The sequence below is a fragment of the Schistocerca serialis genome, chromosome 1 (assembly GCF_023864345.2).
Source record: "Schistocerca serialis cubense isolate TAMUIC-IGC-003099 chromosome 1, iqSchSeri2.2, whole genome shotgun sequence".
Taxonomy (NCBI): Eukaryota; Metazoa; Arthropoda; class Insecta; order Orthoptera; family Acrididae; genus Schistocerca; species Schistocerca serialis.
The window spans coordinates 1,168,425,991-1,168,714,348 of record NC_064638.1 but is presented as its reverse complement, the minus strand read 5'-3'; the positions used below and the strand labels follow the sequence as shown (position 1 = coordinate 1,168,714,348).

At 43.3% G+C, this 288,358-nt stretch overlaps 1 protein-coding gene across 1 annotated transcript; it reads right to left on the bottom strand.

Annotated features, from left to right (window-relative positions):
- Positions 1 to 87,458: 87,458 nt before the first annotated feature.
- Positions 87,459 to 256,149, bottom strand: LOC126456256 (nephrin-like). The gene is made up of 12 exons (XM_050092011.1): positions 255,996 to 256,149; positions 246,036 to 246,165; positions 224,319 to 224,527; positions 210,584 to 210,694; positions 196,746 to 196,949; positions 187,731 to 187,876; positions 167,113 to 167,257; positions 141,779 to 141,909; positions 134,035 to 134,194; positions 122,421 to 122,714; positions 87,603 to 87,896; positions 87,459 to 87,499 (listed from the first exon to the last, which is right to left on the bottom strand). The coding sequence occupies exons 1-12, from the start codon at positions 256,147 to 256,149 to the stop codon at positions 87,459 to 87,461; spliced, it is 2,019 nt and encodes a 672-aa protein (XP_049947968.1).
- Between the last annotated feature and the right edge of the window lie 32,209 nt (positions 256,150 to 288,358).

The window sequence follows — 288,358 nt, the reverse complement described above, 5'->3', positions numbered from 1 at the left end:
GAAAATTTGTGAATGCCTAAAAAAACTTTTTGAGTTTTTGTATGTGTGTGCAAAGCATTTTGAAAATATCTCAAATAATAAAGTTATTGTAGAGCTATGAAATCGCTTCAAACATTTGTAAAAACCATATATATATATATATATATATATATATATATATATATATATATATAGCTTAGTGATGTAAAGAGAGAACTGTCTGACTACGTTCAGTTTTATTCCACTGACTTTGTATCAAATAACGTAGAAGTTTACCACAACAGTAATTCATAATTTTTCTAAGGCGACTTTTCAAAAGGTAGTAAACAGGTAGAATACGGCGCTGCGGCCGTCAACGCCTATATAAGACAACAAGTGTCCGGCGTAGTTGATAGATCAGTTACTGCTGCTGTGATGGTAGGTCATCAAGATTTACGTGAGTTTAACGTGGAGTTATTAGTCGGCGCAGGAGCGATAGGATACAGCATCTCCGAGGTAGCGATGAACGTGATTTTCCAGTACGACCATTTCACAAGTGTACCGTAAATGTCAGGAATCCGGTAAAACATCAAATCTGCGATATCGTTGCGGCCAGAAAAGGATCCTGAAAGAATGGGACCAACGACGACTGAAGAGAATCGTTCAACGTGACAGAAGTGCAACCCTTGAGCAAATTGCTGCAGATTTCAATGCTGGGCCATCAACACGTGTCAGCGTGAGAACCGTTCATCGGAACATCATCGATATGAGCTTTCGGAGCCGAAGGCACACTCGTGTACCCTTGATGACAGAACGACACAAGTCTTTACGCCTCGCCTAAGCCCGTCGACACCTACATTGGACTGTTGATGACTGGAGAAATGTTGCCTGGTTGGACGAGTCTCGTTTCAAATTCTATCGATCGGATGGACGTATACGGGTATGGAGACAACCTCATAAATCTATGGAACCTGCAGGTAAGCAGGGGACGTTTCAAGTTGGTGGAGGGTCTGCAATGTTGTGGGGCGTCTGCAGTTGGGGTGATATGGGACCCCTGATACGTCTAGATACGACTCTGACAGGTGAAAACGTACGTAAGTATCCTATCTGATCACCTGCATCCATTTGTGTCCGTTGTGCATTTCGACGGATTTGGGCAATTCCTGCAGGACAATGCAACACCCCACACATCAAGAATTGCTCCAGAGTGTCTCCAGGAACACTCTTCCGAGTTTAAACTCCTCCGCTGGCTACCAAACTCCACAGACATGAACATTATTGAGTATTTCTGGGGTATCTTGCAACGTGCTGTTCAGAAGAGATCTCCGCCGCCTCCTCGTACTCTTACGCATTTATGGACAGCCCTGCAGGATTCATCGTGTCAGTTCACTCCAGGACTACTTCAGTCATCAGTCGAGTCCATGCTACGTCGTGCTGCGGCACTCCTGAATACTCGCGGGGGCCCTAATTGATATTACGCAGGTGTACCAATTTCTTTGGCCCTTCAGTGTAATTCAGCGTCATCCCTTGCGTGTATTTCATGTGCACCCTCATCAGAATGATTCCTGTCAGAGCTCCACTCTGGTCTTAATTTGCTTGACAGTTAGGGACATCTACATGCAACCACAGCTTAACGTCGATTGCTTATATATTTTTAATTGTTTGACGTTTTCGCTTGATGCGTGTTTTGATCAAGCAGTGGCTGTAGTTTTCGACAGCCATTAGATACATAGCCAAATCAAACTTCTGTTTGTATGCTACCGGCTTAAGCACCCATATTGTTATTTTTAGAAAGACCGCACACCAAAGACGACAGGATAAACAAATTATCGTAGCTGCCCGACATTTCAGTTACACTGGCGGCACCGTGATGTGTCCAGTTGTCCGAAACGTGCCTGCTGCTCATTCCACGACCCACTGCGCCGAAGCTAGCGTAATGGCGCAATTATCCAGAGTAGCGACCACACGCTGCTTACCTCTGCTCGCAGCGCAACTGAGGTTTCTGCGAGCAGGGCGGAGGTGTTATTTCTGCGTTAATTCCGCTAGGTCAGTCTCGAAATTATAGGGCCGTAGAGTGAGAGGCGCCGAACAACGTCACGCGACTCGAACGTTCTCAGTTTACCGTGACTGAAGTATTCAACCAGTCCTGAAATGTGTGGCGTAGATAACAGGTAATTACTCTAGACTGAAGCTGGTTCCCTGATCATCATTTGTGCCGAACCGAAAGAGTACCTAGATGTGGTCTCAGCACGCCACATTTTAGTGAATTTGTCTTCGAACTACGGTATTTTTCAGCTACAAAATTGAAACAGACACTGTAACCACTGCTCTCTCTCTCTCTCTCTCTCTCTCTCTCTCTCTCTCTCCCTCTCTCCCTCTCTCCCTTCCTCCCTCTCTCGCTCTATGTGTGTGTGTGTGTGTGTTCTTTAAGGAAGGTTGTTGAAATTCTAACGTGAGAATCAAAATTTGATTTGGTTATATTTCTGAACTATGATACATGGTATATCTGTTCCGTTTCTGTACAACTTGGATAGAAACCAATCTGCTGATATGAGAATCGAAGAACATGATATTGAGGCATTAGTAATAGTTGTTCAAGGTGTACGTCCAACAAGCAGCCAATAAAACCACGGAGAGATGTGGAAATGAAGTTAACAAAAAAATGGCTGTAAGCACTATGGGACTTAACATCTGACGTCATCAGTCCCCTAAACTTAGAACTACTTAAACCTATCCAACCTAAGGACATCCCACACATCCATGCCTGAGGCAGGATTTGAACCTGCGACCGTAGCAGCAGCGCGGTGCCGGACTGAAGCGCCTAGAACAGCTCGGCCACAGAGGCCGGCCTGAAGTTAACATTCTGGGTGGTGAAATAAACAATTGTCCTTTGACTATGTAACTGTCATTATACCTTACTTTGTTTCTTCCTTACAATCTTTAGTATTACAGTCATAGAATTCGCGTATTTTAAGTATTATATGTTTCGTTATGTCCTGTGTTTGATACTATCAGTCTCGTAAATTATAATTTAAAACTGTAATTTAACGTGTTTGGGGATACTGCAGTCCACCAGGACCTTACCACCACAGACAGCCTACTGTTATTTCGTTCTACATTTACTACAGTGTCAAATCTTCTGACCTCCCTAACAAAAAATGTGTCTCTCACATGTAAATACCGAAAACAATATTATAAATGTGCTCATCACGAAGTAACATTTTCAAAAAATGAAGTCCTTGAGTAACCGCTCACTGAACAAAAATGCAAGAAGAATTTCAATAATAATATTATCAATGACAAAGTTTTGCATTTTACAAGAAAAATAAATCATAATAGTAATAGAATCATCAGAAGTTTCCAGGTTCGAATCCTGACAGGGTTACCAACTGGAAGTTTCGTATCTTACAGTTACAGTGAGTGAAAGACTACAATTGGTTTACTACACTGGTGTCCAAAATTAAAGCAACAAACGAATATTTTGCAAGGTTGCGTTTATTTTGCCACAAAACAGTGTAAGCAGGTGATAGTAAAACTGAGACAATGTAAAGAATACAGAACGTAAACAATTGGTACGTGCATAACTGTAGACAAAAACTTACGGATTAGTACAGACATTGCGACAACTGGTTAATGTGCTCAGTATGGGGTGTGATCACCTCTGGCAGCAGCACAGGCCTCACAAAGACGGGGCATGCTGTGAATGGTGCCATCAATCTCATGTTGAGGCAATAGTGCCCATTCTTTCTGCAGATCTGCTCGCAACTCTTCGAGAGTGGTTGGTGGATGCTGACGTGATGTAGCCCTAGTGCATCCCAGACATGCTCTATGAGATTCAAATCGGGAGAGCGAGCAAGCCACACCGTACGCGCAGTTTTCCAAGTAAACATCAACCACTCGTCGTCTATAAGGTCGAGTATTAACGTCCTTCAGTACAAAGTCTGGGCCCACAGCACCTCGCAACAACTGCACTTGAGGTCCTTGGATGCTACCACAATACCTGACAGCAGTTAAAACTTGCCGATTCACTCGTGCAATTTCACGAAAAGGTGTTCAAGTGGTCCTCGTCGATATCTCTCTTTCCACAATGTTTGGGCCCCGAAATCGTGTTCCACATTCCCTCCAGAGAGGAGGCCGTCAAAAATCACTCTCCATGCCAATCGGGGTTGATTTGTGAAAAGAGCATCGGTCCTCTGTTCAACCGTCCAGGTGGCTTGTCGATTACTCCACTTTAGACGCCCCCTTCTTGAACATGCATCAGAGGTTCACACACAGCAAGTCTCCAACAACAAAGGTCACTCTGCTGAAGCCTTCTGCACATCTTCTGCCTCGATACCACACGTCCAGCGGATGCTGCGTGTGAGATGCCAGTTGCCCTGCAGCACTATCGCGGTACAGTTTTGCCCTTACAGCCAAAGAGCAGTCCTTTCTTTGTGACCCAACACGTGGTCGTCCCTGCCCTGGTCTTCGGGATACAGTTTCAGTCTCTATAAACTGTCACCACATCCGAGAAACAACACAGCGAATTCTTTTGTTGTTTAAACAGTATAAATCCTAAAATCCAGTTAACCATGGGAATGGAGAAAGACAATGCAATATCCTTCTTGGATGTCTTCGTAATGAGACAGACTGATGGCAGCTTGAAACATAAAGCCTTTCGGAAGGTTACACATACTGACGGATACTTGCATAAGGATTCCAGTCATCAACCTCAACAGAAAATAGGTGTAATTAAAAGACTAGTGGACAGAGATAAAACGATTTGTGCGCCAGAATACCTGTACGCCGACTTAAAACATCTAAAGCAGGCTTTTGAGAAGAATGGGTACTCCAGTAAGGAAACAGAGTTTTGCCCCCGAACAACAGGAGGCCTAAGGACAACGATAGGACACAGCGATGGAAGAACACGGTTTCTCCACCCTTCATCAAAAAAGTAACGGATCAAATCGGCAAGATTTTAAGAAAACATAACGTTCGACCGATTTTCAGGCCAACTAAGAAAATAGGCCAAACACTTTGTTCCGTTAAGGATAAACGTCCCCCACTGTCTGCAAGTGGTGTATACAAAACTCCGTGTACATGTGGTAGGGTCTACATTGGAAGTACAGAGAGAAATGTGAAAACACGGTCGAAGGAACATAAAAGTCTTTGCTGACTGGGGAAAACAGACAAGTCAGCCGTGGCAGAACATGCTTTTCAGTCGGGTGATCACGTAGTGAAATTTTCGGAAACTGAAGTTTTATGTACTATGACGAACTATTATTATCTACGGCTATATAGAGAAGCCATCGAAATATATAAACATGGGGATAATTTTAACAGAAAAGAAGAAAACTCAGCGATATATGGGCAGTGACGCTACAGATTCGATGAGAAGTTTTTATCTTGGACGTACTATGATCGATAGTTATATTTTATCCTTGACAAGGTTTATCTCTGCTATCACGTGAAATCCAGACCACGCCCACTTTCCACGGTATTTAGGCCGTACTTCGACGTCTGACTCGTCAGTTGGCAAGACTCAGCACAACCAGGAGCACCTCCGAAGATGTACAACGTAGCTTTGGACGACACGTCAGGGGCAGAAGAGTTCCATGGACCACGGCCATAGAACCCGGAAGAATTCTCGGCACTTGAAACATCCGGTCGTGAAAGCCTCCATTGTATGATTCACATTAAGCCATAGGGCCACATCAGTTTCTGACCGTCCTTGCTTCCATTTTTCCTGTGGCCCTCTACCGCAGAGAGTATGGATGGCATCTTCTCTGTGCCATACTGCACCGTCTGTGACTGTGTACACAGCGATTGTGAATGTGGGAGTATCGGGAAAACACTACCCAGTTTGATAGATGCCCTGAGTCCACCGTTGGTGTGGTTGTTCCGTTGACCGGAATGCCATCTTCCGTGCAGAACACGGTCGTACAGACATCTGTTGACATTTGGTATGATTATGTCCTGAATTAGAGACAGGATTGGGAAATAGTTGTTTGTTGCTTTAATTTTAGACACCAGTGTTGTAACCTCCCCACAGGAAAATTATTTAAATGATAATTGAAAATGGAGCCAGGCGTAACCTCCCAACAGAATAATGTTTAATAAAAAATGTGAAATGGTGCCAAATGTAACCTCCCAAAAGAAATAATAATATCTGGTAAATTTTATAAGGGCAGCAGCGCTGACCTTCGGCCCTGTGAAATAATTAAACCTGATAAATTTTATAAGGACAGCAGCGCTGACCTTCGGCCCTGTATTCTGAATAAAAAAGCAAAAATTCTTACCTCAATAAAAACTGCATCTATATCTGCTCTTATCTATCGGCACAGCTTCGTGCAATGCTTGCGTATATTTAATTTTGATTCTTGGAAGGAATGCATAGGAAATATTCTTTAAATTGAAATAAATGCTTTTTCTTCAAAAGAGTGGCAAAATTCTTTAAATTGAAATGAATACTTTTCTTAAAAAGAGTTACTTTATAAAAAATTATTATTGGGGCATCTTTTCTGAACAAATTAAATTATAATTGACATACATTATAGATATGCGCAATGCTGCTTCATTACCTTCTACAACAATACTTATGGTCCACCACAATCCTGACCAGAGTCGCCAGAAAAACACGCTGTCGACGCATGCCGACGCCTGCTCAGTACAACCGTCCACTCGCTACTACTGTCGACTGACTACTACTGTTCCTGCCGACTCGCTACACGCAACTGTATCCGACTTCTACTACACACAGAGTACAACTGAACACTCGCGCGGTCGAGCGCAGACTAGCAACGATAAATAACTCTCTGGTCAGAGATTCTGTCATGCCTCGCCATCGCTGGTAATGAATACATACGTGTTTCAGTGTATTATTTAAACAGAGTGAATATTTAAGTGCATTTTTTAAAGATTTTTGACTAAGATTGATTGTTTAATGTGAATAATGTCACTCAAAATTAATGTACAAGCGAAACGGACTGTTAAAGAATATGCAGTGGTGGACAAATATATGTAAACACCACAAACACGAGATATTACACTGTTGGCATTCAAAACAGCTCCCAGGCATCTCGGAATGACTAAATACAGGTCCTATACGGTTTTTAAGGCAATCTGATGCAATTCTTCCTGCAAACTAGTTCACGTAACGATGATGAAGATGGATAGCGATTACGTACCCTTCTCCCCAAAGTAGACCACAAAGGCTCAGTAGTAGTGAGATGTGGTGGCCTGGAGGGATGCAACAATTCATCCTCGTTCTAAAAAAAAACAGTCCTGGACGATGGGACCTGTGTGAGAAGAGGCCCTGTGTTCTCGGAACACAGCATCACCGTTGGGGAACAAACATGGTAGTGTAAGATGGACCTGACGAGCCAAAATGGTCACATTGGCATTAATTCGACCTTTCAGGGTGACCTCGGGTCCATGAAACACAAAGATAGGGAGGTCCGAATCATCCCTGAACCCCCGCCATAGATCACTGTTGGGACATAAACTCGCCAAAAAGTTTGAAACAGTGTAAAACAGGACTCATTCGACCAAATGACATTCCTCCATTGCTCCATAGCCCGGTTTTATAGCTTCGGTACCACGTTTTCCTATTACAGGCATTTGGATCACTAATGAGTGGCTTTGGAATCCCATCTCGCTGTGCAGTTCCCTGAACATCGTACTCCCTGCGCTTTGTTTTGATGCTGACAGGGCTCTGGAGTGCGACATTCAGTTCTGCAGTGACTTCTGAAGTTGTCGATTTAGTTTTCGTCACAGCGCTCTTCAATGATATTCAGTCGCGATCACTCAATACGCATTTTCTTCCACGTTGTGACTTATCGGATGGTGTCTATCCGCTTTCAATTTACGCGGTATAAATTTTCGATACGATGCCTCTTGGAACACTAAACACTTCAGCAACTTTGGTTGCGGAAACACCCACTATACGACTAGCAAAAATTTGCCCCAGTTAAAATTCACTTAACTCCGACATAACGCTCTCATAACTACACAGAACACTGTTCTCACCACAAATGACACAACGTATTGAGGACACTGTGCAGATGCTCTTAGTGGTCAAATACAACAGCGCAACCTGCAGGATTGGCTAGTATTTGCATTTATGTTCAGATACGTAAGTTGGAACTTAAATAGTGGCAACGATTTATTCACAACCGATACAAAAGAGTTACATGTTAGCACCTGTTACTGTCCTTCAAAGTAGTCACCAGCGTTGTGTAGAACCCGTTGCCAGCGATGTGGAAGGCGTAGTATACCGTTAGCAGAGACTGTTCTGTTGATGGTGCCAATGGAGCGGTCTACTGCCTGTCGAATCTCTGGAACAGTTCTGAAGCGAATGCCACGAAGTGGTTCCTTCATCTTCGGAATCAAATTAAAGTCACAAGGACTTACGTCCGGGGAGTATGGTGGATGGTACAGTACTTCCCAGTCCCATAGACCGAACAAAGTAGCCATAGCTTGTTATCCTAACGCATTATGTTCCTCCACGGCAGACCGTCAATGCACAGTATTACTGTTCGTTTTTGGAGCATCACCTGCGACCAGCTTTGCGAAAGAAGAGGCGACACCTTCTGAGCAACTCACCCATCATTTTGCACGACAATGCGTGGGCGTATACAGCGCCAGCTCTGGCTGATCTGTTCGGTCGATGGGACTGGGAAGTACTGCACCATCCACCATACTCCCCGGACTTAAGTCCTTGTGACTTTTATTTGATTCCGACGACGAAGAAACTACTTCGTGGCATTCGCTTCAGAACTGTTCCAGAGATTCGACAGGCAGTAGACCGCTCCATTCGCATCATCAACAAAACAGGCTCTGCCAACAGTATACTACGCCTTCCACATCGCTGGCAACGGGTTCTACACAACGCTGGTAACTACTTTGAAGAACAGTAACAGGTGCAAACATGTATCTCTTTTGTACCGGTTGTGAATAAATAATTGCCACAATTTAAGTTCCAACCCTCGTATTCTAGGACATAAAACTGAAAGAAAGTAATGCTGTACTATGCCTGGTAGGCAGTAATCGGCCAATGGACTATCTTGGTTCTGACCATGTGGCTACCAAAACCTTCGCATATTTAATCTGTATCTCTTGCTAATTCTGTTACTAAAATAGGTAGAAAATCCGTTTCAACAAAAAAAGAGTAGAATCTGTGGACGCAGACGGCATGTAATGAACAAGCGTGAGACAAATGTACAAAATCGATTAAACAGACATAAGAAGAGGAAGATGCGACTGCGTTATTGACACCCAACAAACTCATACACGACCTACTTTGAGGCAAACACACATATGTTCATCATGTCTTTCGTGTAGTTCACTCCCGGACAACGTATTCGAAAAAAAAGACACATTTTGGTCAAGAAAGAAAGTCGGGAAGTCTACTACTACACAGGGTGATTCAAAAAGAATACCACAACTTTAAAAATGTGTATTTAATGAAAGAAACATAATATAACCTTCTGTTATACATCATTACAAAGAGTATTTAAAAAGGTTTTTTTTCACTCAAAAACAAGTTCAGAGATGTTCAATATGGCCCCTCCAGACACTCGAGCAATATCAACCCGATACTCCAACTCGTTCCACACTCTCTGTAGCATATCAGGCGTAACAGTTTGGATAGCTGCTGTTATTTCTCGTTTCAAATCATCAATGGTGGCTGGGAGAGGCGGCCGAAACACCATATCCTTAACATATCCCCATAAGAAAAAATCGCAGGGGGTAAGATCAGGGCTTCTTGGAGGCCAGTTCAAAAATGGTTCAAATGGCTCTGAGCACTATGGGACTCAACTGCTGAGGTCATTAGTCCCCTAGAACTTAGAACTAGTTAAACCTAACTAACCTAAGGACATCACAAACATCCATGCCCGAGGCAGGATTCGAACCTGCGACCGTAGCGGTCTTGCGGTTCCAGACTGCAGCGCCTTTAACCGCACGGCCACTTCGGCCGGCATTGGAGGCCAGTGATGAAGTGCTCTGTCACGGGCTGCCTCCCTTGAACCAATTTCAGACGATAAGGTTTCATAACTAACCTTTTTCGTAGGACTCTCCATACAGTTGACTGTGGAATTTGCAGCTCTCTGCTAGCTCTGCGAGTCGATTTTCCTGGGCTGCGAACAAATGCTTGCTGGATGCGTGCTACATTTTCATCACTCGTTCTCGGCCGTCCAGAACTTTTCCCTTTGCACAAACACCCATTCTCTGTAAACTGTTTATACCAACGTTTAATACACCACCTATCAGGAGGTTTAACACCATACTTCGTTCGAAATGCACGCTGAACAACTGTCGTCGATTCACGTCTGCCGTACTCAATAACACAAAAAGCTTTCTGTTGAGCGGTCGCCATCTTAGCATCAACTGACGCTGACGCCTAGTCAACAGCGCCTCAAGCGAACAAATGTACAACTAAATGAAACTTTATAGCTCCCTTAATTCGCCGACAGATAGTGCTTAGCTCTGCCTTTTGTCGTTGCAGAGTTTTAAATTCCTAAAGTTGTGGTATTCTTTTTGAATCACCCTGTATATTCGTATGTGGTCGAAATACCATGAATGAAAATTTTCACGAAATGTAATGCACATATTATCATATAAATCGCACTTCGAAATGCTCTGTGTTATCATATGTACATACTCGTAGCGAAGCCTATGATTTCTCCTCACTCAACTAAGTAACAACTCCTCAAAGTTGGTGCGAAAAGTGGCAACTGACCATGAATAAAGAAAAAGTGTGAAGTTACTCACATGTGTACTAAAAGTAACCCCCTAAATTTCGATTACGCCATAAGTCACACAAATCATAAGGCTGAAATTCAACTAAAGGGATTAGGGAATACAACTACAAATAACCTAAATTGGAACGACCACATAGATAATGTTGTGGGTAGAGCAAATCAAAGACTACGATTCATTGGCAGAACACTTAGAAGGTGCAACAGATCAACTAAAGAGGCTGCTTACACTAGACTTGTCCCTACTAAGGATGGGGCCCCTCCACGCCCGCACCAACGTGGTGACCAACACAAAAGTTCTACTGTCACCTCCGTATGCATGTTAGTTTTGAATCAAGGCGTCACAGGATGCAGGCTGTGATGTTATCCATGCGTCTGGGTAAGACTACTCATTAACATGGTCCATCAGGAGATAGAAGTGGTCGAAAGCGATCGAAGGGTAGCGGTTTTAAGAGCAGAGGAAAAAAAGTGCCAAGGCCAGCGCCAAGGGAAAAAAACCTCTGCGACAGTAGGACGGGTAGTAAGAGCAGTAGCGGTTTGCTAGCTGCGACAGAGCATGCAAGGTGAGGGGGGTTAGCGTGAGGTATCGTGCAACGTTACCTATGTACTGCGTGGTCGTTCGCTGGGTCAGTCCGGTGCCGCGGCTGGGCTCCCTCGTTGTCTCCTGGGCCGGCCGCAGTGGCTTACTCCCTGTAACATAAAAGTTCGGCGCGGCAGCGCGGCGACGCTTGCGCGATGAAGACTGCCCTGGCGGTTTTCTTCTTTGCACCTTTCACCTGCGGTGCTGCTGGGGCAACCGCTGGGACAGGCGCGCGAACGTCCTTCTGCGAGGTCGCAGGAGTGTTCGCAGGTACGACTGCACTGAGGCCTTGGGCGAAGACTGCTCGCAGTTGCCTCAAGGCCTCTTCCTTCTCTGCAGCCACGGCGGCTGCGAAGGCAGCCCTCTCCGCCGCCATGACGGCTTTGAGGGCCGCTGTGGCCTCCTTCACGGCGATGCCGTGCTCGAGGTCACATCTCTTCGCGGGAGGGCGAGCTGCGTCCTGGCTGCCCGTTTCCGAGCGGCCGTCCCCGCCCCTGGCAGGTGGATCTGCTGCTGCGCCGTCCCTCAGCTGCACCGGGCTGTTCTCCGCCTTACGCCGTTTCCGACGTCGTCTTCTCTTCTGCTGCTGCGTCGGTGCGGCCGCGGCCGCTTCGCCGCCCCCGGCACGGTTGCGGCTAGAGAAAGCCGCGCAACCGCGCCAACTGGCGACGTGCGGGCCGCCACACCGGACACAAGTCGGCAGAGCGTTGCTGCCGCGGTCGCAGGCGCGGCTGTCGTGCTCACCTGAGCACTTGACGCACCGCGCCGCGTTGCGGCAGTACTTCGCAACATGGCCCTCGCCCTGGCACCTGAAGCACTGGGGCTGAGGATCCATGGCGGTCGGGAGAGCTTCCGTCGTAACCGGGAAGCCCAGCAACTTCCGCAAGTCGAAGATGTCGCTCCCGCCGTCGACCGTTTGCACGGTCACGGCATAGAGCGGCGCCCTCTTCCTGTTGGTCCGGTTGTGCAACCTTGCGGCTGCATTACCAAACCCGGCTCGCAGCAGCCCTTCCCGGACCGCTGCCTCGTCACAGCACCAAGGCAACCCCCTGAGGAGTGCCTTAGTCGTCTTCATCCTTCCTACGGAAGGTGCCTTCTCACGCGCCGGCGGCGCGTCGACGATGTGGTCGGCCACTGCGACCTTGATCGCCCTGTGGTCGGCCACGTTTGCGGCTCGAACGCAGATCAGCGAGTCTGTGTCGACAGACTCGTAGACCACCTCGTTCCGAGCGCAGTTCGTCATGGTGTCGAACAGCGCTGTCCACCCGCCTTTGCACCTGACGTACAGAGGGGGCGACAGGCCGCGACTCGTCTTCTCGGGAGTTCCTTGCACGGTCGGCAGACTCAGAGAGTCGCACAACCGAAGGACCCTTCGTAGCGGCAGGTTTCCTCTGCGCACCCTTCTTTCCCATGCTGCGAGGCGCGGAACACGACAATCTGCACGCGTTGTGAGAGCAACGCACGACAATTTGCTCTCCGCGGCGCCCACGGCACAGAAACCTCTTCACGAGCTCTCAACGGCCGAGTAAGCGAAGCGCGCAACAGCAGCGATGCGCTCGCCTCGCTAGCTCAGGCCGCTCTCCACTAGACTTGTCCGCCGTATTCTGGAGTATTGCTGTGCGCTGTGGGATCCGCATCAGGTGGGACTGACGGATGACATCGAAAAACTTCAAAGAAGGTCGGTTCGTTTTGTATTATCGCGAAATAGGGGAGGTAGTGCCACAGTAATGATACGTGAATTGGAGTGGCAATCATTAAAAGAAAGGCGATTTTCTTTGCAACGGGATCTTCTCATGAAATTTCAATCACAGTTTTCTCCTCCGATTGTGAAAACTTTCTTTTGGCACCCACATACATAGGGAGAAATGTCCATCACGATAAAATAAGAGAAATCAGGGTTCGCACAGAAAAATTTAAGTGCTCGTTTTTCCCGTGCGCCGTTCGAGAGTGGAACGGTAGTGAGACAGCTTGAAAGTGGTTCATTGAACCCTCTGCCCTGCACTTAGTTGTGAATAGCAGAGTAATCACGTAGTTGTAGATGAGAAAACTGACTCAGGCAGTATCAGAGAGCATCCTCATTTCGCAAAAGTCGCACAGATTCTGGCCTCGTTAGTGACTTTCTGGTAAGTCAAAGGGCTTGGTGCTCAATAGCCACAATGTGGTACGTAAAATACCGAATTTACAGGAATATCCTCTACAGGAATTTATGACTGGACTACACATTTCAGCGTAACACATTCCTAAACAATTACGAAATACGCGGCCGAGAAGCGACTACAACACCAGCATATGCATTCACGCAAAGGAACAATGCATGAAACTCCAAAAGTTTGGAACGCTGATTTACAAAACATGATACGTACGGAACACATTATAATAAAACAGCGCAAGACAAAGGTTTTATGCAATGAATGAACAGGGCAATATTAAAGCTGGCTAGTTGTCTGAGGGCCCCGTGAGCGTTGAAGAAGACCCACACAAGGAAATATTTTAAATAGCAGTTTCATGAATCTTTCTTTGGAATATAGCTGAAATAACCAAACTGAGTGGAGATCCGTAACGACAAAGTTAATCCTAATTCTTGCTTTCTTGCTCAAGCTCAGCACGGCAAAAGCGCGCATCACTCAAGTACCGCTCCCCTCCCCACTCCTCTCCCCCCCTCCTCCCCTCAAGAGACGGAAGCTCTATCGCATGCAGCATCTGTGAGCCAAAGGTCCAGCCGCAGAATAGACAGTATACAGAAAGGGAAGCAGAGAGCGGTCCTTTGATGTATATGAAGTCAAGCTTTGCGCTCGACGCCATATTGAAACAAAGTAAACGCGAAACGATAGCTGCTTACTACTACGGCTTGGAATGGACGTTCTTACGAAATGAAGATGTAGCTGTGAAGTAACCTAACCGACTAAATGAAAACTTTTACGGAAGGAAACGCCAATGAAACAAATAGCGCTAAATCTTCATTCTAAAACTTCTCGCATAAGCTTTTAAATTCAATACTGTTCACATGTGCAAACTGTGAACTACCCTTGCTCCCTCCCTACCCGGCCCCCTTCGGCGCGCCTCCCACCCATCTCCCCCCTCTCTTCCCCTCCCTCCCTTCATCACTTCACCCTCATCACCTTGAGCCTGGCAGATCGTCCGTTTTGATCATCGTCAGTGTGCCTTGTCAGTGCTGTGTTTAGTGCTGTTTCTCCTGTACGTCGAGAGGTGTGATTTTAATTGTGTGCTGGCCTTGTACTTAGTGTTACTGTCAGTGTTTGTTATGTGCTACCCCATCCGTCGATACTTTTATGATCCGGTCATATTGTGCCTTGTGTTCTTTTAATTGTCCCAGTGTGTGGTTTTTATTTGTGTGCGCTACTTTTTTACGGTTTTTATCTCCATTTTACAGTCGCCCCTTTTTTGTCTATTATCTTCCATGATCTTCCCCCTTTTTTATATCTTTGTTCACCATGTTTTCTCCTTGGTTATTTTTAAATGTCTTCTATTGTTTGTTCTACGTCTTTCGGCTGAAGAGCAGCGCATATCCTACTGCCAACCCGCCCCGATGGAGAATTGAAATACAATAAAGGAAAAAAAAAAAAAAGAAACTGCCCCTGCTGTTAGCTTCAGATGACAATGAAGCTGACTTTTTTTGTAAATATTATTTTTTTCCCCTGCAGTTATTTCGTTTTACTTCTTAAGTTTTGTTTTCTGGGACACTGAGTTGATAAATCAACTTCAATTATAACAGAAACAGCTGTTATGGGGCACTATGTAGGAGTTTTGCTGTTTTTAGCAGCACTGTAATTTTCATTTACGTGCTCAACTTAAAAGTAACACATAGGTATTACTTTAAATGAAGTAGGCTGCATGAAAATTTAATATGTGCAAATGTTTTGAATTAGACACAGGTCTAAATGTTCACTCTAATGTGGTGTGCAATATGCATCACATTCGAGAACGAAGTCTTTCGCGACGACACTGGTGTATAAAACATTCTCGGAGTTCTTGTCGCGTCAATTCAGGGTGAAACCTCCACCATTGTCCACTGATTGTCAATTGCTCCTGACGAAGACGATAGTGGGAATCGTCGAAAGCTCGAGGTTTTACTCTGAACTGACGCGGCTAGAGCTCCGAGAATGTTTTACAAATCATATTGTTTTAACAAATTACGACGTGTAAGTGTCTCAAAGAAACTGTTGTCAAGCTTCGTCCAAAATACGAGATTTTTTAAAGTCTTTCCGTTATGTAACTGTTGGAGTGGAATGCCTTCTTCATCTTTCTCTTCTTCATTTTCTTCCACCAATAAGTACAACAATAAATCGCGATCACTAATTTGAGAAACGTGCGGCTACTTCAATGCAATGTTCACGACTATTAGCACTTGGTGCCACCAGCGCTCGAATAAAATATTTTAACTTCCATTTTCTCTATTCCGTAGAGAGATACGGCTTTCATACCAACTTTAAAATTAATTTTGATATCTTAACTAAATTTATTACACAGCAATGTATCACCAAAAATTTTATGCTGCAGCGTATTTGCAAATTAAGTACCACAGTAACTATGACCAATCGAAAAAACAGGCACTCCACCATAGAGCTGTGATAAGAAACTGCAAGATGCGAAAGAAATCACTTTCATACGCCTTTTAGTTTCCTCAGAATCGAATGAGAGATATTATACAGAGTATTAAAGAACACTACCAAAAATGAAACAAGTCGGTTTTAATTTTTTAAAGGAAAAGGAGATGCTCAGTGGAAAACTAACTTCGGGAGTTGATGTTGGTTTGCTTCATTTCAGCACGGTATTCGCTACAATTTAGTGAGCTTTTATTGTTTACAGCAAGAAAATCGGCAAACTTATTTTTCTCATGCACTTCTTTGTGGAAACCATTCGATACTTCCACGTGTGGTCTTTTCTCTTACTAGCGCTTATCATATTTCTAACTTCAACAGTACGTCAAACAACCGTTTACTTATAGGTAAGCCCAACAGCTAAAATGCACAGCTAATACATCAAAGATCCATTCGCCTTTGACTTGAGACACAGCTGTTTACTAGGTTTCAATATGACGGACTTCGCTCATCCATTCACACTAAATTTTGGTTCATGGATTGCAGCCGAGTTTCAACCCTGTATGATTTCTGTGACCTGGCTCTTTGTTCATATGTTTCCACTGAGTCACTAATCTTAAAGCCTAAGATAAACCACTTGGCCAATTGACACAGACTGCGCTTGGTTCGACTGTCATTTGTCTCATTGGACTGCAGCTAACGTGCCATCTGTAAGCAGCGTGAAACCCAGAGTGTACGTGAGAAACACGGAGTTAAACGAAGAAGGGTAGTGGCACTGCAGACTTACGCTGCACGTTGTTTTGAAGCCAGAGTGGACGAGGCCTGCCGCCATTTTCAATGGCCCAAAACATTAGCAGACTGCTGTTTACGAGTGCTTCTTGTTCATTATTTCTGTCATGTGCGCGCAACAACTGCTTTAAACACTAAAAATTGTAGAGCTTACTTGAATAACATAGTGTCAGGAAGGCAATTTCGAACGTTTTTCTGTTCTTGAACGCGTAGTTCCTCTAGTAATATGACTCAGAGCGGCGTCGCAGGGAAATATGGCCGTGTGAATGCGGTGAGGCTAATGTTCTGGGCTAGTTAAGGTGTCGGACATTGGCTCAAGTTTTTGGCGCAATGCCATATCCCTTTCTTCTTTTACCTCCCTAGTGAGAAACGCAAAACTCTTTATGATTCATGGAAAGCTCCACCTCTGCTCACGCATGCCGAATATATGCGCACCTCTAGATATGAATAATGAAATATCACACAAAAATCTAATTGTACCTTGTTACTGAATCGGCTTCACGTGGCAAGAAATAGCTAGTGGAAATTGAGTTTTACGTCTACAATCTTAACCAACGACATTATTTAATGACCATACCCTTAGCTTGTGCTGTGCGCAGTCTGTGGCTGTTTGGCATTGTTGTAATATTCGCTATTGTAGTGTTGGGCAGTTGGATGTGAACAACGCGTAGCGTTGGGCAGTTGGAGGTGAGCCGCCAGCAGTGGTGGATGTGGGGAGAGAGATGGCAGAATTTTGAGAGCGGACGATCTGGACTTGTGTCCATCAGAAAGAGCAAATTTGTAATACTGGATATCATGAAATGATATATTAATATGGTGACTTTTGAACATTATTAAGGTAAATACATTGTTTGTTCTCTATCAAAATCTTTCATTTGCTAATTATGCCTATCAGTAGTTAGTGCCTTCAGTAGTTAGAATCTTTTATTTAGCTGGCAGTACTGGCGCTCGCTGTATTGCAGTAGTTCGAGTAACGCAGATTTTTGTGAGGTAAGTGGTTCATGATAGGTATAGGCTATTGTTAGTCAGGGCCATTCTTATGTAGGGATTATTGAAAGTCAGATTGCGTTGCACTAAAAATATTGTGTCAGTTTAGTGTTGATCAGAATAAGTAAAGAGCGAAATGTCTGAGTACGTTCAAGTCTGCTCAGCTGTTTGAAAACCAAATAACGTAAGAGTTTTATAATCATCACAGTAATTCATAAATTTTTCTAAGGGGACGTTTCAAGCTGACCATCAACTCATTATTGATAATGGTGAGAATACCTTCCAAAAAGCCATTTATAGTAAAACTACTAAGGCCTATAACTTAACTACTTCAAATAAAAAAAATAAAGTTATGGCTTTTAAGTTTCATGACCCAAAGATAAGAAAAACTGCGATAAAAATTCTGTAAATAGATACTAACTTCCAAATTTTGAATGATCTGGTGATGAGACGACTCACATTAACGGAAATCGATGTATTCCCTGATGATGGAAATTGTGATATGAAATAAAATGCATTGTATTCAGTAAGAGGATGGTAATGACTGCCAAAGGTGTAACAGACGTTTAATTTATATGCATAATCTGTAGCTGCGGACTTTTGAGTGTAAAATATGCAAGGAGTTGTAAGATGGAAAGATTTTGCCACAATACAATTAACATTCTTGAAGATTTATTTTACATTAGACCGGATTAATCATTTCGTTGGCTGTTAATGGCTAGCATGACATACTAACAGTTTCTCTGATACTGTATATCGGAGTTAATTATGGCTGAGCACTGAAAGAAAGGGCCAAGTGATCTGCCGTTGCTCAGAAGCCACTCTCGGCTAAGGGGGGCATCTTGTAGTGTTCTGCAGGGGCGGACATTCATAGCCATGAAAGAGAGCAGCGTGTGCTGCCAGTGGTTTATATGGTGGCAGAGTCTGCAGATCCCCCATAGCGTAGACAGAGCAGGTAGGAGGTGCTCTCAGGCCAGACGAGAAGGTTTCACAATAGCAGACCTGGAGAAAGAGCATCGAGGCGTAAGAGTGTGAACAGGACATCCTCTTAGCGTGAAGTGATGCTCAGTGTCACAAACGATGATCGCAAGCTGACCTCTGAGGAATCTTCTCAAGGGCAGCATGGGAGCACACCCCCAATAAAATAAAATATAGGGTGGTCCATTGATCGTGACCAGGCCAAATATCTCACGAAATAAGCGTCAAACGAAAAAACTACAAAGTACGAAACTTGCATAGCTTGAAGGGGGAAACCAGATGGCGCTATGGCTGACCCACTAGATGGCGCTACCATAGGTCAAACGGATATCAACTGCGTTTTTTTTTTTTTTTTTTTTTTTATAGGAACACCCATTTTTATTGCATGTTCGTGTAGTACGTAAATAAATATGACTGTTTTAGTTTGACCACTTTTTTCGCTTTGTGATAGATGGTGGGCCGGCCGTTGTGACCGAGCGGTTCTAGGCGCTACAGTCTGGAACCGCGCTACCGCTATGGTCGCGGGTTCGAATCCTGCCTCGGGCATGGATGTGTGTGATGTCCTTAGGTTAGTTAGAGTTAAGTAGTTCTAAGTTCTAGGGGACTGATGACCTCAGAAGTTAAGTCCCATTACGCTCAGAGCCATTTGAACCATTTGATAGATGGCGCTGTAATAGTCACAAACGTAAAAGTACGTGGTATCACGTAACATTCCGCCAGTGCGGACGGTATTTGCTTCGTGATACATTACCCGTGTTAAAATGGACCGTTTACAAATTGCGGAAAAGGTCGATATTGTGTTGATGTATGGCTATTGTGATCAAAATGCCCAACGGGCGTCTGCTGTGTATACTGTTCAGTATCCTGGACGACATCATCCAAGTGTCCGGATCGTTCGCCGGATAGTTACGTTATTTAAGGAAACAGGAAGTGTTAGCCACATGTGAAACGTCAACCACGATCTGCAACAAATGATGATGCCCAAGTAGGTGTTTTAGCTGCTGTCGCGGCTAATCCGCACATCAGTAGCAGACAAATTGCGCGAGAATCGGGAATCTCAAAAACGTCGGTGTTGAGAATGCTCCATCAACATCGATTACACCCGTACCATATTTCTATGCACTAGATATTGCATGACGACGACTTTGTACATCGTGTACAGTTCTGCCACTGGGCACAAGAGAAATTACGGGACGATGACAGATTTTTTGCACGCGTTCTATTTAGCGACGAAGCGTCATTCACCAACAGCGATAATACGCATTATTGGGCAACGGAAAATCCACGATGGCTGCGAGAAGTGGAACATCAGCGACCTTGGCGAGTTAATGTATGGTGCGGCATTATGGGAGGAAGGATAATTGGCCTCCATTTTGTCGATGGCAATCTAAATGGTGCAATGCATGCTGATTTCCTACGTAATGTTCTACCGATGTCACTACAAGATGTTTCACTGCATGACAGAATGGCGATGTACGTCCAACATCTTGGATATCCGACACATAGCTCGCTTGCGATTGAAGCCCTATTGAATAGTATATAACATGACATGTGGATTGGTCGTCGAAGCACCATACCATGGCCCACACGTTCACCGGATCGGACGTCCCCGGATTTCTTTCTGTGGGGAAAGTTGAAGGATATTTGCTATCGTGATCCACCGACAACGCCTGACAACGTGCGTCAGCGCATTGTCAATGCGTGTGCGAACATTACGGAAGGCGAACTACTCGCTGTTGAGAGGAATGTCGTTACACGTATTGCCAAATGCATTGAGGTTGACGGACATAATTTTGAGCATTTATTGCATTAATGTGGTATTTACAGGTAATCACGCTGTAACAGCATGCGTTCTCGAAATGATAAGTTCACAAAGGTACATGTATCACATTGTAACAAGCGAAATAAAATGTTCAAACGTACCTACGTTCTGTATTTTAATTTAAAAAACCTACCTGTTACCAACTGTTCGTCTAAAATTGTGAGCCGTGTGATTGTGACTATTACAGCGCCATCTATCACAAAGCGAAAAAAGTGGTCCAACTAAAACATTCACATTTCTTCACGTACTACACGAATATGTAATAAAAAATGGGGGTTCCTATTTAAGAAAACGCAGGTGATATCTGTTGGCCTATGGCAGCACCACCTAGCGGGCCAACCATAGCGCCATCTGGTTTCCCCCTTCAAGCTAGACAAGTTTCGTTCTTTGTAGTTTTTTCGTTTGACGCTTATTTCGTGAGATATTTGGCCCGGTCACGATCAATGGACCACCCTGTATAATAAAATAAAATAAACACGTTAAGGAGGGGAAGTGAAGAAGCCTTCCAGTAATTCTGCTGAAAGCAGTACGTGCTTCAGGTGACTGACTGACTGGCAGATTCGTGAGCCATGCAGGGGAGGTAATGTTTTGTAATGGCGACTGGGATTCGTCACTTGGAGCCCAAAGGTGCACGCCGCATGACCAGCTGGAAGCGGCGTAGGTCGGGAGATAAGGACACTTCCCTGCATGGCATTTGCCTCTGAAGATCGCTAGAAGGGAATTCACTGGAGATAACCCCATCGGAGGAGCTGGTGGCCAAATTTTAAGAAGTGTTGCTTTCGACACGGGAATGTGTGAGTCGTTTCTGCGTGTAAGGAGTTGTTATTATGTTTACTCACGTAACGACTCTCTTAGCTATCTGTGGAGTCCGACACACATTTAAATGCTTCTTTACAGGGAAAGACGAGAGTCAAATTACTGTTCGACTGGATTTTCTCATGTCGAGAACTCGGAAGGAGAGATCCGTTTTACTTGGTAAAAACTTCCTAAGGGCACGATCGCACGAATATTTCTTTATTTGCAACAATCGCTGATTTAGACAGACTCTGCTCACCTGAAGATGACAGTAAAGTCTGCCAAAATTGGTTGTTATAAGCAAAGTAATATCTATACGATCGTGGCTTTAGAAAGTTTTAACAAATTTCTGTTCCTGGCTAGTGAGCAAACAGAAATCTTGACTGGTGTTCTGCCTTGTACTGAAGTAACTTCAGCGCCAGGCGTTTGGGGACTGCATATTGCGTCCACTGAATTGCAGAGAATTACAGGTACGCCACATACCTTGTCTGCATAGTGGCCAAAGCCCCAACTGCTGTCCACACTTTAATCGATATGTGCATTCCAGTTCGGTGGATAGGGAGACCTTCACAGTAAATGGATAGAGGTCCATTTACTTGCCCACTGAATTTTATTCTGAAAGAGCCATTCGGTGTGAAACACTTCTGTTCCTCACCACTAATCAGTATTATCAAAATTTTTGTCCATATAGTAATGGGGGGACATTGTCTAATATCAAACATATGTTCTAATAATGTAGAAATTGCGTTGAATCCTATATTGTGTATTTCATACTTGTACAGTTTTCGCATTTTAATTTTTTTTCAGGATGTACAAGCTACAGTACCCCGTTGTAATTCATTGTAGTAACATCCCGAAAAGAATGATTGGTGTGATGTATTAAAATGAAGTGAAATAAAATCACAACCTGATTCTTCGTTTTATGGAAATTGATAGGTGTTGGTTGTCAATGGCAGGGACAGTTTAATCATTTATGGGTGAGAGAATTCCATTACAGAGACATAATTAGGCAGCCACACACATGTTACACCCTGGGAGTTTATAGAGAAATGTGTCTCTTCTTCTTCTTCTTCTTCCGCTTTGCCTTTTTTCCCCTTGCCTCTACTGGGTCGGCATTACTGTGTTGGTTTTGGGAATGTTAGTGACAGTTGTTGGGCGGATGTTCATCCACGTGTCCTAATGCCTTTTTGGGTATAACGAGGATCCAGTGCTCGTTTGCTGAAGTATTTAAATTTGGACAAAGTGAAGAAGGCGTAAATGAATTAATTTGCACTTAGCTTTTAGGTTTTGCTGAAGTTTTGGGCAATGTCTCCATGGCTGCTGCTGTTGCTGCTGCTGCTTCTTGTCCAATTTTGTAAAAATAGATTGTTGTAAGAGGTTTGACGTTTGTCTTTAAATTAAAAATTTTGGCCGTGATGTCATTTTCCATGGCTTACTTCCAGATTCCGATCACACTTTCACTACTGGTTGCAATATTCACATGTGTTAGTGATGAAAACAGTTTTTAGAGCAACCCTCAAAACGCGTCCACTTCTTGTCATATCTGATAACGAAATGCGTCATCTGCCTCGAGACGTCAGAGACCTTGTAGAACCTCCAGGCTCAGGCTGGAGTTGTTATTCTGGATGTTGCTTGTAAGCTACTGACGCAGGTTAATATTACTACAAAAACTAGAAAAATGTGGAACTTACAAGTTGATAATAATGCGTGCAGTAACTATTGGTAATTATTTACGAGAATATGATGTTTGTATTGTTTTGACAATGGTATACTTAATTTGACTTCGACGTGTTTTCCACTCTGATCGTCAAACAGGTGTTTTGCAGTTTTATGTTCTTCTTCTATATTATGTTCCATATCAAGATTTACAAATAATAAAAGTATTTTTGCTGTGAACAATTCTGTGAATAAGTGATGCTTTTTAATTCAAAATTACGACGTAATTCTCATATTTCAAAGTAAGGTATTTTCTAGTTGGGATAGAACTGACACAGACTAGGAAGCGTTTCAGTGTTTCTGTCTCCCAAGTTTTCGGATGAGACACAAAATTCCAAAAGATGATTTAGATAATAATTTAACAACATTGCACAATTTGTAATTTTCGTATTTTGGTTCGTTATTGAAATTAACGTGGCTAATTCTATGTTGTCAGTGCTCGGAAGTTCGTTTGCGTGTAACATGCGTTTTGTCTGTTCCTAAAATTTATGTTTTCGTGATAAATGTATGGTTGCAGATTTGGTTTTAAGTCTACATTAAAGATAATTTTCGATAAGCTGTAGAATCCATCCAATATTTCTTGTCTGTAGAACTTATAGGGTGTTTACAAATGTTGTCTGTCGAAATTATAAAACTAGAAAGTTTTATTAAATCTACCAATATCATCTACAAAATGTTGCACTGTCTTTCTTCACGCTACCACTCCCCTCCCTCCTTCGGGGCGAAACATGCGTACCTCCTTCTGTCTGTGTCTAGAGTAAATGTCATGATCAAGTGTGAGAACGTCTTTAGTTTGGGCAATATGTTTTTGAGGCGGGGCACGGATGCAAGCACGCTGTTTACCTAGCTGGATGTGGAAAACCGCGTAAAAACCATATCCAGGCTGACTAGGTCACCTGCCCTCCTCGTTGATTCGCGTGGCGCACGCGATCTGGGACAGGCACGCCTTCCCGAATTCCTGAAGCGGCAGCGTAACGAGCTCAGCTTGCCGGGCTGGTGAAGTTGTAATTTGTTGCTGGTTCTATATTCGCACCTCCATTATTGATAGGGTCTGCATCTTCGGAAAGGGACTCTGCTAGGGGAGGTTGCTATTAATGGACTTTCTAAAGAAAGTGTGTAATAAAATCCAAGGATATTGTAATTAATATTTTATTTTCAGTGTGACTAGAACGTTATGTTTTGTATTTCACTATAGTAGACGCAGAAGTCACAACATTCAGTGTTCATGAAATATTTCAAAAATAAAAGCATGTGTCATTGGCCCAACCAAGCAGTGGGCCACGAAGTTTCTGTGAATGGGCTCAAGTGTAATAACTGTTAAATATTACACATCTACATCTACATAAATACTCCCAAGCCACCGTACGTGCGTTGTATCACTATCTGTCATTTCCGTTCATGTTCCACTCGCAAACAGCGCAAGTGAAAAACGACTGTCTGTATTCCTCCGTATGAGTCCTAATTTCTCGTATCTTATCTTCGTGGCCCTTAAACGCAATGTAAGTTGGCGGCAGTAGAATCGTTCGGCGGTCAGCTTTAAATGCTGGTTTTCTAAATTTTCTAAATAGTGTTTCTCGAAAAGTTCCGGAAGCATCTCCATAACACTTACGTATTCTTCGAGCCAGTTGTTGTTGTGGTCTTCAGTCCAGAGACTGGTTTGATGCAGCTCTCCATGGTACTCTATCCTGTGCAAGCTTATTCATCTCCCAGTACCTACTGCAACCTACATCCTTCTGAATCTGCTTAGTGTATTCATCTCTTGGTCTCCCTCTACGATTTTTACCCTCCACGCTGCCCTCCAATACTAAATTGGTGATCCCTTGATGCCTCAGAACATGTCCTACCGACCGATCCCTTCTTCTAGTCAAGTTGTGTCACAAACTTGTCTTCTCCCCAATCCTATTCAATACCTCCTCATTAGTTATGTGATCTACCCATCTAATCTTCAGCATTCTTCTGTAGCACCTCATTTCGAAAGCTTCTATTCTCTTCTTGTCCAAACTTGTTATCGTCCATGTTTCACTTCCATACATGGCTACGCTCCATACAAATACTTTCAGAAACGACTTCCTGACACTTAAATCTATACTCGATGTTAACAAATTTCTCTTCTTCAGAAACGCTTTCCTTGCCATTGCCAGTCTACATTTTATATCCTCTCTACTTCGACCATCATCAGTTATTTTGCTCCCCAAATAGCTAAACTCATTTACTACTTTAAGCGTTTCATCTCCTAATCTAATTCCCTCAGCATCACCCGACTTAATTCGACTACATTCCATTATCCTCGTTTTGATTTTGTTGATGCTCATCTTATATCCTCCTTTCAAGACACTATCCATTCTGTTCAACTGCTCTTCTAAGTCCACTGCTGTCTCTGACAGAATTACAATGTCATCGGCGAACCTCAAAGTTTTTATTTCTTCTCCATGGATTTTAATACCTACTCCGAATTTTTCTTTTGTTTTCTTCACTGCTTGCTCAATATACAGATTGAATAACATCGGGGAGAAGCTACAACCCAGTCTCACTCCCTTCCCAACAACTGCTTCCCTTTCATAACTGCCATCTGGTTTCTGTACAAATTGTAAATAGCCTTTCGCTCCCTGTATTTTACCCCTGCCCCCTTCAGAATTTCAAAGAGAGTATTCCAGTCAACATTTTAAAAAGCTTTCTCTAAGTCTACAAATGCTAGAAACGTAGGTTTGCCTTTCCTTAATCTAGCTTCTAAGATAAGTCGTGGGGTCTGTCGCCCTTATATAGACCCTCTATATACTCCTTCCAACTTTCTGCTTTCCCTTCTTTGCTTAGAACTGGGTTTCCATCTGAGCTCTTGATATTCATAAAAGTGGTTCTCTTTTCTCCAACGGTCTCTTTAATTTTCCTGTAGGCAGTATCTATCTTACCCCTAGTGAGATAAGCCTCTACATCCTTACATTTGTCCTCTAGATATCCCTGTTTATCCATTTTGCACTTCCTGTCGATCTCAGTTTTGAGACGTTGGTATTCCTTTTTGCCTACCTCATTTACTGCATTTTTATATTTACTCCTTTCATCAATTAAATTCAATATTTCTTCTGTTACCCAAGGATTTCTACTAGCCCTCGTCTTTTTACCTACTTGATCCTCTGCTGCCTTCACTACTTCATCTCTCAAAGCTGCCGATTTTTCTTGTACTGTATTTCTTTCCCCCATTCCTGTCAATTGTTCCCTTATGCTCTCTCTGAAACTCTTTACAACTTTTGGTTTAGTCAGTTTATCCAGGTCCCATCTCCTTAAATTCCCACCTTTTTGCAGGTTCTTCAGTTTTCATCTACAGTTCATAACCAATAGATTGTGGTCAGAGTCCACATCTGCCCCTGGAAATGTCTTACAATTTAAAACCTGGTTCCTAAATCTCTGTCTTACCTTTATATAATCTATCTGAAACCTGTCAGTATTTCCAGGCTTCTCCCATGTATACAATCTTCTCTCATGATTCTTGAACCAAGTGATAGCTATGATTAAGTTGTGCTCTGTGCAAAATTCTACCAGGCGGCATTCTCTTTCATTTCTTAGCCCCAATCCATATTCACCTACTACGTTTCCTTCTCTCCCTTTTCCTACTACCGAATTCCAGTCACCCATGACTATTAAATTTTCCTCTCCCTTCACTACCTGAATAATTTCCTTTATTTCATCATATATTTCTTCAATTTCTTCGTCATCTGCAGAGCTAGCTGGCAAATAGACTTGTACTACTGTAGTAGGCGTGGGCTTCGTGTCTATTGTGACCACAATAATGCGTTCACTATGCTGTTTGTAGTAGCTTAACCGCACTCCTATTTTGTTTAATCATTATTAAACCGACTCCTGCATTACCCCTATTTGATTTTGTATTTATAACCCTGTATTCACCTGACCAAAAGTCTTGTTCCTCCTGCCACCGAACTTTACTGATTCCCACTATATCTAACTTTAACCTATCCATTTCCGTTTTGAAATTTTCTAACCTACCTGCTCGATTAAGGGATCGGACATTCCACGCTCCGATCCGTAGACCGCCAGTTTTCTTTCTCCTGATAACGACGTCCACCTGAGTAGTCCCCGCCCGGAGATCCGAATGGGGGACTATTTTATCTCCGGAATATTTTACCCAAGAGGACGCCATCATCATTTAACCATACAGTAAAGGTGCATGCCCTCGGGAAAAATTACGGCTGTAGTTTCCCCTTACTTTCAGCCGTTCACAGTACCTGCACAGCAAGGCCGTTTTGGTTAGTGTTACAAGGCCAGATCAGTCAATCATCCAGACTGTTGCCCGAGCAGCTACTGAAAAGGCTGCTGCCCCTCTTCAGGAACCACACGTTTGTCTGGCCTCTCAACAGATACCCCTCCGATGTGGTTGCACCTTCGGTACGGCTATCTGTATAGCTGAGGCACGCAAGCCTCCCCAGCAACGGCGAGGTCCATGATTCTTCGAACCTACCGGTAACAAATACAGCAGCCAGCCTCTGAATTGCTTGGATATCTTCCTTCACCTCCTTTACAAGTCAACTAGTCTTTCCAAAAATTCTCCGAATAAACCGAAGTCGACCATTCGCCTTCCCTACAACAGTTCTCACATGCTCTTTCCATTTCAAGTCGGTTTGTAACTTTACGCCCGAATATTTAAATGACTTGACTATGCCAAGTAGGACACCAGTAATACTGTATCCGAACATCACAGTTTGATCTTGATATTCATCGGCATTTACTTATATTTTTCCATATTTAGGGCTAGCTGCCATTCATCACACCAACAGGAAATTAACACGTAAACAAGTGCCAATTAATTTTTATTTTTTATTTTAGGAGATTTTCTTGGTATCTGAAACCGAATAACGTGCATTTGAGACCACGGTGGCCAAAAATGGAAATGTCGTCTTCGAAGGTAAAAAAGACATACTTGACTGATTTTCAAAACACATAACACAATTTGAAAACCTATAATGAAAACCGTTTCTTGAATTTTGTTCACAGTGGCGTACTGAGGCCTAAGATTAGACAACATTCATGGCGGCTCACTCAAGGCAACTCGCAGAGTATCACTGAACAACACCTAGTCTCCATTCACAGCACGTAAGTTTATATTCTGAATACAACAAAGTGGCATTATTTGCCCCTACTTTCCCGTGAGGGCTGCAGAAATTTAATCACTATTATCATATCCATATGATGCATCACTAATCAGTATTAGTCAGTTACAAGAACATAGTGTAAAACCTACCATTTTTAACTGTCGCTTTGTGTTTTCGTGGAACAGTTCACGACTAAGATGGCGAATCCCTGGCAACACGGCATACCCTTAATGACCAGTAGTATCCGCCCATTGTCTATATCCACAGAGAAATCGAGCCATCGATAGCAACCTTATCCTATAAGTGTTGAAAATTTAAGCTGTGTTGTGTGGGATCAGAAAGGACCAAGAAGTTCTGTTCTCGTCTGCGTAAGCTCTTCTCAGCAAATATTCACTATTCAATATTGACAGTTTCCCATTTCTGGAGCCATGTGCACAGTAACAAAAACCAGTGTAGAGGACATTCTAAGCAACTTCGTTGTGGTCGTTCTGTCACCATTACGAACTGTCATAGTCGATGGAACAACTTGGTATACTTTATTTACAACAAATTATGTAGAGGGCAATGGTAATTGCCATTTTTCTTAGAATAAATAAGAAGGCACTTAGGCACGTTTAATGCAGAATTACGTTACGTAGCCTTACAGCATCATCCTTCGGTATTGTAGATAATCACAGATGGCTTAAAGAGAGCACTGTTCTTCGCAGTAAGTTGGTAGTAATGGGAGAGTTCTTCAGTAAGCGTGAGGCGCTAGTTCTTGAACGCAGTAGTTAGGCACCATGCTTTTTGTTTGTTGCGTGGAGACAGTGGCTTCATCGTAGTATTCCTTGTCGCGGCAAGCACTGTCTGGTAGAAATCCATCTTCTTCTTCTTCAAAATGTGTGAAGCCTGTAGTTGTAAAGTACAATTAGTTTAAGCTTATTAGAAATACGTATTTTCCTGTGTACACACTGCGCGTAGTACTCGCCTTCAGACAGGTCCGGTTCGCTAATGGATGTGAATCGAGGAAGCGATCAGCAGGCCGTTGCGAAACCGCCGTCACCAGACAGCGCCCCTCCTGAAACAAAAGAAACGTCCCACTCACTACAGCCTCCAGCGAGACCTGTTCCTTGCTATCAAATTATCTCATTTCGTCAACATGTCGCCTGTCGCCAAAATCGGGTACAAGCCCCGTTCTGCCTCATTCCACCTTGGTGATAATTATTGAGTAGTTACAGAACTCACAAGGAGAGGACCTCAACAGTGCGATCGACTTTTTGAAACCATTTATATGGTGATGTAGGTTAAGACCCCAGGTATCACACAGTGCAGACATTCACCCTTGTAGCCCCTCGTTTGCGAGTAATTGACGAAAAAATTTCGGAATTTTGTGTAACACTGAACAGCCTTACATAAATTGGATTAGATATACTGGTTGTGTGGTATAATTGATAGGATAACAGTTCCACAATCAGGAAGTTGTGGGTTCTAAACCAATCAGGTACAGTGACTTTTTTTAATTTTTAAATCTTTATTGAAATGACTTTGATTATCATTAATTGATTTAAATGTAATTTTTTGATTCCATTCATTTCTCACATAATTTTAATCACTGTATAAATATTTTCATTTCTTTCATTTTTTGCTTTACATCGTTCTTTTTTGCAATCGGAATTATTGTGAATATGAAATTAATTATATTTACCTATTGTAGTATTCAATTATCTGAAAATTCCGATCTATCAGTTAAAAAAAGAAATACGAAATAATCTATTGATATTTGTGCAATGGTGTGGAAAATGTATTTTTGTAACCAAATGTGGAACTTTTTTGCGCAGTAATCGTCATACAAACATTTAAAACATAATCTAAATACCTACAGCATTATAGACAAAATACTTCTCAGAGGGACACCACCTTGACAAAGCACTGACCGTGCGAGTGGAGAGGCTTGCATATCCATGGAAAGCTGGGGCTGTGCCGAAGGTAGAGGATCTACTGCTCGAAAGGCCTTAGTCGATGGATCAGACTAAGATTGTCCCACAACGTCCCATCTTCCCTATCCACTCCTAGTCGTACCCTATTCCCTGACCGAACCCAAGGTGTGATGCGATCCGTGTCGAGGGGTGCGTGGCACATGGGGAGATGTGTCGCAAATTAAGCCTCAGGGATACTGGGCAACCTCCCTAAGTAATTAGCCTTACACCGCGCGGGGTATTCGTGGTGTGGACCTTCTAGATCCCCAAATCTCGTGGGACCAATATGGACACGATTATAGAAACTAAAGAAAAACAAACTGAGGGTCAAATTGAGACCTCAGATACCCAAACATCGGGGACAGAACCGATGGAAGGCATTCCCACCATTGAATCAGGGTCTAGACCTGAGCCAGAAGTGGGAACTGTAACCAAGAAGCTAGACCAGATTAAGATCAAAGGCTTGTCTGGGGCCCAGAGGAGAAAGCTACTCAAGGAACAGACGACAAAGGAAGGGAAAGAATGGCTTCCTAAAGACAAGTGGAGGGAATTAAAGGGACTAGAACCTAAGACCCCCAGGAAGAAACTGTCTCAGCTTGATGGGGACACGCAGATACCCACAACGTCAAAGACATGTAGTAAGTGGACAAGGGAGGAATCAAAGACTCCCTCCTCCATAAATGAGCGAGTCCAGAAAAAACCGAGGCAAGAAATAGGGAAACAGACCTATAGTACTGCAGTCTCGGTTTTTAGGATGGCAGTTATCCAGGAAGGTTATCCACTGGTGGGCATCACCTTGCAGCATGAGGAACTGGTACAGATAGCCCTCTTTGAAAAGACTGGGGGGGGAGGGGGGGGGGACCTGGCCCAGGACCCAACATCAGGAAGGTCTATCTAGATCGTGATGCATTCATTTTTGTCTGTAAGGGGGTGCACACAGTGGAATGGCTCAAGGACAAGGTGCCCATGATATCCCCGTGGGAAGATGCGAAGCTGCTGGTTAAGACGGCTGTGGAGCTTCTTAAGACCGCTAAGATATCATTATGGGTACCTAAGATCCTTAAGGAAGTCTCTCTCAAGATTCTGTTCGGGAAAATAGGGGCCCAGAACCCAAAAGTCTCGACAGAAGACTGGAGAGTGATTAACCAGAAGGTTGCTCCAGAAGGATGAACCCTGGTGGTGGAGGTCAGTGAGAGGTCTCTGAAGGCAATGCGGGAACTGGACCTGAAACTGTTTTTAGGGTTCTTGCAGGTGACCGTCAGGGTTCTCAAAGACCTCAAAGATGGCAGCAATGCGGAGCCTGCAGGTGCTTAATCTGCAGCACAGTGAAGGGGCCTCTGCTGCCCTGAGTCGCTGCCTGGGGAGACAGGAAGTGGACGTGGCCCTCATACAAAAACCCTATTTATACAAAGGGGGTGTATGAAGCCTCGGTGGCACTGGAGGTAAGCTGATCTATGCTAGGAATCTAAGAAACTCCAGAACATGCATCCATGTAAGAAATGGCATTTCTTTCATGCCAATGATGGATTTCTACTCTAGGGACTTAATGACCATTAAAATGCAGAAATGTGAGGAAGGTATCACGAGGGAAACTATTTTGGCTTCAGCATACCTTCCTTATGAAGACAGCTTTCCTCCACCTTTGGAGGTGAGAAGACTGGTAGAGACTTGCCAGTGGCAAGGTGATCAACTGCTGGTGGGATGCAACGGTAATGCTCGCAACCTATTGTGGGATAGCAAGGACACCAACAGTAGAGGTGAGTAAGTTCTTGAATTCCTTTTATCTATCAACTTAGAGGTCATGAATAGGGGAAATGAACCTACATTCAGGAATAGCAGAAGGGAAGAAGTAATTGACATAACCTTTGGTTCCATGATGATGAGTAGCTATGTCAAACAATGGCATGTGGTGTTGGAGCCATCCTCATCGGACCACATATACATCAAATTCAAGGTTTTAATGGGAATCAGACAGACCATGATCCATAGGAATCCCAGGAAAACCGACTGGAAGCCATATAGGAGGGACCTTGACTTAGCTGTATCCGAAATTAAAACCTCGATAAGGAATCCAGTAGAATTTGAGGAAGTAGCAGAGGATGTTACCTCTGCCATAGAGTCCTCATATCAGGACAATTGCACAGTCACCAGGAAGTGCACAAATAGGAGTCTTCCTTGGTGGAATAATAAACTGGAAATGCAAAGAAAACGGGTATGGAGACTGTTTAATATTGCGAGACGTAAAGGACAATGGGCTAAATATCGTGAGGCCAAGGTCCATAAAAACATGGTAAGGTAATGATGCCCAAGCCATGTTTTAGAAGAAACTCTGTAATCCTGGGATTGAACAGGAAAGAGATCAGACTCATGACTGGCCTGATGACCGGCCATGGGAATTTCAAAAAAACACCTACACGCAATGGGTATAACGGAAGAGGACCCTAAATGTAGGATCTGTGATGAGGATGAAGAAACTGAATCACACCTAATCTTGGAATGCATGGAACTGGAGAGTAAAAGACACAGAATCTTCGGGACAACTAGACCTGAAGAAATTGTGTCTAACAAAAAACTTGTAGAGGGACTCTTTGCACTATTTAAGCCCACTGCTTGGCTTTACTGGATATACAGGGTGCGATACCGCACAATAAACCTCGTTTCGGAGCGGGCAGTGTCGGGTCAGACCTAAGCTGTTTTAGCTTCCCTGTTAAAACCAATCAATCAATCAATGGACAAGATAACGCAGATGAAAACTTAAATGGAAGATGCGTTTATAAGTAAAACGAAATGCAGGCAAAATGAGATCTAGATATAAAGAACGCAATAATGTTGACGTAAAAACAGGGTGATAAAACAAAAGAAATTAAATCGAAATTAATACATAAAATTAATTAAAAGCACTTGAACAAAGATTTCAGATGGATAAAGATTGATAGGGAGAACAATGTGAGCAAATGAAGAAGTTGATATTATGATTAAAATTATACGACGAAGGAATGGAATCAAAAAATTACATTTAAATCAATTAATTGAGTAAAAATGACGATCAAAGTAGTTTCGATAAAAATTTTAAAATAACAAAAATCTTACTGCACCTAATGAGATTCAGTACCCGCAACTTCCTGAAATTTGAGCTGTTATCCTATCCATTATACCACGCGACGAGACTATCGATTAGCACTTTGTTAACGCTATTGAGTGTCACAAAAAATTCCGACTATTTTTTCGTCAATCACTCGCAAACAAGCGCCCACCAGGGTGAATGGCTGCATGTGTGGTACCTGGTATCTAAACCTGCATCATCGTACAGATAGTTTCAAAAAATTGTTCGCGCTGCTGGGGCATCTCGTTGTCAGTTGAAAACAATGGTGAGACACACTGGATGAGAAATAGAGTTATTTCATGTAAAGTTTGGTACGTGATGTGCTTTATTCATATTTCTTAATAGATCCACGATAAACCGAGAAATGGCAGACCAATCCTAATTTTAGATTCGGAATAACGCCAACTTTATCGTGATGCGTGCATATGAAGAGCTTATTTCAATAGTGATTCAAATGGTTCAAATGGCTTTGAGCACTATGGGACTCAACATCTATGGTCATCAGTCACCTAGAACTTAGAACTACTTAAACCTAACTAACCTAAGGACAGCACACAACACCCAGTCATCACGTCAATAGTGGTCCAAGTCCATTTTTGTTCATTCTGAGATACAGAGTCCTAAAGTTAAATAAGCGCTGAAAAATCTGCTGTTGAGATACCAGAAATATTCAAATATGTGTGCTTGAATATTTCTGGTATCTCAATTGCAGATACCAGTAACTATATATACTTGAATATTTCTGGTATCTCAACTAGAGATTTTTCAGCGCTCATTTAACTTTAGGACTCTGTACCTCAGAATGAACAAAAATGGACTTGTGCCACTATTGAAATAAGTCCTTCATATAAACATGGCTGCCTGTTATGCCCTCTGTTCTTGGCAAGAAAATGTTTTTCTGGGCCGATCTACACAAATACGAGGGTGATCACATAACTACGACTCAGGGAGGATCCTGAATATGTTATTAAATGCAGACACGTTCCAAAAGTTGTTGCTGGCCAGGTAAACGTGAATAATTATTTAAACTAGTAAACAATGTTCTGTCCCTTATCATGGTTTATTTAAATTTTAGTGGCAGTGTGATGGCAGAAAAGATAAGGGCCAACCATCACATTGTTTACGTACCGTAGTAAGGTGACAGTGGAATTAATTTTATATTGAGCTGAATCACAGATTAAGTTTTCAGGTTGTTATTCATTATTGTTGCAAAAATAGGTAATGCAAATCTTAATATCAAAACGTGAAACAATTCGGAACATTTAAATGTGTATCTTTCAGAGTTTTGACAATAATGTTTCGTTAACTCGTCCAGCAAGCAAAGAGTGCTAAGTCAATAGTAAATGGTTTTAAGTGCACTCAGTTTGTAAGTCAACAATGTTCAGTACACACTGACACATTTTAAGAACAAAATTTTGGACAGAATTAACGATTTTAAAAACATGTCGTACTGAAGAAATATTTGGAAACACTGACATATCTGAATAAAGAAATCACAGTGAATGTCTTTGAAATATCTTATTTCAAGAGATTTTACACGCTTTGTAGAAGTACCGTTTATTTAATCGTGTTCATTAGTTTTGATAATTCTGTGCTATCACAATCACGTTTTCTCTTATGCTCTGTATAATTATTTCATAACCGCTTTATGTAATCAATCTCTTACTGTTTATCTAATGACAATATGAGATGGTGTAAGTTCTGGCGAATGTTCCTCTTTAATGTTCATAACTGTAGCGACTTTAATTGAGCACTATTTTAGTATTGTTAATATCATACGACTGAAACCAGCCAGTTTAACTATTTTAAGTTTTACATGATCAGTAATAATACGAATTTTGTAATCACTTTTATTCATTAGTTACGGTAGTTGTCTGTGATGACGGTTACCGTTTCTCGTATGTTGTATACAATTGCTTAATCGTTTTGTATACTCAGTCATTTATTGTTTTGTCTTCGTAATGAAAATACAATTTCGTGTAAGCATTGACATTTGTTCCTTTTCATTGTGCATAACTGTTTCGTTCTGATTTTGTATATATGCATTTTTGCAAATGGTTTGATCAACTGTGTTGTATATTTTACATTTGAATGACATTTCTGTGATAAGATTATTGTCATTACTTGCAATGATTGTGATACCGCACAGTGGATAAAGCATGCTAGGTAGATACCAACCTGTATTTTTGTGTGTTACAGCTCTCGTTAAGTGGCACTATATAAACAGCATGCCAATTCGCTTGCATTCTCGCGGTTGATAGACTGTGTAGCTACGTGACTGTCATGTTGCACAATTTGTCTTTAACGTTACGAAAGATAAGCGGACGTTCAAACATGGGAAACCTATAGCTAATCAGTTGCAAATAACTGTTTGGTACACTGACCTGCGTTTCGACGTCTCTAAGGAGATCTTCATCACAATGTAATTTTGAGGAACCGTAAAATTACATTGTCAGAAGGCAATTTTCAGAGTTTGGAGCAGATATCCACAAGTTAGAGTCTGATGATGTTCCTTGCTAGGCACACATGCCGACCGCTGAACATGTTTTATTTTATTTTTGACTTGAGCATATCTGCTCCAGACTTTGACCATTGCATAAACTTGTTGTAGCTGGGGTTCACAGTCATAAAATTTTTTTAGAAGGACATCATCTTTACGCCAGTGGCTGTTATTAGTTTTTATTACACTATTGAAATTACAGCCTTCGGCCATTGTTGTTGCTGTTGTGGTCTTCAGTCCTGAGACTGGTTTGATGCAGCTCTCGATGCTACTCCATCCTATGCAAGCTTCTTCATCTCCCAGTACTTACTGCAACCTACATCCTTCTGAATCTGCTTAGTGTATTCATCTCTTCGTCTCCCTCTACGATTTTTACCCTTCACGCTGCCCTCCAATGCTAAATTTGTGATCCCTTGATGCCTCAGAACATGTCCTACCAACCGATCCCTTCTTCTAGTCAGTTGTGCCACAAACTTCTCTTTTGCCCAATCCTATTCAATACTTCCTCATTAGTTATGTGATCTACCCATCTAATCTTCAGCATTCTTCTATAGCACCACATTTCGAAAGCTTTTATTCTCTTCGTGTCCAAACTAGTTATCGTCCACGTTTCACTTCCATACATGGCTACACTCCATACAAATACTTTCAGAAACGACTTCCTGACACTTAAATCTGTACTCTATGTTAACAAATTTCCCTTCTTCAGAAACGCTTTCCTTGCCATTGCCAGTCTACATTTTGTAGCCTCTCTACTTCGACCATCATCAGTTATTTTCCTCCCACAATAGCAAAGTAGACTTCCATTTATGTGTGTAAATTATTATTATCTTTTATTCTAATTGTTGTTTTGTTCAACTGCAGATAAACTGATGTTGTTCTGGACAAATTGGTCGTGACACAAATATTTCCCTCAATGCAGCTCTGGTGGTTTCTTATTAACGTTAACGAGAATCAGCTGTGTAGCTACAGATGATCCGAGTTAATTCTGGGGAAGATGTGAGATGAAACATCGTGTCCTCCATGACAGTGAAGGTAGTGAGCCGAGCCCACTGTCAGAGCTGTCTGCGGGACGATCCCACCGGCCAGCAGGACTCACCAGCTGCGACGCTGACACCCGGCGCCTTGGCGACGCTGCCGGGTATGAGGTCTGGGTTGGGGTCGGCCTCCCCCGCGGGCGGCGCCTTCGCGGCTGACAGGAGGGGCGGGGGCCCGCGCCGCACCCACAGCAGCAGCAGCGCCACCAGCAGCAGGGCTGCCAACACTGCCAGGGCTGCCACCACTGGCGCCAGGTCCACCGCCAGCGGCAGGGGCACCGGCGATGGCGCTCCTGTCACAGCACAACACCACCTAGTCATTACTCTATCTGAAAACACCCAATACCCCCTAGGCATTGTCTAAAATACAGAAAAATAAATACAGTAAACAGAATTTAAAAAAAACTGTAAAAAAAATGAAACACTTACAGCGGTCCTTAAGATGCCATTTACTGTCCAACTACCAGTTTTGGCGCTTCAGTACTCCATCTTCAGGCATTAGTTGATGCTGAATGGGTTATCACGATCCATATACAGGGTGTTACAAAAAGGTACGGCCAAACTTTCAGGAAACATTCCTCACACACAAATAAAGAAAAGATCTTATGTGGACATGTGTCCAGAAGCGCTTAATTTCCATGTTAGAGCTCATTTTAGTTTCGTCAGTATGTAGTGTACTTCCTCGAATCACCGCCCAATTGAAGGAAGGTAATGTTGACTTCGGTGCTTGTGTTGACATGCGAATCATTGCTCTACAGTGCTAGCATCGAGCACATCAATACGTAGCATCAACAGGTTAGTGTTCATCACGAACGTGGTTTTGCAGTCAGTGCAATGTTTACAAATGCGGAGTTGGCAGATATCCATTTGATCTATGGATTAGCACGGGGCAATAACCGTGGTGCGGTACGTTTGTATCGAGACTGATTTCCAGAACGAAGGTGTCCTGACAGGAAGACGTTCGAAGCAATTGATCGGCGTCTTAGGGAGCACGGAACATTCCAGCCTATGACTCGCGACTGGGGAAGACCTAGAACGACGAGGACACCTGCGATGGACGAGGCAATTCTTCGTGCAGTTGACGATAACCCTAATGTCAGCGTCAGAGAAGTTGCTGCTGTACAAGGTAACGATGACCACGTCACTGTATGGAGAGTGCTACGGGAGAACCAGTTGTTTCCGTACTGTGTACAGCGTGTGCAGGCACTATCAGCAGCTGATTGGCCTCCACGGGTACACTTCTGCGAATGGTTCATCCAACAATGTGTCAATCCTCATTTCAGTGCAAATGTTCTCTTTACGGATGAGGCTTCATTCCAACGTGATCAAATTGTAAATTTTCACAATCAGCATGTGTGGGCTGAAGAGAATCCGCACGCAATTGTGCAATCACGTCATCAACACGGATTTTCTGTGAACGTTTGGGCAGGCATTGTTGGTGATGTCTTGATTGGGCCCCATGTTCTTCCACCTACGCTCAATGGAGCACGTTATCGTGATTTCATACGGGATATTCTACCTGTGCTGCTAGAACATGTGCCTTTACAAGTACGACACAACATGTGGTTCATGCACGATGGAGCTCCTGCACATTTCAGTCGAAGTGTTCGTACGCTTCTCAACAACAGATTCGGTGACCGATGGATTGGTAGAGATGGACCAACTCCATGGCCTCCACGCTCTCCTGACCTCAACCCTCTTGACTTTCATTTATGGGGGCATTAGAAAGCTCTTGTCTATGCAACCCCGGTACCAAATGTAGAGACTATTCGTGCTCGTATTGTGGACGGCTGTGATACAATACGCCATTATCCAGGGCTGCATCAGCGCATCAGGGATTCCATGCGACGGAGGGTGGACGCATGTATCCTCGCTAACGGAGGACATTTTGAACATTTCCTGTAACAAAGTGTTTGAAGTCACGCTGGTACGTTCTGTTGCTGTGTGTTTCCATTCCATGATTAATGTGATTTGAAGAGAAGTAACAAAATGAGCTCTAACATGGAAAGTAAGCGTTTCGGGACACATGTCCACATAACATATTTTATTTCTTTGTGTGTGAGGAATGTTTCCTGAAAGTTTGGCCGTACCTTTTTGGAACACCCTGAATAGGGGATAAACAAAATAATGAGAACGCTTCTACTTACTTGGAAAGGGTATGTTAATAAGAGGTTGAACCCCCATTTGGCAGTAATACAGCAGCATTTCTTCTTGGTATACTGGCGTATAATGATTGTATAGTCTGCAGTGGAACGTGTAACGCCGGAAATGCATATCCTCCTATTTCCATCTATTGTACTATAATTTGTTTTCCTTATTTTTGCTACCTGAATATATGATATTTCTGTGTCTTTACATATTGTAATTGTTTTACTATTTGTATATATGTATTTATGTCGATGTATAATTGGTTTGTTGTGTAAAGATTATTTGTATTTTTACGCTGGGTCTTGCCTAGGGAAAACTGCTATCGAACGATTACATCGATGGGTCGTGTGAAGAATCAAAGTGTTTAGGATCTTTGGTAGTGTTAACTCTGCCGCATGGAGCGCGGGCAGAGGGGGAGTCTGGCTGGAGTTGGGCGGTGGAGCAGGTGTGTTGTGTGACGCTCCCGCGAGTTGCCGCGCTTTCGGGGTTTGGCAGCATGTAATTGCGCTCGACGTGCGATGATAGTTTCTGACATGGTGTCGCGGACGGGAAGCATTAGCTGGCGCACATCAAGAGCCCGTTTCGTCTGGTGACCGTGTCGAGAAGAAGGCGCGCCAACATCCAGCTTATGCAACAACGACGGCCGAGAATGAGTGACTGTCGCCACATCCTCGATCGACGGCGTCAAACCTTCAATCAACCAACAAGGAAGACTGGAAGCACGTAAAGTTTTAGAACTGTATGGCAGACCTCAGCTTTTCAAACTTTTAAAATTGTTGCATCACAAAATTAGAGCTACTTAGCATGAACCTTTGTTGCTCATTGTCCCAATTGCATTACCAAGCAGGGTCCCTTCCTTTTCCGAAATGAACCCGTGTCGTTGAAATTCAAACGCCAGCATAATTCCATTTCACTGCTTTAATTTCAAAGTTCAGTTAAAGTATTCATAGCTGGCTACAATACTTAGATTACACAAGCACAAATTAAGAGTGCTAGTTTTGTTACCATATTTTAGCTTACCTGTGACTGCAGCTCAGCTTGGTACGTACTAAATTTTACTATTGTTAATTGTTCAGAATCATTTAATTCAAGTTCAAAGTTAAATCTCTTATTTCTAAATTGCGTAGATTCAAGTAGCTTTTGAAATGATTGTTGAGGTAGCCCAAGACTAACTGTATTTTACTGGATTTCGATGTGCTTCAGAAAGAAAGCTCACTATTAATTTCAGTCACTAAATTAACTTCCGATTTTCCGGTTTTATTAATTCTATTGCTAAATGATGTCAGAGTGTAGCGAAATTTATTACTTCTGACAGACTTTCAGTTTTCACACTATACGTGTCAACCTTCAGTTGCCACGCTTCTAGTGCTAATTATATGTGTAATAACCTTTCTTTTTCAGTTACTATAGTAATTGTCCTTAGGACTGGCGACCGTAATTTCCCTCAAATCTCAAATATCTAATTACCACTAGTTAATTGTTAACGTAACGGCCGCACATTTACTTTCTTTATTAACTTTACCCCTTTTCAAAATTAATTTCCACCAGTTTCATGTGCATTTTTCCTTTCATTTAGATGTAACCCTTTCCTCCCTCTTTACCGACAGATTAACTTCGGTGACGATTGCTTTCCCAAATTTCCATTAGGTACACGCGGTTCAATTTTTCACTGTCATTAAGGTCGATAAGTGAGGGGGAGGTTACAAACGTTATGCCACTCTTCGATCAGAGCCTCTTCTAACTCCTGTAGTGACAAGGGAGGCGGAAATCTGCTCCAGAGTCTGCGCTTCAATACCGCCCACAAGCGTTCGATAATGTTAAAAGTCAGTGGACTGTGCTGGAAAGAGATGACGCTGTAATTAAGTTGCATGCTCCTCATACCACGACTGTACTGTCCTGGCTACGTGAATGGATGCATTATCATCCTGAAACACAGCTTCATTGTTAGGGGAAAACATTTGAATCATGCGGTGCACCTGATCATGTAAAATTTTCACATGATCGTTGGTTGTAACATGGCCTTTGAGAGTAGTGATGGGACCTGCAGAGTACCATGGTATGGCTGCCCGCGCCATCACACTTCCACCTACATGCTTAACCGTTTGAATCAAGTAATCAAGACTTAGGCTTCTTTTGGCGTTCTCCAGACGTAAACTGAGCCCGATGTTGGAAATAACGAAAACGTTGGCTCGTCGGACCATATGACTGACGTGTTTCCTCCAGCCATCCAGGATTTATGCTCCTGGCACGACGTTTTACACTTCTTTGCGTTGGTTGTCGTCACTAATGGTATCGGTACAGCAACTCGTCCATGAATATTCGCTGTATGGAGTGCTCGGTGGACAGTGTCGATCTCGGTGGACAATGTCGATAGATACGGGGTCTCGAAGATGGCTATTGAGCTCTGCAGTCACTTTAGCTGCCATAGTTTTGTGCTAGCGTACGACGATCTCTGTAATAGTTTTGATTTGCGGCCATTACTACGTTTACACGATGATGTCTTTCCAAGTTTTGTGTAGGCTGTCATGACTGTTTAAACAGTTGCTCTTGAAACGTTCAATAAGTTGGCTGTCTTGGTTACTGATGCTGCGGCTAATATGGCCCCCACAATCTGCTCTCTTGGGAACTCTGTTAGGTCCTTTCTTTCAGGAGTGCTAGTTCTGCAAGGTTCGCAGGAGAGGTTCTGTAAAGTTTGAAAGGTAGGAGATGAGGTAATGGCAGAAGTAAAGCTGTGAGGACGGGGTGTGAGTCGTGCCTGGGTAAAATGGTTCAAATGGCTCTGAGTACTATGGGACTTAACATCTGTGGTCATCAGTCCCCTAGAACTTAGAACTATTTAAACCTAACTAACCTAAGGACATCACACACATCCATGCCCGAGGCAGGATTCGAACCTGCGACCGTAGCAGTCGCGCGGTTCCGGACTGAGCGCCTAGAACCGCTAGACCACCGCGTGCCTGGGTAGCTCAGATGGTAGAGCACTTGCCCGCGAAAGGCAAAGCTCTCGAATTCGAGTCTCGGTCCGGCGCACAGTTTTAATCTGCCAGGAAGTTTCTGTTAGGCCTTCATTGCACGTCGACCTCGGCCTCTGAATGCAAATACGAAGTGTGCCCTACTCGTAAACAACCTGCACTGATGCCTAGTCCGTACTGAACACGCACAGTCCAGCACAACACGTGCCTTACCTGCGTTGTTGACCACCGGACACAACCATCCCATTCCTACCACTGTTTACAGTATTTTGCCTATCCCCTGTATATGATGCATTAGCGACCAACATAACCGGTTTACGCAAACTACCTGAAATTGTGATGTCCTCTCTCGAACCATCAACTGTCATCGTATATATGGATCATGATAACTTGTTCATCGTCATCGTTCATCGCCTAAAGATGGTGCACTGAAGCGTCGAAACTGGTAGCTACACAATAAATGTCAATATAAGAATGGCTGTACGTGTTTCATTTTCTTACAATAGTGAACGGCCGTAGTCCCCTGTGCTCCAGCCACAAGGATAGACATTCAAAAACTTGACTAAAAAGAAATAGGTTTTTTTCTCTGCATTTACAAGTACACCAAAAAACAGTTTATTCTCCACGAGGGGGACATCACGCATTTACTGTCTAACACCGCTTCCAGCCTTGACGATGGCGTCTGTGGTTTGGAGAAGAAGAGAGTCCAAAAGTTGCTTCAGCTATGCTATAGGCAACTGAGGTTAGTCCATTAACAATTAGATCTCACATAAGCACAGATGTTACGAAAGTGCTTGACAATGCAACATACTCGAAATTAACTAATCGCACGAGTAAATAAAAATCATATTACTGTCTACTTTGGATCATGTTTAGGTATATTAAGCATATGGAGATTGTGGATCCCTACCAATACAAAATTTTAGGATTTCACAGTGCTGACAAACTACTGGGTGCAGGTTTCTCTGTTTCACCTGTAGTTACAAGCAGTACCAGATTTGGTATGCGATTAACCTCGAACAATTTAGTGGACCATTCAAAGTGTGATAGCATGTCGGAATCTTCGTCAAGTCAGGCATGGATGCATGCAGACCTGTGAATATTGCTCGTCTCAGTTTGGAATTCGGGAGTATTCTCAGCAGACTCAACACGATCATGTAGAAGAAACGGTAACTCTTGGTCATCAAGTATGTTGAAATAAATGTCCTGATTCACGTTCATGGTATCCTGAAAGCTTGGGCCCAAACCAGCACATGAAAAAAATGCCCGAAACGGTGCAGAACCGCTTGTGGCATGAACGGCACCCTCCACACACTGTATGTTAAACGCCTCATTGGTCCATCAATGCACTCAACACCTCACATATTATTGTAACTTGAATCAAGTCTGAATGTATTAGATTTTTATTTGCTCTTGTTATTCGACACAATTCACAAATAGTTGACAGAGGACCAAGTTTTAGAAACATCTGGGCTTAATTCATACAAAACCTACGCTAACACTTTGTGGAGGTACCAAATCATACAGAAGACAGCCTTCAGACAACGTAGAAAGCTTTCCTGATCTGGGCAGCTCGCAGATTCAAAGTTAATGATACAAAATCACAACTTATAATCAAATGAGCAATTCAAGTTGCACGCCAGAAGTAGCGAGCTGGTAAGAGTATGGATCGTAAGAATGCTGATTGTAAGACTTAACATTTCCCCAAAGTCATCAAAGCGTGGACTCATTAACATCAGACGACCGCCAGGTGAGCTGTTGCATGGTGAATGACCCCAGAATTCAGTTCTCCATCCTCAACTCTCCACTTCTAAAAAAATTCTACATGGAGCGGACGACAATGTGATGGACGAGAATATTGCTTACTTCGTGAAGAAAAGGTCAACACAGTAGAATCTCTCGACTCTCTGCACACAAAATGCACAGTAGGAAACACAAGGTTCGTACTGGCTTAGAGCAGTGTATCCTAAATTGGTCGGCTTCTTTGCGCCAAATACAGTGGCGCGGCGACTCAGCTGAATTGGATGATCAAAACTTTGGTGTAAAAGCAACAATCTTTCTCATGCGTGACCTGGTGGCACTGTGTCATCTCAGCTTTTGATGTTTGTGCATGCTCAGTCGTTCTCTGGGGACAGCAGTGACAGCACGGCTTCGCCAACCCCAGCGAGGCCAACTGAGGTGCCGGCTCTGACAACAAAAGTGCGAAGCAGGTCACAGCCTCACTTGCAAATGGCTACTCATCTCCCTGGGGAGGCTCGCCACTATTAACGAGGTTCACCGACTGCCTTTTACCAACAACAGGACTCTGAGACAGCACTAGTAGGGCACCTTGCCAGTGCAAATAAATAAATAAATAAGTAAAGAAATAAAGGTTTGCTGTCAAGCCTATATGTCCAGTATACTGAACAAAATAACCCCAGATAACTTCAGAAAATGAAACAATATCGCTTAGTGATGTTTGACAGCAATGCCACAACTTCTATTTCAATAATTTGCAGTTCATCAACTCTCTGAAAATCATCTACACTCGTGCTCATAAATTAAGGATAACTGCAGAATGTGGTGCAAACAACGTGGCACTACAGAAAACTGGCGCTAATAGCATAGCCACATAGGGAATACACACGACATAGATCTGTAAGTCCACGGTATAGCTGATAAGTTGAGATAACCGTCCCGAAACACATGTGCTACAAAACGCCACTGTTTCCTGTGCATGTACCCCGTCATCAATATAGGATATGATCACCATGCACACGTACACAGGCCGCACAACGGGTTGGCATACTCTGGATCAGGTGGTCGAGCAGCTGCTGGGGTATAGCCTCCCATTCTTGCACCAGTGCCTGTCGGAGCTCCTGAAGTGTGCTAGAGGTTTGAAGACGTGCAGTGATACGTCGACCGAGAGCATCCCAGACGTGCTCGATTAGGTTTAGGTCTGGAGAACAGGCAGGCCACTCATTCGTCTGATATCTTCTGCTTCAAGGTACTCCTCCACGATGGCAGCTCGATGGGGCCGTGCGTTATCATCCATCAGGAGGAAGGTGGGACCCACTGCACACTTGAAAAGCTGTACATGCTGGTGCAAAATGACGTCCCGATACACCTGACCTGCTACAGTTCCACTGTCAAAGACATGCAAGGGTGTACGTGCACCAATCATAATCCCACCCCACACCATCGAACCACGACCTCCATACAGGTTCCTTTCAAGGATAGTAAGGGGTTGGTATCTGCTTACTGGTTCACACCAGATGAAAACCTGGCGAGAATCATTGTTCAGACTATACCTGGACCCGTCGTGAACATAACGTAGGACCACTGTTCCAATGACCATGTACTGTGGCTGAAAATGGTTCAAATGGCTCTGAGCACTATGGGACTCAACATCTTAGGTCATAAGTCCCTCCATGTACTGTGTTCTTGACACCAGGCTTTACGGGCTTTCCTGTGACCAGGGGTCACTGCAATGCACCTTGCAGGTCCGGGCGAATAAACCATGTCTGTTCAGTCGTCTGTGTGTGTGGAGACAACTGCTCCAGTGGCTTTGGTAAGGTCCCGAGCAAGGCTACCTGCAGTACTCTGTCGCCGTCTGCGGGCACTGATGGTGAGATATCGGTCTTATTGTGGTGTTATACACTGTGAACGTCCCGTACTGTAGCTCCTGGACACGTTTCCTGTGTGCTGGAATCGTTGCCATAAACTTGAGATCGCGCTTTGTGGCAAACGGCCCATGCTACGACCTGCTGTGTTTGAGCAAACTCCAGTCGCCCTAGTTTTCTACCCCTCATAGCGTCGTCAATATGTGTTCTTTGAGCCATTTTCAACACACAGTCACCATTAGCACGTCTGAGAACGTATGCACACTTACTCGCTGCACCGTACTCTGACATGCACCAACACATCTCTGCGTATGTGGACTGCTGCCAGCACCACAGAGCGACGACCACAGGTCAGATGCACCGCATGGTCATACAGCGAGGTGATTTAAACCCGCAAACCGCCCACCAGAGCATTGTTTCACCATTATCAGCATTATCCTTAATTTATGAGCATGAGTGTACAAAGTTTTCATTCAAGACAAAAATGAAATACCCAAAATACAGATTCGTAATCAAATGCACCATGCGCCAAACAACTCACACATCGTAACTCCGATAATCATCTTTAATGTCGCAATTTACTGAACAGGTAAAATCCCGCTTTTTGCCCTTTCTTTTATCACGTACATATGTTTCGCATCCAACTTTATTCACATAACATTGAAAACTGAACTGATTTTCTTCAGCTCCTTTCCACTTACCTTCTATTGTTTTGAACTTAAATTTGCCACCATTTAAATTGTAAGTTAAAGGTGGTGCTCTGTTTTCAGTTTCTAGCAGGTGTTTTCTTAAATGCAGTCCACTTTCTTTTTTGATCTGTGGATCTACTTTCTGCAAAGATTAACGTCAAGCATTTCAGTTGATAATACGAGGGTTGGAACTTAAATAGTGGCAACTATTTATTCACAACCGATAAAAAAGAATTACATGTTTGCACCTGTTACTGTCCTTCAAAGTAGTCACCACCGTTGTGTAGAACCCGTTGCCAGCGATGTGGAAGGCGTTGTATAACGTTAGCAGAACTTGTTCTGTTGATCGTGTGAATGGAGCGGTCTACTGCCTGTTGAATCTCTGGAACAGTTCTGGAGCAAATGCCACGAAGTCGTTCCTTCATCTTTGGAATCAAATCAAAGTCACAAGGACTTAAGTGCGGGCAATATGGTGGATGGTACAGTACTTTCCAGTCCCATCGACCGAACGGGGCAGCCACAGCTTGCGCTGTATGCGCCCGCGCATTGTCGTGCAAAATGATGGGTGGGTTGCGCAGAAAGTGTCACCGCTTCTTTCGCAAAGCTGGTCGCAGGTGATGCTCCAAAAACGAACAGTAATACTGTGCATTGAAGGTCTGCCGTGGAGGAACGTAATGCGTTAGGATAGCATCATCACAGTCGTACACGAGAATCAACATAACTTTCACCATACTGGGGCTCTGATGCACTTTCGACTTTCAAGGAGACATAAATGACGCCCTTTGGTGGACTGGCGTTTTAGTTTTGGCTCGTACGATGTGGCCCATGTCTCATCCAGTGTTACGATACGGCGTAAGAAAGTCACTCCTTCGCGCTCATTGCGCTCCAAGTGCGTCTGAGCACCGTCGTAACACATCCATTTCTGCATTTCCGTCAAGTCATGCGGAACCCATCGTGATGCAGATTTTGGCGTGCCCAGGCGTTCCTTCAGGATGCGAAGCATAGTCGTATGCGCTAATCCGGTTTCGTGGGCGAGCTCACGAATCGTATGGCGTCGATCACTGTCCACTAACGCGACAACAGCATGCACTTCATCTTCAGAGACGCTAGGACAACCTGCCCGATGCATGTCTATCACAGTTTGCCGACCTTCGTTGAAGGCTTTCACCCAACGTGCCACTGTTCTGTACGCAATGCCGATATTCCGCACGCCAATTGAAGACCTTGATGACACGGTCGTGCTACGACTTCTGGCACATTCAGTCTTGATCCACTTCCGTTGTTCCTGTTTCGAAAACTTAGTGACAGCGTTACGTTAGACCGCTCGCTCACAAGTGACTGTTTTTCCTTCGATTGTGCGCACGCCGGTGACGTGGGAGGAGCGAGTCCATTTATTCGGAGGTTCAAAAATGGCTCTGAGCACTATGAGACTTAACATCTGAGGTCATCAGTCTCCTAGAACTTAGAACTACTTAAACCTAACTAACCTAAGGACATCACACACATCCATGCCCGAGGTAGGATTCGAAACTGCGACCGTAGCAGCAGCGCGGTTCCGAACTGATCCGCCTAGAACCGCTCGGCCACCGCGGCCGGCTTTTATTGGGAGGTAAGGTAGGTGTGTCAACAACGTGTGCTATCAGCGGCAATAGTAGATTCCATTGCTTAGTGTCTCCACAGCAGTGTTGCCACTATTTAAGTTCCAAACTACGTATTTTGGTCGCTGTTACAATGTTATTGTATTTCCGAGGCATTATTAGCAACAGTCGACACAGAACATTTGTTTGTTGAACCGCCGCATATATTAACAGAGGCTCATGTATTTGCTTGGCGATCTAAGAACTTGTCACTAAATATAAACTTTGTTGGGTTAAATAAAACTTGCAGTAACTGCTACCGAAAAGTAACTAACATTGATGGCTTTCCCCGTTAATCCCTATTGTACAAACGTGTCCAGATGTGAGGCAAACTGTTGCATTATTGCGGGTCTGAAGATACTGGCTCCCAGGTCTGTCAAATTGTTAAACAATAATTTCTCATCATAATTTAAGTTCTTTTCTTTTTCAATCCATACTTCTCTTTGACAATTTTCAAAATTTGCTTGGGAGTGATGTTCAACAAATCCAGTACGTTCAGTAAGCCCTGAATTCCAAATTCTCCAATATCTGAATTTCCTTCCACCATAAACCAGAGGTTGATATTTTGTTTGGCTTCGTTCTGATGTGTTGCTTTTCCAGGCCCATGAACTGCGAAATTGACACGTGCGAGGTCGATTCGCTGGAACAACAGACGTGTTTGAAACACACACGCATACTCACACTCACTCACTCTCACACACACACACATACACACACACACAAACACGCAAGTACCTGTACATACACAAACTCAAAAAGAATGACTGTAAGTAGCCTTGGCATATGACACTATTTTCAGAGGCACGTAAAAGAGAATTGCCATTTCCAACCATTTGCTGCACTGTTCGTCTATAATCGAGCTTTTTAACATGTTCGTACGTCCCCACAAATGTTTCATTTGAAAGAGACACAGCGTCAATTTTTTTTTTAATTTAACCTACACGTGGCATGATGATGCGATTTGTCTTGCCAACAGAAGCGACAGATACTTGCAGAGTAAATGTCACGATATTTTACGCTCTACCTACTATTAACAACTTTCATAAAAGCGGAAAAAATAATTTACTTGGTAAAATATAAAACTAAGTATGCGCTGACATTTGTGTTCAGCCAGCTGTTCCATCACTGACATTTGTGAGTAGAAAAAGGTCGCGGAAGGCAAAATAATGTGCTATTGTTTAATCACGATACCTATTCACTGCTAACGAACTAGATTATTGATGAGTGGGAACATCGTTCAAAATGTCAGTTGTAAATGAAATGTTATTGCCTAGAGAAATAATCTAACTTTTCAACTGGGACGGAAGGTCAAATTCCAGTCCAAAGCAAAGTCGTAATTAACGATACGAAAACAAAGTAAATGATTTCAACTACTTGGGAAATTTCATCTCCTACACACACAAGAAAGAAACATATCGAAGAAAATAGAAAGTTTCAACTATACCAGCAGGATGATATGTAGAACACTAAACAAAAAGTGTTGGAAAAAACTCTATTTTTTGCAAATTAATAGTAGTGAGACATGGATAATAAAGGCTGGAAACGACAGCAGCATACAAGTTGCGGAGGTGACTCAGTATGTTGTTTACGAAAATAATGGTGCGGCATTATTGACCGGGAGATGCCATGTGGGTTCGTTCGGCTGCGTGGTGTATATGACGCCCTGCTGCGCCTCGCGTGTCTGTGAAGAGGAGGCGACGTGATGCGAACAACAGAAACTCCCAGCCTCCGCGTGATGAAAATCTCCGATCCAGCAGAGAATCCATCCCGGGACCTCACGATGTACAGGCAGCGATGTTAACCTTTTTTCTGTGATACACAAAATGCTTAACCCTTTAACTGCTCTGCAACGGCCTTGCCGCAGTGGATACACCGATCCCGTCAGAACACCGAAGTTAAGCGCTGTCGGGCGTGGCCGGCACTTGGATGGGTGACCATCCGGGCCGCCATGCGCTGTTGCCATTTTTTGGGGTGCACTCAGCCTTGTGATGTCAATTGAGGAGCTACTCGACAGAATAGTAGCGGCTCCGGTCAAAGAAAACCGTCGTAACGACCGTGAGAGCGGTGTGCTGACCACACATGTTCAGCTGAGGATGACACGGAGGTTGGATGGTCTCGATGGGCCACTTGTGGCCTGAAGACGGAGTGCTTTTTGTAACTGCTCTGGACGTATTAACGCTCGCACCTTTGTACCTGTTCCTGTTACGCATAGACACGTTGAGAGTACCACGTACAAGGACTAGTGGCGCGCGTAAACGTTCAGAGCACACAGGGACAGGTACTAAGGCGCGCGCGTTAGCACGTCCAGAGCAGATAAAGGGTTAAAGAACGGACACAGTCAACTTCATGCTGGGTGGATGCGAGGTGGGCAGTGGTAGAATCATGAGACCTGTCCATGCACGATGCCTCCACCCCTCCCCTTCTACCCTTCTACCTCCCCCACCCCCCTGCCGCCTGTCACTGTGCTGTCCCCTCACATGATACTGGCCTATTTATTACTTTATTTTCATATTTTATTTATTTGTTACTTTTTTAACCCTTGCAGCTTGCTACACACAAAAAGATAATGGAACAAAATCGTAGTTAATCCTAAATAGTGTAAACTCTCAACAGAAAAGTTCCGAAACCTCCCAACAGTAAAAATGTAATTATAATTCACGTTCAGCCTAACCTCCCAACAAATGAATTCCGTAACCTACCAATAATACAATGTGACTATTTCCTCAATAAAATTGTGGCTCACTTATATAACCTTTCAGTAATTAACTGACTGTGAATCTAAACTGGTAAATTTTGGACGTCAGCAGCGTTGCGTCATAGCCCTGAAATATCATTCTGAATAAAACATGAAAATTCTTACCTCAATAAGGTCGCCGGATAACGCCTATATATCTGCTCCTGTAAGAAATTTTTCTGGCACAGTCCAGTAAAATGCTGGCCGATAGATTTGTCATGTATAAAAGGAAACAACTGATTTTTCTTTACAATAATCGGGATGACGATGGATTGGAGAAATTATTAAATTCTTTAAATTGAGATGAATGATTATCAAAAGTTAATTTTTTATAAGAAAGATTATTATTAAGAGATTTTTAAAAACATTTACATGGGGCTTGACATAACAATAGTACATATGAGCGAGGCTGCTTTTACCTTATACTACATCGCTCAGGCAGCGCCATCGCTCCCCACGACCAGCCCAGCCAACTCGATACACACGACTGCTAGCAACAACTTACTGGTACTGCTACAGACACTGCTCTTACTGCATACAACACTGCTCGCTGGTCTGAGATTCTCTTAAAGCTTACATATCGCAGGCAGCGCGTGAGCAATCCATCGAAATTACATCTGCTCGAGTGCGTTAGCAACAAATTCTTTAATCATGGACCTCTTACAATGGCTTTCACCACTTACAATAGAAAAAAACATGTTTTCCGGTCGTTGCCGGCGACACTTCTTTATTTTCTTTTTGTTAATTAAAAAAGAAAAACAAGACAAACAGGGCCTCAAAAATGAAATAAACTGCGTAAGAATGCTCCTGAATAGAGGCCATGACATGAATACCAGAAAGACCAGTCAACTCAATCATACCTCGACGCCGCTCTGAGTGGCCGCGTGGTTTGAGGTGCCATGTCACGGATTGCGCGGCCCCTCCCGCCGAGGGTTCGAGTCCTCCCTCGGGCGTGTGTGTGTGTGTTGTTGTTAGCGTAAGTTAGTTTAAGTCAGTTTAAGTAGTGTGTAAGCCTAGGACAGATGACCTCAGCAGTTTGGTCCCTTAGGAATTCACACAGATTTGATTCGATACCTTGACAACGAAATCCATGGGTCAACATATTGGTGAGTGAGTCGCGATACCGTGCCAGGTACAAACACTTCCAATATGCAGTGGCGATATATTGGTGGAAGGCGCGTGGGTCCCGACTGCCCCCTCTATCTACAGTGTAGTGAATGTAGTGACCTAACAAACATGCACTGGTATCTGACTATGCTCTCAGAAAGTAGGAGACTGGTCTTAACAGGATACCAGCCGAAAAGGCAGTCTCAACAGATCGAGTTAGAAAAGGTAAGTGATTTTTAAACCAGTGCCAGGTGACCACGACAGGTAGAGTGTCTGTAGCGGGACAACGACTACACTGATCTGTGACACTTAAGTCCAATACGAAACAGGAGCTTATTTGTGGATAACCGATGGTTTACCACGTGATACCACGAGGTCGCCACCGCCACTGGTAGAACAGGAAGGCTAAGATGAAACCACACCGTCTTACAGCGTGTGTGCGATGATGCCCTTCCAACCGGACCGGTACAGTCAACCCCTCTTCCGCGAAATAACAAAAATATGGTAGTGTGGGGCTGCCTCTGTAGAATGCTAGTCCCCAAATAACTGACAGCAGTATAAAATTCACTAATATATTTTAACTGATCAAGACTTCCCGGCCGCAGACAGTAGAGTAACCGAGGTGTGAATTTGTGGATTGCGTGAGAGGATAGTCAGCACGGTGCGCCGAACAAATAACAAAGACACTTTCCTTTGAATAACAAAAAATCCCAAACAACAGAGAGAGCACCATAATTACTCTACCACTCAGACATTTGGGGTACCTCGTCTGGTATGAGACGTTCCCGCAGGGTGGTGGTGATGGTGTGGGGTCCACTGGGGCTGAACCGCACAATATCCCTGGTTTCAGTGTGGGGCGTCGGTGGGGTGGGTAGACTGCTGTGGCTTGTTGTGGGGTTGTGGGCCACTGTGGGCTACAGAGGGACACAGCCTCTTCGTCGTTTCTAGGTCCTTGGTTCCATACATACATGCATACATACAAGACTTAATCCATCACAAATACCAAGACAGGTCCCAGATGGATGACATCAGCTGGAGGGAAAGTTCAGAAAGCAGAGGGTTTTAATTGCATAGGGGAACTGATAGAACCTGGTCTTGAAACACACCTGTGACACTTAACATTTTTTCCAATATTCTGCTCAAATATTTTATCTTGTACGAGTAGGGATGTTGATCTGTAATTGAAACCAAATTGTGTATTCTTAATTGAAATATATTGAGCAAAACGAATTGTAACTCTTGTAATTTTATATAAATGGTTATTACACTGAGTCACCGTCTTTGTGGAAAAAATAGGGGATCGCAGAGAAAGCTATATATTTTGTGTATTTCGCAAAGTGTAAACTGTAGTGGTAGCAACGGAAGGCCTCTAGGTGACGCCAATATTATGACAGAGGGTGCGCACACTGTGGACTCCAGTACTAGCCACGAAACAGTTTGCGAATGTGTAACTCGTACAAGACGACAAGTTGGTTCTTGTGAGACTAAAATGCAAATTACGAGCACAGAGTTAGCGACGTATGCTGTCAGATGAACTGAGGTCCATATAACATCAAGATCCTGTCCCACAATCGTTCGCGATAAACCAGAGTGTTATCGTAACAACTGGAGTAATGGAACATTGTCGCCAGCGCTAACAGCATCGTCTCAACAGCAGCTACAATAAGACTCTTCATGTTCAGACTGGTTTAGAAGATCTGTAAGGAAAGTCCCTCAACATTACAGTCCTTTTGTTTTTGTATGTATACAATAATACTGTGACGTTGTTGTTGTTGTGCACTTCCATCCAAAGACTGGTATGGTGTAGCTCTCCATGTTACTCTATCCTGTGCAAGCCTCTCCATTTGCAAATAACTGCTGCAAATTACATCATTCTGAATCTGCTTACTGTATTCATCTCTTGGTCGCGCTCTACTATTTTTATTCCCCTTTCCACCCCTACCCCGCACACACTTCCCTCCAATACTAAGTCGGTGATCCTTTAGTATCTCAGAATGTGTCCTACCAACCACTCTAATCTTCCAGTCAGGTTGTCTCACAAATTTCTTTTCTCCCCAGTTCTATTCAGTACCTCCTTACTAGTTAAGTGATCTACCAGTTTAACCCTCAGCATTCCTCTGTAGCACCACATTTCAACTGCTTCTATTCTCTTCTAGTCCAAGCTGTTTATCATCCATGCTACACTTCCATACGTGGTTTAACTCCATACAATTACTTTCAGAAAAGGCTTCCTAACAGTTAAATCTATATTCGATGTTAACAAATTTCTTTTCTTCGGTAACAGTTTCCTTGCCATTTGCAGTCTACATTTTATATACTCTCTACCTCGGTCATCATCAGTTATTGTCCGCAGCTCGTGGTCTTGCGGTAGCGTTCTCGCTTCCCGCGCCCGGGTTCCCGGGTTCGATTCCCGGCGGGGTTAGGGATTTTCTCTGCCTCGTGATGACTGGGTGTTGTGTGCTGTCCTTAGGTTGGTTAGATTTAAGTAGTTCTAGGGGACTGATGACCATAGATGTTAAGTCCCATAGTGCTCAGAGCCATTTTTTTTTCATCAGTTATTTTGCTGCCCAAATAACAAAACTCATCTACTACTATAAGTGTCTTGTTTCAGTAACTTAGTCCCTTACCATCATTCTTCGGACAAGCATGCACGTCCGAACGAACATTGCGTAGTATTTCTGATCAACACAGGATCTGCAATACCATGTTTATCTGTCGACACCAGGCAAACGACTTTCAATTAAAATGTCTCCCCTGCACGGGAATGAACATAATGCATGTATGAGTGCAGGTCTCAGACACATGATTGAGGACATACGGAAGTTTGGAAGTCTGGCGGCGAAGCATGCTCGGATAGCCTAAAGTCAACGGCACAGTATCGCATTGCTTTAGTTCAGAGGGCTGGGTGCCAACAGTAATTAAAAAGAGTGACTGAAATATTCAACGATGAACTTGAAAGGGTGTCATGTGATGTCCGTCGAGACCAAATGCCGTGAACAATAACGATAAAACGACAGAAAGAAAGGTAAGGCGACGGTACACGATAAACGGGAAATCCGGGTTCGTGTCCCAATCCAACACAAATTTTCAGTGTCTTCATTCCATTAAGTACCTGAGAGTTGTCCATTTTCGCAAGTGCGAATACATTTCAGGTATCGCTTATTTTCATCCGACTACATTCCGTAGCCTTGTTTTGCTATTGTTGGTGTACATCTTACGTCATACTTCAGGACACTGTCCATTCCTTCAGCTGCTCTTCCAAGTCCTTTGCAGTCTCTGACAGAATTATAATGTCATCGACAAGCCTCAAAGTTTTTGTTTCTTCTCCCTGAAGTTGAATTCCTACTCCAAATGTTTCTTTGCTTTCCTTTACTGCTTGCTCAGTGTACAGATTAAGTAACATCGACGATAGGCTATAACCCTGTCTCTTCCCTTTTCAACCACTGTTCCCTTTCACACAGCTAGGCTCTCATTACTGCTGTCTGGTTTCTGTACAGCTTGTAAATAGCGTTTCGATCGCTGTACTTCACCCCTGACATCTTCAGAATTTGCAAAGAGAGTAGTGCAGTCAGCATTGTAAAAAGCTTCCTCCAAGTCTGCAAATGCTATAAGCATAGGTTTTCCTTTCCTTAACCTTTCTTCTAAATGAAGTTGTAGAATCAGTGTTCCTTGTATGTTCCTAAATTTTCCCAGAATCGAAACTGATCTTCCCCGAGGTCGGCTTCTACCAGTTTTATTATTCTTCTGTAGAGAGTTCGTCTTAGTATTTTGCAGCCACGACTTATCAAATTGATAGTTCGGTAATATTCACACTTGTCAGCACCCGCTTTCGTTGGAATTGGGATTATTATATTATTCATGGTGTCTGAGGGTATTTCTCCCGTCTCATACACCTTGCTCTCCAGATGGAAGAGATTTTTCATGGCTATCTCTCTGAAGTCTATCAGTAGGTCTGATGAAATGTCGTCTACCACAGGGGCCTAGTTTCCTCTTAGGTGTTTCCGTGATCTATCAAATTCTTCTGGCAGTATCATGTCTCCCAACTCATCTTGATCACATCCTCTTCCATTTCCATAACATTGCCTTCAAGTTCGTCTTCCTTGTATAGACCCTCTGTATACTGCTTTCACATTTCAGGTTTCTTTTCTTTGCTTCGGACTGGTTTTCAATTTGAACTCTTGATATTCATACATGTGCTTCTCTTTTCTTCAAAGGCCTCATTAATTTTCCTGCAGGTAGCATATATTCTTCCCGTAATGGTGTATGCTTCTACAGCCCTAAACTGGTCCTCTAGCCATTCCTGCTTAGCCATTTTGTCAGTCTCATTTTACAGACGTTTGTATTCCTCTTTACCTGCTTTATTTGCTGCACTTTTATATTTTCTGCTTTCATCACTTAAATTAAATATCTCCTGTGTTGTCCAAGGATTTCTACTAGCCTTTGTCTTTTTACCTGTCTGATTCTCTACTGTCTTCACTACGTCGTCTTTTAAAACGTCTTCTGCTGTATTCCTTTCCCCTGTTCTAGTCAATTGTTGCCTAATGCTCCCTGTTAAATTCTCAGCAAACCCCGGTTCTCTCAACTTATCGAGGTCCTATCTTAATTTCCTTTCTTTAATTTTAATCAACAGTTTAATGAACAAATTGTGATCAGAGTCTAGATCTGCACCTGTAAATGTCTTACAGTTTAAAAACTCGTTCCAAAATCTCTGTTTTACCATTAAATAATTAGTCTGAAACCTACCGGCGTCTCCAGGTCTCTCACACGTATATAACCTTCTTTTATGATTCTTAAACCATGTGTTAGAGATGATTAAATTATGTTCTGTGCAAAATTCAACCAGGTGGCTTCCTCTTTCCTTCCTTACCCCTAATGCCTATTCACCTACAATTTTTCCTTGTCTTCCTTTTCCTGTTATAGAATTCCAGCCCCCCATCACAATTAAATTTCCGTGTACCTTAACTATCTGAATAATTTCTTTAATCTCATCATACATTTCTCCGATGTCTTCATCATCCTCGGAGCTAGTCGGCATATAAACTTGTACTTCTGTGGTTGGTGTGGGCTTCGTATCTTTCTTGTCTACTATAATGTGTTCACTACGCTCTTTGTAGCAGCTTATCCACGTTCCTATTTTCTTATTCATAATTAAACCCACTCTTGCATTATCCTATCCGAGTCTATATTTATATCATTACCTTTACCTGGCCAGAAGTTCTGTTGCTACTGCCACCGAACTTCACTAATTCCCACTGCATCTAACTTCAGCCTATCCATTTCGCTACCTGCGAACTTAAATAACCTGAAATTCCACGCTCCCATCCGTAGTAAGCAAGTACTGTTTCTCCTGATGACGAGATTCTCCTGGCTGGCCCAGCCTGAGGATTCGAATGGGGGATTATTTTACCTCCGGAATACTTTGCTCAAAAGGATGCCATCATCATTTAACAATACAGTAGAGCTACATGCCCGCGGGGAAAAATTACGGCGGTAGTTCAAATGGCTCTCAGCACTATGGCACTTAACTGCTGAGGTCATCAGTCCCCTAGAACTTATAACTACCTAAACCTAACTAACATAAGGACATCACACACATCCATGCCCGAGGCAGGACTCGAGCCTGCGACCGTAGCGGCCGCGCGGTTCCAGACTGTAGCCCCTAGAACCGCTCTGGCCGGCACGGCGGTGGTTTCGCCTTGCTTTCAGCCGTTCGCAGTATCAGCACAGCAAGGTGTTTTTAGACGCTGTTACAAGGCCTTATTAGTCAATCATCCAGACTCTTACCCCTGCAACTACTGAAAAGTCTTCAGGAATCACACGTCTGTCTGGCCTCTCAACAATTACCACTCTAATGCGGTTACACCTGCAGGACGGCTATCTGTATCGATCTCCACCAACGGCATGGTCCTTGTTCATGTGGGGAGGAGGGATTATCTGCGTAAAATCGTATCTTCCTGATCTTATAATTAATGTGAGTCCTGTTACCTGGACTAGAACTGATGTGTCGCTCACACCGACATAAGGAAAACTGATCAAAATTTACAAAAGTTTTCGACCATGATGACAAAATCTCAGAGGAATGAAGATTGACAGTGTCCAGAGTCTGAGAACGTAACACAATTAGGACCCTGGAAATTTTCTAAGTCCAATGAATCTGTCCTGAAGTTTTTAGCGTAGGAGCTGCAAAGTCTATCCTGGATACAGTCTGACTGCACCAAGGGAAACAACGATGAATGCTGAATAGAGTGGCGTCGGTGCCTACGATGGACTTCGAGAGCGTTCGAAGACGATGGGGCGAATAGCACCCACCCGGAGGTTAGAACAAGCTCTCGCAACGGGAAACTCTGGCGCCGACTTTTATAGCGGCCAGCAGCGGAATACCCGCAGCACTGTTTTCGGGTTACGTGAGTGGCGGACGCGAATAGGTCCCTTGGAAATGGCGGCCTCTGGAAGTGCTGTTACCGTCGGCTGGCGTCCGTCCTTTACTGCGACGGGGCGAGTTCGTGACGCTGAGGCGTGCAGGGGCCGCGTAGGCTGCACGCGTGTCGGAGGTGCCCGAAAGGTTGCCGATTGCTTTTGTGAAGATCTCCGGCATACCAATGACCGCTTATCTTTCCTATTCTAATACACTGAAGCGTCAAAGAAACTGGCATAGGCGGGCGTTTTCAAATACAGAGATATTTAAGCAGGTGGAATTGGACGCTGCGCTCGACAACGCCTATATAAGACAAGTGTCTGGCGCAATTGTTAGATTGGTTACTGCTGCTACAATGGCAGGTTATCGATATTTAAGCGAGTTTGAACGTGGTGCTATAGTCGCCGCACGAGCCATTGGACGCAGCATCTCCGAGGCAGCAATGAAGTGGGGATTTTCCAGTACGACCACTTCACGAGTGTAGCTTGAATATCAGGACCTCTGACATTGCTGCGGCCGGAAAAAGATCGTGCAAGAACAGGACCAACGACGACTGAAGAGAATCCTTCAACGTGATACAAGTGCAATCTGTTGTGGACTGGCAAGACAGCCAATCCACAATGACGGGTAGCCGAAAGGCACGCGTTTAAGATCACGCAGGCTGGCGTGAGGGCTGGAACAGTTAAAGGATTTGAGTCTAGCAAATAAAGTACGTAGCTGTTGGAATACTTAACTTTAATCCATAATTGGTGAGCATCGGTCTGACGGTACATGCATCACAAGATAAATAGCAATTGATAATGGCGCTTTGCTAGGTCGCAGCAAATGACGTAGCTGAAGGCTATGCCAACTATCGTCTCGGCAAATGAGAGCGTAATTTGTCAGTGAACCATCGCTAGCAAAGTCGGCTGTACAACTGGGGCGAGCGCTAGGTCGTCTCTCTAGACCTGCCGTGTGGCGGCGCTCGGTCTGCAATCACTGACAGTGGCGACACGCGGGTCCGACGTATACTAACGGACCGCGGCCGATTTAAAGGCTACCACCTAGCAAGTGTGGTGTCTGGCGGTGACACCACACAATCCTTCCGCAAATTGCTGCAGATTTCAATGGTGGGCCATCGACAAGTGTCAGGGAGCAAACCATTCAACAAAACGTTAGCGATACGCGCTTTCGGAGCCGAATGCCCACTCGTGTACCCTTGATGACTGCACGACAAAAAGCCTTACCCCTCGCCCCGGCCCGTCAACAACGACATTCGACTGTTGATGATTGGAAACATTTTGCTTGGTCCAACGAGTCGTTTTGAATTGTATCGAGCGTATGGACGCATACGGATACGGGGGCAAACTGATGAATCCATGGACCTGGGCATATCAGCAGGGGACTGTTCAAACTGGTGGAGGCTCTGTAATGGTGTGAGGCGTGTACAGTTCGAGTGATTTGGGATCCCTGATACGCCTAGATACGACTCTGACAGGTGACAATTACTTAAGCATCCTGTCTGATCACCTGCATCCATTCACGTCCATTGTGCACTCCAACGGACTTGAGCAATTCCAGCGGGACAACGCGCCACCCTACACGTTCAGAATTGCTGCAGAGTGGCCCCAGGAACACTCTTCCGCCTTTTAACACTTCCACTGGCCATCAGACTCCCCAGGCATGTCTCGGATGCCTTGCGACGTGCTGTTCAGAAGAGACCTCCACCCCTTCGTACTCTTACGGATTTATAGACAGTCCTGCTGGACTCATGGTGTCAATTCGCTTCAACACTACTTCGGGCACTAGTCGAGTCCACGTCACGTCGTGTTGCGGCACTTCTGCATGCTCGCGGGGGCCCTACACGATATTAATCCGGTGTACCAGTTTCTTTTCCTCCTCAGTGTATATCCTAGTGTCCTTGACCTATCAAATGAAAATTATAAAAATTTAAACACGTTTTGTCTTTGTTAAAAATGAAGACACATCATTGAGTTAGTTAGTTTTCTCTGGTTAACTATCAGAAGCCATTCATGTAACTATATTTCTGAATTAAAGTGAATAGTAAAGTAATTTTAATTAAAATTACAGTGGCAATACTGACATTAAAACTAAATCTATAATCATACAAAATTATCATTACAGAATTATTTTGCGAAAGTGACTTCTGTTTGAGTTGATGGTTCGTATTATGACGTGGAGACTGTATTGAATCTGTAGTAGTTCATTTAGCGCAAATACTTTCAAATTACGTTAGCAGTGATATTATATCAGTTTTATTTAGGAAGTTATTACAGTCAACGTGTGTAAGTAAAGTTTAGTATGAGGTAACGCAGTTTTGACTATACTAGAGATTTCGCTTCTTTATGACTTCAGCAACGATTATTTTCACAATTATTATATTAATTTTCTTTAATAAGTTCAAACAATGGCCAATATTTCTTTTTGTATATCGAAAATTTTTCTGTCGGTAAAATGTAAATGTCGTGTGACTAGGATCTCCCGTCGTGTAAACCGTTCGCCGGGTGCAAGTCTTTCGATTTGACGCCACTTCGGCGACTTGCGTGTCGATGGGGACGAAATTATGATGATTAGGACAACACAACACCCAGTCCCTGAGCGGAGTCGAACCCGGGCCCTTAGGATTGACATTCTGTAGCGCTGACCACTCAGCTACCGGGGGCCGACTTCCCGGTAGGTAGTGTATACCTTTATCTGTCGGAAGGAATTGTGGCATTCTTTAACTTTCTTTTATTTTGGGAAGTAATTGGTAAGTTCTCTTCCCTGTTTCTGCCATGTCCCTGATTTGTTGCCATTTGCTATTAATGCATGCCTCTATTTTCTTATTTTATGTAAATTAAAGGTGGAAGAGGGAGAAAGGAAAAGAAAGGGAAGGGACTACGTCATCTGCATAAGGATTTTATGCGGAATGAGCGGTGACGAGTGATAATGTGCGCCAACCAGGATTCGGAGCCAGGATTTCCTGATTACTAGGCAGGTCCGGTAACCAATGCCCGTTCGGACATAGTTTTTATCGTACTTTCGCGGACTATCTCGCCACGCTCCGCAACCGACTAGATAAACACTGGGTGTGGGTGACTCAGTGGTTAATGCAATTGCCTACTGAGCATATAACCCTACCACTAACATTGTAATTTAGTATGCTTTTATCTCACTAACAGAAAAACCTGTCTCTATGTTATCACGTATATTATACCCGAACGGAACAAATAGTCCTGTTAAGAGAAAAGCGACGTATAACCTTCTTACTAAAATTTACTTTAGTTTTCAACTGAAGTACACTATGGGAGGATAGTCCTGTTAATAGGAAAAGCTAATCAATAGAGTTACGCTTTTTACAGGATTTGACCGTGTGTTGTGTCTAATGGATAAGTGAAATGGAAATGAGCGTTTGGCGTCATTGGCCGGGAGGCCCCTTGCGGGGCAGGTCCGGCCGCCTTGGTGCAGGTCTTATTACATTCGACGTCACATTGGGCGACCTGCGCGCCGGATGTGGATAAAATGATGATAAAGACAGCACAACATCCAGTCCCTGAGCGGAGAAAATCCCCGACCCAGCCGGGAATCGAACCCGGGCCCGTAGGATGGCAATCCGTCGCGCTGACTACTCAGGTATCTGGGCAGACAATAGATAAGTAAATCCGACTGTTCAATTTTTTCCTAAGATTTTACCCAGCGGTTAAATAGAAGCGCAGTATGAATAATATTATACTGAGGATGGACAACTCGGTTCCAAGTTCACTTAGTGGTTCAAAACCTGTAATTATGGTCGCCTCCTATCCAGGCAATGAAACAGTTAAGTATTTTGAAAAGCAGAAGTATTAATTTTGCCTACTTTTCTTCTACTGTTTAAGTTGCTTCTTCAAATAAATATTACTCCACAATATTGGTGCAGACACTGGAATTTCTTTTGACCATTACACCCTTATACATTACGTTTTAAGAAGAGAAGAAGCTCAGTAGATAAGGAAGCTAAAAAAAAATTTGGCCAGGTGAGGATCTATAAAAAAGCATTTTCTATAATAAACAACTTAAATACTAAAATACTTAGATACGAAAACACACACTTTTTATTCTGATCATTTCAATTCAAGAAAACCTCTTTCTTACTGGAATTTACTTTCAAAAACTATTATCCTTTGAACTAACTGTGTATAGTCATTTACCAGATTCTAGTAACTTAGCTATACTCCGATTGAATTTTACGTAAGCAGACTTTTACTATAACACTTTGCAGTAGTTCAGAAAACACAAAAACAATTTAAATGGCGCCACTTCATAAATCTGTAAAATAGGATACTTGGATTCATCAAACACCAGAAGGGTACCCTATATAGGTGTATGATTAGGATGAAATAACAGGGTGAACCACTTTCTTTGAAGTTCAAGAATGGTTATTAAAACACAGTTTAAATTAATGGTTCATCCTGTAAAAAAGTAAATTTACTATAAAAGTCTTATCAGGTAGCTGTAGGCTTGGGTGTCGTGAACAATCACGGCGGCTACACTATCCACAGTATGGCCTGCAAGTCTCTTACGCTATGGGCTCAGTTTCAGTCCTTACCGTTGGTAAAATCTACATACAGTAGTCCAACTACTCGCAGGTACGCCGTAAGCCGTTTGCAGTCTACTTCCGAGGCATTTTGTGCGAATTTGTAGACAAAGCTTCTCCTGATCCACAAAGGTGTTGCTTCAATCACTGCTGCCTACTTCCCACGATTGCTCTAGGTAGCGTGCCAATTCGGCCTTGCCACCTTTTCCACTCCGCAGAGCCACTTTCGTTTTAAACAAATGCACACTGGCTTTTACATACCACTTGTTTCTTAAGAGTATATTGTTACTAAGCGTGACCATTTCTTAAATTGTCAAATTTACATCAACATGAACAATTTATACACACAAAATTTTTAAATACGAAAGGTCATCAGAAAATTATTTTACGTAATAAACAATTTAGATAGTATTTTACATCCATTACTCACATAAAATGCAAACAACTTCAGTCTCCAATATAACACACTTCACTTTACATATATAGAAAATATAGTACCAATGTGCAAAAATTTTAAAGCAAAAAAAATATAAAAAATTTAAATGAACCATAAACAAATATTCTTATAAGCATTAGATCCCGGGTTCGAATACCACTGCCGCACACATTTTCACTCGTCCCCGCTGATTCCACATAACAGGATATTGCAGTACCACTGTTATTCCGAATTACGATGCAAAATTCCTTCCGACATTTATTTAATAACGGCTGCAGTCGCCGCAGTGCGTGTTCCTTCACACATGCATGCGCGTCGGAAGGAACTTTGAATCGTAATTCGGAATGACACAGGCAGTGCAATATCGTATTTATCCGCCGACACCGGCCAAGCGACTTTCAAATAAAACGCCTTCCCTGAACGCGAATATTCGTATTGGATGTACGAGTACAGATGGTAGACGTATGGTTGAAACCAAATGGAAGTTTAGGTGTGGCCGTGAGTCATGGACGGGTAGTCAAATGGTAAGGCGATCGCTCGCAATAAGCGAGAAATCCCGTTTCGAGTCATCGTCCGACACAAATATTCATTGTCGTCATTCCATTATACGGCTCATGGTAGTCAATATTCTACGCCCCTTGCCTTCCCTTTCCATTCCCCACCACCTTCAGTTTACAGCGTGACAATTATTGAACTATATGAAATAAAATCGTCATAACTTCTGAACGGTTTGCGTTAGGACGTTCAACCTACACGATTGGCGGCGGGGATGACAGGAATTAGTATGCGCATGCTCGTTTGGTTTAGCGAGGAAGCCCACTTTCGTTTGGATGGATTCGTCAATAAGCAAAATGGGAGCGCCTGGGGGACTGAAAATTCGCATTTCGCGATCGAAAAATCTTTACCCCCTCAACGGGTCACTGTTCGATGTGCAATAAGCAGACGCGGAATAATCGGTGCAATATTCCTTGATGGCACGGTGACTACCGAACGGTACGTGAAGGTTTTGATTTCATCCTCATTATTCAAAGTGACAAGATGTGGTCCGTGCTCGGCAGAGCTCGACCACATCGAAGCAGGAGGGTGTTTGATGTCCTGGAGGAGAACTTAGGGAACAGCACCCTGGCTCTGGGCTACTCAGAGGGCACTGGCATTGGCCTCGAATAGGCGCCATATTCTCAGGATCTGAACACATGCGAGTCCTATTTGTGGGGCTATATTAAAAAAAATGGTTCTGAGCACTATGGGACTTAACTACTGCGGTCATCAGTCCTCTAGAACTTAGAACTACTTAAACCTAACTAACCTAAGGATATCACACACATCCATGCCCGAGGCAGGATTCGCACCCGCGACCGTAGCAGTCGCGCGGTTCCGGACTGCGCGCCTAGAACCGCTAGACCACCGCGGCCGGCGGCTATATTAAAGACAAGGTGTGCAGCAATAACCCAAAATCATTGTTGAGCTGAAAACAGCCATTCAGGAGGTCATCGACAGCATTAATATTCCGACACTTCAGCGGGTCACGAAGAATTTCGGTGTACGTACGCGCCACATCATCGCCAATGATGGCGGGCATATCGAACGTGTCATAACCCAAATGCCAATATTTGTACTGACGTTTACATGTTGAATAAAGTGTGTGCACGCCGTAGTTTGTAACTAATTTAAGTTTTTTTTTCATACAGTTCAATGAAAGTCACCCTGTAATACAAATCACAGCTGCGGATTCCTTGTGGCGTCTGTTCTTTCGGACTTGTCGGAAAGAACAGACATTACGCAATCACGTAGTTTCCTTATTTGATAAGGCTCTTGTGCCCAGTGAAACACATCATTTCACAGTGACGACGTAGTCAGCAACGACGGGCTTTCTACAGCGCTCAAAGAGCGCCTTTACGTTCTTTTAAGACTGTATCCAGATATTGACGGTTGGTTGGTTGGTTGGGACTAAACAGCGAGGTTATCACTCCCATCGGATTAGGGAAGGAAGGAGAAGGAAATCTACCGCGGCCTTTCAAAGGAACCATCACGGTATTTACCCGAACTCATTTACGGAGCCCGCCCCCGGTAGCTGAGTGGTCAGTCCGGCTTTCGCCGCCGTGCAGTGCGGACGTGTTGTTGTTTCCGCCTGCGGAGCGCGCGCGCTCGCTGTTGTTTACATTTCAGCGGCCGCTACTTACGTGTCGCTTACGTGCACTATAACCATGGCCAACCGTTTTCGAAAATCAACATTACGATTCAACTTTTGCAACGAATACGCACGACCAAAGGCCTTGGAAGTGGAACGCTTCCTACGTGACGATGCTAAGATCCCTGCTTCCGACATCTTGGGCATCCATTTGTCCATATTAAGCAGTACTGTGTACGTCAAAGTCGGCAATGACGCGGTATGTGAAAGAATACTTCGTGACACCAATCATGGATTACGCTTTTGCCACGCCGACGGCAATGTCGGAGCGGTCACTGTCGACCATGCCGGTTTAGGAATGCGCACCGTTCGAGCTTCCGGCGGAAGACGTTATCGCTGTTTTCCGCCCCTATGGCACTGTACATGGCCACACTGCCGAACGCTGGGCGCAATTCCAAACGTACCCCGTTCTTAACGGTGTACGGCAGATCACCACGGACCTCCGTCGCCACGTACCATCTTACCTGCAAATTAGCGGGTGCCGCGCGGTTGTCATATACGACGGCCAACCCAAGACCTGTTCCGGGTGCGGCAAAGAAGGCCACCTCAGATCTGAGTGTCTTCAGCGACGAATCACCCAATTGCTAGCTGCTACCGTGGCACCTCCAGCTCCGACGACGGTTTTACCGATCACCTACGCATCGGCGCTCTCTTCACCTCCCACCGGCCGACGCTCATGGGACCACGTACCGGCGACTCTCCCAGCTGCTGCGGATACCGCCGGGGGCGACACGTCGCGCTCAAAGCCTGACGCTACTCCGGCGCCACTGCCAACAGCGACGACTTCCGACACCCACACGCCTGAACATATGGACGCCCCTTCATTTGACGTTCCCGCGACGGCCTTCCTCTCAGAGCGACGCGACTCCCTTCCGTATTCCGACACGGAGGGACGAACCCGCAAACAACGTTCACCTAAGAGGCGCAAGAGGAGGCGCAGTACGGTCTCGGAACGAGACGGATCACCTCCCCCTGATGCTGCAGAGGCTGTCCGACCAGACGAGGCCTCGGAGAACGTGCACGACGATACGAATGACAACAACATGACGCCGACTGTGGCTGTGTCGATGCCTACTCTACTGGCTCGCTCAGGTGCTCCTGAACCAATGGACTCCACCGTTGCGACTGCCGCCGAGACGTCCTCCACCCCTACGAGCGACGTGGAACATACGACCATTGCAGCGACAGCGCCTTCAATGGTGTGGAGTGAGGACGTCGATGAGGACCCGGACCACACGCTGGGAACAGAGTTACCCCAGACGGAAGCATCGGTCCGCCGCTGACAACGCAGTCAGGTGGCGTACGGCACGACTCGCCGTTGCCTCGCCACTCTTCATCCTCCGCCGGTGGAGTTCCCCTCCACGGCGGGAAACGGCTCCAAACCTACCGAATAGCAACGATCAACACTAACACCATTAGCTCACCAGTGATACTTCACCTGATGCGAGAGATGATATGGGCGTCGGACGTCGATATCGCACTACTACAGGAAGTACACTTGGACACACTTCCAGACATCGCGGGGTATAACATTTATCCTTCTCCTGGTGACCACCTGGGACGCGGCGTAGCCATCTACGCCAGAGGAGGCATTCCAGTGGCCGATATCACATACCTTCCATCTGCCAGAGGCATGGCCGTCACCGTCATGGGGACGCGTATCGTCAACATTTACGCTCCGTCAGGCTCCACCCGCAGACGCGACAGCGCACTCTTCTATTCAGAAGAAATCGCTCCATTGTTTCTTGGACGCTGCGACCATTATTTGCTTGGGGGCGATTTTCATTGTGTCTTGCACCCTAAAGATCAAGTGCCCCACTACAACACCTGTCAAGAACTGCGTCTTGTCGTCCGAGATCTGTTGCTCCGCGACACTTGGGAAGTTCGGCACGGCGACGCGCCTGGACATACTTACCAGACGAGTCACTCCGCGAGCCGCCTTGATAGAATTTACGTCTCTCGGGAACTCACACCTGTAGTCCAAGGTGCGGAACTTTGGCCCCTGGCCTTTTCGGACCACTGTGCCTACATCTGCAACATTCTCTTCCCCAAGCAAGTGGTCTGGCGTAGTCGTGCACCGTGGAAGCTAAACACCTCCCATCTTCATGATCCCGAATGTCTTCAACGTATTACCGAGACATGGGCCACCTGTGAACGTCGCTTACCTAAATACTGCACGACCTTGACTTGGTGGCTGGAATGTGCCACACCTGCCATTCGACGTACTTTGATTCAGTATGGAAAGGAAGTTGCTATGTGGCGCCGGCACACTACCGACTATTTCTACGCCGTTCTCCGCGATCTGGACGACCAACCGCCCACCCCCGACACCCAGAGGGAACGCAGCAGGATTAAGGCGCAAATTGTAACTTTGACACGCCGTAGACTGCAGGGGGCTATGGTGCGAACCCGATGTCAAGATTCGGCGGAACAAGAACATCCGACCATGCATCATATCGCCTCCGATAGGAAACATCGACGACAATAACTCATCACCGAGATCACCACCTGTCGCGGCCAGCACGTCACTTGCCAGGCCGAAATAGTCAGTGCCTTTGTCGACCACTACCGCACAATGTACAAGGAGGAGACTACCAACAACCACACTGAGGAGTCTGTGTTACCACACGTAACTCGCACCCTCACCAGCGACGAAGCGGACGAGCTGATGGAGCCCATTACGCGTGACGAAATCCACGATGCAATCAAAAAAGGTGCTCTGAATAAGTCACCTGGTGTCGACGGATTGCCGATAGAATTTTATCGCCATTTCTTCACACTAATGGCGTCACGGTGGTCAACGATGTTTCATGAACTGCTGACGATGGGGAACGCCGTACCGCCGTCCTTTGTCACGGGAATTATTATACCCATCCACAAACCGACACCACGTGTGACGACAGCACATTACCGTCCCCTGACTCTACTTAACGCAGATTAAAAGTTTTACACGCCTACTGGCAACGCGATGCCGCAAGGTCCTGCCCAGCATTCTATCCCCGGAACAGACAACTCCGGGCGACTCAGTTAATATACAAACGGCCACAGGAGAATGTCGCGATTTAATTGCACTGGCAGCGGCGTGCAGACTCCGCGCCGCAGTGGTTGCCATTGATTTTGACAGCGCATTCGACAAAGTGCGGCATCTTTTTCTGTTCTCAGTGATGAACCGTATGGGTTTTCCACCAGCCTTTATCGACGTTATCCGGCGCCTGTACGGCACCGCCGAATCGCTGATTCAGGTTAATGGCCGTGTGGCGGGACCAGTGGCGATCCGGCGTTCCGTACGGCAAGGCTGCCCACTTTCGACCCCACTCTATGCCATAAGCCTGGAGCCACTCATCGGGAGTCTGACGAGCCACCTTTCTGGTCTCACTCTGCGACAGCACAGTTTTCGATGTCGTGCGTATGCGGACGACCTCCTCCTCTTGATCCGCTCACGGAGTGAAACACACACGGTACTTGATTTGATATCAAAGTACGGCACTGCAGCGGGCAGTAACATGAATGTGGCTAAATCCGCGGCGAAGCCCATTGGACGCGGCCTCTCACACGACGACTTAGCACCTCTCCCGTGTGTACAAAAACTACGATACCGTACCTTGGTATTATTTTCACCTCCACCGCGCGCCGCTCCGCTGCCATCAATTTTCGGCGTGCACTCCAAACTATCCGCACGACGGTGCGACAAAATCTTCTCCGACGACTCGATTCTTTACAACGTGTCCAATACCTGAATCAACATGTGGCGTCCAGAATGGTCCACATTGCACAGGTCCTCCCGCTGCCATCAACTATTGGACGCAGCCTCCAGGCTGCCTTTGGATACTTCCTTACGGCCGGTACGCTCTTTAAGGTCCGCTACGTCACGCTCACCCTTCCCGCGCGAGCGGGGGGCCTCGGCCTTGTCAATGGGCGACTCCGCGCGGCGTCCTTGTACATGTCCACCATGCACAAGCAGTGGCACGGGGGCACCTCCCCTACGCGCAGCTTGCTGGAAATTCTTGTTCCCGCGACCATAACACCACCAGTACCAGTCGGACACATCAAGCACCATCTGACGCACATTTCTGATTTCATCGTCGACTTCAGTTATACTCACACACACTTACCGACCACGCGTTCTCCTCGACCTAAGGATTTTTACACCCCACTCCTTCGTTCCATATCCAGCAACAATATCGAACTGAGACATCCGTCCACGCGGTGGCCCACGGTTTGGCGTCACATCCAACGTCCGGGCAACATGGCACCAAGTCGCAAATGAAAAATTCGCCACAAATCATCGTCTTCACGCCATCGGACTAAAGGACTCTCCACTTTGTTCCATTTGCCACCTCGTGGATGACGATGTCCATCAGCTGACTTGTGCTGCCACCAGTGACGTCTGGAAACTGGCCCGACAGTTCGTTGCCTGTTACCTCCGCGTTCCGCCGGACTTGATTGACCCATGCACTTTTATCCATCCTGAGAATACTTATTCCCCCGCCACCAAAAATCATGCGATTGTATGGATCAAGGGATGGACGATCACCTACATGTATTATGAGGGCGACAAATCACGCCTTGATTTCTGGCAGTACTTACAAACCGCCCACAGTGAAGTCCAACATCGACCGCGCTACCGCGCCTTCTTCGCCAATTACCTACATGCGATCTTTACGTCACTCCCGCTCAGTTGGATGGTGCCACACGTCGACAGCACTCCCGCCCCCCCTGCTGACATCTGAGATCACCGCGCTACTTTCTACATTCTAACCCACAGTGGAGTAGGCGCATGGACACGCGCCTCCTTTCTTTTATGCACTATACCAGAAAACGCTGGTTTTTCCCTCACTCCACTGTATTTTGCTTCACACCTCTTAGCTGACATCAGTATTATTATTCTTTTTTTCCCACACCTTGTTCATAAAAAAAATTGCTCGCCTTGTACGAGTATAATGTCTTGTGTTATTTTCGCTGGAAGGATGGCATTTCTGTTGTATTTAATTTTGTACCAATAAAGATCTTTTGTTCATTTACCCTGTTCCTGGTAAAAAAAAACATAATAAAAATAATAAAAAAAATAAAAAAAATAAAAAGTGGTCAGCGTGACAGACTGTCAATCCTAAGGGCCCGGGTTCGATTCCGGGCTGGGTCGGAGATTTTCTCCGCTCAGGGACTGGGTGTTGTGTTGTCCTAATCATCATCATTTCATCCCCATCGACGCGCTGGTCGCCGAAAGGCGTCAATTCGAAAGACCTGCACCAGGCGAACGGTCTACCCGACGGGAGGTCCTAGCCACACGACATTTCATTTTTCATTTACGGAAATCACGGAAACCTAAGTCAGGATAGCCGGACGCGGGTTTGAACCGTCGTTCTCCAGAGTCCGCGTCCAGTTTGCTAAGTACTGCGCCACCTCGCTCGGTAGATATTGATGTTTCCAGCTAAGCACGTATCGATATCGTCTATGCATGGAGTCCATTGTACCCTGATGATGGCATTTACACTACTGGCCATTAAAATTGCTACACCACGAATGTGACGTGCTACAGACGCGAAATTTAACCGACAGGAAGAAGATGCTGTGATATGCAAATGATTAGCTTTTCAGAGCATTCACACAATGTTGGCGCTGGTGGCGGCACCTACAACGAGCAGACATGAGGAAAGTCTCCAACCGATTACTCATACACAAACAGCAGTTGACCGGCGTTGCCTGGTATAACGTTGTTGTGATGCCTCCTGTAAGGAGGAGAATGCGTAACATCACATTTCAGACTTTGATAAAGGTCGGATTGCAGCCTATCGCTATTGCGGTTTATCGTATCGCGACATTCCAGGTCGCGTTGGTCGAGATCAAAAATGGTTCAAATGGCTCTGAGCACTGTGGGACTTAACCGCTGAGGTCTTCAGTCCCCTAGAACTTAGAACTACTTAAACCTAACTAACCTAAGGACATCACACACATCCAAGCCCGAGGCAGGATTCGAACCTGTGACCGTAGCGGTCGCGCGGTTCCAGACTGTAGCGCCTAGAACCGGTCGGCCACTACGGCTGGCTGGTCGAGATCCAATGACTGTTAGCAGAATATGGTATCGGTGGGTTCAGGAGGGTAATACGGAACGCCGTGATGGATCCCAACGGCCTCGTATCACTAGCAGTCGGGATGACAGGCATCTTATCTGCATGGCTGTAACGGATCGTGCAGCCACGTCTCGATCCCTGAGTCACAGATGGGGACGTTTGCAAGACAACAACTATCTGCACGAATAGTTCGACGACGTTTGCAGCGGCATGGACTATCAGCTCGGAGACCGAGGCTGCGGTTACTCTTGACGCTGCATCACAGACAGGAGCGCCTGCGACGGTGTACTCAACGACGAACCTGGGTGCACGAATGGCAAAACGTCATTTTTTCGGATGAATCCAGGTTCTCTCTACAGCATCGTGATGGTCGCACCTGTGTTTGGTGACATCACGGTGAACGCACATTGGAAGCGTGTATTCGTCTTCGCCATACTGGTGTGTAACCCGGGGTGATGGTGTGGGGTCCCACTGGATACACGTCTCGGTCACCTCTTGTTCGCATTGACGGCACTTTGAACAGTGGACGTTACATTTCAGATGTGTTACGACCCGTGGCTCTACCCTTCATTCGACCCCTGCGAAACCCTACATTTCAGCAGGATAATGCACAACCGCATGTTGCAGGTCCTGAACGGGCCTTTCTGGATACAGAAAATGTTGGACTGCTGCCCTGGCCAGCACATTCTCCAGATCTCTCACCAACTGAAAACGTCTGGTCAATGGTGGCCGAGCAACCGGCTCGTCACAATACGCCAGTCACTACTCTTGATGACCTGTGGTATCGTGTTGAAGCTGCATGGACAGTTGTACCTGTACACGCCATCCAAGCTCTGTTTGACTCAATGCCCAGGCGTATCAAAGCCGCTATTACGGCTAGAGGTGGTTGTTCTGGGTACTGATTTCTCAGGATCTATGCACTCAAATTGCGCGAAAATGTAATCACATGTCAGTTCTAGTATAATATATTTGTCCAATGAATACCAGTTTATCATCTGCATTTCTTCTTGATGTAGCAATTTTAATGGACAGGTGAATGTGATGCCGAAACTGTCGTCTAAATAAAATAACTTGTGGAAACGTAAGGCTGTTTGGCATTCTTCTTTTGATAAATATTATCTTTGGACGAGCTTTATAATACCGTTTATTTAGAAAAAAGAAAGAGCTCTTTAGTTTTATACCTGTCAGGCTACTCGCCCATAAACAAGTACGACGTAGAAATGTTGAGCCGAAACGGGTGCTTTGTTAGAGTAGGCATTCGCGGTGACCAGTGCACACGGTCATTTTCGGTCTTGTTTAGTAATCGTATTGCTGCAGTCGAGCGTACGCGCGGGCGTGCGCCCGAGCGCAGGCTCAGACACACACACACACACACACACACACACACACAATACGTACAACAGAATGACGACTAGACAGCGAAAACCGTGGCACAGAGAGAGAGAGAGAGAGAGAGAGAGAGAGAGAGAGAGAGCTGCTCGCTGTGGACGCATTGCAGCCCACCCCCCCCCCCCCCCCCCCCCCCCCCTCCCCACGGCCCGACAGCAAACAGCCGAAACAAACAAGTGCTGCGCCACGCTTGCACACAGTGTGTGTCACGTGGCAGCGAATCCACGCGGACGCGAACGTCAGTCATTGAGGCAGTTGCAGTCGGGCGCTCAACGCGATAACGTTTACACCGGAGGCCGCTTTGTCGCGCCGTTGCATTCACACCGCAGCGACCGCCGGCCGAACGCAGCGTGTCCGAACTTGCCATTAAAGGTTCGCGTGTGTCGCTGCACTGCAAACACTAGTAGCTCATTTTAATAATTGTACACATAGTTTTTTTAATAGCATGGCATCGAGTGTTGCGCGATAGATTACAAATTTCCATTAGCGGTTTTTCAGCTCATTCTGGACGCAGGTCACAACTGCTCGCTGCGAAGAGAACGAGTACATCCAGTGTGGCACTACCTGGCGCTGACCCGAGCCAGACAGTTTTAGAAAAGTAAAACTGTGGTGTGCGTACTGTAAGACCTTCAGTACACACACCATCAGATTATTTGACTTGTCGCTCTAACGAAGTAGGCGAGTGTCAGCAATATGTCGCGTGGTTTTATCGTGGCGTTTTTATCTTCTGACGTTAGGTCAGACGATAGAAATGCCACTTGCACGCTTAGAGTAGCAGATTGATGGTGACCAACTTTAAAGAGAACTTGATTAATTTTCACACACATTTATTAAAATAGTAACAAGCATAAAAATTACTTAACTTGCTTCTGGATGCTATTTACAATTGACAATCTGAAGTTCCTCTGGTATTGGTATGTTTATCTTATTCTCACATGTATCTCTGATACTGGACAAAAGTGTCTACACATTTATTTTCATGGCTATGTATAGGAATATGGTAATCTTATTAGGCGCAGACTGAAACTTGACTATAGACTGGTACAGACAAATGTAGAACTCGTACAGACTGGTACAGACAAATACAGACTGGTACAGACTGGTGCAGACAAATGCAGACTGACTAATCGGAGGTCTGTACACTCGTTATAATACCTCGCGTGTTCATGTATCACTGCGCGAGTGTGATCTGCAAGGAGAAAAGGTTCTACATTAGTAGCAATCTCATTGGTTGTGTTACATATTAATACGCGGATCGGCGGAAGCAGAATTTGGTCCGTCTCTATGGCAGCGCCATCTCGTAGTGCGGAGATGGACGACCGCTGCGCCTGCGCTGTTGTGCTTAGCGGGGCGCGCTCTAGTGGGAAAATTGTGTACGTGCTGACTACACAGAACTATGTACACAACAAAAACACTACGTGAAATTTACACTTAAGCTCTGAACTTGCCTGATTTAGAAGGTCTGTGTCAAAGATCTTCTCTAGCACAGATTCCCTTAGATCTACAAGATAGGAAAAAAAACAAACAATTTTTAACTTATTCTCTAAATTCATCTATCCATAACGAAATTTTCACTCTACAGCGCAGTGTGCGCTGATATGAAACTTCCTGGCAGATTAAAACTGTGTGCTGGACCGAAACTCGAACTCGAACTCGAAGGTAGGAAACGAGGTACTGGAAGAAGTAAAGCAGTGAGGACGGGGCGTGAGTCGTGCTTGGGTAGCTCAGTCAGTGGGCGCGGCCTCCCGGCTATGGTGCCGACCCCACTCCCAGCCAGCACCACCCTTCGTTACTTGGGTATCGAATTTACGAGCTCCACACACCGCACAGTGGCCCTGGCTTACCGGCGGCTTTTGCAGTCGATTCGGCACTGTGTCCGCGGTCAAGTGCACTGTAACTTAAACCAACTCCAACGTGTGTCCTATGTCAACATGTATGTCGCTCCTAAACTGGTACACGTCGCCCAGATCCTCCCAGTGCCGTTACTCCTTGGCCGCCGCGTCCAATCAGCCTTTGGATATTTCGTGTCAGAAGTCCGCTACAACACTCTAACACTGCCTCCTGCAAAATGTGGCCTGGGACTCGTCAACGTGCGTGCTTAGATATCCTCCGACCAGCTTCTCTCGATCCACCGATCAATGTGGCACCTATTTCTCCATTATTGTACCACGTCGTCAATTGTTTCATAGAACTCTGCTACGTTCGGGCCGATCTTCCAGTCACCCGTCCTCCTCGCTCTAAAGATTATTATCGTTTGTTTATGCTGTCCAACCCTTGCGACCCCATGGTGCTACAGCATCCTGACATTAACTGGCAGCCGGCCGCGGTGGTCATGCGGTTCTAGGCGCTGCAGTCCGGAACCACGGGACTGCTACGGTCGCAGGTTCGAATCCTGCCTCGGGCATGGATGTGTGAGATGTCCTAAGGTTAGTTAAGTTTAAGTAGTTCTGAGTTCTAGGGGACTGATGACCTAAGATGTTAAGTCCCATAGTGCTCAGAGCCATTTGAACCATTTGAGCCATTAACTGGCGAACGGTTTGGGGGTGTGTGCATGCACCCTTTTTATCATCGTCTGTGTCTGCACTCTGGTACGTTTTAGTCTATGGAAAATTCCCGACTAATAGTCGAATTTATCGCATAGGACTGGCCACCTCCCCACTCTGCCCTGACTGTCAGCTCGAAGACACCGACGAGCACCGTCTTACGTGCCCCCTGAAACAAAACGTATGGCTCCTCATCCAACGAATCGTGGGCTTTTACCTCCGTGCCCCGCCAACGACGGTAACCCCGGATTTCCTGTTGTTGCCCCAGACATTTCCCTACCCTGTTGCTAAGCACCATACCCAAATCTGGTTTCGAGGACAGGCTTTAAAATACCTCTTCCAGAGTGGTCCGCATACAGTCCTTGACTTCTAGTACAAAGATGTGACCGCGCATAGCATCCTCACCCGAAAACCATCTTACCGACACAATTTTGCCGGTTATCTCCGCAGCGTCTTCCTTGACCCCCCTCAAAGTTGGGGTGTGCCATGCCTACCTGTCACATGAGGCAACATCCTTATCTACGTTCTCATGCATCGACCAAAAAACAAATAAAAAAAGGAAGAAGAAGACAGAATATGTTCTATTTTGTTGTATTTAATGTTTTTTTTTAATTTAACTAAGTCATTTGTATACGTTTAAATGGTACCTTGAAGAACTCTTGCGTGGTGAATATATAAGGACTTTTAGTTTGTTCAATAAAGATTATTAAAAAAATAAAAAAGGGAAGAAAACAGGATTTAAAAAAAAAGAAAGTCGGTAGAGCACTTGCCCGCGAAAGGCAAAGGTTCCGAGTTCGAGTCTCGGTCCGGCACACAGTTTTAATATGCCAGGAAGTTTCTCATCTATCCATGTTTCACAAGAACACCGTCATCTTGTGAACTGACCTTTGCTGCATTTCGATCGATACGAGAACAAGTACGTCTTCCGTGAGGTGCGACAAGGCATGGTTGAAAATCTCTGGGCTCAGAAATGAGTTCTGCAGTTGCTTGTTTCCGAAAACACTTGTGAATACTCGGTCGAAGGAAGTATTCGAACGACAGTAAAGTAGTGTAATCAGTTTTACGGTGTCGTGACGAAAGAATGACATAGCACTTACCCCGTGGGTGGGAAACTATCCCGAAAGGCACAACAATCAGCTACGATCAGCGGCATGGGGATTCAGAAGGCAGTAGAAAACACTGCATTAACAACAAATAGTGTGTATCCACAAGACATTTGGCCTGTAATTGAAGGAGTGTCATTAAAATCTCTCCATTGGCCAAATATTCCTGACTATTCCCCATTCGGATCTCCAGGAGGGGACTGATAATGGGGAGGTGACCATGAGGGAAAGACTCAATAACCAATGAAAGGGTAACGTTCTACGAGTCGGGGCGTGGTGGAATGTCTGAAGTTTGATTGTGGTAGGGAAGCTAGAAAATCTGAAAATGGAAAGGCTAAGGCTCAATCTAGATATAATGGGGGTGAGTGAAGGGAAATGGTAAGAAGACAAGGATTCCTGGTCAGATGAGTGTAGGATAATATCAGCAGCACAGGGAAATGGTATAACGAAGTTGGATTCGTTATGAATAGGAAGGCATCAGGGAGTGAGTTACTGTGAACAGTTTAGCGACAGTGTTGTTCTTATTAGAATCGACAGCAAAGCAAGACCGCGAACAGTAGTTTAAGTATACATGTCACCGCCGCACACAAAAGATGAGGAGACAGAGAAAGGAGAATTCACTACGGAAACGGAGATGAAAACCTAACAGTCATGGGGATCTGGAACGCGGTTGTAGGGGGAGTAGTAGAAGAAAGAGGTACACGAGAATACTGGCTTAGCCGTAGGAATGAGAGAGAAGAAAGAATAATTGGGTTCTGCAATAAAATTCAGCTAGTAATAGGGAATATTCTGCTCAAGAATCACAAGAGGAGGAGGTATACTTGGAAAAGGCCGGGAAATACAGAAAGATATCAGATTACGTCATGGTCAGCCAGGGATTCCGAAACCAAATATTGGATTGTAAGGTGTACCCAGGAACAAATACATATTCAGATCGCAATTCAGTAATGATGAACAGTAGACTGAAGTTAAAGGGACTAGTAAGAAAGAATCAATACACAATGAAGTGGGATACGGAAATACCAAGAAATGAAGAGATACGCTTGAAGTTCTCCGAGGCTATGGATACTGTGATAATGAATAGCTCAGAAGGCAGTTCAGTTGAGGAGAAAAGGGCATCTGCAAAAAGGGTAAACGTAGATGTTGGAAAGAAAATAGCCAAGAAACCGTGGATAACAGAAGAAATACACAGTTGATCAACGAAACAAGGAAGTACAAAAATGTTCGGGGAAATTCAGGAATACAGAAATAAAAGTCATTTAGGAATGGAATAAATAGGAAGTGTTGGGAACCTGAGACGAAATGGCTGCATGAAAAACGTGAAGAAATCGGAAAAGAAATGATTGTCAGAAGGACATTAAAAGTACAACGAGAAGTCCTCTGTTAAATGCAGAGGAGAGAGCGGACAGGTGGAAACAGTACAGTGAAGGTCTCTATGAGCGGGAAGACCTGTCTGATGACGTGATAAAAGAAGAAACAGGAGTCGATTTAGAAGAGAAAGAGGATCCAGTATTAGAATCAGAATTTAAAAGAGATTTGGACGACCTTATTTCACATAAGACAGAAGGGGATGCATTACTGTTTCTAAAATCATTGGGGGAACTGGTAATAAAACGACTGTTCGCTTTGGTGCGCAGAATGTACGAGACTGGCAATATACTATCAGACGTTCGGTAAAACTTGATCCACACAGTTCCGAAGATTGCAAGAGCCGACAAGTGCGATAATTATCTCACAATCAGCTTAACAGCTCATGCGTCAAAGTGGTTGAAGAGAATGATATACAGAAGAATGTATAAGAGAATAGAGGATTTGTTACATGACGATCAGTTTGGCCCTAGGAAAGGTAAAGGCACCAGAGAAGCACTTACGATGTTCTCACTGATAATGGAACCAACACTGAAGAAAAATAGGGCCACGTTCATAGGCTTTGTAGACCCAGAAAAAGCATTCGACAGTGACGCAAGATGTTCGAAATTTTGCGAAAAGTAGCGGTAATTATTGGTAAAGAAGAGTGATATACTATACATACAAGAACCAAGAGAGAACAGTAAGATAGGAAGACCAAGAACGAAGTACTCGGATTAAAAAGGATGTAAAACAAAGATGTGTCTTTTCGCCTCCATTATTCAACCTATACATTGATGAAGCAATGACGGAAATAAAATTTCAAGAGCGGAGTTAAAATTCAGGTTGAAGGATATCAGTGACAAGATTCGCTAATTACATTCCTATCCTGAGTGAAAGTGAAGAAAAATTACAGGCTGTCCTGAATGAAATGAACAGACTAATGAGTACAGAATATGGATTGAGAGTAAATATTAGACGAAAGTAACGAGAAGTAGCAGAGACGAGATTAACGAGAAAATTAATATCAGAATTGGTGATTACGAAATAGATGACGTCAGGGAATTGTACTGCCTAGGCAGACTGAGCGGGAAGGACATAAAAAGCAGACTAGCACTGGCGAAAAGGGCATTCCTGGCCAAGAGAAGTCTACTAGCATCAAACGTAGATCTTAATTTGAGGAAGAAATTTCTGAGAATGTACGTTTGTAGCACAGCGGTAGTGAAAAACTCTGTCGGAAAACAGAAAGGGAAGAAAATCGAGGCATTTGAGATGTATTGCTACAGAAGAGTGTTGAAAATTAGGTGGACTGATAAGGTAAGGAAGGAGGAGGTTGTCTGGAGAATTGGCGAGGAGTGGAGTATGGGTAAGACAGTGAGAAGAGGAAGGCACACGATGGTAGAACACATGTTGAGATGGGGGATAACTTGCAGGATATTAGAGGGAGCTGCAGAAGATAAAAAGTGTAGAGGAAGACAGAGGTTCGAATACATCCAGGAAATAATTGAGGACGTAGATTGCATTTGCTCCTACGTAGTGCCGAGAGGGGACACCTCTGCATGAAGTCAGGATAGCTGTCGGCAATCTGTGAAGTGTCTTCACCGCTATTAAAACATTATTAGAGTTGAGTGCTTTATTCACAATGTATACAAGTCGTCATTCTCGTTCACCCACGTGTCGGATTGTAGCTCACGCCCGTCCAGTCACCTCAGCAGCTGCACACCCAGGGGAAGATGTTAAGGACCCTGGCGCCATTGCAGGTTGCCGGCTGCCAGGAATGGCCATTACTCAGCATGAAGCGATTCTTACACTGGCTGCTGGAGTGTCCTCAGTCCAAAATCAAATTCTGTGATGACCCTTGATAATCCATTAGCAGTATGCCTGGTGTAAGAAATTGTGAGGACGGTTGATCTCCTCCCTGCACCTGGTAGTTTTCAGCATCCAGAGGTAACTGAGTGTTGAGCGATCGTATTATTGGTTTCCTTGTTGGAATTCAGTGCTGACGATGTGGTGTTGTCAGAAGACAGTCAGTTCCTCCATAAGTTGATTGTAGATGGCGAGCAGCATAACATCGTCAGGTGAAGGCAATCATCTCGAATATATCTTTGGATTATTCACAGAGTGTGCTGGACCACATAGGACATACGAGGCTCACTCCAAAAGAAATGCACTCTATTTTTGTAAAAATACAGTTTTCATTCTGCATGTGCGAAAGATTTACAGTGTGTAGATACATCCTTCCCGCTTGTTTTCAAACTTAGTACAACCTGTACCCGTGAGTGGCGCCGTCACAGCATGTCTTCAAGGTGGCTGCTTCACTTGAGCCGTGCGACCGCTACGGTCGCAGGTTCGAACCCTGCCTCGGGCATGGATGTGTGTGTTGTCCTTAGGTTAGTTAGGTTTAAGTAGTTCTAAGTTCTAGGGGACTGATGATCTCAGAAGTTGAGTCCCATAGTGCTCAGAGCCATTTTGCTACACCTGACGTTCGTCAGAAGCAACGTGCTGTCACAGAATTCCTGTGCTGTGAAAACGAGACAGTGGGAAACATCCACAAGAGGTTGAAAAAGATGTATGGAGATGCTGCTGTCGATCGGAGTACAGTTAGTCGATGGGCAAGCAGGTTACGTGATGAAAGCGGGCACGGCAATATTGTCCTCGCAGCGGCAGGCCTCGTACTGCACACACTCCAGACAATGTGCAGAGAGTTAACGAATTGGTGACTGTTGACAGACGCATCACAGTGAACGAATTGTCACTCTACGTTGGGATATGGGAAGAAAGTGTTTGCAGAATACTGAAAGTGTTGGCGTTAAAAAAAGGTTTGTGGCAGGTGGGTTCCCAGGATGTTGACAGTGGCTCACAAAGAAACAAGAAAAACGGTATGCAGCGAACTTTTGGAACAGCACGAGAATGGTGGAGATGAATTTCTTGGAAGAATTGTGACAGGCGATGAAGCATGGCTCCATCATTTTTCACCAGAAACGAAGAGGCAATCAATGGAGTGGCATCATACAAATTCACCCAAGAAAAAAAAAATTCGAAACCACCCCTTCTGCTGGAAAAGTTATGGCTACGGTGTTTTTCAATTCCGTAGGACTCTTGCTTGTGGACATCATGTCAAGTGGAACCACCATAAATTCTGATGCGTATGTGACGACACTGCAGAAACTTCAAGCTCGACTGAGTCGTGTTCGATGACATCGGCAAAATCAGGAAGTTTTGCTGTTGCACGACAGTGCACGGCCATATGTCAGTCAAAAAACCATGGAAGCGATCACAAAACTCGGATAGACAACACTGAAACATCCGCCTTAGTCCTGATCTGGCTCCATGTGACTATCATCTCTTTGGAAAACTGAAAGACTCTCTTCGTGGAACAAGGTTTGAAGATGATGACTCCCTTGTGCACACTGCCAAATAGTGGCTCCAAAAGGTTGGTCCAGAATTTTACCGTGCGGGTATACAGGCGCTGGTTCCAAGATGGGGTCAGGCAGTTGAGAGGAATGTAAATTATGTGGAGAAATGAAAATATTGTTCCTAAAGGATGTATCTAAACACTGTAAAACTTTTAAACATGTTGAATAAAAGATGGATTTAAGAAAAATAGTGTGCATTTCTTCTGGAGTGACCCTCGTAGATTCACTACATATCGTAATCATGTAATTGAGTGGTATTATTGTGACTACCATTAATCCGAATTATCAACTCTTCATGACAGCTGGAGATCTGGGCTATTTAAAGGGAGCTGGCATGGGGCTATAATGAATATCTTCAGTTCATGATGACCACATTTGTCCTCCTTTCTACTATATTCACTTAACAGGCTGTTAACTGCTGTGTCAGTTGCTTGCTATGTGCTCTTGTGAAAGAGAGTGAGTTTCTTGCAGCATGTATTACGAACTAACAATTATGCTTGTCTTGCTTCTTTTAGTTTGTGTCGTAGTCTCTTTGCTGATAAATGTATATGCTTACCGAACAGACAGCGTAGTAATGTGTCGACGACCTGATCCACTTGTGGCATACTGCCTCCCTTCTTGCTTCTGCCTCTGTCTCTCTCCTGACTTGAGTTTGCCTGGGCGAAGTTAATGAGTTTTAATACATTTTTCTAATTGCTATCCGTGACTATTCTGTGACATAACACAGCTCTGAAATGAAAAGGCTGGCACATTAGAGGAATTTGTGGCAGGCCACATCAAACTAGTCAGAAGCCCAAAGGCTTAAAAAAAGTCGTGTGTATGTGCTGCCACTACTAGCTGATCCACCCACCTTAAGAAGCAGGACTGAGGCAGTTGTTGTAACAATTACTCCAGACACAGTGATCAAGGTTTGAGAAGAACTCGCCAATCGACTCGATGTGTGCTGTGGGACAAACGGCGCTCACATTGAACGCTTGTGAGAAAAACTGTTGGAGTTGCTTTTTCATTTTTTTGTAATTGAGATGGAATGTAACAAATACAACAAATTAAAGAACATAGTTCTTGTATAGGAAAACAGCGATCCGTAATTATTATAAATAAACTGGAAACAGTCTGTTTTCAGGCAACACATTAACCAAGATAAGCATTCTGAAGGGACTATAACAATATGAGTATTTTGCATACTGTCCCTAAAGGGCTTTTACTTGATACCCTTGAAGAACTGGAAATCTAGATACATCGGAAAAAAGATCCAGAAACTCTACTTAACGAACAACTGCATTTCAGAGAAAAATATTTTTTGATTTGTTTGAGGAACTACTCTAAAATACTTCAACCTTCACGATGTTCCATTAGTCTGAATGAGTAGAGATGTCATGATAACCATATCTTCGCTGAAACGATTCCCTTTAATTAGATTTTTACTACACAATTATTGTCGATTGTGTTTGTACGGTACTGCTTACCACATTTGTTTATATCTTGTATTTTATTATATCATATGGACAGACATTAAGTAGACGAATGTTCCTATGTTCTTCAACAGTTTGGTAACACATTATCACGCTTTATATTTTTTGTACTATATTTACATGTGATCGTTGTTATACAACATATTACGCTGGTTTACGTGCGTGTGTGCACCAATCCATTTTCTTGCCTTATGTCACTTATCTGTGTTTTAGTGTTTGACAAGGGATGATATTCACCCTACTCTGCTATGCCGGCGGTTATTGGTATATTTATTAACACTATATTTCAATGTAACATTTTGGTTATCGTGGACATTATTTCGTCCGCCCATCACGTGACCGTCCAGACATTGGTTTTATCTGTTCTACATTGGTACAATGTCATTAATTTTACGCTCATGATAGCCATCACGTTGCATCCTATGCAGATCAACGACCGTAATGGTAGTATAGCTCCTACTTTATAAAGTTTCTGTAACATTCCACTAGTGATATCGCATATCAGACGTAACATTTCTGAAGTTATTTTGACGAGACGTCTTTTAATTAAAATTTTAATGGTAACAGGAACTCATGTGCATATCACTTACTCGTATCATATATTGATCGACCTTCGTTGGGTCTCCCTCCCAACCTAAGAGCGACCAGGACGCTTTCTCCACAGGTAGCTTCTCTGGCCCTAGTAAGACGAGTAGGTAGCTTTATATTTTTTGTACTATATTTACATGTGATCGTTGTTATACAACATATTACGCTGGTTTACGTGCGTGTGTGCACCAATCCATTTTCTTGCCTTATGTCACTTATCTGTGTTTTAGTGTTTGACAAGGGATGATATTCACCCTACTCTGCTATGCCGGCGGTTATTGGTATATTTATTAACACTATATTTCAATATAACATTTTGGTTATCGTGGACTACAGTGGCGTCCTTGCCATCATCTTTGCTTTGGACGATAACAGTACATGATAGAGGGCCACACTGTTCAGGTCGCAGTAATTACCTTTTTACACTATATTTTATACGCTATAACATTTTAACGTGTTTTATAAGTCCTATAGATGGTAATAATGACTTACAGTAACTTCCACGTTACTTTCTTAAGCGGCACAAATGCAACTTACATGTTTGGCTATTGTAAAGACATTGCGATCCCCGAAAGTCGATAATGTTTTTTTTTCTTTTGTGCATTGCCTTGTCATAGTACGTATGTGTCATTTATTTCAACTATTCTTTATTTGTTAATACGTCACATTGTTTCTTCATTCATTTTGCTACTGTTTTATATTTTATATCTTACGAATATGAATGCTCTGGTTTTATATGCTTTGTAAATCTTTGGTTACGCTAGGACAAGTACTGTGTCAGAGAGAGAGCGAACGACTATCGATAGAGAGCGTGCGAATTTGTGTGGTATCGTTGCCGGTTCGCGGGTGAAAAACGTTGAAAAGTTCGGCGTGAAAGACGGCGATACGCGGAGGAACAGTTAATTACAGTACGTCCACTTTGTTAATAGGAGATCGTGCATTATAAAGTGAACAGTAAAACCTGAAAAGTGTATCGAGTGTTTGCGGTGACGATTTTACATACTGTGTGAACCTGTGACTATTAGCCGTGAACCAGACACCATTGTCGTGTGGAGACGCTAACTGTTAGAATTGCGTGAAAGTGGAATAAACCAAAATGTTAAGTAAAAGTACAGTGCTGTGATTTGATCAAGAAACATTTATTATATCATCCAAACTGGCTTAAAGACGACGACGTAAATTGAACTGATGTTTAACGGACTGTTACAGTGATAAACACATGTGACTGTTTTCCTGTGGCAACACGGTGAAAGAACTGTGCGACGTATTGGCATTAACTGGCTAGATATCGTAAATACTAAAGACATTGCGTAATTCCGACCTACCCGCACCGCGTGATTAATAAACTTTGAATAATAAAACGTCGCGCGCGTAACGACAACGCACACATTGGAACTATTATTATCGCGCCAGTGCTGCCAGCTGATTCGACTAAAACGGAGACGTGGACCACCGCCGTCACTGGAATATTAATGAAACAGAAGGATCCATCATTATCTTCACGCCACGAACCGAGATTAACTTCACACATCGTCCGCGCGGACCACCGCTGACGTCATCGCACTGCCTGCAGCAACAGTTAAGGCATTAAAAGAAAATTATTACGCTCTCTCTCATTTCAAAATGAAAGACAATTGCAGTTAAATGATCTATTTTAGAAATACTGTCATTTTGTTTGGTTCCAATAAATATTCTTTCCATTATTTCGTCTTCTTGACAGTGTTAAAAACCCGCCAAATTAAAGTTCAATTAATAATTTTATTTCAAAATTCTTCTCAGAGATTTTGCTGCTCATCATAATTTTATTTTAATGTTTGTGTGTAACTTCTTTTGGAGGGAGTACATATTTTATTTTTTTGTGCAGTGAAATTAGCTACCATAAAATTACGTATATTACTAGCTGATGCTGTCCGCCATTACTGATTGAAAACTGACCAATAGTATTTTTGCACCTTTTTTTCCCCATTGGCTGTCAGCTTCAACACAAAATTACGTATTTCGTGGGCATCTAGCAGATGCGCGATGTCTATATAGGCCCCTACAATAATTTTTTTTAGTTTTGCAGGTTTACTAGAATTGTACTGACTTTAATTGTTCATTTGGCCCCCGTTAAAGTGATTTATCGCATCTATATAATAATTGTACTGAATTACCTAATTTATTTTTTTTTATTACGCAAACATTGGCATACCACATTTAGATTAAAATTGACGTCTTATTGGCCCCACATAAGATTCTGCTCGTTCTGACAAAGACTATGCCAAATGTTTTTTCGTCCATGTCTAACAGGGGTAGTCAGATTCCTTGTATAGGTCATGTTTTATTATTTAAAAGGTTTTTTTCAGAAGTAGAGAACCAGTTCTTTGCACTATCCATGACGTTATGCCACAGACGGTGGGCGGGGCTTCATGAATTTAATTAGCGGCTGGTGTTCTTCACGTTGCAGTACACCACCAGCCACAAGAAAGAGGATTGCCATGCGCCACCGCCTCCGGCAGACATTCATGGTGTATCAGCGTTATTTATTGTTTTATGAATATTTGATTTCGTCCTTTATATGTTTATATAAATTTCTGTTCATTTTAGGTTTGAAGATGATCTTATAAAAACATCGAAACCGGTCACTACATTTAAAAAGTTACGTGTTCAAGACTGCTTCCAGTTTATTTAAAATACCAGCTGATCAAAAAGTCAGTATAAATTTGAAAAGTTAATAAACCACGGAATAAAGTAGATAGAGAGGTAAAAATTGACATGCATGCTTGGAATGACATGGGGTTTTATTAGAACAAAAAAAACCAACAAAGTTCACAAAATGTTTGACAGATGGCGCACGACAATCGTGTATAAAAGGGGCTGTAATGAGAGAGACGTGACGGGTGAGAGGTACGCCGATATGTTACAGAATCACATCATGGCTGATAAACACCTGCTGGAACATACAATGTTTATGCAGGATGGCTCTCCACCCCTTACTGCTAGACGCGTGAAAGATCTCTTGCGCGCGTCGTTTGGTGATGATCGTGTGCTCAGCCGCCACTTTCGCCATGCTTGGCCTCCCAGGTCGCCAGACCTCAGTCTCTGCGATTAGGGTTACCTGAAGTCGCAAGTGTATCGTGATCGACCGACATCTCTAGTGATGCTGAAAGACAACATCCGACGCCAATGCTTCACCATAACTCCGGACATGCTTTACAGTGCTGTTCACAACATTATTCCTAGACCACAGCTATTGTTGAGGAATGATGGCGGGCATACTGAGCATTTCCTGTAAAGAACATCATCTTTGCTTTGTCTTACTTTGTTACGCTAATTATTGCTATTCTGATCAGATGAAGCGCCATCTGTTGAACATTTATTGAACCTTTGTATTTTTTTGGTTCTAATAAAACCCCATGTCATTGCAAGCATGTGTGTCAATTTGTACCTGTCTACCTACATTATTCCGTGATTTATTCAGTTTTCAAATTTACGAGATGTGGCTAGAAAAAAACCGGACTAGTACTGGTGAAACAATAAAACGAATGCAATAAAGCTGAAAGTCGCGTGGCCTGTCACGTGACTCTCGCTCCGCCTACTGCTCAAGTTTCATCTGCATCCTGCACTCAGTCTGCCCGTGGCGTCTGTTTTAAGTAGTTGACGTTTTGTCTGTGCGTCGGAAAATGTTGAGTGTACAGAAAGAACAGCGTGTTAACATCAAATTTTGTTTCAAACTAGGAAAATCTGCAAGTGAAACGTTTGTAATGTTACAACAAGTGTACGGCGATGATTGTTTATCGCGAACACAAGTGTTTGAGTGGATTAAACGATTTAAAGATGGCCGCGAAGACACCAGTGATGACACTCGCACTGGCAGACCATTGTGAGCAAAAACTGATGCAAACATTGATTGGGTACCAGAGGGACAAACAGTGAATCAGCATTACTACATTAGCGTCCTGGCTACCCTACGTGAGCGAGTACGGAGAAAACGGAACGATTTGTGGAGAAAAAAGTCACGGATCCTTCACCAAGACAATGCCCCAGCTCACAGTTGGTTGTCAGTGAAGACGTTTTTGGCAAAACACAACATTCCCATCTTAGATCATCCACCCTACTCACCTGATTTGGCCCCCTGTGACTTTTTTCTTTTTCCTAAAGTCAAGTCAGCTTTGAAAGGAACTAGATTTGAGACTGTTGAAGCAGTAAAAGAAAAAGCGACGGAAGTAATGTATGGACTTACCGAAAATGATATGCAGCATTGCTATGAACAGTGGAAAATTCGTATGGAGCGGTGTAGAGACCGAGGAGGAGAGTACATTGTAGGAGATAACATGAAATTGTAAATAATTGTAAATAAATGTTTTTTCCAGCATCAGTCCGGTTTTTTTCTAGCCACACCTCGTATACTGACTTTTTGATCTCCCGGTACAACAAAACCTTAAAAATCCAATATTCATTCTGGAGCACCCAGTATAGTAGACGCGGACCTGTTGCCTGTGGAGAGTATGTGGAATGCTGTGTAATTGTTGGCAACAGTGCCTGTCGCCACTGCTGCCTGTGGGTCACTTAGCTGTTCTGTTGGAAGACGAAGACTCACCAGTGCGCCTCTCGGGGTCCCTGAGCGTGATCTCCTCTATGAGGACGGGCGGACTGCGGCCCTTCGCGTTGACGGCGAAGACGGTCAGCCAGAATGGCTGGTCGGGCTGCAGCCCCGCCAGGGCGAATCGCGGCGCCGTGGCGGCCGTCAGGTTGAGGCGGGCGCCCCGCGCTGAGTGCAGCACCAGCACGAAGTGCTGCGCCAGTCCGCCGTCGAAGCCCGCCTGGCACACCACGTCCACCGACGACGACGTCTGGTTCCACAGCGAGCAGTTGCGCACCGGGAACGGCCGTCCTGCAGGTGGCACGGGGCGCGAGACACGTTCAGACATTCTCCTCACTGTTATTATGAACTTTGATCATAGCTGCTAAGGTTCAGTGACCGTGTCAGAATTATATTAGAACAAATAAGCCCTCCGTCACCAGGTTTCGACGCTACTATAGTTCAATCTTGGCGGCTCGCGCATGCCCGTCCAGACGCGGGAGATTGCGGCGTTGCCAGTTGCACGCGCCAAGAGAAGCAGCGCCATAGTATACACTCCTGGAAATTGAAATAAGAACACCGTGAATTCATTGTCCCAGGAAGGGGAAACTTTATTGACACATTCCTGGGGTCAGATGCATCACATGATCACACTGACAGAACCACAGGCACATAGGCACAGGCAACAGAGCATGCACAATGTCGGCACTAGTACAGTGTATATCCACCTTTCGCAGCAATGCAGGCTGCTATTCTCCCATGGAGACGATCTTAGAGATGCTGGATATAGGCCTGTGGAACGGCTTGCCATGCCATTTCCACCTGGCGCCACAGTTGGACCAGCGTTCGTGCTGGACGTGCAGACCGCGTGAGACGACGCTTCATCCAGTCCCAAACATGCTCAATGGGGGACAGATCCGGAGATCTTGCTGGCCAGGGTAGTTGACTTACACCTTCTAGAGCACGTTGGGTGGCACGGGATACATGCGGACGTGCATTGTCCTGTTGGAACAGCAAGTTCCCTTGCCGGTCTAGGAATGGTAGAACGATGGGTTCGATGACGGTTTGGATGTACCGTGCACTATTCAGTGTCCCCTCGACGATCACCAGTGGTGTACGGCCAGTGTAGGAGATCGCTCCCCACACCATGATGCCGGGTGTTGGCCCTGTGTGCCTCGGTCGTATGCAGTCCTGATTGTGGCGCTCACCTGCACGGCGCCAAACACGCATACGACCATCATTGGCACCAAGGCAGAAGCGACTCTCATCGCTGAAGACGACACGTCTCCATTCGTCCATCCATTCACGCCTGTCGCGACACCACTGGAGGCGGGCTGCACGATGTTGGGGCGTGAGCGGAAGACGGCCTAACGGTGTGCGGGACCGTAGCCCAGCTTCATGGAGACGGTTGCGAATGGTCCTCGCCGATACCCCAGGAGCAACAGTGTCCCTAATTTGCTGGGAAGTGGCGGTGCGGTCCCCTACGGCACTGCGTAGGATCCTACGGTCTTGGCGTGCATCCGTGCGTCGCTGCGGTCCGGTCCCAGGTCGACGGGCACGTGCACCTTCCGCCGACCACTGGCGACAACATCGATGTACTGTGGAGACCTCACGCCCCACGTGTTGAGCAATTCGGCGGTACGTCCACCCGGCCTCCCGCATGCCCACTATACGCCCTCGCTCAAAGTCCGTCAACTGCACATACGGTTCACGTCCACGCTGTCGCGGCATGCTACCAGTGTTAAAGACTGCGATGGAGCTCCGTATGCCACGGCAAACTGGCTGACACTGACGGCGGCGGTGCACAAATGCTGCGCAGCTAGCGCCATTCGACGGCCAACACCGCGGTTCCTGGTGTGTCCGCTGTGCCGTGCGTGTGATCATTGCTTGTACAGCCCTCTCGCAGTGTCCGGAGCAAGTATGGTGGGTCTGACACACCGGTGTCAATGTGTTCTTTTTTCCATTTCCAGGAGTGTAGTATAGTATAGTTCGCGAACTTACGTTTAGAGGGGAGCGCGCAGTTTATGAAGTAAAGCCGCCATGGCCGCGATAACCCTTTCGCTGCTCCCCGCATTCCGCGCTCTGCGTGATTTTGTCATCACTGCACTGCTCGCCTGTGCAGACCCATGGTGTTCCGACTGCTTTGACACACTTATCATTCGATTTCACAAAAACTATTTGGCCCAAAAATTTGATTTTTACGCATCTTCTTGACTGATACCTTCCCCCCCCCATAAATGACTTAATTTTGTTTCGATGTTCAACGAAGTTACTGTGCAGCATTAAATGTAGTAAACCATTGCACGAAAAGTGCGCAGCGTATACTTTCCGTATGGTCGATTTTAGTTGCCACTACATATTTCAAAAAATTACATTCAAACGAACAAAATTCATGAAATAAGACACTTCGAAATTGTTTTTAAATAAAGAAAATATTAAGCATCAAATAAGGTTTGAACCAGAGCCTTTAGATTTGAAGTCAAACACCTTAATCATTACGCTACCGCAGCTTGTCATTCAATTGATTTCCTGGAGGACTTTAAAGAGTCACGCAAAATACTGACAAACACTGTTGGTATGACTAAGAATTACTCACGTTTCGTCGAAGTACAATAGGAAATAAACAGTTACCGCTATTCTTTATTGCGAGAAAGCGGTTAGTGAGAATGAATTTCTTTGCTATCGCCTGAATTAGGAGACTTATTGCTTGTTTGGTTTAATTAATTAATAGAATATGAAGCAATTGGTATAAAGAATGCTGTTTCCAAACGTTCTTTTATAGAAAGTCTGCTATCAAGACATTGCTTTTCTTCAATTACTTTATTTATGACTGAACGTTTCTAAAACTGAAGGCACTCGTCCATTCTCTGCACTGCAGTCGAGCTCTGGCAACGTCGTTCTCTGTTCATTGGTTGACTGTGTTTTGTGATGTCAGATGCGCAGAACGAACCTAAACTCGGCCGCCGTCGTAAATGACGCGCACTTTAGGAGTGTCGTCTTCAGAATTAAACTAACTGTTCTAAAACATAATAGGTGTATAAAGACATTAATAAACGAAAGTGTGTACTGACTGGAAAGAGATGCAGTGCTTACAAGTCACATTCTAAAAAAATCTAAGTTGGAAAATCGACGTCATGAAAAGTTGTAAATAAGATAAGATGGCGAGCCGCTAAGGGCTGCTCGTACCTGAGTGAACACGGGTTGCAACAAAACTGAGGTGCCCTCGTTAGAAAGTGTGGGCAAGTAAACATGGTGTTGCTACGAGCGCCATCTAGTAGCCCAGAAACAACTAGGCTACTGTACATTCAAAATTAGACACATGAAATTGTAATGAACCTGATTCAGGCATAACGTAAGCACTAAGATGACGTTTCATATTTATCTGCTTTAAACATAGACACATTTTGTAACGTAAAAGAAACGACAGTTATGACATACAAGAAAACAGCAAAGATGTAACAGGAAAATAACATTTCGGCAAACTGCATGAGGAAATCTGAATCAAAGATCAAGCAACGGCTTTATACAGTCGAAAATGTTTTTATTTCGCAGCTGCAGCTGTTCGCTGTGACTGAAGCCATCATGACGAGATAGATGTTTGAAAATCTCCAATTCCTCTAAAACATCTAACCTACGCCCCTTCTTTTCGGTATGCAGAATATTGCTATCACCAATGGCTTTAGGCACATGTCCAGTAATTAAGAGATGATCGGCAAAGGGTGAATTTAGGCGACTGGTGCCGTTTTTTCTCAAAAGATGTTCTTTATCTGGTAACAGGTTTTTTCTTACCTAGCCAACAGGAACCAGAGGTATGCATCAAGAAACTCAGACATTGCCTGCAACAGATAGGCTTACGGATTTCGTGGAGACATTGATATTGGCATGCCACAGGCATCAATTTCAGGACCATTTTTGTGCTTGTTATGTGGGTACCTGAGAGCATTTGCACACCTATTAATGGACATTAGTATGGACTGTGTATTCCCCTACACCTTGGGAGAGCCAGCCATGACAAAACTACTCCATCTGGTGTGTAAAATGTTTGAGGCAGGGAAATACCCCAAGACTTCATGAGGAATATGTTGCTGTTGTTGTTGTTGTGGTCTTCAGTCCTGAGACTGGTTTGATGCAACTCTGCATGCTACTCTATCCTGTGCAAGCTGCTTCATCTCCCAGTACCTACTGCAAGCTATATCCTTCTGAATCTGCTTAGTGTATTCATCTCTTGGTCTCCCTATACGATTTTCACCCTCCACGCTGCTCTCCAATACTAAATTGGAGGAATATAATAATTCCAATTACAAGGGAAGCATGTGCTGACAGGTGTGAATATTACCCAACTATCAGTTTAATAAGTCATGTTTGCAAAATGCTAACACGAATTCTTTACAGAAGACTGGAAAAACTGACAGAAGCCGCCATTGGGGAAAATCAGTTTCGATTCTGGAGAAATGTAGGAACACACGAATCAGTATTGCCCCTACAACCTATCTTAGAACATAGGTTAAGGAAAGGTAAACCTACGTTTGAAGCATTTGTAGACTTAGAGAAAGCCTTTGTCAATGTTGACTGGAATACTTTCTTTGAAATTTTGAAGGGAGAAAAGGCTATTTAATACTTGTATAGAAACCAGAAAGCAGTTATAAGAATCCAGCGGCAAGAAAAGGAAGCAGTAGTTGAGAAGGGAGTGAAATAGTGTTGTAGCGTCCGACGTTATTCAGTCTCTGCGTTGAGCAAACAGCAAGGGAAACGAAAGAGAAATTTAGACAAGGACTTCAAGTTCAGGAAAAAGAAATAAAACCTTTGAGGTTTGCCGATGACAATGTAATTCTGTGTGCCACAGCAAAGGACTCGGAAGAGCAGTTGAACAGAATGGACAGTGTCTTGAAAGGAGGATATAAGACGAACGTCAACAAAAGCAAAACAAGGATAATGGAATCTATACTTATATGGATATATTCCATTATCTTTGTTTTGCTTTTCTTGAAAGAATAGACACCATTGATGACCTGCAGCAGACTAGAACTAAATTAGAATTACATTACTACCTTCAGCTGGGCGTTGATATATATCTACGGGGACAGGTGAAAATGTGTGCCCCGACCGGGGCTCGAACGCTGGATCTCCTGCTTACAGGGCAGACGCTCTATCCATCTGAGCCACCGATGGCACATAATACAGCGCTACTGCAGGGACTATCTCGCGCACGCCTCCCGCGAGACCCACATTCTCACCTCGTATGTCCACACACTACATTCGTAGTGTCCCATCCCTACACACTCATTACCCGTGGAAGACATTCTTACCAAGTCCCGTAAGAGTTCGGGTAATATGTGTGCATCCGCACAGAAGACGAATGTCACGGCCGGTGTTGTCCGAAAGAACAGACACCATATACGTAGAAGTACATAGCCCTCGATGGCTCAGATGGGTGCCGGCATGGTAGCTCAGCGTGTTCGGCCAGAGGGTTAGCTGCCCTCTGTAATAAAAAAAACTGAGTTAATCGATCAACAACGAACTTAAACGGATGGCTTAGGACGTCCGCCCCGGGCAGATGCAACGAACAAAAGCGAACAAAATGAGATTAAAAAAAATGGATAGAGCGTCTGCTAGTAAGCAAGATACCACGGGTTCGAGTCGCGGTCGGAGCACACATTTCCTCCTGTCCCCGTTGACATATATCGACGCCCGTTAGCAGCTGAAGGTATTGATATCATTCTAATTTCGTAATGGAATATAGTCGAATTAAATCAGGTAATGCTGAGGGAATAACATTAGGAAACTAGACACTTAAAGAAAGCAGTAGATGAGTTCTGCTATTTGAGCAGCAAAATAACCGATGATGACCAAAGTAGAGGGTGTATAAAATGCAGACTGTCAGTGGCAAGAAAGGCGTTCCTGAATAAGAGAAATTTTTTTGACATCCAATATAGTTTTAAGTGTCAGGAAGACTTTTCTGAAAGTATTTATAGGGGGTGTAGCCATGAATGGAAGTGAAATTTGGACGATAAATTATTTAGGTAAGAAGAGAATAGAGACTTTGGAAATGTGATGCTACAGAAGAATGCGGAAGGTTAGGTTGGTAGATAACGTACCTAATCGTTAGGTATTGAACAGAATTGGGGAGAAAAGAAATTTGTGGCGCAACCTGACTAGAAGAAGGGATTAGTTGACAGGATACATTCTGAGACATCAAGGGATAATCAATTTAGTTCTGGAAGAAAATATGGAGGGTACAAAAATCATAGACGGACACCAAGAGACGAATACAGTAATCAGATTTGGGATTGCAATATTTATGTAGAGATGAATAGGTTTACCCAGGATTGAGTAACTTGGAGAGCTGCATCAAACCAGTCTTTGCACTGAAAACCACAACACCAACAATAACAACAACACTTTTTCTCTTTCTATCAAACAGCAACGAAAGGTACATTACGAAACTTAGATATTGCCTGCAACGGATCAGCTTATTTATTTTGTGGAGAAATCGATATTGGTATACCACAGGGCTCAATTTCAAGACCCTGTTTATGCTTGAAGAGTGGGTACCCAAGGCACACTTTTTTAAAGTATTCAGACGTGTATTAGTGATCATTAATGTGGGTTGTGTATACCTTTTGCCTTTATGCAGACTTGAACTCTGCTAGAGGATAGTTTCAATGAAGTATCTGAATGTCTGTGGCGGAGTGTCAGCTCATTCATCCTCAAGAGATGAAGCCAGAGAAGGTACCGATGTAGGATACTCGGGTGTGGAGAGAGGTCGACGTTCTAACGCATCCCTAAAGTGCTTGTACATAATTGACGTTCTCCTGTCACTCACGATTTTCTTTTATTTATGTTTTACACGACGTGTTTCGGAAAGTGATTCCCATTTTTGAGTGTGTATTTATGTACTATGCCTTTTTTATGTTTTCAAAGTGTGACATTCTGCTTCATTTTTTTAACTTTGCTGCAATGCATAAAAACGCGCAATTTTTAGTTAGTTATCGATTTTACATGTAGTTAGTGGCAAAATTTGGAAGAACTTGTGCCTACAGTTTTCTTATGGTTCATTTCTGCAAAGTCTCACATGTTAAACATCATTCACAACTTCGATGCACAGTGCACATCGAGAGTTACTAACATAAACTGTTATAAAGATGTTTTTAGATGTAGTTGACAGAGAAAATGTTACAAGTCCTCTACTGATATGGTTCTGTACAGAAGCTATGTATCTTAACAATATCGATTTCAATTTGCTTATATCTATTTTACAGTGGTGTTTATTTTTATATGTTATTACTTTTATTGAAGTATATTGTCGAATCATCCGAAGAAATTCACCGATTCACTTTCAAGTTATTCGTTTAGCACTTTGCCTTCGTATTTCCTGTATTGTGTATACATCTCCAGTTCTTGTAATACCGAGCGAGGTGGCGCAGTGGTTAGCACACTGGACTCGCATTCGGAAGGACGAATCCCGCGTCCGGCCATCCTAATTTAGGTTTTCCGTGATTTCCCTAAATCACTCCAGGCAAATGCCGGGATGGTTCCTTTGAAAGGGCACGGCCGACTTCCTTCCCCATCATTCCCTAATCCTATGAGACCGATAACCTCGCTGTTTGGTCTGTTCCCCCATACAACCAACCAACCATCTTGTAATAAATCCATTTCATGCTCTGTATTTAGTAGGTGGAGTGCTCTGACATTTTGCTCTACTTTTCCAAATGGCTGTCCTGTATTGTGTATGTGTGGTAGCTATTGCTGCTATTACGCATCTGTTGTTCAACACCAGCTACAAAGAGGACATTAAAGCCCACACACACAACATCAGCAATGGCTGCTACATTTCTGAGAGATCACAACTGCGTAATTTGTGTTCAGTTTTTCTTGTTTTAAAATGAAATATACTTACCATGTGGTACTATGTAACATGAAGGATCAGTTTCATGTTTTATTCAAAAGCAAAATGTTCGTAAGTCTTGGTCAGACTAGATGTTTTGCAAAACAGAGAAGAAAATCTGAATTTGTGTGCATGTGCACTTGTGTGTGTGTGTGTATGTGTGTGTGTGTGAGAGAGAGAGAGAGACAGACAGACAGAAGAGCACCAGCTTTTTATAAGTTCATGCACCATCCGGCGTAACGTCTCTTACATATTTTTGAGATGTGGGATACACCTGGCATTGAAGTGGCATTTAACCAGCGATCGCATTTTTAATTCACGCGAATACTTAGTCGTTCATGAAGTGGGAGCAAATGGGCTAAATATATATGTGAAAGTATTACCATTAAGACCGTGAGAGGTGGCGCAGTATTTAGCACACTGGATTGGCGATCGAGAGGACTGTGGTTCAAACGTGGGTCCGGCGTGGTTTCCCTAAATCGCTTCAGGCAAATGCCGCGATGATTACTTTGAAAGTGCACTGCCGACTTCGTTCCCCAACCCGCTGGCACCGATGGTTTCGCGTTTTGGCCACCTCCCCCAAATCAATCAACCAAGCAAGCAGTAAGTAAAACTGCGCACTAGGCAACAAGAAAGAGGGAAATAAATCAACAGAAACTGGAAGAAAATCGATGAAGCAATTGGTATAATCACTAATATTCGGCAAATTTGGAGTTTTTTCGGACACTTCCAAAGGCACTATAACAGCAACATTTACTCCTTCAGATTCCGTAATATGATTGAGTGCCGTATAATACCGAAAGATAGCCGTGGCTGACCCAGATACCAAAAAATGGATTTCCCTTCATTTCTCTTAAAACCGGTTTATTCCAGGTAACAAATAAAACCAACGAAGAGAATGTGTCTGTAGTAGTGATGTGATGACGTTCTAAATGTACAGGACGCCTTACGGACAAACTTACGGCATCCCGAGATCACGTGATCAGGCCGGCAATGTATGTTGACAACTCGAAATCTGTTCTGCGCGCCCGAATGCTCGCTCCAGAGATATTTCTGTTCTATGGTCAGAGTGTTTATCTCGCAGGTATACTTCTGGTAGCGGCCTCTTTGGTTTGGCCAGGTCTTAGGTGGGGGCTATGGGATAGTTGGAAAGGGAGTCTGCGGAGGGGACTGGAGTACAGTCGGTGTTCGCGAGCGACACAGAGAGCAGCGCAGGCTGCCAGTGGAACGGTCGCGTGTGTGAAGGAGCAGAGGGCGCTGACTTGGAGCGCCTAGCGGCTGTTGCAACGCTTCAGAGGAGCTGCGCGCGTCGTATGGCGGAACTGGGTTTAGATGGGGCAATATGTGTCGACTCACGGAACTGTTTGCTGCCACTCTGCTGGACACCATCCTGCTTGGTGAGCCACTTTATTTGACCGTCACTGTTTGGATCTTGTTCTTTGGTTTTGGCCGATAATGGTTACTGTTGAGTCTCCCATACCGCCTACCCGCAGTGTACTGTGTTCCTACCCCAAGTCGGCGTAGTTGGTATTTGATTTGACTTGATCCTGCCTACCTTCTTAGCCCCTAGAGCATCCCACGTTCTACAGAACTTTCAGCTTGCTAATCGGTAGTCGGTATTGTAATTTCTGTATCCAGAAAGGCCCGTACAGGACCTGCAACATGCGATCGTGCATTATCCTACTGAAATGTATTCTGTCCCAGACCTGAGAGGGTCATTTAGAAGATAAAGTGGTCGCCGTTTCAGAGAGGGGTAGTGCAATCTTAATCTTTAAGTTCTGAAAAACTATATCTCCCTTTTTAAGACTGCTCCGTGGTATATCCACAAAGTAAGTTCCATTTGGCTATATAAAACAAGCGTGTACATATACAGAAAAAAATATTTATTGTAAGAAAATGTACAACTGTTAAACTACTTTTCTACATACACTACTGGCCATTAGAATTACTACACCAAGAAGAAATGCAGATGATAAACTGGTATTCATTGGACAAATATATTATACTAGAACTGACATGTGATTACATTTTCACGCAGTTTGGGTGCATAGATCCTGAGAAATCAGTACCCAGAACAAAACCACCTTTGGCCGTATTAACGGCCTTGATACGCCTGGCCATTGAGTCAAACAGAGCTTGGATGGCGTGTACAGGTACAGCTGCCCATGCAGCTTCAACACGATACCACAGTTCATCAAGAGTAGTGACTGGCGTATTGTGACGAGAGAGATCAATTGGTGACAGATCTGGAGAATGTGCTGGCCAGGGCAGCAGTCGAACATTTTATGTATCCACAAAGGCCCGTACAGGACCTGCATCATGCGGTCGTGCATTATGCTGCTGAAATGTAGGGTTTCGCAGGGATCGAATGAAGGGTAGAGCCACGGGTAACACATCTGAAATGTAACGTCCACTGTTCAAAGTGCGGTCAATGCGAACAAGAGGTAACCGAGACGTGTAACCAATGGCACCGCATACCATCACGCCGGTTGATACGCCAGTATGGCGATGACGACTACACGTTTCCAAAGTGCATTCACCGCGATGTCGCCAAACTCGGATGCGACCATCATGATGCTTTAAACAGAACCTGGATTCATCCCAAAAAATGAAGTTTTGCCATTCGTGCACCCAAGTTCGTTGTTGAGTACACTATCGCAGGCGCTCCTGTCTGTGATGCAGCGTCACGGGTAACCGCAGCCATGGTCTCCGAGCTGATAGTCCATGCTGCTGCAAACATCGTCGAACTGTTCGTGCAGATGGTTGTTGTCTTGCAAACCTCCCCATCTGTTGACTCAGGGATCGAGACGTGGCTGCACGATCCATTCCAGCCATGCAGATAAGATGCCTTTCATCTCGACTGCTCGTGATACCAGGGCGTTGGGATCCAGCACGGCGTTCCGTATTACCCTCCTGAACTCACCGATTCCATATTCTGCTAACAGTCATTGGATCTTGACCAACGCGATCAGCAATGTCGCGATACGATAAACCGCAATCGCGATAGGCTACAATCCGACCTTTATCAAAGTTGGAAACGTGACGGTACGCATTTCTCCTCCTTACACGAGGTATCGCAACAACGTTTCACCAGGCAACACCGGTCAACTGCTGTTTGTGTATGAGAAATCGGTTGGAAACTTTCCTCGTGTCAGCACGTTGTAGGTGTCGCCACCGGCGCCAACCCTGTGGGAATGCTTTGAAAAGCTAATCATTTGCATATCACAGCATCTTATTCCTGTAGGTTAAATGTCGCGTCTGTAGCACGTCATCTTCGTGGTGTAGCAACTTCAATGGCCAGTAGTGTAACTTCCGAAATTTTGTAGGCACTTGTCATATCGTGGCACATGTTTTTGTCTGCCTTCTTCACAGAAGGTTGCCGCCTGTGTATTCAACCATGTGGTAACGTGTTCTTTCACCTCGTCATCATCGTTGAAGTGTTGACCACCAAGGACAGATTTTAGGTGTAAGAAGAGATGAATGTCGCTAGGAACGATGTCCGGTTGTGCTTAATCTTCTCTTCAATTGTGTGAACCAGTTCATCAGTAACCACAGACGAGCGTCCACTTTGTTCTTAATCGTGCACTTGATCACGTCCTTTATTGAACAGCCTGACCCATCTTCTAACCATTGAATCACTCGTAGCATTTTGTCTGAAATCCTCACAGATTTCCGGATGAATTTTCTTTGATTTAACTTTCTCTGCAATTAAAAAACGGATCACAGATCTGATTTCTCACCCGGAGGCATTTTCAATTGCGGCTGACATTATAAAGAAGCACTACAAAGCACACGTCGGCAACAGCGATCTGAAAATGGCGTACATGTCTTCTCCTCGAGTCAGAGTAACTGCCGCGCATGCTCGGAACTGCGATCGTAGCACTGCCGCGGATGGAAACAGAAACGGAACTTACATTGTGGACGACCCTCGTACATTTATTTAATGGTGTAAGTCTTTATTAAAAATTACTTAAGCTTGAAAAGTTGTTTTTAAATTCGCCTTTAGAGGCGCCTCAACATAATTCTTTTTCTGTTTTAATCCACCCTTTAAAAGCGGTTGAGAGTAATTTTTACAATGATTTTGGGAAGGATTCTTATACACCTTTTAAAATGCGTTTGTTATGAATTGTGCACTTTGTAATCATCAGTTTAAATCAAACCTTAATGTTCATCTTGTGCTCTTGTTATGGTTAAGTGTAAGTCCCGATCAATTGCTACCAACTATCTTGTTGATTAGTAGAGTAGATGTAGAGGTAATTTCGGGAGTACCGCAGGGAAGCGTGATAGGACCTTTATTGTTTACAATATACATAAATGACTTAGTTGAGAACATCGGTAGCTCCGTGAGGCTATTTGCAGATGACACGGTTGTCTACAAGAAAGTAGCAACATCAGAAGACTCGTACGTACTCCAGGAGGACCTGCAGAGGATTAATGCATGGTGCGACAGCTGGCAGCTTTCCCTAAACGTAGATAAATGTAATATAATGCGCATACATAGGGGCAGAAATCCATTCCAGTACGATTATGCCATAGGTGGTAAATCATTGGAAGCGGTAACGACCGTAAAATACTTAGGAGTTACTATCCGGAGCGATCTGAAGTGGAATGATCACATAAAACAAATAGTGGGAAAAGCAGGCGCCAGGTTGAGATTCATAGGAAGAATTCTAAGAAAATGTGACTCATCGACGAAAGAAGTAGCTTACAAAACGCTTGTTCGTCCGATTCTTGAGTATTGCTCATCAGTATGGGACCCTTACCAGGTTGGATTAATAGAAGAGATAGACATGATCCAGCGAAAAGCAGCGCGATTCGTCATGGGGACATTTAGTCAGCGCGAGAGCGTTACGGAGATGCTGAACAAGCTCCAGTGGCGGACACTTCAAGAAAGGCGTTACGCAATACGGAGAGGTTTATTATCGAAATTACGAGAGAGCACATTCCGGGAAGAGATGGGCAACATATTACTACCGCCCACATATATCTCGCGTAATGATCACAACGAAAAGATCCGAGAAATTAGAGCAAATACGGAGACTTACAAGCAGTCGTTCTTCCCACGCACAATTCGTGAATGGAACAGGGAAGGGGGGATCAGATAGTGGTACAATAAGTACCCTCCGCCACACACCGTAAGGTGGCTCGCGGAGTATAGATGTAGATGTAGTAGCCTGTATGAATTCGTTGTTAGTCTGTTTAGATTGACTCAACCTCTTTGAGTACCCCAGTTGAAGTTACTCCATGCGTAGTCTGGCGTCTAGGTCAATAACGGAACCGGCACATTATCAGCATGCCACACATTGTTCTTAATATGGTGAAGAAGTTGCCTTCCATTTAAACTTTGTGTAAAGTATCAGAGTTTTTTGTATTGGAAGTTTTTCGTTAATTTCTGTTTCAACATTGGATTGGACTCAGTTTTGCAGTTCGGATCACTGAGCCTGCCTGTAAGATAATGTTTACCTAATTGTTTCTGTGGTGTCAACGTTAGGGGGTGCAGATATCGGCCGCGGTCCGTAATACATATTGCTGGACACGCGAGTCTTGATTAGCGGCACTACCGCCGCTCCGCGGCTTGTGACAAGTATCTAGCGAGCTCTCGTCCACTCTTGTTCGGGACGTCAACCAGGAATGTAGCATAGCCTTCAGCTGATAGGAAGCAACCTCTAACAAGGCGCTTTGTCAAGTATGGCATAAGTAATGTCTCTCTAGATATCTTTGTAATTATATGTATGCAGGTTATGAAGAAGCCTGTAACACAAGTTAAGTACAATATTTATTATTTTTTACCAACGACTACTAATTATTTCAGTCGTTGCAGATACAGACTATGCAGCCAGCTCCTTACCGACTTCACAGCCAAACTTGCAATATATGTTTCTATTGAGCATTGGCCACCTATCATTAGAACAACTGACGACGAGAGTAATAACAGTTTCAAGTAGCTTTGGCTTTAATCAATGCCTGTCACCGTGCCGGGGTGGCCGAGCGGTTCTAGGCGCTACAGTCTGGAATCGCGCGACCGCTACGCTCGCAGGGTCGAATCCTGCCTCGGGCATGGATGTGTGTGATGTCCTTAGGTTATTTAGGTTTAAGTAGATCTGAGTTCAAGGGGACTGATGACCTTAGAAGTTAAGTCCCATAGCGCTCAGAGCCATTTGAACCATTTAATGTCTATCTAAATATTGGTTGTGGTTGTTCAGATTGTTGACCTTGTCTATAAAACCGCAATAGCTTAATGTTTGTATGTATGGCGCCAGTGTAAACTCTCCCAAGTGTCTCAGTCAATAAAGAAAAATTATATAGTTTTGGTGCGGCCTCGACTTGGGTTTAGACCTTCTATTCTAGCAGTCCATGTCCTATATCAGAGTTCCCACAATCACTGCCAGCCATGACCCTAAACCAAAGGTGATGGTTTCTCACACCATGACACCAGGGTAGCACCGTCGTGCCTCTCCACAGCATTAGAAGAATGGGACCCCTTCTCAGATCCTGGGTGGAAACGTGAGGACAGGCATACTAGTCGTCAGTGCTCTGATCGACCACGTCTGGTCAACAGCTGGTAGGATCGTCGCCATGTTGTGCTCTGAGCACACTATAACCCAATCACATCTACACCTGCCATCCAGTAACTGTGCAACATTCTGTGACATACAGCACCATTGGTCAGAGTCTAGGAGCAGCTAGACTGCCGATGAATGAGGAGGTCCCACTGTATTCAGCGATGAGTCGTGGTTCTGCTCTAAACCAAGAGGACTGTCGTTTGCCAGTATGGCGGCGACCTACGTTCCCATCCACTCCATCACAGGACCACTGACACATATGACAATTCCCCAAATCTGGGTACTGCATGATTCGACCAGACAGTCAAATGGACATCCACAATGCGGCACCTCTCAGACACAGTCAGATGCTGATAACGGTCCATCACTGGGCCACTGACGCATCCGACAGTTCCCCAAATCTGGGTTTTGCATGATTCGGCCAGACAGTCAAATGGAGATCCACAACGCAACTCCTCTCAGACTGTGTCAGACGCTGATAATGATGTCTTACACTCAATATCTCTGTGTCCTTCACATTGATCGCTCACCTGACTTCTCATGCCCCTTGTCTGCCCTCCAAGCTTGGTGACAACACTAAACACGAACAATCTCTCTGGTGGCCGTTCCACCTGCCACAGAAAACTGCTACTCTAATTTTGGAAATTTTTGGTAAGTGTCTGTGGGACCAAACTGCTGAGGTCATCGTTCCTTATGCTTACACACTAATTGATGTAACTTAAACTAACTTAGACTAAGGACAACACACACACACCCATGCCCGAGGGAGGACTAGAACCTCCGACGGAGGGAGCGGCGTCAACCATGACTAGACGCCTCAGCTGCTCACTATACCCGCCTATAGTGAGTACATTTAGAAAGATATATTAACATCAAACCATGTCTTCTGGATGCTTCACTTTTTTTATCAGGCTGTGTATACCCTTCTGCTGTGCCTTTTTCTTTTATGTTGTGTATTTCTCAACTTTTTTTAAAATCTTGGACCCAGTCTGTTGTTAATTTCTCAGCCCAGAGCGACTTGAGGATCCATTTTGTCAGCCTATTGTCATTCATCCTGTGTAACAGTCCGAAAAATATGTTTCTAATCGTGTCTGTTTTTCTTGTACTTCCTCATTCCTTATTAATTTCCAGTCTACATTGTTCATCGCTTGAGCTACAATTGTTTCTCACAGTGATTCTTATATTTCTGATTTGTCTAATTTACAATTCAGTGCTAGTTAAGCATTAATTTGTGTAGAGCCATTGTGTTTTCAATACCGTGTTGCAATGCGTTGTTCATGGATTTATTGATGCTAGTATCGCCTGCTGTCGAAATTCGATCCGTTGAGTCAGTGGACCCAAACTGTGATCAATGTCATTTATCTTAAAATGATACACTCCACGTAAAGCTGTGAAGTTTTAGACTCAAAAGTGACCCATAGCAAATGCTACGAGAATTCTTGAAATAATTCTTTGACTTCTCTTTAATTGTTCAATCACTTTGAGTCCTTGGTACAGAGGGTTGAAAAATAAATTTTGTGCTAACAGCGGCAAACTAAATTTTCCTTTATGACAACACAATTTGAATGCCGTTCTATCGCGTAAAGTAACCTCAGATGCGAAATGATTTGGATTACAAAATCTGTATTGTAAATTCATCAAACCGTAATTATATCTCTCAAAATTATTTAGAATTAAGTTCAATGCATATTTAAATTTATCTTTCAAAAAACAATACAATTATCATTATCAACGTCTGCATTATTCCTATTGCTTTGTCTACACAAAAACTGTGTCTCTCTAGCTATTCGTCTTTCAGTCCAATAACAATAGGTTAGTTTTCGTCATCAGGCAATACCCTCAGTCAAATGCAATAACCGGGGGGAGGGGGGGGGGGGGGGAGAGGAGGAGTCGTAGAGTCGTAGCTACTCAAAACGAAGAAACTGAAAATTAAGAACAATTCAGATTTTGTGGTTATAGCGGCAAACAAAAGCAAAGTTAGCTCCGTTCCCTCTTAGACGAAAGTAAATGAAAAAACAACACTAACGTTTTTTGCCTTCACGGCCTCGTTAGTACGTTTTGTTTTCCACTGTTGGCAATATCAACGATGTAGCAGTTGTGGCATTTTAGCTGCCTAGTATGCGTATCTTACTGCAAATGAACTATATGCAACGTATAAACATGAATGTCCCTAGAGTGCGATTTCACGAAACGTTATTACATTCGCATACAATTTGTACCAGAACACCTGATCGGCACACGGGCAGAGATTGGCAGTATCTCAATTTTGGATGTTCACGTATTGGATATTTTAATGGAGGATAGAGAAGGTATCAACAGAGTTAAAAATGTGAAAGCATCTACTTCCTCTTACCACTTTTAATGGCTACTTACACACATGACATTTTCTTTGTGTTCGTCTCTGGCAAAGTAGCATTCGAAATACAGAAGTTTCATTGGTCTCCTTGTATAACTGATGTTAAAAATTGGTACTGCAATTTTCATGTTCACATATTAATATTATGATGATCTTTTTATTGCAAAAAATTTTTGGCATCGGTACGCTTCTTCCATTTTGTCTATCCTATCCGTTACGACAAATTTTTTCAAGCTATTTTCTTTAATTTTCTCTCCTAGATATCTGAACTTTATTTTAATCACAGAATCAGGCTATTTCCGTGAAAATAACACTTTTAAAGTGCACTACAACGTCATTACATTGAGAACGTTTCATTTTACAATAAAAGTTTCAGTATTTAAATAGATAAAAGAATTTAGTGTTGTAATCAAGCAGAGAAATGTCCCTTTGTTTCGATATCTTGGATCGCTGATAAAATTTACAGATATTTACGTTTAGTGGGACACCCGATGTGCAAATGATCGATCGTAACAGATTCAGGAAGCTAGAAAGTCCTTTTTCTTTTGATGTATTATTGTACTCGCTGGTAGTGGTCATATTTCAGTGCACGGAGACCACATGAAATTTTCAATATACAATATATGAAGCACACAGTGTATGAAATTTTATTGGTAAATATTAACTGGATCTCTGCGAATGGCCACAGGTAAACTTAGATAAAAGTCTACATGAAACTACTAAATGTGTCAAACTTAAGCACATGAATTTCTCTTGGTAAAATAATATTAACTGCGTCTATTCAAACGGCTATAACTACACTGAGGTACAACAGTACATTTAATTTACCACTGCATCAGACTTGAGCTCAGATATAACAACCGTTGCAGATAAGTGATATCTACAAATGTTTTAGACGTGCACATTGATAAGTCTTTGAACTTTATGTCTCATGCTATAACGTCCTTAAACGTCGATATTCTGGGAAATTGAAGACAGCCGAATTGGGTATTTTTTGCTGGTGATTGCTTTAGGCATAGTGTTCTGGATATAGCTCTCGCATAACTGTTTGTTGACGGAGGCTCACAATGTATTAACGGAGTTCGTTATCAATATAAAGCTATTGAACAGGCCATCCATTCACGCAGAACAAGGAGTAACGAAGTATGCAGCCGTATAATTCTTAAATTTTTATCAGCACTGAAGGATCACATCAACAGCTAAAACAATTTTGACACAAATAAAAGCATATTTTCTCGACAGATCATGACAAGCATTTCTCAATATGTAATACAATGGAGATGGTTTTTCTAAAATACGAAATCTACAATTAAGATGAACATAATATAGCCACAGAAGTGCTTGAAAGATGTGTCACTCATATAGACTATAAAATACAGACATTTCTACATCATACAGAATTCTTTACATGTTATTCATGAACAGCTGACAAACCTAACTGAGCATCCTTGAACCAATTATCAGTAAACTGCCCTACTACAACTTGGATATGAAAATAAATTCATCGCAGAAAACTCATGGGCCCCTAAATTACCTGCGAAGTTTTGGATGAGCTTTCCTTTCGATACACGACATCTAATCAGTGACATCAACTTAAGGCTGTTTTCTTCAATTAGGTAACTTACTGACGAAGTGAATCAAAGTGTTTAGGTCCTAAACCTTCAAAACAAATGAATTGTTAGAGATCTTTGAAGACAGGAAGTATGTAGAGATTTCTAAGAACGCATCTAACTTGAACAGGAATGGTGGATTTATTTGTTTATAAACATAAAACCTACTCTCCTACGAACCTAAAGCAGGTGTTGCAATACATCAGTACATTCACAATTTTCTACATATTAGTACGCAATTTTTTCTTAAACTTTAATGATGCTAAATACTAAATTATATCACACAAACATGCACACACACACACGCACACACACACACACACACACACACACACACACACACACACACACAACTCTCTCTGGAATAACAGTAGATATTCAAAAACGGTTTACACCAGCATGAACGTACTGCACGGGCTTAGGAAACTAAATACTATGTGAAATTTTAAAACGTAAGCAAGTACTATTTTCAACACAAACTTGTGTATTTTTGAATGGACACCCCTATTATTTCGTGTGCAATCAATAGCATGAAAAATCACAAAAATAATGGCATTGGTTGCATCGCAATACATCAATTACATCCCGAGAAACTGCGAAGCGAAGTTGACACTTGAAATAAATGAAAGGTTTCGCATCCAGGTGGGTGAACTAGAACCTTGAAGAATCCGCACAGGGAAATGTCCGGCGGTGTGAGGTCTGGTGATCGCGGGAGCCATGTCCTTCGAGCACCTCTGCCAATTACCTGGCCCTCTAAGAGTTCATTTAAATAACTGCTCACAGCACGACTGTTGTGTTCGGGCGCCCCAACATGCCGCAACCATATGTGCAGTCGTATGTACAAAGGAACGTGCCCAGAAGAACATCTTCCAGCAGGCTGGGTAGAGTTTCTTGCAAAAACGTGAAGGTAATTTGCCAGTAAGTTGAGGAGGTAGACGGACCGACCCAATTAGATGGTCACTCACAATGGCTGCTCAAATCTTGAGCGGAAATCGTTTCCGGTGTCCGTGGACGTACGTGACGTGAGAATTTCCCCTTGCCCAGTAATGAACGTTTCGAGTGTAGTGAAGGCCATCCCGATGGAAGGTACACTCTTCGGTAAACAACAAAGTGGTGGGGAAGTCTGGAACTCGTGCAACACGCCACAGAAACCACCGGCAAAACCCTAGCCTTTGTTCATAGTCCGCCACAGAATTTAGGTCTTGGACAGGGTGGAAACTAAATGGATGCTTTCCGTCATACCTCAATACCCCGCAGACTAACCAATGAGTGACCCCCATGTCGTCTCAAACCACTCGAGTACTTGTCGTAGGTGCTTCCTCGAAGCGCTAGAGAACAGTCTCTTCAAATGCAGCATCCCGTCGTGTTCGAGGTCTTCCAGCATCACCATGATATATCGCTAACGAGCCTGTTTCGCCAAATCGCCAGTGAATTGCTGTAAACGTTTGCGGGTGTGGGTGGCGTCTTGCTGAGTACCGTTCCTTATACAATCGTAGAGCTTCATGCGCCTCACCGTCGGCTAGTACATAAGCAAAAACCATACTTCATTGTTCTTCAAATGAATACTGTGCCGCCATGCTTACTGTATGACTAAATCTCAGGTGACGTGTGTGTGCTCCGAAGCGAAGCTTACATGTGAATTTCTCAGACGTGAGGTGGAGACAAACAGCAGGACCTACTTGACACGTGTGCCTATCAAACTGGGGCAGTGACGGGTAGACGGATATTTGTATGTGTGAACCAGCAACCATGGTGCTGCCCGTTACCCGAGGAACGGTAACAGGACGATCCCATGGCCAATCGAAGCGCTTAGCGCCAAGTTTCCGTAGTTTAAAAATGGTGCATTGTCGACCTACACACCATTAGTAATTTTGGTTGTTACTGGCATCAGCTATCCAGGGTTAAAATTTCGTGACACTATTTTTCTCCGCCCTTTATATATATATATATATACAGTGGTCCATTGATAGTGACCGGGCCAAATATCTCACGAAATAAGCGTCAAACGAAAAAACTACAAAGATCGAAACTCGTCTAGCTTGAAGGAGGAAACCAGATGGCGTTATAGTTGCCCCGCCAGATGGCGCTGCCATAGGTCAAACGGATATCAACTGTTTTTTTTTTTATTAGGAGCCCCCATTTTTATTACATATTCGTGTAGTACGTAAAGAAATATAAATGTTTTAGTTGGACCACTTTTTTCGCTTTGTAATAGATGACGCTGTAATAGTCACAAACGTATAAGTACGTGGTATCACGTAACATTCCGCCAGTGCGGACGGTATTTGCTTCGTGATACATTACCAGTGTTAAAATGGACCGTTTACCAATTGCGGAAAAGGTCGATATCGTGTTGATGTATGGCTGTTGTGATCAAAATGCCCAACGGGGGTGTGCTATGTGTGCTGCTCGGTATCCTGGACGACATCATCCAAGTGTCCGGACAGTTCGCCGGATAGTTACGTTATTTAAGGAAACAGGTAGTGTTCAGCCAGATGTAAATGTCAACCACGACCTGCAACAAATGATGATGCCCAAGTACGTGTTTTAGCTGCTGTCGCGGCTAACCCGCACATCGGCAGCAGACAAATTGCTCGAGAATCGGGAGTCTCAAAAACGTCGGTGTTGAGAATGCTACATCAACATCGATTGCAACCGTACCATATTTCTACGCACCAGGAATTGCATGGCGACGACTTTGAACGTCGTGTACAGTTCTGCCATGGGCACAAGAGAAATTACGGGACGATGACAGGTTTTTTCAAGCGTTCTATTTAGCGACGAAGCGTCATTCACCAACAGCGATAACGTAAACCGGCATAGTATGCACTATTGGGCAACGGAAAATCCACGATGGCTACGACAAGTAGAACATCAGCGACCTTGGCGGGTTAATGTATGGTGCGGCATTATATGCTGATTTCCTACGTTATGTTCTAACGATGACACTACAAGATGTTTCACTGCATGACAGAATGGCGATGTATTTCCAATATGATGAATGTCCGGTACATAACTCGCGTGCGGTTGAAGCGGTATTGAATAGCATATTTCATGTGTGTGTGTTGGGGTTTATGGGCGCTCAACATCGAGGTCATCAGCGCCCGCATATTTCATGACAGGTGGATTGGTCGTCGAAGCACCATACCATGGCCTGCACGTTCACCGAATCTGACGTCCCCGGATTTCTTTCTGTGGGGAAAGTTGAAGGATATTTGCTATCGTGATCCACCATCAACACCTGACAACAAGCGTCAGCACATTGTCAATGCATGTGCGATCGTTACAGCAGGCGAACTACTCGCTGTTAAGAGGAATGTCGTTACACTTATTGCCAAATGCATTGAGGTTGACGGACATAATTTTGGGCATTTATTGCATTAATGTGCTATTTACAGGTAATCGCGCTGTAACAGCATGCGTTCTCAGAAATGATAGTTCCCAAAGGTACATGTATCACATTGGAACAAGCGAAATAAAATGTTCAAACGTACCTGCGTTCTGTATTTTAATTTAAAAAAACCTACCTGTTACCAACTATTCGTCTAAAATTGTGAGTCATGTGTTTGTGACTATTACAGCGCCATCTATCACAAAGCGAAAAAAGTGGTCCAAGTAAAACATTCATATTTCTTTACGTACTACACGAATACGTAATAAAAAGTGGGGGTTACTATTAAAAAAACGCAGTTGATATCCGTTTGACCTACGGCAGCGCCATCTAGCGGGCCAACCACAGCGCCATCTGGTTTTCCCCTTCAAGCTAGACAAGTTTCGTTCTTTGTAGTTTTTTCATTTGACGTTTATTTCGCGAGATATTTGGCCCAGTAACGATCAATGGACCACCCTGTATATAAAACCAAAAGGCAAGTAACTAGGAATAAAATAAGACGAAAGGAAGTAATGAAACAAAACCAAAACAGATAAATGTATTATGTTACTTCTTATGTACGAGGGGCGTTCAATAGGTAATGCAGCACGTTTCTTCTTCTCGGCCAATTTCGGAAGAAAAAAAATGCGAACATACCCGCATCAGCCCCTATAGTTTCATAAAGCTCCAGTTCATGGTGGCGCTATATGTAGCCTCCAAAATGGCGTCTGTAACGAAGGTGCGTTCCAGGCAGAGACCTGTCATTGAGTTTCTTTTGGCGGAAAACCAGATCATCGCAGATATTCGTGGGTGCTTACGAAATGTCTACTGACACCTGGCAGTGAACAGAAGCACGGTGAGTCGTAGGACGAGGTGTCCATCATCATCCCAACGAGTTGGCGCAAACCTGTCCCATCTCCCGTGTGCCGGCAGGCTGGACACAGCTGTGGCTCCTGTAGTGGTGGAAAGTGTGGACATTCTCATTCGATGTGATGGACGGATTACAAACACCTCGCTGCACAACTGGACATCTCTTCTTGTAGTGTTGATACACTCGTCCACCAGTTGGTGCAATCTAAGGTGTGCGCCCACTGGGTTCAGTGTGTTCAACACCACTAAAATGTAAACAAACTTCTCCTTCTTCATGACAACGCAAGGCCTCATAAGTCTGCGCACCTGAGAGGAGCTCATAAAATTTCATTGGATTGTTCTTCCTCAACCACCCTATAGCTTGGATCTCGCACCTTTCGACTTTCATCTGGTTAGCCCAACCAAGGATGGGTCTGCGGGAAGGAGTATGTGCATGATGGGGAGGTTATTGATATAGCAAGACACTGGCTCCGATGTCAGCCAGTAGAGTGATACCATGCGGGCATAAAGGCCCCTCCAGTAAGGTAACGTAAGCCGTCGCATCATTGGACGGATATGTTGAAAAACAGGGTTTTTTAGCCGGATGTTTCGGGACTAATATGTATTGGAATCCTGAATAAAACCAACCTGCTTTCAGAAAAAAAAATGTGTAGCACTACTTGTTGAACGCAACTCGTAAGGAATGAAACAAAAACAAAAGAGATAAACGTATCATGTTACTTCATAAGTAAATTTAGCTATCTAACTGCGGTTTGTGGATACCTTAGTATATCTTCGAGTTTTGCCTGCGCTGAGTGGAAAAGCCCTACACTTCGAATGTATGTGGTAAACCGTCCAGTTGTTTAGCGACTGGGCAGAAGCAGGGAGACGTCACTGCTGTTATTTCTATAGTACTAGAAAAAAATGTAACATCCTGAAGGGCAAGGCCATTTTATTAGCTGGTGATGTGACATGTAGTTCATCACTGTAGAAGCATGTGTTAAGTTCAGACCAAATGAAACACACAAGTCACAGTAAAATGCCGAAGCAGTCAGTTCCATACAAAGTGTGCCTCCTATCCCTTTCACACCCAAGGTTACATTTTACGTGTCATTTTTGAGAACATGCACTTTTATTAAGTAAAAACCAGTCATTAAATTATTAGAAAAACGAAAATAAATTTATTTTCATAAATTTGTAGATTTGGCAACTGCACTGTTGTGTGTGTTGGACCTTTATCACAACTTTTTCATAATATACACAGTCTAACTACGTCATGTTTACTTTCTCACTTCCGTGTGTGATACAAGCTAAAACAGCTGGCGCCTCTAGGTAAACACCTACGCACCACATCTGTCACATATGCTATTTTCAGCGTGATTTGCAGGAATTTCTTACAGATGTTAAATCATCAACACTAGCTCATTCATCAAATTTGTCCAACCTCTTATGTCTGCTCTGTGGACATGTTCGAATATATATATCTTTTGGTTTCAACCATAATTAAACGTTCTTCTTCTACTGTTTCATCATGATCATCAATATGTGTAATGATTTGCTTCGGGCTGTGACGAGCTACCCACTTATGAGCCTCTGGAATGCAAGCAGACAATGTATGTCTTTTGTTAGAATTTTATTTGCTTCAATTCACACAAGCTATGTCCATCAGATGTTAATTTATCTTAGGATCAACTTCTTAGTTTTTATTTGTGTATGACAAACCACCATCTGCTGATCACACACATCAGTTCCTTCCATTGATTGATTGCGCTTGCTTACAGTTGACGTACGCAGCAAATACTTTCTTGATGTACTGTCAACGTCCGAGTTGTTTTCCTGTTTTAGTCATGTAGTAAATGCCTATATAGGCTGCAGGTTCTTGGAACAATTGAAACTCCCTGGCAGATTAAAACTGTGTGCCAGACCGAGACTCGAACTCGGTCCAGCACAAAGTTTTAATCTACCAGCAAGTTTCATATCAGCGCACAATCCGCTGCAGAGTGAAAATCTCATTCTTGGAACAATTGTTGACTGAAATAATTTAGGAAGTAAGATGATGGATTTGTATCTTTCATAATATCCTGAAACAAATTAAATGAAACTTTTCTAGAAAGATATTGTACAGATATAAAATCTCAGCTTAGATCTAAGTAAGTTGTAAGCTTTTCTGCTCTGTGTGATCTTGAGAAGGTTGTATTACCTGAGACAACGCTTCTTTCCCCAAATGTACAGTTGATTCGATTTTTCACCATCTGCTGGTGCAGCTGTAGCTGAAATATGTGGTTTTGTTCCTTATGCTGTCGGTTATGTTGTTGTTAATGATTTATGTTCTCTAAGTTTTCGTTTTAGGCGGCATGTCATCTTCATTGTACTGTGAAGTGGATGCCTCTTCAAAATTTTCTCCTGAGGATGATAGTCCAGGCTAACTTTTCCGGTAGTTTCTAGCATTTCTCCTGGGAGCCAAGTAGAGTCTAGGATATCATCATCATTGCCTAAATCGTCTATGTCTGACAATTGTAGCAAATCAGCGATTACAGACTTTTTCAGATATGGTTAAATTACACCAGTAATTTAATTTTCTTTTTCGATTAATAATAAATATTAGATATTATCAGTCCAATGACAAGACAACATCACAGGTTCGCATAAAATCAACTGGCTATCAGACACAATAAGCACAGACCTTAAAAGAAACGTGGATATCAGCACTTTGTCAACTGTCAACTGTCTTAAAAATCTGGCAGTAGGCCAAACACGCACAACTCTGCGTATGCTATTGTGTCAGTTTACAACTATGTTACTTTTCAAATAAATTATCAATTTTATCAGATATTTACGTAAGACAATATATTTAAAGTAGATTTATGCCATGAAAATGATTTTAATCGAATTTGTATTATGATAACAGAGACAAACAGTCGAACATGCTCTTCCTGGCCACCATCTTGACCAACTACAAATTTGCCGACTATTAGCGCCATTCAGAGACCGAACAGGGAATTAAAAGGCGTCGCATACGTCAGAAACCTCGTACCATTATTTGCAGTGCTCGCCTGAACTATCCAGCGTTACTCACAAGGAAAGAGAACAAGCAACACCACAAATGCACAATTGTGCGTGCAGGGCCTGAGAAGTCTATGGGAGCAACAAGGGCGTGTATTCTCACACGCAGACGATTGTAGAGGTGTCGAAAGGCCATCCTGTGATAGACTGTCCCAAGCATCTTGCACCGCTTGTTGCAGTTGGGCAATGGTTCATGCAGGGTTTGGAGAATGCGTAAGTTCCCGCTTCACCGTCTTCCATATGTGCTCAATTGGATTGAGATCTGGTGATTAGCTGGATAGGGCAGTTGTTGGAAACCATGAAGAGTATTCAGAATGAGATTTTCACTCTGCAGTGGAGTGTGCGCTGATATGAAACTTCCTGGCAAATTAAAATTGTGTGCCGGACTGAGACTCGAACTCGGGACCTTTGCCTGGTTCGGAGAAGAGCTTCTGTGAAGTTTGGAAGGTAGGAGACGAGGTAGTGGCAGAATTGAAGCTGTGAGGACAGGTCGTGAGTCGTGCTTGGGTAGCTCAGATGGTAGAGTACTTGCTCGCGAAAGGCAAAGGTCCCGAGTTCGAGTCTCGGTCCGGCACACAGTCTTAATCCGCCAGGAAGTTTCATATCAGCGCACACTCCACTGCAGAGCGAAAATCTTATTCTGGAAACATCCCCCAGGCTGTGGCTAAGCCATGTCTCCGCAATATCCTTTCTTTCAGGAGTGCTAGTTCTGCTAGGTTTGCAGGAGAGCTTCTGTAAAGTTTGGAAGATAGCAGACGAGGTAGTGGCAGAAGTGAAGATGTGAGGACGGGGCGTGAGTCGTGCTTGGGTAGCTCAGATGGTAGAGCACTTGCCAGCGAAAGGCAAAGGTCCCGAGTTCAAGTCTCGGTCCGGCACGCAGTTTTAATCTGCCAGGATGTTTATATCAGCGCACACTCCGCTGCAGAGTGAAAATCTCATTCTGGAAACATCCCCCAGGCTGTGGCTAGGCCATGTTTCAGCAATGTCCTTTCTTCCAGCAGTGTTAGTTCTGCTAGGTTCGCAGAAGAGCTTCTGTGAAGTTTGGAAGGTAGGAGACGAGGTACTGGCAGAATTGAAGCTGTGAGGTCATGAGTCGTGCTTGGGTAGCTCAGATGGCAGAGCACCTGCACGCGAAAGGCAAATGTCCAGAGTTCGAGTCTCGGTCCGGCACACAGTTTTAATCTACCAGGAAGTTTCATGAAGAGTATGTTGCTTCTCAGCAGCCGTATGCGGACGTGCATTGTCTCGCTTAAAAAGCTGTCGAAGAAATGACAGTAGCACGGGGTTAACAATCACTACAATATAGGGGCCATGACAGGTGTCAGTAGTAGTACTCCTTTACAAGCTTGCATTCCAAGATGAGTCAGGCAGAATACTACAGCACTTTCTGGTACACACGTTTTGGGAAATGTTGACTAGGAAATTAGAGGAATTAAAGCTGCCATAGTCTGCATAACGTCCTTGGAATGGATCAGCAAAGGGAGCTGATTGTTACACCACAAGAACTCTCCATTAGATATTTTCGGTTGCGGAGTATAGATGCAGATGAAGGTGCACATGTTAGGTAAGCTCTTACCGAGCCGTACCAGACCGAGTCGAATGTTTGGCTCGTTTCTTTTTCTGATGTACTGACATCTCGATAGGAGGTGTGATTGTAGTGTAGTGTCTCTGGTCTTATAGTTGCCGTGGCGAACTGAGAAACAAGCCTGCGCGCCCGCCGGGGATTTAGTAAGAGCCGAGTATTGGAGTACATGGCTGCCTGGCGGCAGACAGCTCTCTGAGAGACAAACCCTGCCCGCCGGAGAGCCAGTTTTCGATGTTGAGAGTCGTCTCCGATTGTAGTGGACTGCCGGAATTACGGATTTGGCGGTCCATTCGTTGAGTGAAATTTTAAGTGTTTGGACTTGACAGCACTTCTTGTGCAACGGTCGGTATTATTTACCTGTCTGCTCGCGTGGTTCCTTCCTCGCATGGCTCTCTGACATTTGTTGCAGTCTAATTTGATGGAACAGTTAACATACTGTTTGAGAGTGCAGTGGTGTATGTTTCGCTTACCTTATGTGATTTTGGGAATTATGAAGTTTTATGGGCTAAGCTGTGGCGTAAAATTGGAAGATTAGCTACACTACCGGCCATTAAAATTGCTACACCACGAAGATGACGTGCTACAGACGCAAAATTTAACCGACAGGAAGAAGATGCTGTGATATGCAAATGATTAGCATTTCAGAGCATTCACACAAGGTTGGCACCGGTGGCGACACCTACAACATGAGGAAAGTTTCCAACCGATTTCTCATACACAAACAGTAGTTGACCGGCGCTGCCTGGTGAAACGTTGTTGTGATGCCTCGTGTAAGGAGGAGAAATGCGTACCATCACGTTTCCGAATTTGATAAAGGTAGGATTGTAGCCTATCGCGATTGCGGTTTATCGTATCGCGACATTGCTGATCGCGTTGGTCAAGGTCCAATGGCTGTTAGCAGAATATGGAATCGGTGGGTTCAGGAGGGTAATACGGAACGCCGTGCTGGATCCCAACGGCCTCGTGTCACTAGCAGTCTAGATGACAGGCATCTTATCCGCATGGCTGTAACGGATCGTGCAGCCACGTCTCAATCCCTGAGTCAACAGATGGGGACGTTTGCAAGACAACAACCATGTGCACGAACAGCTCGACGACGTTTGCAGCAGCATGTACCATCAGCTCGGAGACCATGGCTGCGGTTACCTTTGACGCTACATCACAGACAGGAGCGCCTGCAATGGTATATTCAACGACGAACCTGGGTGCACGAATGGCAAAACTTCATTTTTTCGGATGAATACAGATTGCCTTTACAGCATCATGATAGTCGCATCCGTGTTTGGCGACATCGCGGTGAACGCACATTGGAAGCGTGATCACCCGGCGTGATGGTACGGGGTGCCATTGGTTACACTTCTCGGTCACCTCTTGTTCGCATTGACGACACTTTGAACAGTGGACGTTACATTTCAGATGTGTGACGACCCGTGGCTCTACCCTCCATTTGGTCCCTGCGAAACCCTACATTTCAGCAGGATAATGCACGACCGCATGTTGCAGGTCCTGTACGGGCCTTTCTGGATACAGAAATTGTTCGACTGCTGCCCTGGCCAGCACATTCTCCAGATCTATCTCCAACTGAAAACGTCTGGTCAATGGTGACCGAGCATCAGGCTCGTCACAATACGCCAGTCACTGCTCTTGATGAACTGTGGTATCGTGTTGAAGCTGCATAGGCAGCTGTACCTGTACACGCCATCCAAGCTGTGTTTGACTCAATGCCCAGGCGTATCAAGGCCGTTATAACGGCCAGAGGTGGTTGTTCTGGGTACTGATTTCTCAGGATCTATGCACCTAAATTGCGTGAAAATGTAATCACATGTCATTTCTAGTATAATATATTTGTCTAGTGAATACCCGTTTATCATCTGCATTTCTTCTTGGTGTAGCAATTTTAATGGCCAGTCGTGTAGTATTTCGGAGTAGTTTTAAAATTTGTTGCATCCCATTTACTATTTAATAGAGATGTGTTTCTGTTAAAATGATTTTTTTGATTTTAGAGGGGAGTGTTAATATGTGAATTGTTTTAGAGCCTATTGTGCAAGCTTAATACTTTGAGCCATTTGTTGGTGGCTGAAATTTTATGCTAAATAACATCAATTATAGAAGTAAGGATGAAGCACCCCTCAAGACACTGATTAAATTAACGACCCTTTGCCGGATCTGTACCGTAAGGCCCTGTATTTGAAGTATGTTTTCTGGATTTTAATTTGTGCACTTCGTTTTGTAGGGTTCGAGTAAGCTTTGGTCTCTGAGGTATATCGGCGAGTGGCGTTGCAAATTTTTCTCCTTTTAAACTCCTTGTTATGTTAAAACGAGTGAAGACATTACTAGAAGCGTAGCCGCCTGAATAATTTTCTGGCTTCTTGATATTAGCTTCTAAAGGCGCCTTTTGGCGAGTAACGTTAGAAGAGGCTTGAATTCTCTTGACTTAATTTATTCGTGCTTATTCCATAGTATTCTTGTCGACAGCTTTTGCTAGTTGTGTTCCTGAAGTTCGGGCCCTCGCGTGATTGTAGCGTGCTTGCCGCGACCTGGAGGCCTGTTGGTGTGACACCACGGTGTTTGTGGTATCGGACGGTATCTGGGGGCGGCACAAGTTTGTTCATTTCGGTTGTCTACGGATTAAACTGGGTTTTATCAGCCTTTCTCTTTCCCGCACAAAGCTTATCGTTTTATCGGCTGCCTGTTTATGTAGACGTCATGTCTTGAGGCTGTTGTGAGCTTTAAATTCAGTCAGTTACACGTATTTCACTCTGACTGCTAGTGAGGCTCATTGTATGACTCGCCTACGACAGCGTCTTGCATATAAAAGTGTCCCTTATCCTCAAGGTTATTTTTGAAGTCCTGATTTTTTTTAGAAATTAATGTGATAACATAACGTCACCTTGCGCCATGCAAATATTCTTTCATTTTTGAGGAAAATTTGTCTATTGATCCAACTGACCACATTTAGATCGTTTGTTTAGGGGATAGGACATCAAAAGGCCGACTTGTAGCAGGAGAGGCACCACAGGACATTTTAATTTCACTGTCTATACTTTTACGAATAAATTCATAAAACTTTGTCATAACGACCAGGAAGGATTCAGTATTTACACTCACATCAATTTTTTTTACATGTGAAATTTCATCATTTTTTGTCTTAATATTGGCTCCATTTGTTGCTAGGTGTACACTTTTCTTCATAAGTAAGAGAGATTCTTCGATGAATTTTGCAGAGCATACAAACCATACTTGCAGGTGTGTGAATCTCTAGAATTCATTTAATTTATGAGAAAATTAATGAGCTGTTACATTTCAAACTTCATGTTTAGAGAAAACTCAAATTTTATAGTTTATTATTTCAACTTGTACCACAGTTTTTAATAAATTTGGAAAATTCTAGAGTTCCGTACACCTGTAGGTATGGTTTGTATGCTGTGCAAAATTCAGCGAAAAATCGCTCCTACTTATGAAGAAATGTGTACCTACATCAACAAATGCAGCCAATTGAAAGTGAAAAACTGATGAAATTCACATATAAAAATTTTATTTTGTTATGTTTTTGAACTTCCACTGCTGTGAGTATTAATCCTGAATCCTTCCTGCTCATGCTGATAAACTTTAATGAATTTATTTGTAAAAGTATAGACAGTGGAAATTAAAATGTCCTGTGGTGCCTCTCCTGCTACAAGTCAGCCCGTTTGACGTCCTACCCCCCTTAAAGCTATTTATGTCTATCTACCTTAATGCCAAGATTGTCTGTTGATGGCTTGGAGAATATGTATTACAGAAATCGTTTTGTTTAGCTGTCATTAAATATCACTTGTAAGGGTACAGTTTTAAGGGATGAGATAGTTTGAATTTTTTCCAAATTATAAAAAAAACTTTAAATTCCATTATGGTGTCATTATGGTAGGCTTAGAGAGAGCTTTTGACAATCTTGACTGGAATACTCTTCCAAATTCTGAAGGTGGCGAAATGCTGTTTACAATTTGTACAGAAACTAGATGGCAGGTATAAGAGTCGAGGGGCACGAAAGTGAAGCAGTGGTTGAAAATGGAGTGAGACAGGGTTGTAGCCTATCTCCAATGTTATTCAATCTGTATACTGAGCAAGCAGTAAAGGAAACAAAAGTAAAATTTGGAGTAGGAATTAAAATCCATGGAGAAGAGATAAAAACTCAGGTTTGCTGACGACATTGTAATTCTGTCAGAGACAAAAAAGGACGTGGAAGCACAGTTGAACGGAATGGACAGTGTCTTGAAAGGAAGATATAAGATGAACATCAACAAAAGCAAATCAAGGATAATGGAATGTAGTAGAATTAAATCGGCTGATGCTGAGGGGATTAGGGAATTAGACGCTTAAAGTAGTAGATGAGTTTTGCTATTTCGGTAGCAAAATAACTGATGATGGTCGAAGTAGAGAGGATATAAAATGTAGACTGGCAATGGCAAGGAGAGCGTTTCTGAAGAAGAGAAATTTATTAACATCGAGTATAGATTTAAGTATTAGGAAGCCTTTTCTGAAATTATTTGTATGGAGTGTAGCCATACATGGAAGTGAAACATGGGTGACAAATGGTTTAAACAAGAAGAGATTAGAAGGTTTTGAAATGTGGTGCTACAGTAGAATGCTGAAGATTAGATGGGTAGATCACGTAAATAATGAGGAGGAACTGAACAGAATTAAGGAGAAGAGGTATTTGAGCCACAACCTGACTAGAAGAAGGGATCGGTTGGTAGGACACATTCTGAGGCATCAAGGGATCACCAATTTAGTATTAGGGAAGCTTGGGGAGTAAAAACCGTAGAGGGAGACCAAGGCATGAACAGACTCAGAAGGATGTAGGTTGCAGTAGTTACAGTTGATTGCAGTAGTTACAGGATAACGTAGCATGGAGAGCTGCATCAAACCAGTCTCTGGACTGAAGACCCAAACAAGAACATATGGTGCCATTGATCTTAATTATTGACTAATTTTAAGTGGTAAATTCGAGAGCTTATTTAAATTAGCATGTATTCTTCATGCCCTTTGTTAAAGTGATATGTTTATCAAAAATAGATATGAATTTTTAAGTGACAAACGATGACAATTCTAGGTATGCCGTTCCAAGTCTTGTTTTCCCCTCTCACCCTGTGTTCACAGGTATCGCTTACATTGTCTGGCGGGCGACACTGTGAAACTACGAGGGTTGGAACTTTAATAGTGGCAACTACTCATTTATAGCTCGTACAATATAGATACGAGTTTCAAAGCTTTACGGACCTTCAAAGTAGTCACCAGCATTGTGTATAACCCGTTGCCAGCGATGTGGAACTCGTAGGATACTCTTAGCAGTGCCAGTTGTGTTGACAGTTCGAGCGGCGCGGTCTATTGCCCGACGAATTTGTAGCGGTTCTGAAGCGAATGCCGTGACGTGTTTCCTTCAGTTTAGAAACCGAGTTGAACTCACGAGGGCTTAAGTCAGGGGAGTGCAGTAGGTGGTATAGCACTTAGCAGACCCATGATTCAAACAAATCAGTAACAGCTTTCACTGTACGTGCTTGAGCATTGTCCTGCAACATGATGGTCAGGTCCTGCAGAAAGTGTCATCACTTCTGTCTCTATGCTGTTTATTGTTGGAACACAACCTACGACCAGCTTAGACACAGAACTGAGGACACTTTCTGCAGGACCTGACCATCATTTTGCAGGACAATGCTCAAGCACGTACAGTGCAAGCTGTTACTGATTTGTTTGACTGATGGGGCTGTTAAGTGCTATAACACCTACTGCACTCCCCTGCCCTCGTGAGATTAACTCGGTTTCTAAACTGAAGGAAACACGTCACGGTATTCGCTTCAGAATTGCTACAAATTCGTCAGGCAATAGACCGCGCCACTCGAACTGTCAACACAACTGGCATTGCTAAGAGTATTCTACGACTTCCACATTGCTCGGAACGGGTTATACACAATGCTGGTGACTACTTTGAAGGTCAGTAAAACCTTGAAACACGTATCTACACTCCTGGAAATTGAAATAAGAACACCGTGAATTCATTGTCCCAGGAAGGGGAAACTTTATTGACACATTCCTGGGGTCACATACATCACATGATCACACTGACAGAACCACAGGCACATAGACACAGGCAACAGAGCACGCACAATGTCGGCACTAGTACAGTGTATATCCACCTTTCGCAGCAATGCAGGCTGCTATTCTCCCATGGAGACGATCGTAGAGATGCTGGATGTAGTCCTGTGGAACGGCTTGCCATGCCATTTCCACCTGGCGCCTCAGTTGGACCAGCGTTCGTGCTGGACGTGCAGACCGCGTGAGACGACGCTTCATCCAGTCCCAAACATGCTCAATGGGGGACAGATCCGGAGATCTTGCTGGCCAGGGTAGTTGACTTACACCTTCTAGAGCACGTTGGGTGGCACGGGATACATGCGGACGTGCATTGTCCTGTTGGAACAGCAAGTTCCCTTGCCGGTCTAGGAATGGTAGAACGATGGGTTCGATGACGGTTTGGATGTACCGTGCACTATTCAGTGTCCCCTCGACGATCACCAGTAGTGTACGGCCAGTGTAGGAGATCGCTCCCCACACCATGATGCCGAGTGTTGGCCCTGTGTGCCTCGGTCGTATGCAGTCCTGATTGTGGCGCTCACCTGCACGGCGCTAAACACGCATACGACCATCATTGGCACCAAGGCAGAAGCGACTCTCATCGCTGAAGACGACACGTCTCCATTCGTCCCTCCATTCACGCCTGTCGCGACACCACTGGAGGCGGGCTGCACGATGTTGGGGCGTGAGCGGAAGACGGCCTAACGGTGTGCGGGACCGTAGCCCAGCTTCATGGAGACGGTTGCGAATGGTCCTCGCCGATACCCCAGGAGCAACAGTGTCCCTAATTTGCTGGGAAGTGGCGGTGCGGTCCCCTACGGCACTGCGTAGGATCCTACGGTCTTGGCGTGCATCCGTGCGTCGCTGCGGTCCGGTCCCAGGTCGACGGGCACGTGCACCTTCCGCCGACCACTGGCGACAACATCGATGTACTGTGGAGACCTCACGCCCCACGTGTTGAGCAATTCGGCGGTACGTCCACCCGGCCTCCCGCATGCCCACTATACGTCCTCGCTCAAAGTCCGTCAACTGCACATACGGTTCACATCCACGCTGTCGCGGCATGCTACCAGTGTTAAAGACTGCGATGAAGCTCCGTATGCCTCGGCAAACTGGCTGACACTGACGGCGGCGGTGCACAAATGCTGCGCAGCTAGCGCCATTCGACGGCCAACACCGCGGTTCCTGGTGTGTCCGCTGTGCCGTGCGTGTGATCATTGCTTGTACAGCCCTCTCGCAGTGTCCGGAGCAAGTATGGTGGGTCTGACACACCGGTGTCAATGTGTTCTTTTTTCCATTGCCAGGAGTGTATTTTGTACGAGCTGTAAATAAATAGTTGCCACTTTTAAAGTTCCAACCTTCGTGTATTTAACGCCCTGTGGAAAGTTAGAGGAACAGGGGATGGAGCTGGGGCCTTGTGGTGGTGGCAGCCGGGGACGCGCTTTACCTGCGGCGACTACCTGAAAGACGCAGGGCCGGGCCTGTGCGCCCACGGCGTTGCGCGCCCAGCACAGCAGCGTGCCGTAGTCGAGCTCGGAGCGCACCGTGTAGCGAAGTAGGGACGCGCTGCCGTTGCTGGAGAAGCGCGCCGCCGCCACCTCGGCCGTCTCGCCGGAGCTGTTGAACTGCCAGTGGAAGGCGAGCGCCGGCGGGTCGCACGACACGCGGCACCACACCTCCAGCGTCTCCTGCCGCGTCGCGCCCACCACCGACTCGCCCTCCTCCTCGCAGTACGGCGCGTCTGCAACACCGCCACACCCAATCCGTGTGCTCTAGAAACAGAGTAGGCAAGCTGTGCATTTGCAGGAAGGCGTCAGGCATCTATATCTGCATCTACACCAATATTTTACCTAAATCAACATTTAAATCTACATCTGCATCTACATCTACATTTGCATCTGCATCTACATCTACATTTGCATCTGCATCTACATCTACATTTGCATCTGCATCCACATCTGCATCTGCATCTGCATCTACATCTACATCTACGTTTGCATCTCCATCTACATTTGCACCTACATCTACATTTGCACCTACATCTACATTTGCACCTACATTTGCATCTGCATCTACATCTGCATCTACATTTACATCTACATTTGCATCTCCATCTACATTTGCACCTACATCTACATTTGCACCTACATCTACATTTGCATCTACATCTACATCAGCATTTTCATCCATGTCTACATCTACAGTTAAACGTCCACTGACATCAGCACCTATATCTGATCTACACCTCCAAGAACATCTACATCTGCATTGGCATCTATGTCTCCCTCTGCGTCAGTTTATGCATCTGAACCAGCACCTACATCCAGATGTACGCCTACACTGACGACCCAAAGAATCTGGTACACCTGCCTAATATCGTGCAGGGCTCCTGCGAGCATGCAGAAGTGCCGCAACACGACGTGGCATGGACTCGACTAATGTCTGAAGTAGTGCTGGAGGGAACTAACACCATGAAACATGCAGGGCTGTCGATATATCTGTAAGAGTACGAGGGGGTGGAGATATCTTCTGAATGGCACGTTGCAAGGCATCCCAGACATGCTCAATAAAGTTCATGTCTTGGTAGTTTTGTCACCAGAGGAAGTGTTTAAACTTAGAAGAGTGTTCCTGGAGCCACTCTGTAGCAATTCCGGACGTGTGGGCCGTCTCACTGTCCTGCTGGAATTGTCCAACTCCGTCGGAATGCACAATGGACGTGAATGGATTCACGTGATCATTCAGGATTATTGCGTACGTGTCACCTGTCAGAGTTGTATCAGGGACCCCATATCACTCCAATTGCACACGCCTAACACAATTACAGAGCCTTAGCAAGCTTGAACAGTGCCCTGTTGACATGCAGGGTACATGGATCCATGGATTTGTTTCCATGCCTGTACACGTCCACCCCCTCGATACAAATTGAAACGGGACTCGTCCGACCAGGCAACATGTTTTCAGTCATCAGCAGTTCAATGTCGGTGTTGATGGGCACAAGCGAGGCGTAAGGCTTAGCGTCGTGCAGCCTCAAGGGTACACGAGTGGGCCTTCGGCTCCGGAAGCCCATATCGATAACGTTTCGTTGAATGGTTTGCACGGTGACACTTCTTGATGGCTCACCACTGAAATCTGCAGCAATTTGCGGAAGGGTTGCACATCTGTCACGCTGAACGATTCTCTTCAGTCGTCGTTGGTCCCATTCCTGTAGGAATTTTTTTCCGGATGCAGCGATGTCAGAGATTTGATGTTTTACCGGATTCCTTATATTCACGTTACAGTCGTAAAATGGTCGTACGGGAAAATCCCCACTTCATTCCTACCTCGGAGATGCTAAGCGTGTCCCATCGCTCGTGCGATGTCTATAACACCACGTTCAAACTCAATTCTTGATAAGCTGCCATTGTAGCACCCGATCTAACGACTGCGCCAGATGTGGTCTTTTGTAGGCGTTCCCGTCAGCAGCGCCATATTCTATCTGTTTACATATCTCTCTGTTTGAATATGCATGCTTATACCAGTTTCCTTGGCACTTCAGTGTACATTTACACCCACATTTACATTACAACTATATCCACGTGAAATATACAAAAAACCGGTTCAAATGGTTCAAATGGCTCTGAACATCTGTGGTCATCAGTCCCCTAGAACTTAGAACTACTTAAACCTAACTAACCTAAGGACATCACACACGTCCATGCCCGAGGCAGGATTCGAACCTGCGATCGTAGCGGTCACGCGGTTCCACACTGAAGCGCCTAGAACCGCACGGCCACACCGGCCGGCCCAAAAAACCGGAACGTTCCTAAAAATACCCTTATAGTACATGTGATGCCTCCCTGCTAGACCCTGCACATTCAGCAGTGTTATAGTGTGATAGCTGAGGTCCCACTATGTAAGATAAATATTAAATAAGGAGGTGATACCACACGGGAAAACTAACGAATACGTACATGTCAGCATGTGTCTCAAATTGGACAGTGTGTAATGAAGTACTTAATAATTATTACTCGTACACTATATTATACACTATGTCGTATTAATTAACCATAATAAGCGTATCCAGTTGTCATCCTTGGGCTACAGAAAAAATGGTTGAACTGTTACGTTAGCAATGGTTTAGTATCATTGTCTGGCTGGGATTAATAGCGACAACCTGGAAGCACTCGTCTTCCCGCAACTCTTCACTGGGCACACGCACGTGGAATTCCTGAAGAACATTCACCGTCTTTTGCTGGAGAATGTGCCCTCAGCTGTGCTACAGGTAGTGTGGCTCATGCACGATGGAGCAGCAGCTCACTACGGTATCTCCGTTCATCAGCATCTGAATGACCTTTCCCCAGGAGTTGGATTGGATGAGGAGGCTATTCCTGGCCACCATCATCACCAGACTTCAATGCCGCGATTTTTGCTTGTGTGGGCCATCTGAGAAGTTGCGTATGCTAAACCAGTTGGTGATAGACAAACAGTTAAGCTGTGTGTTCACGTAGCGTGTGATGGTGTTTTGCTACAGCCTGAAACATTCGAAAGAGTGAGCCAGTTGGTGATGCAACTTGGGGATGCTTCCACTACACCCCACGACGGCTCCTCTGATCACCTTTAGCAATGAGAGAGAAATTAATAAGCACATGAAACAAAGAACTGGCCACCCTGAGGAGACATTATACTACTACCGTATAACACTGCCTCTGACCTCGGTAGCGGTCCGCATCAGGCGAGGTAGCTGGACTACTAGTTTCATGAGGCATATCTATCTGAAACCAACCACTGATGGTTAATTAAGATACGGCTACCAAATGGTGGGAATCCTGATTGATACATTTCACCTGCTCTTCCAGATAGTGCCAGTCACTGAGATCGGATTAAGATCAGGCGATTTAACGGGACAACTGATGTGCATTAGTATCCATCAGTGATGGTTAAGCCAGGAAGATACGCCTACTGCCATGTGAACTCTACACTTGTCATGTTGGAAGATGGTAGTGGGCACAGCATGAACATCACGAAAACTTCGATAATGGTGAAGTAAACGTCCTGGTTTATGTTCGAGGCACCCTCAATGAATGGGCTCCAGTCGAGGCACGAAAACTTCCCCACAAATCGCCTTCATTATGCCTTTCACACAGTGTGGTCTAAACGCCTCATCGGATCGCCGTTGAGCTGGACGCCTTGCATAATTTGAAATGAGGTAATCTTCAGACCACAGCACGTGCCTTCAGTCAGCTGCTGTTCGGCTGCTGTGTTGCCTGGACCATTGGAGCTGTGCTGCTGTGAGTAGTTGTCTTCCGCGAGGTAGCGAATCCCATTGTATGTTGCAAACAGGCACTTTGCAATATTCGCTAGCGGACTCGTTGAGACGGACGATCATTCTGTTACAGCAGCAGTCGGGTCTGAGAACGACTCCCATGGACAGAGCGCGACACTAGCCTCCGGTATGCTAGCGGCAAGACACAATCAATGCCTTCTCTGCACGATAGCAATCCACATACTATGGAAGACGGTGCTGTCAGAGCAGTGTTATTAAACACATGCTTCCGAAATTCCTTCACCAAAGACGACGAAATAAATATTCAAGAATTCGAATCAACAACAGCTGCCAACAAGAGTAACATATAAGTAGACAACCTCAGAGCAGTGAAGGAACTTAAATCATTTAAGGGGAGTTAGAAGGGAAATTTTTTCAAATTTTCGGATTTTTACTTAATTATAATTTCCAAATATATATATATATATATATATATATATATATATATATATATATATATATATATATACTCACATGGGAAGTATTTATTTTATTTTTTTAAATATAATCTACACCAGTTGAAAATGTTAAAATTTTTACGTGCATTACTTCAAGGTGCAATAAAATTTGTAATTTTTTTATAGACAAGGCTGTGGATTGCTGTGTTGTTAAATTACGTGTTTCTATTGGTCGTGATTGGAAGAGGATGGTTACCAGTTTGAGGAAGTTGAAATAAAGTTTGAGAGACAAGAAATTGCCTGATGGTAAAACAATAAGAGCAGGCTGACAGACAAAATTATTGATGAACTGCAGCAATATTACTGGATGGCCATTGGAAATGATACTGAAGATTTGGTGAAAATGAAGCAGGCAGTTTGGGCTATGTTCTTCCACAGACTGTAACTGATGAAAGACCAGTACACCACTGTTACGGGACTAGTTGTATTTACTTAACTGCAACATAAAAAACACACCGTAACTCATACGACTCCTTTACTAGAAGATTAAACAGCAGAAGAGCATAAAACAAATAAGTCAGAGACTGCGCCAGAGATAATACACTCCTGGAAATGGAAAAAAGAACACATTGACACCGGTGTGTCAGACCCACCATACACTGCGAGAGGGCTGTACAAGCAATGATCACACGCACGGCACAGCGGACACACCAGGAACCGCGGTGTTGGCCGTCGAATGGCGCTAGCTGCGCAGCATTTGTGCACCGCCGCCGTCAGTGTCAGCCAGTTTGCCGTGGCATACGGAGCTCCATCGCAGTCTTTAACACTGGTAGCATGCCGCGACAGCGTGGACGTGAACCGTATGTGCAGTTGACGGACTTTGAGCGAGGGCGTATAGTGGGCATGCGGGAGGCCGGGTGGACGTACCGCCGAATTGCTCAACACGTGGGGCGTGAGGTCTCCACAGTACATCAATGTTGTCGCCAGTGGTCGGCGGAAGGTGCACGTGCCCGTCGACCTGGGACTGGACCGCAGCGACGCACGGATGCACGCCAAGACCGTAGGATCCTACGCAGTGCCGTAGGGGACCGCACCGCCACTTCCCAGCAAATTAGGGACACTGTTGCTCCTGGGGTATCGGCGAGGACCATTCGCAACCGTCTCCATGAAGCTGGGCTACGGTCCCGCACACCGTTAGGCCGTCTTCCGCTCACGCCCCAACATCGTGCAGCCCGCCTCCAGTGGTGTCGCGACAGGCGTGAATGGAGGGACGAATGGAGACGTGTCGTCTTCAGCGATGAGAGTCGCTTCTGGCTTGGTGCCTATGATGGTCGTATGCGTGTTTGGCGCCGTGCAGGTGAGCGCCACAATCAGGACTGCATACGACCGAGGCACACAGGGCCAACACCCGGCGTCATGGTGTGGGGAGCGATCTCCTACACTGGCCGTACACCACTGGTGATCGTCGAGGGGACACTGAATAGTGCACGGTACATCCAAACCGTCATCGAACCCATCGTTCTACCATTCCTAGACCGGCAAGGGAACTTGCTGTTCCAACAGGACAATGCACGTCCGCATGTATCCCGTGCCACCCAACGTGCTCTAGAAGGTGTAAGTCAACTACCCTGGCCAGCAAGATCTCCGGATCTGTCCCCCATTGAGCATGTTTGGGACTGGATGAAGCGTCGTCTCACGCGGTCTGCACGTCCAGCACGAACGCTGGTCCAAATGAGGCGCCAGGTGGAAATGGCATGGCAAACCGCTCCACAGGACTACATCCAGCATCTCTACGATCGTCTCCATGGGAGAATAGCAGCCTGCATTGCTGCGAAAGGTGGATATACAGTGTACTAGTGCCGACATTGTGCATGGTCTGTTGCCTGTGTCTATGTGCCTGTGGTTCTGTCAGTGTGATCATGTGATGTATCTGACCCCAGGAATGTGTCAATAAAGTTTCCCCTTCCTGGGACAATGAATTCACGGTGTTCTTATTTCAATTTCCAGGAGTGTAGTTACAAATGGCAATCACTCGACGTGATGACCGACGGTCACTAACGTGAAATTCGACGATCACTAACGCTCCGTATCGTGCTGCATCGCGTTAAATACGAACATCCGCGTCAGCCGCGTCGCGCATCTTCCGTGTTCCATTTCGCCGTAACTCACGATGGCAGACCCACCACCAACTGCGGAAGTGTCTACTGGCGCAGTAGTTAATCGCGTGACAGTAAAACCACCACCGTTTTGGCAACAAAATCCCGTTCTGTGGTTTGCTCAAGTAGAAAGTCAACCGCAGACGAAACGAACTACAGTTATGTAGTTGCTGCACTCAGTGAAGATATGGTCGCAGAATTACGAGATATTCTGGCGTCACTACCGAGTAATGATCGTTGCACAACCATCAAGAACGCTCTGATTACCCGGCTCTCGCAGTCCGAGGCGAAGAGATTGGAGAAGCTACTCCGCACAGAGGAGCTAAGCTATGGCACGCCATCGCAGCTACTACGCCGACTGCGTTGATTAGCGAGCAACGCGGTCAGTGACATTCCGCGGAATATCTGGCTATCGCGCCCGCCATCCGACTCGCAGAAAATATTGACAGTGTGTGCCAGCGATCTGGATGCACTCGCGCAAACCGAGGATTGCATAGCAGAAATGTATCCACCCGCATGCTTCGCAACAGTTTGCTCACAACCTCGGGCAGATAAGTCTCGCCGCGCTACAAGCACAGGTTGCCGAGCTCATCGCGCAAGTAGCTGCATTACGGACCCAGGTTACCAGCCGCCGCCGGCTGAAGTGGCCGTGCGGTTCTAGGCGCTAAAGTCTGGAACCGCGTGACCGCTACGGTTGCAGGCTCGAATCCTGCCTCGGGCATGGATGTGTGCGATGTCCTTAGGTTAGTTAGGTTTCAAATGGTTCAAATGGCTCTGAGCACTATGCGACTTAACTTCTGAGGTCATCAGTAGCCTAGAACTTAGAACTAATTAAACCTAACTAACCTAAGGACATCACACACATCCATGCCCGGGGCAGGATTCGAACCTGCGACCGTAGCGGTCGCTCGGTTCCAGACTGTAGCGCCTAGAACCGCACGGCCACCCTGGCCGGCTTAGTTAGGTTGAAAAAAATGGTTCAAATGGCTCTGAGCACTATGGGACTCAACTTCTGAGGTCATTAGTCCCCTAGAACTTAGAACTAGTTAAGCCTAACTAACCTAAGGACGTCACACACATCCATGCCCAAGGCAGGATTCGAACCTGCGTCCGTAGCGGTCTCGCGGTTCCAGAATGCAGCGCCTAGAACCGCACGGCCACTTCGGCCGGCCTTAGGTTTAAGTAGTTCTAAGTTCTAGATGTCGCCACCAACAAACCGACACATTTTGTCATTATTGACTTTCGACAACAGGCAATCGCCTCTTTACATAACTTGTCGCACCCTGGAATGCGAGCCACTACCAACATGGTGAAGACAGCTTTTGTCTGACCACACATGGACAAAGATTGCAAGCAATATATGTGACAGTGTGTGGCCTGTCAACGGAATAAAGTTAGCCGGCACGTTAGGTCACCTCTTGGTACATCTCTTCCCCCAAATCAGAGATTTGATCATGTCCACCTAGACCTAGTAGGACCTCTCACACCATCGGAAGGATACACGTACTGCCTTACAGCCATCGATCGTTTTACGCGCTGGCCCGAGGTGTTCCCGATCGCCGACATCACCGCCGAAACTGTTGCGACTGCATTCTTCAGGGGATGGATTGACCGTTTCGGAGTGCCGTTACGAATCACAACAGACCAAGGAAGCCAGTTTGAGTCGCATTTGTTCAAAGCACTCTCTGTCCTACTTGGTACAAGGTGCATTAGAACTACAGCTTACCACCCGTAAGCAAATCGTTTAATTGAACGCATGCACCGACAACTGAAAGTGTCGCTTCGTTGTCACGACTCACAGCGCTGGACAGAGACGTTGCCCATTGTCCTCCTGGGTCTCCGTGCGTCGCTGAAAGAAGACCTGAACGCCACGACTGCAGAACTTGTTTATGGCCAGCCGATACGACTTCCCGCCGAGTTCCTTGCTAATGTGCCAGACAACGGCATTGACACTTCAGATTTTGTACAAAAGCTGCGTACAGAAATCCGGCAACTATGGCCGGTTGCTCAAAGGGAACAACAGACCCGTCGCCCATTTGTGTTTGACGAGCTAAGGGAATGCCACTATGTCTTCTTACGGCAGGACGCAGTACGCAAGCTTCTGTAGCCACCCTACGACGGACCTTATCTTGTCATCAGTAGGGAGGACAAGACAGTCAGTCGATCAATTCTTCTCGGGTTATCACCCGAGTGTTGGCGTCGTCTTATCGCAACGTTTCAATGAGTACGAAACTCATTGAAACGTTGTGACAAGACGACGCCACCACTCGGCTGATAACCCGAGAAGAATTCATCAGTGGAATACGCCGAGAAAGACTGCAATCGCATATAAGACAGTCAATGTCGATGCGATGGGTAACACAACAACCGTCACCGTCGACAGGCTCAAACCAGCTTTCCACGCTCCCTACACTGGTACGGACGCATCTACACACACTACGGACATGACCGAAGCTCCAGCCACTCCACTGCACGTCACAGGTCAGCCTCAATGGACGTCTGGGGCTGCCTCTAATGCACCATCAGCAGCCTGTGCACGACCCGTTGTAGCCCGGTCCGGACGACATGTCCGTTTCAGCACAAAGTACCGTTGACTGTAAGGGGGGAGTGGCGAAGTGCAGTGTTACGTGTCGTGTAATGATGTGTGCAAGTGATTCCCATTTGTAATTATTATCTCTGGCGCAGTCTCTATCTTTCCTCATTTGTTTTTATGCTGTTCCTTCGTATCAGCACGGTGTGTTTTTTATGTTGCAGTTAACTAAATATAACTAGTCCTTCAACAACATCACCTTTGCCCTCCTGGACATGGTTCATGGTGAAATTATCGCAATGCCCAGTACTCAAACAGTTCATCAGCCATAAACATTTCATCCCACTAGCAGTCATGGATATCATAAAACCTATTTACATAGACCCGGCAAATCCTGAATTACTGAAGTCAGACTCAGAATCCCAATGAGTCGTTCAATAGTCTTAAATGGACTCGCTTACCAAAACACGTTTTTGTTGGAATGAAGACACTAAAATGGGAGGTCAGTGATGCCGTTATTGCTTTTAATGGTGGCAACATTGGTAGGATGAAAATTCTACAGTATATGGGAACTAATCCTGGAGCAAACTGCATCAGAGAACTTGAACGGACGGACAAGGTTCGCATTGATAAAGCAGAGTATGCAGTTGGCCACTAAGAAGTCCAGAAAGAAGAAGAAACTTGGAAAAAGATCAAGAGGATGATATACAGTATGGTGCAAGGTACTTCTGAGTCACTAAAAATAAAAAATTAAGCATATATAAAGTGAGTTACAGTCTTTTGAAACTTTAGAAGACGTTCCTGAAAATTTACATTTTCTGTTGCATTTTTCCCTAAATCTCAGAAACCACTTCGAGTAGAGTATTAAAATTTTCAAGGAGTAATAACATAGATATCCAGTGTCTATTGAACTAAAAGAAAAATATAATATTATGTATAATTAAAATTATTTAGGATAACATACAAAACAGTACAAAAAATTTTAACCATGTAATTAAAAAACTGTATTTCCGAAAGCAGAGGCTAAAATGTAATTATTGTTGTTCAGTAGACTCAGAACATACAATTTAATGTCCTGTAAAAGTTTTGTGTCAATAGCTACAGTAGTTCCTGAAATACAGGGAAGCCAAGCCATTAAATTTAACGTTGTTCAGGATAGGGCGTTGCAACTCCCTTGTTGGATCACGTTTCCGGACATGTATTTCTATTCAAAATATAGTGTGTTTCAAAAAGGACTTTACAACTTTGAAAATTCATATAAATTAATTCGTAGTACCTACAGAGGTGATGACAGTGTCAAATTGTAGGGAAGTGCATCAAGTTTTGCATCGCGTAGATCGCTAGTGCCAAATCGCACCGTAAGGAGCGCTAGCGGCAGTTGCGTTCAAGATGGCTCCCTTCACTGGACCCGAATGTGCTATCTGTGTGTTTTGGCTTAAAGAATCGAAGTCGTTGACAACATTTCCGCGTAATTTCCGTACCAAGTACGCTAAGGATCCTCCTAGTAGACCTACAATTTATGAGTGGCATAAATGTTTCGTAGAAACAGGGTGCTCGGTAAGACATGGAAAATCATCAGGTCGTCCAAGCGCATCTGACGACTTCGTACCTGGATATGTTACAATAATTTTTGATACGACAGATCGATGAGGATGACCAAGAAAGAAATATTACTTCATGAAAGATTGTGCACCACCCCACTACCTGGATTACATCCGGGATTTTCTCTGTGAGCGCATACCAGGTCAATGGATTGGCCGTGATGCACCGATTACATGGCCCGCCACGTTCCCGAGGCCTGACACCACTCGTTTTTTATGGGGATTCATCCATGATATTGTGTTTGTAGCTCCTGTGCCGGCTTCTCTACCTGAACTTAGAACAAGAAATTACGCCGCCACTGAGCAAGTTACGTGTGCAATGCAACAGCGAGTTTGGGAAAAAATTGACTTCCGGTAGGATATGTGAAGGATAACCAACGGAAGCCACATACAACATTTAGCTCAAGGGAAAAAAACTTGATGTGTTTTCCTACGAAATAACACTAAAGCCAGCTCTAAATCTTTTTTCAATAAATTTGTATGAATTTTTAAAATTGTCAAGTCCTTCTTGAAACACCCTTGTCCTGACTTCCCTGTACAAGCCTTTGAAGTTTATAACGGAAATTTCCGAACGCCCTATATATTATGTGATGTCTTTTAGAAATAATTTTTGGGTGAAAAAATGACTGTCAAGGGAATCAGTGAAAATGGTGTTTCAGTTAATGCAATCAAGAGCCAATGGATCTAAGACAATGGGGCCAAACATTTTCAGGAATTAGTCTTCAGGATGTCGAGAAAAAATTCCAAGTACAGAATAATTGTTATGTATGTTAAGATTTATTTAGAATACAGTCGTTATTGCACGCCTTCTTTAATAATGTCTCGTCCAATTGATCATCTGGAGGTACTTCCGAAATAAATGTTATGATGTTCGTAGGTAATATGGGAAGTAAAATTACAAGACTCACTGTTTATTTCTGGAGATATGTTGATATCAACTGTTTTGTTTCTTTGCCCACCAGGAATTACATACTGTAGTCTGCCCTCTTACAGCATAGCTATCGTGTTTGCAGGTCGTCTAGAAGCCACACACACGGCACTCGGTGTGGTATGATAGGAGTGGTCAGTACTCACACTTGACGCGGAAGTGCAGCTCCTGCGAGGCGGCCTCCCCCTGCGTGTTGGCGGCTGCGCACACGTAACGCCCCGCACTCTGCCGTCGAACCCGCTGCAGGGCCAGGCTCTGGTTGCTCACGATCACCCCAGATGCCGGCCGGTGCTCCAGCGGCGAGCCCTGGCACACGTCACACCACATACTCACATGCTCCTCTCTCTCTCTGGATACCCAGCAGTAGCAAGCTGAGACTATGCGCACCAGCTCGCTGAGGTTTCGAGTGTTGCAGTGGGTAATTTGCGAAATAACTAACAAAACAAAGAGTGGACAATATAAAATACTTCCCGCTCTTTTCTTTGCTTGTGGCGCGTACTGAGTCTTGGCTGCCTTATCTTTGCTGGGGGAGTTAACTGCTGATATGGCGTAGCTGGCAGTACTTTGCAGCACAATGCACCTAATTTGAAAAACGTATGTTTTTGGGGGTATGCGGGTACTTTTGATTACATGGTGTATGATATGGTGCTTGTAGTGGGAAAGAGTTGGTACTGTCTGTTTTATTTAAGGGGCTCCGGAACGCCATATACTTGCAATGTTAAAATAACGCTTATAAATTACATCTTTCATCACAAAGTATTTGAGGTAGGAAGTTGAACTTTTTACAGATTATTTATTGGAATATGGACTACAACTTAACACAGGGATTTTACAAAATTTTAGTTCAGTTATTAAAGATGATTTTTTTTCAATTGTAATGAAAAGTCACAACTTTTTTGCAATTTTTTATTTATATATCCAAAAATATACAGTTTTTTGGAAAAAGGCTGTGTTAAATTATGCAGAAGGTACTGTGTAACATTTACTGAAAGTTTGAAACAAATACGTTTGGAAGATCCTTAGAAAACATGTAATTAGTATGAGAAAATAAAAGTTTTGGGAATCGAGCGACAAAGATTGGATTAACTTTTTAGTGCATTCCAGGTCCATAGGATGGATTATCTTCATCCTCTGCAAACTCCTCCTCCAGCTTCCTCTTGTTCCTCCTCCTGTTTACTCTTGCTTGTATTTCTAGACTCTTTACAGCCCTGTCTGCAGCCCGAAGGCATTCCTTGTCTAAAGCAAGCATCGCTCGTACCATGTTAGAACCTATCTTCATTCCCATATTTCTAAATACCTTGCACCTTACAATGTTGCCATCATTGAAAGTCGCAACAGCATCATACACACCAAAGTGAAGTGTTTCTATTCCAACAAATACAGTCTTGGGGATTCTCGACCATATAACACTATTTACACATTCATTGGAGTTCTGAGTTTTTCCGTGAATTCACTTTTTCAACAGTTCAGGTGCTGCTAAGTCTCTGAAAATAGGTTTTATCACCTCGATTATTGCATGAGGCAGACTATGCTTATGAGTGTACACTTCACCAGTTAGCAATTCTTTGTTATATTTACACCAACTGTCTTCTTCTTTGGGACACAAGCTATGTTGGGGATTTTCATCGGTTGAAAAAGTATGAAAAAAAAGAGCCCAAACAGCCTTCATCATTTCGTCGACACTTTGTGTATTTTGCCTAATAGCCATTCCATAATAGTTCTGCATTTTGTCAATTACATTGTCAGTTAACCTTCCCTTCCCATCCAACCCTTTACCATCACTGAGTTTTTTTTTTTTTTGTACGAAGCTTTCAGTCGCCGAAGTCTTGTTCCCATTCGCTTCTGTACGTGTCCAATACACTCAAATTTCTGCACTACAACATCATCACCATAGGGCTTCAGTCCTTGAACATGTTTGAAACTTTTAGAATCACCGTCACCAAGGTAATTAACATATCGCACTTTATCACACGCCTCAGAACGCTGGAATATACTGGCAACACCAGCCACTTCCATTCCTCTACTACTGCCACTATAGTTAGCTTTGCAATTATTTTCATGTGTACCTTTATATTTTTGTGGACATCTACAATACTTTGATATTACTGCTACATCTAAAACTTTCCCTGTATACACCTGGTGGCAGATACTACACCATGAAGAAATGTGTGTCCCCGTTTATGCCAGGTACCATCGAACGCTGCAGTCAAATCTCTGTTACCATTATTTTCTATTACTGCCTCTTCCACAGCGTTCTTCATAGATTCTATACAGACATCTTCTGCTTTAGACCCTATTAATTTATTATAGGTCGTAAACTTGGTTGGGGGATTTGGAAGATTCATGATGCCACAGAAGATTGCACCTGCAGTAGCACCCTTACCAACTGAACGCAAGGAATAAACAAATCTAATGTTGTGTTCGTAGATTTTGCTACCATTTTCTTCAGTTGCAGTTACTGCAACACTGTTTCAAAAGGTGGTCATGTATGAACACTTATCACATTTCAGTTGTATTTCACTAGCAAGTCCTACGTGCTTTATTATGGAGAGTTCCAGACCAACTTCACTACAATGAATACATCTTACACAGTTTGAAAACATTCCTTTGAGATCCGACATATCAAATATTTCATTCACATCCGATTCGCCCATAAAACATTCATAGTTTTCACTCATTGAACCAAGCTTCTTCTGTGAAGTATTTTCTTTCCCACTTTGACCGCTATGGGCAGGTGTACTTGAGAGGTTAGGTTCACTCACTTGGTTATCGTCTTTATTGTTTACAGTAATAACACATACCTTTGGCTTTCCAACATTTCTCCTTTTCTTAAAAGCCTTCAGAGCATTTCTAATAACTTTACTTTTACTCATTATTATACTTCAACAAAACAGAGACTCAAGAAACAGAATTACTTACGAATATTTTCGAGATAACGACAGAGTAAATAAACATGAAACAATCGACAATCACACCAGCGATATATATTGAACCATCACAGGTTAGCCACAACACATACTTTATCTCACATCACTAAAATGTACCTGATGAACACGGACGTTAATAATAACACCATTTGACAGCAGTTTAACAGCGCCACAGTGGGTCACGCCCATGTAGAACACATTTCAAAAAAAATTTAAAAATAGTTGTAGTCTTCGGAATTGAATAAATTATATATCTATTAAAAGGCAATAGTCTGTAGATTCAGAAAACGCAAAAAAGTAAAAATTGAACTTTTCATGATTTTGAGCCATTCCGGAACCCCTTAACACAAGCGCTCACAACGTCTTTTGGAATTGCTTTTGTGCTTTTGTATTTCTATGACCTCTGTGTTTAACCTAGCATAGTAGTTATTAGATCCTGCTAAAACTATAGTGTCAGAGAAACTAACTGGGTGGTTTCCCGGTGCTAGTGCATGATCTGCTACTACTAATTTATCTGTCTTGCCTAGGCGTCATTTGCTCTTCCTTGAGGCGAATGTTAGAATTTCTTTTTGTAGTTCCTATGTACAGTAGGCCGCAAGTAAAAGGGATTTTATATCTCCTGCTGCGGAAAGCGGCGGGCGTAAGTCGTTTGCAGTGTTCAGATATTCGCGCACCATAATTGTTCAAAATGGTTCAAATGGCTCTGAGCACTATGGGACTTAACTTCTGAGGTCATCAGTCCCCTAGAACTTAGAGCTACTTAAAGCAATTTCTCTGCCTCGTGATGACTGGGTGTTGTGTGATGTCCTTAGGTTAGTTAGGTTTAAGTAGTTCTAAGTTCTAGGGGACTGATGACCATAGCTGTTAAGTCCCTCGTGATGACTGGGTGTTGTGTGATGTCCTTAGGTTAGTTAGGTTTAGGTAGTTCTAAGTTCTAGGGGACTGATGACCATAGCTGTTAAGTCCCATAGTGCTCAGAGCCATTTGAACTTAAACCAAACTAACCTAAGGACATCACACACATCCATGCCCGAGGCAGGATTCTAACCTGCGACCGTTGCGGTCGCGCGGTTCCAGACTGTAGCGCCTAGAACCGCTCGGCCACTCCGGCCGGCTGACAATTGTTGGTTTAAAACCTGTATCAATTCCGTACGAGTAGCGATCAATAAGTAATGTAACACATTTATTTTTCTGAAATCTTAGTTTTATTCAGGATTCCAGTACACCATATTATTCCCCACTCTTTTGGCTAAAAAACTCTACTTTTCAAATTAATCTCCATTCAATGCGACGACTGGCAGAGCTTGTATGCCTGCATGCCACCCTACTGTTCAATGTCGGAGCCAACATCTTGCTACATCAATAACCCCCACCCCCATTCCGCTTACTTCTTCCTTCGTAGTGCTTCCTTCAGCGGGCCAAATTGATGGAAGTCGAAAAATGTGAGATCTGCGCTGTATGCTGGATGAGGAAGAACACTCCAATGGTGTTTTGTGAGCTCCTCTTGGGTGTGCAGACTCCTGTAAGCCTTGCGTTGTCATGGAGACGGAGAATTTTGTTTGGCTTTTTGTGGCGTCGAACACGCTCGAGTCGTATCTTCAGTTTCCTGAGGATAGCGCAATACACGTCAGTCTTGATCGCATCGTTGCACCACGAGGGAGGACAACAAATAGAATAACCCCTTCAGAGTCCCAGAAGACCGTCTCCATGGCTTTACCGGTTGACGGTACGTATTTGAACTTTTTTCGTCGGAGGGGAGGTGGTGTAGCGCCACTCCATGGATTGCCGTTTTGTTTGCTATTCGAAGTGATGAACTCATTTTTCAAAGCCTGTGTCAACGTTGGACAAAAAATTGTCATGATCACCCTCGTAAGCGCCGGCAATGTCGTACAGATGGTCCTTCGTTGCTCTCTATGGTCTTCAGTTAGGCGACGAGGAACCCAACTCGTGGACGAGTGTGTCACCACCACCAACAGAGACTTCCAGCTGAGCAGCGAGTTGTTTGATTGTGATCCGTAGATCAGCTCGAGTAAGAGTGTCCGCACGTTCCAACGCTGCTGGAGTCACAGCTGTGTGCGGCCGGCCGGCACGCGGGAGTTCGGACAGGTTTGATCGACCTTGTTGTGATGATGACAAAGGTCTCGCCCAACGACTCACCGTGCTATTGTTCACTGGCAGGTCTCTGTAGACTTTCTGCAAGCGCCTACGAATATCAACGATGATCTGGTTTTCCGCCAAAAGAAACTCAATGAGAGCTCTCTGCCTGGAACGCACATTCTTTGCAGACACCACTTTGAAGGCTACGTAAAGCGTCGCCACATATTGGAACTTCATGAAACTGCACTGGATGAAGCGGGAAAGGTCCAGGATGTACCATAGCAAATTCCGCATGTTTTGGACCGAAATTAGCCGAGAAAAAATGGCTTGCATTACATATTTAAGAGTATCGTGTTTCCTGAGTACTTTGCTGATGCAATCCGTGATAGCTTTTTCAAATGGAAGGAAAACTTTCCCTTTACTTGGTTGTTGTTCATTAGAAGCTCTAGACCTTAGTACTAACTCCTCCCCCTCTGAAAGCTCCAATAGCATATGTCGGCGCGACTCTGCGATCTTGTGCAGCAGTCTGATGACGTCACGCACCGACCGTTACGTGGCTGCGTAGAAACAGTTCGGCTTGCTGAGCTTGTTTGAGACTGTAACTGCTCTCAGAGTCGTTGAAGCCTCTGCTGATGTCTCTAACATTGGAAAATGATACGTCAGGCAAATAACTATGCCTTGGATCACGGCTCCACGCCCATTACACAAACAATCAGTAATATCACAAACACCAGCCGTGAATGCCCAGGATTCTACGATTAAAACAGGAAAGTACCTTTCGAATCTTTTCTGTGGCTCAAATGGCTCTGAGCACTATGGGACTCAACTGCTGAGGTCATTAGTCCACTAGAACTTAGAACTAATTAAACCTAACTAACCTAAGGAAATCACAAACATCCATGCCCGAGGCAGGATTCGAACCTGCGACCGTAGCGGTCTTGCTGTTCCAGGCTGCAGCGCCTTTAACCGCAAGGCTCTTTTCTGTGCTTCCGATATCTAGTGTATGGTGTCCCGTAGCTTGAACTGATTCGAAAAAACCCTCAAATGTCCGAGCCATTCTAGACCTTCTAGGGAAGAGACGGCTTCGCTTTCGTCGTTATAATTATTTCCTTTACTGAGAGTGTAAAGAACTCTGTAAGTAGTCTGTTTAGGTTTTTATGTTTGTAACGCCACGTAGTGTTCTGTATCAAAATCGCTGACTGCGCTGTGTGCAGTCTGTGTCTGGTTGGACTCATTGTTGGAATATTTGCTTGTGCAGTGTTGCGCAGTTGGATGTGAACAGCGCGTAGCGTTGGGCAGTTGGAGGTGAGCCGCCAGCAGTGGTGGATGTTGAGAGAGAGATGCCAGAGTTTTGAGAGGTTGGTATAAGCAGACGATCTGGACGTGTGTCCGTCAGAAAAAGGAAATTTGTAAAGATGGTTGTCATGAATTGATAGATATATATGATGACTTTTGATGATTATTAAGGTAAATACATTGTTTATTCTCTATCAAAATCTTTCATTGGATGACTATGCCTATCAGTAGTTAGTGCCTTCAGTAGTTAGAATATTTCATTTAGCTGGAAGTATTGGCCCTCACTGTATTGCATTAGTTCAAGTAACGAAGATTTTTGTGAGGTAAGTGATTCATGAAAAGTATAGGTTATTGTCACTCAAGGCCATTTATTTGTAGGGATTATTGAAAGTCAGATTGCGTTGCGCTAAAAATATTGTGTGGCAGTATAGTGATGATCAGTATAAGTAAAAAGAAAACTGTTTGAGTACGTTGAGTTTTGCTCAGCTGTTTGAAAATCAAATAACGTAGAAGTTTACCAGCACAGTGATTCATAATCTTTCAAGGGCATGTTTCATACGTCGACCCTTAGCCAAGGATACCTCACTGGAATCTTCTGATTTTTTTCTTGTAGTTTGAGTAATTATTGTAGTTATTGTTTATTGCTAGCAAGTAGTTGTAGAGAGGATTTCCTTTGTAGTTGTAGTTTTTCACTGTTGTACTGTAAAACAGTTGTGACATGCATGTAAATTTGCACCAAGTATTTCGCAGCCACGCGTCCAATTAAGTGGATATTATTTTCAGTGCTATTTTAATGTGTTTTCTTATTTTTCTCTTCAAATCGTGCTTTTCTGTGTTATCGTGTGAAATATTGTGACAATTATGGCGTGTGAAAAACGTAATACTAGGCTCCAAAGTAAACTGAGAAATGACAGTGAAGACGAGAGTAGTGTGTTTGGACCACCGTGTAATGAATTAACAGACATTCAAAGTAGTAATTTGGTAACTGTGCATAAGGAAGTGGACCAGGTGTAGACAGTGAAACAATTAGTGAACAGCGAAGCATTGTCGATCTATCGGTCGGCAACAGCTCACCTTCAACTGCCCAACGCTACGCGCTGTTCACATCCAACTGCCCAACGCTACACAAGCGAATATTCCAACAATGAGTCCAACCAGCCAAGGACTGCACACAGCACAGTCAGTGATTTTAATACAGAACACTACATGGCGTTACCAACATAGAAACCTAAACAGACTACTTATAACAAAAGCAGATTATGGCTACGAAACTATACGGAAATGGAGATTGTCGGTGAGGAAACTGGCTAAGTGACGGTGAGAACACATGCGATGCTGGTGAACGTTTGGTATAAATCAACAGTGGGGGACACTCTGTTCGGAAAACTCACGGTGCAGAACTGCTTATCGGAGGGCTCCTGTGGCAGCTACAAAAGAGTCGAAACGCCACAGTCAGGAAGCCCATGTAAGCCCTCATCTGCGAGGTGTTACCCAGCGCTGGCAGCACGATTCGCACGCGAGTCGGTGTCCCTGTGTGGAGATTGTTAGAAGCGGCTTGCCGTGTACTCACGTCGTGCAGCCAGTGGAGGCGCGTCCAGCGAGGGTTGGCCGCCACGTGGCACTCGAAGTAGACGTCGTCGCCCTCTTTGACGTCATCCGCGCTGAGGGTGGGGCCCAGCCGCAGCGTCACCATCGGCGCGTCTGCCAACACACACACACACACCCAGACACAGTGTTTTTAACAGTCGGGCATACTCGTTCCAGCAGCTCACGAAACATAGCACACGATATAAAGAGCACCACTGCGAAGAAACACAACGCAGCACCCGGCCACGATTCCATCACTTACTGGCGTATTAAGCCACTATTACACGATGCGTGTAAACCGTACACCTATGTACTAGCGCCCCAACCGTCCATATTTTATTTATTTATTTTATTTATTTACATGTCAAGTTCCGTAGGACCAAATTGAGGAGCAAATCTCCAAGGTCATGGAACGTGTCAGTACATGAACTTACAACATAAAAGTAATAACAGATAAAAATATATGTTCATGAACCTGAAAGAAAATCAGTCGATAAGTTTAAGCAAACGCTATCAGCAATACAATGAGAATCAGCTCAATTTTTCAAGGAACTCCTCGACAGAATAGAAGGAGTGACCCATGAGGAAACTCTTCAGTTTCGATTTGAAAGCGCGTGGATTACTGCTAAGATTTTTGAATTCGAGTGGGTGCTTATTGAAAATGGATGCAGCAGTATACTGCACACCTTGTTGCACAAGAGTTAAGGAAGTCCGATCCAAATGCAGGTTTGATTTCTGCCGAGTATTAACCGAGTGAAAGCTGCTTATTGTTGGAAATAAACTAATATTGGTAAAAAGAAATGACAATAAGGAATATACGTATTGAGAGGCCAATGTCAAAATACCCAGACTTGTGAACAGAGGTCGACAAGAGGTTCGGGAACTCACACCACTCTGTAACTACAGGATGGTTCACATAGACCTATCACACGACCCACGCGTGATATACCTGGCGCATATGCGCAGCAAACGGTGATGACGTACGAAAAGCAGACACATCTGTCTGATCCCTTAGTTTTATATTATGACTCTTCGTTACACAGGTATATGTATTTATACAGCATTTTGCACTTGGAGGACCCACATGTTTTTGGAGCCAATGCCATGGCAGTGGCAGTAAATCTTCGGATTAGGGCAGAACGACGACGAAAAAAAGAAGCCAGACGTTGTTGAGTTACACCCAGGATGGAAAGAAGGGACAAAGGCAGGGGATTATATTCACTGTTATGAAAGAACTGAGGCTCAAGGATCCGCATGAAATTCGGAACTTTCTGAAGCTGGATATGGCCTGTTTCGAGAAGCTGCTGTCTATGATAGATGGGTCCGCAGCTCGTGGTCGTGCGGTAGCGTTCTCGCTTCCCGCGCCCGGGTTCCCGGGTTCGATTCCCGGCGGGGTGTTGTGTGCTGTCCTTAGGTTAGTTAGGTTTAAGTAGTTCTAAGTTCTAGGGGGCTGATGACCGTAGATGTTAAGTCCCATAGTGCTCAGAGCCATTTGAACCATTTTTATGATAGATGATGGAATTAGCAAGTGTGACACAGTTATGAGGGAGTCTGTCTCACCTTCTCGAAAGTAAGAATTAAATGATATATTTATACGTTTTGTGATCATACCACCCTAGATCATGTATAAAATACCAGTAAATGCCCTGTTACGTTCCAGACCGGTTGTAACATTACGTTTCCTGGCTACTGGGAAATCTTCATAAAAATCTGGCTTTTGGCCACATTACAGTACAGCCCACCGTTTCAAAAGTGGCTGTGGATGTATCCACTGCAATCTGCAGTACTTTAAAGGTGCATTTGTCTTATTCTTCACAGTTTGGAATATATACATGTGTGCCACTCAGAGTTTTGCACTCCTCATCTGTCGCACTGGGCCAAATTGCACAGACTTTCTCCCCTATCACTGCCACTTTCTCTTTTCTCGCATGCTGAAATAGAGCAAAAAATGTTCAAATGTGTGTCATTATCCTAAGGACAAACACACACCCATGCCCGAGGGAGGACTCGAACCTCCGTCGGGACCAGCCGCACAGTCCATGACTGCAGCGCCTTAGACAGCTTTTTTTTCTTTTTTTAAAAAAAATCTCGTTTTGTTCGTTTTCGTTCGTTGTATCTGCTCTGGGTGGACGTCGAAAGACACCCGTTTTAGTTCGTTGTTGATCCATTAACTCAGTTTTTTTTATTACAGAGGGCAGCAAGCCCTCTGACCGAACACGCTCAGCTACCGTGCCGGCGCCGCTCGGCTAATCCCGCGCGCTGAAATAGAGCAAGAGATGCAATCAGATCAAACATGAACTTTCGTAAACTAAGGCATTGAGATAGAAATCGAAAATCACCGTATATCGATATATGCATATTACTCAGAAATAAACAATTGTCGACGTACCTTATTACGATACAGCGGGTCATACATACACCTTTCCTCGCTGTATGCCTCAATTAAGACGCCTCTTGGCTCCATTTCATTTCTTGAAATGAAGCAATCAATTGGAAAAAATGCGTTCACAAACAGCTAGTATAAAAGAGAGTCTACTGAAAAAAAAATTATGCGTTTATGAGACCCACTTTACACGACGATCAGCAGCGAACGGTATTGGTTAAAGCTCTGAGGTGTAGTACTGGTTAAAGCTCTTTATAAGGAAAGTATGGTCACCCTTTTCCCCTCCGTTTGACGCCGTCCGCAGTTCAGGATTGGCCTGAAACCGCGTCATGTGACATTAGCAGCCATTGTGGGCCCAAGAGTTACGTGTGCAGCATAGGAAACGTGTATCTTCGAAGTTTTAAGTTGAATAATGCATCAGTGTTGTGCTTTTGGCTGTTCGTTTCGAGGCGAAAAGGGAGGAAAACTGTACAGAATTCCTTCCGAAGGGAGAGATTCAACAAAAAAGAGAATATTGGTCGCAATGGAAAATGTTGCAGGAACTCGACTTCATTCATTTAATTTTATTCATTTCTGGCCTTTTGTCTTTGTCTCCTTTTTACATTTATGTTACTTACTTTCCAATCCATTCGAACAGCAAAAAGAAAGTCAGAAGAGCTAATCGAATGGTTTAATGGTAATATAATCGCAAAACGCAAAATCGTAGAGTTAAAACTGCCATTGTGAGCACATAAAACGAAAAATAGTGAGTCGTACTGTAAAAGATATCGTGACTGGTAAAAAATTTGACCTGATTGACGGTACAGTACGGCTTAAACTTATATATACGATGCTCACAATAATAAAAAAATATTCCCTAGGCAAGGACCGATCCTATGACCTTTCATTCAGTATGCGTTAACGTTACTAGGAGACTTATTACTGTTGCAACCTGGCCGCTACTCTACATTATATTAATATGAATACAGTTCTTGCTGTTTCCTTCAGCCTATTTTTGATAGCAGACGTAGTTTTATTTGAATACATTTTAAAAATATAGTATTCTCTTGTACTTTCGTAACCATTCTCCTAATGTTATATAACAATTGCAGACGAAATTTTATGGGATAGATCTGACAAAAATATAAAGCATGCGCAAACATATAGGCACGTTTATCAGTTCTATTTACTGAGGTACGGCTCATATGTATCTGAATCTAACGCTTTATTTTGTATAACAAAAGAGACATTGGGTGAATTTTGTTAGTACCAAGTAGCAGGAACAACAAGTAAGTCGATGTAGAGCTTTAAATTAGCGCTGGATTTTTCCTTGCGCTTGATAACTAATATTGGTTCCCTTTTGTCCTGCTGACTACTGGATAGGGCCAATTTAACATTACTTACGAAAACAGGTGTTCAAAGTTGATATCGCAACAAGAATTGAGAAATATGCTTTCGCTATTAATAAACGATAGCAGAGAAAAAACTGTGTTTCATGCTCGCCACAACAAATGCTTCAGCCTTAGCTGAAATGTGTTGAGATTTTCTGTTGTTAAATATCCGACATGTTCCGTTTGGAGCCGCTGATTATTTTTAGCAGTGCATCAGGCAGTTGAGTGCATTTCTTTAATATACGCAGCTAAATATACTGCAGAAGTCAATGTATCACCAGCGGCGAAGTGTTCCCAAAATGGCGGCCCTGGCAAGTTGGCCGTACTTTCCCTATGCAGAGCTTTAGTACTGGTCTAGGACGACAGCTATTTAGCCGTAGAATGGGTGAAACTAACGTAAATAAGCAGACACATTATTGGCGCACTAAATCGCCATTCTAAACCGCCGTTAATTCGCGCTTGCGCACTACTCTGCGATAACTAGCGCATGCGCAGAATGGGTACTGCAGTGCGCTCTGCTTGTTATTTGCTTATTTTTACGTGGTTAGTGGCAAATTACAGATTTTCGTGTTGGAGGTTTTCTGCATTTTTTCAGTAAGTGGTTTTCATAAATACAGAAAGAAACTTTTTTTCCTTTACTTGGCAGTAGGCTTTCTTTTATACTAGCTTTTTGTGAAAGTATTTTCTCTATTGATTGCTTCATGTTCTAGAAATAGAATGGAGCAAAGAGCCGTTAAGCATCTTAATTCAGGCATACAGCGAGGAAAGGTGTAGGTATGAATCGCTGTATCATAATAAGGTCCGTCGGCACTTTATTTCTGAGTAATATGCGTATAACATTATACTGTGATTTTCGATTTGTATCGTAATTCCTTAGCTTACGCAAGGTCATGTCTGGTTTGATTGCATCTCTTGCTTTATTTCAATATGCCACGAAAGAGAAACTGGCGTGATAGGGGAGTCTGCGCCGTTTGGCCCAGTGCGACAGACGAGGGCTGCAAAACTTTGAGTAGCACATATATATATATATATATATATATATATATTGAAACACGTATGTAACGCAGCAGCGATGGCGAGGCATTGTAGCATCTGTGACCAGAGAGTATGCGCTTGACCGCGCGAGTGTTGCGAGCGGTTCTCAGTCAGTCGTTGCGAGTCTGTCTGTAGTCGTCATGCAGAGCGGTAGGTCAGTAGTAGCAGCCCAGTGCGGTTGTGTGATGTAGGCGGTCGGCAACACTGGTCAAGATGAGGAATAAGGTATACTGTTAATTAATATAATCATTAGATAATGAAAAATTTTATTTATTGTAATTATTCTCCAACAAGTCTCCCAATAATAATTTTTTTATTTCAAAAGCATTTTCTCAAAAATTTAATTTTTTATTGAACTCAAGATTTCGTTGCACTTCCCATTTCATTCCACTTCTTTTGAAGAAAAATTCCACTAAAATCACAAAAAAAGAGAATATTATTATTTGCAATGCAGTTCCTCCAAGCGGTGCGCAACAACAAGAGCAGATATGTGACATCCATTTATTCTGAGGTAAGACTTTAATTCTGATTGTTTTACACAGGGCCAAAGACCGATATTTCGGTTTTATTGAATTTTCTTGTCACTGAATGGACTTTAATTTTTTGAACGATTTATATTTGAGTCAGATTGCGTATTTCACATTTTTGTTGCCATTGTCAGTACATTTCATTGTGGGCAGGTTACGCATAGAGCAATGTACATTAGCATTCTTAAATAATATTGTCCATAATTTTTCAAAATTATTGTGGGGACGTTACACTCGACTCCCATTTGTATTAAGTATTGTCATTTCTTTTTCTTTATAAATTACGGTGGGGAGGTTACACTTGGCGACACCCAGTCCAGGATCGTATTTCGTTGAGAGTCTTTTGAACAACAGTCAGATATCTGCTCTTGTTTGCTTAGATATAATTAGGATTTGGCGCAACGCTTTTATTAATCTTGTGACTTTCTTTCTATAGGTCAACGGCAATTCGTTGCTCTGTTGTATTTGTGTGTTGTTTTTGCATTTGTGCTTATTGTTTTGTGAATATTTGTGACTGTTGTAAAAAAAATGCCGCGAAAGACTATGAATAGTGTATCGCGAGGTATTGTGAATGAATTTACCGACTCAAACAACGTGACTGATAATAATTGTGACACGCAGAGTAATGATGACAATCCTGCGTTCACTAACAATCAGTGCATTCCAACCACTAGTGATGACTTTTACCCTGATGATGAACAAACGAACCCAATTGTCTCGTCTGTTAATTTGACGACAATTGATGACGCGGGACGCCCTATTATAATGAGCGCTGCCCAGCTTAACACACCCGATTTGGAAAACTCAAGTAACGTACAGACGAATTTGTGTAATGAAAATGAACAGGATACACAAAGTACGACGGATTTATTTAATTCCGAAATAGTGAGTGACAGTGTAGGTCCGACTGATAAACCTTTCTGTAAATTACAGAATGACCAAATGGTCACGCAAAACGAGAAAATTCCAGATCCACCACTAAACAGCACAGAGAATATAAACGCTAGTTTTGACTTGGTACGAATTATGAGAAGTTTGCTACAACAGCAAAGTGAGACAATAAACAACAGTAATAAAGATCTCAAACAACAACTTAGTGCAGATATCAAACAACAGAGTGAGAAAACAGACAACAATTTCAGACAACAGAGTGAAGATTTTAAACAGCTTAGGGAACAAAACAGACAGCTTAGTGAGCAAATTAGAGACGTTGCCGCGCAGTGCCATGACACTAAGGAACAGTTGCGCGTGGAAATTGAGGCTTGTTCTCAAAAAAATAGCGAAGAAATTAAGTCTGTTGCGCAGGAATTAAGAGAAATGCAAACAGCCGCAACAGACACACTCAGAGACGAAATTAGCAGAGTCGCTAAACAATGCTCTGAAAAAGCTGCACAATTACGGGACGAGTTTAAAGCAATGACGGTAGAACTTTCGCGCACTATGGACGCAAAGATAGACGCGAAATTCGAACAGCAGAACACTCAGATTAACGAGCGCTTTAATCAGCACATACAGAACAGTAATACGCGTTTCCGCAGATTTATTCAAGATCAAAACAAAGTAAAACGACAAGTCCTGGAAACAATCACTGCACAGAGACAAGAGGACAAACGTAAAATATTCGCGAAAGCGAAGACGTATGTAGACAATAATATCACTACAGTGTCCGACAAAATTAATACCATAGAACAATTGAACGCGGAATTACGGGATGAAATTTCTGACATTAAATCAAAAACAGATACACACACAGTAAATATTCAAACAGTGACAGATAGATTCGAACAACTAGATCTAACACAGGATTGCGATGTCATCAAAGCTGATGTTAAAAAACTGAGCGAAACTACGCGCAAGTTGCAAAAACAGATTAATGCGTCTGATTCTAAAACCGATGATCAGGTTAAAATACTGACTGAAAAATGTGATGAATTGGCCAGTCGTATTGATGTTATCGAAAATACTAATGACAATAAATCAGACGATACTGCACCGGTTTCATTTATCCAAACACCTGAATTTCAAAATTTACAGCAGGCAATTAATGAGATCGATTCGTCTAACAACACGTTACGTAGGAAGTTATCAAATTTACAACAAGAAGTAACAGAGTTGAAAACTATTTCAGTCACCAATACGTAACAGAATCCGCCACTTTGCGAGCATTTGTCAGAGTCACGCAGCGCGTATCATGTGAGCAATTTACAGAGACTACGAGACGTAAAATCCGAAAAGCCACGTGACTTAAAATCTGAAAAGCTACGTAACTTGAAGTACGAAATGACACAGACGAACAGATTCACATACAAACCTGAACGTGTTCTCAAATTCGGTGACAAGAACATAGATTATGAGCAATTTTTATCCGCAAGAAAATGTAAAGAATTCAATAATGACAGAACACAGGTACACGCTTTGAGCTGTATACCACAATTTGTTTTTATGCTTTCACCGCTATTGCCTGTAATGCAGAAGCTAGCTTTGAACCAGATGCGACAATTTATTTTTGTATTTACAACAGCATTGCCTATAATGCAGAAACTGGAATTAGCACGGATACAACAATTTGCCTTTGGAATTTTACCGCTATTGCTTGCAACGCAAAAGCTAAAATTTATTTGCAGTGCGTAATTGACCTCAGGGGATTCATTACGCTTTAATGAATATGTGCCGTAGCGAGCATAGGGCCCCGAGCTGTAGTAGTGCTGTTTCATCTTTAGTTTTCTGCACTGCTGCCTTTTCTTCTACTATCCTTTATATCTATCTAAACTGCTCTTTAACTATTGCTCTACCTAGTATTAAGAATAAGTAATGAAAACCGGATATGACAAATATTTTACCGAATGTGACAATTTTCAGTAGGCACTCCCGTAATGACAACTACCGCCGTAACTTTAATTACAGATAAAATCATAATCATCAGTATCTACAAAATGTTCGGCAGTCGCAACCACATTTTTGTAACAATAGATGTTTTTCACCACAATAGTAGGAAAGTCAGCCGCTTAGCATACCTAACCAACAATGCAGTCTACAAGGTCAACCAGACTTTAATGTTTCGCCGCGTGCACGTATAGTACCAGATCCAACAAATAGTAACGCACAGCAGCAAGGAAATAACTACGTATAGAAAACACAGTATTTGAATTCCTATCGCAATGCGCCGTATAGAAATTACTATCATGACAGACGTAAAAATAACGAGCACAATTTTCAGCGTACATTTAATAACAGTCGATCTTTTCAGCAGCAAGAACATCATCAACAACGAATAATCATGAATGATCCAAACAATAGGTGTCATCGATAGCGTAATACGTCAGTAAGAGATAACAGAACAGTTCATATAGTGGATATGCCACAACATTCTCCCGTAAATAATAACACGTACGATAAATTTTAACCAGATAGAGCACAGATTGCATATTACAGTAACGCAAACATTACTTTTGACACGCAGAATTTTGCTCACGAGAATGTTATTTGAAACATGCTTTGTTGAATGCACCACTTTTATCGCACCCAGATCTTACTAGAAATTTTTCCATTGTCACCAACAGTTCCAACACCGCCTTAGGCGTACATTTTTTCCAGGAAATTGAAGAAGATGGTTCAACAGTTATTAAAAACATCGCATTTGCAAGCCGCATTCTGTCACCTGCTGAACGAAATTATTCCGTTACAGAATTGGAAACATTATGTGTTGTATGGGCTTTTACGAGATTTAGGCACTTTCTTTATGGCAGACATACCACCGTTTACACAGACCACAGAGCGATACAACTTTTGCTTTCAGCTAAATTTACTCACGATAGATTAAGCAGATGGAAACTTTATTTGCAAGAATTTAATTTTACGATTGTTCACATTCCCGGCACACAAAATGTTATAGCAGACGCACTATCGCGTTCTCTCGGCAACAATCAGCAAGACGTAGCAACCAACTTCTGCAGAACAAATTTCAGTGTCATGTACATTCAGCAAGTCGCATTTGAAAACTTTATTTCATCGTCATTACAGGACATAGCACAAGAACAAAATAAAGACAATGTGTGGAAAGAAATTAAACACCTTTGGCAAGATAAGAATAATGTTACGATTAGAAACCACTACACTGTACGCAATGACATTCTGTTTCGCCGCTCTCATCCTGACAGCAACAATTGGTTATTATGCATTCCTGACGAACTGGTTAACAAATTAATTTGGTACACTCATTTAAGTTACGCACATTACGGAGCACGAAAATGTTTTCTTATACTGAGACAGAACTGTTATTTTACCAACATGGAGAAACGTATACGACGAGTTTTAGCGTCTTGTAAAATTTGCCAGAAAGCTAAATCAGACACCACTTCACATATTCCTCCTTTATATCCCATTATACCTGTTAAATTAAGACACATGGCCGCAGTAGATATTTTTGGTCCGATTCCCAGAACTAACAGAGGTTTTTGCTACATCTTTGTCGCTGTTGAGCTCACTTCAAAATTTGTTACTTTCACTCCGTTACGTAAAGCTACTGCTAAAACTGTTTCGAAGGCATTTGTAAAACATTTTCTATCTCAGGTAGGGCATGTAATGAAAGTAATTTCTGATAATGGATCACAATTTCGTAGTAGCGTATGGACACGCATGTTACGAGCCAGAAACATTTCTCCGATCTATATATCCAAGTACCACGCTTCTTCGAACCCTTGTGAAAGATTAATGAAGGAAATTGGTAAACTGTGTAGAATATACTGCCACAAAAGACATATTGATTGGGATACACACATACTCTCATTCCAAGATGTAATGAATTCCATTCCAAATGAATCCACTATGCTATCTCCGACTGTTATACTGAAAAACGTTGAACCACCGAACAAAATTAAAGAATTAATAGAATTTCCCAAAAGTCGTCGCCTACGACACCACGAAATAATTGACATTGCGCTGAAGAACATCAAACGTGCCGCAGAGCGCCGGAGAAGACAGCAAAAACAGGTTTGTACACGCCGCGTCTTTCACGTTGGACAGAAGATACTAGTACGTACACACTATTTATCCAGCAAATTAAAAGGTAAGTGCAGTAAATTTGAACTTCTATACGCAGGTCCATATCGGATTCGCAGCATCCCTCACCCCAATGTTGTACACGTCGAAACTTTGAGAACCAGAAAATCGAAAGGCAATCACCATATCTCAAACATTAAACCGTTTATTGAGTGAAACCACTGTATGATTCAACACACTATGATGCCATTTACTAATGCAATTAATTCACCTGACTAATTACTGATGATTATCGTATTTTTTCTTGGCAAGTGCCCGGCAAGGTAAGGTTAGCAGGTCGCTTTTCTTGTCGTTACACATCAGACCGTGCACATTTTCCACTTTTTTTGTGTATATGATTGTACTCCAGTTTTGTTTGTATGTATTGTGAAATAGTTAAGATATAACACACAACAGTCGACTTTGACATTTTTTTTGCCCTATGACATCTCAACATCGTGACTGTTTTACATTTTTTTTGCTGCTGCATTGTATTATTCTGTGTACATTTTTGCATCTGAACACTGTCAACGTCTTTAACATATTACGTTTTCTGTCATGTTATGCTGTATGGTTAATTATGTTACCATAAACCAGTCATTATCTAGTGGGTATATGATTTAAATGCAGGACATTAATCTCTGTCATCAATTTCAGAAAGAAATGATGCATGTAAGAAATAAATTCAACAGAAATGGGAATTTCACCTACGGGATAAACGAAAGGAGATGCAATAACTTTATGAGGAAGAGTAAATGGATCAGGATTAACAAACATTAACAAGAATATACTATACTCATCGAAGAATAGCAGTCTTAACTAATTTTTTCTTTCAGAATACAAGGTGATTGATGCAGGCTGTCAGACTGAACTACACATCTTAGTTTTAGTGATGAAATATGCTAGAGATAAGGAATAGTTATGTAATGAGTAATGAAGTGATTTTTTGCAGATGATACTGAATACTGATGAATAATGATGAAGGAAATGGTATTATGAATAATGAAGTTTTTCTTTACAGGTGATGATAATGGTGAAGTTATGATGATATGGATAATGAAGTTTTTTTTTCTTTACAGATGAGGATAATGTTGAAGTAATGTATTTATGCTACGTAGTTATTTAAGTATTTGTTGCAGTTTGCTTTGACAGCAGGTGTTACATTGCATAGTAGGATGACTGAAAGTTTTGGAAAGGACAGCTATGGAATACATTTTTATACACACTTCACTGCCTGTTAATTCGAAGTTCACTACTTTTCTGCATAGTGTGCGTTTCTTCTTTCAGGTCAATAATCCGTTTTTGTATTTTTTCCAGGAGAAGTTTTTCATGACACTTACTAAACCTGTTAGTTATTATACCTGTTCTAGTACTTGCATTTTTATTTTCTACCCATTTGTGTTTATCACTTCTAAATGTGATCACATGTACTGCCTTGTTACATAATCTTGCTACAGCTGACTCATGACGAATGACGTTACCTATCCTCATTTGCTGCAATAGGTCAAAAGGAAATAGTGTTATGTTTCAGCAATTAATTATCGATCCCAACGCAATGCATTGCTAACAAAAAAAAAAAAAAAAAATATAAAATGTATTAACAGTCCCAAATAGTGATACCAGTTTGAGAAAATTCTGAATAATACTAATCAACTCTGAATAGCATGTCACTTGAGTAATGACCTCTTAATGAGACTATATTCAAAATAATGCTTTGTCACTAGCTAATAACTGCCACTGTTTATTGTAATGATACCACTTATAATGCCTGTGATTACTAATGATTTGCCTGTAATTAACTGATTTTAATAATGACTTTGTAATGGTCTGAATACTACTGAAGGAGGAACACTGTTTATTGTAATGATACCACTTATAATGCCTGTGATTACTAATGATTTGCCTGTAATTAACTGATTTTAATAATGACTTTGTAATGGTCTGAATACTACTGAAGGAGGAACACTGTTTATTGTAATGTTACCACTTATAATGCCTGTGATTATTAATGATTTGACTGTAATTAACTGATTTTAATAATGACTTTGTAATGGTCTGAATACTACTGAAGGAGGAACACTGTTTATTGTAATGTTACCACTTATAATGCCTGTGATTATTAATGATTTGACTGTAATTAACTGATTTTTAATAATGACTTCGTAATAATCTGAATAATACTGAATGATGATTCTATTCAATACTTGCTGGCCACTGAGTGCCAATAATTAATGTCACTCCACGAATTGTGATTAATTATGCCATTGATTAGCTCTTGTTTCCAATGTTGATACTTTGTAACCAGAAAAGAATGTGACTGTTTAATAATGCTTTGTAATTAGAAGAAGGCTAATGATTCTTAATAGATTGGAATGACAAATGATTAATTAACTGTCATTAGGATGTTTTGTAATTAGAAGGCTAATGAATCTTAATTACTGTTTAATAATGCTTTGTAATTAGGAGAAGGGTAATACTTCTTACTACATTGGAATGACACAATTAATTAGCTATGGTACTGTTTAGTAATGCTTTGTAATTAGGAGAATACTAATGATTCTTACTATATTAGAATGACAAATGATTAATTAACGACAAATAATTAATTAACTGTAATTAGACAAATGATTAATTAACTGTAATTAGACAAATGATTAATTAATGACAAATAATTAATTAACTGTAATTAGGAAAAGGCTAATGATTCTTAATTATACTCTGTAACTGAAAAGAATGCAATTATTTCATAATGCTTTGTAACTAGGAAAAGAAGACTACTGATTCTATGTAAAACAATTAATGAACATTTTTCTGTAATACTACATACTTGGTACAGAAATGTTCAATAACTGGGCTATGAATGCCACAAACTACTAATTAAGTCTGTAATTGTCAATATTATGTGACATAATGTGCTTATCCTCATAAGCTAACTACCCTGAATTACTGCAATGTCCATTTGTCCTGTTTATCCCAGTGATCATGGGGCACTATCTTTGGTTTTGCACTAACTCTACGTGGGTGTGCCTTGTAAGAGCGTGGTGTTGACACGACATGCTGTCCACCACCGTGAGCGATGAAGACGTTATTATGGTCCCACTGTTTGGTGTACGTAATGTACTGCCAAAATGAAAACATGGAACATCACTACGACAGTTCAGTGTCTTGGCTACACTGATAAATTCTGATGGGAAAAGAACTTCCAGTTGTGTCACTTGGTGTTGTACTTCTGTGGAAAGATATGGACTTTCAGAGCAGCTGTGTGCAATCTAAAGTGCTACAACCATGATGCAATCCTTCCCTTTCCTATCCTGATTCTTGTCACATAAAAAAAAAAAAAAAATTTTTTTTCGTAACATCATTTATGTTCATAGGTTATACATTTTTTCGATTTGTTGAACTCCAGTGCGAGTACACTTATGGCACTGGTCGACATGATTTTTTGCCATTAGGTTTATTTGTTGTGAAAATGCTAAAGACATTTCTTCAGTGCGTGTGCACTTTGGACATGATTTTTTTGCCATTATGTTTATTTATTGCCAAAATGCTAAAGACATTTTTCGATTTGTTCTGAAGTACAGTATATGTACACTCTTGTCTTTTATATTGTATATACATTTTTTTTATTTTCTGAACTACAGTGCATGTGCACTTATGTTAGGTGTTAATATGTTTTTTACTGAACTTCAGTGCCTGCGCACTTTTCTCATTTTTCAATATGATTTGTATAACTTTTATGATTTCCTGATATGTTCATTAAGTACACTCATGTCACTTGTCAACATAATATTTTTTGCCAGTCTGTTTATTTGTTCTGCATATGCTAAAGAATTTTTTCAGTGCCTGTGCACTTTATTATCTGTCAAAAAATTTGTATATACATTTTTCTGATTTGCTACTATGTTTTGTATTCACATTTTGCCTTTGTCTGATATATTTTGTACTTAGTGCGTGTGCACAACATTTAAATATTCTGTAAGTTGTAGGATTTTGTTAATTAAAGAAAAATTTTGCCGCGATTGGCAAGTCCAAATGACTCACCATCGCTGCCAAATTTTTGCCCCCCCAGTGGAGGGTTATGAAACACGTATGTAACGCAGCAGCGATGGCGAGGCATTGTAGCATCTGTGACCAGAGAGTATGCGCTTGACCGCGCGAGTGTTGCGAGCGGTTCTCAGTCAGTCGTTGCGAGTCTGTCTGTAGTCGTCATGCAGAGCGGTAGGTCAGTAGTAGCAGCCCAGTGCGGTTGTGTGATGTAGGCGGTCGGCAACACTGGTCAAGATGAGGAATAAGGTATACTGTTAATTAATATAATCATTAGATAATGAAAAATTTTATTTATTGTAATTATTCTCCAACAAGTCTCCCAATAATAATTTTTTTATTTCAAAAGCATTTTCTCAAAAATTTAATTTTTTATTGAACTCAAGATTTCGTTGCACTTCCCATTTCATTCCACTTCTTTTGAAGAAAAATTCCACTAAAATCACAAAAAAAGAGAATATTATTATTTGCAATGCAGTTCCTCCAAGCGGTGCGCAACAACAAGAGCAGATATGTGACATCCATTTATTCTGAGGTAAGACTTTAATTCTGATTGTTTTACACAGGGCCAAAGACCGATATTTCGGTTTTATTGAATTTTCTTGTCACTGAATGGACTTTAATTTTTTGAACGATTTATATTTGAGTCAGATTGCGTATTTCACATTTTTGTTGCCATTGTCAGTACATTTCATTGTGGGCAGGTTACGCATAGAGCAATGTACATTAGCATTCTTAAATAATATTGTCCATAATTTTTCAAAATTATTGTGGGGACGTTACACTCGACTCCCATTTGTATTAAGTATTGTCATTTCTTTTTCTTTATAAATTACGGTGGGGAGGTTACAATATATATATATATATATATATATACACTCCTGGAAATGGAAGAAAGAACACATTGACACCGGTGTGTCAGACCCACCATACTTGCTCCGGACACTGCGAGAGGGCTGTACATGGCGCTAGCTGCGCAGCATTTGTGCACCGCCGCCGTCAGTGTCAGTCAGTTTGCCGTGGCATACGGAGCTCCATCGCAGTCTTTAACACTGGTAGCATGCCGCGACAGCGTGGACATGAACCGTATGTGCAGTTGACGGACTTTGAGCGAGGGCGTATAGTGGGCATGCGGGAGGCCGGGTGGACGTACCGCCGAATTGCTCAACACGTGGGGCGTGAGGTCTCCACAGTACATCGATGTTGTCGCCAGTGGTCGGCGGAAGGTGCACGTGCCCGTCGACCTGGGACCGGACCGCAGCGACGCACGGATGCACGCCAAGACCGTAGGATCCTACGCAGTGCCGTAGGGGACCGCACCGCCACTTCCCAGCAACTTAGGGACACTGTTGCTCCTGGGGTATCGGCGAGGACCATTCGCAACCGTCTCCATGAAGCTGGGCTACGGTCCCGCACACCGTTAGGCCGTCTTCCGCTCACGCCCCAACATCGTGCAGCCCGCCTCCAGTGGTGTCGCGACAGGCGTGAATGGAGGGACGAATGGAGAAGTGTCGTCTTCAGCGATGAGAGTCGCTTCTGCCTTGGTGCCAATGATGGTCATATGCGTGTTTGGCGCCGTGCAGGTGAGCGCCACAATCAGGACTGCATACGACCGAGGCACACAGGGCCAACACCCGGCATCATGGCGTGGGGAGCGATCTCCTACACTGGCCGTACACCACTGGTGATCGTCGAGGGGACACTGAATAGTGCACGGTACATCCAAACCGTCATCGAACCCATCGTTCTACCATTCCTAGACCGGCAAGGGAACTTGCTGTTCCAACAGGACAATGCACGTCCGCATGTATCCCGTGCCACCCAACGTGCTCTAGAAGGTGTAAGTCAACTAGCCTGGCCAGCAAGATCTTCGGATCTGTGCCCCATTGAGCATGTTTGGGACTGGATGAAGCGTCGTCTCACGCGGTCTGCACGTCCAGCACGAACGCTGGTCCAACTGAGGCGCCAGGTGGAAATGGCATGGCAAGCCGTTCCACAGGACTACATCCAGCATCTCTACGATCGTCTCCATGGGAGAATAGCAGCCTGCATTGCTGCGAAAGGTGGATATACACTGTACTAGTGCCGACATTGTGCATGCTCTGTTGCCTGTGTCTATGTGCCTGTGGTTCTGTCAGTGTGATCATGTGATGTATCTGACCCCAGTAATGTGTCAATAAAGTTTCCCCTTCCTGGGACAATGAATTCACGGTGTTCTTATTTCAATTTCCGGGAGTGTGTGTATATATATATATATATATATATATATATATTCCAAACTCAGAAAAATAACAGAAGTGCACCTTTAAGTACTGGTCGTTTAAAGTATTGCAAATTGCAACGCATACATCCAAAACAGCTTTTGAAATGGCGGGCTGTGCTATCCTGTGGCTAAAAGACAAATTGTTAAAGGATTCCTCAGTCATCAGGAAATGTAGTGTTACAACCAGCCTGCAACATAACAGGGCATGTACCGGTATTTTATCAGCGATCTAGGCTGGTACGACCACTAAACGTATAAACATATGATTTAGTTGTTACTTTAGAGGAGGTGAGATACCCTCCTTCATGACTGTGTCACACGTATGAATTCCATCTTCTATCATAGACAGTAGCTTCTCGAAACAGGCCATGTCCATCCTCAGGAAGTTCAGAAAATCTCGCGTATCCTCGGGCTTCAGTTCTTTCATGAGCAGTAAATACACTCCTGGAAATGGAAAAAAGAACACATTGACACCGGTGTGTCAGACCCACCATACTTGCTCCGGACACTGCGAGAGGGCTGTACAAGCAATGATCACACGCACGGCACAGCGCACACGCCAGGAACCGCGGTGTTGGCCGTCGAATGGCGCTAGCTGCGCAGCATTTGTGCACCGCCGCCGTCAGTGTCAGCCAGTTTGCTGTGGCATACGGAGCTCCATCGCAGTCTTTAACACTGGTAGCATGCCGCGACAGCGTGGACGTGAACCGTATGTGCAGTTGACGGACTTTGAGCGAGGGCGTATAGTGGGCATGCGGGAGGCCGGGTGGACGTACCGCCGAATTGCTCAACACGTGGGGCGTGAGGTCTCCACAGTACATCGATGTTGTCGCCAGTGGTCAGCGGAAGGTGCACGTGTCCGTCGACCTGGGACCGGACCGCAGCGACGCACGGATGCACGCCAAGACCGTAGGATCCTACGCAGTGCCGTAGGGGACCGCACCGCCACTTCCCAGCAAATTAGGGACACTGTTGCTCCTGGGGTATCGGTGAGAACCATTCGCAACCGTCTCCATGAAGCTGGGCTACGGTCCCGCACACCGTTAGGCCGTCTTCCGCTCACGCCCCAACATCGTGCAGCCCGCCTCCAGTGGTGTCGCGACAGGCGTGAATGGAGGGACGAATGGAGAAGTGTCGTCTTCAGCGATGAGAGTCGCTTCTGCCTTGGTGCCAATGATGGTCGTATGCGTGTTTGGCGCCGTGCAGGTGAGCGCCACAATCAGGACTGCATACGACTGAGGCACACAGGGCCAACACCCGGCATCATGGTGTAGGGAGCGATATCCTACACTGGCCGTACACCACTGGTGATCGTCGAGGGGACACTGAATAGTGCACGGTACATCCAAACCGTCATCGAACCCATCGTTCTACCATTCCTAGACCGGCAAGGGAACTTGCTGTTCCAACAGGACAATGCACGTCCGCATGTATCCCATGCCACCCAACGTGCTCTAGAAGGTGTAAGTCAACTACCCTGGCCAGCAAGATCTCCGGATCTGTCCCCCATTGAGCATGTTTGGGACTGGATGAAGCGTCGTCTCACGCGGTCTGCACGTCCAGCACGAACGCTGGTCCAACTGAGGCGCCAGGTGGAAATGGCATGGCAAGCCGTTCCACAGGACTACATCCAGCATCTCTACAATCGTCTCCATGGGAGAATAGCAGCCTGCATTGCTGCGAAAGGTGGATATACACTGTACTAGTGCCGACATTGTGCATGCTCTGTTGCCTGTGTCTATGTGCCTGTGGTTCTGTCAGTGTGATCATGTGATGTATCTGACCCCAGGAATGTGTCAATAAAGTTTCCCCTTCCTGGGACAATGAATTCACGGTGTTCTTATTTCAATTTCCAGGAGTGTATATTCCCTTGCCGTCGTCCCTTCTTTTCAGTCAGTATCGAACCCAACAACGTCTGGCTTTTCGTTTTCGTCGTTGTTCTGCCCTGTCACTGCCAGGGCAATACCTCCAAAAACAAGTGGGTCTTCCATGTGCAAAATTCTGTATAAATGTAAATTTAGATATATGTATGCCTGTGTAAGCAATTGTAATATAAAACTAACTGTTGAGTCTGTAATTCAGAACAGTACCAACCTACAGAAGAGAATAACAATTACTTAACAAATAATGATAAAAAATAATGTCTTATGAAATAGGAACCTTGAGCTCACGGAAATAATTTGAACGAATGACGTTCCAATATGTCACACAGTCAGCCTAGTGTTGCACTCAGTACAACCAACGACTTTACAAGACATTCCACAGTTCTATTTGCGGTTCCCGCATTATTAGTGTCTACTGCGCATGCGCGCCAGGTATACGCCCCGTGGCTGGTGTATAGGTCAACGTGAATCAGTTCGTAGTTACAGATATGCAGGCTTGGTGCGCTGGTGCAGAGGTATACGGTTAGGCACATCGTGTGATGAGGGCTTTAGAACGACCGTGCATGGGACTTGAAAACTTTTGTGGATGACAAACTACTAACATCAAGGAGTGAATTTCCACATTCCACTACAATGTGAAACGTAAATGGAAGAATCTGGCAGGTGAACTTAGGAGATGGCTTATTGTATTAGATCATACAGAGCTTAGATCCATTTTGGTAGTTGTTACATTGTAGTGTATATGATATGAAATTTATCTGTTTTAAAGCACCACCGCATTGATGTCTTTCGAAAACATGTCGTTTTTATACGATTTGCTACAATAAAGTGGTAGGAATCTACATGTCTTTAGTTAAAGGCTCCTTGTATTAGATGCTTTTCGTGTTACAGCTTGTGGGCTATGAAAGCATACCATTGCACTATTTCAGTGCTAAGGCACAATTATGATTTTTATTGTTATTGTTAAGTATCAAATAACAGTGTCTGTATTTACAGTCTGCAGACATTTTTACCAGTGGTATATTATGTCACTAAGATGACAATGTCATATTGAAACCCTAGTATCCTGTTAACTTGTAGCTACTTCCAGTTTTTTCGTTATTTTGCTTCCTAAAAGACTATGGGACCTTCTTATCAATTTAATAAAAGTATAAATTGCAATATTCGATGTTTGTATATAAAATGTTGCACAGAAACAGCAGGCCTCATGAGTATCAGAACTGTGTAGTTTATAACTCCTCTCAATGAGAGCAGAGTTATGGAGAATCACATGTTTTTTACAGCCCCTGGCTTAGAGACTGCCCTGCAAGGCAGGCATGTTGTGTGGAAAGAGTATTGGCCTGCCAAATGAACCCACTTTGGAGGGTACGCTGCCTGTGAGGCCCCAACCTACCTGTCAGGCCCCAACATGTAGGCTGCCCTGCATGACAGGCATGTTATGTTTGAGTATTAGCCCAGATCACGTAAGAAACAGATTGACCATCCTTACGGCGGAACAGGCAACCGTAAAAATAGTTTTCCTGTCGGTCAACAGGTGTCACAGGCGACGCTACAATGCTAACTGACCTGTCCATGTCGCGGAATTGGCAACGCTGTATCTTCGGTGACGTGAATGACGTTGATTTGCGTTCGGCTGGAGCGCTGGGCGCGAAATGCATTCGTCACACTGCTATAGCTCATGCTCGGCTGTGGTTTTTCCCGAGTTTTCAATCTAAGAATGTAGATTAGCTCCCCTAATTCTACAAACCAAGTTTATTTCTCACAATCATATGCGAAATGAAATAAATGCAAAATAACACACAAACATTTCGCGAGAGTTACTGTTTAAATGCAGACTGTACTGCAGTCGCTTAGGTTTTACACTCGCCTTCGATGCCGTCTACGTCCTCTTTGCTATACAGCTCTTCTGATACGGATCATGGTGGTAAAAAAGATATCCACGTGCAGGTTGACACTATAAAGTTTTCAAAATCAGCACTCGGTTATGATGCGAATTAAGGCTGGACATATTTCAGTGATAGTCATTTCAAATTTAAATTCTTTTACTTTGCATGTAACTTATCGCAAATGATATAAGAGAGACACAAAACGATGAATTTTGGATTGTTGTTGAAAGGGGGCTGCAAACGCTTGTTTTTCGAGCATATTTTGGCGGTGTCAACTTTAAAGAGCCACAGACGGCAAACCATTATTATATTAAAAATTTACTTTGTACAGTTTAAAGACAACCCGCACATATTCGCAACAGACGTACGCTTTTATCTGCAACACAGTTATTATTGGGGATATCCGCACTTGCGCAGACCTTTTACTATAAGTAGTGTTGTTTTCGAGTGAAAGCTGTGTGAGCATTATTAGCACACAGATAAAAAAAATTAAAATAGGCAGTGTCTATAGTTTGCATGTTATGCTCGTTCTTTTCTATTCTCCTCCCTTCATTCCAGTATAAACGCTTGTTCACAAGTATAAACGAATGGCAGTGAACATTGGCGAATTATCTATGAATACTCGTTTGCAGCAGTGTAAACGAGGTTTTTCACTCGTTCACTTCGTTCGCTCTAGTATATACCAGGATTTAGAGGGACCGATGACCTAGCAGTTAGATGACGGCTATTATTCATTTATTTCACTGTTGCGATTTCGGCTCTACAGCCATTTTCAAGTACCAACGGAAAGGTCTCGTAAGGTAATGCTTCTTAAATTGTTTACGAAATGTTACCACACTATGCTTTGCATTTTGTTATCCATATCTTATATTGGTTTCAGTTTTAACAATGCACACAAAAATGCCTCTACAGCCAAAATTACGATAGTTAAGTGAATAAACAGTTTAAAAAAGTCCAAATTGCAGCAAAGATTTCATTTAAAAATTGTATGATATGATTCTTGTACAGGAAGGGCTCCCACGTTATATCAGAATATAAGATCGGCAAATATAGATAGGATCGAATGCTTAGAGCTTTTTATTAATTCTTACTCGTAACTAATTTATTGATTTACCTGAATTTAAAATCCACACCTGTAACCTTTCTTTATCTTTGACGGGAAATCTGAACATTTTTAGTTCAGGATTTGTCCGTCTACTCCTTCCACAATTGATATACTCGCAGGCCCTCTGCATGACGACTCGATCCACTACCACCGGTATGTCAGAAACAGCTGTACTTCACAGACGCCAAATGGTGGAAAGCTGCTTGCCTTCAGACGACGTTGCCACATATTTCACAGAACGGTGTGCCATCTAGTGGTTGGTGCCACAAGTAAGGGTGTGACGCTGTTGCCGCCTGGTGGCCGTTCCCTGACAAGGGTTGCCTGCTAGACCAAGCGATCGGGCAATCTGTTTCTTACGTGATCTGGGGTATTAGCGGCCTATTTTACCGACATGCTTTGCATGGCGGCCTGTACATCATGGGCAAGTAAATGATTTTGAGGCCACTGATGTGTAGCCTGTCCCACTTGACAGGTGGGTTTTGGGAGCAGTATCAGTCAGCTCTAGAGAAATGTATTGCAGGGGCTAAATGTGCCTGTGAGCATGGCTAGGGACAAGTTGAGATGGATAGATGAAACGATGGAAGGACCAAGGTGGAGGAGAAATGAACAAAGAGAGTGGAGGGTGGGGGAGATGCATGAGGCAGGTGGAAGGCGTAAAGGGCTGTTGGCCAGATGGAAATGGAAGAAGTGGATATGGAGGTGGAAAGGGAGAGGGGTAGGAGGTTATGGTAAGAGGGAGGGGGGAGGAAGAACAACCTGTTTCTCGCTACTTTTTAAATGCTGTTCCTTTCCAGTGTTTTACTACGGAGCAAGAAACAGCGTCAACCATTTTCACCCTATGTATTACCGGAACAACAATCAGGTCACAACAGTACAGAGCCTGTGACTGTACACGATTTCTGAAATAAAAATTATGTAGTTAAAAGATGATTAAGAAAAACGTCGATGGCTATTAATACATTAGAACAGTGTTGGCCACGGCATGCCAAATTTCACCTGGAACAGTGCAACATTTGATTTAACATTGCGGTGCAGTTCGGTCGGCACGACTCTCTGAGTTCGGCAAAATCGCGGCGTCAGCGCTGTTTACCTTTTGATATTTGTTTGTGATATGAAGGACCTTCACAGGTCGAGTGGCTGCTTGCACAAAAAGAGGTAGTCTAGCGCTCTATCATCGCAATCCTATAAAATTAGTGGGAATGATAGAAGAAAGGGATGACAGTTCTGAATTCGCGTAAGTGACAGGAACTGCATATTTGCTATGGAACGATATTACAGTACCACACAGAAAGAATTTAAAGATTTAGTTGACAACGAAAATTACAAAGATCGACAGACAGGATTCATTGTTCTGTACATCAAAAAGCGGTTAGTGCTATATTTGCAAGCCTGGAGCACTTGAAGAAATAGTTGGTAAGAATAGTAAAATTCTGAAGTCACTTGTATTCTTCCATTGTTAGTGAAAAACTTTTGAATGGAATTGAACGACGAATAGGGAGACTTCATGCTTTACAGCGAAGTATGTAGGTCAAGTCAAGGGGCATGCCTGGAACGATTTTTTGATTTAAAACTCACTACGTCGAATTTATGAAGGAAAAAGGAGTGCAGGTACGAAAAGTAGAACTTCCGAAATGCAATGCAGACTTCGCATTTTAAGTGAACTTGACTGCACACTACCTACAGTAAGACATTGCAAGGTAGCTTATTCCTGATTTGATGGGGAAGCATTTAAAAAGAAAATCGCCTTGTAGAGGGACACATTTTGACAAACACTGTCTAGTTTCCTATGCTCACTGCCATTAAAGGAAACACGAGGTTTGAAGAATTAATTGTCGCCTTCAGAGATAGTTTCCTTAACTTTTTGAGGACATGGTAAATCTTACATCTATTGGCGAAGCGTTTTCGAGACCGTTTGCTGCTTCAGTGGAAAGCACCCCTGCGCACGTGCAGATGTAAGTAACTACCTACAAAACTTCGTGGCAGATTGAAACTGTCTGCCGGAGCAAGACTCGAAGTCGGGCCTTTGCCTTTTGTAGGCAAGTGGTCTACCATCTGAGCTACCCAAGCACAACTCACGCACCGTCCTCGCAGCTTCATTTCTGCCAGTACCTCGTCTCCTACCTTCCAAACTTTACAGAAGCTCTCCTACGAACCTTTCAGAACCAGCACTGCTGAAAGAAAGTATATTGCGGTAGCTCAGATGGTAGAGCACTTGCCCCCGAAAGGCAAAGGTCCTGAGTTCGAGTCTCAGTCCAGCACACAGTTTTAATCTTCCAGGAAGTTTCATATCAGCGCACACTCGGCTGCAGGGTGAAAATCTCATTCTGGAACTACCTACAAGGTTCCCGTTTTAATGAGAAATCCTTATACATACGTTAAAACTGTCCAGGACGCCTCCATTGCTCCCCTCAGGTTGTGTTTCCAAGCCTCCATAATAAGGTAGCAAAAGTGGTGCAATATTTCGATACACATATTTTTGAGAAAGACCTTTCGATTGTGAAACTAAATAAATCACGATTACGCGGCATCTTGAGTGCAATTTTTTGCGTCTACCGTATGTTGGCAGTTTGCACGGAGTAAGAATTACATTAAGACTTCAGCATAGAAAAAATTATTAAATGATACTGAAAATTTGTTCTGTTTATGGCGTATGTTGTTTTGTGAATTATAAAAAACAAGTCGTACGCAGTGCGACTGCACTTCCATTTAAATGCGGCGCGTTAACAATTGTCTCCTCTTCCCCCTCCTTGCCTCAAACAGTGTGCCGCGGTGGTGGGGGAAGTGTGCAGCGAGGCTGAGCGCTTTGACGTTCGTACCTGGACACGACCCGCGAGCTAATATCTTGGCAACCCCTGTATTAGAATAGCTTAAACTTCCATGTACAGTAACTTAGGGATGTCTTATGCATAAGTAGGACGTACTTCCAAGAGCATAAACAAACCCAGCTGACATGTACTACGGCTGCTGGCCAGTCATCGCGTTTGTGTTTGTTTAAGAAGGGTAGGAGCAGGAGAGGCACCAGAGGACATTTTGATATCCACTGTCTATACTTTTACCAGTAAATTCATAAAACTTTGTCAGCAGGACCAGGAAGGATTCAGGATTCACACTCGTAGCAGCGGAAGTTCAAAAACAAGACAAAATATTTTTTTTACATGTGAAATTTCATCCTTTTTTCACTTACTATTGGCTGCATTTGTTGCTATAGGTACACTTTTCTTCATAAGTAAGAGAGACTGCACAGCATACACACCATACTTACAGGTGTCTGAAACTCTAGAACATATTTAATTTATGAAAAAATGAATGAGCTGTTACTATTTAAACTTTATACTCAGAAAAAAATCAAATTTTGCAGTTAATTCTCTCAATTTTTACCACAGTTTTTCATAGATTTGGAGAATTGTACAGTTTCATACACCTGTAAGTATGGTTTGTATGCTGTGCAAAATTCATGAAAGAATTTCTCTTCCTCGTGAAGAAAAATGTACCTATAGCAACAAATGCAGCCAACAGTAAGTGAAAAATGATGAAGTTTCATACCTAAAAAAAATTATTTTGTTATGTTTTTGCACTTCCACTGCTATGAGTGTGAATTCTGAATCCTTCCTGGTCATGCTGACAAAGTTTTATGAATTTATTTGTAAAAGTATAGACAGTAGAAAATAAAATGTCCTGTGGTGCCCCTCCTGCTCCAAGTCGGCCTGTTTGACGTCCTACCCCCCTTAAACAGGTTTATTCTCGTAATGAACGACATATAGCGCCACGCGCTCCTGCGACTCACACAGCACGGAGAGGGTGCGGGCGTCCTCGAGCCTGGCGGCGGGCAGCCGGGGGTTGTGCGCGCGGCACGCCACCTGCCCCCCGTCGTCCTCCGGGCCGGCGCGCAGAGTCAGCTCGCTCAGGGACACGTTGCCGCCCGACCGCTCCTGCAACACGCACAAAGGCAGGCGTGCGACGTGCTCACCGTGTCTCCTACCTTGCCTCGATCATGTAACAGCAGATTAGATTAGATTAATACTTGTTCCATAGATCATGAATACGACACTTCGTAATGATGTGGAACGTGTCAGGTTAATAAAAGATGTCTGTACAAGATATTACATTACACAAAATATTGCATGACACTAATGTTTAAGTTGTTGTTGTTGTTTTTTCCCTTAATTTATATCTAAAAGTTCAGCCAATGAGTAGAAGGAGTTATCACCTAGAAATTCTTTTAATTTATTTTTAAATGTTAGTTGGCTATCTGTCAGGCTTTTGATGCTGTTTGGTAGGTGACCAAGGACTTTTGTGGCAGCATAATTTACCCCTTTCTGTGCCAAAGTCAGATTTAACCCTGCATAGTGAAGATCATCCTTTCTCCTGGTGTTATAGCTATGCACACTGCTATTACTTTTGAACTGGGTTGGATTATTAACAACAAATTTCATAAGTGAATATATATATATATATATATATATATATATATATATATATATACTGTGAGGTTACTGTGAGGATCCCTAGATCCTTAAATAGATGTCTGCAGGATGACCGTGGGTGGGCTCCAGCAATTATTCTGATTACACGTTTTTGAGCAATGAATACTATTCTACTCAACGATGAATTACCCCAGAATATGATGCCATACGAAAGCAGTGAATGAAAGTAGGCATAGTAAGCTAATTTACTGAGATTCTTATCATCAAAATTTGCAATAACCCTAATAGCATACGTAGCTGAACTCAGACGTTTCAGCAGACCATCAATGTGTTGCTTCCAGTTAAACCTCTCATCAATGGACACACCTAAAAATTTTGAAAATTCTACCTTAGCTACAGACTTCTGTTCAAAGTCTATATTTATTACTGGAGTTGTGCCATTTACTGTACAGAACTGTATATACTGTGTTTTATCAAAATTTAAAGAGAGTCCGTTTGCTGAGAACCACTTAATAATTTTGTGAAAAACATCATTTACAATTACATCACTTAGTTCTTGGTTTTTGGATGTTATTACTATACTTGTATCATCAGCAAAAAGAACTAACTTTGCATCTTCATCAATGTGGAATGGTATGTCATTAATGTATATCAAGAGCAGTAAAGGACCTAAGACCGAACCCTGTGTTACCCCATACTTGATAGCCCCCCAGTTTGAGGAATCAGCCGTTGTTTTAAAATTACATGAACCACTTATTTTAACTTTCTGCATTCTTCCAGTTAAGTATTTGTGCACTGCCCCACTCAAACCATAATGATTTAGCTAATCTAAAAGAATTCCATGATTTACACGATCAAAGGCCTTTGAGAGATCACAGAAAATACCAATGGGTGATGTCCGGTTATTCAGAGCATTTAATATTTGATCAGTGAAAGCATATACAGCATTTTCTGTTGAAAAGCCTTTGCTAGTCAGTTTGTAAGGTGGCTATAATTTCGCACCTTACAGGCACCTATCCACATACTTTGCCGTGAACAGAATTAGGTATCAGGTGATAGGTTGTACATCGTATATATGAATATAAAGGGGTGTCTTTATTATCAAAACGGCGCAATGAATGATTGCCTATACTAGAAGAGGTGGGAACGACAGTGGAAATGAAACGGCAGGCGGAACTCAAGCCCTGGGTGGAAGGCCCACACGGGTGTGGTGGTTCAGCTCCACACAGGAAGTGCCAAGGCGGACAGTCTGGACATCTGAGTGCGAAGACACAATAGAGTCGCGACTAGATGGTATTGTAGCCAGACGGGAAGGATTGTACTTCGGAAACTACGAAAATCTTGGACGCAGCTGAGAGAAACGAGGACGTGTCATCTCAGAAACCACGCAGGCTGGGTTATTTTCAAGGATTTTTACTCAGAAGCGTACCATTGTACGAGTATAGGTTTTTCCTCGCAAACTTCCTGTGCAGGACGACGAAAGACTAAAATATGTTTGGTCGGCGCTCGGAAGAATCTATAGAGAGGGAGAATATTCCGTGGTTTCGGGAATATAATTCGTTTTCGGAATTACGAGGGTGGGGAGCCGAGCCTTGCTGGCAGGCCAGCAGTGAAGAGAAGTGGTCTTCCGTTGCGAGCGCCCGTGTGTGACGGTCACTCGATGTCAGCTGTGTTGGTACTGACGGACTTGCTGTCTTTGCTCTCAGTAGCGTTTGTAGTTAGAACAGTTAGGCACTGCACTGTTGCGAACCTGTACGATTCTGGACTTCACCTCCGGGCTGGAAGTCGTCATTGAGTACTCAACGTTCAGTAATGAGAGCACTTCCTCTGCCTATACTATACGCTTCGGTCATTGTTTATGAGAGAAAAGTGCTTCGGAAGATCTTCGGTCCTATTCTGGATGCTGATACAGGGCAATGGAGGATCAGATACAACCAAGAGCTTGAGGAACTATACCAGCAGCTCAACATAGCAGGAACTGTGAAATCCAAACGAATGCAGTGGGTCGGCCATGTGGTCCCGATGGAGGATCACAGATGGCCTCTGAAGCTCCCGGATTTCACACCTACAGGAAAGAGACCGCCAGGGAGACCCAAGAAGTGTTCGAGGGATGGACTCCATGAAGATTTAAACCAAGTGTCAATAGATGTGAACGGATGGCGGATAGCAGCAATGGACAGAACACAGTGGAGGAGGAAACTTGTAGATGCGTGCGGTCCGCTGGGCCTGATCACGTAGTAGTAGTAGCAGCAGTAGTATACTTACGTTGTGGCGTTATCTGAACTCCGTCCTTGTGGCTGGGAGTTCGCGTTTCTTGTCTGTATAACACAGAGTGTATTAGATTATATTATTCAGAGGACCGCCTTCTGCCGTCCTAGCATTTGAAAGAGTTTATTTGTGGCTGGAGTTCTTCCATCGTCGCAGACGAGTACGAGAACCATCACTTCGACACACCGGACGCAGTACATACGTGATATCGCAAATTGCTTCGGCTTATTAGGGCTATAAAAGTTAAACAGCTGTGATCACGTTAGTTTATTTCCACTGAGGTTCCACACCATCGTAGATCATCTTTGAAAGTAGTGTCTTCTAGTGTTTGGAACGTAGATGATGTCACTCATCTCGCGTTATTGATATTAGATCGCGCAGTCGTAATGAGGGGCAGAGTTGAGCAACTGATTAGTAATTTTACTCAGGAAATGTAAACTTTGTAACATAAAGGTTTTGTAACATACAATGAATATATAAGCAGAAACAACGTTTATCATTTAGTAGTATTAGCTGCCTTAATAATTCATTTATGTTTAGGTTGTAATTTATATGTTAAAGTCCATTAAGAGATCCTAAGATCTGCTTCAGGGAGTAATCAGACGGGGCCAAATCTTCATTTTAGCGTTTATTATTTTCCGTTGCGCACATATATTTTTACACCCGCCTGGAGTAGCATCTTGGAGGTTAATTACACTGAACAGCCAAAGAAACTGGTACACTTGCCTAATGCGGACGGCTCCCGTGAGCACGCAGAAGTGCCGCAACACGACGTAACATGGACTCGACAAAGATCTGAAGTAGCGCAGGGCTGTCCATAAATCCTAAGAGTACGAGGGGCTGGAGATCTCTTCTGAACAGCACGTTGCAAGGCATCCCAGATACGCTCAATAATGTACATGTCTGTGGAGTTTGGTGGCCAGCGGGAGTGTTTAAACTCAGAAGAGTGTTCCTTTTGCCACTCTGTACCAATTCTGGACGAGTGGGGTGTCACGTTGCCCTGCTGGAATTGCCGAAATCCGTCGGAATGCACAATGGACGTGAAAGGATGCAGGTGCTTAGACAGGGTGCTTACATACGTGTCACCTGTCAGAGTCGTATCTAGACGTATGAGGGGTCCCATGTCCGCCCCCGGTAGCTGAGTGGTCATCGCGACAGAATGTCCGTTCTAAGGACCCGGGTTCGATTCCTGGCTGCGTCAGAGATTTTCTCCGCTCAGGGACTGGGTGTTGAGTTGTCCTACTCATCATCATTTTCATCCCCATCGACGTGCAAGTCGCCGAAGTGGCGTCAAATCGAAAGACTTTCACCCGGCAACACTTACATTTTAGGGGTTCCATATCCCTTCAAACTCACTTAAATCTTGATAACCTGCCATTGTAGCAGAAGTAACCGATCTAACAACTGTGCCAGTCACTTGTCGTCTTATATAACGACCGCGCCGCCATGTTCTGCCTATCTTGCCTGTTTATATATCTCTGCCTTGGAGTACTCATGCCTATAACAGTTTATTTGCCGCTTCAGTGTATTTAGTTACATGTTCCATAGATCATTTAAACGATTCTCTTACCGAAATGATGTGGAAGGAGTCAGATCAGGATATGCCGCACATCATTACAGAGCTTTGAGCATCTTCAACAGTCCCCTGCTGACGTGCAGCATCCACGGATTCATGAGGTTGTCTCCATACCCATACACGTCCACCCACTCAATACAGTTTGAAACGAGACTCGTCCAACCAGACAACATGTTTCCAGTCATCAACGGTCCAATGTCGGTATTGACGGGCCCCCAGGCGAGGCGTAAAGCTCTGTCTCGTGCACTCATCAAAGGTACACGAGTGGGCCTTCGGCTCCAAAAATCCATATCGATGATATTTCGTTGAGTGGTTCGCACGCTGACACTTGTTGATGGCCCAGAATTGAAACTGATGTCGGAGATTTGATGTTTTACCAGATTCCTGATATTCATGGTACACTCGGGAAATGGTTGTATGACAAAATCCCCACTTCATCGCTACCTCGGAGATGCTGTGTCCCATCGCTCTTCTGCCAAGTATAACACCACGTTCAAACTCACTTAAATCTTGATGACCTCCCATTGTAGCAGCAGTAACCGATCTAACAACTGCGCCAGACACTTGTCTTATATAGGCGTTGCCGACCGCAGCGCCGTATTCTGCCTGTTTACATATCTCTGTATTTGAATACGCATGCCTATACCAGTTTCTTTGTCACTTCAGTGTATTTAGTCACATGTTCCATCACTTAAACGATTCTCTTACCGAAATGATGTGCAAACAGTCAGTTCAGGATATGTATGCATCATTAGCATTAACGTTAATGAACACATTAAACTGCACTACAAAGCAAGTGGTAGGTGGTGAGCTCCTGTGGGACCAAACTGCTGAGGTCACCGGCTCCTAGGCGTACACACTACTTAATCTAACTTAAACTAACTTCCGCTAAGGACAACACACACACTCATGCCCGAGGCAGGACTCGAACCTCCGACGGGGGGAGCCGCGCGAACCGTGGCAAGGCACCCAGACTGGGTGGCACTTAAAAGCAAGGTTTTCATCGCAGGCTACCAGCTTCTTACAGACTGACAATTACTGAACTATATGAAGAAAAATGCAAATTAGTTACAAACTACCGCGTGCACACACTTTATTCAACATGTAAACATCACTTCGTCACTATGTTCGGATTTACGTGATGACATGTTCGATATACATGCGTCCTTGGTGGTGATGTGGCGCAGACGAATAGCAAAATTCTCCATGACCCGCTGAAGTGTCGGAAAATCGACGCTGTCGATGACCGCCTGAATCAGCTCAGCAATGGTTTTGGGGTTATTGCTGGACACCTTGTCTTTAATATAGCCCCACAAAAAGGAGTCGCACGTGTTCACATGCGGAAAATATGGCGGGTAATCGAGGCCAATGCCAGTGGCCTCTGGGTGCCCCAGAGCCAGAATGCGGTCCCCAGAGTGCTCCTCCACGACATCAAAAACTCTCCTGCTTCGATGGGGTCGTGCTTCGTCTTGCATGAACTACATCTTGTCGAACTCAGGGTCACCTAGGGTAATGGGGATGAAATCATTTTCCAAAACCTTCACATACCATTCGGTAGTCACCGGGTCATCAAGGAATATCGCACCGATTATTCAGTGACTGGTCATTGCACACCACACAGTTAGCCGTTGTCGGTGAAGAGACTTCTCGATCGTGAAATGCGAATTCTCTCTCCCCCGAATGCGCCAATTTTGCTTACTGATCAACCCATCCAAATGATAGAGGTATTCGTCACTAAACCAAACCATACAGCCCGTACGAATCCCCATCATGCCCCGCGGCCACCTGTGCAGTTTGAACGTCCTGACGCAAATCGTTCAGAAGTTATGACGATTATATTTCATACAGTTCAATAATTGTCGCCCTGTAAATAAGCTGTGAAACAGAATTAAAAGATCACTTATTGCAAACCACCCTGTAAAATGCCACTGAATCGCTCATTTAAGTTTGAAATTTGGCTCAAAGGTGCCTGCAATTACTCTCTGTTATGATACAAAACCATGGTCGCCATAGCCGGGCTCGGCAGCATACGAAAGAAAGGCCACAGCTCGGAAGTTTTTGCGGGGTGTAAGGTGCGTTAATGCCATCGTATCGGCTAACGATATCTCATTGCACCACAATTCTTCCCACCGTGGTCGTGTCGCCCGATGAGATTCTCGTCACAGGCCCTCTTACCCACATTTCATCCCTTCTTTTGGTGTTGTGGCGGGGCGGGTTGGTCTCTCACTGTCTTTTAAATGATCAGTCCACCTACCTGGATAGATTTCAGGTTGTCTGTCTCTTCAGTCTGCGATGGTAGAGACTGGTTTAGCCGAAGACAGCAGCGTTGACGAAAAATCGACTAATTCCCTACTACGTAAAGGCTATATAGCTGCAGTCCATGGGCAGTAGCTGAAAGTTAATTAAACTATCCAGCGTTCGGGGTTCTTGCATGCCTCGTTTGAAAAAAAAATTCCGTTAAATTGATTTATCGTCTCTAAAAGAGTAAAATGTCTATCAAGTCCGTATTCAATATCCCAACATCAATTACGCAATGTTACTGGCTGTCGCTTTTACAAATTCACACCCGAAAGCAGCCAGAAATATTTAGAACGATATGATCTTTTTGAAGGTCCTGAACCGTCAGTGACCCACGGCTAATTGCGAGTTAACACATTCAGTGGTTGAGTACGATTCTCGTAAAGAAATGCTGGACATAATGTACCGTTATCTGCAAGAAACAAGCCACGTGGAGTTTTATGGACGACATGAAATGTTCACACGCATATATCTCTTAAAATAAATCACTCAGAAAACTCAAACTTTCACAAAATACTAAACACTGCGATTCTTTTTCATCAACAACACGAGAACCAATCAAAATGCGTGAATTTCTTCATTTTGCTACATACTTGATCAGCGCCGTTTAACGTAGGTGTTTACAAGAAGATGACTCCGTGAGCGACTATGTCGACTCACAGATCTGAGGCACAAAGCCCAACTCAAACGCGCGGGAAATGCTGAAATCCGAAAAATGGTTCATATGGCACTGAGCACTATGAGACTTAACATCTGAGATCATCAGTCCCCTAGAAGTTAGAACTACTTAATCCTAACTAACCTAAGGACATCAACACACATCCATGCCCGAGGCAGGATACGAACCTGCGACCGTAGCGGTCGTGCGGTTATTACACTGAAGTGCCTAGAACCGCTCGGCCACAGTGGCCGGCGCTGAAATCCTATTGGACAGTACGTTAAGCAGCCAGTCAGATCATCTCGAGCACTTTTATACTTGCGGTGTTTCTAATGGCAGCCGATCAGATTACCAAAAGTAGTTTAGATTTGAAATCTCGTAATTCTGAAAGTAAATAAAATCTAATGGCAGCAAAACACGATTCCTCTCCACAAAATAAATTACTAATAGATTTAATAGTCAACGTCCCTTCTGCTGCCTTTTACAAAATCAAGCTCGCTGGGACATTCGTCACGAGTTTCCCTACTGCACAACAACTTTCTCACACATACATTTAGATAGTTTTAATAAAATATTACATTCTCACTTTACGTATGTCCCATATTCACTCGTCTGCAAAACACTCGCACGCAGTCAAAACGTGATGGAATACTGATTTCCCTAAGTACTTTTAATTACGCCAGAAATCTGTGATATTGAAACAAAAGAAAATGGCAGATAATTTGCTTATGTGAACCTATCCTCCTGGGTGTAGTTTCAGTTGATACCACAGATGAATACATTACAGTCCTCAACTCAGTTTCAGATGGTGAAAATGGGTCTAAGGACAAGGGACTGAACATCTGAGGTCATCAGTCCCCTAGAACTTAGAACTACTGAAATCTAACTAACCTAAGGACAACACATGCATCCATGCCCGAGGCAGGATTGGAACATGCGACCGTAGCAGCAGCGAGGTTCCGGAGTGAAACGTCCAGAACACCTCGGCCACAGCGGCCGGCAGCTCAGTTTCACAACGCCAGCACGGTCATTATGTGTTTTAGGTAAAACTGTATACCTCCAAGAGTATTGAAGTTATTCATTTGGAATTTTAACAGTATGGTTGCGCTATCTATAGAATTTGGTATAAATAGTATGAATAAGACTGATTAATATTTAATAGCTCTTCTTCAGATTCATAGAGAGTATGTGTAACATACTGCGCGTAGCCTTAGTCATGTACAAGGCACGCGGCCGGAGTGGCCGAGCGGTTCTAGGCGCTACAGTCTGGAACCGCGTGACCGCTACGGTCGCAGGTTCGAATCCTGTCTCGGGCATGGATGTGTGTGGTGTCCTTAGGTTAGTTAGGTTTAAGTAGTTCTAAGTTCTGGGGGGCTGATGACCACAGCAGTAGGTCCCATAGTGCACGGAGCCATTTGAACATTTGATACAAGGCACGCTCGGCCTAGTAGCCAGCGTCAGCTGTGCCAGCGAGAGAACCAGACATCTGCTCTCCTCCCGGCTCCACGGCAAGCTACGCTACGCTTTCAGTGCAAGGTGACAACTCGTAACAATTTGCTACGTTACAATGCCTCTGCGATGGAGGTCAAAACCGCGTGGCCCAGCGTTCAAATCACGCAGTTTCCTTTCGGGTGGCCAAGGAAAAGATTTCAGACACAGCACCGCTCACAATTGACAAAAAAAGGCCTCAGGGGTGACATAAAGGCATCAGTGAAACTACACCTTCTCTTGCGGCGTCAATTTCGACACATTTGTTCGCAGTGCGTTGAACAGCAGGAATACATTCTTGACAACCTTTCACACTCCTGACAACCCCTGACGTTTCAGCCCTTCTCTAAGGACATTGTATGGCTGTACCCGCACTGAAAGTGACCGTATCCGTTTGGAGTGCAGCGCGACCGCAATTTTTGCTCTCGTGTACACGTTGGGACCACTAAGGGCATGTTCAAAACCATTCAGCGATATCTGAGCGTGATTCGAAGCGGCAAAGGGTACTTATGCTCTTTCAGTCCTCCTGTTTTCAGAAAAACCCACCCAAGGAATGTCGAAGGGGTTGCCTAACCCTCAGGTTCTGGAGCAGTTGCCAAGCTCACTTACTGTCGAAATTTCTGAACGTACATTTGGAAATTTAGAAATTAGTGATAAGTTGTAAGGGACCAAATCGCTGAGGTCATCGGTCCCTAAGCTTACACACTACTTAATCTAACTTAAACTAACTTACGCTAAGGACAAAACACACAGCCATGCCCGAAGGAGGACTCGAACCTCCAATTGGGGGAGCCGCGAACATTAACAAGGCGCCCTTGATGGCACGGCTACCTCGCGTGACCCATCGTACATTTGTAACGTGCTCAAGAAAAGTACACAGTTGCCATAAGCATGCTGCCGAACTGCTGGGTTACAACGGAGTCTGCCGTTTTATCCACGCATCATCGCGCCAAAGGAAGTTGTTGTTGTGGTCTTCAGTCCTGAGACTGGTTTGATGCAGCTCTCCATGCTACTCTATCCTGTACAAACCTCTTCATCTCCCAGTACCTACCGCAACCTACATCCTTCTGAATCTGCTTAGTGTATTCATCTCTTGGTCTCCCTCTACGATTTTTACCCTCCACGCAGCCCTCCAATACTAAATTGGTGATCCCTCGATGTCTCAGAACATGTCCTACCAACCGATCCCTTCTTCTAGTCAAGTTGTGCCACAAACTTCTCTTCTCCCCAATCCTATTCAATACTTCCTCATTAGTTATGTGATCTACGCAATGACAAAACATAAATACCCTTTCCAGCTCCAGATCATGTTTCAATTTGGTAGAATTGTTTTGAACAATCCCTGGTCTTCACAATCTGTACACAAGAGCAAAAATTGAGTCGCGCAGCACTCCAAAGGAGTGCGATCACCTTCAATGGGAAAAACAGTAGTGATTGCCGGCGTTCCCCAAGGTAGTGTTATACGCCCTTTGCTGTTCCTTATCTACACTCCTGGAAATTGAAATAAGAACACCGTGAATTCATTGTCCCAGGAAGGGGAAACTTTATTGACACATTCCTGGGGTCAGATACATCACATGATCACACTGACAGAACCACAGGCACATAGACACAGGCAACAGGGCATGCACAATGTCGACACTAGTACAGTGTATATCCACCTTTCGCAGCAATGCAGGCTGCTATTCTCCCATGGAGACGATCGTAGAGATGCTGGATGTAGTCCTGTGGAAGGGCTTGCCATGCCATTTCCACCTGGCGCCTCAGTTGGACCAGCGTTCGTGCTGGACGTGCAGACCGCGTGAGACGACGCTTCATCCAGTCCCAAACATGCTCAACGGGGGACAGATCCGGAGATCTTGCTGGCCAGGGTAGTTGACTTACACCTTCTAGAGCACGTTGGGTGGCACGGGATACATGCGGACGTGCATTGTCCTGTTGGAACAGCAAGTTCCCTTGCCGGTCTAGGAATGGTAGAACGATGGGTTCGATGACGGTTTGGATGTACCGTGCACTATTCAGTGTCCACTCGACGATCACCAGTGGTGTACGGCCAGTGTAATACCTGGGTATTACAATTACGAACAACTTAAATAGGAAGGAACACACAGAAAATGTTGTGGGGAAGACTAACCAAAGGCTGCGTTTTATTGGCAGGACACTTAGAGAATGTAACACATCTACTAAGGAGACTGCCTACACTACGCTTGTCTGTCCTCTTTTCTAGAATACTGCTGCGCCGACCTTGCATCCATTAGCGCGTTTTTCATGATATGCATTAAAAGGGGGGGGGGGGGGGGGCGTTGCTATACGTCCAACCAAAAAAAAATGGAAAAAGCAAAATTCGCTACTTATTCTTGAGCTACATCAACAACACCCTTTTTAAAGACATACTTTTAGCACACACTCAGCAATGCAAAGCACTTTCAGGAACGTCTTTGACTTTTACTTACGAGATAAAACGCAAAAATAAGGTCCTGAACTTGAAAATACTGAATACGACATTCATTGGGAAGGTGACATTCACTCCCTAGACTTAAATTTTTGTGTTAACTGAAAAATTTAAAACATATACGGAATTTGGTAGAATAAGTCATTAAAGTGATGAATATTTTTTCAGAATTTTAAAATATGAAGTAACTGACTACATTTCAACATTCTGAAAATTTGGGTCCTCCCTTGGCCCCCCCCTCCCCTTCCCCAACACCGGTTTTGCATTGCAAGCGTTAACATTTACGAGCAGATGGTTGTTGTTTTGCAAACGTCCCCATCTGTTGACTCAGGGATCGAGACGTGGCTGCACGATCCGTTACAGCCATGCGGATAAAATGCCTGTCATCTCGACTGCTAGTGATATGAGGCCGTTGAGATCCAGCACAAAGTTCCGTATTACCCTCCTGAACCCACAGATTCCATATTCTGCTGACAGTCATTGGATCTCGACCAACGCGAGCAGCAATGTCGCGATACGATAAACCGCAATCGCGATAGGCTACAATCCGACCTTTATCAAAGTCGGAAACGTGATGGTACGCATTTCTCCTCCTTACACGAGGCATCACAACAACGTTTCACCAGACAGCGCCGGTTAACTGCTGTTTGTATATGAGAAATCGGTTGGAAACTTTCCTCATGTCAGCACGTTGTAGGTGTCGCCGCCGGCGACAACCTTATGTGAATGCTTTGGAAAGCTAATCATTTACATATCGCAGCATCTTCTTCCTGTCGGTTAAATTTCGCGTCTGTAGCACATCATCTTCGTGGTGTAGCAATTTTAATGGCCAGTAGTGTAAATACTTAGGGATTACAATTACAAATAACCTAAATTGGAACGATCACGTAGATAATGTTGTGAGTAGAGCAAACGAAAAACTGCGATTCATTGGCAGAACACTTAGAAGGTGCAACATTTCTACTAAAGAGACTGCATACACCACGCTTGTCCGCCCTGTCCTGGGGTAGTGCTGTGCGGTGCGGGATCCACAACAGGTGGGACTGACGGATGACATCGAAAAAGTTCAAAGAAGGGCAGCTCGTTCTATATTATCGCAGAATATGGGAGATAGTGCCACAGACATGATACGTGAATTGGAGTGGCAGTCATTAAAACAAAGATGTTTTTCGTTGGGGCGGTATCTTCTCATGAAATTTTAATCCCCAGTTTTCTCCTCCGACTGCGAAAATATTCTGTTTGCATCCACTTACATTGGCAGAAATGATCATCACGATAAAATAAGAGAAATCAGAGCTCGCACAGAAAAAGTTAAGTGCTCATTTTCCCCGCGCGCCGTTCGACAGTGGAACAGTAGAGAGACAGCATGAAGGTAGTTCATTGAATCCTCTGTCAGGCACTTTATTGTGAATAGCAGAGTAATCACGTAGATGTAGATGAAGATGAAGACATGTTTCACATTAGCGAAGATGAACAAGTGATTATAGCTCTTAAGGTATGCATTTTAGAGCTCATCTTTATAACTCTTTTTTGCTTCGAATGATCGTTCCTGTCCTGTGCCTGTTCTTCGACATCATCCATATACGCAAATTGTCTTCCTACGTTACTTCTTGTGCCACAACACGACGAAGTGCGAAAATGACTACCAGAGATGATAGATGACTGAGCTGACATATGAAGACTGTGATGTGTGCTTCTTACTGAATCCATTGATCGGCGAGTAACGGAGTGGCAAATGGAATTACAGCAGCTTTATTGAAATGCGTGAAGGGCGTTGATACACGCATATGGCAAATGGCAACACGGTTTTTATCACCTACATGTGAGCTGAAGCGAGAATGATAGAACTTATAATAACTGCGTGTATTTACACTGGGTGTCAAATATTTCGAAATGGTATTTACAAATTCTACAACCGTACACATTGTCCTCTATCTTTGTTGCTTGGTAGTTAATCACTTCATTGTATTTCTGAACTATAATTTACGACTTATTTATCAAGTCATGCGTGAGTGTATGTGTGTGTGAGCAATATCAAAATAATTAACAACGGAAGCAGCTTTTAGACCTGCAAATCCAATTAGACGATCTTCACTGTAATAGGTGACGGGCACTCATACAAATGGTGGAACTTGTGCGTTGACATGAATGTGCAACGGGGCGTCTAATTGCTCTGAGTTTCTGAAATCATAATTATCATTGTTCAGCTTTGTTGAATTTGGTGCTGAATTCCACTGGATCAGAAGTTGTTCAAAAACATGTAGGAATTTTGCTAACGCAAAGTGCGAAGAGTATAGTCATTTCAAATGGTTCAAATGGCTCTGAGCACTATGGGACTTAACATCTATGGCCATCAGTCCCCTAGAACTTAGAACTACGTAAACCTAACTAACCTAAGGACATCACACAACACCCAGTCATCACGGGGCAGAGAAAATCCCTGACCCCGCCGGGAATCGAACCCGGGAACCCGGGCGTGGGAAGCAGTATAGTCATTAGTTTTGTTTACATTTTAGGCGCAAATTTCGGGCGAGGGTAGATCTTTATTTTTTGACTAGACTTCAAAATTCAAAGTTAAATTAATTTGTGCCTGTCATACAGAGTTTACGTAGTTAATTAGAACTTTCGTAAGCAAGTTGAATAGTTTGTTTACATTAGCTTTTAATTACGTGTTAGTACATGCTACAAAACTTCAGTGATCGTGTGCCAAGTTATTCTCTGTTTTTGTGTAAATTTTCTGTAAATTTTTGTGTAAACTTTTCTATAAAACCATATGTGACAAATGTGGTGGCTGCGGTAGAAATCTGAAGGATGGGGTGTTCTGTGAAGACTGGAGGTTATGGTTTCATTGGGGCGAATGTAGCGGCGAGGAACCGGGGGTAGATAATGAGGCTCTTCCATGACAATGTAGATTATGTAGAAAGGACAGAAAAATCGCTGAACATAAGAGAAAGATTTGTGCCCTTCAGGCTGAAGTAGAAAACGTGAATTTGGAATAATGTAGGCCAAGGGAGGAACAAGAGATGGGGTACTGGGAAATGGTAACAAGCAATATTTTGGAGTAACTCAACACTTAGGTAAAAAGTATTCACTGCTCAAAAGAAAGTGGTTAGAAAAATGAGTGTGGCTCATGGTCGGACACCTTGTAGGCATCTCTTTAAAAGGTTAAGAATTCTTACAACAGCCTCATAGTACATTTACGCAGTAACAAAATTTGTTCTGAACAACATGGGCCAGTTTAAAAACAACTGTGACATTCATGATTATAATACGAGAAGAAAGAAAGATTTACACTGACCTCTACTTAACCTATCTTTGGCAGAGAAAGGGGTAAAATACGCTGCTGCAAAACTTGCCAGATGAAATGAAATTTCCAACGGACAGCAGCAATATTTTCATGTATAAATTGAAATCATATCTCATTGACAACTCCTTTTATACCATAGATGAATTCTTGTGTAGGAATAAATAAATCTATAGGTATAACATATGCATTTTATGCCATTTGAGGGAATGGGGTAGGTAATAAAAAATTTAAGCTTTAAAAAAAATTTTAAAAATTCATGTGTGCATTTGTTTTTCGCTTGACACGTTCCACATCATAACGGTTGCCGTGAGATTGATCAGTGGAACACGTAGCTAACTAACTACTTTGATTACACAATGTCAGATACAGCTGCAATAATAACAATTGAAGATGTCAGCTATAAATAATGGTAAGAGACAACGCGGTTGTTTGGAGAAATTACAGAGCAAAAGTTTCAACAAAATGTCATAAATAAGGTAGTTCAAATACATCCATTACGATTTTTTTATTCAGTTTTTTTTTCAAATGTTTCTGGATTTACGACATAGTATTAAAACTCTAAACTCTATCCAAAAATTTTTGCTTTAAAAGACGTCAAAGGGTACTTAACATTGTTTACTTGCAGACTGAATTTGCCTGACATGGGTTAAAATTCACTTGACAGTGTTTATTTACAGGGCGAATTAACGATACATAACTGCGAAACCTCTAAAAATATGCATTTAAAAGATCCAAATTGTTACAGGTAATGATACTACGATTTGCATTACCACGTTTTGAAATAATGGAGTACAAATATGTCAATAAGCAGTATGTGATGTTAAGGACGTCCCTTAACATTTCTGTCATCACACTGGTGTAAATCACGTGAACATTGGTAAGGGGCACAAATTAACGTTGTTTACTTGCTTAATTAATTATTCACATTTCCATGATTAGCAACACCGCAGAAGGTCATTTGCGCACAGGATCTTTATCTGAGCCGTAGTTATTGACATCAACTTCGTATTTCCACAAACCGTCCGTGAAAGCCATTAACCTCGCATGAAAACCGCACACGTCACTACTGTTAGTCACACGTTTTTGGCACTTACCACTAGTTACATGCACACACACTGACAATATTACCTATGGTGAGATTCTGGACTGTTCACTTGATTAGATCAAGTATGAAAGCAGCTTACCCCACTAGCAATCTGTGTTTAAATTTAGAGCTACTCTGGTACGAAATATTCCATGACTGCATCGCTAAGTTTCATGAGGACAATACTCAACGCCCGGCCGCGCGGGATTAGCCGAGCGGTCTTGGGCGCTGCAGTCACAGACTGTGCGGCTGGTCCTGGCGGAGGTTCGAGTCCTCCCTCGGACATGGGTGTGTGTGTGTGTGTTTTTCCTTAGGTTAATTTAGGTTAAGTAGTGTGTAAGCTTAGGGACTGATGACCTTAGCAGTTAAGTCCCATAAGATTTCATACACATTTGAACATTTGAACAGCTACGGACACGACAGATATCGTTAACTATCGATACATTACTCATGAAAATTATCGTAAGAGACGTATCCAAATCATAATAGTACTGAAAGGTCAGTATCGATACCTTGAGCTATCGATACTTACCTTAGTTAAAAGATTAGAGTACATACAATCTATCAGCTCCAGTCTTTCTAGCACTGTTTTTAAAATCTGTTTGTGGCAGAGAGAAATAATAGATTTTCACACATTTTAATAGGCCAAGAAAAGCAGTAAATCGAGCAAGGATTTTATTCACATCACAGATCGCAATGTTCAAAAATTTGGAAATTGAAATATGAAATTAAAGAGCACGTTATCAGAGAAGCAGCTGGCTGATAATCAAAAGAAATCAATTTAAATCGTACCTAAACTTCCCATTCTTCCTCCGTACAGTCACTCGAAATCAATATTTTATCCAATCGATTCGCTGATAGTCTGTTACTTGACTTAGAAAATACACGCTTGGAGGACACCGATGTCGCTGAAATTGTCAGGTAGTGGTTGGCGATCTTACACAACTGGGGTAATAAAACCTCAATGTCTCCCTATTGCTCTGAAGGATTAGTGCGTACTGGTGGCAAGGCTCGCTCCATCTTTTTGATCGGTCAGGGCAAGTTCGGAAGAGGTGAGTGCTGAATCTTTTTTCTTTTGTTCCTTCCGTGGTATAATGTCTTATAATAAGTTCACTGTCATATATCCTTTGAGAGAAGAATTAATATCTGGTTCGCTGTTGCTGATCCAGTGGTAGCAGCAACAATGTTTCTGATCTACGAGTACAGCTACATCTACGTGACTACTCCGGAGTTCACACCTAATTTCTTGGCAGAGGGTACGCAGAACTGTTTTCACATTATAGTATTTGAGAAAAATTAACACCTACATCTTTCTGTGCGAGCTTCTAATTCTCTCATCCTATTACGATGGTCGTTTCTCCCTATGTAGGTGGGAATGAACAAAATATTTTCGCATTCCGAGGAGAAAGTTGGAGATTGAAATTACGTGAAAAGATCTCCCTGCAATGAGAAACGTCGTCATTCTGCTTTCCAACCGAACTCCACTATCACATCCGTGACAATTTCACTCACTTTTCGCGATAATACCAACAGAGCTACCCTTTTTCGAAATTGTTCAGTATCTCCCGTCAATCCTACCACACAGCTACACTCCACAAGGTGGGGGACAAGAGTAGTATTGGCAGTCTCTTTCGTAGATTTGTTGCATGTCGTGTTTTGCCAATAAAACACAGTCTTATATTCGCCTTCCGCACAACTTTATCTATGTGGTCCCTGCAGTTCTTTCTGCAAAGAAGTCCTTTTCCTGATTCGGGGTAGAATGTAGAGCTGTACAATCCTGCGTAATCGAGTGAACAGTATAGCCATGCTTCTAGCGTCGGGCGTTGAGTATGTTCAAAATGTTCAAATGAGTGTGAAATCTTATGGGACTTAACTGCTAAGGTCATCAGTCCCTAAGCTTACACACTACTTAACCTAAATTATCCTAAGGAAAAACACACACACCTATGTCCGAGGGAGGACTCGAACCTCCGCCGGGACCAGCCGCACAGTCCATGACTGCAGCGCCTAAGACCGCTCGGCTAATCCCGCGCTGTCCGTAACTGTGTTTACTAAATTTTGTGTCCTGTATGCTCTGAATTATCACATATTCAGCCTAACGACCATGAATCCAAGTTGCTGACAACAATAATACCCAGAAGAATGGAAAAGCGAATTGATGATGTGTTAGGTGACGTCCAGTTTGGCTTTCGGGAAGGTTAAGGCACCAGAGAGGAGGTTCAGACGTTTCGTTTGATACTGAGATCAAGACTAAGGAAAAATTGTTAGGATTCGTCGACCTAGAAAAGAGTTCGACGGTACCAAATTTTCGAATGTCTGAGAAAAGTAGGAGTAAGCTGTAGGACAAGACGGGCCATAAAAAATATTTAGAGGAACCAAGAGGTACAATACTACCCAGAAGGACGGGCATTAAATATTTTGTAAGACAGGGCTACAGCCTTTGGCCCCTCCGTTCAATCTATACATCGAAGAAGCAGTGACTAAAATAAAAGGAACGTTTAAGGTCAAAGGACATCAAAGATAAAATTCGATGATTACATAGCAATCTTCTACATCTAAATCTACGTTATTACTTTGGTATTGACAGTAACATTCCTGACAGAAGGTTCAATGAATCACCTTCAAGCTGTCTCTCTACTGTTCCACTATCGAACGGCGCTCGGGGAAAATGAGCACATAACTTTTTCTGTGCGAGCCCTGATTTCTCTTATTTTATCGTGATGATCATTTCTGCCGATGTAAGTGGATGCAAACAGAATATTTTCGCAGTCGGAGGAGAAAACTGGGGATTGAAATTTCATGAGAAGATACCGCCCCAACGAAAAACATCTTTGTTTTAATGACTGCCACTCCAATTCACGTATCATGTCTGTGGCACTATCTCCGCTAATTCGTGATAATACAAAACGAGCCGCCCTTATTTGAACTTTTTCGATGTCTTCCGTCAGTCCCACATGGTATGAATCCCACTCCGCACAGCAATACTCCAGAATAGGGCGGACAAGTGTAGTGTAAGCAGTCTCTTTAGTAGACATGTTGCACCTTCTAAATCTTCTGCCAATGAATCGCAGTCTTTGGTTTGCTCTACCCCCAACATTATCTATGTCATTGTTCCAATTTAGGTTATTTGTAATTGTAATTCCTAAGTATTTAGTTGAATTTACAGTCTTTAGATATGTGAGACTTATCGCGTAATCGAAATTTAGCGGATTCCTTTTACTACTCATGTGAATAACTTCACACTTTTCTTTATTCGGGGTCAATTGCCACTTCTCGCACCATACAGATATCTTATCTAAATCATTTTGCAAATCGTTTTGATCATCTGATGACTTTACAAGACGGTAAATGACAGCATCATCTGCAAACAATCTAAGGCGGCTGCTCACATTGTTTCCTACGTCGTTAATATAGATCAGGATTAACAGAGAGCTTACAACACTTCCTTGAGAAATGCCAGATATTACTTCTGTTTTACTGGATGACTTTCCGTCTATTACTACGAACTGTGACCTTTCTGACAGGAAATCACGAATCCAGTCACACAGCTGAGGCGATATTCCACAGGCACGCAGTTTGGTTAGAAGACGCTTGTGAGGAACGGCGTCGAAAGCCTTCTGGAAATCTAAAAATATGGAATCAATTTGACATCCGCTGTCGATAGCACTCATTACTTGATGAGTATAAAGAGCTGGTTTTTTTTTTCAGAAGAATGATATTTCAGTGAAAGAGAAGAAGAATTAAAGGAGGTGTCGAACAGAATGAACAATGTAGTGAGTAAAATATATGGAGTGACAGTACACTGAAGGAAAACCTAATTGCAGGTCGGTGTGGCCGAGCGGTTCTAGGCGCTTCAGCCTGGAACCTCGCGATCGCTACGGTCGCAGGTTCGAATCCTACCTCTGGCATGGATGTGTGTGATGTCCTTAGGTTAGTTAGGTTTAAGTAGTTCTCAGTTCTAGGGTACTGATGACCTCACATGTTAAGTCCCATAGTGCTCAGAGCCATTTGAGCCATTTTTTGAAACCTAATTAATGAAAAGCAGCAAAAATGAGATTAGTGGTAAACTTGACATCAAAATTGGCTACCCGAAGCAGCCAAAGTTAAAAATTTTGCTACCTTCAAAGTAAAGTATCGCATGACGGCTGAAGGAAGGACGAGTTAAAAAAGTATACTAGCACTGGCAAAAAGGGCATTCCTGGCCAAGAGAAGTTTTGTAGTATTAAACATTTGCCAGGATTTCAGAAATAAATTTCTAGAATGTACGTTTGGAACGCAGCACTGTATGGTAGTGAGTCGTGTACAGCGGTAAAATAGGAAAAGAAAAAAATCGAAGTGTTTGAGAGAATGTTGAAAATTAGGTGAACAGATGAGACAAGGATTGAGGAGCGTCTCTGCAGAATCGGCGAAGAAAGGAGTATGTGGAGAACAAGAAGACAGAACGACACTGCATGGCATCATGGACGACTACCGTGACACTACAGGGAGCTGTAGAGGGCAAAAACTTCAGAGGAGGCAGAGATTAGAATGCATCCAACAAACAATTCAGGACATAAGGTGTAAGTAGTACTTTGGCTAGAAGAGGTTAGCACACGAGAGGAATTTGTGGGAGGCCCCATCGAACCAATCAGGTGTTTGACAACCATCTCCTCCACCCACTCACACACCCACAAAAAAGGGAAAAAAGAAACAGAGAGAGAGAGTAAAATTAAAAAGCTACACAAATTCAATCATGTGCTCTTTGTTCTACACTTTACATGCACAACAAGTAAAATTTCGTCACTTCCTATCCTTTTCAAAGGCCAGCAGTCTAGGACTGGTAGTAGTAGTGCTAGAGGCGTTCTGACCTGTGAGGTGGCGACGTGCCTGCCAGCGCGGAACCAGGAGATGGTGGCGGGGGGCCTGGAACCCGCCGCCTCGCAGCGCAGCGTGTAGCGGCGTCCTGCCTCCAGGGGGTCACGAGGCACCGTCAACCGCACCCACAGTGGAGACACTGCAACAACAGCACACTACTCGTCTCACATGACATACCCACAGCCATGATGTAGTGGGTCTGTATCAGTATTCTTTTTAGTTTACCCCCTTGGCTATGTCCTAATACTACTTGACATTGGTGTCAAAATAACATTCACAATGCACATTGTAACGTAACACATCAAGACAAACTAAGTGTAGAATACGATACAGCCTTTTAAGGGGGGTAGCACATCAAACGGGCCGACTTGGAGCAGGAGAGGCACCACAGGACATTTCAATTTCTACTGTCTATACTTTTACAAATAAATTCGTAAAACTTTATCAGCATGACCAGGAAGGATTCAGAATTTGCACTCATAGCAGTGGAAGTTCGAAAACATAATGAAGTAATTATTTTACGTGTGAAATTTCATCATTTTTTTTCACTTAGTAATGGCAGCATTTGTTGCTATAGGTACACATTTCTTCATAAGTAAGAGAGATTCTTCGATGAATTTTGCACAGCATACAAACCATACTTAAAGGTGTATGAAACTCTAGAATTTTCCAAATCTATTAAAAACTGTGGTAAAAATTGAGGTAATTAACTATAAAATTTGTTTTTTTTTTCTAAACATCAAGTTTAAAATATAACAGTTCATTCATTTTTCATAAATTAAATAAATTCTGGTTTCATACACCTGTGAGTATGGTATGTACGCTGTGCAAAATTCATCAAAGAATCTCTCTAGCTTATGAAGAAAAGTGTACCTATAGCAAAAAATGCAGCCATTAGTAAGTGAAAAAAATGATGAAATTTCGCACGTGAAAAAATTTATTTTGTTATGTTTTCGAACTTCCACTGCGATGAGTGTGAATCCTGAATCTTTCCTGGTGATGCTGAAAAAGTTTTATGAATTTATTTGTAAAAGTGTAGACACTGGAAATTAAAATGTCCTGAGATGCACTCCTGCTCCAAGTCGGCGCGTTTGACGTCCTACCCCCTTTAATTAACAAGTTGATCCAGTTAGTGTTGTTGTTGTTGTGGTCTTCAGTCCTGAGACAGGTTTGATGCAGCTCTTCATGCTACTCTATCCTGTGCAATCTTCTTCATCTCCCAGTACCTACTGCAGCCTACATCCTTCTGAATCTGCTTAGTGTATTCATCTCGTGGTCTACCTCTACGATTTTTACCCTCCACACTGCCCTCCAGTGCTAAATTTGTGATCCCTTGATGCCTCAAAACATGTCCTACCAACCGATCCCTTCTTCTAGTCAAGTTGCGCCACAAAATTCTCTTCTCCCCAATCCTATTCAATACCTCCTCATTAGTTACGTGATCTACCCACCTTATCTTCAGCATTCTTCTGTAGCACCACATTTCGAAAGCTTCTATTCTCTTCTTGTCCAAACTAGTTATCGTCCATGTTTCACTTCCATACATGGCTACACTCCATACAAATACTTTCAGAAACGACTTCCTGACACTTAAATCTATACCCGATGTTAACATATTTCTCTTCTTCAGAAACGATTTCCTTGCCATTGCCAGTCTACATTTTATATCCTCTCTACTTCGACCATCATCAGTTATTTTACTCCCTAAATAGCAAAACTCCTTTACTGCTTTAAGTGTCTCATTTCCTAATCTAATTCCCTCAGCATCACCCGATTTAATTTGACTACATTCCATTATCCTCGTTTTGCTTTTGTTGATGTTCATCTTATATCCTTCTTTCAAGACACTGTCCATTCCGTTCAACTGCTCTTCCAAGTCCTTTGCTGTCTCTGACAGAATTACAATGTCATCGGCGAACCTCAAAGTTTTTACTTCTTCTCCATGAATATTAATACCTACTCCGAATTTTTCTTTGGTTTCCTTTACTGCTTGTTCAATATACAGATTGAATAACGTCGGGGAGAGGCTACAACCCTGTCTCACTCCTTTCCCAACCACTGCTTCCCTTTCATGCCCCTCGACTCTTATTACTGCCATCTGGTTTCTGTGCAAGTTGTAAATAGCCTTTCGCTCCCTGTATTTTACCCCTGCCACCTTCAGAATTTGAAAGAGAGTATTCCAATTAACATTGTCAAAAGCTTTCTCTAAGTCTACAAATGCTAGAAACGTAGGTTTGCCTTTTCTTAATCTTTCTTCTAAGATAAGTCGTAAGGTTAGTATTGCCTCACGTGTTCCAACATTTCTACGGAATCCAAACTGATCTTCCCCGAAGTCCGCTTCTACCAATTTTTCCATTCGTCTGTAAAGAATTCGCGTTAGTATTTTGCAGCTGTGACTTATTAAACTGATACTTCGATCCAGTTAGTACAACATACAAAATTGGTTATTATTGATCCTTTTATTTTCCACTCACTGTGGCTATTGATTCATTATGTTATGTTGTAATGGCTCCGCGTGAGCCGCTACATGGTTCTATGAATGTTAAGAGCAGTGTAGCCATCCAATGTGTAGAGCTTCAAATACAGCTACGTTGGGTCAGAGAGGCGTTAGTGGCGACTGGTCATCACCCTCTGTGAGGTTCGTACAGGTAGAAGCTGCTCACACTTTCTGAGCCCTTCCGGTCGCTATGTGTGGACCCCGCATTGGAGAGACAATTAGGTTACTCTTCCCTAGTACGCTGGGGAGTACAGATGCTCTGAGATATTCTCTGTTTGCTGAGTTGAAATGTGTGAGAGCTTTGTTTGAGTTTCCAGTAGCCACTCTGGTGTGTGGCATTGATAATCATGCCACACCAACTAATTCAGTCAGGCAACGGTGTTGATTTCAGTAATACTGAGATTATTAGAAAAGATCTTTTATGCAAATGTAATTTGTGTGGACGAGCGGTGCCACCACATGTTGTACAGCTTTAATTAGTGTAGCTTACTATGTATAATATGTTGTGTGCTTTGTGGAATGCTTGTGGTGAATTTAATTTAATTTACTGTCCAACTTTTATTTCATTCCCATGGACTTAGTAGCCCACACTCTGGTGAACCACATGTGTTTCTTTGTACACCATGAGGCTCCAGTTAGATGTAAACACCTCTCATGTTCCAATTGAAACCTCAGTTTCATGATGGAGTAGATGTGTTCTTAATTGGTAAACTTATTTACAAAATTACGAAGGTGTACGGAATTTTAGAAGTAGACTTCGTTCTAAAGTGGACTTTGTTCTCTAAAACTGACCGTTGAAGGCAGCCGCGCTATCTCCTAGTGAGCTTATGTGCGGAATAGGGAAGCTTTTTCTAAATTCTACCTTTTATTGTGTGAGCGACCAATTTGAACGTGGTATGTGTAATCTCGATATCATATCCAGTAATTTAGCAGTCTTGCCCCACGTGTATCGGTCCAGATGCTGCGCTGTATAATGTACCATGTGTCGATGCACGTGCTACCGTCCCAAGTCACTATATTTTAACTTCTGTGTGTGTGTCACTGTTAATGAGAAAAAACTGTGAATTATTGCTAAATTCTTTGTTATTACATCTCACAGCGCCATTCCGCTCCCTAGTCAGGATCCTTAAAACCAGCCAGTCTGCACCTCTTATTAGCAATGTTTCAATGAAATTTATCCTCATTATTGTATATCCAATATATGGAGAGGTGTTTTATTAAATCATCAAATGATCTGTGAGGTGGCGCCTTTTTATCGGTTTAATTAATTAATATTTAAGTAAATTTTGCCCACCAATCAGATATTTTGTGTTTGGTGCTTGTTGCAAGCAATCAGACGTAGCCCTTACTTGCAGAGTCATTCTTGGTTCTTAGGGAACCAGTAAAGAGATGTTTTGCGTAGCTGATTTTACCCAAGGCTTCCAGTATTTAAAAGACGACAGGCATCATTCAATATGCAAGCATAATTATTATCCTTATCAAGTTTATAGAACCAACGTTTCTTTACAATTTAAACACTGTTGTATTCCTAGCAATTTCGTAATTTTAAATTGAAGCGAAAGCACGACACTGTACGAATTAAAGTTCTGGCACAAGTCTTAGTAACATGTTTGGTAAAGTAATCAGCTGCTTAACTGAAATCTAGTAAGTTCTTACTGTCAAAAACACAATGAAAGTTTCAAGTTAAAAGAGTGTAAATTACTTAATTCTCACTGGAAAATCCATGTTTGTAATTTCTCAAGTAGATTGTGCTCTATTCCAATTATTCTGTAATTATTTTTTGTAATTATAATTACGCTAAAGTATTACTGCCAGCTATACTCGCAATGGTTTTGATCGTTAAGAGTATATTTATACTCCAGTGCCTGCATTAGCGAGTGCTATTGCAAGCCAAGTCTAGGTCATATGAGTGCAAGCAAAAAATACAAAAAGTTGAGTGCATGAGAATAGTGCTGAGGCTGACTTTGTTTTGTGAAAATTCAGTCACAGATATTTAGAAGTTATTACATGGAGCATGTGAACATATTTGATGTGTTTGTATTTGCATCTGGAATACTGACCATGCTACATTATAGTGCCTAAAAATGCTTCACTGCACAGAGCAGAATCAGTTGACTACTATCATTGGGTACTGAACATATGGTGTTATGAATTCAAAAAGAGCTGTCTGTCTCCATCCGCAATAAAATATAAAGCATCACGCTTCGTAATTTTCTAGAAACGTATGCCACTCAGATGCACATATTTTATCTGAATTTAAATTAGGGGAGTGTTACAATACATACTACATTCGACGCTGGTACACTTTATAAAATTCGATAGTTTTATCCTAATTAAATATGTAATATAGCTGAATTACGATTGTTAGTTTTTAAACACGTGTGCTACAGCACAATCCAATGTATACACCAAGTGTTCAGTCAATTTCGTGTTTGATTTTAAATAAACACTCTTGCTTTTGGTGTACAAGAGAATCAAGTCTTTAAACTGTATTTAGCTTCTCGTTATGTACATGTGACTCTGTCTCTTCTGCTCACTGTTGGTATCGTTTTTTATACCCAAAGATACATGTAACGAAGTCTCTCCTACTTCGTGACATACGAATGTGGGGACTGACGCAATAATCTCTCCCTTCTCTGAATTTGCTAAGATGACGTGGCGCTGTTATTAACTATGTATGAAAATTATTATTGACGCTCTTGGCTGACAAAGTCCGTTGAATGAAACAGCTTTTCTGAAGAGTGCAAATAAATTCAGATTGATATATAAATGATTTCTTTGACATCTTATCACTCGTGTTTTGCAGCCCTCCACGACTTCCACTCCTCCACTAACCTTTACAGCTTAGAGAGGCACTTAAACCCTATATCCTCAACTATTTGTCTCCCTAGTACTATAAAAGTTATTCCCTGATGTCTTAACAGATGTCGTATCATCCTGTCCCTTTTACTTGTCAGTGTTTTCCACATATTACTTTCCTCTCCGATTCTGCGCAAACTCTCCTCATTCCTTACCTTATCAGTCCACTTAATTTTCAGCAATCTTCTGTAGCATCACTTCTCGAAAGCCTCGAGTCTCTTGTGTTCAGGTTTTCACACCGTTTATGATTCACTGCCATACAATGCTGTGCTCCAAACGCGCATTCTTTCTTGTCTGTACAAATAAACGAACACTGCCTGAATGCCAAAGTAAAAGTAGTTAATGAATACCGTACCACCAACGCAAATTACAATATATTTTTGAGCTAACGTAATCTACACTTATATTGTTATCATACTCGTATGCTCGCATGACTTTGCTTTTTTACTAAATATGTGCTCTTGGCGGAATAAAAATAAATAAATAAAAGCCTACTTGGACCATGTTTTCATTCACAAAACACGTTGAGGCTGTGGTACGGCACAAAAATAATATTTTAAAGAATTGGCCAATGACATAGGTAATAAAGTAATACAGCCTACGTGGACCATGTTTCAAATCACAAAACAGTTACATACAACGCATGCAAACAGTGCTGACAACATAACACCACAACTACGAAATACACTGAAGTGTCAGAATTCACGGATACCTCCCAATATCGTGTCGGACCTCCTTTTGCCCGGCATAGTGCAGCAACTTGGAGTGGCGTGGACTGAACAAGTAGTTGAAAGTCCCCTGTGGAAATACTGAGCCATGCTGTGTCTATGGCCGTCCATAATCGCCAAAGTGTTTGACGCTGCAGCACCTTGAATACGACCGGACCTTTCGATTATGTAACATAAATGTTCGATGGGATTCATGTCTGGCGATCTTGGTGGCCAAATCATTCGCTCGAACTGTTGAGAATGTTCTTCAAACCAATCGCGAGCAGTTGTGGTCCGGTGAAACGTTACATTGTCATCCACAAAAATTCCATCGTTCTTTGGGAACTTGAAGTCCTTGACTGACTTCAGATGCTCTCAGATGGTTGAATTGGAGCAGAGGACCCAGTCCATTTCAGGTAAAGACAGCCCACACCATTATTGAGCCACCACTAACGTGCACAGTGCCTTGTTAACAGCCTGGATCCGTCGCTTCGTGGGGACTGAGCCACACTCGAACCATACCATCAGATCTTATCACCTGAAATCCTGACTCATCTGATCAGGGCACGTTTTTTCTAGTCGTCTAGTGTCCAACCGATATGGTCACGAACCCAGGAGAGGCGGTCATCTGCTGCGATTGCTCATTATTGCTTAATTTCGTCGCTCTGTCTTAACGGATATGTTCGTTGTACGTAAGTCCGACATTGATTTCTGCTGTTATTTCATTTAGTGTTGTTTGTGTGTTACGACTGAAACTCTACGCAAACGCCGCTGGTCTCGACTGTTAAGTGAAGGCCTTCGGCCACTGCGTTGTCTGTGGTGGAAAGTAGTGCCTGAAGGTTGGTATTCTCAGCACACACTAGACAATGCGTGTCTCGGAATGTTCAATTCCCTAACGATTTCCGGAACATAATGTCCCATGCGTTTAGTTTCAAACTGTGTTAACCCCTGTCGTGGGGTCACAATCACGACGGAAACCTTTTTATAAGAATCACCTGCGTATAAATGATGGGCCTTTTGTGTCCTGAGTACGCGATACTACCGACATTCGTATATGTTCTCAGCGTTAGCCAATGACTTTTTTATCCTCAGTGTACTTGTAACACCTATTTTCGATCTATTGTGCATCTGTATCGATATTTCCGTGTCAATTTCTAGTGTTGCTTATGTAGAGTGTTGTATCTATCATGGAAATTCTTTGACTATGTATAGATATTTCAGTTATGTGAACGATATTGTTTAAACTATGCTTGTGAATTTAAATAACTACTGGAATGATTGTAATATAATGTACTGTAAATGACTTGGTCCACAGTTAGAGAAGTTAGGTTTGATTGTAAAATATGAGGGAAGCCACACAACTACGGAGGTAGCCTGGTGGAGTAGAAAAGGTGTGGTTGGCGCCCAAGTTGCAACTCGTCCTCTGTGACGGGTAAGAAGTCTGGGCGGAGCAGTGCTGTGATTAACATCTCGTTAGCCGTAGCGGATAATTGTGCCTCATATTGCTGGAGATTTGAGACCAGAAGAGCTTAAAGGCTGTATTCCTGTACACAGAGCTTCTGTGAAGTTTGGAAGGTAGCAGACGAGGCACTGGCAGAATTGAAGCTGTGAGAACGGGTCCTGAGTCGTGCTAGGGTAGCTCAGTTGGTAGAGCACTTGCCCGCGAAAGGCAAAGTTCCCGAATTCCAGTCTCTATCCGGCAGACAGTTTCAATCTGCCAGGAAGTTTCAACTGTACTACTATCTTGAGAGTCAGATAAACAAATAGCCAATGAGATAGCAAACAATAACATACCCGTCTCAGCAACCTTAAATGAACTATATGCAACAATTTACGGAAGCAATCACTGACACATATACGACTAGTAGCATTACTAAATAGGAAAGCGCATGAAACGATTCTGATTTAAATCATGGGGTCTGTTAATGATTATACTCTTTAACGTCAGCGCTTATTACAGGATATCCATGACTGCGCGTTAACCAATTTGCATTAGAATAGCTAACACAGTAAATATTTCTCCACAGAATCGAAATCTAACTACACTGGCTTTGAACGAGCCTTTGCTTTGCTTCATTATTAAGTATGTAAAACACAACAAACTATAATTCTTAAAATAACAAATGTGGTTCGATAAGCAGTCTTTTAAACTATTCAAAATATAGCTGGATGTGCAAATGCGAACACAACATTAATTTCAAATTCAACCACTTTCTCATGAAATGAACACTGATAAAACTTCACAATTCGGGTCAAAGTGTATAAATGCAACAATTAATAATCTTTTTCATTTCAAAGTAACTTTAATATTTTCAGGCAGCTTTTCGAGAAAGGCAAATTGTTTAAGAAAATAGCTGCAGACTGATTTAAAAGTGCACTGGAAGTGGACTATTTCTCAAACTATAAAACTGAACTTTAAACACTGTAACTCCACACATTAGAAAGCAATCCAAACTGTTTTTACAGCTGCCAAGTAAGTCTTTGCATAATATACTAGGAGACTAGGAATTAAATTCACTAGGATATGATTCCTATCCAGGTTTGTGATTTGGGATACTCAGGGGTGTAAGAGTTTTTAGCAGCAACAAGATTATTATTAAAATCAAGCAAATCTCACAAATACGCGGTCCATTTACAGAATGACAAATATAAACAATTTCGTGGAAGGCTGTTAGTATTGGTGGTGTAATTTGCAGTGGCTGTTAACTTGGTGGCGATGTAGTCATGACAGTAGAGTTGGTCTCGCCCTATTACTGATCTTCTCGGCTTCGTAATTACGTTTTTATATGGCCAAAAACCATGCCATGGTAATAGCATATAACGTTAGCAGCGATTGTCGTTTAAGGCAAGGCGACTTTTGTTGCTGTTACAGACTGACAGCCCTTTCCAGAGATGTCCACTCCTCTTTGTCAATTCCAGCGAGTCGCCGCGCAGCCGCTACTCACGCAGCAGGTCCAGCGTGACGGAGGTCTGGCGGGGGTCGGCGAGCGCCGTGTTGGAGGCCCGGCAGGTGAGGGCGGCGCCGAGCAGCTGCCTGGAGACGCCGCGCAGCGCCAGCCGGTTGTCGACCACGTGCCCCGACCTCTGCTCGCTCTCCTCGTCCAGCACGCGGCCCTCCAGCACCCACCGCACCGCCGGCTCCGGCTTGCCTGCCGGTCACAGCCGACGGACACTTGTTGACTGAGGACCGTGAACTCAATTGCTCCGACAAGTACCCTACTGGTAAACGAAGAAGAAACACCGCACTCGAATGCGGCCATGAGTTCGTACAAATTTTGTAATTAAATTTTCCCCGAGACATTACAGTCTCATCTTTATCCACGATAAAGTTGGATAATTGAGCAACCAGTAAAGGAAACAAAAGAAAAATTCGGAGTAGGTATTAAAATCCATGGAGAAGAATTAAAAACTTTGAGGTTCGCCGATGACATTGTAATTCTGTCAGAGACAGCAAAGGACTTGGAAGAGCAGCTGAAAAGAATGGACATTGTCTTGAATGGAGGATATAAGATTGTTGTTGTTCTGGTCTTCAGTCCTGAGACTGGTTTGATGCAGCTCTCCATGCTACTCTGTCCTGTGCAAGCTTCTTCTTCTCCCAGTATCTACTACAGCCTACATCCTTCTGAATCTGCTTAGTGTATTCATCTCTTGGTCTCCGTCTATGATTTTTACCCTCCACGCTGCCCTCCAGTACTAAATTGGTGATCCCTTGATGCCTCAGAACATGTCCTACCGACCGATCCCTTCTTCTAGTCAAGTTGTCCCACAAATTTCTCTTCTCTCCAATTCTATTCAATACCTCCTCGTTATGTGATCTACCCATCTAATCTTCAGCATTCTTCTGTAGCACCACATTTCGAAAGCTTCTATTCTCTTCTTGTCGAAACTATTTATCGTCCACGTTTCACTTCCATACATGGCTACACTCCACATAAATACTTTCAGAAACGACTTCCTGACACTTAAATCTATACTCGATGTTAACAAATTTCTCTTCATCCGAAATGCTCTCCTTGCCTTTGCCAATCTACATTTTATATCATCTCTACTTCGACCATCATCAGTCATTTTGCTCCCCAAATAGCAAAATTCATTTACTACTTTAAGCGTCTCATTTCCTAATCTAATTCCTGCAGCATCACCCGATTTAATTCGACTACATTCCATTATTATCGTTTTGCTTTTGTCGATGATCATATTATATCCTCCTTTCAAGACCCTCTCCATTCCGTTCAGCTGCTCTTCCAAGTCCTTTGCTGTCTCTCACAGAATTACAATGTCATCGGCGAACCTCAAAGTTTTTATTTCTTCTCAATGGATTTTAATTCATACTCCAAATTTTTCTTTTGTTTCCTTTACTGCTTGCTCAATATACAGATTGAACAACGTCGGGGATAGGCTACAACATTATCTCAATCCCTTCCCAACCACTGCTTCCCTTTCATGCCCCTCGACTCTTATAACTGCCATCTGGTTTTTGTACAAATTCTAAATAGCCTTTCGCTCCCGGTATTTTACCCCTGCCACCCTCAGAATTGGAAAAAGAGTATTCCAGTCAACATTGTCAAAACCTTTCTCTAAGTCTACAAATGCTAGAAACGTGGGTTTGCCTTTCCTTAATCTATTTTCTAACATAAGTCGTAGGGTCAGTATTGTCTCACGTGTTCCGATATTTCTACGCAATCCAAACTGATCTTCCCTGAGGTCGGCTTCGACCAGTTTTCCCATTCGTCTGTAAAGAATTTGTGTTCTTGCTTACGCGACAGAGCTGTTCACCATTATATCACCGCCACACTAAGGTCAACATTGCTGCACGAAATACCGAAATCAAATGCCCTCCCCAACACAAAACTCAATTCACATCTTCAACTTATTTGCGCCTTACATTGTCACTATTACCAGGACTCTCCGACATTGGAATAGCACCCCAGGATTGGACGTAATGGGGAAGTCTTGTATTAAATTTTCCACAGCAGTAGTCGGCATAGTGCTGCGGTTGTGTACTGGTCAGTATTCCTGCCCGATAAGCAAGAACACCCGCGTTCGAACCCCGGCCGTGGCACAAATTTTAATTTACATCGTCAGCTTGCAACATCACCGTAGACAAAAATGAGACTTAAATGTCTCGTGGAAAATTTAATTATAAGATTTGTACGATCACATGTAATACATGACTTCCCCATTACGTCCAATACTGGGGTGCTATTCCATTGTCGAAGATCCCTGGTAACAGTGACAATGCAAGGGGCAAATAAGCTGGAAATATGAATTGAGGTTTGTGTTGGAGAGGGCATTCGACTTGGGAAGTTCGTGCAGCAATATTGACCATAGCGAAGCGGTGGTGTAATAGTCAGCATTTCTGCCTCGGGAGCAAGAAAATCGTGGCGCAAACTTTAATTCATGTCTTCAGCTTCCAACATTATTGTAGAGGCTCTGAGTGATAACAGTATAGACACAGAGTGCTTTACAGTATTCTCAAGAAGTAGCAGCAATAAGCACCGGTACCACATACTAAGACTGTAGTAATAAGGTAATGTCGCTTGGGAGGAGAAGGCTCGAAGAACTTTTATTCCGAGGCTCCTCCTCCCCAATGGCATCCTGCATAGTGTTTAAAGTATACTGCACACAAGCAGTAACGTATTGCTCGTCTTATTGTGTGCAGACAGAAGTATATTCTCTTCTCGGTTCAAAGCTACAATCAATGAATTTGATATATCAGAAATGAATAAAGTTATTTAAGGAATAATGCATTCAAGTAGCAATGAACTATATTCTGTTTCTACTAACAAGGTATAAACATAAGTGTATTTCTTATGTAAAGCTAAAATTAATGTATTCCATGTATTAAGTGCTCAATTAGCATTTAATTTGTATAACCTGTTTCACATACATTAGCACAAACCATTTCAGATGAGAATAGCCGAAAGTTGTACCCAAACCTTCTCATCCGAAATAGGTAGAAATAGGCCATTATTAACCAACATGCTACTTAGACTGTATTACACATCCAAATACAGCATATCACTTCCCTCTAAATACTACAAATTATTTTCGCCACGCTAATTGTGTTACAAATTTCTTTTTTTCTTTTTCTTTGACATTTGCATTATATAAATTATATTCTCATCAACTAGGTAGTAACAAACTACACTCCTGGAAATGGAAAAAAGAACACATTGACACCGGTGTGTCAGACCCACCATACTTGCTCCGGACACTGCGAGAGGGCTGTACAAGCAATGATCACACGCACGGCACAGCGGACACACCGGGAACCGCGGTGTTGGCCGTCGAATGGCGCTAGCTGCGCAGCATTTGTGCACCGCCGCCGTCAGTGTCAGCCAGTTTGCCGTGGCATACGGAGCTCCATCGCAGTCTTTAACACTGGTAGCATGCCGCGACAGCGTGGACGTGAACCGTATGTGCAGTTGACGGACTTTGAGCGAGGGCGTATAGTGGGCATGCGGGAGGCCGGGTGGACGTACCGCCGAATTGCTCAACACGTGGGGCGTGAGGTCTCCACAGTACATCGATGTTGTCGCCAGTGGTCGGCGGAAGGTGCACGTGCCCGTCGACCTGGGACCGAACCGCAGCGACGCACGGATGCACGCCAAGACCGTAGGATCCTACGCAGTGCCGTAGGGGACCGCACCGCCACTTCCCAGCAAATTAGGGACACTGTTGCTCCTGGGGTATCGGCGAGGACCATTCGCAACCGTCTCCATGAAGCTGGGCTACGGTCCCGCACACCGTTAGGCCGTCTTCCGCTCACGCCCCAACATCGTGCAGCCTGCCTCCAGTGGTGTCGCGACAGGCGTGAATGGAGGGACTAATGGAGACGTGTCGTCTTCAGCGATGAGAGTCGCTTCTGCCTTGGTGCCAACGATGGTCGTATGCGTGTTTGGCGCCGTGCAGATGAGCGCCACAATCAGGACTGCATACGACCGAGGCACACAGGGCCAACACCCGGCATCATGGTGTGGGGAGCGATCTCCTACACTGGCCGTACACCACTGGTGATCGTCGAGGGGACACTGAATAGTGCACGGTACATCCAAACCGTCATCGAACCCATCGTTCTACCATTCCTAGACCGGCAAGGGAACTTGCTGTTCCAACAGGACAATGCACGTCCGCATGTATCCCGTGCCACCCAATGTGCTCTAGAAGGTGTAAGTCAACTACCCTGGCCAGCAAGATCTCCGGATCTGTCCCCCATTGAGCATGTTTGGGACTGGATGAAGCGTCGTCTCACGCGGTCTGCACGTCCAGCACGAACGCTGGTCCAACTGAGGCGCCAGGTGGAAATGGCATGGCAAGCCGTTCCACAGGACTACATCCAGCATCTCTACGATCGTCTCCATGGGAGAATAGCAGCCTGCATTGCTGCGAAAGGTGGATATACACTGTACTAGTGCCGACATTGTGCATGCTCTGTTGCCTGTGTCTATGTGCCTGTGGTTCTGTCAGTGTGATCATGTGATGTATCTGACCCCAGGAATGTGTCAGTAAAGTTTCCCCTTCCTGGGACAATGAATTCACGGTGTTCTTATTTCAATTTCCAGGAGTGTATATGGAACCATTTTAACAATTGTTAAGCATTCAATTCTCTGTAACCTCAGAGAAATCTTGGTATATTACGTTCTTTATATTATTTAAAAAAAGCATTAACAACTGTATACTAATAAGATTGTAACAATGAGAAATCTTTCCTATTACATTCGGAAGCATCCGACCCGCCTTACATTTCAAGGCGGTGGGTTACTCTGCACTGTTAATGAAATAAATAATTCTCAACAAAAAACTTAGGAGTACAATTACTCAAGTCTAATGATCTTCGTGATATAACACCTGGGTTGTTTCTGCACATTGCTAACTGTTATGAGTTACAGATTTAGAGACCAGTACTCCTAAAATCTATATGCTTTAGAATTCGCGAGCATATTGTAAGGTCAAATATTTCCTTGAGAAAAAAAGCTTCTGTCCACAAACCAACACACTCAGCTTGCCCTTTTCTCACAAGATACGCTGTGAACCAGGGATGAAGCGCAACGGGCAGATTCCATATCCTAAATTTCTGGAAAGTGTTTTACACCCCACTGGAGACTATTAATGAATATCCAAGCATACTGAACAACTTTGTAGCTATATGAATGGTTCGAAGGATTTTAAGTAATAGACCCCAGGAAGTTGTCCTCGAAGGCGAGTGGTCATCAGAGGGAACGGTATCTTCAGAAGTGGCCCGGAAAAATGTGATAGGAGCGCTATTATTCTCTACATACGTAAGTGATCTGACACATAGTGAAAGTAGCAATCTGCAATTGTTTCCTCATGACACTGTTGTATATGGGAAAGTATAGTTGTTGACTGAATGTAGAAGGATAAAGGATGACTCACACAAAATTTCTATTTGATATGTTGAATGGCAGCTTGCTCTAAAAGTAGAAAAATGGAAGTTAATGCAGTAACAAAAACAGCCGTGTAATGTTCGAATTGTGTATTAGTGGTGTGTTGGGTGATACAGCCATATCGATTAAATATCTAGATGTGACGCTGGAAAGTGATATCAAATGAAACGAGCACGCTAAGGTCAGATGTAGGGAGGGCGAATTATCGACTTTGGTTTGTTGGGAGGCTTCTAGGAAAGTGTTGTTCATCTATCGGGCACACCGTGTATAGAACACTAATGCGACTGTTTCGAGAGTACTGCTCGAGTGTTTTGGATGCCCACCAAGTCGAATCAAAGGAAGATACCGAAGCAGTTTTGAGGCCTACTGCTAGGTTTGTTATCGGTAGGTTCAATCAACTTGCAAGTATTGTGGAAATGCTTCGCGAATTGAAATGGGAATTACTGGAGGGAAGGCGACGTTCTTTTCGTGAAACAGTCGAGAAAATTTAGAAAAGCGGCGTTTCCAGCTGAATGCACAGTGGTTGTATTGTCGCTAACATACGCTTTGCGAAAGGACAAAGAAGACAAGACAAGAGTAATTACGGTTCGCATGGAGGCATATAGACAATTGTTTTCCCCTTGCTCTACTTTCGAGTGTAACAGGAAAGAAAATGACCTGTGGTGGCACAATGTATCTTCCATCATGCTGCGTACCGTGGCTTGCAGAGTCTATTTCTAGATTACAGGGTGGTCCATCTGAAGTTCCAGATGAGATTATCTCGAAAACTATACATGGGTAAAAATAGTGTGTAAGACAAGTTCGTAAGCTCAGAGGGGGACATCAAATGATACTACACGTGACCACCAGCCCCCGCCGCCTTGGGTGGGGTGGGAGGCATCTTTTAAATCTTAAATGGAAACAGCCATTTTTATTGCCAGTTAGGATTCTCCATAAAAAAGTAATCAAGTTTTGTCTGAAACATTTTTAAACCATTGACAGATCGCGCTGAAATAGAGAAAAAATTAAAATTGGGGAAGAACTCTGATTTATTTAGAATTATCCAAGAAAGACATATCAAATCGATAAAAAATGTGCACCCTTTCGTTACGCCAAATTAAGCTATTTTTTGTACAAAATGTACTGTATCCTACTTTTAGCGTTACCCAGGAACAACGACATGGACGTACTAGAATGATGTACCCATGGGATGCTTCATAAGCGTGAGTCCCCTTGCCACTCACATGTTGGGGTGCTTCATTAGTGTGGGTCCCCTTGCCCCTCACAATTTCGGGTGCTTAATTAATGAAATTAGCCACGAAGAAATCGTTCAAAATTATCCCCATTTGCTTCAATGCATAAAGTCAATCGTCTGCGCAAGTTGTGCACAGTTTTTAGCAGCACATCCCGTGGTATGGCTGCACACGCTCTTCGAATGCGTTGCTCCATCTGTTTCGGGTTGTGCGCTGTCTTTCATAAACATTTTTTTAAATAACCCCACAAGAAAAAATCAGGTCATGTTAGCTCTGGTGAACGTGAAGGCCACTGAATTGGTCCGCCGCGTCCTATCCACCGACCGGGGTACCGTAAATTTAAAACGTTCTGCACATTTTTAGATTCATGGGGAGCTGCTCCGTCCTGTTGGAACCACGTTAGTTGCCTAGTTTCTAAATAAACGTCTTCCATTAGCTCCAACAAATTATCGTGGAGAAGTTGTAAATAAGATTCCCCAGTAACATTTCGGTCAAAAAAATGCGGTCCTATCAAGTAACCGTTTAAAATTCCACACCAGACCATTAACGACCATTTGTGTTGATTGCCAACGGGTCTGTGCCAGGGTGGATTGACAGGGGACCAATAATGACAATCATGACGATTTAATTCGCCATTGTTTTTTAATGTGGCTTCATCGGTGAACAGCTGTAGAAAATCATTGTCACCTCTTATCATTTCCAAGGCCCATTGGCAGAAATGCACGCGTATTTGCATATCTTTCGGCGTTAATGCCTGTGTCAGTGTGATATAACACGCATGATATTTATGTGCCTTCAAAAACCTCAAAACAGTTGATTTCGGTATTCCAGTTTGTCTCTGAATCGCATGACTACTAATTTCTCGATCCAGTTGAAAACATGGGAGAATGGTAAGGGTACGAGCGTCATTTTCATTGTAGTCGCGATGACGAAGTGGACGGTGCATGTATCCATTTCGAGCTCGTTGAGTGCAATTTCGGATAATGTTTTCGCTTGGATGTCGTCTGATTGGGAAACGATCCGCAGTTCTAGGCGACTGATGACCTCAGAAGTTAAGTCGCATAGTACTCAGAGCCATTTTTTGAACAACATGTCAGCAATCTCTGTAGGAGGATAGTGAGCCATGTTTTGCTAAAGAATAATTTACTTTCGTCAGTTGATGTTTACGGTTCACAATCTGAAAGTGAAGTGACGTCTGATCGCATTGCACCGACCTTTATACAGATCCATAGTTCGCAGTTTGGCCACAGTAGCGCCACAGTTGGGTGAGTAATGCAATTGCGAAGAGTTCCCTAACGAGATTTTAATACCATTCCGCCTCCCTCCATCAAAAACAGTGTCGAGTAGGATACATTTTGTTAAAAAAATAGCCTAATTTGGCGTAATGAAAGAATTGGTGCACATTTTCCCCAATTTTAATGTTTCAGCGCCGTCTGTCGATGGTTTAAAAACATGTTTCAGACAAAACTTGATTACTATTTTATGTAGAATCCTAATCTGCAATAAAAAAATGGGGGTTTCCATTTAAGATTTAAAAGTTGCCCCCCGCCCCACCCAAGGAGGTCACGTGTAGTATCATTTGATGTCCCCCTCTGAGCTTACGAACTTGTCTTAAGCACTATTTTTACTCGATGTATAGTTTCCGAGATAATCTCATCCGAAACTTCGGGTGGACCCCCTGTAGATGTAGAACACCTGCGAGTGGCACCCCCGCTTGTAGCTGCTCGCAGTAAACGCTCAAAGCTGACATCCTGAATGCAACACCGGTCGTAATTTGCTATAATCACTGAGAGCCCAGCAGTGGCTGAGCACCTGATGCTCTCGGCCATGGATTACTTTTGTGGACCACTGTCATCTGGAACGGGGAGGACGCGCACGTCCTCGTCGTTTTAGCCAAGACTGACACACAGGTTTCTCAGGCCTAGGGGTGCTCTACTTTATACTGCCATCTAGACTCATAGACTAAATTGCGAGTAATGTACTACAACCTTCCAGTTCCTACCAGATAATAGACATGTATTAGTTATTTGACAGGTTAAACGCAGGTCGCTGAAACCCATACAACAGTTCGAATTGTTATATCAATGCTTTTAGTATTGTATGTGATTCATCATTTCGAATTTTTATTTATTTTTAGATAGAGTATCTATGCACCGGGCTATTAATGAGTCAAGCTGCCGCACGGAACAACTGTGATGGAATATTCAAAAGGAAGAAAAACTTTGCTTGGTAATCTGTTTTACTTATTTTACTGTCTTCTTCAAAGTATTTACGAAAATACTTAACAGAGGACTACTCGACACAGTTGAGGGAAACATTGTGGAATGCTAGTTCGGTTTTATGAAGGGCAGTGGCACCCTACAGGCAGTGAAATACTTGACGGACCAGATAGAAGACATACTGAGACACCAAAGAGGAAAGTACTGCTCAGCCTTAGTAGATTTTCGAAAATTAATACGTTCACTGCACGAGAGCAGCGGCGATGTTGCCGATGACACTGCCACTGAAGTGGAGCTACTAAATACAGTTTTCCGAAATTCCTTCAGCAGTTCCAGAATTTTAATCGAGAAACGGCTGCCAACGCGAGTAACTTAGAAGCAGACATCCTCGGAGTAATGAAGCAACTAAAATCCCTTAATAAAAGCAAGTCTTCCGGTCCAGATTGTATATCAGTCAAGTCCGTTTCAGAGTATAATACTATAATAGATCAATACTTAGCAATAACATACAATCGCACGCTCGGCGAGAGATCTGTACCTAAAGACTGGTAAGCTGCACAGGTCAAATCAGTACTCATGAAAGGTAATAGGAGTAATCCGCCGAATTACAGACCCATATCACTGAAGTCGACTTGCAGCAACATTCTGGAACATCTGTTTTCAAATTTTATGAATTGACGTCGAAGAAAACAATCTAATGGCACATAGTCAGTAAAGATTCAGAAATTATCGTTCTTGTGAAATACAACTAGCTCTTTATTCACGCTAACGACAGGGGTTTTGAATTGATTCCGTATTTGTAGATATCTAGAAGGCTTTTAATACCATTCCGCACGAGTGGGTCCTAACCAGATTGCGTGTCTATGGAGTATCCTCTCCGTTGTGAGACGCAACGGTGATTTCCTGTCAGAAAGATCACAATTCAGTCATAGAGAAAAGAAGAAGTGATATCTGGCGTTCCCCAGGGTAGTGTTACACGCCGTCTGCTGTTGCTAATACACATGAATGATGTAGGACACAATCTGAGGAGCCGTCTTAGTTTATTTGCAGATGATGCTATCATTTACTATCTAGTAAAGTCACCAGAAGATCAAGACCAATTCCAAAATAATTTACGGAAGATAGCTGTACCGCGCCAAAAGCATCGATTGACTGTAAGTAATGAAAAGTGTGATGTCATCCACTACTAAAAGGAAACTGTTAAATTTCGGTTACCCGATAAATCACACAAATCTAAAGACATTCAGTTCAACGAAATACCTATTGATTAGAATTACGAATGAAATTGGAACGATCACGCAGACAATATTGTGCGGAAGGCGAACCAAAGACTGCAATTTATTGTTCAAATTGGTGTGAAATCTTATGGGACTTGACTGCTAAGGTCCTCAGTCCCTAAGCTTACACACTACTTCACCTAAATTATCCAAAGGACAAACACGCAAACCCATGCCCGAGGGAGGACTCGAAACTCCGCCGGGACCAGCCGCACAGTCCATGACTTCAGCGCCTTAGACCGCTCGGCTAATCCCGCTTAGCTGCAATTTATTGGCAGAACACTTAAAACATGCGACAGGGCTACTAAAGGGACTACACACACTGCGCTTCTCCGTCCTCTTCTGGAGTACTGCTGCACTGTCCTTGAATTCTATCTCTATCTAAATTGACCCGACAGAGTTTCGCGAGAACAACGTCTGCGTCTTCCAAAGATTCACATTTGAGCTCCCAGAGTGTCTCTGTACCGACCGTAGGTGCCAAACCGGGGACAACAATATTGCCATCGTCGAGATGAAAGACGATCTTTATTCCGTGATAATAGGGGCTCCATACCTGGGAGTTAAACTGAATGTGAATAAGTCCCAGGTAATGTTTGTATCTCATCAGGGATATACACTCCTGGAAATTGAAATAAGAACACCGTGAATTCATTGCCCCAGGAAGGGGAAACTTTATTGACACATTCCTGGGGTCAGATACATCACATGATCACACTGACAGAACCACAGGCACATAGACACAGGCAACAGAGCATGCACAATGTCGGCACTAGTACAGTGTATATCCACCTTTCGCAGCAATGCAGGCTGCTATTCTCCCATGGACACGATCGTAGAGATGCTGGATGTAGTCCTGTGGAACGGCTTGCCAAGCCATTTCCAACTGGCGCCTCAGTTGGACCAGCGTTCGTGCTGGACGTGCAGACCGCGTGAGACGACGCTTCATCCAGTCCCAAACATGCTCAATGGGGGACAGATCCGGAGATATTGCTGGCCGGGGTAGTTGACTTACACCTTCTAGAGCACGTTGGGTGGCACGGGATACATGCGGACGTGCATTGTCCTGTTGGAACAGCAAGTTCCCTTGCCGGTCTAGGAATGGTAGAACGATGGGTTCGATGACGGTTTTGATGTACCGTGCACTATTCAGTGTCCCCTCGACGATCACCAGTGGTGTACGGCCAGTGTAGGAGATCGCTCCCCACACCATGATGCCGGGTGTTGGCCCTGTGTGCCTCGGTCGTATGCAGTCCTGATTGTGGCGCTCACCTGCACGGCGCCAAACACGCATACGACCATCATTGGCACCAAGGCAGAAGCGACTCTCATCGCTGAAGACGACACGTCTCCATTCGTCCCTCCATTCACGCCTGTCGCGACACCACTGGAGGCGGGCTGCACGATGTTGGGGCGTGAGCGGAAGACGGCCTAACGGTGTGCGGGACCGTAGCCCAGCTTCATGGAGACGGTTGCGAATGGTCCTCGCCGATACCCCAGGAGCAACAGTGTCCCTAATTTGCTGGGAAGTGGCGGTGCGGTCCCCTACGGCACTGCGTAGGATCCTACGGTCTTGGCGTGCATCCGTGCGTCGCTGCGGTCCGGTCCCAGGTCGACGGGCACGTGCACCTTCCGCCGACCACTGGCGACAACATCGATGTACTGTGGAGACCTCACGCCCCACGTGTTGAGCAATTCGGTGGTACGTCCACCCGTCCTCCCGCATGCCCACTATACGCCCTCGCTCAAAGTCCGTCAACTGCACATACGGTTCACGTCCACGCTGTCGCGGCATGCTACCAGTGTTAAAGACTGCGATGGAGCTCCGTATGCCACGGCAAACTGGCTGACACTGACGGCGGCGGTGCCCAAATGCTGCGCAGCTAGCGCCATTCGACGGCCAACACCGCGGTTCCTGGTGTGTCCGCTGTGCAGTGCGTGTGATCATTGCTTGTACAGCCCTCTCGCAGTGTCCGGAGCAAGTATGGTGGGTCTGACACACCGGTGTCAATGTGTTCTTTTTTCCATTTCCATGAGTGTTGTTTTAAATTCCGGGAACAACTGCCTGCTCTTCTTCTCAAGAGTACAACAATATCGTATCAGAAAACGGGGGAGAACTTGAGTGTAATTTTCGAGGAGTACCAACTCAACTGTGTCACATTTACATACGCTCATGCGTCCGTACGAGGGCTCTTGACTAAAGAATGATCATAATTTTTTGACAAAAAACTTTAATCATTGTCATAATTTTAATGGCCGTTCTCAAAAATAGTCTGCTTTGGATACGATGAACTTGTTCAAGTGTTTCTGCCAGTCTGCAGAGACAAGCTGGAAACCAGTTTTTGAAAGGTCCTTCAGAATCGCATTCGCATCCTTCCCTACTGCTTTTGATAGCGGGAAATGCCTCCCACGAATGCGTTCCTTCAGGTTAGTCACACTGGGCTAAATCCTGACTATAGGGAGACCGAGGGATGTCCTTAAAATTGATTTTTGCAAGATATTCAGAAACAATATTTGCAATATGCGACCGTGCACTATCGTGATGCAGTATCCAGCCTTTTTCACAAGTGGTGTTTCGCGCCTCGTATGAACTTGCAAGGTTTTCAGAGCATCCCTGTAGTACTGCCCAGTTATTGATTTGTGTCCACATAGCACTTGCTGATGAACCATTCCATGAATGTCATAATATGAGATGACCATAAATTTCCGAACCACTTTTGATCTTTTGTGGGTTGCTGATGAAAGTGATTTTCACGCTGGGCTTTGCTGTTCGCTCTCAGGATCAAAATGACGTAGCCAAATTTCGTCAAACGCGATTACCTTTGAAAGAAACTCCAGATCTTCCTCTAATATGAGCTTCAATTGCATGCGGGCCTGCACGTGAATGTCTTCTTGTTTGGAAAATGGTATCGACTGAAATTTTCAGTGTTTCAGAACTTGTTCGTAAGGGCGTTAGTCGATTCACTGTCTCAGTGACAGCAGAACTCTTGTTGTTTTCTTCTGTAAAAGCAGTAACGGGAGCGCCGGGTCCACTTTCTTTGAAATTGATTGTCTCCCATCTTTAAACAGCTTAAACCGTGCCTAAGCTGTGCTGCAGGGAATACACTCCCTCCATAGACCTGTAACATCGCGTAGGCTACAGCCGAAGATTTATTGAGACGAATGCTAAATTTCCCATCTGCCTATTGTTCATCACGCGACACTTACCATTGCTGTGGTAGACGGTACTGAACATCACAGCAGCTTGCCCGCCTATCACAGGCGCGAACCAGGAATGCCTACATCGAATGTATCTCAGCGTGTTCGTTAGACATTAAACTAATATCATAAGATTGAATTACAGGCCGTGAAACTGCGACCGCAAAAAAAGCGTGATCATTCTTTACTGAACAGCCCTCGTAATAACTTTATCGATGCACACTTTTTGGTATACTGTGGCTTCTGTAAATGAATTATGACGTTTTGTAGTTTCCTGAATTTTTGTAGAGGTATTGCGTAATTTTGTACTGTAAACTGGGATGTTGCTAGTCCCTGTCAGAAATCAGTAATCAGACGTACTTACAACTTTCAGTTCTTCTTGTGGCATCCATTATATTGGGAACAGGTCTTGCTGTACAGAAAACAACTGCAGGGGCAGTGAGAACACTTACCTCCAACGACTCTGCACGTGAGGTACACGTGGTCGCCCTCTTGCAGGGGGCCCAGCGTCGAGTTGATGGGTCTTCCCCACCTGTCCAGCAGCAGCGGCCGCTCTGGAAGAACTGTATTAAAAATAACAGTAATAACAATTTAGCTTGCTAAGCAGTTACGACACGTAGTCATTAAGTTTTAATTACCACATCGAAAAGGCAGAGTTACGTTGAAATCCGTGCACCACAGAACCGCAGCACGATAATAGAGGATCCAATACAAAATCATGCAGCTTGTCTCCACTGTAAAGAGAAGCTATTCACTCTCTCTGCTTACTCGGAAGTAACGTCAAAATGGCGTGTATTTGTACAGTTGCACATTTCTAGATCTCTAGTAAGCCAAGCGTGACACTGTTACCAGTAAAAACATTCAACACCCTAGATCGCATAAAAGGTCACAGTTCGTATTGATAGACGGAAAGTCATCGAGTAAAACAGAAGTAAAATCCGGAGTTCCCCAAGGAAGTGTTATAGGCCCTCTATTGTTCCTGATCTATATTAACAACATAGGAGACAATTTGAGTAGCCCTCTTACATTATTTGCAGATGATGCTGTCATTTACCGTCTTTTAAAGTCATGAGATGACCAAAATCAATTGCTAAATGATTTAGGTAAGATATCTGTGTGGTGCGAAAAGTATCAGTTGACCGTGAGTAAAGAAAAGTGTGAAGTTATTCATTTGGGTACAGAATGAAATCCGCTGAATTTCGATTACGCGATAAGTCACACAAATCCGAAGACTGAATTTTCAACTAAATACTTAGGAATTACAATTACAAATAACCTAAATTGGAACCATCACATAGATAATGTTGTGGGTAGAGCAAACCAAAGACTGTGATTCATTGGCAGAACACTTAGAAGGTGCAACAGATCTACTAAAGAGATTGCTTAAACTACAATTGTCCCCCCTATTCTGGGGTATTGCTGTGCGGTGTGGGATCCGTATCAGGTGGGACTGACGGATGATATTGAAAAAGTTCAAAGAAGGGCGGCTCGTTTTGTATTAGCGCGAAATAGGGGAGATAGTGCCACAGACATGATACGTGATTTGGAGTGGCAATCATTAAAACAAAGGCGTGTTTCGTTGCGACGGGATCTTCTCATGAAATTTCAGTCACCAGTTTTCTTCTCCGATTGCGAGACCATTCTGTTGGTACCCACCTACATAGGGGGAAACGATCATCACGATAAAATAAGAGAAATCAGGGCTCGCACAGATAAATTTAAGTGCTCGTTTTTCCCGCGCGCCGTTCGAAAGTGGAACGGTGGAGAGACAGCTTGAAGGTGGTTCATTGAACCCTCTGCCAGGCACTTAATTGTGAATAGCAGAGTAATCACGTAGATGTACATGTAGATGAAATATTTCTTTATTTGAGACAACCGGTTTCGACAAACTTTGCTGACATCTTCAGGTCTTAAAATTTTGTGTTGTATAACATTTTACGCTGAACCTCAGGCACAAGATGTCAAGTGGATAAAAATCAGCTCATAATAAACGGTTTTTCATCGCTAAAGTATTTAAAAACATAAAGCACCTATTTAGAATATGTCCAGCATATGTAAACAGATATGCTGTTGTGTACCGTGCTAGTATGGTCCAACAAGAATCTGCAAGCAATTTGTATAATTACACGGCCTTTTATGTTTTTAGCAATGAGAAACCTTTTATTACATGCTGATTTTTATCCACTTGACAACTTGTATGTGAGGTTCAGCGTAAAACGAACATGTTTTACAGCACAAGATTTTAAGACCTGAAGATAACAGCAAAGTCTGTCGAAACAGGTTGTCTTAAAAAAAATATTTTGTGCGATCTTGGTTGTGGAATAGTTTTTACAATTAAAACAGATCGCCGTTCAGTACTTTCAAAATTAGAAAATTGAGTCACACTGTTACCAGCTTCCCTTGTGGGTCAGTGGACCCTCCGAAATCGCAGAAATAACAGTTAGATATTTCACATTTAGAAATTTAAGCTGTCCTCTTAGCTTCCTACCTCACCACACCCTGGGAAATCGCAACATATTCGGAAATAAAAAGCGAAATACTCGACACAAGGACGTATATGAATTTAATTTTTGCACGTTTCACTCACAGCAATATAATCTGTCCTCTCAGGTTCTGCTCTAACCACAACCTCGGAAATGGCGACATTTTCGGAAAAATAGGCAATATCCGTGGCAACCAAGGAGTCAAAATGTCATTACTGTTTTCGTTTTCTAGTCAGACAGAAGTCAGAAAATCTAAAAAACTTTTTACTGAGAGAGTTCGATCTTACACGTAAATAACATCGAATAGTGCAGAACATACTTGCATTATATTCAAAAGAAACTCCCGGAATGTGTTACAAACGCAAGTATGAAAAAGAAAATATTATCAGATTACAAAGTGCGGACCAATTGCCTCGATTCCGTAATTGGCATCCTTAACCAGTACACATCGAGAAATTAATGCAACTTTGAACTTCACTGTCCCTGATCTTAGTACCCCAAAAGGGCTTTACCGTCAACGGATCATTAACTGACATTTAATTACGAGAAACTGTATCAAGAGTGATTTGTTTGTTATAAATCTATAATGTGCCGTTGCCCGCGGGACGGCATCCTGCAAGTTACGACAAGAAAATAATAAATAAATTTCTGCACAAACTTAATTACGTGTGTAGACAGCTCACTCATCCTGGGAGTCGAAAATCTCGACGATGTTCACCTGTTATTGGCATTGATACTGGCAAGATGTTGGTCCCAGGAATTACAAGGTTTTCGAGAATGTTTGAAGTTTGATAAAAAAAAGAAAAAAACTATTTTTCGTGTTATATAATTACGAACTAACAATTTTCGGATATTTTTCCTTTACTTGTACTGTGAAACGATGTTTCTTTCGATATTTTATGCTTCTAGATCAACGGCAAGTGCCGTATGGGTGTTGATGAAAGAGCTTGCGAGTATCAAAATATATGACGTAAATGGCCGTATCTTTTCACTGCACTGACTTACCTCACGTTTTTTTTTTCACCGCCAAGGAATCGTAACTTTACTATGGGATGTAAACATGAATACGATACGCTTACTCCTTCCTAAGAAAAAGGGATCTTAAAAGGTTGGTAAAGAGTCAGTCGGACAAAACATGACAAAAAATTTTCATGTTACATAATTACAGATTAACACGTCCCAAATTTTTTCCTTTACTTGTACTGTTAAACCTTGCTTCTAGCTAAATTTCTTGAGCTTTGGTCAGTGGGAAGTTTTGATGAGTGAGTTTGTGACTATCAGAACATGTAATATAAATGGCAGTATGCTTTGAACGCATTGACTTAGAAGCTTATATTTTTTAAACCACTAAGGGACAGTAGATCTTAGTATGTGACTTAAATTTCAACTTGATAAGCCTTCCGTTCCGGAGGAAAAAGTTTCTTAACAATAGGGCTGAGACGGATGACAATTGTTTCGTTTTCACCGACTGAGGCACAGAACCCTAAAAACAGTGAAATACGCAAAATCAATATGGCGTCTGTCACATCGAGTGACACATTGTTTGACTTTATTCCCCAGTAAGTCGAGCGTGAAGTTAGGTTCTCCTTCCAGTGTATCAAGAGGCATTGCCAGTTTGTTTTGGCTGTGTTAGACATATATATTTGCTAATATTGCTTCAGCACCAATGTGGCTAATGATTTTATCCATTGTTTCTCAGCTTGTCAAATCAAATGCTTTCTTGGAATCAATAAAGAATAACATTATATATTTGCTGGTCAACATTCTGTGGCGAATCATTGATTTTAAGTTTCTGATTAATTATTTAACAGTATTATGAAAAACAACAAAAAGAATGTCAGAAAGTGAGCTTTCGGCCAACAAGGCCTTTGTCCAAAATAGACTACATACACGTACACTCTCACGCAAATGCAGAGTCTGGCCCCAAGAGCCAGAGACTGTGGTCATGTGTGTGTTAGTTGCGTGCTCCGCTATAGGGTGCGTAGCAACTATCCTTTTTATAATATTATTACACATCAGCCTAGAATATCCATTGTTTGATTAACTTTTAAATCTGTTCTGTTTATAAATGTTTGAAACAACGTTCTGTAATTTACCAGGTGCAGAAGTATGAAACCGGAATTTGGTTGCAGTAATTAAACGTCTATTGTTTGAAACTGATAAAAAATATTTTATTCAAAATAATTTCCATTGCCATTTATACATTTCTCCGACAGGCTATGAATGGCACAAAAAAAGTCCTTCTTTTGAAGCGAACCAATTAGCGAGTTGTTTTCGTACATTTTCATACGAACTGAAGCGTTGTTCAGCGAGAGCGTGTCCCAGCGATGCAAATAGATGATAATCGGACGGAGCCAAGTCCGGAGTAGAAGCCGCATGCCCTACTAGAATTTACCAAGTGAACGTCTCGATCGTTTCCCTGACCAGTTTTGCTATATGTGATGGGGCGTTACCATGGAGCAATATGACGTTGTGTTGCCTTTCTCCATACTCTGGTCGTTTTTTCTCGTAATGCTCGATTTAAATCGATCATTTGCTGTTGGCAGCTATCAGTGCTGACGGTTTCAACATATTTCAGCAGCTCATAATAGATGACACCGTTCTGATCCCACCAAACATGGAGCATTGTCTTCTTTCCAAAGCGATTTGGTCTTGCGGTGGATGTCGATAGTCTGCCTGGATTCACCCATGATTTACGTCGCCTAGGATTCCCAAAATATATCCATTTTTCATCGCCTGTCACTATTCGATGGAGAAACTCTTTTGTATCTGGCGAGCAGCATTTCACAAGTGGTGTTTCGATTTGCTTGCTGTCTTTCGTTCAGTTCATGCAGAACCCATTTTCCCTCTTTTTGCACCTTTCCTATATCTTTCGACCGAAGAGAAAAGACCTTCTGCGTCGCATTCAGCTGTTCCGCGAGTTGCTGTTGAGTTTGAGTATCATCTTCACCCAATAAGGCCAGCAATTCGTTGTCTTCGAACTTTTTCGGTGTTTTCCTCTGCTCGTCGTTTCTCACGTCAAAATCACCACGTTTGAAATTTTTGAAGCGCTCGAAACACTGTACTTTCCCAAGATCATTGAACCGTGCTGCGGCTCGCGTTGGTGCTGTGTGTAGTTTTCTGCCAGACCGCATCGTTTAGTTGTCATGGTTGTGTTGTTCGTCTTCTTCTCGCGTTCACTGGCACCACTCAGTTTCGTAAGCGTTGCCTGTCCGCTAGTGGCAGCAGCGGCGCTTATCGATATGTAGTGCTGCTGCCCTATCTTTGGGGCGACCTCGTGCTTCCTCCGTGTGGTGTTAGGAAGAGTTCGGTTGGGGAGCAGGAGCGGCGAGGTCCGCACAGAGCGCCGACGAGCCAGAACTGCTGCCGGCGTGTATGGACTGCCGGATCGAAGGGCAGTGGTCACGAGAGTGCACAACCTCATCGAAACCGGATTCTGCGTGTTTCAGTGCAGTGCAATTCGCTTAGAGAAACCTACAACATTGTGAAATGTCGCGTTTCCCCAGTGACTTGGGTTCATGTTGCTGCTCGTAGTGTCACCTAGGCGAAAAGCAGCGAGTGGAGTACCGTGGGAAGGCGGATCTGATTAGGCTTCCTGAGCTTCTAATTACTATTTACTATTTTCACCTTCTTACATTGTTAAATTCAATCAGCGGTATTTTTCTCTCTTGTGGCCGCTAACGCCCCAGTTACCTGCCCTGGGGGTTAGTGTATGCAACGGCAGAATACATTTCCACGCCTTGCCGCTGCTGTCCAGTGAGGAGTGTAAGTTTGACAGCTTCTTGATTGTAGGTTGGGTGGCGTTCTTGTGCCTTAGTGGTAGTCATTCGTTTTTGTTCTGGGCGCTCTAAGCACAGTATTCTGTGGGCAAAGCCCAGACCACCTGTTCTGGCTTTGGCAAAGTTTTACATCTTGCATTTGTTTTGTTGGATGTCAGGTAGCCCCACCAAGATTATCATAAGTCGCTCGTTAGACTGCCACTAGTCCGAGTTACCATCTTGTGATCTGAATGCAACTCTTGGCTGCCTTTCTCTTCGCTCGCGAATGTGTTTTTGGTGTGACCTACTCAAAGGTCGATTCCTGGAGCACTGTCTGTGACTGGCCCTTGTGTTTTATTTTATTATTGTATTATTAAGTTATCATAATTTGTCTCGCCTGTTTGGTGATCTGTTGTTTGCTTTTTAATTAGCTTTCGCTACGCCATTCGCCGTCTGACAGTATATTTGTTAAATTTTTTTATAATTGCCATTTTGGCGTGAAAGGCCTTCAGCTGTGATTGTAGTTAATTGCTTTAAAATCCTGATTGCGACGACATTGGCTTGTTTTCGAAGATTATTTGCTGTCTGTATTTTTTGTATGTTTGTTAAATTTTTAATAATTGCCATGTATGTTTGTTAAATTTTTAATAATTGCCATTTTGACCGTTAAATGTCTTCAGCCGTGATTGTGGTTACTTCCTTTAAATTTCTGGTTGCAACCACATTGGCTTGTTTTCGAAAATTATTTGCTGTCTGCATTTTATGCATATTTGTTCAATTTTTTTTATAATTGCCACTCTGTCGTGAATGGCCTTCAGCTGTGATGGTGGTTACTTGCTTTAAAATTCTGATTGCGACCACACGGGCTTGTCTTCAAAATTATTGACTGTCTGTATTTTCGTGTATTTGTTAACTTTTAAATAATTGCCATTTGTCGCATTACAGGCCTTCAACCGTGATTGTGGTTACGTGCCTTAAAAGTCTAATTGCTACCTCACTGGCTTGTTTTCAAAAATTATTTACTAAAATAAATGAGTGAAATTGCAAAGCAAATCAATAGTAATTGATTCGGGCCCCGTCCACAATCGTAACCCAATCCTGCCTTCCTTAATTACCAGGTTTCAATCATGTTCGCCGAAGGCTTCGACAAGCATTCGGTGCGACTCTGCTGCAGTTTTCTTCAGATGATGACAAAACCAATACTATCCGCAACCCGTAGTTCCCTAGGCACAGAACTCGACATGTTTACGGGTCTGGAGCAGATACCGATGTATGGAACTTGGGTCACTGCGTGTTGACATTCGTCGTCAGTCATTACAGGAAGCAGATGGCGCTGCAGACGCTGTCCTACACTAGAGAGCCTGTGTAGGGAGAGAGTGGCCAATCGGCCCCTAGCCGCCATGTTTTTAGAATTGGAAGGAGAATCAGCATTGGTCGTACTTCTTTGTTTTATTATCCGCATTTTTTTAATCGATTTTCGGTCACTTAGTGACCATCCTCAGTGCTGTAATATACAATTAAAATTGGTAGGCACTGGTATCAACAAGTTTAGAGCGATCACATAAACTGAGCGCGGATAATAAAACAAAAATATACGACTCAGTTTATGTGATCGCTCTAAACTTGTTGACACCAGTGCCTACCAATTTTAATTGTATATTACAGCACTGAGGATGGTCACTAAGTGACCGAAAATCGATTTTTTAAAAAATGCAGATAATAAAACGAAACAAAAAAAATACGTCCAATGCTGAGTCTCCTTACAATTCTACGAGGGCAGTTCAATAAGTAATGCAACACTTTTTTTTTCTGAAACAGGGGTTGTTTTATTCAGCATTGAAATACACCAGGTTATTCCCCAATCTTTTAGCTACACAACACTATTTTTCAACGTAATCTCCATTCAATGCTACGGCCTTACGCCACCTTGAAATGAGGGCCTGTATGCCCGCACGGTACCATTCCACTGGTCGATGTCGGAGCCAACGTCGTACTGCATAAATAACTTCTTCATCATCCGCGTAGTGCCTCCCACGGATTGCGTCCTTCATTGGGCCAAACATATGGAAATCCGACGGTGCGAGATCGGGGCTGTAGGGTGCATGAGGAAGAACAGTTCACTGAAGTTTTGAGAGCTCTTGCGTTGTCATGAAGAAGGAGAAGTTCGTTCAGATTTTTGTGCCTACGAACACACTGAAGTCGTTTCTTCAATTCCTGAAGAGTAGCACAATACACTTCAGAGTTGATCGTTTGACCATGGGGAAGGACATCGAACAGAATAACCCCTTCAGCGTCACAGAAGACTGTAACCATGACTTTACCGGCTGACGGTATGGCTTTAAACTTTTTCTTGGTAGGGGAGTGGGTGTGGCGCCACTCCATTGATTGCCGTTTTGTTTCAGGTTCGAAGTGATGAACCCATGTTTCATCGCCTGTAACAATCTTTGACAAGAAATTGTCACCCTCAGCCACATGACAAGCAAGCAATTCCGCACAGATGGTTCTCCTTTGCTCTTTATGGTGTTCGGTTATACAACGAGGGACCCAGCGGGAACAAACCTTTGAATATCCCAACTGGTGAACAATTGTGACAGCACTACCAACAGAGATGTCAAATTGAGCACTGAGTTGTTTGATGGTGATCCGTCGATCATCTCGAACGAGTGTGTTCGCACGCTCCGCCATTGCAGGAGTCACAGCTGTGCACGGCCGGCCCGCACGCGGGAGATCAGATAGTCTTGCTTGACCTTGCGGCGATGATGACACACGCTTTGCCCAACGACTCACCGTGCTTTTGTCCACTGCCAGATCACGTAGACATTCTGCAAGTGCCTATGAATATCTGAGATGCCCTGGTTTTCCGCCAAAATAAACTCGATCACTGCCCGTTGTTTGCAACGCACATCCGTTACAGACGCCATTTTAACAGCTCCGTACAGCGCTGCCACCTGTCGGAAGTCAATGAAACTATACGAGACGAAGCGGGAATGTTTGAAAATATTCCACAAGAAATTTCCGGTTTTTTCAACCAAAATTGGCCGAGAAAAAAAATGTGTTGCATTACTTATTGAACTGCCCTCGTATATAATATTTGGTCGTGGTGCACAGAACACTCAATGGAGTCGCCAATCAAGGCCATGTTTTTACCAGATCGCGCACGGGACGTGCAATTAGTTAGCGACGCAAGCAGAAAGCTGGCCACTTCAGGAGTAAAATAAGGCATGTGTTTGACACATGAGCCAAGCAGATCTTCTAGCGTAATATTCGGTACATGATTAAAACAAATGCCATTTGTCTGTGTTTATATAGGCCTAATAAATATGTGAGGAAATGGAAGTATCGTGAAACTGTGTATGTCTGCCGAATTTCAACAGCTGTATTTTATGATGCTATATAAACATTGACAACTGATTAATGAGAAAAAGAAGTTTCATTTAATGTATCTCAGAGTACATGTTGCTAGTTCATATTTTTTCCGTGCGGATATTTAAATTGGTAAACTCTTGTCTCTTTCCGTCCCCACATAACCCATTTTAAGTGTGTCGATCTTATAACATTTTCTTCTGCTGGCAAAACATGTCATTCTATACACACTTTTAGGAACTCTATACCACAGAAAATCAGAAAAATATCGATACTTAGGTACTCTACTGAAACAGCAGAATGTAATTCAAAGTAGGTAACTGAATATCCACACGATAATTATAATTTACAGGAATGTGAGTAGTCAAGACTACAGAGCGAAGTGCGAGTTGCTAGTAGGAAGTAGGTAGACTTAGGGTTCCGTATACATGTTAAAACACATCGTGTAGCATGAATTGTCACTCTAGAAGTCTAGAAAATAACGTTAAAAAACTTAGCTTGAGCAGTATTCGAACTCACGACCTTTGGACTATTATGTTAAAACTCTACCCCTGTGCTTCAACCCCACATCAATTATACATTAGTGTTCAAAAGCTTTTACTTTTATGGGGGGTATGTATCAGTAAAAAGGTTGTTCTGTAATTTTTTAATTTTGTTTTGTAGGCATTATAAGCATATAGTAAGAAATTGATACACAAAGAAACCAAACGACCCTTCTAAAAGTTTCTTCATTTCTTGGGAAAACGAGCATCATATATCCATCTTCACTTCGGTTTTTCCACCCAACAGCGGAGCAACCAGGCATCCCTCTTGACGATTCTGTAACTTCATATTATCAGTGACGTTCAGTAAATCACTTTAAATAAAAATTTTGCCTCTAAAATTGCTGTGAAGTTGTAATAGTATCGTCATAGATCCGATCAACAGAGTGACTGTAAGGCAATTTACGTAAATAGAAGAGACAGAGAACATGCAAAAGTCCTACAATATTACCGTGTTACAACCTGTACGTAATTGTACAGTGGAATTGGCGTTCGAGGCGTTGAAAAGAACCAATGGTACAGAATCACACACAGTATTTACATATACTCGTACCAACTCAGCGTCAGTTTCGTAAAAACATGGCGTCCACGGCTCTCACCCATAGAGTAAATATCTCTGGAGTGAGCATTCACATGCGCAGAACAGATTTTGTGTTGTCAACATACATTGTCGGCCTGGTCACGTGTTCTCGGGACGTTGTGTGTTTGTCCGTATAGCGCCCTGTGTATTTCGAATGTCACTACATCCCTAGTACAGACGGATTCTTTTCGTACGTGTCGTGGATTATTTATATATGTTGCGCAGAAATTTTAACAGTATCCATTCGATACCGGGAATAAACCAGCTACATAACTTTAAAGGGCAAATGACATTGCATTCTGCTTCTTTGCAATAGGTGTCACGGTTCAGATGCACTCGACTTTTGGTAGTTTTCGGTATGATACGGCACTTTATAGTATTACAGAGCCTGACGTACATTTTTGCAGTGATAGTCTTGCAAAACGACTTGACAGTACGCTAGTACTTACGAAAGTGTCCGAGAAACACCTAATTTGCCACACATTAGCGATTATATCCCTGTTAATTCGTCCTTTTTTTCTGCTGTTTCTCCGTATTTATTTTCTCGTTTCTGCGACCTAAAGCACAAATTTTCTTACTGGTGACACTTTGAAGTGTTTATTTAACCCATTTTGCGTACTTGCTCCCAGTTTATTGAATAAATAGTAAACTGAGTAAGAAGGGGGGAAAAAGGCGATCGGAGAATAAATGTACTGTAAAGCAAATACAGTTGGTCATGTAACAGTCAACCCATATAACACCATTAAGGGAAGTGGAAAGAAACACAAATAAAAGATGTGACTCTTGAAATTTTCCCGGCGTATCGAATATTCCACAAGATTTCGGGATTGCAGCCGGATCTCATTGACTTCTTTCCACGATATTTCGGCTGACAACCTTACAGCCGTCTTCAGGCGAGTGTTTGACACTGGAGATTGCTAGTGCAAGTCGCTCTATTTATACGTAGAAGTGCCGCAGGCGCACATGCGCAAGTTACTGTAGCATGCGCGCCACCTGTCGATTGTAGAGGACCTTGGAATCGACAGGTGGCGCGCATGCTACGGTAACTTGCGCATGCGCGCCTGCGGCATTTCTACGTATAAATAGAGCGACTTGCACTAGCTATCTCCCCCCACGCGGATCCTCTGTGATCTTATTCCTTTCCCCCATCTGCTCCTATTCCTCGAACATATCCGCATCCTCTACACCTCCCGCCGTCTTGAACCCTCTCACCCCCTGGTTGCTCCTCTCCTCTCCGATCCCCGCCCCCCGCCCGCTGCCACGTCTTCACTGTTGTGTCCCCCCTACCCTCCATCTCTACACCCTACATCTCCTTTCCCAAGGTGGCTTCCATCAACTCCCCCTCCTGGATGATGCCCTCTCTCCCTCCATTTACCCTTCCTATCAACTCTGATCCTCACTCCCCCTCCTTTCCTCTGTCCTTTTCCTGGGCTCCCTCTCCCCCCTCTTCCATCCTCTTTCTTCCTCACCTCCCCTCTCTTTGCCCCCTTCTCTCCCCCACATCCTTTTCCATTTCCCTCCTCTGCCTCCTCTCATTCCCTCTCGCGTCTGCCCTTCTCCCCCTTTATTAGTCCTCTCCCTCCTTGGTTCCCCCCCCTTTTCGTTTTTTCCTCTCCTCCCTCCTTGTTTTTCCCCCTCCTGCAGGTCCTCCCCCCCCCCCCATCTGTCTTTGGCTCGGGAGTGTCGTCTTTGTGCTGCCACTTTCGTGCAGTGTTCTACAGTGAGTGTTCTACAGTGCATGTTTTACAGTGAGTGTTCTGTGTCGTGTTTTTTGGGACTTGTTGCGAACGGCCATCATACAGTCGCTGGGTGTGCCTTTTATCTCTTGCGAACAGAAACCAGACTGTCGCCATGTTTTTTAATTGTGTGTCTACTATGTTACTTGTCTGATTCCTGTGTCTTTTATCTACATTGCCAACCCCTCTTGCTTTCTGTTTTAACTTTCCGCAATTTTACGCCATTTTACATTTTAAATCACCATTTTATCGCCTGTTTTTCCTTGTTTCTTTCTTCTTCCTTTCTTTAAAAAAAGTCTGTAGGCTGTAGAGCAGCGTAGTAAGCTGCTGCCTGCCCGCCCCCTTCGGGGGGAATTGAAACTCAATAAAGAAGAAAAAAAAACAATAGCTATCTCCAGTGTCAAACACTCGCCTGAAGACGGCTGTAAGGTTATCAGCCGAAATATCGTGAAAAGAAGTCGGTGAGATCCGGCTGCAATCCCGAAATCTTGTGGAATACAAATAAAGGAGTTTGGGGACATGTTTACTAATATTTTACGCTTCTTAATCAAATGGTGAAGAAAATAAATTGAAGGCAAAGTACACCAAAGAAGATGAATGTGTACTTTGATTAGCTACACTATTGTGTTTTTTATTTGATTTGAGCAGAAAATGTATTTAAGCTGAATGCAGAAATTGGTAGTCGGTGCTGAGGAAAATTAAAAATAATTGGTATAGCATGTACCTTCAGCCACACACGTCCAAATCTTTCTCTGTCTAAAAATTCTTCTACAAAGTGTTTTGAACATAGTTTGGAATATTTTGTGGGGACAAAATTACACCTCATTATTTTCTGGAGGCACATCTTTACTCGTTGTTCATCCTTCGGGAAACTAAAATATAAATCACTCATAATCATTCTCCATGCCCTAGACACGCTTAACGTGGTATCCTGCTGTAACTTATAGTAAACAAAAAGGTTTGGACACACATATTATACGAAGACAATTACACACTCCCACTCTGTTGAATTTATCTGTCTCCCGTCTTTCAAATCTATATACATAATTGACAAGTCACTGATAAATGCATGGAGGAAAATATTTGCTGAAACAACTAACCATTCCCTTTCCTGTTCCACTAGAAAATTTACAAGAGGAAGCTTTTTTACGAGCCGTAATATCTATTATATACTCATAAAATCGTAGAAAAATAGGCCTACAGAATCAAGACTTAATTACAATGCGCCTCGAAATTTTTAAACATAGTACCCATGAAAAGTTACTATCCCTCCAGTCGCATATATTTCTTTGCATCCGTAGCAACAACTGTAATTCGCCATCGCTATTAAACTAACAACAAATGGTGAAAACACAACAAAAACTCTTGATATTATAAACTTCAAACTCTGCGGCAAGCACACACGAACACCGAAGTCCCGAAAACACGTGACAATCCTGGTTTAATGTTGACAACATGCGCAGAACGCAATGCTGACTCCAGAGATATTTACTCTATGCTCTCGCCCAATGAGCGACGCTATCACCATTGGCCACTCTCTCACTCCATATAGGCTCTCTATCTTACACCGACGGCTAGCACCATCTATAGGGAAATTCCGATTTCATACTTCTACACTTGTTATGTACTGACTCGTTCCGTGACACGATGCCAAGAATCGGATAAGTAGACGGAACGAAACAAATGAGAGCGTGCAGCGCGAGGCGTGGCTGGCTGGCTACGTACCTACGACGGTGAGCTGGACTGTGTAGGAGCGGGTGGGCGCGTGCCGGAAGTCGACGCGGCAGCGGTAGGCACCCTCGTCCCGGAGGCGCACGTCCTCCAGCACCAGCTCCGCCGGCGAAGGCGTCGTCCGGAAGAAGGCGCGCGGCCCGAACGTGTCCGGCGAAGACCAGTGCGACGCCTGGCTCAGGGGCCGCCCGCGCACGTCGAAGCTGCAAGCGGGCACAGGCGACCAGTCAGCGGGAAACGGGGGTGTGGCCAGCAGCAACAGGTGGCGCCGACTCTGCCGCCGCTACAGTGTTGTGTACTTCATAGGTTTACTACCAGACTTACTCAACTACACTGCCGGAAAAAAACAGTACATCAAGACGATGTCGATTTTGACAGGATATGCCACTTGGGATACAGTAGATGTACTGATGATGGTTTCAACGTCATCCACCAACAGACAGCGTAGTGGCGTAGCTACCAGAGCTCCATTTGTGTCTACCCTTTAACAGGGAATGCTAACAGCCAGAAGTCTCACAAAGGGAGGCCACGACGTTTGGAACGCGGAATTACTTCAAACTTCGTACACTCGTAGTACTCCATGAGGACAACAAAATGTGTAGGCAGTAGCGCGTACTTCTCAAGCGTTATTGAGAAAATCGCAAGATAATTTCGGTCGTCAAATATATACCCGTGCGTGGCCATTTCTACCATGAAGCGCCGGCAGCCGAGTGGAGGATATGATCGCCGTTACCCAGGCACAACGCCTCTCTGGGGCACTTGCGTCTTTGGACTTCAGTCAAGCTTTTGATAGGGTTGACCATTCGTTCCTTACGGCCGTTCTCCACCATACGGGTTCCCCGGTCGCCGTTATCACGGTAGTGATGCGCCTTCTGCGGGGTGCCTCATCCAGGATTATGTACAATGGCAGACTCACTCCTCCGATAACAATAGGTCGATCCGTACGTCAAAGTTGCCCTCTCTCAGCGATTTTCCTTGGAATCCTTGCTGTGTGTACTAAGACAACGTTTGGTATCGTTGTCCATAGATCCCTACCGATTCTGTTGCACGGCCTATGCTGACGATGTAGTCATCTGTTTACGTAATGCCGACGATGCTCGAACTGTTTTGACGTGGGTAGCGACTTATGGTGAGGTGTCGGGTAGCTCTTTAAACGTACGTAAATCACAAGTATGTTCATTGGCACGGGACTTCCGTGGAAAGCGTTACACCTCTCACCACCGTTGATACCATTCGCTGTTGGGGAATAGATTTTACATCTGATCTCCGGCGTTCAGCCACCATCAACTGCCGACGCCTCCTTTTAATGATCAGAGCAGGTCTTATGGACCATCGCCTTCGATCCCTAGATATTCTCCAACAAGCTCGATATGTCAATATACAGGGTGTTACAAAAAGGTACGTCCAAACTTTCAGGAAACATTCCTCACACACAAATAAAGAAAAGATGTTATGTGGACATGTGTCCGGGAACGCTTAATTTCCATGTTAGAGCTCATTTTAGTTTCGCCCACCTAGGCTCAATGGAGCACGTTATCATGATTTCATACGGGATACTCTACCTGTGCTGCTAGAACATGTGCCTTTACAAGTATGACACAACATGTGGTTCATGCGCGATGGAGCTCCTGCAGATTTCAGTCGAAGTGTTCATACGCTTCTCAACAACAGATTCGGTGACCGATGGATTTGTAGAGGCGGACCAATTCCACGGCCTCCAAACTCTCCTGACCCCAACCCTCTTGACTTCCATTTATAGGGGAATTTGAAAGCTCTTGTCTACGCAATCCCGGTGCCAAATGTAGAGACTCTTCGTGCTCGTATTGTGGACGGCTGTGATGCAATACGCCATTCTCCAGGGCTGCATCAGCGCATCGGGGATTCCATACGACGGAGGGTGGATGCATGTATCCTCGCTAACGGAGGACATTTTGAACATTTCTTGTAACAAAGTGTTTGAAGTCACGCTGGTACGTACTGTTGCTGTGTGTTTCCATTCCATGATGAATGTCATTTGAAGAGAAGTAATAAAATGAACTCTAACATGGAAAGTAAGCGTTTCCGGACACATGTCCACATAACATATTTTCTATCTTTGTGTGTGAGGAATGTTTCCTGAAAGTTTGGCCGTACCTTTTTGTAGCACCCTGTATATATCGCATCCCGAGTTCCCCATGTAGCACAAGTTCTACCTTTCCCGCTTACTGTGGCACGTCGCATGTTGGCAGCGATGGCATCTTTCGTCAGCTCTGGGCTGTTGTTCAAAGTTAGCTATGCAACCCTTACTCTTCCCCGTGAACGAGGTGGGATAGGTCTGTTTCACGTGCCGGATAGAGCTCGCGCCCTATTTGTCAGCTCCCAGATGACGGTATGGACACGTTGCCCAACGAGCCTCACTGGTCTCCTCCTGTCGGCATATTCGCCGGTCTCGCTGTCAGCCCCGGTGATGATCTCGGATGTTCCGGACCAGTTCCGTTATATAAGATACTTCTTTCTTGAACTCAGTTATCTACGCCTCACCTTACCAAGACAGCTTTTATTCAATACAAAGGCAGTATACAATGTCCTCCAATTAGGTCGTCCACCTAACCCGACTGAACAAAAGTTCCCCCAGGTTGACTGGCGTCATGTATGGCGCGCGGTGTTCGCCTGTTGCCTTGACACGAATGTTCAATCTGTCTGGTACTTAACGGTCAATGGTAAGCAAATCAACCAATCTCGCCTTCATCGTATCCACCTCGCCCAATCACCTCTACGTTCCAGGTGTGGAGTGCCAGACAACGACGAACATCGGTTTGTTTGCGGACCGGCGGCGGTTTGGTAACTGATTCGTCGTATTGTGGCTTTTCTAACGCGGCACATTCCGGATCGGATTACTCCCCTTTCATTATTATTTCCGGAACGTGACTATTTTCCTCGGACAAAGACCAATGCTGTGAACTGGATTCGCGGACATGCCATTCACTACATATTTGGACAAACTGTAGACCCTGTACTCGATTTTTGGACATACCTCAATGACCGTCATTATGTCGTTGTCCGTCACCCAAAATACAGACAGTTTTTCTCCAACTTCCTTGGGAGTGCTTTCCACGACCCGCCTCGCAGCTGGAATGTGTTAAGGCAAGAGAGAAGAAGGTTTCCTGTTTGAACCAATGAACATTTCTGAACAATTGAACGGAACACATGAATTTCGAAAAGACGTGACTCAACATATTCACAGCGGGGCCCAGAAGGCCTCTGATCAATAACACAACAAAAATAAACAAAAAATATATAAAATTTAGACAAAGGAAGATTTTGTTTTGTTTGTAAGGATAGCCCTAACATAAAAAATAAAATAAAAAATAAAGCTAGTAGTGTAACGGTAAGTGTAGTGCACCCTATACAAAACGAAGTTAGTTAAAAAAAAAAGAAAGGTGGTTAGTGTTCAAGCTCTGTAGTCACTGGGTTGCTGGATCGAGTCCCGCGCGTAAGTTTTTTTTATTTCTAACACAGTCATTTTCTTTACTATCTATATTACAATTCATATAATGGGAAAAATACGTGTAATCGGATGAACTTTTATTAAATTTACAATGTTATTTGGCAGTCTACAAATTTTTATTATCACAAATAATATAATGTTCATAACTACCGACTAGTAAACGACCAAACGCATAAAGTGAAACTGAAAATGTACGCTTGTCCGTGTCTTCAAAATTATTCGTATTGAATCGAAAGAGAACGAGAAATTGCTTCTCGTGAAGACGCTATTAAAATACACTCGATACTGCATGACAAATGATAAGCGCCGATATTTAAGGAAATGCTGCGTTATGCATGCTTTGCTCCCCAACTATCGGCTGAAAGAGAGGTTTTTGAAAATGTTAAAGAGGTTTGATTTTCCACGGAAAACCTCAAAAGACCTTGCGTGTGCGGAAACATACCATTTATTCAACGCAGCTGGTGCCGTTTAACTTTGTTTTTCATGTTTTTACGAAAAATACCATCCCGCAACTTGTATTCGTGATGTCGAAAGCGACGATTGGTTGTACAACTTTCGAAAGCCGTCTGTGCCGGTCAAAACATGGAGGTAACAAGTCGTTTCGGGCTGCTTCCAGGTATAAGGGATTTCTCAAATCACGGACAAGCATACATTTTCAGTGTCACTTTATGCGTTTGTTCGTTTACTAGTCGGTAGTTACGAATATTATATTATTTGTGATAATAAAAATTTGTTGACTGCCAAATAACACTGTAAATTTAATAAAAGTTCATTCGATTACAGGTATTTTTCCCATTACATCAATTGTAATATAAATAGTAAAGAAAATTACATTGTTAGAAATTTAAAAAAAAACTAACGAGCGGGTTCGATCCAGCGACCCAGCGATTACAAGACTTGAACGCTAACCACTTTTTTTTCATTTTTTTTAATTCCACAAAAACAGTAACAAAAATGGCTACACTGAAATGACATAAATAAGGTGACAGATAATTGCAGTCACAAATTACAGCATTCAAGGAATGAGTCTCTAGCAGTAGCACAATTTAGCACCTTCACTGTCACCTTCAACTGGTGGCAGTTCAGCACGCACATTTTCTTCTTCTGCAGCCTGAGGTTCCTCATCATCATTTCCCAGACCCAAATTAATCATTCAGTAAATCCTTGATGTGTGTTCCTTCCAGGGTAAATTACGTGGACAGAAGAGCAGTCCCGAACAGTGACATCGCAAAATATTTCACTGCCTCGTTATTTTTGTCAGTTCCAGCCTTCTAAACGCATCCATAGGGAGTTCAAGATCTTCCTTTATAACAGGCACCAGATGTTTGTCGCCATATTCTTGCATCTGCTGTACTACTCATTTACTTTTCATGTGTGACTTGCAGGTGAGGTTAGGTTCAAATGGTTCAAATGGCTCTGAGCACTATGGGACTTAACTTCTAAGGTCATCAGTCCCCTAGAACTTAGAACTACTTAAACCTAACTAACCTAAGGACATCACACACATCCATGCCCGAGGCAGGATTCGAACCTGCGACCGTAGCGGTCGCGCGGTTCCAGACTGTAGCGCCTTTAACCGCTTGGCCACCCCGGCCGGCTGAGGTTAGGGTCGGGAACGTGACACAACCCCTCTCTACTAGGAATCCAGTTCCTAACGTATACCCATTCTGTTGAAGACAATTCGGAGCATGTTACCATATTTCTTATTATGATTCTGATATTTAAGTATTTTCTCGAATTCATTTTCCATATACATCTTGTATTCAATATGTTCATCGCTCCCAATATTGTTAAAAACATGACTTGTATATTTGCCTACTAACCAAATCACTGCGTTATTTTTTGCCTGAAGGTAGTAACTTTCGTCTGGCCTGAAGAAAATGTTAGTCGGTACATTGTTTGCTGAAGTTCTTGTTATTTGAGCAATTTTCTCCCTGGTCCACCTCCAGTTAATAATCCGATCTCCACAAGTGTAACGATGAGGCACACTATCAACGAGGTTGCATTTGCTGCAGAGGTTAGTGTCACTTAAACCGATGGCAAAGAGATGCTCATTAGTGCTGATGATGTTGTTGACTACCTTGTACCACGCTGTTCTCACGTCAGACGAAAGAACATCACTACTGATATTTTTCCAGACCACATTCCATGCTATTCCAGCATATTAAGTTTCTATGTTATTTTTCCTTTCATGTTTCCGTCTTTCAGCTAACGTTTTTGGAGTTTAAAAGCTTTTTGCTGAGATAACTTAGTTCAAGATAATACTCTCTAATGTGTTTCAGCTTAAAACTTATTTTTTGTATATTTATCGGCGGCTCTACACTTTCTGGCCTGACAATATCGTGAAGTTTTGCTGTAATGCACCCTGGATCATTACACATTATGCTCCATGTTCGTTTGACAAACAACGCCATCGCTTTGGACTTATGTTGCTTGGATCCAAAACTACTGTCTTCACCGGCACTCGAAACAATTCCCCTTTCCACAAGAACTTTGCTAAGGTGGACATGTTCGTCTTCGCCACCATTGATGGAATGGTGAGAACCTGTGCCATGTAGTAGGCCTCGGCTGCCGGCGCTTCATGGTAAAAGTGGCCACTCACAGATATATATTTGACGATTTTCCCAATAACGCTTGAGAAGTACGTGCTACTGGCTGGTTCAAATGGCTCTGAGTACTATGGGACTTAACATCTATGGTCATCAGTCCCCCAGAACTTAGAACTACTTAATCGTAACTAACCTAAGGACATCACACAACACCCAGTCATCACGAGGCAGAGAAAATCCCTGACCCCGCCGGGAATCGAACCCGGGAACCCGGGCGTGGGAAGCGAGAACGCTACCGCACGACCACGAGCTGCGGACTACGCGCTACTGCTTACACATTTTGTTGTCCTCGTGGATTACTACGAGTGTACGAAGTTTGCAGTAAATCCGCGTTCCAAACGTCGTGGGCTCCCCCTTGTCAGTATCCTGCAAACGCCTGAGGCAAGCAGGCAACTATGCCACAGTGATGCATTCGTGCTTGCTATTGCTAAATGAGTGAGTTTGAAAGAGGTCAAATTGTGGCCTTCTGAGTGGCGGGATGGTTCTTTCGGAGAATTGCTACACAAGTTGGACAAGCTGCATCACACCCGCAGACGAGGTTCTGGACGTCCACGCTGCACAGACAATGGCTAGGATCGTCCTATTGTAAAGGCAGCAGCGGCAGTTCGTACAGCTACCACAGCGCACATAAGAGGGCTTGTGAGCCCAGATATGTCTGCACGAACTGTTGCGAACCAGTTATTAGCAGTGGGAAGAGCGGCACACTCACCTCTAGCCGTCTTCCGCTCACGCCACAGCATCGACGTGCATGGCTAGACTGGTGCCATCAGAGGATCGTTTGCAAGGTGGAATGGCACGCCACAGTCCTCAGCGATGAAAGCACATTCTGCCTGCACGCGAGTGATGGTCGTTTGTCTGTACGACATAGACCTGGTGAGCACTGCGTCATAAGAGTGCATTCGTCCAAAACATACTGGCCCTGTCCCAGGACTCATGCCTGCTCCAGAATTTGGACCATTACAGAATACGGGGTGTACCTCACAGTTGGCTCACTTCTTACTTTAGCAACAGGCACCAAAAGGTCATTATTCACAATGTTGATATCGGCTGTGATGTGGGGTCTGAGTGGGGTACTGTCAAGTGTGAGGGTGCCCCAGGGATCAGTGTTGGGGCCACTCCTGTTCCTTATTTATATAAATGATATGGCCTCTAGTATTACGGGTAACTCAAAAATATTTCTGTTTGCTGATGATGCTAGCTTGGTAGTAAAGGATGTGTGCAACAATGGCTCAGTTTCAAATAGTGCAGTACATGACATAAGTTCATGACTTGTAGAAAATAAACTAACGCTAAATCACCATGCTACAGGGCTCTGGTGGAGCTAGGAGGAAGTAATAGGGTGTAGCTAGTGTGGGTCCCTGGCCACTGAGGGATCTGTGGCAATGAACAAGCCGATAGATTGGCTAGGATGGAGGCAACAACTCCATTTATTGGACCGGGACCTGTCTTGACAATCACCAAGGCTGTGATCAAATTAGAACTACAGAACTGGCTTAGGCTCTGGTTCAAATGGCTCTGAGCACTATAGGACTTAACTTCTGAGGTCATCAGTCCCCTAGAACTTAGAACTACTTAGACCTAACTAACCTAAGGACATCACACACATCCATGCCCGAGGCAGGATTCGAACCTGCGACCGTAGCGGTCACGCGGTTCCAGATCGTAGCGCCTAGAACCGCTCGGCCACCCCAGCCGGCAACTGGCTTAGGAAACAGCACGTAGGTTATTGGACCAAGGTCCATAAACAAAAACATGATAGGGTAATGATGCCCAAGCCATGTTTTAAAAAAGAAGCTCTGTAATCCTGGGATTGAACAGGAAAGAGATCAAACTCATGACTGGATTGATGACCGGCCATGGGAACTTCAAAAAACACCTCCATACAATGGGTAAAATGGAAGAGGGCCCTAAATGTAGGATCTGTCGTGAGGGTGAAGAAACTGCATCACACCTAATCTTTGAATGCATGGCATTGGAGAGTAAAAGATACAGAATCTTTGGGACAACTAGACCTGAAGAAATTGTGTCTGACAAAAAACTGGTAGAGGGACTCCTTGCACGATTTAAGGGCACTGGTTGGCTTTACTAGATGTACAGGGAGCGATACCGCACAATAAACCTAGTTTCGGTGTGGGCAGTGGCGGGTTAGACCTAAGCTGTTTTAGCTCTCCTGTTAAAATCAAATCAAAACAACGCTAAATCACAGTAAAACTCAGTTTTTACAGTTTATAACACACCATTCAGCAAAACCTGACGTTTTAATTTCACAGAACGGGCATGTTGTTGTTGTGGTCTTCAGTCCTGAGACTGGTTTGATGCAGCTCTCCATGCTACTCTATCCTGTGCAAGCTTCTTCATCTCCCAGTACCTACTGCAACCTACATCCTTCTGAATCTGCTTAGTGTATCCATCTCTTGGTCTCCCTCTACGATTTTTACCCTCCACGCTGCCCTCCAATGCTAAATTTGTGATCCCTTGATGCCTCAGAACATGTCCTACCAACCGATCCCTTCTTCTAGTCAAGTTGTGCCACAAACTTCTCTTCTCCCTAATCCTATTCAATACCTCCTCATTAGTTACGTGATCTACCCACCTTATCTTCAGCATTCTTCTGTAGCACCACATTTCGAAAGCTTCTATTCTCTTCTTGTCCAAACTGGCTATCGTCCATGTTTCACTTCCATACATGGCTACACTCCATATAAATACTTTCAGAAACGACTTCCTGACACTTAAATCTATACTCGATGTTAACAAATTTCTCTTCTTCAGAAACGATTTCCTTGCCATTGCCAGTCTACATTTTATATCCTCTTTACTTCGACCATCATCAGTTATTTTACCCCCTAAATAGCAAAACTCCTTTACTACTTTAAGTGTCTCATTTCCTAATCTAATCCCCTCAGCATCACCCGATTTAATTTGACTACATTCCATTATCCTCGTTTTGCTTTTGTTGATGTTCATCTTATATCCTCCTTTCAAGACACTGTCCATTCCGTTCAACTGCTCTTCCAAGTCCTTTGCTGTCTCTGACAGAATTACAATGTCATCGGCGAACCTCAAAGTTTTTACTTCTTCTCCATGAATTTTAATACCTACTCCAAATTTTTCTTTTGTTTCCTTTACTGCTTGCTCAATATACAGATTGAATAACATCGGGGAGAGGCTACAACCCTGTCTCACTCCTTTCCCAACCACTGCTTCCCTTTCATGCCCCTCGACTCTTATAACTGCCATCTGGTTTCTGTGCAAATTGTAAATAGCCTTTCGCTCCCTGTATTTTACCCCTGCCACCTTCAGAATTTGAAAGAGAGTATTCCAGTTAACGTTGTCTAAAGCTTTCTCTAAGTCTACAAATGCTAGAAACGTAGGTTTGCCTTTTCTTAATCTTTCTTCTAAGATAAGTCGTAAGGTTAGTATTGCCTCACGTGTTCCAACATTTCTACGCAATCCAAACTGATCTTCCCCGAGGTCCGCTTCTACCAGTTTTTCCATTCGTCTGTAAAGAATTCGCGTTAGTATTTTGCAGCTGTGACTTATTAAACTGATAGTTCGGTAATTTTCACATCTGTCAACACCTGCTTTCTTTGGGATTGGAATTATTATATTTTTCTTGAAGTCTGTGGGTATTTCGCCTGTCTCATACATCTTGCTCACCAGATGGTAGAGTTTTGTCATGACTGGCTCTCCCAAGGCCATCAGTAGTTCTAATGGAATGTTGTCTACTCCCGGGGCCTTGTTTCGACTCAGGTCTTTCAGTGCTCTGTCAAACTCTTCACGCAGTATCTTATCTCCCATTTCATCTTCATCTACATCCTCTTCCATTTCCATAATATTGTCCTCAAGTACATCGCCCTTGTATAAACCCTCTATATACTCCTTCCACCTTTCTGCCTTCCCTTCTTTGCTTAGAACTGGGTTGCCATCTGAGCTCTTGATATTCATACAAGTGGTTCTCTTCTCTCCAAAGGTCTCCTTAATTTTCCTGTAGGCAGTGTCTATCTTACCCCTAGTGAGACAAGCCTCTACATCCTTACATTTGTCCTCTAGCCATCCCTGCTTAGCCATTTTGCACTTCCTGTCGATCTCATTTTTGAGACGTTTGTATTCCTTTTTACCTGCTTCATTTACTGCATTTTTATATTTTCTCCTTTCATCAATTAAATTCAATATTTCTTCTGTTACCCAAGGATTTCTATTAGCCCTCGTCTTTTTACCTACTTGATCGTCTGCTGCCTTCACTACTTCATCCCTCAGAGCTACCCATTCTTCTTCTACTGTATTTCTTTCCCCCATTCCTGTCAATTGTTCCCTTATGCTCTCCCTGAAACTCTGTACAACCTCTGGTTCTTTCAGTTTATGCAGGTCCCATCTCCTTAAATTCCCGCCTTTTTGCAGTTTCTTCAGTTTCAATCTGCAGTTCATAACCAATAGATTGTGGTCAGAATCCACATCTGCCCCTGGAAATGTCTTACAATTTAAAACCTGGTTCCTAAATCTCTGTCTTACCATTATGTAATCTATCTGATACCTTTTAGTATCTCCGGATTCTTCCAGGTATACAACCTTCTTTCATGATTCTTGAACCAAGTGTTAGCTTTGATTAAGTTATGCTCTGTGCAAAATTCTACAAGGCGGCTTCCTCTTTCATTTCTTCCCCCCAATCCATATTCACCTACTATGTTTCCTTCTCTCCCTTTTCCTACTGACGAATTCCAGTCACCCATGACTATTAAATGTTCGTCTCCCTTCACTACCTGAATAATTTCTTTTATCTCGTCATACATTTCATCTATTTCTTCATCATTTGCAGAGCTAGTTGGCATATAAACTTGTACTACTGTAGTAGGCATGGGCTTTGTGTCTATCTTGGCCCCAAAATGCGTTCACTATGCTGTTTGTAGTAGCTAACCCGCACTCCTATTTTTTTATTCATTATTAAACCCACTCCTGCATTACCCCCATTTGATTTTGTATTTATAACCCTGTAATCACCTGACCAAAAGTCTTGTTCCTCGCGCCACCGAACTTCACTAATTCCCACTATATCTAACTTTAACCTATCCATTTCCCTTTTTAAATTTTCTAACATACCTGCCCGATTAAGGGATCTGACATTCCACGCTCCGATCCGTAGAATGCCAGTTTTCTTTCTCCTGATAACGACGTCCTCTTGAGTAGTCCCCGCCCGGAGATCCGAATGGGGGACTATTTTACCTCCGGAACGGGCATATGATTAGTGAAACTGAACAGTTCAAATTTCTAGGTGTTCAGACAGATAGTAAGCTATAGTGGAAAGTCCACGTTCAGGATCTTGTTCAAAGAGTTAATACTGCCATTTTTACCATTCGAACGGTATCGGAAGTCAGTGATCGTTCGACACGAAAATTAGTCTACTCTGCTTCTTTTCATTCGCTTATGTCGTATGGTATTACGTTTTGGGGTAGCTCTTTCCATTCTAAAAGGATATTTTTGGCTCAGAAACCGGCGGTTCGGGCAATAAGTGGTGTAAGTTCACGAACCTAGAACCTCTTGTCGACCCCTGTTCACGAGTCTGGATATTTTGACATTGGCCTCTCAATACATATATTCCTTACTGTCATAAGCAGCTTTTACTCGGTTAATACTGGGCAGAAATCAAACCTGCATTTGGATCCGACTTCCTTCACTCTTGTGCAAAAAGTTGTGCAGTATACTGCTGCATCCATTTTCAATAAGCTACGACTCGAATTCAGAAATCTTAGCAGTAATCCACTCGCTTTCAAATCGAAACTGAATAGTTTCCTCATGGGTCACTCCTTCTATTCTGTCGAGGAGTTCCTTAAAAAATTAAGCTGATTCTTATTGTATTGTTGATTGCGTTTACTTAAACTTATGGACTGACTTTTTCGGGTTCATAAACATATATTTTTATCTGTTATTACTTTTATGTTGTAATTTCATGCACTGACGCGTTCCATGACCTTGGAGATTTGCTCCTCAATTTGGTCGTACAGAACTTGACGTGTAAATAAAAATAAAATAAAATGGTCTGAGGTGCGGTAAGCTACAACTGTCGTTCACTTTGGTGTTTCTGGAGGGGACGCCAACCATCACTCTGTATATGCAGACCCCGTTAGTGCAACAGGAAGATGATGTGTTATTTCAACACGATAATGCTCACTCACAATTTAACAGTGAAACTCAACGTGCTGTGCAAGACGTGTAACAACTTCCCTGTCCAGCACGATCTCCGGACTGGTCTCCAATAGAGTACGTGCGGGACATGATGGGGCAAGAAGTGACTCGTGACTTGTCCACCACAGCTCTCAAAGAACTACGTGAACAGGTTGAGCAGGTGTGGCATAACATGTTCCAGGACAGTATTTGCCATCGATACTATCGACTGGATGCCAGAGTCAACACCTACTTTGCCGCCCATGGAGGCTACATCGCTTACTAATATGGGTGTTTCAGCGTGGGTCAATACCTGGTACGTTAGAACTACTTGTGCTATTGATCTGTAAATGTAACATACTGTTGCGACGCTAAATCTTGAGTGAATTCGAAACCTCGACAAAGATTTATTAATTTTTTCCAGCAGTGTATGCGACAAGTATGCGCCCTTAAACACCAGAGAAGAAAGAAAGAAACCTACAACTTCGCTAAGTGAATAATTAACCCTGCGGTGCATGAATTTCACTGCAGTGGACAACTGTTAATTGTCAATTCTCTGGCGTTTCCAATCAGTCATGAGGCTGCAAATGCATGCAGGACACACCAGCAGTAGGGAGTGCCCACTGCAGTGAACTGTGTGCATTTGCAGCCTCAGGACTGATTGGAAATGCCAAAGAAGCGACCATTAACAGCTGTCTACTGTAGTGGACGCTATGCGCCACAGGGTTAAAGCAGTTCATGAATCTAAGAGACGCTGCGCTTCTCACATCTTAATGATGCCCCACGTCTGAAAATCATGGTACTTACAAGCAGAACCGGAACAGAATCAGTCAAGCTGTGAGAAATGCAGAACTCAGGCATGCCCATACATTAACCGATAATAGAAGTAGACCAGCTGGCCTACAGAAAGATATGCGTGGTCTTGATATACGCAAAGTGAAAGCTGCAGCTATTCTCATTGTCCCAGCTGACGAACAGACCACCACTTCACATTACCTCCAACCACAACTGAAGCACAAACGAAGAACTGTAACCACAAAAAATTCTATCTAAAGCATGTTACTTGCAACACAGTCAAACACGCCACCATGCCTATCAGAATAGCATGAACCAGTCACCATGGCATCACAGTGCAAATTATGCTTACTATTGGCTCACTACTACTCACTTCTACTTAACCGATTTCAATGAGGCTGGAAACACGGACTAATTAAGCCGCTACTTAAAAAGGACGTTGGCAGAGCATTCTCCATTTACTGACCTATTTGTATTATTCCTTGCTATCCAAGGTCTCATATTGTATGGTCCACGACCAGCTAACACACTACCTAACTATAAACATCTACTAGACGATTACCAATCAGACTTCTGTAAATATAGCAACAGAGCACCTGCCTTAATAAAGGTAACAGATGACCTGAAGCTTGCCATCGACGCACAAAAGGAGACTATTATGTGGTTCTTAGACTTCAGCAAAGCGTTTGACACTCGCAACCTCTACATTCTACTTGCCAAACTTAGCAGCCTAAATTTCTCGACAAGTGCAGTTCAGTGGTTATGCTCATAACTGACGTCTCGCCAGCAAAGCTTCATGTCAGGCACCATAAAGTCACAATGGAGGCTGGTAGTATTAGGCGACCACCAGGGTTCAGCTTTCGGTCCTATACTCTTTTCACTACACGCAAATGACGAGTCGTCAGTTTCGTCGGACTGCAAATTGATGTTGTATCTAAGTGCAAGACCAACAAACTTGAAAAAGGCTATCGAGAATCTAGGTACTGCCCCGTGTACACCATCAAAACGAGCGCAGTATATACGGTTAAAGCTCAATCCATACAAAACCCAAGCAGTATTGGTTGGTCATTCTAGGCTCATTTGCCCGAAATGTTGGGAATTCCTGGTATCTTTAACCCTAGTTGGGATAAATATCAACTTCCTTCAGCACAGAGACTGGGCATAACAGATGAAAATCTAAAATCGACTGAGTACATAACTGCAGTGTGCAAGAAGATATCAGCATCTCTCCATAACCTTCAAAAATATAGAACAAACCCCTTATCTCTTGACCTGAAAAAGAACTTCCACTAATTGATTACAGCGATGTTATCCTGCAAGGCCTTTCTCAGGATAGCTCAGGGCGGCTGTAACTGGTTACGAGTGCCTGTGTTCATTATATATGTGATGTTCGACAATTTGATCACATTTTAGCATCATACCTTGGCTGTTGCTGACAAGTGCAGAGATTTCCATATTCTCTGTCTCTTCTATTGTCTCATCAATGACTACTATCCAAGTCTACACTCGATTTCAACGTCCTTGTTCAACATAGCAGAAGCACCCGTTCCCATCAGAGCTGAATCCATTCTGTACTGCCCCATCATGCAGTTACTTTCTCGAAGTCCTTCTCAGTAGCAGTAGCAGAAGATTTCCAGCTTCAGAACACAGTTAGTGACATAGGTACTAAAGCAACAATAATGGTTAACATTGCCCCTGTACATACCCGTTACCCTTGCACATCACTCCTTGCAGTCTGATCTGCCTCGTATCCAGTATTTTTAGCCGACGTAGTTCCCTTAAATTTCGTTTCCTCATAACTCGCTATAGCAGGTATGATCTATTTTGTACACCTACAAATTCCTCTTATGTCTAGCATTATCATCCTCATCCTGATTATTATTATTATTATTATTATTATTATTACTGTCAGTTGCAGCAGCTCTCGCTTTCTCTATTCATTTAGTCAGTTCCGACTCTCCGTGAGCCCATGAACCGAAGTACATTAATTTCTTCTGTGCTGCACGTTCTCCCGTAGGCTTTCCACGTTGGAACAATTACTTCTGTGATGCCTTCGATCCATCTCATCCTCTGACATTCTCCTCTTCTAGTACCTTCGATCTTCCCCATCATTAGTGTTTTTTCCAGTGAAACATGTCTTCTCATGATGTGTCCAAAGCTTTTGTTTTAGTACCAGACCTTCCAGGGAGCACTCTGGTTTTATTTGCTCTAATATTGACCTATTCGTTCTTTTTGCAGTCCATGGGACTCTAAGAAGTTTCCTCCAACACCACAATTCAAAGGAGACTACTCTTCGCTTTCCTGTCTTTCTAATGGTCCAGGTATCATATCCATACATCACAAATGGACAGAAGCCCTTACAATACGGATCTTTGTTTCCAAAGTTATATCTCTATTACTTAAAACCATGTCAAGGTTTGACTGTGCCTTTCTACCGGGGAGCAAGCATCTACTGATTTCGTGGCTGCAGTCATAATCAGCAGAAATGAGGGAAACAAGATATTTGAACGTAGACACTACCTCCATTGTTTCTGCTCCTATATGCCATCTGCTGAATTACTACAAATACTGCCAGTATTAAGTTTATTAGTTGATGTTCAATATAATTTACTCACACTGCCACCTCAGACACTCATATCATTTTACTACTAATGCTCATATTAAACTTGTTGTTTATTAGGTAACCATAATGCAAAAAATGCACTGTACGTGCGAAACCATGGTCCGAAGTAAGGGAGTGGCAGACGGCCCTAATCAGGTCAGATTAAATAAATACATAAATAAAACACGTCTGCATCTATGTACAGTATCTGATAAAAGGGCCCAGACACCCCTTTGTAATGCAGAATCGGCCGCTAGATGGCACTAGAGGCGGACCCGACAGTATAAAAAGAGACTGGGAGTATATTTTTGTCAGCAGAGCAGCAGAAACAACAGAAGGGGTCGATTAGCTGAGTGGCTTCGAACGTGTAGTAGTCAGTGGATGTCACCTGAGTATCAAATACATCAGGGACATTTCAGCCCTTCTAAAGCGGCGCAGTGTCAAAGGATATCAATGATAAGGGGCGCTGATGAAACTGATATCCTTAGTGACAGTAGAGTAAAGTCGTATCGCACCATTGGCTGGGAGATCTTGAAAGGCAGGCTCAGCTGCTAGAATTGGACTTTCGCATCCACTGGCATCTTTCCTTCGGGAAGTGTGAGCCTGGTGTGTTGTTTAAGTGTAACTGTTAAATGTGCAAGGTGTCCCAGGAGGAAAGGTCAATATTCAGATACATGACAGGGACGATCGTTCGAGGCTGGAAGCTCTTGTAAACATGGGCTCTAAAATGCTTATCTTAAGAGCTATGAGTACTTCTCCATCTTCGTTACTGTGCAACAAATCTCTTGTACTGCAAGCTCTTTGCTTTCCATATTTTGCGAGGTTGTAGTATGGACCAAAAGAAGAAAAATTGCCCAGTAAATATGCCTCTAAAGTGCATACCTTAAGAGCTATGAGCAGTTGCTCATCTTCACTGCTGTGAAGCAAATCTCCTCTATTGAACAGGTAATCATAGCTCCTGAACAGGTCTCGGAAGGCCCAAAGGCACCGGTCGACCGTCATGTCTTCCTCGGTTGATAGGCGTCACCGGATGCAAATATAGAGGGTCTTGTAGTCAGCACACCACTCTCCCAGCCGTCGTCAGTTTTCACTACCGGAACGGCTACTTCTCAGTCATTAAGCTCTTCAACCTTCCTTACAAGGGCTGAATGCACCCCACTTGCCAACAGCGTTCGGCAGATCCAAATGGTCACTGATCGAAGCTCGACAGCGCTTAACATCGGTGAGATCGCGGGAACAGGTGTTACCACTGCAGGAACCCATGTTTACTAGACTTTTCTGCTTTGGGCCATCGTTCCCGTCATATTCCTGAATACTGAGCACTCCTCCTGGAACACCCTATAGATGCTAATGTGTATGGTGCCACGTATATACTGAATGATGATGAATCCTCTCGAATAGTAGCAAGGGGGCCGCCAAACTTAAAACTTCCACATCCGATAGACAGATTAGCATCAACAGCGTCACCCGTGCTCACTTCATGAGACATAGCGGAGAGGTTTGGAGTTTAATCCAGGACATTGGTGCAAAGACTGGTGATCAGCGACTTTATCCCACGACCCCTTCTGTCCTCTGTGCAGTAAAGGCAAAGGGAGAACTGTCAGCAGCGCGGGATTAGCCTAGCGGTCTTAGGCGCTGCAGTCATGGTCTGTGCGGCTGGTCCCGGCGGAGGTTCGACTCCTCCCTCGGGCATGGGTGTGTGTGTTTGTCCTTAGGATAATTTAGGTTAAGTAGTGTGTAAGCTTAGGGACTGATGACCTTGGCAGTTAAGTCCCATAAGATTTCACACAGATTTGAACAGCGAGTGGCTCACCTGGACAATCATCTACCCAAGTTACGGCTATGCCTACAGTGATTAACTTCGGTCATCTGATGGGAAACAATGTATCCACCGCGGCTCGGCGAGGGTGGGGAAGAATTGTAAGATCTGTTGACTGAAATAAACAGTTTAGTGAACAAAGAATGTGGATCTGAGTTAACCGAGGAAAGAGCAAAGTAATGACGAGTAACAGAAATGAGAATATTGAGAAACTTAACGTCATAATTGGTGGTCACATAGTAGACAAAGTTAAGGAATTCTGCTACCCTGGAAATAAAATAAGCCGTGAGAGACGAAGACTAGGACAGGCAAAGAGGGCACGCTTGGCCAAAACAACTCTACTGCTGACGAACATAGTCCTTAATTTCAAGAAGAAATTTCTGAGGATGTACGTTTGGAGCACAGATTAGTAGTGGAACATGGACTCTGAGAAAACCGGAAAAGAAAAGAATTGAAGCATTTGAGTTGTAGCGTTACAGACGAACGTTGAAAATTAAATGGGATTAGGTGGACTTATAAAGTAAGGAATTAGGAGGTTCTCTGCAGAATCGGTGAAGAAAGGAATGTATGGAACACTCTGAGAACGCCGGCCGCGGTGGTCTCGCGGTTCTAGGCGCTCAGTCCGGAGCCGCGTGACTGCTACGGTCGCAGGTTCGAATCCTGCCTCGGGCATGAATGTGTGTGATGTCCTTAGGTTAGTTAGGTTTAATTAGTTCTAAGTTCTAGGGGACTGATGACCACAGATGTTAAGTCCCATAGTGCTCAGAGCTATTTGAACCGTTTGAGCCACTCTGAGAACAATAAGGGACAGGTTAATAGGACATGTGTTAACACATCAGCGAACAATTTCCATGGTACCAGAGGGTGCTGTAGAGAGTAAAAGCTGTAGAGGAAGACAGAGTTTGGAGTACATCCAGTAAGTAATTGAGGACGTAGCTTGCAAGCGCTACTCTGAGAAGAAACTGTTGGCACGTGAGAGAAATTCGTGGCGGGGTGCGTAATAACAGTCAGAGGACTGGTGACTCCAAAAAAGCAAGAGCAGCCGTACCCAACTTACTGACAGGGACTCTAATGCATGGACGAGGACGGTTGTAAGAAATGGCATCAAGTTAGCAGAACGAATGACTCATGAGCAGTCACACTAGTACGATGTTCGTGGGAAGTTAGAAAGAATGTGTTACAATGATCGAGCAGCTCTTCGTAAGCCACACATTTCTGCGGAGATAGAAAGGGCTGAGATAGACATAGACAGCTTACACTGGAATGTAAGGTGGTCATGTAATTTTGATTTTTATGTGTCACTGATGTGCGATTCAGAGAGAGTGCAAGTTACGCTACTGTTAAACAATCTTTGGTCTTGTCGTGGCACAGTCTTTGCCTCTTCGCAGTCTGCTACGCTCTTAGTTGAAGTGTGGCAGGTGGTAGACGTAGCTGGTAGCGCCGTGTGGACTTGTGGTTGTACCTGTCAGATGAAGAAAGGACGGCTAGGATGAATATGATGTGTACAATGAAAGGGGAAAGAACTATAAATTTTGAGTAATGTAATTGGTTTTGAGGAGAAGTAGTTTGAGGTAAGAATGCAGCGCTGCGCACCTAATTTGTCGGAATGATTACTGTCAGCTGGCTAGCTTGTTCGGTGCTTAGACAAAGACCACCCCACTTCCCTGAGGCATGGATTAACATATTAATCGATTAAACTGTTTGATTTTTATAGAATTTCTCTGTTAATATTGTACCCGCTTTAAATCATTGTTCACTTTGTTAAGCATACTATTGTTCAGACCAATGTTACGTTTGAAGATCACGCGAAATTTTAATCTGTCTTTTGAATATACTTTTCATTCTCAAATGGTTATCTGCTGTTGTACTTCGAGAAATCTATAATAATGTTGCAACGCGCGAGGTAACTGGAAATTTTGATTATGGTCAGATAATTGTTTCACTTCAGTTGCGCATTTAACATAAAGACAAGTTGCATTCAGATTAGCTACTGTTCAGTTTATATTAGATTCTGTTTAGTCAAAGTTTAGCATAAGAGTGTAAGATGGATAACAATTGTGAGTACACAGTTTTGGTAATGCGTAGACTTTTATAGAGTATGAGATAAACTTGAGATAAATTTCATACAGAAACGAAGAAAGTGAGGAGGTTACACAACAGAAAGAAAACAACTAGGATACTATTACATAGAGCGCATAAAAATAACCTTTTTAGAGCTAGTGTCTAATTAAAAATAATAGGCAAGTGAACTAACACACAAAGTAGTTAGACAAGACATTCAAATTAAGTTTTATAACAGATTTGTTCATCCAGTATTGAATCATTGAACAGCTGCAAACCAATAGCACTTTAGTCTTGGACGGCTTGAGCTTTAACCATACATCCTGTGCCCATTTTGATAGTGCACGTAGGTCAGTATTTAGATTCTCGATAGCCGTTCTCAAGTTTATTGGCTTTGCACTTAGATACAACCGGCAGTCATCAACGTACATGTGGTATTTGTAGTAGGACAAAAGTGATGGCACATGATTTACCTACAATGAGATGTGTGTAGGACCTACTACCGAACCAGGGGGGACATCTAATACTACCTAACTCCATTGTGACTTTACGGCGGCTGATGTGACACTTTGCTGGCGAGACTTCAGGTATGAGTGAATCCTGTGAACTGCACTTGCTGAGAAATTTAGGCTGTTAAGTTTAGCAAGTAAAATGCCGAAGTCGCCAGTTTCAAAGGCTTTGCTGAAGTCTGTTGTTGTTGTTGTTGTGGTCTTCAGTCCTGAGACTGGTTTGATGCAGCTCTCCATGCTACTCTGTCCTGTGCAAGCTGCTTCATCTCCCAGTACGTACTGCAGTCTAAAACCTTTTGAATCTGCTTAGTGTATTCATCTCTTGGTCTCCCTCTACGATTTTTACCCTCCTCGCTGCCCTCCAATACTAAATTGGTGATCCCTTGATGCCTCAGAACATTTCCTACTAACGGATCCCTTCTTCTAGTCAAGTTGTGCCACAAACTTCTCTTCTCCCCAATCCTATTCAATACTTCCTCATTAGTTATGTGATCTACGCAATGAAAAAACATAAATACCCTTTCCCGCTGCAGATCATGTTTCAATTTCGTAGAATTGTTTTGAACGATCCCTGGTCTTCACAAACTGTACACAAGAGCAAAAACTAAGTCGCGCTGCACTCCAAAGGAGTGCGATAACCTTCAATGGGAAAAACAGTAGTGATTGCCGGCGTTCCCCAAGGTAGTGTTACACGCCCTTTGCTGTTCCTTATCTATATAAACGATTTGGGAGTCTGAGTAGCCGTCTTAGAATGTTTACAGATTAGTTATGTGATCTACCCATCTAATCTTCAGCATTCTTCTGTAGCGCCACAGTTCAAAAGCTTCTATTCTCTTCTTGTCCAAACTATTTATCGTCCATGTTTCACTCCCATACGTGGCTACACTGCATACAAATACTTTCACAAAGCCGGCCTGAATGGCCGTGTGGTTCTAGGCGCTACAGTCTGGAACCGCGTGACCGCTACGGTCGCAGGTTTGAATCCTGCCTCGGGCATGGATGCGTGTGTTGTCCCTAGGTTAGTTAGGTTTAAGTAGTTCGAGGGGGCTTATGACCTCAGCAGTTGAGTCCCATAGTGCTCAGAGCCATTTTGACCTTTCAGAAACAACTTCCTGACACTTAAATCTATACTCGATGTTAACAAATTTCTCTTCTTCAGAAACGCTTTCCTTGCCATTGCCAGTCTACATTTTATATCCTCTCTACTTCGACTATCATCAGTTATTTTGCTTCCCAAGTAGCAAAAATCCTTTACTACTTTAAGTGTTTCATTTCCTAATTCCTTCAGCATTACCCGAGTTAATTCGACTACATTCCATTATCCTCGTTTTGCTTTTGTTGATATTCATCTGATATCCTCCTTTCAAGAGACTGTCCATTCCGTTGCTGAAGTCTAAGAAGCACAAAGTAGTCTCCTTTCGTGTATCGATGGCAAGATTCTGGTTATCAGTTGTCTTTAATAATGCAGATTCTGTGATGCGATATTTACAGGTTGGTCTAGTAGATACTTGTAGTTAGGTAGTTTCTTAGCTGGTCGTGGATTTTATATTGTAAGGCCTTGTATAGTAAAGGAATAACGCGAATAGGTCAGTAGTCAGATTCTGTAGCGTGTTCCGGACCGAATGAAGTATACCAAGCTAATGCGAGGCAGAGGTGTACTAGCGGCTCACCTGTAGAGCGGGAAGCCCTGGTCGTCGCGGAACCAGAAGACCATGTAGAGCTTGTCGTGCCTGGGCGGCGTCACGTTGCACGGCAGCGCCACACTGCGGCCCTCCACAGCCTCCACGGACGCCGCGGGTCCTGCAACACACCGTGACACAGAAATCACCAGTCTGGCACTCAGGTCTGGCCACCGTTAACAGCTGTCTACGGCACCGTGAGAGGCCAGCGCGCCAGCTGCGGCAGTCACAGCGAGAGGCTCCACACGAAGTCGTTCTCAACGGAACAGAGTCAACACGTCGATGAACTCTTCTCGGGTTATGGGCAGAGTTAAGACGTCGCTCTGCTGCAAGTTTCCTACTTATCAACTTGTCTGCACCTGAAGATGACAAGTAGGAAACTTGTTGAAACGTTGCCGCAGAAACGACGCCTTGACTCGGCTGACAACCCGAGAAGATTTCATCATCGAGATTCGCCTAGGAAGTCTCAATTCGCATAAAGTCAACACGTAATTTCTGGGAAAACCCTTGGGAAGCATATACGGCCGTTGCAGTTTAGAATATTTACACTGGTGCCCAAAATTTAAGGGAAAAAGTAGCTTTTGCATGGTGTGTCACTGGCACATAACATAACTCGATGAAACTTGGCCGGCCGTTGTGGCCGAGCGGTTCTTGGCGCTACAGGCTGGAGCCGCGCGACCGCTGCGGTCGCAAGTTCGAATCCTGCCTCGGGCATGGATGTGTATGATGTCCTTAGGTTAGTTAGGCTTAATTAGTTCTAAGTTCTAGGGCACAGATGACCTCAGAAGTTACGTTCCATAGTGCTGATAGCCATTTGAACCATTTTTTGATGTAACTCGGACAGTATGCAGAAAGCACTCCTACAGTATAGGACAGAAAGTAAGTGAAAGTAATGCTCAGTAAGACGAACAGATACGACACTTTTATTGAAAAACAAATGCTCTGAAGTACCCGCGATTTATGATGGTCCCCTGGATACTGCCAAAGGCGACCCTTGCTTCTTAACAGGGTGTGTGTTCACCACGGACGGCATTACACGCTCTGCAACGTGGCCCCCATGCCGGCCCACTGTTGGTAAGGACTAGGGCTGTTAATAATATATCGATAATAATACTAAATCGAAAAGATATTGATATGTATCGTCGTCATTTTACCACCAGATATATCAACGTTTCGACACCAAAATGCAATATCGAGTGCCGATATTTTTATTTTATATTTTTTTTCACAATTTTCAGTACACATTTGAAGTGGTTCTTTTGAAATTGTAGTTGAAGGAATCTTACTACTTTTGGAACTTTCTTCACGTCCAGTCTTTCTCTTTGACTGTGTGAAGCAAATATAGGTTGTACAAAGAAGAAGTCCGATTGCACTGGGGGGGGGGGGTGTGAATGGAATAACAAGATTTCCTATGTAAAGAAATCCCACATCAGTTGCGTTAAAAAGCAATTTGAACGCAGCTACTGTGGTATCACTTCATATTGGTATTCTTTAAAAACAGTTCCTGAAAATGATGAACAAATCTAAATGACGAGACTCGTATGTGTGGTTGCCGCGGAAACATGTGAAGGGAAATGCTGATGTAATTAGCGCTTGGCGCTACCACCACAAGCTGTAACGTTTAGTTTCACCACGCTATTAGGTCGCAGGCGTTGGCAGAAATGAATGAATGAAAAAAAAGAAAAAAAAAAGGGGGGACGTCGTCGGTATGAAGTGCTCCGGACAAATCCTATATGCGAGGAAACCGAGCGACGGACTCACCGGACACCTTCTATTGTGCCACTTACATGCAGTTACCGTAGTTGAGAAACGCAATGGCAAACCACCTCCGCTAGGACCTTGCCTACTACGGCGGTGCAGGTCTCCCGCATCGTCCGCTACGCTCCTCGGAGTATGGGACCTCATCATCACCGTTGTCAGCAAAGTGGTTATCGCCAAGCCTGAACGTGCGTCGTTTTGTTTTCAGTTCTTGCTCTAAGGGGGTAGGTAGGCTGCCAGTTTTCTGATGTACAGAAAACCTAATAATGTATAGCTCTAAAACCTGCAGTATACTTACAATGTGAAACCGATATTTTTATGGGCTGGTACGTCGATATTTTTCCAGTCGATATATCGCTGCATCCCATCGATAAATCGAGTTCAGACAATGATATTTTCCCTGATATCGTTATATTGGATTCCCGATATTTTTAAAAACATTAACAGTGCTAGTTAGGACCTTCCGTTGTAAGGCATTCCGTTTCTCCATCAGCGTAGTTAACAACTAGTGTATGGTCTTTGGTGCATGTGGACTTGCTGCAGTACGTCTCCCCAACGTATCACACAGCTGCTCGATAGGATTCAATTCACATGAATGAGCAGGTCAGTCCCTTCGTCGAATATCCCCTCGTTAGATGAGGTCCTCCACCTGCGCTGTTCCACGTGGTCGCGAATCGTCACTCGCAAAATGAGATCTGAACCGAGTGCACTCCTGAAACGACGCACATGGAGAAGGAATACAGTCTCACAGTGAAGTTGACTGGTGATTATACCGTGTTCAAGCATTTGGACGTCAGCACGCCCGTGAAACATTATGGCTTCCTACGCCGTAACACAGGGGCCACCAAAACGAGAGTGATCGACATTATTCCTGGGTGTATTACGTGCCATCACTTCTCGTTATACGAGGTCTGGTCAAAAACTCCCAGAACATTCGTAATTTCGCGCCAATGGTCTGTTGGAGCGAAATGCGGTTGACATCCCTGTACACGCCTGTATTTATTGTGCAACTGGCGGAAGTTTCTTTGTTGTATGTCTGTTAGTTATTGTTCAGTGCTGTATTGGGTAGAACGCTGTGTCGTATAGTCTGCAAATTTCGAGATGGCGGAGTAAGAGGATCAACGCGCCTGCATTAAATTTTGCGTGAAGCTCGAGAAAACATTTACAGAAACACAGTAAAAGATGCAGGAAGCCTACGGTGATGAGTGATTAAGCCTACTCGGTGTTACGAATGCTTCACACGATTTAAAAATAGCCGGACGGAAGTTAAAGATTGTCCTTCGACATCTACCGACGACGCTCGTGTGAGGAACGTCAACGAAATCGAGCTTGCAAATCGAAGACTGACTGTCGAAAAGATTACAGAACAATGTTACATTTCAGCAGGATCATGTCATGATATCCCGACACAGCACCTTGGAATGCATAATGTTGTTACCAAGTTCGTCCCCACGGCTCATGAGTCAAGAACAGAAAAACCTCCGCCTCACAATCTGTGAAGAGCTTTTGGATCGTGCAAAGGAGAACGAGATGTTACTTAAGAGAATCGTAACTGGTGATGGGACGTGGGTCTACGGTTATGGCTGTTGAGACCAAGGTTCAATCTTCACAATGGGTCGGGAAAGGTTCCAAAAAAACCTCGCCAGGTTGAGGTCTGGCGCCTTATATCACTCCTGTCTAGAGCCTGTGTATCGGGAGAATGACTGATGCGCGCACAGTGACACATGATCTGAAGCGGGTTCAGTCGAATACTCCATCAGAGTACAGTAGCGGACAGAGACATTCAAGAAACAGGCCAAGAGAATGTTTTTGTGAATTGTTCTGTTTATTTCTTGAAGGCTTTTGTTGTTTATGTATGTTTGTACAGTTTTGTATATGCTTTTAGTAGTGTGAATGCTGCGTAAATGTGGTCTACAATAAATATGTAGATCATTGTTCTACTGATAAACGCTGTACGAACTAGCGTAAGAAATTTTTAAGACAGTGTGAATGCAGACGACGGGGAATTTTGTATCATAATATGTTAAGTTAGTTCATGGTAAAAGGAAAGCTAATTCGAGTGCAAATGAAAGAAGTTAATAACGTTACGTATAAACAAAATATCAGAATCTTAAATATTTATTTCGGGAAAAAGTCCAGTTCGAAAGAGTATTATTTGTTGATTGGTTAGTCATGAGAACCGCGGACTAATCCGGGAGAATAATGTTCTATTGGGGTTAAAGAAAACTGACCAATCAGAAAAGGAGTATTCTTCGCGCGTCTTTTCTCTTGGAGATATAGAATGCTTACAGCAGTCTAAAGTAGTCGGGGCCCAGCCTTTCAATGGTACGGTCGTGTGTAGTATGAGCTCCGAAGGAAGTTATAATTAAGAGTAAAAGTGAACCACAAAAATTAGGGTAAACCTGTTGAACAGCGTGAAGGAAAAAGTTAGGAATATAATATTGTTCTTATATTTCGGAAATGGAATGGTAACGCGACCTCCAGACCAGATGAGAGGAAACTCAGATGACAACAAACTGTAAGTAATTACTTCTTTACATAAAAATGCGACGTGAACTGTTTGATAATCTAAAAATAACACACATCAAAACACAACTGTATCGTTCTAGATGCCTCTGAAGATGCGTTAGAGTAAAAAAAAGGCGAAGCGTGTCTGGGAGTAATGAATTACAGTTCAGCAAGAAAAGCCGGTTTTTATTTACAAAACAAATATTTCTGTTCTTGCTGCGGAGGATGGCCACGCAGACAAACTTGTTAGATAAATAAATGTCTGAACACGGTACACTCACCTGTCAACGCCACCGTGCCAACATGCTCCTTCCCCACATGCATCTTATCAGGGGTGCATACGGCCCTGACTACATTTTTCTGGATGACAACGCGCGACGGCAAGGAACGGCGCAAATGCAGGTGCTTCTTAACTAGAGGATATTTGGTGAATGGACTGGACTGCCCGTCCCCCCGACTTAAAGCCCATCGAGCACGTGTGCGACACGGTTGGGGGACACATTGCAGCATGACCACGTGCACCAACGACCGTCGAGCAGTTGTCAACCGAGACGGTGGAGGAATGGACCACAAGAACTCCTTTCCAACCTTGTGGCCAGCATTGGAGGACGGACTCCTGTGCGCAGTGATCACATACCCTGTTAAGAACAATGCCCTGCCGTTTGTAACGTCCAGGCGACCATAAGGAATTACTGTCACGTTGCAACCAGAGTACCAATGATCAAGTAAATAACGTTGGCCTGTTTCGGATCGAATCCGTCTCGTGGATTAACCACGAGGGCCGATGTGTCGGCCAACCTGCACGTGGATTTTAAGCGGTTTCCCACATTTAACCAGGTAGGTACCGGGCTGTTACCCACATCCCGCTTCAGATACATATGTAAGCGTTCTCAAACATGAATACTAGATTTAGTCTAGACGCAGACACATGGAGTATACCGATTTCGTACCAGAGAGAGGCGTGGGGGGGGGGGAGGAGGCGGGGGAGGAGGGAAGAATAGTGGCATCTGGAACTACATGAATGTCAGTGGATGCTTAGACACAGTATAGCAAAGTTTAAAACCCGTGATTTGGTCATGCACTTTATTCCACAACCATATCATGTGAAGAAATCATGCTAATTTCCAGTAAATTATCCTATTAAACAAATTTTCTCGCGTTTACTTTTGAAAAAATTGGCTTATACAGGGTGTAAATTTTAGGTTGACAAACCAGAATATCTTGAAAAAATAAGATTTACAGAACAAAAATGTGTAGAATCCAAAGTTGATTATTTTCGAGGGGGACATCTGCTGGTGATAAAATTAGCCTGCCACCCCAACCCCCTAGGGGGTGGGACTGGAGGCAACTTTAAAATTTCAAATGAGAACCCCCATTTTTTATTACAGAATCAGATTCTACATAAAAAACTACGTACATTTTGTCTTAAACATTTGTTTTGGTTCTTGGTAGTTGGCGCTGTAATTCAAGAAAATACATGTTCTCATTTTTGCGTGGAAAATGGTTAAGGACAAATAAAAAATACTTATTTACTTCGTAAGTTTTGATTCGCTAAAACTAAAACTACTCTCCCTCTCTCCCTATAGGGGGTTTGAGAGAGAGGAATTAGAGTTTTGCAAAAGTTGACCCAAATATTAAATTAATAACTATAAACATGTCGAGTTTTGTGCCTGCGAACTACGATTTGTGGATTGCATTGGTTTTCTTTTATCATTTAAAGAAAACTGCTGAAGAACCGCATCGAATGCTTGTCGAAGCTTTCGGCGAACATGCTTTTGGGAAACACAGTGTTTCGAGTGGTTCAAAAAATTCAAACGGGGCGATTTTGACGTGAGAACTACGAGCTCGGGAAACCACCGAAAAAGATCGAAGACAACGAATTGCAGGCCTTATTGGATGAAGATCATACACAGAGTCAATAGGAACTCACGGAACAATTGAATGTGACACAGAAAATCGTTTCTCCTCGATTGAAAGCTATGGGAAAGGTGCAGAAAGTGAGAAAATGGTTCCGCATGAACTGAATAACAGACAGCAAGAAAATCGAAAGACCACGTGTGAAATGCTCCTCGCCACAGAAAAAAGAAAGTCGTTTCTCCATCGAATAGAGACAGGTGATTATAGATGGGTATATTTCGAGAATCGTAAGCGTCGTAAATCATAGTTGAATCCAGGCAAAAAATCGACATCCACTGCAAGACCAAATCGCTTTGGAAAGAAGACAACGCTATGCATTAGATGGGATCAGAAAGGTGTCATCAATTATGAGCTGCTAAAACCAGGTGAAACGGTTAACATTGATCGCTACCAACAGCAAATGATTGATTTAAATCGAGCATTACATGAAAAACGACCGGAACATGGAAAACGGCAACACAAAGTCATATTGCTCCATGACAACTCCCCATGGAGGTGTTCAGTTGGGAAATACTAAGGCATGCAGCTTATTCTCCAGACTTGGCTCGGTCCTTTTGTCATTTATTTGCATTACTGGGAAAACGCTTCAGTTTGTATGAAAATGTACGAAAATGCCTCTCTGAGTGGTTCTCTTGAGAAGAAAAAGATTTTTGGCGTGGCATTCATAGCTTGCAGGAGAGATGGGAGAAATGTATATATAGCAATGGAGATTATTTTAAATAAAATATTGTTAGTCGGTTTCAAACAACAGACGTGTAATTATTGCAACCAAATTCCGGTTTCATACTTCTACATCTGGTAAACGGCTACGAACTATTTTTACGTATGTAAAAAGCTATAAATAGCAGAAACATATTTGTGAGGTAAACGTACTCACGTGTTACATTATACGGTGGTAAATTACATTAGATGGTTCCGAGCGGTTCTTGTCATATATAAAATTGATATAAAACAAGAAACGTGACATGTCATGGCTTAAAACAGCAGATTACATTCAGCGTACGTCAGTACAAATGCACTAACGTATTCGCCCTATGGTAAAGGCTCTTGTCTGCATTTAATTGTAACGGGAGACCAAAGAATAATATTTGCATAACGTAAGTATTCGGTATGCCATACGGTCGCAGGTCCGAATTCTGCCTCGGGCATGGATGTATGTGATGTCCTTAGGTTAGTTAGGTTTAAGTAGTTCTAAGTTCTAGGGGACTGATGACCACAGATGTTGAGTCCCATAGTGCTTAGAGCCATTTGAACCATTTTTTTTTTCAGTATGCCAGAGACGAAGGCCAACTGTTCGAAGGTACAGGGTCAAGCGGAAAGGAAAAATTGGGATGTAGAGGGCGCTAAGCATAAGGGCATAAGAACTACGCTTTACTTATGTTGAGGAACTGGAATGACTTTTTTGCATGTTTACTTATTCATAGAGTAATGAGAGGTTCGAAGCTGTTTTACACGTGGGTCCACGTGGGTACTCGCTTCTTTAATCGTGGCATAAGGGAGCAGAGGGGGAAGGATTATTATATTCTACACTAAAGAGCCAAAGATACTGCTACACCTGCCTAATATCATGTAGAGCCCAGCCACAACCACGCAGAAGTGCTGCAACGCGACGTGGCATGGACACTTCTAATGTCGGAGGTAGTGCTGGACGGAACTGACACCATGAATCCTGCAGGATGTCCATAGATCCGTAAGAGTATGAGAGGGCGGAGATCTCTTATGAAGAGCACGTTACAAGGCATCCAAGATATGCTCAATAATGTTCATGTCTGGGGAATTGGGTGGCCAGCGGAAGTGTTTAAAATCAGGAGAGTTTTCCCGGAGCCACGCTGTAGCATTTCTGGACGAGTTGGGTGCTCCATTGTTCTGAGGCAGTTACCCAGAATGCACAATGGACATGAGTGGATGCAGGTGATCAGACAAGATGCTAACGTACTGCCAGTGTCGTATCTAGACACATCTCTCCAGCTGCCAGGCCGCACACCATTACAGAGCTTCCACCAACTTGAACACTACCCTGCTGACATGCAGGGTCCATGGATTCATGAGGTTGTCTACATACCCGTACACGTCCAAACGCTCGATACAATTTGAAACGAGACTCGTCCGACCGAGCAACATGTTTCCAGTCATCTGCCGTCGAATTTCGATGTTGACGGGCCCAGGCGAGGCGTAAAGCTCTGTGTCGCGCAGTCATCAAGTGTACATGAGTTGGCCTTCGGCTGCAAAGGCCCATATCGACGATGTTTCGTTGAATGATTTGCACGCTGACACTTGTTGACAGCCCAGCATTGAAATCTGCAGCAATTTGTGGAAGGGTTGCTCGTCTGTCACGTCTAACGTTTCTCTTCAGTCGTCGTCGGTCCCGCTCATGCAGGATCTTTTTCCGGCCGCAGCGATGTCTGCGATTTGATGTTTTACTCGGTTCCTGATGTTCACGGTACACTCGCGAAATTATCGTACGGGAAAATCCCCACTTTATCGCTACACGGGAGATGCTGTGTGCCATCGCTCGTGCGCCGACTGTAAAACCACGTTCAAACTCACTTAAATCTTGATAACCTACCACTGTAGCAGCAGTAACCGATCTGAAAACTGCGGCAGACACTTGTCTTATATAGGCTTTGCCGAACGCAGCGCCGTCCGTATTCTGGCTGGTTGTATATCTCTGTATTTAAGTACTCGTATTTACAACAGTTCCTTTGGCGCTTTAGTTCAACTTATAACATTTTCAAGAATTGTGGAGCAGAGCGACGTACTGTAATGTTGTTGTTGTTGTTGTTGTTGTGGTCTTCAGTCCTGAGACTGGTTTGATGCAGCTCTCCATGCTACTCTATCCTGTGCAAGCTTCTTCATCTCCCAGTACCTACTGCAACCTACATCCTTCTGAATCTGCTTGGTGTATTCATCTCTTGATCTCCCTCTACAATTTTTGCCCTCCGCGCTGCCCACCAATACTAAATTGGTGATCCCTTGATGCCTCAGAACATGTCCTACCTACCAATCCCTTCTTCTAGTCATGTTGGGCCACAAACTCCTCTTCTCCCCAATTCTAGTCAATACCTTCTGATTAGTTATGTGATCTACCCATCTAATCTCCAGCATTCTTCTGTAGCACCACATTTCGAAAGTTTCTATTCTCTTCTTGTCCAAACTATTTATCGTCCATGTTTCACTTCCATACATGGCTACACTCCATACAAATACTTTCAGAAAAGACTTCCTGACACTTAAATCTATACTCGATGTTAACAAATTTCTCTTCTTTAGAAACGCTTTCCTTGCCATTGCCAGTCTACATTTTATATCCTCTCTACTTCGACCATCATCAGTTATTTGCTCCCCAAATAGCAAAACTCCTTTACTACTTTAAGTGTCTCATTTCCTAATCTAATTCCTTCATCATTACCCGACTTAATTCGACTACATTCCATTATCCTCGTTTTGCTTTTGTTGATGTTCATCTTATATCCTCCTTTGAAGACACTGTCCATTCCGTTCAACTGCTCTTCCAGGTCCTTTGCTGTCTCTGACAGAATTACAATGTCATCGGCGAACCTCAAAGGTTTTATTTCTTCTCCGTGGATTTTAATACCTACTCCGAATTTTTTTTTTTACTGTTTGCTCAATATATAGATTGAATAACGTTGGGGAGAGGCTACAACCCTGTCTTAGTCTCTTCCCAACCACTGCTTCCCTTTCATGTCCCTCGACTATTATAACTGGAATGTTAAAATTGTAATAATGTGACTCGTGTCGGTCGTACACGCAGGGATGAGCAGGAAGGTGAAAGAAGAGGGGCGGTGGCGCTGTTGATGAATGTGTTCTGCGAGATGGCAGCGCCGCAACGCCCTCTGGCGTCGGTGGCGGCAGCGTCGGCCATAAAACGCACGCCCCGCTCCGCGGCTGGCTGGCGTGCCATTGACAGCGACCAGCAGACCGTGGCGCGAGCGCTAACGACGCAGCCGCCGTATTTACGCCGTGGATCGAGGCGCGCTCACAGCGAAAGCCGCAGCTAGCGTCAGCCGCGTAAACGCACGAGAGCCAGCTGCGACATCCTTCCGCCCTAACTGGTCCTCTGGCACTCTGACGAGCCAGTTTGCCCCTCCTCTCTCTCTCTCTCTCTCTCTGTCTCTCTCTCTTTCTTTCTCCCCCCCCTCTCTCTCACTCTCTCTCTCTCTCTCTCTCTCTCTCTCTCTCTTTCTCTCTCTCTCTCACACACACACACACACACACACTGCGACCGTTTGTTGTGCATGACGAAATAAAACACAATCTGAAACTTCCTTGGCAGATTAAAACTGTGTGCCGGACCGAGACTCGAACTCGGAACCTTTGCCTTTCGCGGGCAAGTGCTCTACCATCTTTTTTTTACTCTATCCATGGTTTTTTAAAATAGTTTTTTTTAACTTTTTATAAAAAAAAACTGACCTAAAGGACTCGATCCAGCGATTACGGGGCTTGAACGTTAACCACTTTAAAAAAAAAGGAAAAACGGAAAAAAGATTTTCGATGGTTTGGTTTCCTGTTTTTGTTATTTTTATTTTATTTTATGCTTATACAATGGATAAAGGAAAGCCGTTCCTCTTCGGCTACATAAACGTAATAATGGGAAGTCGTCCCGTTGCGACATAAGGATGCTCCATACTATAGCCCGCTGTTAATTTTTCCATGACTGTCGTCTCGTTGCTGTGTTGTTTCCTTTGTTTGTTCAGTCTCATAAAAAAAAGGAACTGGAAAGAGGTGCTATGTTTATCTTCTCATGTCATCGATAATCCAGCTGCGAGGCGGATTATGGAATGCTCTCGAAAGAAAATTTGAAAAATATTGCCTGTATTTAGCGTTCTCGACGATCGCGCAATGTCGTTCGTTGAGGTGATAGCAAAAATCGGGTACTGTCTTTTCGCCATTACCGAATAGGTAGTGAACAGCGTGGCCGCTGATCCACGTCACAGAGTTCGTTTTTGCTCTTGGAAAATACATCTCATCGGGCAAGAGAAGTGATCGTGTAGTTATTCTGTCGGGAGTCGTGCGTGTGAGAATTTTTTTTAATTTTTTTAATTTTTTGTATTTTTTATTTTTATTTTATTTTATTTTATTTATTTATTTTTTGTGCTGAACTTTTCTGCGAACCTAGCAGAACTAGCACCCCTGGAAGAAAGAATATTGCGGAGACATGGCTTAGCCACGGCCTGGGGGATGTTTCCAGAATGAGATTATTTTCACTCTGCAGCGGAGTGTGCGCTGCCAGGAAAGTTTCATACCAGCGCACACTCCGCTGCAGAGTGAAAACCTCATTCTTAAAATACAGTCTATCACAACATCAGCTCGCTGAAAATCGAAGTTCTATGTTAACTTGGAACCCCCACATGCTACTGCATGAAAAGATTTACCCATGGGCCCCCGTAGATGTGGTTGGACTTCCAAGTTTGGCTACGTTTCGTATATGGGGCTCCAACTCCCAATCGCCGCAATGTATCCAATGTTCCACGAAAGTACAGGGTGATTCAAAAAGAACTTTGTAACTTTGAATATTAATATAAAATAAATTCATAGTACCTACAGAGGTGATTGTAGTGTCATTTTGTATGGAAATACATCAAACAAAACTCATAAAAGTAATCCTGAAAGTAAAGCTCAAAAAGTCTGCAGGAGAATATGAAGTATCAGATTATTTAAAAAAAACATGTGGATGAAGAAGTAATTAAACCTCATATGGATATTTCAAACTGCTCATATAGAGAAGGGGTATTCCCAGAAAAATTAAAAGTAAGAAAAGTAGTACCAATATTTAAGAAAGAAAATAAATTCATAGTACCTACAGAAGTGATTGTAGTGTCATTTTGTATGGAAATACATCAAACAAAACTCATAAAAATAATCCTGAAAGCAAAGCCCAAAAAGTCTGCAGGAGATGATGAAGTATCAAATTATTTAAAAAAAACATGTGGCTGAAGAAGTAATCAAACCTCATATGGATATTTCAAACTGCTCATTTAGAGATGGGGTATTCCCAGAAAAATTAAAAGTGAGCAAAGTAGTACCAATATTTAAGAAAGGAGACAAAAATGATCCAAAGAACTACAGACCAGTGTCTTTAATCTCTGGTTTCTCAAAAATACTAGAGATACTCATGCAAAGTAGGTTGACCACATTCCTGCAGAAACACAGTATTCTGATTGCAGCACAACATGGTTTCCAAAAAGGGAAATCTACAGAAACTGCCATCTCAGGTCTCACAGAATCCGTTATAGATGCATTAGGCAAAAGAAACTCTGTTTTTGCTATGTTTCTGGATTTGTCTAAAGCTTTTGAATCACCCATACTACACTTATTGGAAAACTTGAAAGTTACGGTATTTCTTAGACAGGCAGCCAAGTGGATAACATCATACGTCAACAAGAGAAAGAAGTATGTGGAAACAGAAACTGGATGCAGATCTGAAATTAGAAATATTAAGTATGGAGTGCCTCAAGGATCTGTACTTGGCCCACTTCTGTTCAACCTATTTGTAAACAATATTGATGTCAGTGAGAAAGATAAAAAAATACTATATGCAGATGGCATGACACTAATGAATGTAGAAAAAAAATCTGTAAACACCAGGAAGAAGTGCGTTTACGTCAATAAATAACACAGCTCAGTGGCTTATACAAAATGACCTAATTTAAATCTAAAAAGACAATGTTCATGGTGTTCACAAAAAGAGGAAAGGAAGAACACATAGATACATTCACAGATGCAACAAGACCTGAAGAAGTTACCGCTCTTAAATTTTTAGGGATTACAGTTGAGAATAATCTCCAGTGGAGTCAACATGTAGATAATGTTTGCTGTAAATTAAGCACTGCAATATTTGTTATGAAACAGGGTACACATTACGCCAACAGGGAGCTTCTATGTACACTGTACCAAGCTCTATTTGAGCCATACTTACAATATGGAATTACTGTTTGGGGAAATTCCAGCAGCAAAACTAAAAAAAGAATATTTAAATAGCAAAAAAAAAAAAAAAAAAAAAAAGCTGTAAGTGCCATCTTGAACACGAAACAAAGAGACTCATGCAGAACTGTTTTCCATAGTCTAAAAATATTGACATTCTGAGCTCTATACATTTACAAAACAATAATATCGTTAATAAAAGGAAATGCAGTACTAGAAATAAATGCAGACGTTCATACATATGAAATAAGAAATAAAGGCCAGCTGAGAAGTATACAACACCGACTGAGAGTTGCTGAAAAAAGTCCTTGATTCTCGGGTGTCAAACTCATAAAGTGCCTTCCAAACAGTTTGTAGGACAATGTGAACAAAAAGAAATTCCAAAAACTTTTAAACGATCATTTAATGGAAAAAGAATTTTATAAGGTAGAAGAGTATATGTAGCAATGAATGAAAAATGCTACTGTTTCTGTTATAAAGGTACTGTAACTACTTGAACATATTATGATAAGTAAATAACATGAGAACATGAATACCGAGAGAAAAACGTAAATATGAGTATAATGTAGTATGTAAATAATTTTAAGGAGCTAAAAATTAGGTGAAAAATGTATGCAACATTATTATAAGTATTTCCACTTTGATGGATCAAATTGTAATAAATAGGTCAAATATTGTAAGAAAATAGGTTTCAGTTGACTTGTCCTATATTATAAGTGCACACTTTGTACAAAATGTAATCAAATGGGACCAAATAAATATCAATTAAGTTTTGTCTCGTGTAGTTCGCTAGCGCCGAATCGCACTGTAAGGAGCGCTAGCGGCAGTTGCGTTAAATATGGCTGCCTTCACTGGGCCCAAGCGTGCTAGCTGTGTCTTTTGGTTTGAAGAATCGAAGTTGGCGACAACAGTTCAGCGTAATTTCCGTATCAAGTACGCCGAAATCCTCCCAGTAGGCCTGCAATTTACGAGTGGCGTAAATGTTTTGTAGAAACAGGGTGCTCAGTAAGACATGGGGAATCATCAGGACGTCCAAGCACATCTGACAACGTCGCCCAGCGAGTGAGACAATGTTTTGTCAATGGTCCTACAAAATCGACCTGGCGTATATCTCGCGAACTTCATGAAAGATGGGGCACCGCCCCACTACCTGGTTGGCATCCGCGACTTTCTCAGTGATCGCTTTCCAGGTCAGTGGATTCACCATGATGCGCCAATTGCATGGCCCCCTCGTTCCCCAGACCTGAAACCACTCTATTTTTTTCTATGGGGATTCATCTAGGATATCATGTATGTACCTCCTGCGCCAGCTAATCTACTTGAACTTAGTGCAAGAATTGACAACATGTTCAGCGATTTTGGGAAGAAGTTGACTTCCAATGGGATAATCAAAGGAGGGCACATGCAACATCTTTAGTTTAAGGTAAAAACATTGATGTGTTCCCCTACAAAATAACACTAAACCCAGCTCTGTATCTTCTTACAATAAATTTATATGAATTTTTATAGTTGTAAAGTCGCTTATGAATCACTCTGTATGTAATATGCAAGGTGACAATTACTGATCTATATAAAAATACGTAAATTAGTTACAATCTACTGCGTACACACACTTTATTCAACAAGTAAAAGTCACTACAGATATTCTGACTTAGGTTATGGCATGTTCGATAAGTCTGCCATCATTCGCGATGATGTGGCGCAGACGAATAGCGAAATTCTGCATGTTCCGCTGAAATGTCAGAACATCGATACCTTCGATGACCTCCTGAACGGATGTTTTCATCTCAACAATGGTTTTGAGGTTATTGCTGTACACCTTGTCTTTAATATGGCCCCCAAAAAGGAGTCGCATGTGCTCAGATCCGCAGAATATGATTGCCAATCGAGGCCCATGGGTGCCCCAGAGCCAGAAAGCAGTCCCCAAAGTGCTTCTCCAGGACATCCACCACTGTCCTGCTTCGATGGGGTCGAGCTCAGTGTTGCATGAACCACATCTTGTCGAAATCAAGATCACTTTAAAATCATGTTCCAAATCCTTCACGTACCGTTCGGTAGTCACCGTGACGTCAAGGAATATCGCACCGATTGTTCCTGACTCGACACGAAAAACCACACAGAAACCCGTTGAGGGTGGAGAGATTTTTCGATCGCGAAATGCGGATTCTCAGTCCCCCAAATACGCCAATTTTAGTTATTAATGAACCCATCCAGATGAAAGTGGGTTTCGTCGCTAAACTAAACCATATAGCGCATAATAATTCCCACCATGACCTGCGACCAACCATACAGTTTGAAGGACCTAATGCAAACCGTTCGGAATTTATGACGATTTTATTTCATACATTTAAATAATTTTCACCCTGTAAATACGGGCAAGATTTACTACGCAAAAAGTCATGTACACATTAACATATTTTATTTAAAAGTTTCGCCATTTCGAGTTTATTTCCAACAAGCACACAGTAAAATTGAAAGTCACAGATAACAATAAATTAATTTCAGAGCCTGGCCGAGTTTCTTAAGATCTTGGAGGCCGTTGAATAAAGCAAGATTAAATGCGTGAGTTCTTAGAAAATCGCTAACATTCCATAGTATATCAAATTATAAATTCCACAATGTCTACACTCACTCTCAAAGTTATAAGCGCGGCTTATATCACACGCAACCCGAAAAATGACGAGTTCTCCAGATGGCGAAAAACGTCTGTGTCCGAAAGTAGGAACTCTGAGTAATTCACACACGCGAACTAGAGGCTTTTTCACCGCTCATCGGATGAAAATTTCTCCTAACACAGACAAACACAGCCTGACCGCCTCCAAAGGCGTCAGAAGCTAAACACCTCTCCAAATTGCCGCTGTTCAGTCAGGAAACCTCGCTCCAACACCACTGAAGTCAGTTAAACTACTGAACGTTAAAATTGCAGAAATTCTTAATTTTAACCTTTTAGTCGCATATGAGACATCAAATCACACGGAAATTTTGCGAGACATATTATGCTGTTATCAGTTTTGTTTTATCTAACGTAGTTTATTTATAAACCATAATTTCTATGGTTTTCCTCAGTTTTCGGATTTATAGATTTAAATACGAGTGTTAACAATCAATTTAAATTATACTTTAGATAATTTCCTATACATTTAATAATTACAGTAATGTCGCTACTTTTAATGTTTATTTATTTAGTAAGAATAGCTATTTTTAATTGCGCGTAATCATTTTTCGGCCTCTCATTTATATGTGAATAATTTCAGTAAATCTACTATCACAGTCTAATATTTTTCTATGAAATGCATCTGTATACATCTAGTTTGTTGCAATGAATAGCTATTTTTAATTGCGCGTAATCATTTTTCGGCCTCTCATTTATATGTGAATAATTTCAGTAAATCTACTATCACAGTCTAATATTTTTCTATGAAATGTATCTGTATACATCTAGTTTGTTGCAATGCGTTGCCAAGAGACTCACTTTTGCTGTTCAGAAATTATTCAAAACAGTTAACTTACAATAACTTATAAACTGGCGTGGATAGAGAAGGCGCGTATTCGCACGCGTAATCGTCCATGTTTTCCGTTTCAAATGAGCCTACTGGCTCTTCATTGACACAATGGTTCAATATTATTAATTTTGGGGTTGCTTTATTTTGCACTTGTACCCGAAAAGCGTGTACGAGAAACTAGCAGCAATTGTATTGCCGAAAAGGAGGGTTTGTTCCGGCCACGCAGTCACCTTAGTGGCCGTTGGAAGTCCAGAGTCAACGCCATCTGTGGAGCAAGTGTGAAACTGGCGCTCCACGTGCTCCTATCTAGCCGATTTCAGCTGTCAACAGGAATACGACCCGATCTTAACCGCCCCCTATGCCTCTGCCTTTTACATTAGCACACACACACACACACACACACACACACACACACACAAACACCAGATATATTAGCTAGACTGGATGCTTAACGCTCTTCTTGAGACGATCAATATTCTTCCTGTGTATTCAGTCTGTGGCGTTCAAGAGCGGTCGCGGGGCGCGAGACAGTGATGTTTTCCTGACGCAGTAAAACTCAAGCTGTGGTAAGTAAAGTTACGAGATGTTAATTTAAGCATTTGCAAAGCTTACAATTTGTATTTGGTGGTTTTCATGCGTACACTGATGACCATTAAAATTGCTACACCAAGAAGAAACGCAGATGATAAACAGGTATTCATTGGACAAATATATCATACTAGAACTGTCATGTGATTATATTTTCACGCAGTTTGGGTGCATAGATCCTGAGAAATCAGTACCAAGGAAAACCACCTCTAGCCGTAATAACGGCCTTGATACGCCTGGGCATTGAGTCAAACAGAACTTGGATGGCGTGTACAGGTACAGCTGCCCATGCAGCTTCTGCACGATATTACAGTTTATCAAGAGTAGTGACTGGCGTATTGTGACGAGACAGTTGCTCGGCCACCATTGACCAGACGTTTTCAACTGGTGAGAGATCTGGAGAATCTGCTGACCAGGGCAGCAGTCGAACATTTTCTGTATCCAGAAAGGCCTGTACTGGACCTGCAACATTCGGTCGTGCATTATCCTGCTGAAATGTAGGGTTTCGCAGGGATCGAATGAAGGGTAGAGCCACGGGTCGTAACACATCTGAAATGTAACGTCCACTGTTCAAAGTGCCGTCAATGCGAACAAGAGGTGACCGAGACGTGCAACCAATGGCACCCCATACCATCACGCCGGGTGATACGCCCGTATGGCCATAACGAATACACGCTTCCAATGTGCGTTCACCGCGATGTCGCCAAACATGGATGCGACCATCATGATGCTGTAAACAGAACCTGTATTCATCCGAAAAAATGACGTTTTGCCATTCGTGCACCCAGGTTCGTCGTTGAGTACACCATCGCAGGCGCTCCTGTCTGTGATACAGCGTCAAGGGTAACCGCAGCCATGGTCTCAGAGCTGATAGTCCGTGCTGCTGCAAACGTCGTCGAACTGTTCGTGCAGATGGTTGTTGTCTTGCAAACCTCCCCATCTGTTGACTCAGGGATCGAGACGTGGCTGCACGATCCGTTACAGCCATGCGGATAAGATGCATGTCATCTTGACTGATAGTTATACGAGGCCATTGGAATCCAGCATGGCGTTCCGTATTACCCTCCTGAACCCACCGATTCCATATTCTGCTAACAGTCATTGGATCTCGACCAACGCGAGCAGCAATGTCGCGATACAATAAACCGCAATCGCGATAGGCTACAATCCGAAGTTTATCAAAGTCGGAAACGTGATGGTACGCATTTCTCCTCCTTACACGAGGCATCAGAACAACGTTTCACTAGGCAACGCCGGTCAACTGCTGTTTGTGTATGAGAAATCGGTTGGAAACTTTGCTGATGTCAGCACGTTGTAGGTGTCATCACCGGCGCCAACCTGCTCTGAAAAGCTAATCATTTGCATATCACAGCATCTTCTTCCTGTCGGTTAAATTTCGCGTCTGTAGCACGTCAGTGTATACTTGCTTAATACGAAAATATCCAGTATAACTGATGCACCGTATGTAAAAACTTTCCAAAACTCGTTATTTTAAGTACAGTCTGTTGTGCTATAGTGTCGGGAAATAGCTAAACATGTTATCAGTTAATACTGTACTGTTTCCGCACTGATGGTCGGCTGCAATTATTCACGCGGAAACAGAAGTTTCAACAACTGAGGCGCAACTCATCCAGTGAAAGAAGCTTGCCAGTAACGGAAAATATCCTGCAAACAACGTCAGCAAGCAAGGTAAAAGGAGCATGTTTCGCGTCAAGGTTTCCTGTAATTATTTGTAAAATTCTCGATGCATGGCGACACTCATTATTTCTCTTATCTTCCGTGCGAGTTCTGATTTCCCCTATTTTACTGCAGTGATCGTTTCTCCCTACGTAGTTCGGCGTCTAAAAAGTATTTTCAGTATCACTTTATGCGTTTGGCTGTTTAATAAATGGTTCAAATGGCTCTGAGCACTATGGGGCTTAACATCTGAGGTCACCAGTCCCCTAGAACTTACAACTACTTATACCTAACTAACCTAAGGACATCACACACATCCATGCCAGAGGCAGGATTCGAACCTGCGACCGTAGCGGTCGCGCGGTTCCAGACTGAAACGCCTAGAACCGCTCGGCCTCACCGGCCGGCTTGATTGAAAGTTCGTGAGAAGATTCCGCCTCAACGAAAAACGCTTTTGTTTTAATGATGTCCACCCCAAACCCTGCATCATGTCAGTGACACTCTCTATCCCCTATTTCTCGAAAATACAAAACGTGCTTTCTCGATGTTCACCGGTAATCCTATCCGGTAAGGATCCCAGAACGCGCAGCATTATTCTAAAAGACGACAGACAGGCGTAGTGTAGACTATCTCCTTAGTAGATCTGTTACATTTTCTAAGTGTCCTGCCAATAAAATACAGTCTTGGGTTAGCCGTCCCCACAACATTTTCTATGTGTTCCCTTCAATTTAAGTTGTTCGTACTTTTAATTCCTAGGTATTTAGTTGAAGTTGCGGCCTTTAGAATTGACTGATTGTCGTGTAACCGAAGTTCAACGGATTCCTTCTGCACTCATGTGGATGACCTCACACTTTTCGTTATTTAGGGTCAATTGCCAATTTTTGCACCATACAGATATCCTTTCTAAACCATTTTCAATTTTTTTTAATCTCCTGATGACTTTACTAGACGATAAACGACAGCATCTTCTGCAGACAACATGAGACGGCTGCTCAGATTGTCTCCTAAATCGTTTACATAGTTAAGGAACAGCTGAGGGCCTATGGCACTACCTTGGGGAACCCCAGAAATCATTTCTGCTTTACTCGATGACTTTACGCCAGTTAATACGAACTGTGACCTCTCTGACAGAAAATCACAAATCCAGTCACGTAACTGCGACGAAATTCCACAAGCACGCAGTTCCACTACAAGCCGCTTGTGTGGTACAATGTCGAAGGCCTTCTGGAAATCTAGAGCCTTCTGAAAATAGTAACACATGTCTTTCCTGTTGTGGATAGTACTGTCATTGTCTGAAACAAAAGAAACGTCTTTAACACTACCAAAATATTTATATTAAGCGTCAAATAATGACGGACGAAAGCATTATACAGAGACAGAGATTCTAGAGTCATGTTTCTACCACTTTGATGATTATCTTTCAGTCCCAGCAGAGCAACGTGAAAATCATATGGACATTGGTAGGACACCTTGCACAATATGAATCTTCTGGAGGCCCATAAGTTCTGAACTTGTTGAAGCCACGGGCGAACACCTATGCTATAGGAAGCAGATGAAACCGCAACCTTAAGGTTGAGTACTACCAGTTCAAAAAATATCACTCGATACCATTCCAAAAACGTTGACTGTCATTATTATAAATTCATGCGGAAATTATTCCAAATGACTATTTAACTTTCTCTTCAAAGCCTTCAACTAACATATGCCCGTTTTAGAGACAGTTGCTTGTCACTTGGTAAACAGTCGCATCGGAGAGGTACTGCCTGAGTGGGAACGCCTCCTCCGTTTGTTACTCTGTTATTTGCAGCGCTTTAAGAGCTGTAGCTATTCTCTTCCGCTTAACCTTCCTGCTAAAATCTCAGCGTGACCTCTTATAACCCTTTGAGATCACACACAAAAATGATGAACTCAGCTTATGAACTATACCGAAGCAATGTACCGGCATTACCATATGTAATTATAGTTCATACGTTTAGTGGAATACCCTCCTAATTCACTTACGAGCAGTTCTCAATGCAAAACTTACCGGCTGTATGAAAGTTATTCGCCAGAATTTTACCGTCACCGGCCGCTGAGGCCGAGCGGTTCTAGGCACTTCTGTCCGGAACCGCGCTGCTGCTACTGTGTCGCAGGTTCGAGTCCTGCCTCGGGCATGGATGTGTGTGATGTCCTTAGGTTAGTTAGGTTTAAGTAGTTATAAATTCTAGGGGACTGATGACCTCAGATGTTAAGTCCCATAGTGCTCAGAGCCATTTGAAACATTTGAATTTTACCGTCTTGATGACGCAACAAAATGAAGAACTCAGTTATGAACAATGGAAAGGAACAGCACATGAAAAAGAGTTGTTGTTTGTCGCACATTGTAGGTGATGTGCTTTACTCATATCCGTTGACAGTTCCACGATAAATCGAACAACGGCAGCTTTATTTCCAATTTCAGTTTCTCGCTAATGGCAACTTTGTCAGTACGTGTGCACCTGAACAGTGGAAGCGTCTAAACGTTTGCTGCCGGTAGTAGTAATGTGCGCGTTGTTCTTACCAGTAAAATTTGTACAAATCGGAGGATGACGTGAATACAGTCCACTCTGATAAAGATCCTGAATATACTTAAATTACTGAGTGAAAATGCGTCGCAAAACAGGTTATTACTCAGGTAAATGTAAACATTTATTTAAGCAAGTAAACAATGTTAAGTACTGTCCTTTTCCATAGTTCACGTGAATATATGACAATGTGATTTCAGAAATGTTAATGGTCATCTTTAAATTTGTTTACGTGCTATAGTAAGACTACAATAACACTTATTTTATACTTTCCTGAATCATAGATTATTTTTTGAGGTTGTTTTACTTCATTGTTACAAAAAAGTATCATAAAATGACGCAAATCGGATCTTTTAAATTTTTATTTATGAGAGGTTTCAGAGTAATATTTCATTAAATCTTCCAGTCAATGGTAACCCATGTTAAGTGCACGGAGTTTGCAACGAAACTTGGTTATGTGTCCATTGACGTATTTTTAACAATAAAATTTTGGATAAAACTTATGACTTTAATGGTATACTGTCACTCTAGAAATATTTGAAAACAATGATTTATCTGAATAAAGAAATCACTTTGGATGTATCTTGTTGGGTTGGCAGAAGAGCCAACACTGTGCTACTAGAGGCGGCCGAAATGCACGCGTTTTGGCTCACGCAGGCTGGCGTGAGGAGGGAAGGACTATACTGACGTGAGGTGTGGAACATGACAAGGAATTAGAATTCAGAAAGCGGACGTAAATAGTTTGATACTTAACTTTAATCCATTAATGATGAACGTCGCTCTTGACGGTACATGATTCATAATATTATCTGTTCAGAATACATTCTGGAAGTAACTGAATATGGCGCCTTGCTAGGTCGTAGCAAATGACGTAGCTGAAGGCTATGAGACCGTATGTAGTCAGTGAACCATCGCTAGCAAAGTCGGCTGTACAACTGGGGTGAGTGCTAGGGAGTCTCTCTAGACTAGACTTGCCGTGTGGCGGCGCTCGGTCTGCAATCACTGATGGTGGCGACACGCGGGTCCGACGTACACTAACGGATCGCGGCCGATTTAAAGGCTACCACCTAGCAAGTGTGGTGTCTGGCGGTGACACCACATATCTTATGTATGAGATTTTATTGAACCTATACTTCTCAATCTCACAAAACAGCCTGCTTGTACATAGGGATTGTTTTCAGTCGAGGTCTTCAACTGTTTATTAGTTATTTATTTTTTTATGTTAGAGACTCAAAACTCTTCAAGTCAAGGTCATATATGAAATCTTCTTTATCTGGATCGCTTACTAGTTTCGGCTAACAATGCAGCCATCATCAGAACTAAGAATTTGTTTATATGTTTTATATATTATATCTGACATCTGAATGTGGCTATATGGTTAGCCAAAACTAGTACACCATCCAAATAAAGAAGTTTCATATTTGATCTCGATTTGAAGGGTTTTCAGTCACTAACATAAACAAAAAATTTAAGCAGATTGCGTATCTCACTGATGACAGTGTCAACAAACTTGATCTTCAGTTGCTGTCTGTCGATGTACAAATAAACCTATAACGACTGTACAACACCCTCAGTCAGTGTTTTAACTCTAACAATGGAAACTTTCCATCGCACCCCACTCACATTTAGTGGTAAGATGTTGCAGTGGATACCCCGTCAGAAACTGAACACAGATCAGGCATGAAAACACAAAGAAGGTGTACTGAACTGTGAAAAAAAGCAAAATAGGAACAGTGAGCTGTCCAAGAGCAAGAAGTGTAACAAAGAGCAGCACAAAACAGCAACGGCGTCGTGGGTAAGTGTTCACAGTGTTGGAATGTCAAACGGCCGGGCCATCTTCAAAATTCCCTTGTGCCATTTTTTTCACAACATTATGATCTGTCCGGTCATTGAAATGTTTGTTCTCTTTCTGGAGTCTCGGCAGTTGTCATACTATACATTGGTTATAGAATATCAGTCGTACGTTACCCTCGCAAGTACATGTGATGAACTGCGAGAGCAGGCGAGATACCACAAAGACGTCTCACAGAAATGAAAACAACAAATAAACGAATGTAAACTATGTTACAGGAGAGGTATTCAGGAGTCAAGACCTCTAAAACGGAACGCAACTTCAAAAACGTTAAAAACATATGTTTTGACTGAGCACAGAGAATATGTATGATTGTGAAACGGTTGCGTTCATTTGTTGCAGCTTATGTGAAAAACTATTACGTTTTTATCATTTCCTTGGGAGTGATAACACTCACATTCATACGAACACCAATATCGAGCAAAGAGGCATATCTCACTCACTTACCAGTCGTACAAGTTAGGTGCGTCGATAAGAGATGCCTATCATTTGATACAGGTACTGTCACGAATGCCGTGTATGACACAACTGACGTGTTTTCCGGTGGAGAATTCGGCTTACTTGTCGCATTCTCATCAAACGTTTACCGCTTCCTTTCGGCTGCTAATAGAGCAGTTATGCAGAATCAGCTGTCATTAAAGATCCGTTACTTTACACCTCGCTCTTGCAAACGGACGTTACACCACGACACAGACACAAACCTGAATAAAGCGAACGGCGTAAAAAAAAAATTATTGGCACGAGGGAGCTTTGAACACAGATCGCCCACTTGGTACTCCAACATCGTGTCCACTTAACCACGTCTTATTTTTTTTTTATTTTTACATTTCAGTACAGCGTTTTCCTGTTTTCATGATTGATCTATGTTCAGTTTTTGATGGACTACTTACCATTAAATCTGAGGGGGTTTCGATGGAGAGATTCCCTTGTAGGCATGGAAGTGTTCAACCAAGGAGCAGCGGAAAATTCTAACAATATTTCGAAGGAAGTACCAGCATCAGCCGCAATTGGGCACTGAAGTAATACAGAAGTGAAAGCTGACAATTTGTGCCGGACCGGGGCGCGAACCCAGATTTCTCGTTTTACGTAAGCATTCCTCTTAACGGCTTCGGCTATCCGACCACGCTTTCAGTTCGACCAAAATTCTCAGCTTATAGTGCAATACGAAGTAGCGTCCCTCGAAACGTTGGTATTTACGGTCAATGTATAAAACAATGATGTCTATTCCGATGGACATGTCCGTGAAAACAGACGCCACAGATACACTGACCTAAAAACAATCGCAACGCCAAAAAAATAACTTGTTGGTGAACCCTTGCAGCACAGCAAAGCTAACTGGCATTGCCAACAGTAAGCCAGCGGACCAACCAGCAACGCGGGGAAGCCTATAAAAGCAATTAAACTCAACCAAAATCTTTACACATTGCGATCTATTTATGTCCAATCAACCACTTATAAAGAGGGGTCCAGAAAAATGTATCCACTGTTTAAAAGTCCATAACTTGCAAACTGATTGACGGAGTTGTCTCATTTTTGGTGAAAGTGTAGCTTAAAGTCCAACTTAAAGATATCACTGTAAGTGTTCGAAATGGTCACCATTAACATCCACACACAAACGATGCCGCCGAACTGCAGCACGAACTACTGACTGCAACGTGTTCAGTTGGATATTTGCACGTGAATGTACGATGGATTCGCCAAGTTCATCCAATTTGCGTGGCTTTAGTCGATAAACGACGTCCTTTAGTGTTCCCCACAGGTAAAAGTCCAGAGGAGTTAGGTCAGCGGAACGTGGTGGATACTCCACAGCACCTCTACGGCCTATCCATCTTCCTGGCAGATTTTCCTCGACATACGCCCTAACACGATTGTGGTAGTGAACTGGGGCACCATCTTGTTGAAAGTAAACTCTTCCGTCTCCATACAAGTCTCGGATGGCAGGTAAAATGGACGTCTGAAGCTTCTGAAAGTACACCTCACCGGTAACTGTGCCGTCGAAGAAGAATGGCCCAATCAAGCCCCAGTAAGACAACCCACACCACACATTTACTCCTGGCAAATTTACGGCTTTGTGTGTGTGGACGTTCGGATTTTCGGCGGCCCAGTAGATGCAGTTGTTGCCATTTACTGTACCATTGAGTTTGAACTGTGCCTCATCAGACCACACAATCATCTCTGCAAACTCTTCATCGTTGCTCACCATGTTAGTAAACCACTCGCAGTTCTCCATTCTACGATCTGGGTCGTCCTCGTTCATTGCGTGTAGCAATCGTGGGATGTAGCACTTCCACTTTGCTGTCTTCCAAATTCGCCGAACACTTGAGCGACTCACTCCAGTTTCACGGGCACACTGTCTCACAGACTTCTGCGGTGAGCGAGTGAATTGTTGTAACACACGACGGGAGTTAGCTGGACTTGTTATTGTTACAGGTCGTCCAGATCGTTGTTTGTATACATCTTTAACGCAGCCTTAGGCTTCAAATTTGTCTCTAATGCTACGAATCGCTAAACGTGTCGGTGGCTCTGTCTGATACTCATTTCGCCATTGCCGTTGAACCTCATTAACGTTTTCGTACCTAAAACACCACTTCAAAACTGACTTCCTTTCATCGAATGTAAGCCTTGCGCCAGCCATGTTTACTCCAGTAACTAGGTGCAACTAAGAACAGAACACTGACTATCTGGCGACTGTCATCTGACAAATCTAAACAACGCAATACAACGCTTGTGTGGCGATTGCCGGAACTACAAAGTATTATACTTCCAAAGATGAGGCAACTCCGTCAATTAGTTTGCCAGTTATGGACTTTCAAACTGTGGATACATTTTTTTGGACCCCTCTGTATAACGACCTTAGCACGCTACAGGTACAGACGCTGCAGCTGGCCCAGGAGAGTTCGCAGGTGCCCAGCCCAGCAGTACCCCTCCTCGATACGACTGACACTCTTTATGACGACCTAAGCTATGACATCGATGCCGAGCATTGCGCGATACCAAAAACTAACAACCACCCTGCCCTTGCACGGTCTGTCGCAGATGGCAAGAAAAACGCTACTGCTCTTACTAATCGACGAGACTAACGTAGAGGTTTCTTTACATTGGCGCTTCCCTTGCCACCGTCCCCCCCCCCTTGCCCCTGAAACGCCTGCCCTTCGTTCGTTTTTCGTCCACTGCCTATCTCCACTATGCGACCGTATTAGTGGCTAATCCTACCCAAACGCACGTATAACATCACGGCCCTGCATCTCGTGAAGTCCTCGATTACTAATTAATAATTGCGAAGGTGACAGTAGATCTTTTGAGCACGTCACCACGTTGGTACGGGCATGGAGGGGTTCCATCTTTTATATAAAACCAAAAAATAATTAATGTAGAGTAATGAAATTTCCGGAATACATTTGTTTAGGTAACAAATGAAGAGCTTATTTCAATAGTGGTACTTTTCTGCCTATAATGCTTCTGAAATTAAGGATCGAAACAAACAGAAAGAAGGGTTCATCTCTAGCAAGAAGCCATATGCTTGAATATTTGTGCTATCTCAACTGCAGATTTTTCAGCGCTCATTTAACTTTAGGACTCTGTATCTCAATATGAACAAAAATGGACTTGTACCACATTTGAAATAAGCCCTTCATATTAATAAGGGTCGCTCTGAAAGATTACAGCGCGATATTAGCCACAGAAAATGTGAAATGTTGGTAGATTAATAGCCGGTGTACACAACAGAATGTTGAATGCAGACAGTAAAACATGCATGTGTTGTGTAGTACAGGTACCAGATGTCAGTTTGTGGGATTGAGTTCCATGCTTGTTGCCTTCGTCCGTCAGTACAGGGACGGTTAATGCTGGTTGTGGATGATGCTGGAATTGTCGTCCGATGATGTCCCAAAAGTGTCGACTGGAGACAGGTCTTGCGATCGAGCAGGCCAGGACAACAAGTCGACACTTTCAGAGCACATTAGAGTGCAACAGCGCGTTGTCCTGCTGGGAAACAAGCCCTGGGATGCTGTCAATCAGCGGCAGCATAAGGGGTCGAATCACCAAATGACGTACAATTATGCTGCAGTCAGAGTGCGCGGGATAACCAAGAGAGTGTTCCTGCTGTCACACCATAACTCCAGGTGTAGCTCCAGTGTGTCCAGCACGCAGACAGGTTGGTTGCAGGCCCTCATCTGGCCTCCTCCTGTGAAGTAAACGGGCTTCACTGGCACCGAAGCAGAACCAGCGTCCATCAAGAAACATAACACACCTCTGCCCTGCCCTCCAATGACCTCCCGCTTGATACCAGTGGGGCGGTCAATGTTCCTTATTCATGTGAATGGCCGGCCGAAGTGGCCGTGCGGTTAAAGGCGCTGCAGTCTGGAACCGCAAGACGGCTACGGTCGCAGGTTCGAATCCTGCCTCGGGCATGGATGTTTGTGATGTCCTTAGGTTAGTTAGGTTTAAGTAGTTCTAAGTTCTAGGGGACTAATGACCTCAGCAGTTGAGTCCCATAGTGCTCAGAGCCATTCATGTGAATGACCTCCCACTTAACGTTCAGCAAGCGGAACTAGTACTTTTTGCAGATGACACGAGTGTTCTAATAAATCCCATTCCAGAAAAAGCTGCTGAAGATATTGTTAACGATGTCTCTCAAAGAATTATTAAGTGGTTCTCAGAAAGTGGACTTTCCCTTAATTTTGAAAAAACTCACTATATCCAGTTCTGTACACCGAACAGAGTCACACCGACAATGCATATGAACAGGGCTCAGTTAACAGGGTAGATTTCTCCAAATTTTTGGGTGTTCACATTTATGACAACTTGAACTGGAAGAAGCTTATCACTAAGCTTCTCAAACAACTAAGTTCAGCTTCTTTCGCTCTTCGTATAATTGCTAGTCTTAGTAATAAACAGATGAGCCTCCTAACGTACTTTGCTTATTTCCACTTAATAATGTCTTATGGAACAGTTTACTGGGGTAACTCACCACTTAGACATAAAGTAATGATTGCACAAAAGAGAGCAGTGAGAATAATTTGTGGTGTTCACCCAAGGACGTCATGTAGGCACCTTCTCAAAGAGTTAGGTATTTTAATTGCACCATCAGAATACATATATTCGCTAATGAAATTCGTTACAAATAATCCATCTCAATTCGCGAAGAACAGTGATGTTCATACGTACATCACTAGAGGGAAAAACGACCTTTGCTATCCGCTATTGAAGCAGCCAGCGGCTCAAAAAGGAGTACATTATTCAGCAACAAAATTCTTTGATCATTTGCCCAACAACATATAGTGTCCCGCAGGTAGCAGATCAAGTTTTAAATCTAGCTTAAAATCATTTCTTTTGGACAATTCCTTCTACTCCATGAACGAGTTTCTGTTTCAGAAATGGTTAAAAAAACAAATTCTCTAAATGTAGTTGCATTTCAGTAATACTAATATTATCACTATTCATGTGTGTATAGATATATATGTTGTAATTTGACTTGTTCCACATAATATCGACAAAATAATCGGGAAAATGATTTACGGAACATGACATAAGTAAAACTAAAAGCTGAGGTCGGTGGAATGAGCCGAACAGGACGTCTGCCTCGGAGCTGTCCTTGAAGTAACCGATCTGTAACATTTAGTTGTGTCTCTCTGGTGCCAACTGCTGCTCAAATTGCTGCTGCAGATGCAGTACGATGCGCCAGAGCCATACGCCGAACACAATGGTCTTCCCTCTCAGTAGTGCTACGTAGCCGTCCGGAGCTTTGTCTTTCGGGACCATACATTCTCGTGAAGACCGCTGTCTGCAATCATGTGTAGCGGGTACATTCCCGCCAGGTCTTTCTTAGTATCACAGAAGGAACGTCCAGCTTCCGGTAGCTCTATTAAATGACCTCGTTCAAACGCAGTGAGGTTCTGAGATTGGCGCCTTTGCCCTCTTAAAGGCAATCGCGTATAACATCAACTCACCAACTCCAGTCTCAAAGGTATCTAACGCTCGCAACCGTTACAGCTTGTATTTAAAGTACGCCATATTTGCAACCTCATAATTGCATTACTAGCACTACTCTTATAATCCGTATAGACATCATCTTTCAGATGTAGAAAGACGCCTACCAACTTTCATTTATGTCGCACAACTCCTTCGTGGGTCGCGATTTTTTTCCCGTCAGTGTATATAGTAATCTACCAGTATTAAATAACTTTGGTTTAAAACCTTAAATATGTGTATGACAGCAATCTTGGAGAAGCTGAAAAAATCTGCCAACCAACTGCAAAAAAGGCTTATTGGAACCCTTGACCTCTTCAGAAAGTCTAATGGACCTTGTTACTCATGCTGATAAAGTACACTGAATAAAGCGAGCCGGCCGGAGTGGCCGTGCGGTTCTAGGCGCTACAGTCTGGAGCCGAGCGACCGCTACGGTCGCAGGTTCGAATCCTGCCTCGTGTATGGATGTGTGTGATATCCTTAGGTTAGTTAGGTTTAATTAGTTCTGAGTTCTAGGCGACTGATGACCTCAGAAGTTAAGTCGCGTAGTGCTAAGAGCCATTTGAGCCAATAAAGCGAAACGACTCTTGTCACGAGACATTCGCCTTTATCAGTGTATAACAACGTCCACTACACCTTCCGAAGAAAATTTTAAAATTGTTAAAACGTAGATCAAGAGTTCCAATAAACCTTTATTTGCATCTGGTTGGCTATTTTTCCAACCTCTCCAAGTTTAACTCTGTTTTGCAGGTTTGAAAAGAAAGGCAACTACACTCATGCTCATGAATTAAGGATAATGCTGATACATGGTGAAACAACGCTCTGGTGGGCGGTTTGCGAGTTTAAATCACCTCGGAGTATGACCGTGCGGTGCATTTGACGTGCGGTCGTCGCACGGTGGTGCTGGCAGCAGTCCACAGACGCAGAGGTGTGTTGGTGCATGTCAGACTACGGTGCAGAGATTAAGTGTGCAGAGGTTTTCAGACGTGCTAATGGGGACTGTTTGTTGATAATGGCTCAAAGAACACATATTGATGACATTATGAGGGGTAGAATACTAGGGCGACTGGAGCTTGATCAATCCGTGTGCCACAAAGTGTGATCTCAAGGTTATGGCAACGATCCCAGCAGACAGGAAACGTGTGCAGGCGCTACAGTACCGGACGTCCACAGTGTACGACACCACAAGAAGACCGATATATCACCATCAGTGCCCGCAGACGGCCACGGAGTACTGCAGGTAGCCTTGCTAGGGACCTTACCGCAGCCACTGGAACAGTTGTCTCCAGACACACAGTCTACAGACGACTGAGCAGACATGGTTTATTCGCCCGGAGACCTGCAACGTGCATTGCACTGACCCCTGGTCACAGGAGAGCCCGTAAAGCCTGGTGTCAAGAACACAGTACATGGTCATTGGAACAGTGGTCCCAGGTAATGTTCACGGACGAGTCCAGCTATAGTCTGAACGGTGATTCTCGCCGGGTTTTCAGGTATAGTCTGAACAGTGATTCTCGCCGGGTTTTCAGGTATAGTCTGAACAGTGATTCTCGCCGGGTTTTTATCTGGCGTGAACCAGGAACCAGATACCAACCCCTTAACGTCCTTGAAAGGGACCTGTATGGAGGTCGTGGTTTGATGGTGTGGGGTGGGATTATGATTGGTGCACGTACACTCCTGCATGTTTTTGACAGAGGAACTGTAACAGGTCAGGTGAATCGTGACGTCACTTTGCACCAGTATGTCCGCCTTTTCAGGGGTGCAGTGGGTCCTACCTTCCCCCTGATGGATGATAACTCACGGTCCCACCGAGCTACCATCGTGGTGGAGTACCTTGAAACAGAAAATATAAGGCGAATGGAGTGACCTGCCTGTTCTCCAGACCTAAACCCCATCCAGCACGTCTGGGATGCTCTCCGTCTACGCATCGCTGCACGGAAACCCCTAGGACACTTCAGGAGCTCCAACAGGCACTGGTGCAAGAATTAGAGGCTGTACCCCAGCAGCTGTTCGACCACCTGATCCAGAGAATGCCAACCCGTTGTGCGGCCTGCATACGTGTGCCTGGTGATCATATCCCATATTGATGTCGGGGTACACGTGCAGGAAGCAGTGGCGTTTTGTAGCACATGTGTTTCGGGACGGTTTTCTCAACTTATCACCAATACTGTGGACTATAAGATCTGTGTCGTGTGTGTTCCCTATGTGCCTGTGATATTAGCACCAGTTTTCTGTAGTGCCATGTTGTGTGGCACCACATTCTCCAATTATCCTTAATTTATGAGCATGAGTGTATTTATCTCGTGGGGAAAAAAATGGAAATGAGCGTATGGCAACGTTGGCCTCGAGGCCCCATTCGGGGAAGTTCGGCCGCCAAGTGCAAGTCATTACATTGCGCGCCGTTGATGATGATGCAGTGTGAGGACGACACAATATCCAGTCCACGAGCGGAGAAAATCTCCAACCCAGCAGGGAATCGAACCTGCGCCAGCCTGCATGGGAGGCGAGCACGTTACCACCCAACTAAGCAGTCGGACACCTCTTGGAAAGAAATGTGTTTACAAGAATTATTTGTCAGTGAGCACTCTGGTAAATTTTCGTTGTTCCATACGAATCTACAACAAGAAATTGAGTTAACTAGAGGGTTCTCGCAAAACCCAGAACAACTTCTCTGTCGAGTGCACATGTAGCGTCAGAATGACTGAAGTAATTGGCAAAAATTAACAACAGAGCAGTAACGCTGACGATGGGATTGTGTTGTTACACGAACCCTTAGGGAAATGCTCAGAGAACTTCAGAGGTACGCGCTGTAAGAGGTACGTAAGCAAAAACCAGTTTTTAAAGTTGCTATGTATCATTTCTACAAGGCAACGGCTAGCGAAATTAAAGTGGTCAGGGAGCACACAAAAGCGTCCACGTAGTGTATCCAATGAATGCTGGAGAAAGTAAGGTACCGCTAGTCAACTAGTGAATTATTAACGTGAAGATGTGGATGTCGCGCGGAATTCTTCCTAGCGCTGAATGTAAGACGCTCCAGCATAAATCAGCTCCCTGAGTTGCATACAGGAACTGGCTTTCCGGAATTTTCGCACCGGCTGAGTACCTGGGGAAGCGCGGCACGAAAAAAAGAAATACAACACACAAGAGAGAGAATGAATCACCCGGGAAGTAGCCCCGTGTTGAGGATCTTATGAATTATTGCTAAAAAGTGCTAAGTTTCATTTCCTGATGTGACTTGATACGCTTACTTTAACAAAAATATCTTATCAGAAATTAGGCCTTAACAAAATTTAATCAATAAACAACGAGTTGCTAGTTTCCAAATTGGCAATGCAGTCTTTTTTTTTTAAAAGTGGACGTTCTAAAAGTTAAGACACAACGCCAAAGGTTTTGTTTTCACTCATTGTCAGGTTTATTTTTATTAGTAATCTAATCAAGCGATGACCATTTTATTACGTAGTTATTCAGGCAACTATCATTTCGTAACTTGTAATTTGATAAAACGAAACAAGCAATCCTACTTACCCACGTCATATAATAACGCAGTAGCTCAGTGATAGTGCTAGCAGTTCACAGCAAATAGTTTCCAGCAGGTGATTTCACTTATAACCGATTGCATGTCCATGAAATTCACACCTGACAGTGTCAGTCTACCTTATCTATTCAGTTTATTAGCGTAATTGTATCGTAGTTACCGGTTTACAAGGAAGACACAACACAGTAGATAAAGTCCACATACACGTGCTCAGCCATGCACAATTCAGCACCTCTGATAAAAATTTGCGAGTACTAATAAAGAAGTTGGACAAAGAAGTGGGCGGTGTGCCAGGTAGTTACGAACTTTCATAAGATGTAACAGAAGGATTGCAACTCGCGGGTTTATTTATCTCATAGATTTCTGCTTGAACACATAGTTGCGGACTGCGTGGTTGTGGACAATGAATCATACAAAGAAATTGCAAAATTACAACATGATTTGCTACAAGATGTTATCACGATACTGCCCAGCCGGGACTGAGGAGTTTTGGATGGGAGAAGAATACGTAGACTGACATATTGATAATTTGTGATTTCGGTAATTACATTATAATTTCCAGAATTAATTTTTCACTCCGCAGCGGAGTGTGCGCTGAAATGGAACTTCCTGTTAGATTAATGCGCCAGTACGGTACTGGAACTCTGGGCCTTTGCCTTTCGCTGGCAAGTGCTCTTACAATTGAGCTACCCAAGCACGACTCACGACCCCTCCGCACAGCTTTACTTCCGCCAGTAACTCGTCACCTAACTTCCAGACTTCAGAAGAGTTTTCTGTGTAGACATCCGCAACTTAATCTATGCATAGCTAAACTTTTGTGATAAAATCTTCTAAAGAAACTGTACTGTCCACTTGTAGATGCTAATCGTCATATACTGCGGAATCAAGGTCAACCGGTTTCGCGATAATGAATGGCAACTTTTTTCAGGCTAAATTTACAGCAAGATACATACGAGCTAGAGGCCGTTAAATGCAAAAGGTAGTAGTGCCTACTATGGAGGAGACAGATAAGTACTCACTTGGCTGGATTACATGAAGCCATTAAACCAACATGATCTCCCAACGTTCCATAAACAATATTAGATAATTACAGATCGTCGCTAAGGAATGCAGCCGCTAGTAAGTCGTAGCGCGACTGGAAATAGATGCCGGTAGAGGACGTAAGTCCACATACTTTATTATTCGAAGACTAGGAGTCGTTTTACAAATGAAATTGGCAAGTGAAGAGAATTTGTACAATAATAACGAGTGTTGTTATCGTTGGTAACGATACTAACACGTTTAACACAGTGGAAAAATTCTGAGTAGTTTGCTTAGTTTTTTACCTTTTGTACAAATGCCACTAATTAAAAATTAATACTATTTAAAATATGAATTATGAAAATTCAACAGTGCTAAGTTACTACCGTACTATATATACGGGTACAAAAAAAAGGACAGCTGTTAGTCTGCCATGAATTTTAAAAATTTTGGCGGCTGAATATCCCCACCTGCAAACATATATAAAAAATTGTATACTTTCCGTATTTAGACACCATAACGAGTCGTTCTCAGACTGACGCTCTCTAGCGCTCGTTTATAGGTTCGTTCTTGAAAACCGATCAGTTTGTCGGATTATAACAGTGATCGGAGTTGCTCGTCTTCTTCAAACCGCTGAACACCGTATCATTGTTGCAAGTGTAAGAAGAGAGAACGCATTGGGTGCGAGGTCGGGACTGTAGGGGAGGTGTTCGAAAAATGTCCGACGGAAATACTGAATGTCGTTCTTGGTACGGGCAGCGGTTCATAGGGGAGGGTGACTATCCCAGGCGAGTACTTCCGCTCCCATTGTGTTTGCATGTCACGTCTCAGTTTGTTGATCGTTTCGCAATACACGCCAGGTGTAGGTGTTGACCCATGTTTCGTGACATCCCTCAAACGCATGCCCTTCCCATCCCAGAAAACTGTGGCCGTAATTTTTCCATTCGAGTAAGGAGTTTGCTTGACTTTTTTTTCGGTTTTAATGAAGTTGAATGGACTCACTGCACTGGCTGATCTGTTAATTTCGATTTTGTGTAGGACATCCACATTACGTCGTTCGTAACAATTCACAGCAAAGGCTACGAATTTTCCTAGAAGATACACTGAAGAAAGTCATAACTTAATAGCATTCATAGCTTTAGAGGAGACTTTTGAAAATGTTGATTGGTCTACATTTTTCGAAGTTTTGAAAGTAGTATGGGCAAAATAGAGGGAGCTAAAGTTTATTTACAACTTGCAAAAAAATGGTTCAAATGGCTCTGAGCACTATGGGACTTAACATCTGAGGTCATCAGTCCCCTAGAAAGTAGAACTACTTAAACATAACTAACCTAAGGGCATCACACACATCCATGCCCGAGGCAGGATTCCAACCTACGACCGTAGCGGTCACGCGGTTCCAGACTGCAGTGCCTAGAACCGCTCGGCCACACGGCCGGCATATAACTTGCACAGAAAGCAAATTCTTGTGGGATTTTAAAAGAAAGCAGTGATCGAGAACGAAGTGAGGTTGGGCTGTTTCCTATCCCAGATGTTACTCAATCTGTATATTGAGCAAGTTGTGAAGGAAAGCAAGGAGAAATTTGGAAAGTGAATTAAAGTTCACCGGGATGAAATAAAATCGCAACGGTTCATCGATGGCTCTGTAATTCTGTTAGAGACCATGAATGACTTAGACCAGTGAACTAAATGTATAGTGCTTTGAAAAGAGATTAGAAGATGAACAGCAAAAAAATAAAAAATATATACCGGAATGTAGTCGAATGAAATTAGGCGATTCTGAAGGAATTAAATTAGGAAATGAGTAGATATTCGAGGAGTTTTGCTATTTCAGCAGTAAAATAACAAATTATGGTTGAAGTATAGAGGACATAAAATGCAGACTAGGTACAACGTGAAAAGCATTTCTGAAAAAGATGAATTTGTTAACATGTAACATCAGTTTAAGTATTGGGAAGTATTTTCTGAACCTATTTGTTTTGAATGTAATCTGATAACGAGGTTAAACACGAACGGTAAAGAGTTAAGATGGTTCAAATGGCTCTTAGCACTATGGGACTTAACATCTGAGGTCATCAGACCCCTAGACTTAGAACTACGTAAACCCAGTTAACCTAAGGACATCACGCGCACTCATGCATGAGGCAGGATGCGAACCTGCGACTGTAGCAGCCGCATGGTTCCCGACTGAAGCGCCAGGAACCGCTCGGCCACAGCGGCCGGCTAAAGAGTTAAGACCAGAATAGAATAGAAGATATTGAAATGTGAGGCTATGTAAGAATGCAGAATATTAGATGCATAGATCGAATAACAAATGAGGAGGTACTGAATATAACTAGCGAAAAAAGAAATTTATAGCTCAACTGAACTAAAATGGTTCAAATGGCTCTGAGCACTATGGGACTCAACTTCTGAGGTCATTAGTCCCCTAGAACTTAGAACAAGTTAAACCTAACTATCCTAAGGACATCACACACATCCATGCCCGAGGCAGGATTCGAACCTGCGACCGTAGCAGTCGCGCGGCTCCGGACTGAGCGCCTAGAACCGCTAGACCACCGCGGCCGGCGCGGCTGAATATCCCCACCTGTAAACATGTATAAAAAATTGTATACTTTCCGTATTTAGACACCATAACGAGTCGTTCTCAGACTGACGCTCTCTAGCGCTCGGTTATAGGTTCGTTCTTGAAAACCGATCAGTTTGTCGCGGTTCCAAACTGCAGCGCCTAGAACCGCGGGAGGTAATGGAAGGGAGTCTGTGTGGGTGAGGGGGGGGGGGATGTAAAAATTGGAGAGGGAGTCCAAGACTTGGATGCAGTACGCAGGTTCCATTGGATGTAGGTTGCGATAGTTATTCGGAGATGAAGAGGCTTGCACAGGGCTAAGTAGCACGGAGAACTGCATTAGACGGGTCTTCGGACTGAAGACCACAACAACAACACAACGACAATTCAAAACAGTTCCTCACCAATCTGCAGACAGCGGTCTAAAAACGCTTGTCCAACTGACAATCTTTCCTCTTTGTGTTAATCTCTAAGCATTTTCGGTGCCCACCTTGCGCACAGTTTACGATACCAAAGGATTACCGTGACAATCGTGTAAATAGTAGTGTGTTCTGTATGACAAAACCTATTAACCACTGTACCGATCGTCAATGGTCGATCAGAACACTGTGTTTTAGTTCACTTGTTGCACCATTTCATCCGTCTAGTTCTAGATACTGGGCCTACTGATCTGAACTGTAACATCCTCATCTTTATGGCCACTTTTATTGATACAGTTATCTAGCCTTTGCTCACTCACCATTATAGGACTATAAATAAGGCACAACTTCTGATGACTTTGACTAGCTTAAATCCTTTTTCACATAAGAACCGCGTTTCACAATGAACTTCACGATAAATAGATTTTCGAAGCTATTGCTGTTTGTTTTCATATACAATCAAACGAATATTGGATCAAGTCTATGACTTCTGTTGAAATTACAATGAAATCACTACGTTTAGCTGCATACAGGCGTTGATATACGTCAATGGGGACAGTCGAAAATGTGTGCCCCGACCGGAACTCGAACCCGGGATCTGTTACTTACGTGGTAGACACTCTGTCCGGCTGAGCCACCGAGGACACAGAGGGCTGTGCGACTCAGGGACGTATTTCTGGCACGCCTCCCGTGAGACCCACATTCCCAACTTATTGTCCCGCACTATATTCACAGTGCGCTTATCCATTATACTCATTGCTCGCGGCTTTTTGGCGATTCCCGTAAGAGTTCGGGCACTGTTTATGCATCCACACAGAAGAAGATGGTCAAATGGCTGATGAGCCATTATAGTTAAGGCTCACCGGCCATTTGACCATCTTATTCTGTGCGGAGCCATTATAGTTAAGGCTCACCGGCCATTTGACCATCTTCTTCTGTGCGGATGCACAAACAGTGCCCGAACTCTTACGGGAATCGGCAAAACGTCGCGAGCAATGAGTATAATGGGTAGGGGCACTATGAATATAGTGTGGGACAATAAGTTGGGAACGTGGGTCGCACGGGAGGCGTGTCACAGATAGGTCCCTGCAGTCGCACTATCCTCTGTGTCCTCGGTGGCTCAGATGGAAACAGCATCTGCCATGCAAGCAGGAGATCCCAGGTCCGAGTCCCGGTGGGGGCACATATTTTCGACTTTCCCTGTTTCGTATATCAACGCCTGTATGCAGCTAAGCGTAGTGATTTCATTGTAATTTCATTCTAAAAACGAGCTGCATTGCCTCTAATGGTATCTGTTGCTTCATAACCAATCGAAAGATGGCACTGTATTTGTGATTTGTTGTGATTTGTCAACCTTTAAATATAAGCAAACGGCCAAATCTTCTCGGTCCATTGCCGTCCCTCACGCACCTAAAATTTTTATTCCGTCACCCCGAATTTTAATTTCGTTTTTCAATTTCTCATTGGTTTCGTTTACTGACTGCTCATTGCACTCTTTCAATAACATTCCCTTCTCCATCGCTGCTTCCCTTTCATGTCCTTAGACTCTTATAACTGAAGAGTGTTTCCCCCGGGTGGTTATAGTTAAACTGTAATTACTCACCGAGTTCCAGTGTGGGCTGTAATTATTACGCGGCAGCGAAACTTGGCAGCTATTCTAAAGCGTTAATGTGGAACCGATCGGGAAAGAGATTAGTTGCAACTGTGGCGACCAGGTGCAAGTCTGGCGCTGTACACCGTTTGTATGACGGTGTGGCGTCAACACTGTCATTTGACCAGCCATAACGTGAGTGAACAATATGGATATCTAGAAGAGAGTGCACACACGGTTAGCGAAACTGTTTTATGCTTTTGGCAGGAATTACAGTGCTGCATTAAGAGAGTATCCACGCCATGGTCAACAGTATGGGAAGTTTTTCGATCTGTGATCTGGGCGGAGCAGTAACTGAAACCTCATGATCAGCTGCAACGTTCTGATTTTGCCCTTCTGTTTCTGGCACGGATCGAAGTTGGTGACATTATCCGGGCAGTATTCTGCGGCGTGACGAGGTACATTTTACACTACCCGATGCAGTGAACACACGGAAGTGCCGAATTTCGGGTACTGTTAAGGCGCGCGTTGTGAACGTTGAGCCACTGCACTTCAAAATGGTTCAAATGGCTCTGAGCACTATGGGACTCAACATCTTAGGTCATAAGTCCCCTAGAACTTAGAACTACTTAAACCTAACTAACCTAAGGACATCACACACATCCTTGCCCGAGGCAGGATTCGAACCTGCGACCGTAGCAGTCCCACGGTTCCGGACTGCGCGCCTAGAACCGCGGGACCACCGCGGCCGGCCCACTGCACTTGCCGTATGTGACTGTCTGGTGTGGTCTCACAAGCACCTTTGAAGAGAATACACCCAGACGACCAGTCTGGTATACTGTGACGTCTGCATATTATCGAGACCTACGACCTACTTGTACAACATATGATTCCTGTTTCGGAAGAGCGCACCTGTCTGCAAGCCACTGTTTTCATGCAAGATGGGGCAACACCTCTTGTCACCCGCTCAGTGAAACGTCTGATTAATACAACCTTCCTCGAATGTGTTATCTTCAGACGTTTACCTGATGCTTGGCCTGCAAGGTCATCTGAACCCACGTGACTTTCGGCTCTGCTGATATCTAAAAGAAGACGTTTGTCAGGGACACGTTCGGTTTCCATCTATTCTCAAGGTCATTACACAGGAACACTTTGGTGACATTCCATCGGAAGTGCTCCGAGTAGCTGTCGATCACGTCGTTTTACAGATGCAGCATCTCGTCGACATTTCCGGTGCTCATACTGAACAAATTGTGTCAGCGGCAGTTAATAATAAAGTCAAAATTACGCCTCTCTCACTTGTTTGATCTTTTTCACCCACGTACCGTCCCTGATATGTTACACATGGTAACATTTCTACACGTCTTTCTTGCATTCACAGCGCCAGTTTTGCGACTGGAGACCAAAATCGGAACTAATTTTCTTTCGGCGTAAGTGGTTTCGCATTAATGCGTTAGAATACACCAAGTTTCCCTGCCGTACGATAATTACCACCCACATTGGACTTTTGTAAGTAGCTGCTAATCAGTACATGGAATTAACTACTACCACTGTCATGACAAAAGATGTAACAGACGTAAACATACAAGCAGAAGGTATAAAGGAAAGAACTGTCATATAATATCTAATTAAAATTTCCATCTTGTTGCTTCCATTTAATACACTTTTAATTTTAATTTAAAATACATCCACAACCTATTATGTACCTTATTTATTATCATTGTTATTTGTATTAACTTATCCTTTTGTAAAATTTTCAACAAAAATGTTCTAGTAATAAAACTGAATTTGCATGATATAACACGTAAAATCACACAATGTACGACCTGCTATATAATAACAGGCAGTAGGTCTGTACTTGAGAAGTAAATAAATAAAAAAAGTATAGTAACTGCATCCGGTATAAAAGTTGAAGGTAACCTTTCACTCGCTGGATTTTACCCTTTTCGCTCCCTGTATTTTACCCCTCTTAAATAAACGATACTAATCGTTTTCCTTAACTCTTTCAGACCCTCTAGCTACAATTGTGAACATTAACTTTTCCTGTGTCTTAGCTGCAACAGGAAGCACGTTTCCCAATATAAACCTGGGATACACATTTCTGAATGTTCTACTTTTTTCATCATGCGCAAGAGCTACGAACTGCTGCACAAAAGACAATGCAGCAGTGTGCAGCAGCTCGTGACAGCCTGAATACACAGATGTGGTTGGATCGCTATTTTCCACTGTGTAATTAAATATTGTTATTGTTATTTTGCATGGTAATTCTTGAATGATCATTTTAATATTTATTACAATCGAGAACATCTCGTAAATATTTATTTTAGTCCATAAAATGAAGCCAAGTGAACAAAGTATATTTTGGAAATGAGTGCATATTTTTGTATAAATCTTGCATCTAAAATCATTAAAAAATCACTTCAGGGCATAAATAAAAATTTTCCTTCCACTACAAAAAATTCAGATCTTAAAAGAGTAAATTATAATGCAGCTTTACATTAAACCCTTGCACGGTAAACACTGAAAAATATAGTTTGTAGCCAGGAATTAATTTTAATTTTACTGTACCCTCGAGGATAACGTGCTTTATGTTTCATTGGGAACTTAACATGTTCGTTATCTGTGAGCGAGTAGAATGCCATGTTCTTGCACTGTTGCGCCTATGTAAGACGCGAGAAGAGGAGAGATACCGGAGCTGTTGGCTGAAAGTCGTGCTCTTGTTTAAAGCCGAGAAATTTACGGTTTAGTGCTCAAGGCTTCCGTGACATATCACCATAAATGCCTTAGAGTTTATGCTCTCCGCCTTATCTCCCATCTCCCGTGTAGCTATCTTCGCGGGGTCACTCCTGTTTCAGTGGCTATGACCTTCCCGAAAGTAACACCATCTACAACCACCCGTGGGTTATGAAAATAAATTCCACACATTATGGTGGCGTATCAGCTACTGTCACAGCAACACGAAACTGCTTTTACGAGCCGTGTCTGCTCTTGTACTCCAGTAGTAACGAATTTCTGACACTGTTCGCTTGGTCCATATGAGAAGCTGTAGTCAGCTATGGTATTTACAGCATTACGTGACCGCCGATTTTAAGGAATTGTGATGCCTCTGCACGAAAGCAACACCACAATGATTCGTGCTGTAAAACACTGGTTAGAAGAGAAAATGCGAAACCGAGGAAACTGAAAGAATCACAGTATACTCCAAAAACGTTTCGTGTGGATTTACACCTTCCCTGTAACACCCCCCGCCCCCCACACGCACACACACAAACACCGATGTGAGATCTAATAAGCCGTTCTATGAGAGCCCCGCGTCACGGCAAGGCGAAAGAGGCAGCTGGCAATTGATGATTACCTGAAGGTATTAAGTGCGAACACGTCGAAACGAAGGTTTGCCAGTCTTTAGGAGAAATGGAAAACTCAGCGTTGGAAGAATGTGGTTTGGAAGTATTTTCAACGAAAATTCAGCATAATCAATGTTTTGATCCGTACCTGGATCGCACTGGTCTTTTGTAATAATGCAGCACAAAAGTCATTTTTTAACAGTTATTATCCTCTTTTCCAGAAGTCCGAAACACCTAATGTAACAGGCTCAATTGCAGTTGTATTTTCTTCAATTATTGCCGATTTTCTGGAATACTTCCTAACTTCTAGAGTCACTCTGAGGTCCAAGTCAAATGACAGATCTGTATTACAGCCTAAGTTTCAAATTACAATAATTTGAAACGAGATCTAGATCACACTTTTCGAATTTTCTCATAATGAGAATACAGAAGGGCTATCTGCTTTAATTGTTAAAAACTGTTCAAAAGCTACGGTCGCACAAAATACTTTTTATTCAAGATAACAGGTTTCAACAGTCTTAGCTGACACTTTCAGGTCTTGACAATTTTTTTTTTTTTTTTTTTTTGCTATGAACCATGCTCAT

Coding starts and splice junctions, on each gene's coding strand:
- LOC126456256 (XM_050092011.1), bottom strand. CDS start 256,149: ATGGCACGCCAGCCAGCCGCGGAGCGGGGCGTGCGTTTTATGGCCGAC. Junction 196,950..210,583: donor CACGTGCAGAGTCGTTGGAG/GTAAGTGTTCTC, acceptor TGTGACCGGCAG/GCAAGCCGGAGCCGGCGGTG. Junction 122,715..134,034: donor GCTGCACTTCCGCGTCAAGT/GTGAGTACTGAC, acceptor GCGGTGTTGCAG/ACGCGCCGTACTGCGAGGAG.